Raw genomic sequence first — 234,524 nt, 5'->3', positions numbered from 1 at the left:
ACCTAGGAAATAGACAGCCACTGATTTCATTTTTTTTTTTTTTTTGTGACACAATTACTGTGGTTTTGAAGGACACCGTGACAGATGTGGACAAGATAGACTGAAAGAGGCAGAGAGAGGTGATAGGAAGATTGGTTAAGAAGATTATTGCAATTGGCCAGGTGAGCTTGTTCTGATCTGAACAAGGAGATGGCAGAAGAACTAGGGAAGTGGAAGCAAATGAAAGAAAAGCGAGAAATGATGAGACAGAGAAAAGGAGTTATAGCTATTGATCTATCTGTTATTTAGCTACTTATATATCTATATCTATGTAAGTTTCTTATGATAACCATCAGTAAGAACAATAATCCATTGGGTCAATTCAAAATTTTCAAAGCATCAGTTTTGCCCCCCAAAAGAGAGAGAGTGAAAGAGAAGGAGAGGAAGAAATAGGAAGGAAGGAAGGAAGGAAGGAAGGAAGGAAGGAAGGAAGGAAGGAAGGAAAGAAAGAAAGAAAGAAAGAAAGAAAGAAAGAAAGAAAGAAAGAAAGAAAGAAAGAAAGAAAAAGAAAAAGAAAAAGAAAGGAAGAAAGGAAGAAAGAGAAAGAAAGGGAGGTAGAGAAAGAGAGAGAGAGAAAGAGAGAAAGAAAGAAACATGTTCTGGTCATTCATTAATGAGAGACTTCTTTAATGGCCCTATTGGGCCATTTTTACCCCATAACTGGGAAAACCCCTCACATACCCTTAGTTTACTTAAGAAATAGTCCTTATATCTAAAGTGATATATGAAATTAACTTTCACTAAAATACAGGATTTCACTTTTTGCTCTAAAACCTGACAGATTTTGAGATGGTTTCATATTATCATTCACCCTTAATTATCCTAACTGTCAGCAGATGCCCACTTAAGTCGAGGCAGTTTTCTCACTATTTTCCCCAAAGCTGTCACTACACTCCTTCGGGGAGGGCAGGTGGAGGAGCGGGGGCAGTTTATGGTATCCTTCACACTGTATGTAGCAGCTTAACTCTTTGACTGAGGGAAGACTCAGGTCAGATTCTTAACTTTCTAAAACTTGCAATTATATGACTCCTCCAACCCCATCTCCTGCTACCTGCATGCGCACATAACCCCTTGCCTCATCCCATGTGCCCTATTCATGACTGTAGTTCTGCCAAAAATTCAATCAACATAATAGCAAATTTGTTTATAACAGTTAATGTTGAATGTATGTAGAATAAGTCAGCCTGGTCGAAAAGTGTGAAGAAACAAAAATTTAAGGCTCTGAGGCCTTCACAGTGCCCCACTTCTCCAGCACAGGGTCACCATCCGTTTGCTTGGGATTGAAGGGGTCTTCCAGGATGTGAGGCTTTCAGTGCTAAAACTGGGACAGTCACGGGAAAAGTGGGACTGTTGACCACCTTCGTCCAGTTCCCCTTTCCGTGCTCCCTAGAAGCCCTCTCTCTCCCTACCATCTACCTCTAAAGCAGAGGGAGCGTCTCAAAGACAGTTGTACATGATGAAAACCAGACAACTCAAAACTCACAGAAATTTTCAAAAACATTAAAACCTTCCCAAGAAAAAAAATTGTAAGTTGTCAGTAAGTCAGTAACTTGGTAGATGTAGTAAGTTAGTCATTTAGTGAAATCAACAAAAATCTTAAAATGCTAAAATGTTGGCAAAAAAAGTAAATGGCTTTAAAAAATTGTTTAATGACACTTTAACAAGAAAATGTCCCCTAAAGATCTCTGTGTTTGTACTTAAATTCATAAGAAAAATACAAGCATTGAATTTATTAGGAAGAAAGCCTTTATAAATGCATTCATTAAAAACAGTAGACTCATAAGAACACTAACCCTGATGTGATCAGCACATTGGACAGTCTTAAAATGGTGCTAAAAAGTATATTCTCATGACTATCTTCAGTAAAAACATATTTATATTCTTGAACATATTCTGAAATTTTCAAACAGTTTTCTACTGTCTTAGCCCTGTATACATCATCTGCTCTCTCACCGTTTCCTGCATCAAATCCCACTTGTTTTCCAGACACATCTCAAACACTGGTCCTATCCTCTTTTCCAGCCTCTACATTCCAGTTACAATTTAGTGTTTAGAATTCCATTCTAATTCTGACTTGAATTACAGCTAAAGTCAAAAATCTGTCTTTCCCCTAAACCATAAACTCCTTGAAGTAAGAGGCTGGGTTTTCATTCATCGCTGCCTTGCACAGAAAAGGCGCTGAACAAATATTTTATAAATTTAAGTTCAAAAGTACACAGTAACAAAATATGTTTTAAAGGAGAAAAAATGTTTCATGTGCATTTCTATCTGTGTGTGTGTGTGTGTGTGTGTGTGTGGTCGGATTGTATTTATCTTAAAGATAGGTACATCTTTAATAAGAAACTAACAGGCAATTTTTTTGTAGGTTCCAAGATTCCCCTTCCCCATCTTTAACCTGAGTCAACCAGTTAAAGGAGCGCAATGACACAAGACCAGTAAAAGGAGAGTGAGAGAGAGGAGTAAAAAACGTTCCCCTCTCTCCGCAGCTCCCAGCCAAGTTAGGTAATGATGGCAGGTGGAAAGTGGTAAGGAAATGATTTCACTCCTTTCACCTCAACCTCACAAGGCCACAGCCAAAATGCTATCCACAGAGGAGGACAGTGTGTAGCTGGAATCCAGGCATGAGCTCTGGAGTCAAACCCAGGCCATGTGGATTTTAATCCTGGTTCCACCACAAAGGAACTGTGTTCCCATGGCAAGATACTCAGCCCTCTAAGCTCCAATTTCCTCTTTTATAAACTAAGAATGGTACAGATGAACCTATTTTCAGGGCAGGAATAGAGACATAGACATAGGGAATGGGCGTGTGGACATGGGCGGCAGGGATGAATTGGGAGACTGGGACTGATGTATGTGTACTGCCATGTGTAAAACAGATAGCTAGTGGGAACCTACTGTATGGCACAGGGAGCTCAGCTTGGTAGTTTATGATGACTGAGATGGATGGGATGGGGGTGGGGGTGGAAGGGAGGTCCAAGAGGGAGGGGATACGTGTACACATAGATACATATAGCTGATTCACTTCATTGTACAGCAGAAACTAACACAATATTGTAAAACAACTATACCCCAATTTAAAAGAAAAAGAATAATAACTATATAATTCTCAGAATTGTTGAGAGAATTAAATAAGAATATTTTCTATAAAGGGCTTGGCATGATGCCTGAAACATTATAAACATCAAGAAAAGAAAATGTTGCCAATTGTTAAATCTAGAGAAGAGAGGAATAGAATTGGAATTAGCATGTGACTCTGCTGGAAGGTGAACTCCTAGAAGACAAAAACATCATCACAATAATGATATAAAATTATAATGACAGGTGGCTACAATTCCAGGGGTCTTTAACTCAGCCCCAGTGCAGAGGCAGGCACGCTGGACTTGGGCAGAAGCCTTGGTCTGGCCTTCACTATGGTTCATGGTAATAGTGATACCCAGTGCCACAGCCGGAGCAGCAGCACTGGTACCTACGGGAGTCCGTCCTGGGCTTCTTCTTCCCTCACCTTAACTGTCTTCCTGGGAGGGACTCATCTACCCCATGACTTTGACCATCATCCATGAATCACTCACAGACCTCTGGGCCCAATTGTCTCTAGTAGGTGCAATAACTTACATGCTCCATAAACTCAATTGTTAATAAAAATATTCTGCCCTCTTTCCTCCCACATGTATTTTATAAAAGCTTGACTGAGAAATAATTCATAAACCATCAAAATCATCCACTTCAAGAGCAAAACTCAGTGGCTTCTCGTATTGTATGCTCACAGAGTTGTGCAACCATAACCACCATTTAAGTTTAGAATATTTTTATCACCCCAAAAAGAAACCCTAACCCCCTTAGCAGTCACTCCCCATTTCTACCTCCCTCCCAGGCTCTGACAACCACAAGCCTACTTTCTGTCCCCATGGATCTCTGTGTTCTAGACTTTTCACACAAATAGAATCATACAGTATGTGGGTTTTCATGACTGGCTTCCTACACTTACTATAAAATTTTTAGGGTTCATCGCTGTCATAGCACCAGTACTTCATTCCTTTTTACGACTGAATAATATTCCGTTGTATGACTATTCCACCTTTTGTTTATCCATCCTTTAGCTGATGGACATTTGGGTTGTTGCCACTTTTGAACTATTATGAATAATTCCACTATGAATATTCATGTATATTGTTATCTATGTGGACACTTGTTTTCATTTTTTCTTGGGTGTACACCTAGGAGCAGGATTGCTGGATCATATGGTAACTCTATGTTTAATATTTTGAGGAACCGCCAAATTGATTTTCTATGTGACGGCATCATTTGACATTCCCAGCAATGAATGAGGGCTCCAGTTTCTCTGCATTCTCCCTCAACACTTGTAATTTTTGCCTTTTTTTCATTTAGCCATCCTAGTGAGTATGAAGTGGTACCTCATTGTGAGTTTGATTCACGTTTCTCTAATGACTAATGATGTTGAACATCTTTTTATATGCTTGTTATAGGATATCTTCTTTAAAGAAATTATCAAAATCATTTGCTTAGTTTTAATTGGGTTAATTGTCTTTCTATTGCTGCATTGAAAGAGTTCTGTATATATTCTGGATACAAGTCACTTGTCATCCTGTGGGCTTTCTTTTTATTCTTGATGGTAACCTTTGAAACACAAGTTTTTAATTTAGATGAAGTCCAATTTATTTTTGTTGCTTATATATCTAAGAAACCATTGCCTAACCCAACATCATGAAGATTTACTCCTATGATTTCTTCTACGTGTTTTATAGTTTTAATTCTTTCATTTAAGTCTGAGATCCTTTTGAGTTAATTTTTTATGCTTCTGCTTTTTCTAGTTACTTTACTTTCACTCTCCTTTTACTACCAGTTTAGGTCAGAACAAGAGGCAGCCAAAGAGAGGAGTGGTTGAATGAATGAATAGGCAACCAAAATAGGGCTATGCCATGCTCAACCAAGGTAGAAGAGAATTTCAAGGCAGAAGAGAGCAATGCCAATTACAGAAAGTGAAAGAGAGAAAAGAGGTGAGGAAGACTATGGCTTCTTGTTTAAAAGACTGAATAGAAGATTACCAGTATCCCCTTGTTCTCAAAGACTGGTGGCAGGTAGATGAAGTTCCCAAAGAGAAACCTAACAATTTTGCTGAATATAGATTCTGAAAAACAGGTCTTCTGTGTCCCACTTTCTCACTGAACCACGTTTGCCCTTCCATGAAACTTGAATTACTTCCTGCTTCTTCTCCCAGATGTGAGAGATGGACGGAAAAACAACCAACACACATATTTTGGAATCAGTTAAAATAACACCTTATACTCCAGATTTACTTTAAAGTTTATTTTATTGGCAGACATTTTTACTCCCCCATCTATAAATAAATAATTGTCTTCAAAAACGTATAAGTACTTCTCAAGTCACACAAACCATTTCCTTTCTACCACAAAATACAGGAATTCTGAAAAGATTTCTGATGAACAGACACTTGAGTATATCTCTCTGCCTTATCCTTTGAAGGCTTCACTCCTCAAAGAGACAAAACATCAGCCCATGGTAATCTGAGTGTTTAGTAAATTACTTACCTATAGGTTTCTGAGCAAGAAGCAGAAGACGTAATGTTGCCTTGAGCTGTTTCTCTCAGGATGAGGTACCTTTGAGATCAGATATTCTTAGCCTTCTCTACAACACAATTTATTATAACATCCTTTCCTTTCAAGCAAATGATCAACTGAAAATCCTCGGAGTTCCAACAATATGATTGGCGGTTGGTTGGTCAGGTAAAAATGAGCGGGAATAGATAAGAAGTAACAGATGATTGTTCCTGCAAATGATTAACAGCAGAAAAACAAAAGTGACAGTGTATATTTAATTTCCTCCTTCCCCTTAGCCAGAACTCACATTGTTAACATATCATGATAGTCCATTGCTCCCTTTGCTTGTCCTTACCCATGAGGGACAAATGCAAGGATGGTTCAAATGACCTACCCAAAAAATGACATAGCGTTCATTGGACAAAAATGTAGAGCTGGAGGCTGGGAAAGTTTGGTCTATGCTATCTTCCTGTCCTGGGGTCTGGATCTTATTTGCTGAAAAAATGAGAGGATTGAAACCTGCTATTCCTAACTCAGAATGTGCCAAACATGAAGAACTAGCTCTTATGATTGAGGTGGTTTTTTTTTTTTTTTTTTTTGTATTTTTTAAGCTCTTTATTGGAATATAATTGCTTTATACTCTTGTACCAGTTTTTGAGGTACACCAGAGTAAATCAGCTGTATTTACACATAAATCCCCATATCCCCTCTCTCCCGTGACTTCTTCCCACCCTCCCTGTCCTGGCCCTCTAAAGCATCACCCATCATCGAGTTGATCTCCCTTTGTTATACAGCAACTTCCCACTAGCTATCCGTTTAACATTTGGTAGTGTAAATATGTCTATGCTACTCTCTCACTTCATCCCAGATTCCCCTTCTCTCCCACCGCCCCAACCCTGTGTCCTCAAGTCCATTCTCTACATCAGCATTGTTATTCTTGCCCTGTCACTGGGTTCATCAGTACCATTTTTTTAGATTCTGTATATATGTGTTAGCATAAGGTATTCGTTTTTCTCTTTCTGGCTTACTTTACTCTTTATGACAGTCTCTAGGTCTATCCACTGCATTACATATAGCTGCATTTCATTCCTTTTTATGGCTGAGTAATATTCCATTGTACATATATGCCACAACTTCTTTATCCATTCATCTGTGGATGGGCATTTAGGTTGCTTCCATGTCCTGGCTATTGTAAATAGTGCTGCAATGAACATTATGATACATGTTTCTTTTTGGATTATGGTTTTCTATGGGTATATGCCCAGGAGTGGGATTACTGGATCATATGGTAGTTCCATTTTTAGTTTTTTAAGTAAGCTCCAAATTTTTTTCCATAGTGGCTATACCAGCTTACATTCCCACCAACAGTGCAGGAGAGTTCCCTTTTCTCCACACCCTCTCCAACATTTATTGTTTCTAGATTTTTTGATGATGGCCATTCTGACCAGTGTGAGGTGATACCTCATTGTGGCTTTGACTTGCATTTCTCTAATGATTAGTGATGTTGAGCATCTTTTCATCTGTTTGTTAGCCATCTGCATGTCTTCTCTGGAGAAATGTCTGTTTAGATCTTCTGCCCATTTGTGAATTGGGTTATTTGCTTTTTTGGTATGAAGCTGCATGAGCTGCTTGTATATTTTGGAGAATAATCCTTTGTCCATTGCTTCATTGGCAAGTATTTTCTCCCATTCTGAGGTTTGCCTTCTAGTCTTGTTTATGGTTTCTTTCGCTGTGCAAAAGCTTTTAAGCTTCATGAGGTCCCATTTGTTTATTCTTGATTTTATTTCCATTGCTCTAGGAGGTGAGTCAAAAAGGATCTTGCTTTGATGTATGTCACAGAGTGTTCTGCTTATGTTTTCCTCTAGGAGTTTTAGAGTGTCTAGCCTTACATTTAGGTCTTTAATCCATTTTGAATTTATTTTTGTGTATGGTGTTAGGAAGTGTTCTAATTTCATTCTTTTACATGTAGCTGTCCAATTTTCCCTGCACCACTTATTGAAGAGGATATTCTTGCCTGCGTTGTCAAACATAAGGTGCCTATGTGTGCTTGGGTTTACCCCTGGGTTCTCTATTCTGTTCCATTGATCTTCCTTTCTATTTTTGTGCCAGTACCATACTGTCTTGATCACTGTGGCCTTGTAGTATACTTTGAAGTCAGGAAGCCTGATTCCGCCAGTTCTGTCTGTCCTTCTCAAGATTGCTGTGGCAATTCGGGGTCTTTTGCATTTCCATACAAATCATAAGATTTCTTGTTCTAGTTCTGTGAAAAATGCCATTCATAATTTGATAGGGATTGCATTGAATCTGTAAATTTCTTTGTTTAGTACAGTCATTTTCACAATGTTGATTCTTCCAATCCAAGAACATGGTGTGTGCCTCCATCTGTTTGTGTCATCTTTGATTTCTTTCATCAGTGTCTTATACTTTTCTGCATACAGGTCTTTTGCCTCCTTAGGCAGGTTTATTTCTAGGTATTTTATTCTTTTTGTTGCAATGGTAAATGGGAGAGTTTCCTTAATTTCTCTTTCTGCTCTTTCCTTGTTAGTGTATAGGAATGCAAGAGATTTCTGTGCATTAATTTTGTATCCTGCTACTTTACTAAATTCATCAATTAGTGCTAGCAGTTTTCTGGTAGAGTCTTCAGGGTTTTCTATGTATAATATCATGTCATCTGCAAAGAGTGACAATTTTACTTCTTCTTTTCCAATTTGGATTCCTTTTATTTCATTTTCCTCTCTGATTGCTGTGGCTAAAACTTCCAAAACTATGTTGAATAATAAAGGTGAGAGTGGACACCCCTGTCTTGTTCCTGTTCTCAGAAGGAATGTTTTCAATTCTTCACTATTTAGAACAACGTTGGCTGTTGGTTTGTCATATATGGTTTTTATTATGTTGAGGTAATTTTCTTCTATGCCCATTTTCTGGAGAGTTTTTATCATAAATGGATGTTGAATTTTGTCAAAAGCTTTTTCTGCATCTATTGAGATGGTTATATGGTTTTTATCCCTCAATTTGTTACTATGATATATCACATTGATTGATTTGTATGTATTGAAGAATCCTTGCGTTCCAGGGATAAACCCCACTTGATCATGGTGTATGATCTTTCTAACATACTGTTGGAGTCTGCTGGCTAGTATTTTGTTGAGGAGTTTTGCATCTATATTCTTCAGTGATATTGGTCTGTAATTTTCTTTTTTTGTGACATCTTTGCCTGGTTTTGGTATCAGGGTGATGGTGGCCTCGTAGAATGAGTTTGGGAGTGTTCCTCCTTCTGCTATATTTTGGAAGAGTTTGAGAAGGATAGGTGTTAGCTCTTCTCTAAATGTTTGATAGAATTTGCCTGTGAAACCATCTGGCCCTGGGCTTTTGTTTGTCGGGAGATTTTTAATCATAGTCTCAATTTCCATACTGTGATTGGTCTGGTCGTATGTTATTTTTGTTCCTGGTTCAGTCGTGGAAGCTTGAACTTTTCTAAGAATTTATCCATTTCTTCTAGGTTATCCAATTTGTTGGCATATAGTTGCTTGTAGTAGTCTCTCATGATCTTTTGTATTTCTGTGGTGTCAGTTGTTACTTCTCCTTTTTCATTTCTAATTCTATTGATTTGCATCTTCTCCCTTTTTTTCCTGATGAGTCTGGCTAATGGTTTATCAATTTTGTTTATCTTCTTAAAGAACAAGCTTTTAGTTTTATTAATTTTTGCTATTGTTTCCTTCCTTTCTTTTTCATTTATTTCTCATCTGATCTTTATGATTTCTTTCCTTCTACTCACTTTGGGGTTTTTTTTTTGTTCTTCTTTCTCTAATTGTTTTAGGTGTAAGGTTAGGTTGTTCATTCAATATTTTTCTTGTTTCTTGAGGTAGGACTGTATTGCTATAAACTTCCCTCTTAGAACTGCTTTTGCTGCATCCCATAGGTTTTGGGTAGTTGTGTTTTCATTGTCATTTGTTTCTAAATATTTTTTGAGTTCCTCTTGATTTCTTCAGTGATTTCTTGGTTGTTTAATAGTGTATTGTTTAGTCTCCATGTGTTTGTATTTTTTACAGTTTTTTTCCTGTAATTGATATTTACCCTTATGGCCTTCTGGTCAGAGAAGATGCTTGATATGTTTTAAATTTTCTTGAATTTTCCGAGGCTTGATTTGTGACCCAAGATGTGCTCTATCCTGGAAAATGTTCCGTGCGCACTTGAGAAGAAAGTGTATTCTGTCGTTTTTGGATGGAATGTCCTATAAATATCAATTAAGTCAAGATGCTCTAATGTGTCATTTAAAGCTTGTGTTTCTTTATTTTCTGTTTGGATGATCTGTCCATTGGTGTAAGTGGGGTGTGAAAGTCTCCTACTATTATTGAGTTACTGTCAGTTTCCCCTTTTATGGCTGTTAGCATTCGCCTTATGTATTGAGGTGCTCCTATGTTGGGTGCATAGATATATACAATTGTTATATCTTCTTCTTGGATGGATCCCTTGATCATTATGTAGTGTCCTTCCTTGTCTCTTGTAATAGTCTTTACTTTCAAGTCTAATTCGTCTGATGTGAGTATTGCTACTCCAACTTTCTTTTGACTTCCATTTGCATGGAATATCTTTTTCCATCCCCTTACTGTCACTCTATATGTATCCCTTGGTCTGAAGTGCGTTTCTTGCAGGCATTATATGTAATGGTCTTGTTTTAGTATCCATTCAGCCAGTCTGTGTCTTTTGGTTGGAGCACTTAATCCATTTACATTCAAGGTGATTATTGACATGTATGCTCCTATTAGCATTTTCTTAATTGTTTTGTGTTTGTTTTTGTAGGTGTTTTCCTTCTCTTATGTTTCCTACTTAGAAAAGTTCCTTTCGCACTTGTTGTAAGGCTGGTTTGGTGGTGCTGAATTCTCTTAATTTTTTCTTGTCTGTAAAGCTTTTGATTTCTCCATTGAATCTAAATGAGATTCTTGCTGGATATTCTTGGCTGTCAGTTTTTCTCTTTCAGGACTTTCAGTATATCCTGCCACTCCCTTCTGGCCTGCAGAGTTTCTGCAGAAAGGTCAACTGTTATCCTTATGAGTTTTCCCTTATATGTTATCTGTTGCTTTTCTCTTGCTGCTTTTAATATTTTTTCTTTGTGCTTAATTTTCATTCGTTTGATTAATATGTGCCTTGGTGTATTTCTCCTTGGGTTTACTCTGTATGGGACTCTCTGCACTTCTTGGACTTGGTTAATTATTGCCTTTCCCATGTTGGGGAAGTTTTCCACTATAACCTCTTCAAATATTTTCTCAGACCCTTTCTTTTTTTCTTCTTCTTCTGGGATGCCTATGATTCAAATGTTGGTGAGCTTAATGTTATCACCAAGGTCTCTGAGACTCTCTTCCATTGTTTTTATTCTTTTTTCTCTTGCCTCCTCTGTGACAGTTACTTCCCCTATTCTATCTTCCAACTCACATATTCGTTTTTCTGCCTCAGTTATTCTGCTGTTTATACCATGTAGAGTATTTTTAATTTTGATTATTTTGTTGTCCATTACTGTTTGCTCTTTACTTCTTCTGTGTCCTTATTTACTGTTTCTTGTATTTTCTGTATTTTGTTATCAAAATTTTGGATCATCTTTACTATCATTACTCTGAATTCTTTTTCAGGCAATTTTCCTCTTTCCTCTTCATTTATTTGATCTTCTGTATTTTTACCCCGTTCCTTCATCTGTGACATATTTTTTTGTCTTCTGATTTTCCTCCCACTTTGGATGGGTGGTATTGTGTTCCTGTCCCACTGTGTGTTTGGCCTGAGATTTCAAGCACTGGAGTTTGTAGGCTGTTGTGTATAGCTGGGTCTTGGTGTTGAGGGGAGAATCTCTGGGAGACCTCACTCTGATGAATATTCCCTGGGAACTGGATTTCACTATTAGTCCAATATTTTGGACTCAGAGGTCCCACCTCTGGAGCTCAGGCCTGACCCTGGGCTTGTGAATCAAGATCCCACTAGCCGTGTGGAGTAGGAAAATGAAAAAACTAAAAAAAGAAAAAAGTAGGAGAACAACAGAACAATAGCAAGATAAAAAATACAATAAAAATAGGAAACTAACAAGATGTGCTAGAAAAAAAATTTTTAAAAACAATAGATGGAGCAACAACTGGAAGATAAAACAATTGCAATAGCTGAAGTGAGGAGGTCGGAAGAAAAAAGAAAAAGAAAAAAAAAAGCCAGAAAAGGCTTTGGCTGTGGGGGCAGGGCTTAGACAAGGGCTGGCAATGACGGGATGGGTGTGGGGAATGGGGCTTAGGCCAAATGAGGCAGAGGGGCCCAGGAATGCCTCTGGTCCTGGAGGCAAAGGACCAGGTCCAGGTACCCAGCAGGCTCCCTGGGCCTGATTTGGTGGGAGAAATGTTAGGCACCTCCCCTAGTCCTCTAATCTTGGAGGGTCCCTTGCCCTTGGGTTCTCTTCTTCCTCACCCCTTCCCTCCTATTCCCCCAGGACCCTTACAGCTGGAGGAGGCATTGGAAGGCCGGAGACCAGACTCTGACACCCAACAGGCTTCCTAGGGCCAACTGGGCTAGGGAGATGCCTGCAGCACTTCCCCAGATCTCCCAGTCTCATAGGGTCCCTGTCTACCTCACTTCCTCTCCCCTGCCCCCCACTCTCCTAAGTCCCAAGCATCTGGAGGGGTCCTGGAGTGTGAAAGACCAGGTCCGTGAGCCTAGCAGGCTTCCCAGGGCTAGTGGGCAGGGGAAATATCTTCCCCACCCTCCTTGATGCTCCAGTCCCAGCAGGCCCCTTCCCCTGCCCGCCTCTCCTCTTCTCCCTTGCTTTCCTTCTACACACCTAGGAACAGTGAGACCTAGATGGGCCCCTGGAAGACCGAAGACCAGTCCTGGGGGCACCACAGGCCTCACAGTGCCAAGTGGGTAGGGAGATTTCCTGTAGCATCTCCCCTGATTCTCCAGTCCTGCAAAGGCCCACCCACCACTGTCTGCCTCCCTTCCTCTTACCCTCTTCTCCCTTCCTCCCACTACTGTATGACCCACTCAGCCCCAGAGACCGAGGAACCAGACTCAGGAGCCAGCAGGCCCACTGGGCCCAAGTGGGTTGGGGAAAGGTCCTCCGCACCTCCCCTGGTCTTCCAATCATGGAACGTCCCACCACTGGTCTGCCTCTCTTCCCCTTACCCTGCCACACTCCCATACCCCCAAGGACCAATGTGCCCAGGACCAGCATGTCTGGGAGGGGACCCTGGAGAGTTGGAGACCTGGCCCAGGAGCCCAGTGGCTTCCCAGACCAGTGGGCAGCGTAAATGTCTTCCACTCGCCCCCCGAGTCCTCTGATCCCAGAGGGTCCCTCCCCACTTCAGCCTCTCTTCTTCTCCCCCCACTGCTCCCCTTCTGTACTTCTAGGACCAATGGCCCAGAGAGGCCTTGGAAGGTGGAGGACCCACATGGAAGAAATACCTGGCGGTGCCTCCCCTATTCTTCTGACCTGGAAAAATCCTTTCCCACCCCCACTGTCTGCCTCCCCCCCATCCCCCTCCCCACCATGCCCCCAGGACCCACGTGCCAGAGGGGAGCCTTGGAGAGTGCAGGACCAGGCCCCAGAGCCCAGTCAGTCTCCTTGGCCAAGAGGGCAGGCGAAACACTCTCTTGCCTCCCCATCCCCCAATCTCAAAGCTCCCACCCCCACAAGTCTGCCTCTCCACCTCCTCACCCTCCTCCTTCCCTCCCACACCTCAGGACCCAGGCAGCCTGGAGGGGGCCGTGGATGGTGGAAGACCCTGCTGGGGAGCCCAGCAGGCTCCCAGGCCCGGAGCTCAGCAGGCCTCCTGGCCTCCTGGGTGGGAGAAACCCAGTTGCAGTTTCCTGACCTCCCCAGTCCCCAAGGGTCTCTCCAGGCGGGAACCTCCCCTCTCAGCCAGCCACCCCCCGGGGGTACCAGTCCCATCCAGCTTCCCCTTTCTTGCCCCCCTGACTTCCCCCAGGTCCTACCCAGTTGCTCTGGGGTTCCTCTGCTCTTCTTGAGCCTCAGGTCCCCCAACGGCCTCCTGCAACTGATCTATTTTTGAGGAGATGCAATCTCCACCTCTTCCCACGCCACCATCTTGACTCTGCCCCTATAATTGAGTTTAAACAACACATAAACAATACCATATTAAATCCAATCTCACCAGCAGTGATTGAGATAGTACATTTTAGGTGGGCCACAATTTTAGAGAGTAATAAAAAAGAAGTTTCTTAAGTGCATGTCACTTGCTCACTCATACTTGGGTACCTCTGGACACAGGTTTTGTTTAGCAAGTAATACAATGGGATCCAAAAACTCAGTTGCAGTGAATGATGACAATTCCTAGGCCAATGCTCCGGTTTCAGACACAGAGATATGTTGAAAATCAATTTTTCTTTTTGATTGTGTGACGTGCAGGATCTTAGTTCCCCAACCAGGGATCGAGCCCATGCCCCTGAATTGGAAGCGCAGTCTTTTTTTTTTTAAGAACTTTCATTGGGATACAATTGACATACAATAAGCTGCATATATTTAAAGTGTACAATCTGATACTTTTCTTCTTATTAGTAATGTACATATGGCAATCCCAATCTCCCAATTCATTCCCCCCTAATCCCCCTGCTTTCCCCAGTTGGTGTCCGTATGTTTGTTCTCTACATCTAAGTCTGGGAGTGCAGTCTTAACCAACTGGACCACCAGGAAAGTCCCCTGAAAATCTATTTTATGATGTGCATGAAAAGATATCAAAAGAGGATAAGATATTTAGAGATGAGAAATACTAAATACAAATGATACATAGTTACTGTGGATTATTCTCTCCATGCATTCTTTTTATAACAATAATATTAATAATTATAATGATAGTTACTAAGCATGTGTTAACTTACATGTATCAATACAACACTGATCCATTAACTCTGAGAAGGGTACTATTATTCTCTCTGCTGTATCAAAAATAAAATTGAGGGGCAAAGAGTTTAAGTAACTACTAACAGTCATATAACTTTTAAGTGGCATAGCCAGGATATAAACCTAGATTTTGGAAATTTATCCATAAAAGTTGGATGTGTGCACTCCACAACCAGCACGTGCACCAAAAGACACGTACAGAAAGATTCTCAGTTGTGTAGTAGCCAAAGACCTGAAAAAGTAAATTCTATCCTTATTAAAACAAGTAAATTGCAATATGCTCACACAATGGAACAATATATAACAACGAGAATGAATGAGCTACAATGATAACACAACATGAATAAATCTCAGGAATATAAACAAAAGAAATCAGACACAAATATGAAACATTGCATGATCCATTTATAAAAAGAAATAACAAATCAATACTAAGCTACTGATTAAGAATGCACATTTATCTTGTAAAACTATAAACAACAGAAAGGAAGTGACCACTACACATCAAGAGAGTGGTGATATTTGAAAAAAAAAAAGTGATAGGGCAGGGGGGGGTAAGACATGAGGAAAATGGTTTTGTAAGAGAAAGTTGTGACAGACAGAACTGGAGTCTTTCTGAAGTAATTTAGAGATATATTTTGGAGGTGGGTAGAAACTGAATAGATAAGAACTACTATGATATTGAACCAGAGTCTCCTACATGCTGAGTCTTAAACATATCTATCCATACAGTTTTAGTTTCCAAACACTCTTGAAAGATTTGGATTCAGAAGTGAGACTTGGTTAAAACCAAGAAAATAGGTATATCAATTGTAGTCTAAGACCAACTTTGTTGCCGGCAATTAAAGCATGATACAAATGTTATCACTGAATATTTGTATCCTCAAATATTAACCATATCAAAGATGTTCTGACTATAAGTGCCCTCTTGCTGGAGTCAGATCCTCTCAGGGCTTTGTAATTTCAGTGTGAAGGTACTTATGCATTTGCTGACGAAATCGCCAATATTTTCTTCTTTATAACAAAACTTCAGAAGTAAGGGTTAGAATCCCATCTGGTCCATCTGATTCTCACTTTGTCCATTTGTCATTTTGTTTACCACCTACTTTTCTGACACTTCCTCTTCCATGGGTCTAACTGAAGGCAATCCTTGAAGATTGCTTTTATCTACTGACTTTCTATTTTTCAATAAGTCCCTTGGGGGCATTCTAAACGTCCACGAAGAGTCACATACTTTGCGGGTATAAAGCTTTTAAGCATAGTATCAAAGGTGAAAACAAAGGGAAAAAATGTTTAACTCAGATATAATTTTTATACCACTCATATATCAAACACTATTAAGTAAATAGAAAAGATAATAAAAAGATACTAAAATAATTAAAACGGATATAACAAATTAAGATTTAATGCCATAAATAGAAAAGACGTCTTTTCAAATCATTCCAAAAATGAACTAGCAAATAAAATCATGAGCGAAGAACAAGTAAATCAAAAAAAGAAGACATTTTGTTAGGTTAACCTATGAACAGTTCATATGTTCATTTCCCTGGAAAACAGACTCTGTGATGGAGGCTGCATGCAGGTGGGTCGTTGAGGGGTCCTTTCAGAAACAAGGCCCATAAAGGAGTGAGGGAGGCAGAATTGGGTGGAGGGAAAAGCTGTGGCATCAGAAGTTTCAGCAGATCCCCAGGCACTTGAAAGCTGGATGGCCCTTCAAAGATGTCCAAGATTGGGTCAAGGGAAGTGGGCCTTTGAACCACTATGTCAACCCGTGAAAATGATTATGGGCTGCACTAAAGGAGAGACTGCAAATTTGGCTCAGACAGTTCCCCCAAAATGCCTTGTGGTGGTTAAAAATGCAGACTCTCAGGCCCCATCCCCTAAACAAATACATCTGGTAAGGCTTCAAGGATTTGAATTATTACTGAAATGCCCCCAGTGAGTCTCATACATAACTAATTGGGGACCACTAGTCTAACAGGCATGCTATTTATTCATTTCTCTATATATTCCATGGTCCATCTTTGTTTCAAAACAGAGCTTTAGTAGCTATGTGTCTGGATAGATACATAGTAGCTTAACTCCTTACAAAAACTTCAATCTCAACTTAGGTTTTAATAGATCAACTCAGTTCTTATAAAAGACTATATATTTGGCGATTGGAAGAATAGCTTTGAAATTGGTGATGGTTTGTCCATGAGGTTATTCACAGTTTCTTATAAAATAACCCATGAGATAAATTTTAATTTTCTCTTTTAATATTACCTATTTTAGTAAGAGCAAATAAGGTCCTCTGTCAGAAATATGTTTAGTTTTATCAACCAACAGGAAATACATAGCATGGTATTTCCCATTTTTTTCCTTGATGGACGATAAATAAAATTTAGATTAGAAACCTAAATTTTAATAAATTTGCTGCTACTCTTCCAGCATTTCTTTCTTTATATATTTTACTCTAAGCAATCGTTGAGTGTTTTTGACTTCACATTTTTATTTTAGCAATGTTAAGTTATTCATGTTCTGCTAGTTATCAATATATTGCATTTTGGCTCCAAATTCACCATTTATTACAGAAAACTCTGTGATAATGAACAGAGTTCCTTTAAACATTTTCCCCTTTGCAGTGGGCATGATGCTAAGCTTTCTCGGTAGAGGGTGCTAGAGGAACCTTTTAGGAAGAAGATATGCTCCTGATGTTTCCTGCTGCTTCACAGTGGGCTGGCACTGTGAGTGTGAGGATACCTACCAGCACTCTGCCCCAGCCCTGTGCCCAGAATGCAGAATCCCATGGTAACTTTGCAGCCCTGAACTGACCTGACCACCACCTTCCTGTGGTTCTCCTGACAGGGATGCTATTCCAGACCTCTTGCCACACCAGCAGTCTCTCTGCATGCCTGCACACCTGGCCACCAGCTGCCACGTGCCTGCACCCTGTCTCTGTCTTGTAGGCTTGCCACTGGGTTCCCTATCACTCTGCACACCTCTGCTCCTGGCTACCATCAGCAGTCACTTCACAAACACAGAATGCTCTAGTGCCCCTGGGCCTGCTGCAGGCCTGCATGCATAGTCACCAGCTGCAGTTCACTTATGCTCTGCCTGCATTCCAATGGCTGGTTTCTGCAGACCAGCTCTGGTCCAGGCAATTTACCGAACTTCCTTGGCATCTAATAGGTTGCAATTATACCTTTTCCAATGATATCTAAACCCAAGCATCGGAAAAGGCCCCCCCCCAACCCCGCTTTGAAGTTTGTCCTTTCTTGAGTATCTCCCCATAGTCCTAGGGAACCATATAGAGTTTTCTTATAGCCTATAGCTTCTCTTTTATCACAATTTAATAATTCTTTGTATTTAATGACCCCTGTTTAAATCATTGTGTGATTTATTTCTCCTTATTAGACCCAGTTCAATACATGTACATTTTTATATACATTAAAAATGGATATAATTTTAAACTTGTAATACTCAAGCTTCCATCAGGTATTGAGCTAGATGGCATCTAAAGGTTCGAAGAAAAACTATTTTTTGGAAATAAAATTTTTTTAATTACATAAATTCATGTAGAGTATTGAAATATATTTTGAATATAGGAGAACTCATCGTATCTTTAAATCTGCAAATAGGCTCATTACCAGTATCAGAAAATTGGTTATTTGCCTAAAATTGGTGAAAAAAGGACTAGGAAGAATAACTCCTGAATTCAGAGCAATTTTAGAAAATAACTTATATACATTACTAATAAGAAACAAATGTCAGAATGTACACTTTAAATATATGCAGTTTATTGCATGTCAATTATATCTCAATAAAAGTTCTAAAAAAAATAAAATAGCATGCCCCTTTTTTTTGGCTCCCATAAATACAAAAGGGCAGTACAATCAATATAGTCCCCCTTTAGTTAAAATTTTTCATGGCAGAGCATCTGGTTTACCAATTTCCTTCTCCCCAAGGTTATTAAACCTAGAATAGAAATAATCCACTTAGTTGTAATTCATTTTCTTGTGGTCAGAGAATATTTGGCAGCAGAGGTTTTGTAGTTAACTTTCTGAGGCTGAACTAAATTTTAGCATCAAATTAACATTTCATATAACTGTATACACTTTTTACTCACAATATAATTATACAACACCACTGTGAGCAAATCTCTGAGGGAAATGCGAAGATGAATTAATTGTAGTGGAAGGGAAAACATTTCATTAAAACAAAGAGACAAATGCAAATCCTCTGCATTCTAGGAAAGGGAGCAATTATTTCAGGAAAGAATGAAAGTTCTCTCAATGTTGATTGTGCAAAAGTAATGTGATAGAAGTAGGCTGAGGGGTGGAGGGAGAAAAAATTTAAAGAGAATAAAGAAGCAATAATCTTCTAGTCTTGCATGGTAAAAGTTCAAGTTCTAAATAAGCAAGCAGAAGGTCAGAAGCTCTTTCTCTGGAGTAACTAGACAGCAACAGAGGGGACACTAATAAACACTAATATTTGGGGATTCCCCACCCTGTATTTGTCAGCAAACAGGACATCCAAAAGCTCAGTGGCTCAAACCAGACAGAAATTTATTTTATGAAATAAATATAAAATATCATGAAAGAGGAGGCATAATGGCATTTAGGATGGTCAGCAGTTCTACCCACATGATCAACCAAAAGGACCAGGTCCCTTCCCCCTTGTTGCTTCAGCATCCCACAAGATACTGCCCTCTTCGGCATGGCAGAAGTTGGCTCACCAGCACTCAGCATTTCAGCCGTTACCATGGGGAGAAAGGAAGCAGAGAGCAAACAGCTTCTTACCCCCACCTCCTTCCCAGTTTTATTGAGATATAACTGACATGCAGCACTGTATAAGTTTAAGATGCACAGCATCATGATTTAATTCTATGTATCATGAAATGATTATCACAATAAGTTTAGCAAACATCCATCATATCATACAGATACAAAATTAAAGAAATAGAAAAAAAATTTCTTGTGATAAAAACCCTTAGGATTTACTCTCTTAACAACTTTCATATATAACATACAGCAGTATTAATTATATTTATCATGTCATACATTACATCCCTAGTACTTACTTATTACTGGAAGTGTGTAGCTCTTGACTGCTTTCCTCCAATTCCCCCTTCCACCCCAGTCCGACTTCTTTTTCTATCAGTTTGTTTGTTTTGAAGGCTAATTGTTTTACAACACTATGGTAGTTGCACAACATAGTGATTCAATATTTCCATACATTTGAAAATGATCACCAGGCTAAGTCTAGTTACCAGCTGTAACCATACAAAAATATTACACAGTGTGACTATGTTCCCCACCCTATATGTTTCATATAGGTGGGTCATTTATTCTGCAACTAAAAGTTTGTACTTCTTAATCTCCCTCACCAATTTATTTCCTTCCTCTACCCCTCTCCCCTCTGGTAACCACCTATTTGTTCTCTGTATCTATAACTCTGTCAAACAGCTTCTTTCTTAAATAAGTGACCAGAGTTGCACCCATTGGAAAGTTGCTCCAAGATAGGCTCTAGTGAGGAGTGGTGATGTGTCCTGCTGATATTTAAAATGGTGGAAGTGGCTCTGTTTCTTAAAATCAAAAGGGGGTTAATATAGAAGAACAATTAGCAGTCTCTGTTATGACAACAATTTAACTAAAAATGCCTCACTTGTCCCATCAGACTGCAAGTAAGCCTACAGCCAGCAAAATTCGTTCATATACGCAGAACTTTAAGTGAGATTATTCAGGCCTCACTCTTCAAAAAGAACTGACCAGTGATCATTAATAAAGGTTTGCAGGGAGAAAAATAACACTTCTTTATTACAAATAGCTCCATGAAGACAAGAATGAATCTAGGTAGAAAGAACAGGATACTATCTGTTTTTTAAAAAAAGAAAGAAAGAAAGAAAAGAATACAAATCTTTTAGGAAACGTTATTAAATGTTCTTAAAAGAAATTGAAAAATTCAACAAAATGATTGAAATATAAAGCCAAGAAAATCTCCCAAGAACTGTGAGAAGGTTTGGGGCTAAGAATGAAGACAGAAAACAACAAAAGTAGACAATCAACCAATCAGCAAGGAGATCCACTATCAGACTGACTGTACTTCAATAAGAGAAAACAGTGAAGAAATATTATTGAAGAAATTACATAAGAAAATTTCTCAGACCAGAAGAACATGCGTTCTTATAGCAAAATACAGCAAAGTACATCAACATGGTATTTTAGAACATTGTGGGTGATGAGTATATCCTAAAAACTTCCAGAGCAGGGGGTAGAAAATCAGGTCAGAAGTCAGGATGTCTCTGACTTCTCAACAGTTGTCCTGGAAATAATAAGACAATGGAGAAATTCCTTTAAAATGAGAGGGAAAATTATGTTTAACGCAGCCTTCTACACACAGCCAAACTATCAATCAAGTGTGAAAATGAAGACAGTTTCAAATATGACAAGACTCAAATTTTTACTTTCTATGCATCATTTCTCAGGCAGTTCCCAAAGGATGGGCTTTAGTAAAATGAAAATTCAAGAAAGAGGGAAACATGGATCCAAGCATCAGAGAAACTAACAAAAGTGAGTCTGCAGGTATGAGAGCTGAAGCATCCTGTCTGTATCACTAGGGTCCTTCCACTTCAGCACAGTCTGGATAACTTAGAGCTACCAGTTCTGCTTCCTTTTCCCCCAGGATTTTCCAGAACTATTTAAAGCTACTCTGATTTTTACTTAGCAGGAAAAATGGAGATAAGTACACCTGCCAGAAGCAGCTCTCAATTAATAACTGATGGAAGTTAGTATCACTATCCCAGCTCCCTCACCTTTGGGTGATTGCCCTGAGGTGTGAGTTCAACATCTTTACCAGTTTCCCCTGCTGTTAGGCTCTTGTCATCCTAATTAGCTTGATAACATATCCCTTATTGGCTATCTTTCCTTCCCTGTCTCACTGCCCTACTCATCTCCTGGTGTTTCCTGCACCTCCCAAACAAACTACTTACACTTAAATTCTTGTTTCAGGGTCTGCTTCTGGTGGAACCCAAACTAAGATCAAGTGGGAGAGTGGAGGGCTCTGAGAGGAAGGTCCATGGGGACTAGAAGGGAGTTGATATGACTCTGATGTCTCTGAACATTGGAACAATCTTGGTAGACTGAAAAATCTCTTGGAGCATTTAGCAGGAACTGGAAATAGAAATATAGAAAACTAAGCAAGCAAGCAAGCAACATCATGGAAAAGGGCATTATCAACACCAGAATAAAACAAATGAAAGTTGTAAAGACAAGAACATGCTCACAGAACACTACTTGATCTACTTCAGTCATAACGTGTAAAAGTTATTATTGATTTAACTGAAATTGTGCAACAAATACACTGGAAGAAGGAGGAAACACAGATGATTAAATTAGAACATGACTGACTCTTGTCTGTATTCAATAGACAAATGGACAATTCATTAAAAAGTAGAAAAAACAAGTTACCTAAAAACATGGTGATAAATACCAGGCAAAAAAATGCTACAAGAGGTGTCTGTATTTCTCTGAGACTAGGGAAAAGCAATTGTGTGGGTCCAGTTAGTGCACTAATCTGTTAAATGTACTTATATTTTAAATTAACTTTATAGATAAATAAGATTGTTGTCAAGAAATAGTTTCACTTGTAATGTAGTTTATAATTTTTATATAATTTATAATTTTTATATAATTTACAATTTAAATTAATTTAAACATAATTATCATTTTATGTAAAAATTAATTTTTTTAATTTAAAATGAGAAGAGGGGATAGGAAAGATGGTGGTGAAGTAGAAGGACATGGAGTGCATCCCTCTCCACAGCTGCATTAGGAATACACCTAAAGATGAAAGAATTCCCAAAGAAAACCAGCTGAACACCAGCAAATGACCTCTGACACCAGAGAGGACTGCAAAGATCCCAACATAACCAGGTAGGACAGGGCTCCCCCTGGAGAAAAAAAAAGGAAAGAAAAAAAAAAGGAGAAAGAGGAGGAGAAGAAAGGAAAGGGACGGGTCCCACACCCTAGGGTGGGGGTATCTGAGATGGGGAGATTGCTGAATTTGGGGAAAGTCCCTCATCTGATAGGGAAACCTCTTCTCTGACGGAATTTCCTTGGGTCAGTGGCAAGGCATTTACGATGGTTCAAGGAGGGTGAAGTGACTGAGCTGTGGCAGATGGGAGGGAGTGAGAAACACATGGAAGGTCCGCACCACGGCTCAGCATGCCTGGACTGAGACATCGATTCACAGCTGAGCAGGAGGTCTGGGGGGAGTGGGAGCATGGGAACTGGAGAACTGGTTCAGGGTGAGAAACATTGTTGGCAGTGTGGAGACAGACCAAGAGGACAGGAAGGAAGAAATCCACAGCGAAGGGTGCCTATTGCAGAGAGCCGTGAAGCCATAGTGGCAGCTGCATACTGCTGACTCACAAGCAACGGGGAGGAGCCGCGGGCATAGCCTCTCTCTCGGCACCTGCAATGGACAGAGGAAGGACCCCTGTGGGCCAAGCTAATGTGCTCAGGGATAACAAAGGCCCTCAGGAGGGGCTGGCTTAGAGTGCCTTTAGCCAAGAGCCAAAAGCCCACAGAGTGGCCCAACTCTGAGACATTCTGTTCACACCTGAGTTGCAGGCATCCCTCTGCAATAGGCACCGCCACACCCAACTGAACCACCATGACCCAGACAGGGCACCACTGCTCACTCATTCCCAGGGCAAGGAGCCACTATTGTACCCTCTCTCTCCCCACACACCAGCGCTTACAGACAAACAATAAAGGAAGCTCTGCTGGTCACAAAATAATACAAAAATCCCCAGGCGGGTAGAAGGACACTTACAGCTGAGACCCCAAGGAAAAAGAAATATCAGTATTAATTCCATTAAACTGGTCCATTCTGGGGTCAGTTCTACTTTTTGTTTTTGTTTTTTGTTTTTTTGTTAATTACTATCTTAGTCCTAAAGGACCTACAAGTTTTATAACACATTTCTTTTTCTATTCTTATTCTATTTTTATTTTTAGCCTTTTTATAGATTTCTATTTCTAGCTGTTTTTTGCAGTGCTGACTGTATCTCTCCTACCATCTTTACATCTCTATCTTTTATACATTTCTATTCCTTTCTTTTTCTTTTCATATTTCCAGTCACTCTACACTCTTCTGCTGCCCTGTCTTCTATCCTTTTTTAGTTTATTTTATCTTAATATACTTATAAGTAATATAATTGGTCTGCTCTGCTCCTTGCTTTATTCTCCAGATGACATACTACTTTGGTACTTATTATCAGGTTTTTGTCTTTATCTTAATTCTTAGTATAATTGTCTGATTTCATTCCGAGAATCTTCAATCTGTCTGGTGGTACTCTAGCTCTTTATTATTTTTGATCCTAGTTTTCAATACCTCCCAGGATTTGTGTTTGTGTGTGTGTGGTGTTATTTGTTTGTTTGTTTGTTTTTGATTTTATTTCTGTTTTGTTCTGTTTTGTTTTTGAATTCCTGTTGGTTTTCTCTTTGAATGTCTGATAGCATACTGGGGTTCTTCTGTCAGGTCCTTCTAGTGTCTTGTGTTCTATTGGATTCAGTATTTGTGTGTCTTATACATGTATGTATTTCCTTGACTTAGTATTTGTTTGACTCAGCACTCAACATTCTACCATTAGCTTGGGGCTTTGACAGTCTTCTTTAAACCTCTTTATTGCCAGTACAAGCAACCTCTGAAGTTTGGATGACCATGAGAAAAGAGAGACACCATGCAGGCAAAGGAGCAGGGGAAAAACCCACAATACCAAATAAATGAAGAGAAAATTGAAAAAAAGCCTGAAAAAGAATTCAGAGTAATGATAGTAAAGATGATCCAAAATCTCGATAGCAAAATACAGAAAATACAAGAAACAGTTAATAAGGACACAGAAGAACTAAAGAACAAACAAACAGTAATGAACAACAAAATAACTGAAATTAAAAATACTCTAGATGGTATAAACAGCAGAATAACTGAAGCAGAAAAACGAATAAGTGGGTTGAAAGATAGAATAACTGCCACAGAGCAGGAAAGAGAAAAAATAATAAAAAGGATGGAAGACAATCTCAGAGACCTTGGTGATAACATTAAGCTCACCAACATTCGAATCATAGGCATCCCAGAAGAAGAAGAAAAAAAGAAAGGATCTGAGAAAATATTTGAAGAGGTTATAGTGGAAAACTTCCCCAACATGGGAAAGGCAATAATTAACCAAGTCCAAAAGTGCAGAGAGTCCCATACAGAGTAAACCCAAGGAGAAATACACCAAGGCACACACTAATCAAATGAATGAAAATTAAGCACAAAGAAAAAATATTAAAAGCAGCAAGAGAAAAGCAACAAATAACATATAAGGGAAAACTCATAAGGATAACAGTTGACCTTTCTGCAGAAACTCTGCAGGCCAGAAGGGAGTGGCAGGATATACTGAAAGTCCTGAAAGAGAAAAACCGACAGCCAAGAATACCCAGCAAGAATCTCATTCAGATTCAATGGAGAAATCAAAAGCTTTACAGACAAGAAAAAATTAAGAGAATTCAGCACCACCAAACCAGCCTTACAACAAGTGTGAAAGGAACTTTTCTAAGTAGGAAACATAAGAGAAGGAAAACACCTACAAAAACAAACACAAAACAATTAAGAAAATGCTAATAGGAGCATACATGTCAATAATCACCTTGAATGTAAATAGATTAAGTGCTCCAACCAAAAGACACAGCCTGGCTGAATGCATAAAAAAACAAGACCCTTCTATATGCTGCATACAAGAAACCCACTTCAGACTAAGGGATACATATAGACTGAAAGTAAAGGGATCAAAAAAGATATTCCATGCAAATGGAAGTCAAAAGAAAGTTGGAGTAGCAATACTCACATCAGACAAATTAGACTTGAAAGTAAAGACTATTACAAAAGACAAGGAAGGATACTACATGATGATCGAGGGATCCATCCAAGAACAAGATATAACAATTGTATATATCTATGCACCCAACATAGGAGCACCTCAATACATAAGGCGAATGCTAACAGCCATAAAAGGGGAAACTGACAGTAACTCAATAATAGTAGGAGACTTTCACACCCCACTTACACCAATGGACAGATCATCCAAACAGAAAATATATAAAGAAACACAAGCTTTAAATGACACATTAGACCGTCTCAACTTAATTGATATTTATAGGACATTCCATCCAAAAACGACAGAATACACTTTCTTCTCAAGTGCACACACAACATTTTCCAGGATAGATCACATCTTGGGTCACAAATCAAGCCTCGGAAAATTCAAGAAAATTTAAAACATATCAAGCATCTTCTCTGACCAGAAGGCCATGAGACTAGATATCAATTACAGGAAAAAACTGCAAAATACAAACACATGGAGGCTAAACAACACACTATTAAACAACAAAGAAATCATTAAAGACGTCAAAGAGGAAATCAAAAAATATCTAGAAACAAATGACAATGAAAACACAACTACCAAAAACCTATGGGACACAGCAAAAGCAGTTCTAAGAGGGAAGTTTATAGCAATACAGTCCTACCTTAAGAAACAAGGTAAATATCAAATAAACAACCTAACCTTACACCTAAGACAATTAGAGAAAGAAGAACAAAAAAAACCCCAAAGTGAGTAGAAGGAAAGAAATCATAAAGATCAGATGAGAAATAAATGAAAAAGAAAGGAAGGAAACAATAGCAAAAATTAATAAAACTAAAAGCTGGTTCTTTGAGAAGATAAACAAAATTGATAAACCATTAGCCAGACTCATCAGGAAAAAAGGGAGAAAACACAAATCAACAGAATTAGAAATGAAAAAAGAGAAGTAACAACTGACACCACAGAAATACAAAAGATCATGAGAGACTACTACAAGCAACTATATGAAAATAAATTGGATAAACTGGAAGAAATGGATAAATTCTTAGAAAAGTTCAATCTTCCAAGACTGAACCAGGAAGAAATAGAAACTATGAACAGACCAATCACAAGTACAGAAACTGAGACTATGATTAAAAATCTCCCAACAAACAAAAGCCAAGGGCCAGATGGACTCACAGGCGAATTCTATCAAAATTTAGAGGAGAGCTAACACCTGTCCTTCTCAAACTCTTCCAAAATATTGCAGAAGGAGGAACACTCTCAAACTCATTCTAGGAGGCCACCATCACCCTGATACGAAAACCAGGCAAAGATGTCACACCAAAAAAAATACAGACCAATATCACTGATGAATATAGATGCAAACTCCTCAACAAAATACTAGTTAACAGAATCCAACAGTATGTTAGAAAGATCATACACCATGATCAAGTGGGGTTTATCCCTGGGATGCAAGGATTCTTCAATATACACAAATCAATCAATGTGATATATCATATCAACAAATTCGAGGATAAAAACCATATGGTAATCTCAATAGATGCAGAAGAATTTTTGACAAAATTCCACATCCATTTATGATAAAAACTCTCCAGAAAATGGGCATAGAAGAAAATTACCTCAACAAAATAAAAACCTTATATGACAAACCAACAGCCAACATCGTTCTAAATAGTGAAAAACTGCAAGCATTCCCTCTAAGAACAGGAACAAGACAAGGGTGTCCACTCTCACCACTATTATTCAACATAGTTTTGGAAGTTTTAGCCACAGCAATCAGAGAAGAAAATGAAATAAAAGGAATCCAAATTGGAAAAGAAGAAGTAAAATTGTCACTCTTTGCAGATGACATGATATTATACATAGAAAACCCTAAAGACTCTACCAGAAAACTGCTAGCACTAATTGATGAATTTAGTAAAGTAGCAGGATACAAAATTAATGCACAGAAATCTCTTGCATTCCTATACACTAACAAGGAAAGAGCAGAAAGAGAAATTAAGGAAACTCTCCCATTCACCATTGCAACAAAAAGAATAAAATATCTAGGAATAAACCTGCCTAAGGAGGCAAAAGACCTGTATGCAGAAAACTGTAAGACACTGATGAAAGAAATCAAAGATGACACAAACAGATGGAGGCACATACCATGTTGTTGGATTGGAAGAATCAACATTGTGAAAATGACTGTACTAAACAAAGCAATTTACAGATTCAATGCAATCCCTATCAAATTATGAATGGCATTTTTCACAGAACTAGAACAAGAAATCTTACGATTTGTATGGAAACGCAAAAAACCCCGAATTGCCAAAGCAATCTTGAGAAGGAAAGATGGAGTTGGTGGAATTAGGCTTCCTGACTTCAAACTATACTACAAGGCCACAGTGATCAAGACAGTATGGTACTGGCACAAAAATAGAAAGGAAGATCAATGGAACAGAATAGAGAACTCAGAGGTAAGCCCAAGCACGTATGGGCACCTTATCTTTGACAAAGGAGGCATGAATATACAATGGAAAAAAGACAACCTCTTCAATAAGTGGTGCTGGGAAATTGGACAGCTACATGTAAAAGAATGAAATTAGAACACTTCCTAACACCATGCACAAAAATAAACTCAAAATGGATTAAAGACCTACATGTAAGGCCAGACACTATCAAACTCCTATAGGAAAACATAGGCAGAACACTCTATGACATCCTTCAAAGCAAGATCCTTTTTGACCCATCTCCTAGAATCATGGAAATAAAATCAAGAATAAACAAATGGGACCTCATGAAACTTAAAAGCTTTCGCACAGTGAAAAAAACCATAAACAAGACAAGAAGACAACCCTCAGAATGGGAGAAAATACTTGCCAATGAAGCAATGGACAAAGGATTATTCTCCAAAATATACAAGCAACTCATGCAGCTTCATACCAAAAAAGCAAATAACCCAATCCACAAATGGTTGGAAGACCTAAATAGACATTTCTCCAAAGACATACAGATGGCCAACAAACACATGAAAAGATGCTCAACATCACTAATCATTAGAGAAATGCAAGCCAAAGCCACCATGAGGTATCACCTCACACCAATCGGAATGGCCATCATCACAAAATCTGGAAACAACAAATGTTGGAGAGGGTGTGAAGAAAAGGGAACTCTCCTGCACTGTTGGTGGGAATGTAAGCTGGTACAGCCACTATGGTAAAAAATTTGGAGCCTACTTAAAAAACTAAAAATGGAAATACCATATGATCCAGTAATCCCACTACTGGGCATATACCCATAGAAAACCATAATCCAAAAAGAAACATGTATCATAATGTTCATCGCAGCACTATTTACAATAGCCAGGACATGGAAGCAACCTAAATGCCCATCAACAAATGAATGGATAAAGAAGATGTGGCATATATGTACAATGGAATATTACTCAGCTATAAAAAGGAATGAGATGCAGCTATATGTCATGAGATGGATAGACCTTGAGTCTGTCATACAGAGTGAAGTAAGCCAGAAAGAGAAAGACAAATATTGTATGCTAACTCATATGCACGGAATCTAAAAATAGTGCTGATGAACTCAGTGACAAGACAAGAATAAGGACCCAGATTCAGAGAACTCGAGGTTTGGGGGGTCAGGGGTTGAAGGGGAAGCTGAGACGAAATAAGAGAGTAGCATAGACATATATACACTACCAATCATAAAATAGATAGCCAGTGGGAAGTTGCTGTATAACAAAGGGAGATCAACTCAATGATGGATGATGCCTTAGAGGACTGGGACAGGGAGGGTGGCGGGGAGTTGAGGGAGGGAGGGAATATGGGGATACATGTATAAATACAGATGATTGACCTTGGTGTACTGCAAAAACTGGTACAAGAGTGTAAAGCAATTATATTCCAATAAAGAGCTTAAAAAAATAAAAATAAAAACCATACATAAGTCATCTTGAAATAAATAAATAAATAAATAAATGTAATCGTGAAAATGTTCTCTTAAAAGAAAAGATTATGAAACAACACATTGGGATCTACTCTACAAAGCAACTAATAAAAGAATTTCCTAATGCAAAAAAATAAATAAAATAAAATGAGAAGAGAAAGGAAAAATATAATGGAGTTGAGCTATTTACACCCATATTTATTGTTTCAATATTTGTTTATACGTACATGCATTTTTTTAGGTATTTTGAGAGGCATTTAAATAAAAGAATAAAGAATGGAGAAATAATTCATATCAATGTGATTTATAGTCTCTACACTGCTCCTTTATACTCATAGAGAATGGTAAGGAAGGAACATGAAGGATTGACATTTTAAAGGCTCAATTATTTCTGCTAAAGAATGAAGCTTGAGGGACTTTCCTGGTGGCACAGTGGTTAAGAATCCACCTGCCAATGCAGGGCACACGGGTTCAAGTCCTGGTCCGGGAAGATCCCACATGCCACGGAGCACCTAAGCCCCTACACCACAACTACTGAGCCTGCACTCTAGAGCCCACAAACCACAACTATGGAGCCCAGGTGCCACAACTACTGAAGCCCACATGCCTAGAGCCTAGCTCCGCAACAAGAGAAGCCACGCCACAATGAAGAGTAGCCCCTGCTCGCCACAACTAGAGAAAGCCCACGTGCAGCAATGAAGATCCAGTGCAGCCAATAAATAAATATATTAATTAATTAAATAAAAAGAATGAAGCTTGAGGTAGATAATTCCTTATCGGAGCACATAAATAATACCAAAAAAAAAAAAAAAGCATGCTTAGCTATTCAATTCTAATCCACTAATAAAATTATGTGGAAGTAGGAATCAGATAGTAGAAATCTTAATTTCATTTATGAAAATGAGAAAAATTATTCTTTCCCAACCCATCCCAATATCCAAACCAATTTCTCTGCATCACTAAACATTCTCAAACACAGCTACAAAAATCTACCAAGGATTTCTATGTATATATTACATTTAAAAACACCAACTATCTATTTATCTAATAATCTGTGAACTCATTAGTAAGTACAATTACAAGCAGTATTCACTGATATTATATAGTATGAAATAGAAATTATGTTTTTATTCTATTATAGAGAAAACATGTACTATAGTAAAAACAAACAATAAAATAATGATGTAAATAATAAATGATGTAAATTATAATAAAATAGGAAATTAATTCAACCAGCACATAACAAAATAAAATAAATAAGGAAAGGCATGGTTTTCAAATTCTTACAGTACTTAATGAATGAAGGCTTTTCTGAGTGAGATTTGTTGGCAAAGGAGGGAGATGGGAGCATATAATCACTTGTGCTTGTGGGAGAAGATGAGTGAGAAGTAGTGAAAGTCAGTGAGTGAAAAAACAGTTGCCAGATATTCATCCACATCTAACCCCAAGGAAATGGGTAGTGTCCTCTCCTCCAGTCTTTGCTGATGCTGGAAGGAGAGAAAACCATCTCAGGAAGACACAGACATAAACAGAATGGAGGTCCGTTTGGGTTTCCTTTGCTTACAATTATACAGCTCCTGCTAACATGAGACTATGCTGGCAATTCAGTTTTTCTTTGAAATGATGCATCTGCCCTACCTCCTCCTCATAAGGAAATGGCAATTATTTTTCTATGTGTTCTAAACTTTAATTTAAATTTTTGGTATAAAATATCCAGGCCCCTTTTCTTCCTCTCACTCAAACCCTCAATGAGCACCAAATTGAACAAGTTTCTTTCTTAAAAATTCTTCTAATAAAGCTTTCGTAGGCCTTCTCAGCTCAAGCACATTCCTAACAGGATATTCCACTTTCTTAGGTCATTTTTTTTTTCATTTTATTTATTTATTTATTTATTATTTGGGGGGGGGGGGGGGTACACCAAGTTCAATCATCTGTTTTTATACACATATCCCAATATTCCCTCCCTCTCTCGATTCCCCCCCACCCTCCCTGTCCCAGTCCTCTAAGGCATCATCCATCCTCTAGTTGAACTCCCTTTGTTATACAGCAACTTCCCACTGGCTATTTTACAGTTGGTAGTGTATATATGTCTATGCTACTCTCTCACTTTGTCTCAGCTTCCCCTTCACCCCCCGCCCCCCCAAACCTCGAGTTCTCCAGTCCATCCTCTGCATCTGTGTCCTTGTTCTTGTCTTGTCACTGAGTTCATCAGTACCATTTTTAGATTCCATTAGGTCATATTTTTGATGGTGAATGTGAAGATAGTCATAATACACAAGGCATTTGAACAATGAGAGCAGATGATGATGCAATCCTATTCACAGAGGGTCTGAAGAATCCCTGAGGCTCATACTACATCCTCATATCCCAAATCAAAAAAGAAGGAATCAATAATTGTTACAGCAGATTGGTGAATTTTAATTGTTTTGTAGGCAGTGTGGGCAAATATTTGATTTGTGAGAATTCACATCACAAGAAATACCAGGATTGGAAAAGAGCCCAACAGAGTATGAAGAACTAAATGGCTCACTCTGAAAAAAATGAAGGAAATTGTGTTAAGGACAACAAAATCAACCACTGCAGTTGTCTAATAAAGGCAAATGAGAGATTTGAGTAGGGAAAAAAGGACAGACTGGAACAACATATCAACAGAGAAAAAGCAACTGGAGAAGACGTCATCTGTTCTCTGCCCACATCCGTGCTCTGGAGGTGACCACAAGCAGCCCCACAGTTCCACTGGCTACCCGTGTCTCTCTGCCTTGATGTCTCATTGCCTGCCACACTGGCCCGCAGTATGGATTGGATGTGATTGGGTGTCAGTGCTGTTAGAGCAAGTCTTTACCAATAAGAGAAGAGAACTGGTGAATAAATACCCTGGGTCGTCCTCCTTGGAAAGACAACTCAGAATTGTGTTCCACATGCTCCCAGAAGGCAGTCAGCATGATCGAGCTTCTGCCTGCCACAGCAATGACCTCCTGAGGCTGTCCTCCCTTCCCTATCTTACTACCTCACTCAGTCAAAGTGTTTTCTAGGGCACCTCCCAAGGAAAGTATTTCCCCACTTGTCTCAGGAGAAACCCAAAATAAATATCAACCAAAAGAAATTCTGAGTAAAAGGACCAGACAAATGGCTTTTAAGACCATGGATAGATACTCTCTGTATTAAGTAGGCTACTATAGCAATTCAAACCTATCTAAGGTTTAATGAAAAACCTTCTACACACCATTGTCTCATTGGAGGATGTTTGGGGGAAGTAAATTAAAGAGGCCACTGTTCCTCCAGAGACTTCTGTGTACAAAAGAGATGGAACAACCAAGGGAGCCAATATATGAATGAGAGAGAGATTTCAGAGGATGCACGAGTTGGAGGAAGTGGTGAATGCAAAGAGTAAAACCCCCGGAACACTCCAGGACACAAATGTGATTAATATGGGGTTTCTCTTCATGTAGGGGATAGTTGCTTGAGCCATTTTACTTTCTGTTAAGGAAAATGAGAACCAAATCAGATCAAGGACTTGGGAGTACAAAGGTGGCTGCCTGGTGGGCTTCCATTCATCAGGCTTTCAGAGTTTGTTCCGGAGGATGGAATCAGATCAGACACAGACATGAATCCCTTTCTTGCAAGGCAAAAACCAAGGGGGAGCATTAGTGAGGCAGAGGCCAAGGGCATGGTGGCTTAGAAAAGGGCACAACGGCTTCAAACTGGGGACAATGGACAAGGCTTTGGGGTTGTGTTGATGGTTAATCTAAATACTGAACACCTGAGTAACTTCTATATGTGGAACTGTGGGGTAAAGGCAATCCAGGGAAAGGTAGTGGTGTGAACCCAAGTCCATGTGTCCAGGTCTCTACAGTAACATAAATGTGTCACCTTTATGTATGGGTTTGTTCATAGACCTCATTTCACACTATCTTAATGACCACGAAGACAAAATACTGTTGGATATGTAAAATTTTTAATTGATAAGATTTGTACTCTGTGTCCAGAAAAGTAAAATATGTCAGAAAATGATCAATAATTATACAATCTCCAAGTACTAATTATGAACAAATTAATCTTTCTAGATAATTATTACCACAAATGACGCTGTAAATGAGATGATAAAGGTGATTAACTGAGGTGATCCGTATTGGATGAAGGGCAGCAAGACACATTTTCCTCCCTCTCATGGGGAGAATACTCAGTGGCATTCTTTGCCTTATCTATCTGAAGCTCCAGTTGTTGAATCTCCAGGTACAGTTTGTACACCTCCAGGGCCAATTTCACCTCCTCTGGGCTTTGGAGACACTGCATGAGTTTCTTGCCTTTGACCACTTGCTCACAGCCTTCAGGATACACCTAAAGGGGAAATACGGGGTGAGTAGTGTGCTTGAAAAACTTCTCTCCCAGTTGTTAGGGGGCATAGTTCATGCTGACAAAGGCAGGACTACAGATTCAGGACAAGACCTACCCAGGACTGGTGGATGAGTAGGACAACTAGAAAACACCTTGGGTCCCACCATCATCCTCCTTAGAGGAATATAACTCTGCTCTGAGACAGCCTCCCAGAAAGTCTCTGTGGGAACAGAGACTATTTCTGTTGACTATCCAGAAATGGGACAACAGTATATCATATCCCCTAGAAAAGTAAACTTAGGAGTCGGTACTCCCAGGTCTATGAGACCCTCCACTCCAAAGGGGCTCAGTTTTCCCTGTTCTCAAGTGAGAGCAGGAAAACTTGCCACTCCTGCCTGATCAGAGGGCTTCAAGGTAAAAATGAGAGTTCTTTTGAGTGAATGAATCTTGAAAAGTCAGATGTCACCTTTACTGGCAGGACAGTGCTTTGGGGGAGACACCCTTTTTAGTGTTTGATAGATTGGAAACTTCCTTGAATTCTGCCACTTACCCACTCACACTTGGGCACCTCCGGGTACCAGGTTCTGTCCTCTGAGCAAGTGATACTTTGGGAACCAACCAAACCATAGCCAGAGTCACACTGGACGGTGACCTTTTCAAGTTCAACATATCTATCCTTATCCACAGATAATCTTCCATGTTCTATGTCTGGTTTCAGACACAAAGCTGCAGTGGGAACATAATTTTAAGCAATCTGTAGATCTAAGAAAAAGATATGAGACTACAGTACTAAGAATGAACTATATTTAAGTGCTTCTAATTGTTTTACCTTTTCTTTCATCTGGAGAATATAAATAATATTCATTAACATACGTATTGAGCTTTGGCTACATATTAGACTTTGGGCTAGGACTTCATGTGATTATCTTAATTTAAGTCTCACTATTTCATCTAAGAGAAAGTGAGATACAGAAAGGTTAAGTAACTCGCACAAGGACATAATTTTAAATAGCATGACAGAATATAAAAGGAGCATGTGACCCCAAATTCCCAGCTATCAAATCAATATCTCTCGTATCTTGATCCCCAGACACCAGATACAAAATTTTCCCTCTTGCCTATTATCCTCCTGTGTGCAATGGAGACAATGGTGGCAAAGAATCCCTGCAGTTGTTGATGACAAAGTGACATTAAACCTGTGTGCATGTAACAATCAGACCCGATCTTGACCCCTCTTGTCCCCACAACAGCTGGGAAACTAGGAATCCCCCACAACATGCCTACATCCTGAGCTGGTGGTACCCTGCACTGGCTCTGATGGAAGTACCTGTGATTTCATCACAATGCTTGGAATTATCCCATGGGAGTCTACATTCATGCTAGACCAACTTTCTATGAAAATTTCGCTATGGGCCACAACTATGGTCAGATAAAATGTACCTCCTGTAGACTATTTCTGGAAATACACAAGGAACTAAGAATAGGGACTGCCTCACAGGCTGAATTTTGCCCCTGGGAGAAAGAGGTAGGGGAGATTAATGTTGCAGTTGTGCCCTCTGTACTTTTGGCTTTGGGTACCGTAAGAATATAGTAATTATTTAAAAAAATTATTTCGAATCAAATGTATTTTTGCTGTCTCTGGCAGGGAAGAAACTGTACTCTCAAGCCTTTCGTAACAGTTCCCCACCCCGAAGATGAAGAGGGAGCTGGAGTTACCTTTACATTGAGGGGCTGCAGGTGACCAGCCTGCAGAAGTGCAGGAGAGTTTGTTCTTTCCAACCAGGGTGTACCCTTCATCACATCCATATGTAGCACTACTAGGTTTAAATGCAAAGATTGAAGAATCTAGTGTATGATGTCCATGGGCAACAGCAGGAGGAGAATCGCAATCTTGAGGTGAAACATAAAAGTGAAAGAGGGTCAGCGTGTCAAATGCATATAATAACACTTCCCAGAATCTGTGTCGTTCATAGGAGGCCTCCTTCTGTCCTTCTATCTTCTCTCCCCATCTGCTCACTTAGCCAAATCCGGACCTGTGCTGTCCTTCTGCAGCCTTGAGGCTGGGGAACCATAGAAAGGCTCCAACAGAATGACAAGCGCCTAAAATTTGCTTCACTTTATTGACAGTTCACTAAACTTGACACTATTTAGGAGCCATTTTGGCATGAAGGCTGGATTAGGCCCAAAGTCGCATTGTACTAGTGGTGCACTCCACTGATTTGAGGCTAAATGCAGAGATGTGCACCTGGGAGAAACTGTAGAGATGGAAAACAAATCCACAATCTCTGACTCATTGCTCCTAATCAAACCTGTCCATCCATCCCCCCAACAATACACTTACCGTCTTCTAAAACAGTTTCGGAAAGAGCTCATAGAAAGAATAAAAATGATGGCTTGCATGTTGGAATAATAGACATGATACGGTGCTGAGTACCTCTCTGAGAGTGAACACTGCCAGGACCCACAAACAGTGCATGAGAAATTTAAATAAAACAGGAGCTAAGGAATGTCAGGTAAAATATTAAACTGATGCACTATAGCATCTACAAGTACTATCCTAAGATGCCTCCTTGAGGCATAGAAAACAATGAGATCCAAGTGCTGGAGTTGCCATGGCACATGGTAGAAGGAGAGATTAAGTGACTCAGAAAAGTGAGCATGCTGGAGTGGATGTACAAACACATGCTGGAGACCACACCAAATGATTATGTTTCCTGGGAAAGCCTGGAGGATACATTTACCAAGGTCAGAAGGAATATCCTAACTAGAAAAGCACCATATCAAAGGCCAGAGCTGATGATGGGAAGACCATTAAAGAACAAGCTTCACTTTAGCAATCACATTCTGAGAGGTGCTCATATGCTTTAGAAGTTAAGTAAATGTTATCATCATGAGTAGCAGGTTAGAGAGACAACCAGAGGTGCCTGAGAGCTAGGAAGACGCTTAATAGACCATGGCATTCATAAGGGTAAAGATAGATGAGCAGCCAACCAGATACTGCTCACTTTGTACCATCTAAAGAAATTAAGGATGGATGATCAGGAGGCTGATGGCATTTGGTCCAATGAAAAGTTACAGTCCCTTGCTCAGCTTCTGGACTTGTGCCATTTGTCTGGTCTGGAGATCACTGACTGAAGAAAAAGACAGTTTCCAGGGGTGAAGATACTACAGCCCCTTGGGAAATATGCACAGTGAAGAGTGCCCCAGTCTCCCAAGAGGACCTATGTGTATTTACATAGGTAACTGTGCACAGGTGAGAGGTGCACAATAATCCAAGGATTATTGGACACAGAGCTTGAGCTGACATGGATACCTGACACCATCATGGCCCCCTTATTAAGCCACTTGGTGGCCATTTCCATTTCCTTTTAAAGTATAAAGAGGATAGGCCAAATTGGTCATTGGCACAAACCCCATTTTGGTCCTTGGCCTATGAAGTAAGAGCTGTCCTATCCAAGAAGGCCAAGTAGAAGCCATTGATACTACCTACAATCTCCCCCTTGGAGCCAAAGAAGGTAAGATTTTTTTAAATATCATGTACTGAGGGAAATGGAGAAATTTATGCCACTCTTAAAGAACTAAAGATGCAGGAGTTGTCATCATATCCCCATGTACTTCACCAGTGTGTCTACTACAAGAATTTAGGATTCTGGAGAATTACAGTTAACTACTGAAAACCCAATAACATTTTAACCCCTATTGCATCTACTCTACCAGATGCGGTATCTTTGCAACAGCAGATTAATATGTCTTCATGTCTTCCAGTAAGTAAGGCCACTGATTCAACAGAGGCTTTCTTTTCCACCCTTATCAGAAGAGAGGGTCACAAATAGTTTGCACACACGTGGGAGAGTCAAGATCAAATATCTGCATTTTCAGTCCTTGGCAATGTTAACTCCCCTGTACCTGTCACAATAGAGTCTGAAAATATCATGACTGTGTGGACAACCACAGAATGTATCACGTTGATACAGAACATTGATGGCATCACGTTAATTCTACTGAATAAGCAAGAAATAGATGGCATGATGATGTTCCAGAGTATGGAAAGTAGAGAAGGAAGAAAAGAAGTAAGCTCAGAAAGGTAGGTTCACTAGATTTGGGCATGGTTTATACTGCAGGTGAAGGCACATGGACCAGAAGGAAGGGAAGAATAAAGAATACATACCAAGAAACTAAGGGTAGTAATTGAAGCCTAGCTTAGCTATTAGATGTGGCCTATCTTCATTGATTCAGAAAAGAGAAGGAAGCCAGGAAGGTCTAAAGAATGGGAACAAACAATGGGGGAAAGAGAGAAAGTTGGACTGAGGGGCAGTAGTTTTTAACAAACGTATCCACTCTAAAAATCATTCAGGGTACACAAAATTTTTATCTCATGTGGTTTTTTTGTTTGTTTGTTTTGTTTCATTTTTCCAACTGAATGATGCTGCAGTAAAGGACTTTCACTGCAAGGTCATTTACTGCATTCACATTAGACAAACAATGTTAGGGGTAAAAAAGTACAACATAAAAAACGTCAGCATCAAACAAAACACCAGCTTTACACATTTCCTAAATTCTAAATATACATTATAAAAGCAAATTATGAAAAAGGCATGTAGGGAGTAAACAATGGCATATTTCCTTTTTCTCAATGGAAGTCACAGCAGTTACTAATATTTATTGCGCTGTGAAGTTCATTGTTCTAATTTCCATTATCCAAGGAGGAAGTCTGTCCTTGAGGATACCCAAAACCCTATTATGCTGTGGTATTAGCAGCATCCTTGACACCTGGACAAAAGCCAACCAGTTTGTTCTATGTTCAAGTTGTTAATCAATAAACAGCACAATAAGAGGGTCACTTCACTATTACCAGGTTTCCTGGAAGGGTGCCTGCGTGCTTCAACCAGTGGGTTCTGAGATCAATATACTCACAGCTGAGCAGGGTATGGGCACTTCTAGGTAAAAAGGAGGGATAAGAGAAATTTCCAGCATTGGAGCCTTTCTGCAGTTCACACACATTTCAGATGAACTGCGTAGATTCCCAAGAGAAGAAATCAAACTTAAATTTGATAATTTTGTCTGCTTCTAGATTTTTCTTCTTTAGTACTGCTTCAACTCTTAAACTCCAAAAAGCTAAGAAGGGGGAGAATGACACCCATCTCTAAGATCTGATTTTCTACCCTTTCATTCATTTAGCAGATAGAGACTGCAACCTACTGGGTGCTGGGCTTTGCACCCCTCCCTGTCTCTAAGAACTTAGGCCTTGGCTTTAACGAGAATGTCAGGAGCATAAAATTTGCACCAGCTTTATGTAACATTTTCCTTTTTTAAACTGTGGATTCAGATCTGATGATACGATTGCACAGTTATAAGTATTATTTTCTTCTGAATGAAAGTGAGCAGGACCCTGTGGGGCTCCTGGGCACAAAATCTTTCTGTCCCCCCGTTTCTTGTAGGGAACAGACCTCCAACCTCCGTGAGCTTCCCTGAGTTCCAAAGGGCAGATTCTAACAGGCGCTTATCCAGGAAGGGAAAGGAACAGAAGGGAAGGGAAGGGGAGGGGAGGGAAGCAATAAAGCTGTTCTTTTCTACTTCACCCAAAACTCTATCTCCAAGATTTGATTTGGCACCAGTACACACAGGCTGAGCTTTCGGCATCATGCAGAATTATAAATCCTTCATCTAGAGTGGTGTAGATATGAAATACAAATTCCAAAAAGGGAAATTATTCCATTCTCATTAGAAATTTAACCATAGTCCTATTTCTATCACAGAATGATTTTCATCAACCATAAAACTGTCTATAAGAGGCATTTCTGGTCTTTTTACTTTACCAATTGATAAAATTTCCACAAAATTTTAATCAGTAGCAAACCATATAAAAAGTTTTTTAACATGAAACTGAGACTTTAATTATTATTTGAGAACTCTACTTTGTGAAAGTCCATACAAAAGAACAAGAAGAGAAAAAGTATGAGAAAACAGACCCTTTTTCTGCTTAAATTCACAAATGGCAGATTCAGTTTGCTGAAATAGAAACAGCAGGGCTTTACAGAAACTCAAGAGTTTTAGATTGAGATCACCAAGTTCTTCCACAATCCATTCATCAGTGCCTAAAAATCTGAGCTGAAGGAACTGCTGGACTGACCCAGTGTGGCATTTTTAATGATTATTAAGCTATCAGTAAAGGCTAAGAACACTCATACTTCACAAAATTCTTGTATGAGATCTCTCATTCTCAGTGGTTCTCTCTACTCCAGGTAGCATCATGTCATCTCTGAAGTTATTCCTGAAGATAAAAAGATGACAGATGGCCAGGGATAGAACATGACCCACAAGGGGATGCTAAGAGAATGTATATTGTTATACAGACTAAGGCAGAGGCTCTCTCCCTCTGGAGGGCATTAGAAACACCTGTGCACCTTTCTAAGCCTTCGGGGACTTGGAACCCTCTCTCTGCATCCAAAGGTGATGCTCCAGTGTGTCTCCAGCATGTCTTGGCAGAGCTTAATTGGTCCTGAGGTATATGCTGGAGAGAACAAATTATTGGCATAAAGTTTCTGCCAGGCATATTCACATCCTGTATTTTGCATAGCTGGAGAAGAGGTGACTAATCAGTGGTGCATTTTACCAGATCACTACTTTAAGAATTACTTCTTTAGCCACCCTGGATGAAGACTGCCCAGAAATAGGCATGCATAAAAAGTTAGTTCCCTTCATGACTATAGATAGGATTTCAAATGAACTCTTGCTTTTCACACTTTGCTTCTTTTATGTAGTAAAGCCAAGATGTCCTTTTTGTCTTACTTTTGTAGCTTGTTTGATTGATTTTAATTTACCACTGTTTCTTACCAACCTTTTAAGCTTTTGTTTATGAAAGAAGGATCACAATTCCTTTCCCTAGTTACTAATGTGATTGTTTCAAATTCCTAAAAGGGAGGTCCAAGATATCACACTGTAGAATTTCTTATGAGTTACCTTCTTCAGTGTTTTTATGCAAATGAACCAGGATAACCCCAACATTCCTCCCTTCACTCCCAGAGCTACATAATTATGCTTTTCAGTATGTTCTTGGACAAGATCTGGCACCAAATAGCAAATGCTCTAGTACCAAGTAGTGAAGGGCTGGCCGGATCTTGCTGTTCTCATGCTTCCACAGCACGTGGGTTTCATAGGTGAATTCCTGAGCATCTTCTCCAGCCCAAGTAATATATATCAGCCTGGAGTCTCCCACAGTTTGAGGGATATCCTCACTCTTCCACAGATTGGGAACACCAAAGGACTCCAACAAATCTGCCCCACATAGCAACTTTACCTTTGGCAAAGTGTTTGGCTTTGGTTCTAAAGATTTTTTTCTTTTAATTTACTAAACTCTTGTCTTTGTTTAGTCCACTTCCTCTTCCATCCAGGCCTTTCCAGCACAGGTAAGTCCTATCATTGATCACAGCTACTAGCCTCCAGGGTCCCTTGATAGTGTCTTGGCACCTTAGCAGTCTATGCAATCCTTCGGAAGACTATTCCGTGTATCAACTTCCACCCATTTTGAATTCTTAGTGGCAAGTTCTGCCATAACTCAGTGATGGGCAAAGATGAGTCTTTTCTTCTTATATGTATCACCAATAGGAGAAATTATGCCTTTGGTAATTCTAATTTTCCTGTTCCATTCATGCAGTCCTTGGCCAGCTCAAACAACTCGAGGTACATGTTGATGACAGGATTAAAAAACCACAAGCAAGGAGAACCACTTCTGTCTTCTCTGAATTTTCCATGCTAAGAATTTGAAGATGTTAATCTAAAAGGAAAACTTGGACACCTCCCTTGTTTCTACAAAGGAAATTCTATAAACCTGAAATGTTTTGTAAGGTAGGCTATTGGAACCATTCCAACTTGTGCGTCAACAGTTTTCTCTAAGTTGGGCTAGAACGGTGGTTTCACATCCAAATTGTAACTCTGTTCCCAAGGCTAGAGGGAAATTTACTGAGGTTTTTTCATTCCACAGAGAGACTGAAAGAATGAAAACTCTTTGCTCCACACTTGAATATGACCTAGCCTCAGGGACTGCTGTATTTGACCCTCACAGACTCTACCATCTTGGAATGCCTTATGCTTGACACAAAAAAAGGGTTCTGGGATGATTCCCCTAGAGACCAGTTTCTCAGGGGCTCCAGGTGAGGGCTTACCATGTCCTCACTGCCAACCAGCCCAAGTCTCTTTTATCTAATCTGAAACCTTCCCTTAATAATCTTCATCATTTTGAATGTTCATAGCAGCATTATTTACAATAGCCAACAAATGGAAGCAACCTAAGTGTCAATCAAGAGAGGAATGGAAAAAGAAGATGGATATCTATATCTATCTATCTATCCATCTATCTATATATATATATTACTCAGGCTTAAAAAAGAATGAAGTTTTGCCATTTGCAGCAGCCTGGATGGACCTGGAGAGTAGTATGCTTACTGAAATAAGTCAAACAGAGAAAAACAAATACTCTATCTTTTCACTTATATGTGAAATCTAAAAAATAAAACAAATGAATATAACAAAACAGAAACAGATTCACAGATATAGAGAACAAACTAGTGGTTACCAGTGGGGAGAAGGAAGCAGGAAGAGGCAAGATAGGGGTAGGGGATTAAGAAGTACAAATACTAGGTATAAAATAAATAAGCTACAAGGATATATAGTACAACACAGGGAACATAGCCAATATTTAGGAGTGAAATGTAACCTTTAAACATTGCAAATCACTATGTTATAAGCCTGAAACTTAGATTGTAAATCAACTAATAGTTTAATTAAAAAATAATAATCTCCATCATTTTGATATGAAAAAACTTCTAAAATAACATGTTTCCATAGGGTCTTACCTGGGCTACATTCTGGTGTTCGGGGACTCCACCAGCCATCTGTTGTGCATGTAGCCTGAGATGTATATTTCTCATGACATATATATGAAACCACATCTTCAAAGAAATAAGTACAGTTACTGCTCATGATTCTTCTGTGTTGAGTGATTCTGCCATGTTTCAGCTCTGGTATTGGACAACAAACCTCTAAAAAACATAAAAGAAGGATAATGGCTAGTAAAATCACCATGAGGAAGCTCCTATGACTAAAAGTCTGATTTCTACCTTCAGAAGATCTCACCACTGAAGGGAGATTAAGAAAGCAGACACACCTTGAGTCTGCTCTCCCTGGCCCTGATTTGCTAAAGTATGCCAACTCATTTGTTTTCCAATTCAGTTGTTTCCAATACTTTGTTATTAAGTGATGGCAATAATTTTTACTAAATATATTTTAATTTGGTGATATTGTCAAATTCTTTCATTCTATTTCCCCAAAATGAGTCTGAACGACTGCAGTTAAACTTTAAGTCCTAATGTGAAATGAATAATCTTTCAGTAAGTGGATTACCATTTTTCATTATTTGTGCATTTCACATATTTTTCAAATTCCAATCTACAGAATAAACTTCCCTGTATTCTGGGCCTCAGTGTCTTCATCTCCAAAATGGCAAGATTCTGATAGATGTGTAGAAAACGCATGTGGTCAATTCCACTGAGGCCCACAAAATTGCATCCATATGTCTCTCAGCCCCTCACTTACTTCCAAGTGAGACTAGAGAAAGTCTCCTTTCTATCCTATTGAGGCAAAAACACTGGGTCAGAATCTGTCTTCTAGAGGCAGGTCTTTCAGCCCACAGTTTCATGGCTCAAGAGACATGAGACACAAGTCACCTTGCAGCTGGTTGAGTCCATGACTGTTTCACAGACTTTCCTTCCGCCAAACACCCCAAAGTCTACATTGGGGAGGAAAGCACTGTGATGGAGGTCAGACTTGGGCGATGGCTGAGCTGTATTCTCCATTCTACTTTTACCGGTAATGAAGCTCATGCTTAATCTGCATGAAGTTTGACTTCTGTGTTTGTGTCTCATTTGATTCTGAACCAAGAGAAGATTATAATTTCTCAGCTCCTCAAACTCCACAAGCTTTATGGTCCCTTCTGGCAATAATGGTTCACTATTGTGTTCAATGAATACAATCCTAAATTTATCTTGAGTAAAAATATATTCATTTAAGATGAAAAATCCTAGCACATGCTGGATGTTTAATATACACAAAGATTTTTTAAAAAGAAACTCACCTTCACATTGTGTATATGGGGTCCACTCCAAATTTCTCTGACAAGACACAGTCGTGGGCCCATGTGCCTTGGGTTTATAGCCTGAAAGGCAGCGGTACCTCAATACAGTCCCAATATCATACACTTCTCCTGTTGGCTTCCAATAACCATATTTTTCCCAGTTGGCATGGGGGATGTTTGGTAAGCCAGGACAACCATCTGCTCATAAAGGAAGAACAAGGGAAAAGGACACTGTTACTAGGGATGCAGTGGTGATCAATGAGCCTGTCCTATCAAATGGGGTCATGTGTTCATTCAACCAGGAACCAGCCTGCCATGGCTGATGAATCAGCCACACCAGAAAACACACATGAACATGCACTCAATGTGCAAGGCACCAGAGAGGTTCTTACTAAAGGCACTAACAAGTGGTTTCTGTGTGTTGTGCCAACTATTCAAAATATGAATTCTTCTTCTTCATTTTACTTCAGAAAGTTTAGTATCTGAATTGAAGCATTGGGCTTGCTGGTTAGATATGACTGGAGAAATGTTGCAGATGAATAAATCTAACTCTCTTGTTTCCTGGCTGATAGGAGAAAATAAACAGGAGTCATTCACCTTATTCAAATGGCACCAGAAACTATCATTTAAGGGTTTAGCAAGAACAAACCAAGCACCAAGTGACTTTTGAGCCTAAACCTTGTATCTTGTCCTCTTCACTCTTTGCTGATGCTGCTGGTTCACAGTATGGTAATATAATAGAAACATCTGTGAAGTTGGATGTTTATTGTGTTTTTATTCTCAAGTTTAAGGGTCCTTTTTAACAATTTTATTGAGATACAAGTCACATAACATAAAATTCACCCACTTAAAATACACTATCCAGTGGTTTTTAGTATATCCACAGAGTTGTGCAACCATCACCACTATCCAATTTTAGGATATTTTTATCAACCCAGAAAGAAACTCTGTACTCCTCCCAGGCCCTGGAAACCACTAAAATATTTTCTTTCTCAATGGATTTGCTTATTCTGGACATTTCAAATAACCTCTGAATGGATTTCTCATCCTTATAATGAGGATAATAATAGTGCCCACAATTCTGCACAGCATTCATTGAATAAATTCTTGTTATGTATTTAGACTAGCACCAAGTTGTCATTGCTACTGTTAAGATAACTTTTCACAGGGAACTCTACTTAATGCACTGTGGTGACCTGAATGGGAAGGAAGTCCAAAAGGGGGAGATATATGTATATGGCTGATTCATTTTGCTGTACAGTAGAAACTAACACAACATTGTAAAGCAACTGTACTCCAATAAGAATTAATTTTAAAAATGATAATTTTTAATGATCCACATGAGTTTATAATTTCAGAGTGTCAGAATCATCGTTAGTCCATACAATACTTTTGTGCAAGTTAGAAAAAGGCATTTTCCCCTCAGGACACTTTACCATATATCTTTTAAAGCAATCATCATAATATAATGATTTTTGTTAGAACAGAGCAATTTTCTATCAACTGCAAGAAAATTGTTGAAATAAATATACTAATCCACAATGTCTACAAAGCTAACATCTCTTTTTAGCATTGGAGTGTGCAGAACCTTCACAACTGCGTGTGGCAGCCTTTTGTGATGTTACATGACCTTGCACAGTGTACTATAATCATTCTTTTTTCCAACAAGAAAAAAATAGAGGGGTTGTTCTAAATTTATTTTTTTATTGTGATTCAAATGGGCTTAGGTATATAAGTATGCCGCCATCAATATTTCTGGATGTCTTTATATGCCAAACATTGAAACTCCTTCATGGTCCATACTTACTGAGTTCACAAGTGGGAGGAGGAGGATGCCAGCTGTTATCAGCTTCACAACGGATTAAAGTGCTGCCTTTGAGAAGATAACCTTTACTGCAGCCAAATATGATAGAATGTTTATAACTATAGATGGATCCAAATCCAGAGATTATATTCCCATTTTTAACCACTGGCTGAGGACAAGTGATTTCTAAAAACTCAAAACAAAAGGTAAATAGGTTATTTATATCTATATATATAGCTATATATATATATGTACTTTTTTTTTAATTTCAACTTTTTAAAACCTCAGTAAAATGAGATTTCATCATATAGGGTCTATTGTGAGATGATTTTGGATAACTCTAACTTCTTCACTTTCCCAGGAAAAACTAGCCATATATAATCCAGGAAAAAAAAATCTTGAAGTCCTCAAAACTTCTCCCTATATTGACCTGCTCTCCTGGATGATTTTGATGGTGGGTCAGTGGCCAGTGGTAACAATGTGATGCTCATGATACAGAGGTAGTCAGGGCATCAGAGATCTGTACCATCACAAGCAAAGAGCAAACTGCCCCGCCTCCTACCCCACAGCAGTCAGTGATCAAGTCCAGTCAGTCCTGCCACTTTAATTTCTCTAGGATTCCTCAGTTTCTCTCCAGGCCCAATGCCATGGCAACAGTTGAAGCAGCTTCATTACCTGGCAAGATAGCTCCAACCAGCACCTATGGGTTATGTTTTGTCCTACTTCGAGTTATTGTCCATTCTGCAGCCAGAGTTATTGTTCTAAAATGCAGCACACTTACTCCCTTGGTTAAAGCCTTTCAATGTCTGCCTTTTACCTTCATTCTGAAATTCCTGAGAGTTCTTCAGGCATTTTAAACTGTTTGCAGTATCATGGTCACTTATTCCCTGATTTGTGTCCTGTGCAAAGTCAGAATAGTAAGTGATACTGTGTGGGTGCTTAGTAGCAAAGGAAGATGCCTTAGATTAGCAAACTAGCTATACCACAATATTTCTTCTTGCTCAATTACTGTTTGCTTTGCCCTGTTGAACTTCTGGTGTTTAGTAGGTTTTGCTTGCTCTGTAGGCATATGTGGTTGACATGACAAGTGCTAACCATTATTTCCAGTTCTGCTTCCTGCACAGACAAAAGATGACATTCCTCAGTACCCTTAGGGTGAATAGGATCTACACATTACTAGTTTGGGACAAAAGGCTGCAATACAAAGTGATATGTGGTCACTTTCAGGAAAAAACTCTTAAAACCAGGGGACAATTTGATTTTCTCTCTTCCTCTACTAAAGAGGTTGTGAAAGCACATTTTGATATCATAAGATCAAAGCAACCTGGATTACTAAGATGGTTGCTAAACTAGCACCTAAACTATAGCTGCCTTAGAGAGTTTCCTGGACATGCAGCAAACTCAATATAAATGAGAATCAACTTTTACTTTGCCCTTGGGACACCTCACCCCAAGCCCATACCCATTCCAGCTCCAGCCATCCCACCAGGGTGGTTCTTGTGCAGAGCACCCTGAGACCCCCTCCCGCATGCACCCACTCCAGCTCCAACAATACCACAAAGGCAGCCCCAATGCAGTGTGGACCAGCATCCCTCAGCCCATGCTCATTCTGTTTTGCCTAATTCATAGACACAAACATGGAAAATCAAGCAAAATGAAGAGACAGAGGAATATGTTCCCAATGAAAGAATAAGATAAAACCCTATTTTTAAAAACCCTACTGAAATGGAGATAAGTAATTTACCTGACAAAGCGTAAAAAATAATGGTCATAAAGATGCTCACAGAACTCAGGAGAAGAATGAAGGAACACAGAGACAACTTTAACACAGAGTTAGAAAATACAAAAAAGAACCAATTAGAGCTGAGTAATACAATAAATAAAATAAAATGCACTAGAAAGAATCAGTAGCAGATTAGGTGGTACAGAAGAATGGCTAAGTGATATGAAAGAAGAGTAAAAATCAACCAGTGAGAGCAACCAAAAGAGAAAAAAAAAAAAAAACTAATGAGGCTAGTTTAAGATGCATCTAGAGCAACATCAAGCAAACTAACATTTTCATTAATGGAGAATAAAGAAGAGAAAGGGACAGAAAACTTGTTTGAAGAAATAATGGCTAAAAATTGCTGTAACCTGGGGAAAGAAATAAATATCTAGGTCCAGGAAGTAGAGAGAACACCAAGCAAGATAAATCAAAAGAGATCCACACCAAGACATTATCATAATTAAAATGACAAAAGTTACAAATAAAGAGAGAATTTTAAAGACAGCAAGAGAAAAACAACTAGTCACATACAAGAGAACCCCTCATAAGTCTACCAGATAATTTTTCAGCAGAAATTCTGTAGGCCAGAAGGGAGTGGCAAGATACATTTAAAGTGCTGAAAGGAAAAAAGCTTACAACCAAGAATACTCTACCCAGAAATGGAATAGTTCAGAATTGAAGGAGAGATAAAGAGTTTTACAGATAAGTAAAAACTAAAGGAATTCATCACCACTAAACTAGCCTTACAAAAAAAATGGTAAAGGGTATTCTGTAAGCAGAAAAGAAAAGGCCATAACTAGAAATAAGAAAATGTATGAAAGAAAAAAATCTCACTGGTAAAGGCAAATATATAGTAAAGGCAGTGGATCTCCCACTTAAAAAACTAGTATAAAAGATAAAAGACAAAAGTAGCAGAATCAACTATAAAGATAATAAGTAGTTTAAGGGATAAACAAAATAAAAAGTTGTAAACTTTAATATGAAAAATGTAGAATGGGGAGGCAGTAACAATGTAGTGCTTTTAGAATTGATTTGGACCTAAGTGACTATCAGTTTAAAATAAACTGACATATATAAGTTTATTATACATATATGAAAATCATGGTAACTATAAAGCAAAAACCCACAATAGATATGCAAAAATTAAAAAGAAAAGAACCCAAGCACATAACACTAGAGAAAATCATCAAAACACAAGGGAAAAGACTAAGAGAAGAAGAAAGGAACAAAAAAGAACTACAAAAAAATAAAAAAGAAAGAAAAGAAAACAATTAACAAAATAGAAAGAAGTACATTTGTGTCAATAATCACTTAAATTGTAAACTGACTAAATGCTCCAACTAAAAGACATAGGTGGCTGAATGGATTAAAAAAAGAACAAGACTCTTTTATACACTGCCTACAAGAGACTGACTTTAGAGCTAGACATACACAGACTGAAGGTGAAGCGATGGAAAAAGATTGTCCATACTAATGAAAACAAAAGGAAAGCTGAGATAGCAATACTCATATCAGACCAAATAGACTTTAAAACAAATACTATAACAAAAGACAAAGAAGGGCATTACTTAATAATAAAGGGGTCAATCAAAGAAGACAGTATAACATTTATACGTGGGTGAGTCAAAAATTATCCTCACTCTGGTTATACTAAATCTTCTGCAAATTCTACAGCCAGAGTGCGGATAATTTTTGACTCACCCTCGTAAATATCAATGCACCCAGCATAGAAGCACCTCAATACAATATATTAAACAAATGTTCACAAACACAAAGGGAGAAATTGACAGTAACACAATAATAGGAGGGGACTTTAATATCCCATGTGCATCAATAGATAGACCATCAAGATAGACCATTAATAAGGAAATGTTGACCTTAAATGACACATTAGATCAGATAGTTTTAATAGATACATACAAAACATTCTATCTAGAAACTGCAGAATACACATTCTCAAGTGCACATGGAACATTCTCTGGATGGATCACATATTAGGCCACAATACAAGCATCTATATATTTAAGAAGATTGAATTGTCTTTTCCAATCACAATGATATGAAATTAGAAATCAATTATAAGAGGAAAAATGGAAAAATATAAACATGTGGAGACTAAACAACATGATACTAAACAACTAATCAATGAAGAAATCAAAAAGAAAATCAAAAAATAGCTTGAGAGAAGTGAAAATGGAAACACAACTTTCCAAAATCTATGGGTTGCAGCAAAAGCAGCTCTAAGAAGGAAGTTCATAGCACTACAGGCCTACATCAAAAAACAAAAAAAAATCTGAAATAAGCAATCAAACTTTACACCTAAAGGAACCAAAAGAACTAGAAGAAGAAGAAAAAAAGCCCTGAAGTTAGTAAGAGGAAGGAAATAATAAAAATCACTGTGAGCCGCCTGGAGTGTCGGCACGGCTGGATGTTTCCCAGTGTGGCTGCCGTCGGTGTCTGTGTTCCCCCCTCCCCCACCACCAGATGCACTGGGAATGCACCGAAGGACACAAAAATTCCCACAGAGAATCAGCTGAGCACCAGCAGATGACCTCGGACACCAGAAAGGACTGCAAGGATCCTAACATAACAGGTAAGGAGGCACCTACGACGGCTCAAAGAGGGTGAAGCAGCAGAGCCATGGCAGATGGGAGGGAGTGAGAAACACGGAGGGTCCGCACTGCAGCTCAGCATTCCCAGACTGAGAAGTCGATTCACAGCTGAACAGAGGGTCCAGGAGCGGGAGCGTGGGAACCGGAGAGCTGGATCAGGGTGAGAGAAATTGTTTCCAGTAAGGCGACGGACCAAGAGGACAGGAGGGAAGAGGTCCATGGCGAGGAGTGCCCGCCCCTGAGAGCTGCCTAGCCATGATGGTGGCTGGATGCTGCAGGCTCATGGGCAGGGGGGAGGAGCTGCGGGCATAGCCTCTCTCTCCCTTCCAGCACCTCTGCAACAGGCAGTGGAGAGATGCCCTGTGGGCCACCTAAGGCTCTCAGGGATAACAAGTACCCTCAGGCACTCAGGCGGGGCTAGATTAAAACTCCTTGGAATGCCAGCAGCAGGGAGGCTGCTGAGAAAAAAAAAAAAATCCGAGAGATGCCCAACTCTGAGACTTTCTGTTTACACTGGAGCCACCAGCGTCCCTCTGCAACAGGCACCTCCAAGCCTGACTGAAACAACAGTGTGCCACTACTCACTCACTCCCAGGGGAAGGAGCCACTATTGTACCCTCTCCCTCGCCACACACCGACACTTACAAACAAACAATAAAGGAAGCTCTGCTGGTCACAGCATAATATGAAAAAGCCCAAGGCGAGTAGAAAGACACTTACAGCTAAGACTCTAAGGAAACAGAAATATTAGTATCAATTCTATTGAACGGGTCCATTCTGGGATCAGTTCTGATTTTTTTTTCCTTTAATAATTATGATCTTAGTCCTAAGGGATCTACAAGTTTATACTATAATTTTTAATGCTATTTTTATTCTATTTTTATTTTTTTGCCTTTTATATACTTCTATTTCTAGCTAAGTTTTTGGTAGTATGGACAATATATCTCTCATACTTTCCTTTCATCCCTATCTTTTATACATTTCTATTTCTTTCTTTTTATTTGCATATTTCCAATCACACTACACTCTTCTGTTCCCCTTTCTTCCACCCATTTTTAGTTTATTTTATCTTAACATACTTATAAGCAACTATCGATCTGCTCAGACTCCTTGCTCTATTCTCCAGATGATGCACCGCCTTGGTATTTAATATTAGGTTTTTGTCTTTATCTTAGTTCTTAGTACAATTGTCTAATTTCATTCTGAGAATCTCCATTCTGTCTGGTGGTACTCTAGCTCTTTTCTATATTTGATTCTAGCTTACAAAATCTCCCTGGATTACTGTTTGTAAGTATAAGGTGTTGTTTGTTTGTTTGTTTGCTTTTGCTTTTGTCTCTGATTTGCTCTGTTTCAGTTGTCAATTTATGTTGCGTTTCTCTTTGAATATCTGATAGCATACTGGGGTTCTGTCACGTCTTTCCAGAGCCTTATGTCCTAATGGATTCAGTAATAGTGTGTCTTATACATGTATGTGTTTCCTAGACTTAATATTTGTTTAACCCAACACTTGGACATTAGTCTGAGGCTTGGACAGTCTTCTATAAACACCTCTATCACCAGGACAAGCAATCCCAAAAGTTTGGACAACCATGAGGAAACAAAGAAACACCATGCAGGCAAAGGAGCAGGAAAAAAAACCCACAAGACCAAATAAATGAGGAGGAAATAGGAAAAATGCCTGAAAAAGAATTCAGAGTAATGATAGTAAAAATAATACAAAATCTCAATAACAAAATAAAGTACAAGAAACTGTTCATAAGAACTCAGGAAAACAAACAGCAATGGATAACAAAATAACTGAAATTAAAAATACTCTAGATGCTATAATCAGCAGAATGACTGAGGCAGAAAAACAAATAAGTGAGTTGGAAGATAGAATGGGGGAAATAAATGCCACAGAGCAGGAAAAAGAAAAAAGAATAAAAAGAATAGAAGACAGTCTCAGAGACCTCAGTGATAACATTAAACGTACCAACATTCGAATTATAGGCATCCCAGAAGAAGAAGAAAAAAAAAAAGGATCTGAGAAAATATTTGAAGAGGTTATAGTGGAAAACTTCCCCAACATGGGAAAGGAAATAATTAACCAAGTCCAAGAAGCACAGAGAGTCCCATACAGAATAAACCCAAGGAGAAATACACCAAGGCACATATTAATCAAAATAATGACAATTAAACACAAAGAAAAAATATTAAAAGCAGCAAGAGAAAAGCAACAAATAACATATAAGGGAAAACTCATAAGGATAACAGCTGACCTTTCTACAGAAACTCTGCAGGCCAGAAGGGAATGGCAGGATATACTGAAAGTTCTGAAAGAGAGAAATCTACAGCCAAAAGTACTCTACCCAGCAAGAATCTCATTGAGATTTGATGGAGAAATCAAAAGCTTTCCAGACAAGCAAAAGTTAAGAGAATTCAGCACCACCAAACCAGCCTTACAACAAGTGCTAACGGAACTTTTCTAAGTAGGAAACACAAGAGAAGGAAAACACCTACAAAAACAAACCCAAAACAAATAAGAAAATGCTAATAGGAGCATACATGTCTATAATGACCTAAAATGTTAATCCATGTAAATGGATTAAATGCTCCAGCCAAAAGACACAGACTGGCTGAATGGATACAAAAACAAGACCCTTCTATATGCTGCCTACAAGAAACCCACTTCAGACCAAGGGATACATATAGACTGAAAGTAAAGGGATGGAAAAAGATATTCCATGCAAACGGAAGCCAAAAGAAAGCTGGAGTAGCAATACTCATATCAGACACATTAGACTTGAAAGTAAAGACTATTACAAGAGACAAGGAAGGACACTACATAATGATAAAGGGATCCATTCAAGAAGAACATATCACAATGGTAAATATCTATGCCCCCAACATAGGAGCACCTCAATACATAAGGCAAAGGCTAACAGCTATAAAAGGGGACATCGACAGTAACACAATAATAGTGGGAGACTTGAACACCCCACTTACATCAATGGACAGATCATCCAAACAGAAAATAAATAAAGAAACACAAGCTTTAAATGACACATTAGACCATCTCGACTTAATTGATATTTATAGGACATTCCATCCAAAAACGACAGACTACACTTTCTTCTCAAGTGCACACGGAACATTTTCCAGGATAGATCACATCTTGGGTCACAAATCAAACCTCAGAAAATTCAAGAAAATTGAAATCATATCAAGCATCTTCTCAGACCACAACGCCATGAGACTAGATATCAATTACAGGAAAAAAACTGCAAAAAATACAAACACATGGAGGCTAAACAATTCACTCTTAAACAACCAAGGAATCACTAAAGAAATCAAAGAGGAAATCAAAAAATATCTAGAAACAAATGACAATGAAAACACAACTACCCAAAACCTATGGGACACAGCAAAAGCAGTTCTAAGAGGGAAGTTTATAGCAATACAGTCCTACCTTAAGAAACAAGGTAAATATCGAATAAACAACCTAACCTTACACCTAAAACAATTAGAGAGAGAAAAACAAAGAAACCCCAAAGTGAGCAGAAGGAAAGAAATCATAAAGATCAGAGCAGAAATAAATGAAAAAGAAAGGAAAGAAACCATAAGAAAAATAAATAAAACTAAAAGCTGGTTCTTTGAGAAGATGAACAAAATTGATAAACCATTAGCCAGACTCATCAAGAAAAAAAGGGAGAAGATGCAAATCAACAGAATTAGAAATGAAAAAGGAGAAGTAACAACAGACACCTCAGAAATACAAAAGATCATGAGAGACTACTACAAGCAACTATATGCCAATCAATTGGATAACCTGGAAGAAATGGATACATTCTTAGAAAAATACAATCTTCCAAGACTGAACCAGGAAGAAATAGAAACCATGAACAGACCAATCACAAGTACGGAAATTGAGGCAGTGATTAAAAATCTCCCAACACACAAAAGCCCAGGACCAGATGGGTTCACGGGCGAATTCTATCAAACATTTTGAGAAGAGTTAACACCTATCCTTCTCAAACTCTTCCAAAATATTGCAGAAGGCGGAGCACTCCCAAACTCACTCTACGAGGCCACCATCACCCTGATACCAAAACCAGGCAAAGATGTCACAAAAAAAGAAAATTACAGACCAATATCACTGATGAATATAGATGCTAAACTCCTCAACAAAATACTAGCTAACAGAATCCAACAGCACATTAAAAAAATCATACACCATGATCAAGTGGGGTTTATCCCTGGGATGCAAGGATTCTTCAATATACACAAATCAATCAATGTGATACATCATATCAACAAATTGAAGGATAAAAGCCATATGATAATCTCAATAGATGCTTTTGACAAAGTTCAACATCCATTTATGATAAAAGCTCTCCAGAAGGAAGCAACCGAAATGCCCATCAACAAATGAATGGATAAAGAAGATGTGGCATATATATATATAATGGAATATTACTCAGCTATAAAAAAGGATGAGATGGAGCCATATGTAATGAGGTGGATAGACCTAGAGTCTGTCATACAGAGTGAAGTAAGTCAGAAAGAGAAAGACAAATATTGTATGCTAACTCACATATACGGAATCTAAAAATGGTACTGATGAACTCAGTGACAAGAACAAGGACGCAGATGCAGAGAATGGACTGGAGAACTCGAGGTTTGGGGGGGCAGGGGGTGAAGGGGAAGCTGAGACGAAGCAAGAGAGTAGCACAGACATATATATGGTACCAATTGTTTCAATAGATAGCCAGTGGGAAGTTGTGGTATAACAACGGGAGTCCAAGTCGAGGATGGAAGATGCCTTAGAGGACTGGGGAGGGTGGGGGGGACTCGAGGGAGGGTGGGGGGGATGTTGAGGCACAGTAGGGGGGAAGTTGAGGGAGGGAGGGAATATGGGGATATGTGTATAAAAACAGATGATTGAACTTGGTATACCCCCCAAAAAATAATAAATAAATAAATAAAGTAAAAAAAAAAAAGCTCTCCAGAAAATGGGCATAGAAGGAAATTACCTCAACATAATAAAAGCCATATATGAGGAACCAAAAGCCAACATCGTTCTAAATGGGGAAAAACTGAAAGCATTCCCTCTAAGAACAGGAACAAGGAAAGGGTGTCCACTCTCACCATTATTATTCAACATAGTTTTGGAAGTTTTAGCCACAGCAATCAGAGAAGAAAATGAAATAAAAGGAATCCAAATTGGAAAAGAAGAAGTAAAACTGTCACTCTTTGCAGATGACATGATATTATATATAGAAAACCCTAAAGACTCTACCAGAAAACTGCTAACACTAATTGATGAGTTTAGTAATGTAGCAGGATACAAAATTAATGCACAGAAATCTCTTGCATTCCTATACACTAACAATAAACGAGCAGAAAGAGAAATTAAGGAAATTCTCCCATTTACCATTGCAACAAAAAGAATAAAATACCTAGGAATAAACCTGCCTAAGGAGGCAAAAGACCTGTATGCAGAAAACTTTAAGACATTGATGAAAGAAATCAAAGATGACACAAACAGATGGAGGGACATACCATGTTCCTGGATTGGAAGAATCAACATCGTGAAAATGACTGTACTACCCAAAGCAATTTACAGATTCAATGCAAACCCTATCAAATTACCTATGGCATTTTTCACAGAACTAGAACAAGAAATCTTACGATTTGTATGGAAACGCAAAAGACCCTGAATAGCCAAAGCAATCTTGAGAAGAAAAAATGGAGTTGGTGGAATCAGGCTTCCTGACTTCAAACTATACTACAAGGCCACAGTGATCAAGACAGTATGGTACTGGCACAAAAATAGAAAGGAAGATCAATGGAATAGAATAGAGAACTCAGAAGTAAGCCCAAACACATATGGGCACCTTATCTTTGACAAAGGAGGCATGAATATACAATGGAAAAAAGACAGCCACTTCAATAAGTGGTGCTGGGAAAATTGGACAGCAACATGTAAAAGAATGAAATTAGAACACTTCCTAACACCATACACAAAAATTAACTCAAAATGGATTAAAGACCTACATGTAAGGCTAGACACTATAAAACTCCTATAGGAAAACATAGGCAGAACACTCTATGACATACATCAAAGCAAGATCCTTTTTGACCCACCTCCTAGAATCATGGAAATAAAATCAAGAATAAATGAATGGGACCTCATGAAACTTAAAAGCTTTTGCACAGCAAAAGAAACCATAAACAAGACTAAAAGGCAACCCTCAGAGTGGGAAAAAATAATTGCCTATGAAACAACGGACAAAGGATTAACCTCCAAAATATACAAGCAGCTCATGAAGCTTAATACCAAAAAAGCAAATAACCCAATCCACAAATGGGCAGAAGACCTAAATAGACATTTCTCCAAAGAAGACATACAGATGGCCAACAAACACATGAAAAGATGCTCCACATCACTAATCATCAGAGAAATGCAAGTCAAAGCCACAATGAGGTATCACCTCACACCAGTCAGAATGGCCATCATCACAAAGTCTGGAAACAACAAATGTTGGAGAGGGTGTGGAGAAAAAGGAACTCTCCTGCACTGTTGGTGGGACTGTAAATTGGTACAGCCACTATGGAAAACAATTTGGAGGTTCCTTAAAAAACTACAAATAGAACTACCATATGATCCAGTCATCCCACTCCTGGGCATATACCCAAAGAAAACCATAATCCCAAAAGAAACTTGTACCATAATGTTTATTGCAGCACTATTTACAATAGCCAGAACATGGAAGCAACCTAAATGCCCATCAACAAATGAATGGATACAGAAGATGTGGCATATATATACAATGGAATATTACTCAGCTATAAAAAGGGATGAGATGGAGCTATATGTAATGAGGTGGATAGAACTACAGTCTGTCATACAGAGTGAAGTAAGTCAGAAAGAGAAGGACAAATATTGTATGCTAACTCACATATACGGAATCTAAAAATGGTACTGTTGGACTCAGTGACCAGAACAAGGATGCAGATACAGAGAATGGACTGGAGAACTCGAGGTATGGGAGGGGGCCGGGGGTGAAGGGGAAACTGAGACGAAGCGAGAGAGTAACACAGACATATATAAACTACCAACTGTAAAATAGTCAGTGGGAAGTTGTTGTATAACAAAGGGAGTCCAAATCGAGGATGGAAGATGCCTTTGAGGACTGGGGCGGGGAGGGTGGGGGGGGCTTGGGGGGGGGCGTCAAGGAAGGGAGGGAAGATGGGGATATGTGTATAAAAACGGATGATTGAACCTGGTGTACCCCCCAAAAAAATAAATAAATAAATTAAAAAAAAAAAAAATCAATGAGACTAAGTGTTGTTTCTTTGAAACAATAAGTAAAATTTATGAATCTTTAGCCAGCTTTTTCAGGAAAAGAAGAGAGACTGCTCAAATAAATAAACTCAGAAATGAAAGCGAAGTTACAACTGATATAACAGGACATATATGACAAATCCACAATTAATATCAAAATCAATCATGAAAAGATGAAAGCTTTTTTTCTCCTAAGATCAAGAATAAGACAATGATGTCCCCTCTCACTACTTTTATTAACCATAACATTGGAATTCCTAGCCACAGCAATCAGACAAGAAAAGGAAGTAAAACTGTCACTATTTGCTGGTGGCATGGTACCATATATAGAAAACCCTAAACACGCCACAAAAAACTATTAGAATTAACAGATGCATTCATTTAATTTGTAGGAGACAAAATTAATACAGAAATGTGTTTAATATCTATACACTAACAGAAGGCTACCAGAAAGAGAAATTAAGAATACAATCCCATTTACAACTGCATCAAAAGGAATAAAATATCTAGGAATAAACCAAGGAAGTGAAAGACCTGTACCCTGAAAACTACAAGACATTAATAAAATATGTTGAAGGTGAAACCAAAAAATGGAAACATGTAATGTGCTTATAGATTGGAAGAATTAATATTGTTAAAATGTCCATACTACCCAAAGCAATTTACAGATTTAATGCAATCCTTATCTAAATACCCATGGCATTTATCACAGAACTAGAACAAATAATCCTAAAATCTGTATGGAACTACAAAAGATCTCAAATAGCCAAAGCAATCTTGAGAAAGAAGAACAAAGCAAGAGTTATCACGCTCACTGATTTGAAACTATACTGCAAAACGCTAGTAATCAAAACAATATGGTACTGGAACAAAAACAGACACACAGATCAATTGAACAAAACAGAGATCCCAAAAATAAACCCTTATGTAGTCAATTATTCTAGGATAAAGGAGGCAAGAGCATACAATGGGGAAAATACAGACTCTTCAATAAATGGTGCTGGGAAAACTGGACAGATACATGCAAAAGAATAAAACTGGACCACTTTCTTATGCCATATACAAAAATAAATTCAAAATGGATTAAATGTAAAAATCCTAGAATAAAACATAGTAACTTCTTTAACATCAGTCTATAAAACTGAAACTATAAAACTTCTAGAAGAAAACATACTAACCTCTTTAACATCAGTCTTATCAGTATTTTTTTAGTTGGATCTGTCTCCTCAGGCATGCACAACAAAAGGAAAATAAAATAAATAAAATAAAGTGAAATGGGACTGCATCAACCAAAAAGCCTGGGCTCCCTAGATGACGCAGTGATTAAGAATCTGCCTGCCAATGCAGGGGACACAGGTTCAATCCCTGCTCCAGGAAGATCTCACATGCCATGGAGCAACTAAGCCCATGTGCCACAACTATTGAGCCCATGTGCCACAACTACTGAAGCCCACATGCCTAGAGGCTGTGCTCCACAATAAGAGAAGCCACGACAATGAGGAGCCCCTCACACCACAGTGAAAAGCAGCCCCCACTCGCCGCAATGAGAGAAAGCCCAGGTGGAGCAACAAAGACCCAACGCAGCCAATAAATAAATAAATAAATAAATAAATAAATAAATAAATAAATAAACTTTATTTAAAAAAGAGAGAGAGAAGACCCTTCAACATTTCTTAAAAAAACAAAAAACAAAAAACAAAAAGCTTTGCACAGCAAAGGAAACAAACAACAAAAGAAAAAAGCAACCTCCTGAATAGGAGAAGATATTTGAAAATGATATATCTAACAAGGAGCTAATATCCAGAATTCATAAAGAATTCATACAAATCAATATAAAAAATCTGATTAAAAATGGATGGAGGAACTGAATTTTTTTTTCAAAGAAGACATACAAATAGCCAACAGGCACATTAAAAGATGTTCAACATCACTAATCACCAGGGAAATGCAAATCAAAACCACAATATCACCTCACATGTGTCAGAATGGTTGTTACCGAAAAGACAAGGAATTGCATCTTTGCAATAGTTTGTCTTTGAATCATTTCACTTCCCCCAATACATTTACCTTCCTTTTTCTTTTAAACAAAAAACTCAAGCCAAAATTCATCATTATGACTCACTTTTACAAGAAGGAGGGCTTGGACTCCAGACACCTGTTGTCTTATTTTTTACTCCACAAGAAATGGAGGCTGTGCCTAACATTGAGAAGTCAGGGTCACAGCTGTAGGTGACAGTAGAGCCATATGTGTAGAAGTCTTCATCTCTACCACTGTGCTTCCCATTGCTGATGGCTGGAGGAGGCTCACACTTGGTAACTGAGATGAATGAATGAAGAGGAAGAAATAATTAGGGAAAGCATCCTTACAAATCTAACGTTCATGATGTAAATTCTAATGGAGGGTACAATAAGCAACAAAGAGGCACAGGAATTTTATCACCTAACATGGTTTAGGTTTATAGTCAAGTCAAAAAGTCTTTACTTACTTTCACAAGTAGGGAGAGGATCACTCCAGCCAACTGTTTTATCTTGGATCTCACAAAAACTAGTGGCTGAGCCAATTAAGATATACCTGAGTGAGATAGGATCAAAGATTTTAATGGAATCCTTCCTACTATAAATTAAGTTGAATAAAGGAGTCTGAATAAATGGATTTATTACTCAATATGCAAAATGAAGAAATAATGTTTTCTCAGATAACACTTCCTATTGAGAACTCCATTTTGTAAAATTTTATCATTGCAATGAGATGTGTGTGTTTGTTCATTTGTTCCTTTACTCTGTGATCTATTATTGGAAGCCAACTAGATGTCAGGCATGGAGTTCATCCAGTGCTCAAGCAGGGCAACGTGAAGTAAAAGACTCATTTGAGTGTGTTCTGCAGTTTTCTTTGGATGAGCGTACCAGCTAGATTACTGGCCCCAAACTCTCTTGCCCTCTGCTTTGCCACCTCCTGATGTCCAGATGCTTGCCCTCTCATACACCATTAACTCCCCCTTCATGACCCCCCCATTTCTATGGCTCTTGAAAAGTCCTAAGCTTTCTTCAGTTAGTCTTACTACCCCATATGAATTATGGTGACAGAGAAAAAAAACAAAGCATCGTTAGTACGATTTCAAATTGTACTATTATCAGGGAATAAACTTACAATGTGACTGAACACTAATATAAATGTTATCTTCAGCAAACTAAGAGGTCTTGAAATTTATTTAATAATAACTTTTTAATAATAATGTAATAACAAATTTTAACAACATAAAATACAGTAAGAATTCAGCATTACATTTTCTTGAAACTGCTTAAAACTGTAATTTCTCTAACCTACCCAGGAAACCAAGGGAAAAGTGTTATTTCTGGTTATTCCAATAGGAACACTTTGGTGTTCCAACAGCATGTTCGTTCTGAATCTTCTCACTTTCCCTCTTGGGAGCCATACACAGTAAGGGAAACAGGATAAACATGAGAAAATCAACAAAATGAAACAATAATATCAGAAAAATAGAGAAAAATAATGTTGCATATAGATGACAAGCATAGGAGAATCAACATATACTTAGACAACCTGAAGTAGAAACACAAAACAGAACAAAATAGCTATCTTTAGATACATTTCCGGTAAATGTTACAGAAATAAAATAATACTTTAATTTACATTTTAAAATTCTACATCATATAGCAATGAAAAATTGAGCCAAATGGTCCATATCAAAACAACTAAGAGTAGGATTACTAGATTTCAAAGATAAAGAATATCTTTGGACAGCCAAACAAAGACTAAGTCACAAATAAGAGTAAGAAACCCAAGATGGCACTAGAGTTTTCTAAAGCAACATCCTCCAGAAACACAGATACAACATCTATAAGATATTCAAGAAAAGAAAGTATGAGCCAAGGACTTTATATCCAGCCACCTTATCTTTTAAGTATCAAAGCCTCAGACAGTATTTAAACCTGCAAGAATTCAACAATAATTTTCACTTGGAGACTTTTCTTAGGAAATCAGCAGAGGACAAACTATAGCCAACCAAGAGATTATAGGGGAAACTAGCAAAAACAAAAACAAGAAACAGCTGATGGTGAGCACTGAGCATGCAGATCTAAGACAAAAAGCTGTGGTTAAGAGAGGCTAAATGAAATATAAATGCTATATGCTCTGACAGAGCTGAGATGATATAATTAACAAAAATAGGAGACGAGGGAGAGAGTGGAAAACAAACTCATTCATAACCTCATCTGTAAGTGCTGGAAGTAAAATCAAGCTAGAGACATATATAAGTATTTAACATTAATGTTGAATACAAAGTAAACACTAAGATAATACAAATGACATAAATTTACTGAAAAGACAGAGGGGTGGTGAGGGAAGGAGAGAGTACAAGATAAGTTTACTGTTACTCATAACAAAGAAGAAATTTAAAAATAAAGATAGAAATAAAGAAGAATAATGATATTATATAAAGGTAACCAGTAGAACCAAATTTTGAGCCCTCCTAAATATGTATATATGTTATATAGATATATAAATGCACATATATACATATAATAGAAAATATGAAATAATATGAGAAAATTAAACCTATAGATATCACATATCAGTAAGTATAATTGGACTTAAATCTCCTTTTGAAAGAAAAAGAGCTTTTAATTACAACAAAATTCAACTCTATGTTGTACACAGGAGACAAACCTAAAAGTACTTCAGATAGGTTGAAAACAAAAGGAGGGGCAAAGTTATATAAAGCAAGTGCAAACAAAAAGAAAATACAGGATCCCTTATTATCCCTTATATAAGGGATCCTGGTTTTAATATCTTATAAACTGGACATCAGAACCAAGATCATTAAATTACACAAAATGGGCATATTATGGTGTTAAAGGTTTTGATTTGCAGTGAAGAACTACAAATATTTATGTACCAAAAAATGTAGCAGCAATTTTATTTACTTATTTGTTTGTTTATTTATTTGTTATTGGCTGCATTGGGTCTTCAATACTGCGCGGGCTTTCTCTAGTTGTGGCGATCCAGGGCTACTTTTCCTTGCACTGCGCAGGCTTCTTACTGTGGTGGCTTCTTTTGTTGCAGAGCCTGGGCTCTAGGTGCACGGGCTTCAGTAATTGTGGCACGTGGGCTCAGCAGTTGTGGCTAGAGCACAGGCTCAGTGGTTATGGCACACAGACTTAGTTGCTCTGCAGCATGTGGGATCAAACCTTTGTCCCCTGCATTGGCAGGTGGATTCTTAACCACTGTGCCACCAGGGTTAAGCAGCAATTTTAACAACAACAACAAAAAAAATACATGGGACATATGAAAAGTATGCTATTAATTATTTATCAAGAATTTTTGTGATATTAAATAATTATGAAATTGTTACTTTAATTCTTATCTTTAAGCTTGAGATATATAAAGGAAAGCATAATTCAAAAGAGCTAATAAAGGATATCTGATATGTATATATCAAAGTTTGTATACTAATAGTAAAGAATATAACTTCATTTCAAGTGCCTATGGAATATCAATTAAAATTGATTATATATTATGATGTACATAATAGTCTAAAATGTAGAAATGTTAATAAATTCTAAAAGGTAGAAATAATGCAAGTAATATAATACAAGTAATATTCTCTGTTAGTCTAGAAGTCTTAGTTACCAATGAAGGAATGCTTCTACCATTTGACACAGCAAAAGTCCCATTAAACTAAGCTTGCTCAATTTAGCAAATAAATAACCAGGATGCCTAGTTAAACATGAATTTCATGTAAACAATAAACATTTTTTAGTATAAGTGTGCCCCAAGTATTGCATGGGACACACCTGCACTAGAATTAAACCAAGAATCCTGTATTTTACCTGGCAAATTACCTAGGCAAATTACCTGGCAAATTAAACTTGAAGTTGGGGCTCATCAAGTCTGGGTCCTCAAGTAAATGAATAAACAGACAAAGAAGGTTGTTATTTTCCTGACTGAGGTGCTTAGTTCTGATTAGCCATGGGAAATTGGATTGCTTAAAGGCAACAATGGTGATGATGTGTATGTCTGAAATTCAGGGAGATTCCCCAGGCACCCCCTTGTACTACTCTCATGCCCTCTAATTAAAGTCAATAACAATTATAACAATCCAATACAGGCAGGACTGCTAATGGCCCAGACCCTTCAAGAATAAAAGTTCAGTTGATTCCATTAGGCAAGGAACCAGGATCAGATGAAGTAGTTGCTGAGGGTAAAGTGGATGTGGAATGAGTAATAGAAGCAGGTAGTTATAAATACTAACTACAACTACCTGACCAGTTGCAGAAATAAGGACCATAATAGTTATAAATACTTCTTTCTTATTTTCATATGAATAGATTTGGTCTACATTAAATTTCTTCTTCTTACATTTTTCATCCCTCTACTATCTAAACAAGATGTGTTAATAGTAGTTTACCTCATATCTCAGGATTTATATTACAGGATATCAAAGGGGAGGTACGACTTTGCTTAAAGAGGATCGTCTTTGGGGGAGAAAGTTAGCATGTTTTCAGTTGTATGAGGGATAGTTGCAGTATGCAAGTTGGAAGCATAATTTTGCTATTGCTTTGATCTGCAGCTTAAGCTAAGTATGGTTAAAACAAGTGTGTATAAATACCAAATTTGACAAGAGATGGACCCTGGTAGATTTGAATTGTCAACTTAATTAAGCAGAAATTGACTTTTTCCAAATTTTCTTCCATGCATAACACCAAGTTAGTGTGGTCCATAAGAGACAGTGGAAGTGAATTAATAGCCAACTTCTGTATATGCATAAAAGGTGAGAGCAGAGCACAAGATGTGACTGCAGTTCACATATATTGTTGTTTCTCTGCGCTATCACCCTGTTGGCATAGGGCACAGCCAGGACTACAGTAAACTCAGCTCCTGGAGGATGTCCTCCTTCATGTACTCAAACTTCTGATCCAAGTACATTAACACTGCAGAGTAGGGCAACAACTTCTCCTACAAGACATTCCCACTTTTGAAGTTGAAGGCTAAGAGGCAGTGAAAGAACAATGTGAATCCCATCTATACTCATGGGTATACTCTAGTCCATACTTTGACTTCCAGTCTATACTGCACTCAACCACGCAGGTCCCATTTTGATTTTGCATCTCCCACTTCACATCCACTATCCCTTTTTGACTACCTGCCCTGATGACCTCAGGCCATGGTAGCAAACATAGATGAAATAGTCTCCTGTACACTGTTTCACCAGCTGCCAGTACTGTATCAAGTCAGATTTCTATAGTAAATCCCTTATTTTATATATATAAGTAAAATAGATATATTATTTATATGTATATCTATATTTATATTTCTGTGAATCCTGACTAATATAACTAACTGATATAAATAGACGAGAAAATAAATTAAAATAAAAGAAATATAAAAAATGAATGGAAAGTAAGAGGTAAAATAATCACTATCTGCAGAGGATATGATTGCCAACTGGGTAATCCCAAGAGAATTCAACTGAAAGACTATTATAAATAATAAAAGAACTCAGAAAGTTAGCTTAGATATCAAGTTAAAGTGCAGAAATCAATTTTATATATATATAGTTAGAATATGTAATGGAATAAAAGACCCATTTAATATAGCAAAAATAAAATACCTAGGTTTAAACACTTCAAGAAATGCAAAATCTATGTTAAGAAAATGTTGAAACATTCCTGAAGAAACAAGAAAAAAACACTAAAATGAATAGGGCAGAATATGCCCCATTCATGCCCCCAAATAGGCCACTTTGGCATCAGAATTATTTTCAGCTAAAGGCACCTGAAAATCAGCAGATGCAAGTAGGGCCTTCTGACCTCCCCTTTTCTTCCTGAAAGCAAATTAAACTCCCATGTAAAAGATGCCTTTTCTATACCAGGAGGAAAGAACATTATCATCACCAGAGATGGAGCACTGAGGCCAAGAAAAATCTGTACCACAGGCCTTGTTAAAAATAATGCTCATCTCCCTTTAGCCTCCCTATATATTGTTGTTACTTTTCCACAATTACTATTCTTTCATCAATCTAACACATAAGTACTTAGGCCTAACCACTTTTGGGGTCTCCATTTTCCTGGGAAGGCTCCCATGTACATGTAAAAGTAAGATTGGTATACTTTTCTCCTATTAATCTGTCTATGTCAACTTAGTTCTCAAGCCCAGCCAGAGACCTTAAGATAGCAAAGGGAAAGTTCTTCCTTCTCTACAGTAACATACTCTTGTCTAGGGAGATTCAACATTAAAACAAAAACAAAAACAAAAACAAAAACAAACAAACAAAAAACATATTCTCCTAAAATTAAGTTAAAAGCTAATCCAACACTGATTTTTAAATATGCCTAACTTTAAAGCTCACACAGAGGGACCTCTCCAGTGATCCAGTGGTAAAGAATCCATCCTGCAATGCAGGGGACGCAGGTTTGATCCCTGGTGGGGGAACTAAGATCCCACATGCCGCAGGGCAGCTAAACCTGTGTGCCTCAAATAAAGAGCCCTCATGACGCAAACTACAGAGTCCACATGCCCTGGAGCCCATGTGCCACAACTAGAGAAGAGAAAACCCACATGCCACAACTACAGAGAAGCCCATGTGGCACAGCAAAGAGCCTGCACACCACAATGAAATCATGCATGCGGCAATGAAGACCTGACACAGCCAAAAAAAATTAAAATAAATAAATTAAATAAATATTTTTAAAAGTTCACATAATAAAATAAACAAATAAGTATTGTTAGGAAAACCCTAGAAAAGAAAAGTAATAAGATAGGACTACCTATATTATTATTAAAGTATATTATAAAGCATCAATAACTAGATGACAGTGAAATGTGTATATAAATATATAGGCAAAACAAAGGCACTGAATAGAAAGTCCAGAAATAGACCCAGATATATATAAGAATTTTATATATTAACAAAGAGCACTCTCATATCAGTAAATTGAGAATGGACTTTTAATAAATGTGTAGGGACAACAGGAAAGCCATGTGTAAAAATACAGAGGGATGTGTACCTCATACTGTATACTATATATTGACTCCAAATGGATCAAAGCTTTAAACATTAAAAAATATGAAATCATAAAGTAGTAGAAGAAATTTAGGCAAATAGTTCAAAATCTTGTATTTGGGAAGGGCTTTTAAATGAAGACCTAAAATTCAGAAGCCATTTTAAGAGGAAGACTGATAAATTGGACAACATAAAAAAATTTCTCCTCAAGAAGAAAAACATACCAAAGCCAAGTCAAAAGAAAAATAATATACTTGGGGGAAAAGTTGCAACTCATATCAGAAACAAGGTCTAAACCCTAATATGCATAGATTCATGTGAATATGTGTATTTACATATCTTAGAAATGAAGAATAAAACATTCAACAAGTTAATAGAAAATATAGGCAAAGGACATGCCAAATAATTCACAAATATTAAATAATATTTATTATCAAATAAATATAAACATCTGCTGAACATATTAAATTATGCTCAATTTTACTCAGAATAAAAGAAATATACATTTAAACTCTAGTAAGATTTCATTGTTACCTCTTAAATTGCAAAATTTTCAAAATTTTTACAAGTTTTGAAAGTTTGACAGCACATTGAGTTGGAAAGTTTATGGAGAGACAGACATTTGTATATTCTGCAAAACCAGAGAGCAATTTGGAAACATCTTTCAAATTTTCAAATATATGTATTCTTTCACCCAGGAATCCCATCTTGGGAATTTACCCTGCAGATATAACTTATATGTACAAGGTAATGCATTAGAGCATAGTTCAGAACAGCAAAAGATTGGAAATATTCATGGATCTATCAAAGAGATTATTAATCCATGATATATCACACAATAAAATTCTATGCAGTTGTAAAAGGGAATTAATGGGAGACCTCCCTATGCACAAACCTAGATATCTCCTGTTCATGTGGATAAGTAAAAATAAAGCAAGATTCAGAACTACCTTTGGTATTGGAAAGGTGCAAAATAAAAATATATACTAAAGATATATACTATAGAAAGATATAGATATATAGATAGAAAGATACATAAGAAGCCAATAAAGGTGGACCGCTGTTTAAGGATGGAAAGGAATGGGGTGAGGGCAATGGAAGAGAAGTGAGAACTCTCAATGTTTCCCTTTTTATATCATGTTTATTTTTGAAATATATGAAAACTTTAGCTATTTTTTAAAATTAATTTAAAAGAAAAGTATTTTCTCTAGCTTGCCTCACGCTCACCCGTCTGAACAGCTGAATTCTATATGTGATCCAAACTGGTAATCTGGCTTAGGTATCACTTGCCCATTAAGCAATTCTCCTGGGTTTTCACATCGTTTCCCTGAGACAAAAATTAAAATGATGATTAGTGATTCCATGTACTCGTGGATATAGCATTAGAAAAGAGAGCTGTGGTAATGAAGTCTATAGCCTAGGATTTAACACAGTAACCAGGGAGCTAAGCTCCATTCAACATCTCCAGCATGTACTTTGAACTTAAGCCACTCAAAACACATGTCCTTGGTCACAAAAGAAACAAAAAAGTATAGATTGTGTGTATACACACCTACTACTGGAAAACATCACAGAATTTATTCTCAACTAAGAGTGAACCACAGCATCTTCTTCCAAACACAGCACATATTTGGGGTGAGGTTTCTTTGAAAACTGCATTGCCATTTTCTAGCAACATAACTTTCAATAATTTTATAGAGTGAAGCTAGTTTTCAGCATATTAAAATTGAATTTGTAGTTCATTTCTGAAAAAAGACACTTACTGAATACATTGTAAAGGATGGATATTTTCCAATGCAAGTAGGTGGCTCCTAATTTTTTTTGTTTTATTCATTTGTTTGTTTATGCTTTTCAAAAAGTGGCACACGTGCACACTGAAATCCGTAACTTACAAACTGGATTGTTTCTTAGTGACCAAAGATACTCATTTGTATTTATAAAGCTTACTTCCTGAGATAACTTTGCAAAGAAGGAAAAAGCACAAATAAGAAAAATAAATGTTCATACTTACTGACACAGAACTCCTTGTATTTCCAATTGCCTTTTGAGTCACAGGTAAGATCGGAAACTTTTGAAATTGTCCTTCTGTAGCCAGGGCGGCAGTCATAATTCAGAATAGTTCCAGTTTCAAAATCTGTCTTATTCGACTCACTTGTTGGAGAAGCAAAGGGTAAATAGGGTGGAGGACCACATGTGCCTGGACACCAAAATGACAAACCACCAAAAGTTATAGGTTGGGACACAGCATCTTACAGTTTCAGTACCATTACTTTAGGGAAGGAACCATTCTCTTCTCCTCTAATGAAGAAAAATAGTAACTCCTATTATCCCCATTGTTCAGTGAATCCAGTGAGTAATTAGTAATACTTGTTTGTTGATTAATGGCAATGATAATGATAAAAGGCATAAATCTTTTGTCCCTTCTCTCCTGTAAATGAGATGATTTATCTTAAAAGAAGGCAGACATGATTTCCTCAGCCTATCAGATTCCCCATATCTGCTGACTCAGATGTACCCATGCAAATCCAGAAGTCCTACAATTTTCTTCAACAGAAACATTATTTCATTAATAATAAAATTATGTAACATCAGTTGACTCAGGGAACAGAAACTGGGTGACTGGGAGAAGGATGAGAATAACATTTCTAATTTCTACTTTTTTGCATCCCTTGGATTTTGAATAATCTGAAGGAAGAAACATGGAGCCCTTGAAGCATACAAATCTTCATCCTGCTTTGCCTGCAAGAATGAAATACAAGGCTGATTTACCTTTCAGGGCAGTAGAAGTATGTATTTCCTGTGTCCATTCTGGATAAACCCACAGACAGTGAAGATTGTTTAGTCAGGCCAGTAGACAATACAGATTTGTTTCAAGTCATGGCTGGGGACAGATTGTATTGGAAATTCCTGGAGAAGAAATTCTACAGGGGGAATGTCTACAAAACTGACTCTTTTATGGGTAAAGCAAATTCTCCCTACATTCTAAACAACTCCAAATCCCCATAAGTTCAAAATTCCAAATAAACTCCAAACTTCTTGTCAAATAAACCCTTTGTTGCTGAAGCTAGATTTCTGCTAAAAGCTCTTTGCTAGTCTTGAAAATGAATGAGTGGATGATCTTGAATATTTGCTGACAATGTGAACTTGTCTTCCTATTACTCACCAAGAACAGTAGCCAACAGAGCAGCAAGCAAGGTCGCTTGGAATAGAATTGGATCAGAGACTCTCCACAGCCTAGAGAAGGACCAGGATGCCATTATCCACTTTCTATGAAGGATCATAATTGGAGCTCTGTGATGCTTCACCAACACTTTTCTGCTGAAAGAACTCAATTTAATAAACAAGCATTGAATTCCTACTTGTCATAAAAAACTAGGTCAATGCTATGGGATCCATGTCTTAAAGAAATTATATCCTAGAGTGGAAGAAAAGACAGGCACACAAAGCTTGCAACACAAAACAGTGGGTGTTAGCCTCTGCAGAAGTACTCTGCTTGTTAGAGAGATTAATTCCAAGTGGAGAGATGGGAGGTGGCTGAGTCTGAGTTAGGTATGCTGTAAAAGTTAGAAAATGGATGCAGGGCAAATTGGAGGAGCAGTAGATAACACTACAATTTGGCTGGAAAGTAAGGTGGCAGGAAGTAGGAAGGCAGCTCATAGATGTGTCCAAATGGGATTAAGGGCCAAGGTTAGGAATTTATGCACACTACACTAATCCCAAATGGGATTAAGGGCCAAGGTTAGGAATTTATGCACATAAAGAGGCATTTTTTTGTTTTGTTTTGGATTTTGTTTTTGGTTTGTTTGTTTTTAATACATCCTTAGAGTGACACATTATTGTGCTTTAAGATCACTAGAGTGGATGCATACATGAAAGATTGAAGTGAACAGAAAGGAGAAACAGGGAGGTTGATTAAGAAGACCATTTCAGGGAGACGGTCCAAGATGGCAGAGTAGGAGGACGTGTGCTCACTCGCTCCTGCAAGAGCACCAGAATTACAACTAACTGCTGAACAATCATCAACAGAAAGATACTGGAACTCACCAAAAAAAGACACCTCACATCCAGAGACAAAGGAGAAGCCAGAGTGAGACGGTAGGAGGGACACAATCATGTTAAAATCAAATCCCGTAAGTGCTGGGTGGGTGACTCACAAACTGGAGAACACTTATACCACAGAAGTTCACCCACTTAAGTGTGTGTTCTGAGCCCTACGTCAGGCTTCCCAACCTGGTGGTCTGGCAATGGGAGGAGGAATCACCAGAGAATCAGACTTTGAAAGCCAGCGGGATTTGATTGCAGGACCCCCACAGGACTGGGGGAAACAGAGACTCCACTCTTGGAGGGCACACAAAAAATAGTGTGCTCACCAGGAACCAGGGAGAAGGAGAAGTGACCCCATAGGAGACTGAACCAGACCTACCTGCTGGTGTTGGAGGTTGCCTGCAGAGGTGGGGGGCAGCTGTGGCTCACTGAGGGGACAGGGACACTGGAGACAGGGGTTCTGGGAAGTGCTCATTGGCATGAGCCCTCCCAGAGTCCGCCATTAGCCCCACCAAAGAGCCTGCAAGCTCCAGTGCTGGGTAGCCTCAGGCCAAACAACCAACAAGGTGGGAACACAACCCCACGCATTGGCAGACAAGTAGATTAAAGTTTTACTGAGCTCTGTCCACCCAGCCCAACCCACCATCAGTCCCTCCCATCAGGAAGGACACATGAGCCTCCTAGATAGTTTCCTCCACAAGAGGGCAGACAGCAGTATCGAGCAGTATCAGCAGTATTTCATTCTGTGGAACTAAAAACCACAGCCACAGAAAGACAGAGAAAATGAAAAGGCAGAGGACTTTGTACCAGATGAAGGGACAAGACAAAACACCAGAAAAACAACTAAATGAAATGGTACCCTTCCAGAAAAAGAATTCAGAATAATGATAATGAAGATGATCCAGGACTTTGAAAAAAGACTGGATGCAAAGATCAAAAAGTTGCAAGAAAAGTTTAACAAAGACCTAGAAGAATTAAAGAACAAACAGATATGCAACACAATAATTGAAATGAAAAATACACTGGAAGGAACCAATAGCAGATTAACTGAGGCAGAAGGACGAATAAGTGACCTGGAAGAGAGAAAGGTGAAAATCACTGATGTGGAAAAGAATAAAGAAAAAAGAATGAAAAGAACTGAAGACAATCTAAGAGACCTCTGGGACACTGTTAAATGCACCAACATTCGCATTATACGGGTCCCAGAAGGAGAAGAGAGAGAGAAAGGACCCGAGAAAATATTGGAAGAGATTACAGTTGAAAACTTCCCTAACATGGGAAAGGAAATAGTTACCCAAGTCCAGGAAGCACATGGAGTCCCAGGCAGAATAAACCCAAGGAGAAACATGCCTAGACATATAGGAGTCAAACTAACGAAAATTAAAGACAGAGAAAAGTTATTAAAAGCAACAAGGGAAAAATGACAAATAACATACAAGGGAACTCCCATAAGGGTAACAGCTGATTTCTCAGCAGAAACTGAAAGCCAGAAGGGAGTTGCATGATATATTTAAAGTGATGAAAAGGAAGAACCTACAACCAAGAATACTCTACCCAGCAAGGATCTCATTCAGATTCGACAGAGAAATCAGAAGCTTTACAGACAAGCAACAGCTAAGAGAATTCAGCACCACCAAACCAGCCCTACAACAAATGCTAAAGGAACTTCTCTAAGCAGGAAACATAAGAGAAGAAAAGGACCTACAGAAACAAAAACAAAAACAAAACAATTAAGAAAATGGTAATAGGAACATACATATCAATAATCACCTTGAATGTAAATGGACTAAATGCACTAACCAAAAGACACAGACTGGCTGAATGGATACAAAAACAAGATCCATATATATGCTGTCTGCAAGAGACCCACTTCAGACCTAGGGACACATACAGACTGAAAGTGAGGGGATGGAAAAGATATTCCATGCAAATTGAAGTCAAAAGGAAGCTGGAGTAGCGATACTCATATCAGATAAATTAGACTTTGAAATAAAAAATGTTACAAGAGACAAGAAAGGACACTACATAGGATCAAGGTATCAATCCAAGATGAAGAAATAACAATTACAAATATATATGCACCCAGTATAGGAGCACCTCAATACATAAGGCAAATGCTAACAACTATGAAAGAGGAAATTGACAGGAACACAATCATAGTGGGGGACTTTAACACCCCACTTACACCAATGGACAGATCATCCAGACAGAAAATTAATAAGGAAACACAAGCTTTAAAGGACACAATAAATCAGCTGGATTTAATAGATATCTATAGGACATTACATCCAAAAACAGCAGATTACACGATCTTTTCAAGTGCACATGGAATATTCTCCAGGATAGATCATATTTTGGGTCACAAATCAAGCCTTGGTAAATTTAAGAAAATTGAAATCATATCAAGCATCTTTTCTGACCACAATATTATGAGATTAGAAATCAATTACAGGAAAAAAAAACTGTAAAAAACACAAACACATGGAGGCTAAACAATATGCTACTAAATAACCAACAGATCACTGAAGAAATCAAAGAGGAAGTCAAAAAATACCTAGAGACAAATGACATTGAAAACACAAGGATCCAAAATGTATAGGATGCAGCAAAAGCAGTTCTAAGAGGAAAGTTTATAGCAATACAATCCTACCTCAAGAAACAAGAAAAATCCCAAATAAACAACCTAACCTTACACCTAAAGAAACTAGAGAAAGAAGAGCAAACAAAACCCAAAGTGAGTAGACGGAGAGAAATCATAAAGATCAGAGCAGAAATAAATGAAATAAAAATGAAGAAAACAATAGCAAAGATCAATAAAACTACAAGCTGGTTCTTTGAGAAGATAAATAAATTGATAAACCTCTAGTAAGACTCATCAAGAAAAAGAGGGAGAGGACTCAAATCAATAGAATTAGAAATGAAACAGGAGAAATTACAATGGACACTGCAGAAATAAAAAGCAGCATAAGCTACTACTACAAGCAACTATATGCCAATAAAATGGACAACCTGGATGAAATGGACAGAGTCTTAGAAAGGTATAAGCTTCCAAGACTGAATCAGGAAGAAACAGAAAAAAAATAACAGGCCAATCACAAGTAATGAAATTGAAACTGTGATTAAAAATCTTCCAACAAACAAAAGTCCAGGATGAGATGGCTTCACAGGTGAATTTTATAAAACATTTAGAGAAGAGCTAAAACCAATCCTTCTCAAACTCTTGCAAACAATTGCAGAGGAAGGAACACTACCAAACTCAGGGTGATCCTCAACAAAATACAAGCAAACAGAATCCAACAACACATTAAAAGGATCATACACCATGATCAAGTGGGATTTATCCCTGGTATGCAAGGATTCTTCAATATACACAAATCAATCAATGTAATACATCATATTAACAAACTGAAGGATAAAAACCACATGATCATCTCAATACATGCAGGAAAAGCTTTTGACAAAATTCAACACCAATTTATGATAAAAACTCTCCAGAAGGTGGGCATAGAGGGAACCTACCTCAACATAATAAAGGCCATATACGACAAACCCACAGCAAACATCATTCTCAATGGTGAAAAACTGAAAAGCATTCCCTCTAAGATCAGGAACAAGACAAGGATGTCCACTCTCACCACTACTATTCAACATAGTTTTGGAAGTTCTTGCCACAGCAATCAGAGAAGGAAAGGAAATAAAAGGAATCCAAATTGGAAAAGAAGTCAAACTGTCACTCTTTGCAGATGACATGATATTCTACACAGAAAATCCTAAAGATGCCACCAGAAAACTACTTGAGCTAATCAACGAATTTGGTAAAGCTGCAGGATACAAAATTAACACACAGAAATCTCTTGCATTCCTATACACTAACAGTGAAAGATCAGAAAGAGAAATTAAGGAAACAATCCCATTCACCACTGCAACGAAAAGAATAAAATACCTAGGAATAAACCTAACTAAGGAGGTAAAAGACGTGTACTCAGAAAACTATAAGACACTAATGAAAGAAATCAAAGATGACACAAACAGATGGAGGGATAAACCACATTCTTGGATTGGAAGAATCAACACTGTGAAAATGACTATACTACCCAAAGCAATCTACAGATTCAATGTAATCCTGATCAAATTACGAATGGCATTTTTCACAGAACTAGAACAAGAAATTTCACGATTTGTATGGAAACGCAAAAGACCCCAAATAGCCAAAGCAATCTTGAGAAGGAAAGACAGAGTTGGTGGAATCAGGCTTCCTGACTTCAGGCTATACACAGGCTACAGTGATCAAGAGAGTATGGTACTGGCACAAAAACAGAAATATAGATCAATGGAATAGGATAGAGAGCCCATAGATAAACTATGGTCAACTAATCTATGACAAAGGAGGCAAGGATATACAATGGAGAAAAGGCAGCCTCTTCAATAAGTGGTGCTGGGAAAATTGGACAGCTACATGTAAAAGAATGAAATTGGAACACTCCTTAATACCATACACAAAAATAAACTCAAAGTGGATTAAAGACCTAAATGTAAGGCCAGACACTATAAAACTCCTAGAGGAAAACATAGGAGGAACACTCTTCGACATAAATCACAGCAAGATCTTTTTGATCCACCCCCTGGAGTAATGGAAATAAAAACAAAAATAAATAAGTGGGACCTAATGAAACTGCAAAGCTTCTGCACAGCAAAGGAACCTATAAGCAAGATGAAAAGACAACCCTCAGAATGGGAGAAAATATTTGCAAATGAATCAACAGACTAAGGATTAATCTCCAAAGTATATAAACAGTTCATCCAGCTCAATATCAAAAAACAAACAACCCAATCCAAAAATGGGCAGAAGACCTAAATAGGCATTTCTCCAAAGAAGACATACGGATGGCCAAGAGGCACATGAAAAGCTGCTCAACATCACTAATTATTAGAGAAATGCAAATCAAAACCACAATGAGGTATCATCTCACACCAGTCAGAATGGGTATCATCAGAAAATCTACAAACAGTAAATGCTGGAGAGGGTGTGGAGAAAAGGGAACACTCTTGCACTGTTGGCAGGAATGTAAACTGATACAGCCACTATGGAGAACAGTATGGAGGTTCCTTGCAAAACTAAAAATAGAACTACCATATGACCCAGCAATCCCACTACTGGGCATACACCCAGAGAACACCATACTTCAAAAAGACACATGCACTCCAATGTTCATCACAGCACTATTTACAATAGCCAGGAAATGGAAGCAACTTAAATGTCCATCAACAGATGAATGGATAAAAAAGTTGTGGTACATATATACAATGGAATATTACTCATCTGTAAAAAGCAATGAAACTGGGACATTTTTAGAGACATGGATGTACCCAGAGACTGTCATACAGAGTGAAGTGAGTCAGGAAGAGAAAAGCAAATATCGTATATTAACACATATATGCGGGATATAGAAAAATGGTAAAATCAAGTGGTTTGCAAGGCAGAAATAGAGACACAGATGCAGAGAACAAACATATGGACACCAAGCACGGAAAGCGGGGAAGGTTGCAGGGGAAAGAATTGGGAGATTGGGTTTGCCATATATAAATTTCTAGTAAGAAAAAGAATACCAAATTGTATACTCTAAATATACGCAGTTTATTGTATGTTAACTGAATCTCAATAAAAGTTCTTTAAAAAAATTTAAAAATTAAAAATACAAAAGACTATTGCAATTGGGCAGAAGAACCATGGAGATGATCTGAGTAAGGAAACGGCAAAGGAGTTAGAGAAAAGGAAACAAATGTAAAACAAAACAAAACAAAAAAGCAGGAGAATGATAAGATAGAGAAAAAGAGTTGGATCATTATGTACAACATTGGGAGTTCCTCATGACAACTGTCAACTGAGGCAATAAACCAAGCAATTTGCAGTTTTGGGAAAAAAAGTTTTTATCTACAGATATAGATATATGTGATATATATATAGAGAGAGATACATAAATAAAACATATGTGACAAATGTACTTTCATTACTTAACCAGACTATTTAAAGACTTATTTAAAGCAAAATCATGAAGGACATTTTTCTCTTCACCACACTCCTGTTCCCCTTGGAAAATAACAGTATATCTTAAATATGCATTAGAAATAGTCTTTGTCCTCAAAGGAATATATGAAGTTAAGTCCCAGTGAGAGACTGAATTTCATCTTTTATTCTGATATTTCTGTTAGATCCACACGATTCTTCGCTCCCATGTATCCATAATTCATACTAATTGTATATCCATTTAGATAAAGGGAATCCCCTCAGTATTTCCCTCAGAGATGTTTTTGTCTCTCAAAGATGTTTTGAGAGGAAGAAAGTTCATAGTGGCCCTGCACACTATGTGAAGGGCCCCAACTTCTTCACTGAGCAAGGACTCATCTAAACTTATCTTTCCAAAACTCAGTTCTAACGTTCAGTTCTCCACCTGCTGTCAGCTGTGGGCAACTCCACTCCATGCACATCCTATCCCATGAGCTCTGGTCATAGCCACTAGGACAATTCTGCCAAAAAATAAGTTTAACCTGTTGAACAATTTATCAGATATCTTGGTTACTAAAAATAAATTTGTACGGAATGAACTGAGAAGAGCCAGGACCAGTGTTCTGAGCCCCTTTCTTTCTTTTATTTTTTTAAAATTTTTTAAATTAATTTATTTATTCATTGGCTTTGTTGGGTTTTCGTTGCTGCACATGGGCTTTCTCTAGCTGCGGCAAGCAGGGGCTACTCTTCATTGTGGTACGCGGGCTCCTCATTGCGGTGGCTTCTCTTGTTGCAGAGCATGGGCTCGAGGCACGTGGGCTTCAACAGTTGAGGCACACGGACTCAATAGTTGTGGCTCAAGGGCTTAGTTGCTCCAAGGCATGTGGGATCTCCCTGGAGCAGGGATCGAACCCATGTCCCCCGCATTGGCAGGCAGATTCTTAACCAGTGCGCCACCTAGGAAGTCTCTGCCCCTTTCTCTCTTGTTTCTCCCTCTTTTTTTTCTTAATACTTCCCACTTGATCTCTAGTCTCTACTCAGCAACCTGATGAGACTGGAGATAGTTGCAGGGAAGGCGAGTTCTGCATAATGAAAACCAGTTCACTAAATCATCTGTGAAATTTACAAAATATGACAAATTTCTCCCACCCAATAAAAGCTGTTATAAACTATAAAAACCATAGAAATCAGTTTCTTTCATTTTTGATGTCAGTAGATGTGTCATGTTTATTGAATTTCAGTGAAATTAAAGAGATTTAAAAATACCTATATGTTGGCAAAATAGAATTTGCCTGTAATCAAGAGGATAACAGTATAAAGTGAAATTTTCCCATTTCCCAATTGCTACAGTTGTTATGATAGTCACAAGAAAAATATATACATGGAATATAATCAGAAAAATATTTGTGAGTATATTTATAAAAACACAGCCACAGGTTAAATCCTTAGCTTCAGGATATTGAACAAAAATACTGAAAATGCTGCTTCAAAGAACATATTCATTAGCTATGTTCAAAAAGAATATTTATAATCATTGAATATATTAAAAATGTATATTTCCTAGAACAACATTAAGTAAATTGATAATGCTATAAATTCTGCAGATTGATTTCAGTGAAATGATTCTTCAGGAATGGTCATTCATCAAATTGGTTTCCAATGGCTCACTTTTTAGTTAATCCAGCTGGTCTTGACAACCCGGATCCCTGACATTTCCAAACACTTTCTGACCTCCCACCCCTGCCAGTAGCATCTTCCTTCTTACCCTTTCCTCTTTAATTCCTACTTATTCTCCAATGTCCCCTCCTAGCCTCCAGACCAGTCTCCAACCTCCAATTACAATTGAGTGTTTGTAACTCTAACTCTGACTCGGCTTAACAGACATCTGAAGTCTGTCTTCCCCATGGATTTAAGTTCCTTGAAGTCAGAAGGTGGGTTCTTAGTCATCTCTGCCCTACATGGTGCATAGCACTATGCCTCACTCAGTGAGAGTGCTCAATAAATGTTTGTTGAATTTACATTCAAAAGCACCTAGTGCTAAAATGTTTTAAAGAAAAACAATACTGTTCCATATCTACTCTTACAGTGTTTGCTGTGTCAAGGTCAGATTTTAGCTAATTTTAAAGCAAGGCACATCCTCTATCTTAATGAGAACAGACCCTAGCAATTTTACTCTAGGCTGTTCCCCATCCTTAACCCGAAGTTATCATATCCTCAACCATAAAACATAGGATAGTAAAGAGGGAAGGAATAAACAAACACCACAGGTTATGTCAGGAGCTAAACGGCAGCCACACATACAGACTCTACATTGCAGTGAGGGATTTACATCAGGCAGTCTTGTACCAAGGGCACAGACACAGTGCTGGGGACACAGCAGGACAGTATGTGGCCAGACCCTGGGACATGAACTCTGGAATTAGACCCAAGTCATGTGGGTTCAAGCCTGGTTCCACCACATGGGAACTGTGTGCCCGTGGGCAAGATACTCAGCCATCTAAGCTTCAATTTCCTTTTTCATAAAATAACAATAACTATACATGTCTCCCAGAATTGCTGAGGGGGCTTGGTTTGGTGCATGGACAACACATAGAAAATATTCATGAGAAATGTTAGGGAAGAGGGTGGCAGAACTGATGTTGGAATGTGATTCTGACAGAACCAGAACTCCTAGAGTCAACACATCATCACAATAATGATATAAAATTATAATGGCTGCAATTCCACGGGACTTTAGCTAAGCCCTGGTGAAGAGGAAAACACGCTGAACTTGGGCCAGAAGTCTCGGTCAGGTCTTCATTGAGGCCCGTGACAACAGTGAGACCCATTGCCACCCCGAGAGTAGCAGCGCTGGCACCCACAGGGGTCCATCCTGAGCTTCTTCTTCCCTCACCTTTGCTGTCTTCCTGGGAGGAACTCATCCACCCCATGACATTGACCATCATCCATGAATCACTCACAGACCTCTGGGCCCAACTGTCTCCTATAAGTGCAAAAACTTATGTGCTCCATAAACTCAATTGTTAATAAAAATCTTACTCTGCCCTATTGCTTCCCACATGTCAATTTTGAGCCATTCAGGCCTGTCTCCTTTACTCTTGTTGCCATCTAGAAAATTCCTGTCCTGAGCCTTATGACTGTGGATCTTTCTAAAAGTAGTTGAAAGAAATCTCAGCAAAATAAAGAGTTATTTTCTCTTCCCCTGCAGCTACAGAAAAGCAGATATCTACATCATAAAATTGACCTGCAAATGTTATATCTAACAAAGGAGATGGTTTCTTTGCCACTTGAACATAACCTTTAACCCTGGAAAAGTTTGTAATTCTGACTGGCTATCTTAGCAAATTTTTTTTTGTCTTGGATAATATTTAAATTAACTATTCTGTTTTTGAAAGTTATAAATTCTTGTGAGTTTTCTTTGCAAATCCAAAAATAAATTGTTACACTTTCTTCTTCCCCTGTAATCCTAAATGTAAACTAAAACTTTTGACTGTTGGATTTCTTTTTTCTTTTTAATTTCAGCTTTATTGAGGCATAGGTGACCAAATTGTAAGATACTTAAAGCGCACATCATGGTGATTTGACAAGCATACACATTATGAAAGGATTTCCCCCTGCCCCCCAACTCATTAATTAACACATCCGTCACATCACATATTTATCTTTTTCCCCCAGTTTTATCAAAAAATAATTGGCATACATCATTGCATAAGTTTAAGGTGTACAGCATGATGGTTTGATTTGCACATATTGTGAAATGATTACCATAATAGGTTCAGCTAACATCCATCTTCTCATATAGACAGAATAAAAAGAAAACAAAGAAAAAAAGGGAAAAATTTTTTTCCCTATGATGAGAACTCTTATGATTAATTCTCAACAACTTTCTTACATATCATGCAGCCGTGTTAGCTGTAGTCACCATGTTGACATTGCATCCCTAGCACTTATTTATCTCATAACTGGAAGTTTGTACCTTTTGACAACATTCTTCCAATTCCTGCCCCCACCTCACCCCCACCCTCCACTTCTGGTAACCACGAGGCTAATCTTTTTCTATAAATTTGCTTTGGGTTTTTTTGTTGTTATTGCTGTTGTTGCTTTTTGATTTTTTTTAGATTCCACATAGAAGTGTATCTTTTTCTTTTTCTTTTTTTTTTCTGGAAATAATATTTAAGTTCTACTCTCTTAGCAAATTTCAGTTATACAATGCAGTAATACCACGTTTTGCATTAAATCCTCAAAACTTCTTCATCTTATAGCTGAAAGCTTATACCCCTTTATCAACCTCTCCGTTTCTCTCATTCCCCAGCTCCTTCTTAGATCTCTTATTTAAGTAAAAAAACAAAACAAAATAAAAACAAAACAAAAACTCTTTCTTAAAATTTGTTATACTACATCTCAAGTTTCAGTTCAGTATTTCCAACTGCTTCATTTGTATCTCCCAGGCACCTTGAATCCAACATTTCCCAAACTAAATGCACTATCTTCTTTCCAACACTGCTTGGCCTTTGCTTTCTGTCTCAGCTAAGGTAACAATCACCACTCAATCTCCAAGACTAGAAGCCTGAGTTATCCTATCCTCTTCTCTCTTGCCACCTTTCCATATTCAGAGTCACCAAGTCTTGTCACTTTAGCTATAGCAATACTAGAATGTGTCATTCTCTCTTATACCCACTTCCATAGTCCTGGCTTATGTTCTCCTAGTTCCCTTCACCCCACCCTACATGAAGACAAAAGCTTCCAACAACTGTAAGCCAGCTTCCACATTGATGCTGTTATATTCCTGAAAAGGAATTTTACTTAAAAACACCCATGGTCCCCAATTCTCTCGGTCCCCATAACTCTCCCAACTCTTCCTCTACGGCCGTTCACTTAAAACACTGTGTTTCAACCACATGCAAGTGCTTACCTTTCCCAAAACGTATCCTGGAACTTTCCAAACACCTGCAAGCATTTTCATATGATGTCTCTTGTACACGATGCTCTTACCTCCAGCCTCCCCTTGATGCGCTATCCAGAGCAAATGTCACCTCCTTGGTGAAGAATTGCCCAATCCTCCCCCCAGGAAATATCAGTCTCTGCTATGCTTCCCTAATACTTTGCTGATACCTTAATTGTAACATTGTATTGTAGCTATTCACTTTTGCCTCTTGCAATAGATTATAGGTCCCTTGAAGACAAAGAAGGTGTTGATTCAACCTTCCAGTTTCTAACCTAATATTAACTGGCATAATAACAGTTATCCAATAAATGTAAAATGAATAAAACTCAATTTAGTTTTATCTTCAGAGTGAGAATGACTAAATGCCTACTGAGGACCAAATGATATAATACGTGGGAAATCCTCTGTAAATTCTGAAGAGAAGATTCAGTGATTGGACTTTGCTTACTAGTTGTCAGGATGTGCAGTGGCTCAGTGGGCCAGGTGTAACATTTTCCGTTCATCATCATGATTCACGGTGGTCCCTCGGCAGAGCCTGCACAGGACTCAGCAAACCACAGAGTATGGAGATGGAGGCTAGAACTTATGAGCTGAGGGGACCTGAATTTGAGTTCCAGCAATACCAGTCAATTTCTGTGATCTTGAAGAAGCTACATCGGCTCCTCAGAGCTGTTTCTCATCCTTAAAATGATGACATTAAACATATTATCTTTCTATTCCCTACAAACCCTAGAATTCTGAAAAGCTAAGACTTCCTAGTAAATCCCCTCGTATTTCAATGATATCATCACCTTTTAAATTCCTATAGAAATGAAACCAGCTCAAGAACCATGGAGAGTCTCTTGTGAAAAATACCATCAGCATTTGCCAAGGCAGTACAATTTGAGAGGCTCTGGGAAAATCCTCAGCCTCCAAATTTCTCCTCCCATTAGAGATTACTTTTTAAGTCAATGTATTTATTTTATCTAAACTCCCTTTTAAAAAATTTAGATACCTCTAGAAAGAATAAATTTTTCTCCAGTCTCAGGTGGAGTGTCTCCTGGCTTTCACCTGCACTCTCAATCACATCACTTTCAGACTCCAGAAAGAACTTGCTTCCACAATTTCTTCTTCTTTCCTAGAATTTCTTTTTTTTATGTTTTATTTATTTATTTTTATTGGCTGTGTTGGGTCTTCACTGCTGCACACCAGCTTTCTCTAGTTGGGGCGAGTGGGGGCTACTCTTCTTTGTTGTGTTCAGGTTTCTCATTGTGGTGGTTTCTCTTGTTGTGGAGCACAGGCTCTAGGCACTAAGGCTTCAGTAATTGTGGCACATGGGCTCATTAGCTGTGGCTCGTGGGCTCTAGAGTGCAGGCTCAGTAGTTGTGGTGCATGGGCTTAGTGTTGGCGCATGGGCTTAGCGTTCCGCAGCATATGGGAACTTCCCGGACCAGGGCTCAAACCCATGCCCCTGCATTGGCAGGCGGATTCTTAACCACCGTGCCACGAGGGAAGCCCTTTCCTAGAATTTTTTTATCTCTCTATCAGCTCCTTCCTTCTGTGCCCATACTATTTTCAAATATATCTCTACACTTAATACAAATCTTCTTTGATGTGTCTTCCTCTTCTGGGTGCTCTACTTTGTATTCTACTTTACTACTACATTTAGGGGCAGAACAGGAGTCAACAAAGAGAAGGATAGTTGAAGAATTAAAGCTCAAACCAGCAGAGCACTATGTCCTGCCCAACCAAGGGAGAAAGGAATTTGAAGAAGAAAGGTTAATCAACATTGCCAGATTCAAAAAGTGAGGAGCAGAAAGGAGCTGAGGACAGTAAAGGTTCTAGCTTCAGAAACTAACTGGAGGCTGACCAATAACCTCCTGATGGTTAAATCTAAAGGTCTTTGCTATCAGTGGTGGAGGAGATGTGAAGGGGTTAATACAAGGGTAAGTCAAAAAATATCTGCACTTCAGTTATATTAAAACTTCTGGGGGCTTCCTAGGTGGCGCAGTGGTTAAGAATCTGCCTGCCAAAGCAGGGGACATGGGTACGATCCCTGCTGCAAAAAGATCCCACATGCCGCGGAGCAACTAAGCCTGTGTGCCACAACTGTTGAGCCTGCGCTTTAGAGCCCATGAGCCACAACTACTGAGCCCATGTGCTGTAACTACTGAAGCCCACGCACCTAGAGCCCGTGCTCCACAACAGGAGAAGCCACAGCAATGAGGAGCCTGCGCACCACAACAAAGAGTAGCCCCCACTCACCGCAACTAAAGAAAGCGCACACACAGCAAAAAAAGACCCAACACAGACAATAAAATAAATAAATAAATAAAGTTAAAAAAAGAAAAAAACTTCTGTAAATCCTACAGCCAGAGCGCATGTAATTTTTGACCCTCATAAACTCTCTAAAGGAAATTGCACCAGTTTTCAGAATGTAGACTATGAAAACCAGGTCTCCTTGTGACTCCCTTTGAGACATCTGGCTTACCACCTGCCTCAACTCCCCTATGTGGATTGATGGTAAAGGATTAACAAACAAACACACTTGACTTTTAGATGCAATAATAAGGGTAACTTCTTACTTCTTTTCTGCTTCAGGTTATTTTATTAGCACGTATTATTATTATTCCCGCATGTATAATAGAAAGTTGAGGCTCAGTAGGGGTTAAAAGGACTTTTCAAGTCACATTGTCCCCTAATGCAGTACCCCTGAAAAAATTTCTGCTGAAAACACCCCCAAGTTTTGTCTCTGTATTATCCTTCTAATCCCGTACTCTTTAAAGGGCCAAACTACCAGCCTTTCCCCCAAGGTACCCCAAATAATCCACTGACCTGCAGGTAGCTGAGGAAGAAGAAGACTCTGTCGTGCCTTACGTAGTTTCTAAAGGAGGAAAACTGCTTTGATCTGTAATAGCCTTAGCTCCTCCCCAGATAAGAGTTTACCAGAACACCCTGAAGTTGGCTAGTAATTGCTCCACCAGAAAGTCCCTGAATTCCAGCCATGTGGTTGGCTGTTCAGGGACGGCCAAATGGAAATGCATGGGCAGAAACTCTCTACTGGCCCAGTGAATGATTAATAGCATAAATAAAGCAGCAGTGTTTATCCAATCTCCTTCCTCTTCACTAGCCCTCTTTCTTGATAACATGTCGCAATCGTTTGTTTTCCCCTCTGCCAACCATTTCCCTGAAATGGAAAGGCAATATAAATTTGGTCCCAGAATTCTTTTTTTTTTTTTCTTTTTATAAACAAAAGAGGTTTGTACAAGATGCAAACCAGTTAGCCTGGAAACCTTAGATACTGCAGAGTTCAGACTAGGTCCACAAAAATGATCCACTTTCCATGACTAGGTCCAGCAGGCTTTCCTGGGGCTCAAGGACTAATGACCTTCCCCTGTACTGATCTCCATCCCACGCCAAGAAAGTACAGAAGGTGAGGGGTTTAACACATTTACTGAGTTCCAGCTTGGAACTGAGTTGCTTGGAACATAATCAGTGCTCCATAAATGCATGACCTCCAGAAGTTGGTTTATCATTGAGTGCTGCTTAGAAGGATGCAACGAAGGGCCAGCCATGTTTGTTATCACATGCGGTCCTAAGAAGGACCACAAAGCTTGACATTATCCAATTGAGCTCTTAGTCCTCAGGATGAAGGTTTGTGTGCTCAGGGGACTGCTACTAAGTGCAATTCTTCCTGACCACTTCACTTTGTCTGTAATAAACACCAAAAGTCCTATAATGTTTTCAGAAAAGGAGTTGAATCACAGCAGAAGTTTTGACAAAAGACAGGAGATTTGAGCAGGGCTTTGAATGGAAAGTAGAAATTAATAGATGCAAACAAGAAAGATATTTGAGTAAAGAAAACATAGACCAGGAATTCCCTGGCATAGGTTAGGACTTGGTGCTTTCACTACAGGACCTGGATTTGAGCCCTGGTCGGAGAACTAAGAGCCTGCAAGCCTTGCAGTGGGGAAAAGAGAGAGAGAGAGAGAAAGAGAACATGGACCAAGTTACAAGGGTGAGACAGATTTGCTGATTTGACAAGAATGAACATAAAAGAAGATCCAAAATTAGGCCATTTTGAGAACAAAGTTGGAGGAAATAAAAGCTTTAAAGCTGGGTCTTCAAATATCATTTCTCAATCTGTTGGAGTCCTTTACTCTACTTTCGAAAGTGACTGTTCCGAATTTTTCTCTCCAGGTCACCAAACTGTCTTACTCTCAGCAGATGACCTTGCCACCTACTTTACTAAGAAATCATTCCACATTAGCTCCTATCCACCTCAAATTGTCTTCCTTATTCACCCCTGTTTGAGAAGAGATTTCTTTTCTTTCCTTCCTTGTTTTCAATGTATCTTCCATCCTGAAATGTTCCCTCAATCTTACTAAAACCTCAAATTCAAGTTTTCTTCTGTTGTGAAATGTTGAACTCGAAGGAATCCCCTATGTTTCCTGACTACTTTTACTCTATAATCACTCCCTACCCCTCTGGTTGTGGTCTTCAATCTGGCTTTCTCCCACATTTACTGACACACCTCTGTGAGGTGTGCCCTTGTCTCCAAATCCAAAGTTTCTTTCACTCATCACTTAACAGCTTCTCGGCAGCCTCTAACAGTGAGGATGACTTCCTTTCTGAAACTCTCTTCTCCTTTGGCTCCCATCACCCTAAACTTTCCTGATTTCCAATCTTACTAACTGCTCTTTCTTGGTTGTTATTACTTCCTCTTCCTACTTTTCAACCTTAAATATAGACAAATCCCAAGTTCTTCTTTCTAAAAATGTTTCTCTTTACGTCTTTTTATCTTATCTGTTCTCATGGCTTTAACTATTCCCTGTAAGAGGACTACCCCATAACTACATGACTCTCCTAAACTAAGGCTTACATGTTTCATTGCACCTTTATACTCAACAAAGGAGAACTTCTCATTTCCTGCCCAGAAACTTTATCTTCTGACCCCAAGATTACTACAGGCTTCCCAGAATGAAATTTCAGACTCACCTTTAAACCCTTCCTCTCCCTCATCCTCCAATGTTCAATCAGGTTACAAGTTGTTTTGGTCTTGCAATAGCTCTCAAATCTGCTGTCTCTTTTCTATTTCTAATGCCATCAAACCCATTCAGGTCGTCATTGTATCTCGGGGGGACTATTGCTGTAGACCTCTCATTAGTTTCTCTATCTCAGTTCTTCTCCTACAGCACCTGTACTACATACTGTTCTGAGAGAAATCTATGTTCTGTCCTTATCACTTCCTTGCTTGAAAGTTTTCCATCTCTACTCACTGCCTATGAAATAAAGTTTAAATTCTTTAACTTGCCTTTTAAAATCCTCCATAAATTGACTTTAATGTATCTTTCCAGCCTGCTCTCTCATCACTTCCCAGGCTTTATCCAGATAAGCCAGGCTATGTGGATTGCCCTAAATGTGCTCCACCCTTCCTGCCTCTTTGCAGCACCTTTTAAAAAAATTAATATTAAAAACTCAATTTAAAACATTAAAGAATTTGAAGAGAATTTTACCACTCTAAGACGACTGTTTTCATCTGTGCCTATTATTACCTGGCCCTTTTCTATAAGAATAAGGGTTTTACATAAATGCAACTGCAGGTACTTGTTCTTCTGCACTCTATTTTTACTTAAGATTATGTTTTTAAAAGTTTCTGTCCATAATTATCACTGTAAAAGACTGCATTACATTTGATGTATCATAATTTATTTAAAATTTTCCTCAGATTGGATATTTCCAATGCTCACAAGGTCTTGCTAGTATAGACAGTATAGGCAAAATGAACAGCTTAAAATTTAAAATCATTTTGCTCAAGTTAGATTCATCCTAGGAGTAGATTTACTTGGTTAAAAAGCTCATGACTTTCATTTGCAATAATGTGGATGGACCTAGAGGGTATTATGCTTAGTGAAATAAGTCAGGCAGAGAAAGAAAAATACTCTATGTTATCACTTGTATGAGGAATCTAAAAAATAAAACAAATAAATGAATATAACAAAACAGAAACAGACTCACAGATACAGAGAACAAACTAGTGCTACCAATGGGAAGAGGGAAGCAGGAAGAGGCAAGAGAGGGGTAGTGGATTAAGAAGTATAAATACTATGTATAAAATAGATAAGCAACCATGATATACTGTACAGCACAGAGAAATATAGCCATTATTTTGTTGTAACTTTAAGTGGAATATAATCTATTAAAAATTGAATCACTATGTTGTACACCTGAAACTAATATTGTAAATCAACCCTACCTCAATTAGAAGAAGAAGAAAAAAGAGCGTATGACTCTTTACTACACTCCTCAAACCTTCTTTCCACTTGGACTGTCGTTCTCCCTAATCTTTGTCTCTAAATCGTACTTATTTTCAAGGCCCCAAAGAACTGTGCTGTCTACCTTGGCCATGTTCCTGCCTCCTCCTCTTCGGCTAAGACAGAAGTCAGCTTCCTCCCGTGTGAGTGCCCACAGAACACTTTCTGTGAAAGGAGTGTACTTCATTCTAAACACACTGAATTGATGAGATGTGTATATGTGTCTATTAATAGACTGTAGGCTACTGGAGAGCCCATTTCTTGTTCTCCCTTGTAACTTCCCCTAGAGATTTTCCATTATTGCAAGCTCTTTTTTTGTATTTTGTTTGTATTTTACCCACTGTTTCTATGTGTTTTGAGTAGAGGCCAGAGTGAGAGCTGCGAGAGTCTTGTCATGTCAGCTTAGTATAAAATCTTGACAAGAAAATCTTAGGATTTTTATTTCTTCCGCCCTCTGAAAAAAGAAGAAAATAAATTCATATGTGTTTCAGCATCTCAAACTGACCATGTAGGGCTAAGTTTCATCCAAAGGCAGTGGGCAATATTAGTGCAGAAGATTTGGAAACCTGATTTTGTAAACAGGATTTGAGGAGACCCAGGCGAGAGTTTGGCTTCTAATTCTACTTTTGTCTCCAGAAGTCATTTTAAGGGTATAACTGTTCTGAGCCTATTTTCCCAAAATGAGACATTAATTTTTGCCTCATAAGTTTTGGTTAGTTTGGAGTTAATTTTTGCCTCATAATTTGCATCTCATATTTAAAAATGAGGTGGAAATTCCCTGCAATCCAGTGATTAGGACTCCACACTTTCCCTGCCGAGGGCCCAGGTTCATTGGTTGGGGAACTAAGATTCCCCCAGCCTGTGAGGCATGGCCAAATAAATAAATAAATAAGGCATATACCTTAGCTGTGATCTAAGCTTCCCATTCTCTTTCAGACAGGAAATTAAACCTTTCCCTCCCCATTAATGCGTTGCTAATTCTGGTCTTAGACAATCACAACACTTGGTCATTCCACATCCAACACACATACACACACACACCCCCACTCATTATACAACTACAACCGGTTACTAGGAAGTTGCATTTCAGCCCGAAGAGAGAAAAATCTGAAACCAGTTTCAGAACCAAGAGGACATTTTATTCATAGGAGTATTTCTATATCCAGTCTGCTCAGCTACAATGTCCGAGCAACATTCTTGCCTTCAAATCGGCTTTCTTTTTTTCCAGAGAATATTTTACTTTCTCCATCGTTAAGCCACTTTTCTTTAACCTTTGGGTAAATTTCGCTATGGCGTTGCAAATTTCCTCCCTCTTCTGAAAGGCAAGCTGAAGAAAGAACATTTTTTGAAGTTAATTTAAGAACTGAGACTCACCTCTACCCTTGGAAGCTAATAAGTAGTGTTTAGGTCCCCAAATGGGGGCTCAGAACCCAGCTAGCTTCAGTAGGGATCTGGGTCTTCAACATGATGAATCATTTAAATTTGCAGAATGGCTGGGGGCTGCCTGGGGCCTTTTTCAGGATGCTGCCAAGTGTCCTTCTCCTCCCCCTGGGGCACAGAGATATAGACAAAATCTTGCAATTTGGTGTGTCTTGGGGGAATTCACCACTGCCTGCCCCTGGGGTCCTTTTTCATTTTCTGAAAATAAAATTTAGTGGCTTAGATTTACTTCTCATCCCAGTAATAGATATAGACTAAGAGAGGAGTCTCAATAAAAATGAATCTGCTCAGCATTTTTGTGATTTTTTTTTTTTTTTTTTTTTGAAGTCTAGAAAAATTTTAGAGACTTTTCACAGCAATACTTCCAAGTCTAAGACATGAGTTTATGTACCTGGCTCTTTAAAGCACATGAAAAAAAAAAAAAAAAATAAAGCACATGAGACAACAACCCCTACCAACAGGGCCTCATGAGATATTAATGATAATGGTGGAGAATGGGAATTCATATACAAAAACGTGAGTTACTAGTTTATAGGCCCCACTCTATAATCAGGCCAAGACCAACCCATTCAACGACATCTCAAATTAAACAGCTATTTACCAAGCATGTGCCAGGAGCAACACCAGGCCTTGGAGGCATAGCTGTGAATAACAAAGAAAAGAGCCCACTACTTACAAGTGCCTTCTCCAACTCCAACTCAGCTGGTTTGGGAGCTTTTCGGAACAACTCGCAGACTGGAAGGGCACTGCTCCACTCCCCATCAATGCACTGTTGGTGCTGTGTGCCCACTAGGCGGTACCTGGACACCAGTTAGAATGGCAACAGCATTTACCCTTCCACATCTTGAACTGGGCAACGAAAGCTGGTTTTATGTAATAGTATTTCAGTATTTCATACTGCAATAGAATCTACTTTTCCACCCCAGAGCCCTAATGCAAGCTTAAGTTATCTTAATATTATAAAGCATTCATAAAGTAAAACCACTCTCCTAGGGGTGGAGAGGACCCAAGTGAGGAGTCAGCCTGTAAGACATGGAGGAATGAAAAATTCTAAATATGTGTTTTTACTCACACAGTTTTTGGGTGGGGAGGGTAAGTGAGGAATATCTTCATTGTTCAGTAACTTTAAAAAAGCATCTGTCATCTATGCTCTAAAAAGGAGTAGAAAGCTAGAGACAGCCTTCAAATAAATCTTGGTGAACTGCTTAAAAGGAGCCTCAGCTTTTAATCAGAAAAACGTGGGAATGGATGGCAAAATCCATTGGAGGTGTATAATGAAATTGAAATGCCAGTGAGGCCACTAGACTCTGAGTTAATAAGATTGAGGCCAGGGAAAGAAAAGGCTAGGAGATCTGTACGGGTGTGACTGGGCAGTCTAAATTAAGGTTAGACTTTAATTACCATGTCCTAAAGATCTTTATTCTAAATAATTCTATTTCTGTACTTCCATATATTCTGCGGGGTGGGGGGGGGGGTGTTGTTTGTTTGGTTTTTGGTTTTTGTTTTGAGTTTTTTGTTCTGAGATTCTTTAGAAAAACATACATTTAAAATATTTTATCTTGTCTTAGCTAAGGGAAAGAAAGTGATATTTCAATTAGGATAAATAGGAGGATTAGTCTGTCTTCTAGGGCTTGGGGAGAGCTGGCAGTGGGCTAAAGCAGCTCTCAAAAGCAGAATGTGCTAGGTAATCAGGGGACTAGGTTGAGGCAGACTGGGTCATTTCCAAAACAAGGCTGTTAGTCAAGAGACAAGGTCTCATATTTAAATGCTGCAATATTACTTACCTCGCTTCACAGTAATAAGTAATGTTAGATCCCGAGTTGAAACCTGTTCCTTTAAAATAGCCATGAGTTGGATTCTCAGGAGGGCCACAGTCTCCTGAGAGACAGGAGGATAAGAATGAAGTTGTGAAGTCCAGTAATGCTCACTTAACAATGCCAGCCCCCTAAGTGCAACTCTGTAGGCCAGCACCCACCATCTTCACAGCAGCCCATTTGGGATCTGGGACATGTTCTCCATTCGTTTCCTTCTGGTCAAAATCGTATTTGTCCATGGGAAAGACTCCCTCCCCTGGCTCATTCTCTGAGTCACTGGTGATCTGAGAGTACCTTCTGATTGGCAGGAGCTTGAGGAAAGGAAGGTTAAGTTGTAGAGGTGCCAATCGTCCGCATACAAGAAGAGAAAAATTAGACTATAGGTAGAGATGGAAGAAGTAACTCCTGAAACAGTAGATTAATAGTGTTTACTTCAAATGGAGATAGTTTCTCTCAAATGGAGATTGACTGTCACTGTGGGATGGTTTTACCATATGAGAGCTTCAGAAAAAAAAAAAAAAGAGAACAGAGCTGGGATGAAAGAGGATGAGTCTGTAAAATTGTGGAAAGAGAGTTGGACAAGACACTACATGATGTGAGTTTTGGTTTTGGCTCTTCCACTAACCACATGGCATGAAAGAAGCCATTTCACCTTTCTGAGCTTACTTCTTAATCTATAAAACAAGCAGGCTAAATAATATTATTTCTAAGGTCCTTTTCAGCTAATGAGTCTAAACATACTGATCAAGATTAACAGCTAAATTAAGAATAATTACGTAGGTATGTATTTATTGAAACACAAGGTCTTCAAAACAAATAGATAACTAAAGCAGCAAAGCATAAAAGAGCATGTGTAATATAATACTATTTTTGTAAAACACAGTCATATGGCAACATATGAACAGAAAAAAAAAAAAAAACTCTGAAAATTATATACCAAGGTACTCTGTTATCCCTGGGTGGTAGGTTTGTAGGTAATTAAATGCTTTCTTCTTTTATTTTCTCTATTTTTCCACAACAGAGATGTATTACTTGAGCAGTTAATAAATAATTTTTAAAAGGTCAAAACCTGAGGTCAGAAAGTTGTGTGGAAGAAAGGAAAAAAAATTTCAATGAGTTGATTAAGGAACTCCAGTGTCCCAAACGGACACCTCACCAAACATATATAGATGGCATATGAAAAGACACTCTGTCATCAGGGAAATGCGAGTAAAAACAACAGTGAGATACTATTACACATCTATTAGAATGTCAGACTCCAATACTGACAACACCAAACGCAGGGAAGGATTTGGAGCAACAGTATCTTTCATATGTTGCTGGTGGGAATGCAAAATAACAGAGCCCCTTTGGAAGACAGTTTGGTGGTTTCTCACAAAACTGAACATACTCTTACCATAAAATACAACTCTGAAAGAAGGTGAAAATTTAACATGCACACCAAAAAACCATCACATGGATATTTTTAGCAGCTTTATTCATAATTGCCAAAAGTTGGAAGCAACCAAGGTGTCCTTCAGAAAGTGAATGGATAAGTAAACTGTGGTACATTGAGAAATTAAATATTATTCAGCACTAAAAAAGAAAATAAGCTATCAAGCCATGAAAAGACATAGAGGAACCATAAATTCATGTTACTAAGTGAAAGAAGACAATCTGAAAAGGCCATATAATGTATGATTCTAACTATATGACATTCTGGAAAAAAGCAAAACTGTGGAAACAATGAAAAGATCAGTGGTTGAGAGAAGTGGGGGAAGTAAAGTGATGAATAAGCAGAGCACAGAGGATTTTTAGGGTGGTGAGAATACTCTGTATGCAATTATAACGATGTACATATGTCATTATACATTGGTCCAAATCCATTGAATGTACAACATCAAGCGTGAACTCTTAGGTGAACTATGGACTTTTAGTGTTAATGATGTGTCCATTGTTACAAATGTACCACTCTGGAGAGTGACGCTGATAACGGGGGTGGGGTTGAGGAAGGATAGGGGGAATCTCTGTATCTTCCTCGCAATTTTATTAGAAACTGAAAACTGCTCTAAAAAAATAAGGTATCGAAATAAGTAAATAAATTTGCAATGTTAGATATGTACCATTCCAAATGAGATTTTAAAATTAAATTTTTGCATCATATTTTATAATTTAAAATTCTGCTTAGGAGTGCATTGTAGTACCAAGTCTGCCTATCCAGGATCTTTTCTTTTATTCATGTCTTACTTTTTGTCCTTCAGTAAATTTTCCTATAGGCCTCATGAATGGAATTATTTTTACATTTCAAAGTTCATCTGAGAACTATTTGTAAAAACTGATAACTGTTGACTTTTCAATATTTATTTTGTATCCAAGAATGAAGTTTTTAGTAGAATTTCTTGGATTTTTTTAGGTATATTTTGCAAATAATTATATCCTGTGACTCATCAATCATTCTAGAAATCTATCTTGTAGAAATATAGCATAGATATACTGATGTATGGTTGTAATAGCAAAAATACAGAAATAAATGTTCATTAATATGAGAGATGTGGAATAAACCATGGCATATCCACATGTAGTTAAAAAGCAGGAGATAGAGCTACACATACTGATCTGAAAAAGATTCTCATGTATACTGTTATATGAAAAAAAGCTGTCTGAAAAATATATATAGCAAAGTCCCATCTTTGTAGGTATATATGCGTGTTGGCATGTATGTGTGCATTTATTTAAAATATCTGTGTAAACATAAAAAAGTCATTAAACACATCCAACTAATTACCTCTGAGAGCTATGAATTATAGTGATAAAAGGAGGTATTTTCAACTCATTTTATATATTTTGCAATGATGAGTTATGGTCTTTTTCCCCCCTCTTTTTGTGTATCTTTCAAAAAAAATGTTATCACTTGATCTTGAAATTAAAAAAAAAAAATATTCAGATGTCTCAAACTACCCTGTGTTAGACCTAGTAGTACAGGAATCCTACTTGAGGGGGAAAGAAAAGGTTTGTCTATTTTTTGGGCGCTGATCGTTTCATTAGAATTCATCACTTGAGTTGAGGCTTGGCTCTTTCTTGGCTGCCTGCTAGATCCATCTCAGATAAAAAAAGAGGACAGTGTTACAGGCATGTGGCGAAAGCCAAGATTTTCACTTGGAATTTGCACTTTTTTCTCTTATACTTACTGCTTTTGCAGATAGGAAAGGGAGGCACCCAGGTGTGGTTCTCCAGGCACTGGCTCCAACTGCTGCCTTTGAGGATGTAATGCTCATTGCACTTAAATGTGATAGTGTCATTCACATTCACAGGCTCCAAGGAACTGAATTCACCATTCACCAGCAAAGGGTCAGCACAGTGGCCCACTGAAGAAGGAAACAGGAAGAGATCTGAAAGGGCTAAGCTGGAACCCACCACAGCAAAGAGTAGACCTCCTCAGGCTTCATCAAGAAAATTGAAAATTAGAAGTAAAACTCCACCTTTTAATATGGACTGGTACATGGTACCAAACCATATCAATGCAGGAAAAGAAAAGACTGAGTTGCCCTAAGTGTAGTAGAAAATGTCTTTATCATTACACAAGAGTGAGGACTGACATTTGAACTTACTAAAATTAAGCATGTAATTGGGAATTACCAATAGCATGTTTGTCGTTCTCTTATGTTAAGTATTGCTCAAAATTCTTGAGCCCATGTTTGAGGCAAATGTTTCCTTCCCTTTCATCCTATCAAATACACATATTAGTCATCATTTTTTACTTTGCTTTCTTTTGTTCTCCTCAGGTGGAAAAACAGGAGGATACAGAGGGATGTGAATTTGGTCATATGAATAAAGGATAACTATAGAGGTGTACTTTACTCTATGTATAAAGGAGAACTTTACACTCTAGGTTTAAAGAACTAATCCAGCTATTCCTAAAAACAGTATTAAAGAGAATGTGGATTAATTATTCTCCATCTCTACAGCCACCACAAATGAGTTTCATGAATCTGAACAAATCACTTAGATTTCAGTTATCACATTTGTAAATTGAGAACATAAATTTTCCCAGTTTAAAAATTATATAATGGGGGACTTCCCTGGTGGTCCAGTGGTTAAGAACCTGCCTGCCAATGCAGGGGACATGGGTTCAATCCATGGTCCAGAAAGATACCACATGCTGCAGAGCAACTAAGCCCATGCTCCGCAACTGCTGAGCCTGTGCTCTAGAGCCCTTGAGCCACAACTACTGAGCTCGCATGCCACAGTTACTGAAGCCTGCACCTAGAGCCTGTGCTCCACAAAAGAGAAGCCACTGTAATGAGAAACCCACACATCAGAAAGAAGAGTAGCCCCTGCTCAGTGCAACTAGAGAAAGCCTGTGCACAGCAATGAAGACCCAATGCAGCCAATAAAAAAATTAATTAAAAAAAATTATATCAGGGATGAAATAAAATATGATGTATTTACTTCAAAATAAAAATAATGCAAAGCAGAATTGTAGATGAAAAAATCATGTGTTGATCTTATATATAAGTTCATTTTACACTTCTGTCTTTTGTATATGTTTAAAATTTTTCACAACATAAAAATTTTAAAGCAATATGATATTCAACAAATTACAGCCCACCCCCAAAAAAATAGTTTTAATATGTAGAAGAATCCTTTCCTTCTTGTAGGGATGATTGAGTCTACTAATTCAACTAATTTTTTTTTTCCTTATGTTGTTTTTTTTTTTTAGCTCTTTATTGGAATATAATTGCTTTACACTCTTGTACCAGTTTTTGAGGTACACCAAAGTCAATCAGCCGTATTTATACACATATCCCCATATTCCCTCTCTCCCGTGACTCCCCCCCACCCCCCGCCGTTCCGGCCCTCTAAGGCATCACCCATCATCAGGTTGATCTCCCTTTGTTATACAGAAACTTCCCACTGGCTATCTATTTTACAGTTGGTAGTATATATATGTTTATGCTACTCTCTCACTTCGTCCCAGCTTCCCCTTCACCCCCCACCCCTCCAACCTCATGTCCTCCATCCATTCTCTGCATCTGTATCCTTATTCTTGTCTTGTCACTGGGTTCATCAGTACCATTTTTTTGTTTTGTTTTGTTTTGTTTTTTAGTTTCCGTATATATGAGTTAGCATACAATATTTGTCTTTCTTTTTCTGGCTTACTTCACTCTGTATGACAGACTCTAGGTCCATCCACCTCATTACATATAGCTCCATTACATTCCTTTTCCATTGTATATACATGCCACATCTTCTTTATCCATTCATTTGTTGATGGGCATTTAGGTTGCTTCCATGTCCTGGCTATTGTAAATAGTGCTGCGATGAACATTACGGTACACGTTTCTTTTTGGATTATGGTTTTCTCTGGGTATATGCCCAGGAGTGGGATTACTGGATCATATGGTAGTTCTATTTGTAGTTTTTTAAGGAACCTCCAAATTGTTTTCCATAGTGGCTGTATCAACTTACATTCCCACCAACAGTGCAGGAGAGTTCCCTTTTCTTCACACCCTCTCCAACATTTGTTGTTTCTAGATTTTTTTGATGATGGCCATTCTGATCGGTGTGAGGTGATACCTCATTGTGGCTTTGACTTGCATTTCTCTAATGATTAGTGATGTTGAGCATCCTTTCATGTTTGTTGGCCATCTGTATGTCTTCTTTGGAGAAATGTCTATTTAGGTCTTCCGCCCATTTGTGGATTGGGTTATTTGCTTTTTTGGTATTAAGCTGCATGAGCTGCTTGTATATTTTGGAGATTAATCCCTTGTCCATTGCTCCATTGGCAAGTATTTTCTCCCATTCTGAGGGTTGCCTTTTTGTCTTGTTTAGGGTTTCTTTCGCTGTGCAAAAGCTTTTAAGTTTCATTAGGTTCCATTTGTTTATTCTTGCTTTTATTTCCATTATTCTAAGAGGTGGGTCAAAAAGGATCTTTCTTTGATGTATGTCATAGAGTGTTCTTCCTATGTTTTCCTCTAGGAGTTTTATAGTGTCTAGCCTTACATGTAGGTCTTTAATCCATTTTGAGTTAATTTTTGTGTATGGTGTTAGGAAGTGTTCTAATTTCATTCTTTTACATGTAGCTGTCCAATTTCCCAACACCACTTATTGAAGAGGCTGTCTTTTTTCCATTGTATATTCGTGCCTCCTTTGTCAAAGATAAGGTGCCCATAAGTGCTTGGGCTTGCCTCTGAGTTCTCTATTCTGTTCCATTGATCTTCCTTTCCATTTTTGTGCCAGTACCATACTGTCTTGATCACTGTGGCCTTGTAGTATACTTTGAAGTCAGGAAGCCTAATTCCACCAACTCCATCTTTCCTTCTCAAGATTGCTTTGGCTATTCGGGGTCTTTTGCATTTCCATACAAATCATAAGATTTCTTGTTCTAGTTCTGTGAAAAATGCCATAGGTAATTTGATAGGGATTGTGTTGAATCTGTAAATTGCTTTGGGTAGTACAGTCATTTTCATGATGTTGATTCTTCCAATTCAAGAATATGGTATATCCCTCCATCTGTTTGTGTCATCTTTGATTTCTTTCATCAGTGTCTTATACTTTTCTGCATACAGGTCTTTTGCCTCCTTAGGCAGGTTTATTCCTAGATATTTTATTCTTTTTGTTGCAATGGTAAATGGGAGTTTCCTTAATTTCTCTTTCTGATCTTTCACTGTTAGTGTATAGGAATGCAAGAGATTTCTGCGCATTAATTTTGCATCCTGCTACTTTACTAAACTCATCGATTAGTGCTAGCAGTTTTCTGGTAGAGTCTTTAGGGTTTTTTATGTATAATGTCATCTGCAAAGAGTGACAATTTTACTTCTTCTTTTCCAATTTGGATTCCTTTTATTTCATTTTCCTCTCTGATTGCTGTGGCTAAAACTTCCAAAACTATGTTGAATAATAATGGTGAGAGTGGACACCCTTGCCTTGTTCCTGTTCTTAGAGGGAATACTTTCAGTTTTCCACCATTTAGAACGATGTTGGCAAAAAAAAAAAAAAAAAAAAAAAAGAACGATGTTGGCTGTTGGTTTCTCATATATGGTTTTTATTATGTTGAGGTAATTTCCTTCTATGCCCATTTTCTGAAGAGTTTTTATCACAAATGGATGTTGAATTTTGTCAAAAGCTTTTTCTGCATCTGTTGAGATGATCATATGGTTTTTATCCTTCAATTTGTTGATATGATGTATCATGTTGATTGACTGTGTATATTAAAGAATCCTTGCATCCCAGGGATAAACCCCACTTGATCATGGTGTATGATTTTTTAATGTGCTGTTGGATTCTGTTAGCTAGTATTTTGCTGAGGAGTTTTGCATCTATATTCATCAGTGATATTGGTCTGTAATTTTCTTTTTTTGTGACATCTTTGCCTGGTTTTGGTATCAGGGTGATGGTGCCTCGTAGAATGAGTTTGGGAGTGTTCCTCCTTCTGCTATATTTTGGAAGAGTTTGAGAAGGATAGATGTTAGCTCTTCTCTAAATGTTTGATAGAATTCACCCGTGAATCCATCTGGCCCTGCGCTTTTGTTTGTTTGGAGATTTTTAATCACAGCCTCAATTTCTGTACTTGTGATTGGTCTGTTCATATTTTCTATTTCTTCCTGGTTCAGTCTTGGAAGATTGTATTTTTCTAAGAATGTATCCATTTCTTCCAGGTTATCCAATTGATTGGCATATAGTTGCTTGTAGTAGTCTCTCATGATCTTTTGTATTTCTGTGGTGTCAGTTGTTACTTCTCTTTTTTCATTTCTAATTCTGTTGATTTGTGTTTTCTCCCTTTTTTTTGTGATAAGTCTGGCTAATGGTTTATCAATTTTGTTTATCTTCTCAAAGAACCAGCTTTTAGTTTTATTAATTTTTGCTATTGCTTCCTTCCTTTTTTTTCATTTATTTCTCATCTGATCTTTATGATTTCTTTCCTTCTGCTCACTTTGGGGTTTCTTTGTTCTTCTTTCCCTAATTGTTTTAGGTGTAAGGTTAGGTTGTTTACTCGACATTTTTCTTGTTTCTTGAGGTAGGACTGTATTGCTATAAACTTCCCTCTTAGAACTGCTTTTGCTGCATCCCATAAGTTTTGGGTTGTTGTGTTTTCCTTATCATTTGTTTCTAGATATTTTTTGATTTCCTCTTTGATTTCTTTAATGATTTATTGGTTGTTTAATAGTGTATTGGTTAGCCTCCATGTGTTTGTATTTTTTGCAGTTTTTTTCCTGTAATTGATATCTACTCTCATGGTGTTGTGATCAGAGAAGATGCTTGATATGATTTCAATTTTCTTGAATTTACCAAGGGTTGATTTGTGCCCCAAGATGTGATCTATCCTGGAAAATGTGCCATGTGCACTTGAGAAAAAAGTGTATTCTGTCATTTTTGGATGGAATGTCCTATAAATATCAATTAAGTCGACATGGTCTAATGTGTCATTTAAAGCTTGTGTGTCTTTTTTTATTTTCTGTTTGGATGATCTGTCCATTGACATAAGTGGGGTATTAAAGTCTCCTACTATTATTGTATTACTGTCAATTTTCCCTTTTATGGCTGTTAGCATTTGCCTTACGTATTGAGGTGCTCCTCTGTTGGGGGCATAGATATTTACAATTGTTATGTGTTCTTCTTGGATGGATCCCTTGATCATTAGGTAGTGTCCTTCCTTGTCTCTTGTAATAGTCTTTACTTTAAAGTCTAATTTGTGTAATATGAGTATTGCTACTCCAACTTCCTTTTGACTTCTATTTGCATGGAATATCTTTTTCCATCCCTTTACTTTCAGTCTATATGTATCCCTTGGTCTGAAGTGGGTTTCTTGTAGGCAGCATATAGAAGGGTCTTGTTTTTGTATCCATTCAGCCAGTCTGTGTCTTTTGGCTGGAGCATTTAATCCATTTACATGGATTAACATTTTAGGTCATTATAGACATGTATGCTCCTATTAGCATTTTCTTAATTGTTTTGGGTTTGTTTTTGTAGGTATTTTCCTTCTCTTGTGTTTCCTACTTAGAAAAGTTCCGTTAGCACTTGTTGTAAGGCTGGTTTGGTGGTGCTGAATTCTCTTAACTTTTGCTTGTCTGGAAAGCTTTTGATTTCTCCTTTGAATCTGAATGAGATTCTTGCTGGGTAGAGTATTCTTGGCTGTCGGTTTTTCTCTTTCAGGACTTTCAGTATATCCTGCCACTCCCTTCTGGACTGCAGAGTTTCTGTCAGCTGTTATCCTTATGTGTTTTCCCTTATATGTTATGTGTTGCTTTTCTCTTGCTGCTCTTAATATTTTTTCTTTGTGTTTAATTGTTGTTAGTTTGATTAATATGTGCCTTGGTGTATTTCTCCTTGGGTTTATTCTGTATGGGACTCTCTGTGCTTCTTGGACTTGGTTAATTATTTCCTTTCCCATGTTGGGGAAGTTTTCCACTATAACCTCTTCAAATATTTTCTCAGATCCTTTATTTTTTTCTTCTTCTTCTGGGATGCCTATGATTCGAATGTTGGTGCACTTAATATTATCACCAAGGTCTCTGATACTGTCTTCCATTCTTTTTATTCCTTTTTCTTCTTCGTGCTCTGTGGGATTTATTTCCCCCATTCTATCTTCCAGCTCACTTATTTGTTCTTCTGCTTCAGTTATTCTGCTGTTCATATCATCTAGAGTATTTTTAATTTCAGTTATTTTGTTGTCCATTACTGTTTGTTTGTTCTTTAGTTCTTCTGAGTCCTTATTAACTGTTTCTTGTATTTTCTCTATTTTGTTATCAAAATTTCATATCATTTTTACTATCACTTGCTCTGAATTCTTTTTCAGGCTTTTTTCCTATTTCCTCTTCATTTATTTGGTCTTGTGGGTTTTTTTCCTGCTCCTCTGCCTGCATGGTGTTTCTTTCTTTTCTCATGGTCGTCCAAACTTCAGAGGTTGCTTGTCCCGGCAATAAAGGAGTTTAAGGAAGACTGTCCAAGCCCCAGACTAATGGCAGAGTGTTGAGCCAAACAAATACTGAGTCAAGGAAATACATACATGTATGAGACACACAAATACTGAATCCAGTAGAACACAAGACACTAGAAGGACCTGACAGAAGAACCCCAGCATGCTATCAGACATTCAAAGAGAAAACCAACAGGAATTCAAAAACAAAACAGAACAAAACAGAAACAAAAGCAAAAACAAACAAGCAAACAAATATATAATACCACACACACACAAACACAAATCCAGGGAGATTTTGAAAGCTAGGATCAAATATAATAAAGAGCTAGAGTACCACCAGACAGACTGAAGATTCTCAGAATGAAATCAGACAATTATACTAAGAACTAAGATAAAGACAGAAAGCTAATAATAACTACCAAAGCAGTGTGTCTTCTGTAGAATAAAGCAAGGAGACAGAGCAGACCAATAATGTTGCTTATAAGTATATTAAGATAAAATAAACTAAAAAAGGATAGAAGACAGGGCAACAGAAGAGCATAGTGTGACTGGAAATATGAAAATAAAAAGAAAGGAATAGAAATGTATAAAAGATAAAGTTGAAAAGAAGGTAGGGGAGATACAGTCAGCACTACAAAAAACTTAGCTAGAAATAGAAATCTATAAAAAGGCTAGAAATAAAAATAGAATAAAAAATAAAATAAAAAATATGTTATAAAACTTGTAGATACCTTAGGACTAAGATCATAATTAATAAAGAAAAAAAAAACTAGAACTAACCTCAAAATGGACCAGTTCAATAGAATTAATACTAATATTTCTGTTTCCTTGGTGTCTCAGCTGTAAGTGTCCTTCTACCCACCTTGGGTTTTTTGTATTATTCTGCGACCAGCAGAGCTTCCTTTATTGTTCATCTGTAAGCACTGGTGTGTGGGGAGAGGGTACAGTAGTGGCTCCTTCCTCTGGAAGTGATTGAGCAGTGGCACCCTGTCTGGGTCACGGCAGTTCAGTCGGGCATGGCGGTGCCTGTTGCAGAGGGACGCCGGTGGCACAGGTGTAAATGGAATGTCTCAGAGTTGGGCCTCACTGCGGACTTTTGGCTCTCAGCTGCAGGCACTCTAAGCCAGCCCCACACAGGGGCCTTTGTTATCCCTGAGTGCGTTAGCTTGGCCCACGGGGGTCCTTCCTCTGTCCATCACAGGCGCCGAGAGAGAGGCTACGCCCGCGGCTCCTCCCCCCTGCTTGTGAGTCAGCAGTATCCAGCCACCACTATCATCTCGCAGCTTTCTGCATTAGGCACTCTTCACTGTGGATTTCTTCCCTCCTGTCCTCTTGGTCCGTCACTGCCAACAATGTTTCTCACCCTGAACCAGTTCTCCAGTTGCCATGCTCTCACTCCCAGAGCCCCTGTTCAGCTCTGAATCAATGTCTCGGTCCAGGCACGCTGAGCTGTGGTGCAGACCCTCTGTATGTTTCTCACTCTTTCCCGTCTGCCACAGCTCAGCCACTTCACCCTCTTTGAACAGTGATAAATGGCTCCCTACTGACCCAAGGAAATTCCCCTTTGGAGCAGGGGTTTCCCCATCAGATAAGGGACATTTCCCCAAATTTGGCAATCTCCCCTGTTTCAGATCCCCCCACCTTAGGGTGTGAGACCCGTCCCTTTCCTTTCTTCTCCTCCTCTTTCTCCTTTTTTTTTTTCCCTCTGTCCTACCCGGTTATGTCGGAATCTTTGCAGTCTTTTCTGGTGTCCGAGGTCATTTGCTGGTGTTCAGCTGGTTCTCTGTGGGAATTAATACGTCTTTTGTTGTATCCCTGATGCATCTGTGGAGAGGGATGCATTCCATGTCCTTCTGCTTTGCTGCCATCTCACCACTCTAATTCAACTAAATTAACACTGACTAAGGGCTGACTATATACCTTCTAAGAGAAGTTCCACCACTAGAGTGCTTTAAAAATGGATTCCTAGAAGCTGAGAATTTTTTTTCTTATAAAGTCTTACCATGGCCTACTGGAGGTATGATGTGAAAGAATACAGAGGGGTGACAAGATGAACAAAGAAGCAGAAAGATCAAACTTACAGCGGCACTCGGGAACGGAGGCATTCCATCCCTTAGATGAATTACAGAAAAGGGTTTTCTCTCCTACCATATGGTAGCCGTTGGTACATAAGTAAGTCCCCAGAATTTGTCCTTCCCACTCCTTTGCAATGAATATGCTATTGTCCACTGGGGGGAGTTTTGGACAGTTCCCTGTTGGAAGAAAAAAAAAACAGATTCACTTGACATATCACATGCCATGTGGAAGCACTTACTAGATTCCCCATCCAAGTGTCTTTTTGCTTGATTATTAATTCTGATTCCTTGTACTCCTCCAAGTCCATGTACATCCACATCCCTTCCTTCCCAAGGATTCCCAAAGTTTTGTTTTCAAAAGGATAACAGGTGTTTTACTCAAATTCAGCCATAAGTTATCCACTTCTAAAAAAAACAATCACCTTTTCAAATAGGAGTCCTGAAGTTTATCATAAATAAAACCTCTCAAGATTTTGAAATTGGTACATATTTTTTCCCAGAACAGAAAGGGAAAGTAGCAGATAATGACCCACTTCATAGAACAAAATCATTAAGTATTTACTACACCCCTATTGAGTACAGAGCATTAGGCCAAGTAATTTGAGATTTTTCAATAAAGGAAATATATTTTATAAATTTCAATTTCATTAAAACCCTAGATAGAATGCCTCATAATCCACAAGCTGATATCAAATGCCTTACAAACTGAGCTTAAGAAAAGCATACATGGACTTCCTAGGTGGCGCAGTGGTTGAGAGTCTGCCTGCCAATGCAGGGGACATGGGTTTGATCCCTACCCTAGGAGGATCCCACATGCCATGGAGCTGAGCCTGTGCACCACAACTATTGAGCCTGTGCTCAAGAGCGCATGAGCCACAACTACTGAGCCCGTGTGCTGCAACTGCTAAAGTCCATGTGCCTGGAGCCCATGCTCCACAGCAGGAGAGGCCACCACAATGAGGAGCCCACACACCACAAAATGAAGAGTAGCCCTGCTCGCGGCAACTGCAGAAAGCCCATGTGCCACAATGAAGACCCAACACAGCCAATAACTAACTAACTAACTACCTAAATAAATAAATAATTTTTTTAAAAATAATGAAAAAAAAGAAAAGAAAAGCATACATACCATCTGAGGCAGAAATCAGCCACATATCCACAAGATAGCACATAAACCAAAAAAACATCTTTGGATCAATTGTTTGACCCAGGTTAGAAATAACCCAGCCTAGGACCCTGGTTTGGATCAAAATAGGTCTTCTCACACTGCTTAAAATCAGACCAACCACCTCCTTCCTAGAGAAGGGGTTGTATTGATTTCTCTTCCCTGGAAGGAAAAAAAAAATTGACAACAGGAAATAAAAATAGCTGTAAGGAAATTGGTACAAGGAGAGATTTTGCAAAAACCCAAAGGGGTGATAAAAAAAGAGTTGCCAGTTTTAAAACTCAGTTTCAGAAATGGCCCAAGTGTTGTTTATGCAAATCCAATTGACCAGTCCCTTTGAACTCCAGGCTGATCCTTCCTCAACAGATCTGTGCCAAATGGTCTTGCCATGACCTTCACTTCTGTCAATATCTGCCAGAGTTTACAGTCCACCTTCTGCAACCATCTCCAGCACTGTGGGTGGAGGCAGTGAGGTGGCGGGGGTGGAGGTGCACCCTAGTGCTGTCGACTTAAAAAAAATGCACAACGTGAAAGTTGCGAGTTGAGTTTATTTGGGGCAAAATGAGGACTGCAGCCTGGGAGACAGCATTCCAGATAGCTCTGAGAAACTGTTCCAAAGAGACAGGGGGGAAGATTAGTACATATGTATTCTTGGTAAAGGAGGAGTACATGCAATCAAACACATTTTTTGTAGGGGGTTTCTGCTCATCACGAGGAGCAGACGTCACCATGTAGGGATTTAGTGCTTTTCTAGATATGAGGAGATGCAAGGGTTGGGCTCATTAAATCAGCTCCTGAAAACACCTAACTATCTGAAGACTTGTTCCATCCGGCCCAGTTTTCCAAAGCACGGAGTGCCTCATTCCTGGTCTCCACCCTGAATTCCCTTCAGGGGATGTTGAAGGTCAGTAGCTGTGTGGTTTAATCACTGTAGTAGAGGTAGATGGCAAGTGCCAATTTATAGTTGACAGTGCTTTCCCAAGTAAAACCCAACTCTGGGTGCTACCTCCTCCGCTTTTCTCAAATACCAGGTATCCTAAAACTGTAAGCAGCACTGAAGACTGAAAGCTCAAGGAAGTCAACTAACCTTACCTGTCTCTGACTTCCAGACCATGTCTTCCCAGAAAGGAGCTGGTCCTGGTGGATTCCAAACTTGAGAAGGACACCAAAGCACAATGTCCTCATTTGCCAGGTCTGCGCCAGGCTTCCCATTCTGTGATCTCCTGGGCAGGACTTGACCTGAGTCCAGAGTCAACCAAATGAACCAAGAGAGAGATGAGGGGAACACTTTGGTTTCAGAAATGAAGCATGTAAAATTGTTTTTGGGTTCCCATAGCTTCTTGTTCATGATGATTACAGCCATTAGCTGGTTGTCTGTGCTCCAATTATAAACTTGGGGTAAAATTCCTACAAAATTTTAGGTCTAAACAAAATAACAAATATAAAGCATCATAACAAATATAAAGCATAAAGATACAGTAAGTTCTCAAATGTTATTCTCATCCTCTCCCATTATTATTACTTTTTAATGACTTGTTCATGTCTTTCTCCCACACTAGACTGTGTTTAAAAAAACAAAATTCAACTGAGTAAATTTCAAGATCTAATTGGCTTTATTTAGCAATTCATGAATCAGGCAGCATCCCGTTTAGTAAATAGAAGGGCACTCTGAGGAGTTGTACAAAATGGTTTTTATAGAAGAGTGGGGCAAGGAAGTTGTTAGCAAAAGAAAAGGAAGAGTTGTTTCAGGATAGGTCACCTTCTTCGGGGGAAAGGATGAGCGTCTAATCATGCAGATTATCTCATTCGTGCTGACCAGAAAATTCCAGACTGGCCCGATTAAGATTATATTCCTGGGGAAGGTCAAAAGTGCAATTAGGTCAAGTATTAACATTAAATCTAGGTTTGGTGTCAGGCCTTTAGCACAGATGACATCACTTGGGACCTGTGGTTCTCTCTTTAACAAATGTCAACAACTCTAGAACAGGGATCGTGCCTCATCTGCGTTTGCATTCCCTTCCTCCGCATTGCATAATGAAAAGTATTGATAGAATCATCTGCTAAATGAAAGCAACGCAGGGTAAATGAAAGAACAGTCACCCAGAAACCCTACTGCAGCCCCCTCAAATCCATACTGATAACTTATTTCTTAGATACTGAGTTTATGGTTTTTCTGTGTCTTTGGTCAACTAATATGTGAGCTTTTATAGGGCAAGCATCTTTTAAAGTATAATTTTCAAAAAATTGATAACATGACATTCATGTAAATATAAAATGAGCATGTGTCAAAGATTTCACTCAACGCATTAATTAATGAGGGAACCATTAAGATGCTACAACAAATTTAAAGAAGAATTTGAGGAAGAGAGATATATAATATATACTCAGTCAGCCAAAGGCATTCTAAAGTGACTTTTCTACTAGACGCAAAACTGGTTAATATACAGGGAAACGAAGTGTAATATTTTAAATCAGCTTTTCTAACTGATGGAAATCAGTTGAATCTCCACTGGACAAAATTCATTTGCTTTGCTATGATCAGGAATCACTTGCATTGCTCTCAGAAAAGAATCATTTACATTCCTATCCATTTTCTGCAGCTTAACTTCTATTCTTATGAAATTTGTAAAAAAGCCTAGTTAATAGAAAGTCAATCAAAATTATACACCCTTACGGAATTAATAATCCCTAGAGAGTGTCTGCTAGAGAATATTCACTAATCCATCAAAAAAATGTCTCTAGTGATCTTTTTGCCTAGTTCCAAGTTTTGAGTAATTTTTAACATACCACATATCCTATTTCTTGAGGAATACATGTTCCTCAGTATCTAATGCACGTTTGTACAATAAATAATAAAAAATGAAAGAAAATGTTTATTGCTACATAAACATGGGTATAAAACAGGGTGTTATTATAGGAAATGATTGCAAATGATTGCAAATGAGATGAAGATCTCAATGGCTTATTTCAGATTCAGAATGATTAGGACTTTAGAACTTTAGAAAGGAACTATATTGCTTATGTTACTGTCTTCCTAATAATTCTCCATGAAATGCAAAAATATTTACACCAAGTGGGATATATAGAGGATATAAATATCCTCACAAAGTTCAAGTCAGGTTTTATGGTCAAATAAATTAAAAGAAAACTGTGTTTCCAAAGTGTATTGAATTTTGTAATTCCATATAAAGGATTACATGTTTTATTATGAGTCCAATTTTGAGTAAACTAATAAATGAGCATTAACAGACCCATCTAGGCCTTTGAACAATTTGATCTAATCCAGATTGTTTCCTGGAGAACTAGGGTAATAAATCAGCGTAGAAGTTGTACTCATACTGGTTTGATTACTTTACAAAGGGATGGCGGCCAGTAATCAGTGGAAGAGATCAGGAGGTGAGGGTGGAGGAGGATAAACAAGTCTGCAGTGTCTAGGCTGGGGGAACAGTTGTGGGAAGTTAAACGAGGGTAGCACACCCTGTGGTGTGTGTGTGCGTGTGAAATTTTAAGAGAATTGGGAAAAGACTTTTAAAAATTCTACAGTATGTTATGAATGGATTCCCTTTGGTCTTTGTCAAGACAATCCAGAAAAGATCTAAATTGCTTCTCCAATTATTTTTTATTTATCAAGTTGATGTTTCTTGACTGCCTCACCAAGAAAAACCTGGGCCAGAAAAGTAGCCTTTATGCAGATTACATGAGAATATAATATATAAATTTTTTAAAAAGTCAAACTGTTCGTGAAACACTGTAAAATAAGCTTTGCTTGTGAGTCGAGACAGACACGCACTACAGCAAGATCAGACTTGATGAATGGCAGTTTGTCTTTAAGCAATGGCAGTATAACTCTCCAAAAACTACTGCTCACCTTGTTATGTCCCTTCAGACTTACTACAAAGCAGATTACCTGCTGAAGCAGATTGCTAGTCATTCCCCAAATCCATTCCATCCTTCTTCTTTAGTAATTAAACCCCAATTATAGCCAGCACAAGGTCACTTGGAAATTTTGCTTTTTTTAGGTACATTTCAGCCTGCCTTGCAATTACATATAGCCATGAGCTATGAGAATAAGTAGTGTGAGAAACATTTGGAAAACACCGTAAAAGGAAGCTGGTGTACCTTTTTTGCTCCCTTTTTGCTGACTGGAATGTAAACATGGCTCTGGTAGCTCAAGCACCTACGCGTATATTGTACTATGAGGTAGAATCCAGCACACTGTAGGTAAGAGTAACTTTCTGCATATGTAAGGTGCTGTTATTTTGGATTTGGTAACACTTTCAGCCAAAGCCAGCTCTAATCTGAAACGCTGATGAATACAAGAAAATAAGGGTCCACTGGTATTTGCATGAAAGGACCCAGGAATCTGAATTTGGGAAAAAAATGTTTAATAGACTTTATTAAATTGTGCCCAGAGACTGTTTTCCATCCCACGCACAAATTCTAAAAAGGCAACAGACGAAAAAGGAAACCTAGGAAGTGAAAATTGAATGTAAACAAAAAGAGAGGTGGATCACTAATGAAGAAAACCCAACGGATAAACAAGCTATTCCCTGAAAGTAGGCAGGATACTTGGCGAAGGGCATTACATTTTTTGATGAGAGGCCCCATTAGATATGGAATGCTCTTCCAAGGGTTCCTAAGCTTCTGAAATTATTTCACTTAATTGCAAGGAGAAACTCACCTATAGAATGTGACCTAGTTTTCAAAAGTGAGGTATCACATATACAACCAAAAACGGCCCTAAAATGTCTTTGGGAATTCAGAAGGGAGTTCTGAAGGGAGTTATGCTGTCCATAATGCAGCTGGCTTAATGAGCATAAAAGAAGACAGACTTTGTTCCCTTAAGTTTTTAAGAAAACATTACTCTCTATGATCAGCAATGTTATTACACTCTATTCAAATCCTTAACTATTCCACAATGTTCAATTTTAAAAAACTGAACATTTCAGAATCTCATATATTCCCCTTCTCTGCTTAAAACAGTGAATATCAAACAGATGTCTCTTCATTTTTTATGTCAAAGGAAAGAAAGGAAGATGGGATGTATGAGTATGTGTGTAAATTATCATCTACCTCTTGGTTTCTTACCTTGAGGTCCAGGAATAGGTTCTGGGAGGTCATGACCCTCCGTAATTGTACATACAACTTATGTGTGTGTACCTTTTCCTGGGGAGAGACTCCTTAGCTTTTATCAAATTCTCAAATGAGTTCAAGACAATGAATGTAGGTTGGATGGTGCAGAATACTCTGAGACCATAAAGTATGGTAACAGGCTATTGCCAGACTGCCAGAGGAAGCACCAGTGGGGTTGTCACCAACAAGGACCACCAAAGGCTAACCCTCCCCATGGTGAGTCCCCAGTGAAGACCTCGGAGAGATTTAAGACATGATGTAACAATTATGGCTACAGAAATAAAGCAAATAATGACAATTATCCAACACTGGAGCACTCTCCAAACAGTCATTTTCTAATCCTAATCATCATTTAAGTTTCCAGCTATATTTAAAAGTAGTATGTTACGTGTTTATTGGGTCCTCACCATCACACGTCTTATAATTTGACAAAAACTCCATCAGTATTGAGGCCAGTCGGTAAGGGTGTTCATTCACCTACTTATAAAACAGGGAGAATGATCACAGACACTCCCAGCCTTCCATAAACAGTGGCTTGATTGCTGAATAAGAGAATACTTCCAAAAGGGATTAGAGAGTTTTCCAAGAAAATTACACCCTTGACACCCCCGTTTTTGTTACTCTTTCAGATATAGTGCTAAAGCTCAACACATTTAGCACTTTCAGTTTCAAACTGGGAGAATTCATAAATCATTTTCTTGCTATCAGACCCCTTGGGCTTATAGAATTTATAATCATTTTACTGTTATTATGAACATTTCATTTTATCTCCATTGCTAACGGCCCAACGGTGTTCTGAGTTCCTTTATAAATATTTGCATAACTGTTATCTAAAAACGGTTTTGGTCAAGGTCATTCATAAGGGGAAAGCATTCCCAGCAGGGAGGGATGGGTTACAGACCTGCTGTTAACTGTTTCCTTTCCAATAATAAACTCTAGAAAGAGAACAGAGATTTTGTTTTAGTCATTGCATAGCAACCAACAGGTGATCATTAAATATTCATTAAATAAATGAATAAAGCTCTAGAATGTTGATCATGCAGGGCAGTAATGATCCCACCGATATCATTCTGAAATGCTAAGAGAACCTGATAAAGGCAGGAGTCGCCAGTTAAAACCACCAGTTGGAAATATATACACAATCTAATAATTTGAGAATCATTTTAAAGAAGCTAGCTTCAAACACATTTTGTGTGATGTTACTATTTTGTGTATGTATAATGCACCAAATATTATCTTCTTCTGTGTGTGATTTTAAAAATTAGCTACCTGTTTAATTAAAGATAACTTTTATTGTATTTCTTATTACAAAAGCAATACATATTACTCACAAATTTTAGCATGATTTTATTTATCCAGGAAATAACCTTTTCTCCAGAGAAATATGTCTCTTGGTTTATACTTATAATAAAAATCAATGAGAAAAACATATTCAAAAGAAATCCACTCTGCCTTAACATAGTTATTATCCTTTTACAGAAGACAGACACATTCTGAAATTTTAATTTAAGGTAATACTATGGACATTAAACTTAAATACTAAAAAAAAAAAAACAAAACAAAACTTAAATACTCAAAATACTTAAATTTCTACCAAAAAAAAAAAAACTGACAACATAAATTACCTTACATTCTGATTAAATACATGCAGACATTAATATGGGGACTTAAAAATACCTTACATGGATGAATAAATAACTAAATAAAAACATTATCAGATCATCAAAAGACTGTATTTAGATGCAGAAAGAAACCTGCACCACAAGAACAAAATCATTACAGTACGACATGCTATGAGCAGCCAGATGAAAATTAACCTGCTACAGAGCAGAGTCAGGAGACTTTCTGAAGGCAGCTTTGTGCAATTAAAATAAGCTCCTAGTTGCTGGTTGCTGAACTGCCAGCAGCCCAGCGCACTGCATCTTAGGGAACAGAGTCCTGTATCATCCACAGTATAAAAGAACCATTTAGGAAAAGCTGCATTGCATTACTTTTCTTGCTACTCACCCTCTTGACCAGCAAGTGAGCATCTGAATGAAAAGGGGAAAATTTTTGTAAAAGCTAAAAACACATTATTCTTAAAAAAAAGAAAGAAAAAAAAAGCATTTTGCTTGTAAGATGTAGTATCTTTGGGAGCTTCCATGCCCTCCTTCAGAACCACTGACATATTAAAACCACATATTTGTGCATCTGGAAATCACTGATCTAGGGAATAATCACCTGGCTTATCTTTAAGGGAAACCACATGATTGAAGGCTTGGTTCCCACCCCCCACCCCACCTTTCACCCCCCCGCCGACCCCATTCCCCCAAGGTTCTACATGAGAGACCAGGAGACCACAATAGTGACAACTAGCTAAGAGGAAGGGATTAGAAGACCAGATGCTCTTGAAATCACAGCCACAGCTTTCTTAGAGACCGTATCATGGTAGCAGACCCCACAGAAGGGCGTCTCCCTATACCTGCTTTGAAATCAAAAGAGCTCCCTGGCAGGGTTGATTCCTAAGGAAATTTTTTACTTCTTCATGTGATCCAAATGGCACCCTACTTTCCTCTCCAGCCCTCATTCCCAAGCACCTCTTCAGCTCTGAGGTGTAAGAAAATACAGTAGCTACAAAAGAGAACTCAGAAGAAGGGTACCCATTTTGGGGAGTCTTGCAGTCAAACCCTGCCCTCAAGGGGCCTGGAACAAGAAAAACTTCTCTAAATGAAAAGGTTGCTGACGCTGCTCTTCTGTCACCACATTAGAGATGTTTTAGGGACTGAATTTCTCAGATACCCTCCACTGACATGGTGAATTTGTCTCGTTTCCAATGTGACAAAAAAGGGATTGCTAACCTATGTATATTGTACTCTAGCCTGTGCACTTGAGTAGATGCAGACACCAGCTCTTACAGCACAGGAAAGGTTTGTTGTTGAGCCCTCTCACTTGGAAACAATTAAATGTGAAGAGGTACATCTGTACATTAGGCAAAGAATAGCCAGCTAGGTATACAGTCACAGGTCGGATGTTAAATGCCGAAACGGAATAGGATTGACCAACTTGGGCCAAACCCGGCAGAGAGATGATCAAAACGAATCGGTCCAGGCTGTGAAATGTTTTCAGGCAGAGGGAAGTCAGGTTTTTCAGTGTCACTGATATTCCCATTAGGCATGAGGGGAAGAAATGTGGTGCAGCTTTTCCAGGCCTCGTGTGGGTGGCCCCAAATGTCCAATCCCCACTGAACTTTCTGTTCCAGCCCCTGCGGAGCTGACATGCCAAGGTTTTCAGTAGGCCCAGTCTCCCGGAGAGGTCTGGCCTCAGCCTCCACATCATCAGGAGAGCAATGTGGAGGATGCCGGAGAGGAGAGCCTATGCACAGCCAGCGAGGTCTCTGCCTAGGAGCCAGAGAGGAAGAGAAACAAAGCCATTACACCACCGCCAAACAACTAATGAAGGAGGTTGAGCAGAACCCCTCCCCCACCCTTCCAGTGCTCCCCAAGGCTCACATCCCCACATCCAGCAGTGGACACACTGGTGGGCTAGCACACGCCCCTCTACTCTTGGGAGTCAGACAAACTCTAATGGCCTAGTCCTGGACTTCTTTCCCTGAGGAACCGACCTTCGGACCGGGCACTCCTTTCAGACCTGGAGCTAAGATACACACCTGAGATAGGAAGTGGAAGTGGTAGGGAGCCCTTGGGTAAAAGGAGGGTATTTAGACTACATGAGCCAAAAGACCAGGCCAAAAAAGTGATACTGAGGGCAGGGGCTACTTGGCTTCTGAGGAGGGTCCCTACCACTGTAGTTATCCCAGTCCATCCTGAAATCGGCCATCAGAGCAGAGATCAACTTCCTCCCATAAACTGGGATCCAACATTTGACCTTGTGAGAAATTCTTCCCCCCAGAACAGTGTTTCTCAAATGTTAAGTGTGCATCTGAATTGCCTGGTCATCCAGTTGAAATGAAGATTCTGATTCAGCAAGCCTAGGATGGGACCCAAGAGCCTGCATGTCTAATGAGCTCCGGGTCCTTGTTAAGGTAACAAGAAATAATGCATGAGAAGCGACATAGTCCCACCTGTTTTTCCTGTCCCAGAAGCAGTTAAGTGCCATTTAATCCCACTGGCTATAATCTCTTTAGAAATAGGCAGGTCATATTTTAGAAGATACAGCCCACTAAATTCTAAGAGATCTCCAAAGCTGGTTTCTGTCTTTTTTTATTCCACAATAAATAATGAGTCCCATGTTGCCAGTGTGAGTCACAGCACAGTGTAGTCAAAGGTAATTTTTTCTTAATTCTTGTAGAGGCGCCAAAACATACACACAACTAAGGTCAGGTGCCTTCCATAATGTCCTTCCCAACTTCCCCAGAAGGTGGTGCAAGAGACCCATGCCTCCACGGAGGACTCTAGTCACTCTGTGGACTGGCTTTTGCTTGTCTGAGGCTCAATCGCCAAGCAGCCTGAGAAAAAGTTTTGGGGGTGGGGGAGTGGTGGAGAACACAGCCCAAAATACAAAACAAAAAACCCAGAAGCCTTCTGATAGATTCAAGTTACTCAGCAATTTTATTTACCCGTTCTACACACACACACAAAAACACATTTCAAATACAGTTTTACACCTTATGTGGATCTGAGTGCCGTATTTTGATATCAGTGTCACTAGACTAATAGGATGCTAAGCATTAACATTCCCCCTTTCAACACAGCTGTGCCTAGGAAACATCCAGGATAGCTCTGTTGCTTCAGTTCCCAATTCAGTCCATTCCATTTAACCCAGTGGTGCTCAGCCCACTTCCAGCCCCTCCAAAGGGCACAGCTGGCGGCCAGTCCTTTGCTTTTGCCACAGGAAAACTATCACCATATCAGAATGAGTTGATCTTGTAACTTCAACACAAGAAAAAAAAATGTACACAAGCAATTCAAATACAAAAAACATTGAGTAGGTAATATAGGTCATGGATCCCCAGTGACAGCCTTACTGAAAAGAATACTTTTGCCAAAATTTCCTTTGCATTTTTATTGATTACATTATGATTAAGAGGCAAATAGATGCCGGACTAAAAACAGCAGCATTATCCAATGGAATGCTACAGCCCATGCCAGAGAAGCTGAGGACACAGAAAGTTCAGAAAGTGAAGTCCTGCCCAGAAATGGGGGAATGGATAGGAAGACTTCAAGTAGAGGTAACAATGTCAGGCTCTGAGCAGGCATTTCCTTAGCTGAGTTTACAAAATACCTTACGAGTGATGTTCAACCTTCATTTTCTACAAAATGATTAGCATTTGGCTGCTACTCTCAAAGAAATGTCTATTGAAAATCATAGTGTACAGAACGGCCGCCTAAAGAAAAGTGGTTACTTTCTTTCTTTTTAGGACATGTGCAATAGACAAAGAATCAAAATAACAAGCATACAGTGTCAACTGGTACAATCAGAAAACAGACTGTTGGCTTACAGACCTTAGTAGAGCCTGTTGGTTAGTCAGCATAGGAGCCCTATCAGAATCTGTCAGGCAGCATGTGGACCCGGCTACAGTCTTTCAGGCAGCCAGCATATAGATACTTCTAGACACAGTGTTCTGGACACGATGAGTCTAAATTAAATTCCTGGACACGCTTACGTCTGTGTCACCTGGATTGGAAGTCAGAGGTCAATCGTGCCAATGTTGCAACCTGATTCAATTGTGAATCAAATTCAAATTAAAATATTTAATTCCAATAAAATTAAAATATTTAATTCAAATTAAAATATTTAAAACACAAGTCAAACTGTATACTGGAAAACCTGCGTAAAGTTATCAAATTTCTGGAAAACAGACACAACACAGCCTCTGGGCTTAACAAAGACAGTGGAATGTGCATAACACTATACAACCCAGATAGAGTTCCCCCGATTATTAGACACTATCCCCCTTGTCCTTTGGCTACCCCTAGCATCAGTAAGTTTCTCTGGTACTCAGATCTCCTTCTCACAGAGACACCACAAAACGGATTTATTTCCAAAGTGCTATATCATGTTTCTTCAAAATGCCAGTGCCTCTGAAGATCAAACGTGGGTTGCAAAGAGGAACACTCAGAACCTCACAGGAAACACTCAACCATTCAGTCTAGGATACAGGTATCTCGTACTCCTAATCTTAACTTCTTGGGAGTTGGGGGGAGGGTGCCCAAAACAACACACAAAAAAACAAAAACCAGAGACAAGGAGATGGGGCAGACCCCTAGCACAATGCATGTTTTTGAAAGATTTTCTTATTCTACTTTCCAATTGAATGCAAAGCAATCTCCTTAACAACACAAAAGCAAAAAACAATACGATATAATAAATAAGAGCTAAATTCCAATTTAAGGAGTAAGAGACAGGAAAAGCAGCTAGTTCTCTAAATCCACTTTAGATTCCTCTTCAAATCTGTCACGGAATTCCTTATTCAGTTTTAAAGCAGGAAAAACACAATCGAATATATAGTGATTTTTTCCTTTCTCCATTTTCTATTAATAGATCAAATGCTAAAGCCTTCACCTATTTATCCCATAACACAACTGAAAGCCTCAGCAAAAGGTACTCTGGAGTTCATCGCTTCTTAGTAGGATTTGTGATAGAGACATAATCATAGTAACATGTATATACTACTGATACACTCAAGGAAGAAGGGGAGAGGAGGACAGGAAAGAAAAGATAGGGAACAGGACTTGTCTAAAATGTGGAATAAGAGCTCTATTCAACTCTATGCTCTCCTGGCCTCTTCCTGCTGAACGTTCTCTGGAGGGATCTTGCTCTAAAAACCAAATGATGCTAAAATCCTTGCTATTGTCAAGCTCTAATTTCTCAAGTTAAATCTGAGAATAAGAAGACCACCTCAGACTCCTCTTCTTGGGGAAGCAAACTAACACATGGGGAGAATGGTGAAATATCAGCAGGCTGAGAGCCCAAACAAACATCCCAGTGCCCTGTGTCTAATGCAGGGGTTTATAAAAGGGTAACACAATGCTAGTTTGTTAGAGAATTCTCTTCTCGCTAAGAGTGCATACAGCCCAAAGCCAAAGTCTTGGATCAAAATGCTCCTTCTCATGCATCAGCTCTGAATCGCTCTCACCTCACAGCAAAGGACAAGACTGAATGCTCATTTGAGCTAAAGATGCCACCAGCCAAGCAAAGCTAGACAAGGCAAGCTTGTAAAAGTGCCACACACACCCCCATCATTCTGGGGGACATTCCCACCTCCCAACCCTTTTAGTCTCATAGACATAGGACAAGAGAAAAGTCAGAAGGAATCTCTACTCCATTTCAACGTCCACATTTACAGACTCAGTGTGTTCCTCTTTTGCAAATGTTCATTTATTATAAATTATATGCCCTTTCTCTAAAATAACCTTTTTCAGGGCAAGGACCTTTTCTCCTACTTCTGTGTCTCCTTTCCCCACCACCACTCTACCCAACCCACAGCCCCATAAACATGGACACTAAATACACATTATATAATGGCTAAACGGGAATAGGAAGTTACCTTACCTCTGGAAGGCAATTTCGAGCAGAATCTATGCAAGCGGCCTTTGAAAACTGGCTGTGGTGTCCCACTCAGGATGTATGAATAAAGGACTCAAGGTCACAAACCAGATGTCTGTGATGATAACCTTTATCATCCCACAAGTTTTATCTCAGTACCTCTCTCTAGAGTGCTTAAAATTCTCAGCTATTATCATAGGACATTTATGATATAGTAATTTGTTCCACATCACCCTGCAATGAAAGGGTTAAAGCTGGAACAGGTTGCTGCCTGAAATAACAATGAGAGGGTAACTTCATTCAATACTGTGATCTGCTCACACATCTAACTCCAGAGAACTGTCCTTTCAGGATCATGAGGAATTCAGAATTCCTAGGTTGATGCTTTGTCCAAGGAACTACTATTTCTCCACCCAACATCATAAAGTGGAGTTCTGGTATGGAGTAAGATTCAGAACCATCAGAGAAGCTATTTAAACACATGCATGTCCAGACTCTAATCCCTGAGACTGAGTCAGAATTAAGCCTAGAGTGGACCCAGGCATGTGTATATTTCAAAATTTCTATAGGGGGTCTAAGCAAGACTCCCAGATGAGAACAACAGCAAAAGGTCTCCTATTACCAAAAAAAAAAAAAAAATCCTTGGCAAATAGTTAACTTGCTCTCACTGATCACCTCTAAGAGACAGATTGATAACTTTAAGGTGGGGAGTCCTCTTTCTCTTTTAAAAATCTCATGAGAACACTAGACTTGCCTCTCAGAAAAATGCACATATGTATAGTCATACATTTTCTATACCCAATTGGGGGAGGTATGCCATCGTGGGCCACCAAGGGGCTAAGAAACTGTACTCTAAACATTTCCTGTTTAACCCTGCAAAAAAAATTAAATGATACAAGTAAATAGGTAAACACTCAAGAGCTAGACCCCACAGGATTCCAAGACTACTCTGGACATCAAGATGAGATAAAATAATACCCTAGTGAGGAAGATTTAATTTATCACCAGGCTTTCCCAACATTTGGGGGGAAAAAATTGCTCATGCAAAAGAATTTTTAACTTAAAAAAAAGAAGCAGCTCTAATGAACACTTCTCTGCCTTTCCCTTGAACAACTGAAGCTTCAGTGGTGACTCCTGAATTTAATTCTGTCCTTCTGAACAGTCCCAGAGGTCACTGGCTTTGGCAGGAAAGTTTCTATAGTTGGCAAAGAAGCTGGGAGCCACTGGAGAAAAGGTAGGACTGCCCTCTAAGGGCCCTGCAAGAGCTAGAGACCAGCCTACTCTCTCTCCTAAACCTTATCCCTCTGCAGCCCAGAACCTTATGTCTGAAAAATACAAACCAAGATATTTCACACAGACCGAGAGCCAGCTTTCCACATGGCACTGAAGACTTTAGGATTGTTTCTCATGAAAGGAGGCAAGAACTCTCATCCTATGTCTACCTGCAGGCTCCAGAGCATCTGTGGATTTTCTATAGCCTGGGCTCACCCTCACAGCACCTGGCTTGAGAGGAAGGGAGAAGGGAAAAGAAAGGCTCCCCCAGTCCAGATGCATCTAGGCCCACTGCAGAGAACATCAACGGAGGCCAGACTTCTCTCCGGCCCACCGCCCCTTCCCTCCTAGACACACAAACAACAATGCCATGCGTCACACTGGGCAATCCAAAGGGGACATGAGAGGGGGAAGAAAGCAGGCAGGTAAGGACTGTGAGTAAAGCACACCTTGAAGAGACAAAGGTGGTGGGGAAACGGGCTTCTGTGTCCCCCCCACCCTGCCCCCACTTTACCAACACAAGGACATTGGTGAGTTTCGACACCATGGACGGACAAGAACCACAGCATGCTCAGCCCCAGCCCCAGCTCTGCCAGTCACCCCAGGAGAGTGGGTCCCTTTTCCTCCTCCTCCAGACCATCCCAACTGAGGACCTGTCCGAAAACATCCAACTAGCCAACCTGCCCCTGCACGGGGAGAAGTCTCACACCATAGACTAGCTAAGGTTGGTCAGGAAACACATGACCTCACGTTCTCTGCTAAGCTTCATGGTGTGGGGCCAGGGGGGTGGGAGTTGGAAGTTAAATGACTCCTTGGTGATTAGTGACAAGGGCAGGAGGCCAGGACGGGAGGGAAACACACGGTTACACCACCGGAATGCTGACTTGGGTCTTCGGCTGGTCGGCCCCTTCTTGCATGTCCAGGGCACGAAGAGGGCTGAGGGGCTTGAGGGGCCGGCTCCCAACACTGTAATTTCTTGGACGCCTTATTGTATTCGAACTGGACAGAGGCGTAAAGCTGTTCCTTCTCATCCTTACAGGGGTTTGGTTCTTGGGGAAGTTGTTCTGATTGGAAATGAGGGACACCACACAAATGAAAGCCAAGCCAAAAGCTCACTCATAAAGGTTAAATAACGCTTGTAACCACAACAGCCTCCTCCACTCCTGCTCCTCTGCAGATAGGGTTTCATAAGACATGGGCCATGGCCTGGTCCCCCAGCCCTGGGAAGTTAAAGGGTTGTAGGGGAAGAAGCTCCTTGAGCATCATACTTCGAAGCAGGAAAGAGGCTCAAAGAAAGGAAGGGGCTTAAGATCACACAAATTACCAGGACAGACCTAGGAACAAACCTACACCTCCTGATCCCACCTCACAGGCACCTCTGGATCCCGGTTTCTAAAGGGAGCACTTTCTGGGGGACAAATCTGCATTTCAGTTCTGCCAAACACTTTCCATATTTCACTAGATTTCCAAGAGCTAGTTTTCAAGGTTAAGACTCATGAAAGAGATACTAATTTTAAAAAATAATAATTCCAACATCTCTTCCTTTTGGAAGCAAGCAGACTACATAGGACATGAATTCTGGATCTGTTTTCCTTTTGTTCATAAAAAAAACCCCAGTCTCTCGATGTCAAAGTTTCAAAAACTCGAGGTGGCTGGGAACCTGCATGTCAGCCATGGGAAAATACTTACAGTTGGCTTGTCACGGTGAGTGTTTACAGCCTCCACGTTGAGTTTAATTGTTTCCACTTTGCACCCTGAGAAAACAGAGGAAAGTGGAGAGGCCTTCAGGAAAAAAGCTCAAAGAAAAAGTCCTTAGTTTCAGCATGGTAATAAAAGAATATATATATTCCCAAATACATATATACATCCCTTTAAAAATGGAAGGCACTGATGGAACTTCCCTGGTATACAGGGGTGATGAGGCTGAACTTCTAGGCAAACTTCAGATAAAATTCAAAAATCCTGACCTTCCTTAATCCCCACCTCCTGCCCAGTGTCCAGGCTCATAGTTACCATAGGCCACAGGAGTAAGTTTGAAGATGGTATGGAGAGGGCACCTCAGGTACGGTAGCTCATCTGAAAGCAGAAAGACCATGTGAAGGAAGTCTCAGTATTATGAAGCAAGGTCAAGTTAGTGGAAGAGAGCAGCTAAGGCGCTCATGAGCTTTCTTTACCCTGACCTGGAGTTACACAACTCCTCCTCTAAACCCCAGACAGTTATCAACATAGCCTCCAAGGAAGCCACCCAAGCTACTGAGTGGCTAAGCAAGGAAATAAGCCCACTTCAGATCCTTCCTTGCAGGTAAAACAGGAGTAAGTGCCAAGGCCAGGGCCCGACAGAAGGGAAGACTGGGGCACCCATGGGTATACCAAAGGTCAACTTGCAGGCTTCCCAGCAGCTCAGGTAAATCAGGAAGGGAAGGAAGGGGAGTATCAGAGAAGACAGCAGCACTTCCTTACTGCTCTCCCCAGAAACTGTCTACCCTGAATCCAAAGGATGAAGATGCTTCTAAGATACCACTCTCTTTGCAGCCCAAGGAACAAGCCAGGAATGTTCAACCACTTTTCTAATGCTGCCAGGAGTGTTAGCTCAACGCTGCCCCTTTAGCCAGGCAGGACCAAGAGCTCTGGCGGCAGCCACTCTCCACTGGGGGCTTTTGTACCAGCAGAGTAAATTCAGCAAGTAGTTGGCCCAGTGGCTGCTGGGAGTCCCACACTGCGGCCTGAAGAATGTACTCTGATTTGAGTGGAAGAGGGGGGGTGCTCTGGTTGCCAGGGATCCTGGTGCCACCCCAGGTCCAGCCCCCTCCCTGTGGATGTGTCCCCAGCCCTTCCCTCCAATGGCACCTGCACCCTTGTCCAAGAAGTAGGCCAGGAGGCAGCGCATGACAGCCTGGTGGGAGATGACGAGGACGTTGCCCTGGCGCTCCAGCTCCATGATGACAGGCTCCAGCCGCTGCACCAGATCCTGGTACGACTGTGGGGGAAGTGGGGCAGGCTGGGAGGAGGCCAGGTGCAAGCTGGCAGCCAAGTCGGTGGCTGCGTCCAGAGTTAAGAGGCTTTCTCCTTTCTCCGCAGCTGGCTTTCCTCCTGGAGGCTCAGCGACTTTGTGTCGCCTGCTAACCCACCCCCCACTGCCAGCCCTGGTATCTCTTGAGAATGTTCAGACCCTTCAAGAGCTATATTCAGACTGAGAAAACTGCAGGTCAAGAAGAGAAAATCTGAATGTAGCCTGTGGTTTTTTTTTCCTCCCCACAGAACAGGCAGAGGGTAATGCAACAAAGGCTCCTAGGGATTTCCTAGACCCCTGTTGTTTTGTTTTATTTACCTCTGCCTCACACATCCCTAGACTATGAAGCCACTGAGACCAGCAAACAGCGTTAAACACCGCAGATGAGAGGAAAACCATTCATATCCCATATATTTACTTGGTGCCTATACCTGCCTGGGTAGGGGTGGAATAAAAAAAAGAATTTAAAAAAGACTGTGTTGATTCTAAAATATACTGAACAACAGAGGCTATCTTGTTACCCTTTTCTATGGAGATCTTAACAAATCAATGAGGCATTCAACTGCCTGAGCTGAAATAAACACAGCAGGACCCAAAGGTAGGACAGGAAACTAAATGATGCCTTAAGTACTTTCTAGGTCCCCAAACTCACATTCAATCCTTCCCCAAAATTAAAGCCAGACCCCCAGCAAAGGGTGGGCAGTCACCCCACACGAGGAAAATCTCACCTCCCCTCCAGGATATCGATACAGATATTTCTCTTCATCTCGAAGCGCAAACTCGTCTGGGTACTGCTCTTCAATCTCCGCGTAAGTCATCTCCTCACACACGCCCTGCAGGAGCCACACGGCTGGAAGAGGTGAACTGGACCCACACAGCCCCCCAGATAAAAAGGCAACCCTGAAGAATATTAGTTATCAGTGCCAGGCACTGGGCCGGCTCCCTTCATGCACTGTAACTGACCAACTGGCAGGGTTAGGGCCACTGCGGGAGAAGATGGTCTCTCTAGCTTAAGCTGCTGCTTTCTCCTACTGCTGTGGGGAACATAGAGTTCAAGAAAAGTCAGCAGGATAAAAGGAACAAGAAAGCAGGGAAGGAGGGGAAACTGAAGGCACTAGGGAATTCTTGCAGAAGGCATAAAAGGGTACAGAGGAAGGAAAGAAAAAAAAATGCCTACTTTTGCCCTCAAGGACCAAGAAAACCAAGAGCAAATTTGGAAAGGACATTTCCAGAATAGCTGACCATGTGACCTAAGCAGAAATTAAGTGAGTTGTCAGCTATTTCTTTTTCCTAGGAGGAAAATATATGAAGGAACCAAATGAAGCTTCACTGCCCCCAGGTGCCAGGGGATAGCTCAAAAATTGGTTCGGATTGCATCATTGGCAGGTGTGTCAAGCAGGCAGGAAGCCCTGATTGGGGGTGCAATTGTTCCCACGTCTTCCCCAAACCAGCCACAGATTCAGCTCCCCCAAGTCTCTACTTGGTGGTTCTAGTTTTCTAGATACAGCGGCCCACATGGTGACTTCTGAGAGTTCCTGCCTGAATAGAAGACCCTTACTAGCTTTTTAGCCATCAGAGCTTCCTACTCACAGCATCAATCTCATTCAGAATCTTCCACTGCTCGTAGGTCACCCCCAGAGATTCAGCGGTCTGGATAGTCCTCTTCAACTGGCTAGTCCACACTTTGAGGTCTGCTATCTCCTGTTCCTCCAGAAACTTCCTTAGAGCCTGGGCAAACTGGGGTGTGAAATAAAAATTTTAAAAGAAAACATACACAAGCAATCCCCTGGCGGTCAGTGGTTAGGACTCCACGCCTCCACTGCAAGGGGCACGGGTTCGATCCCTAGTTTGGGAACTAAGATCCTGCAAGCCATGCCTGACGTGGCCAAAAAAAAAAAAAAAAAAGAAAGAAAGAAAGAAAACACACACACAGGGACTGTTAACTCAGCCTAGAAAGGACAAGTGCATGACCCCAGTCAAACTCTGAAAGGCGCTACATAGTTATAATAAATCCAGGAGGACATGAACTCTAACCGGAGCACCCTGTAGCGTGCTGAGCATACAAGCTAAGCCCAATAAATATCTGATGGCTGAATCATCACAGCAGAAATGGTTCCAAGTTACGCACCCTTCAATGCAGAGCTAGAATCGGTGAACAAGAAAACGTCTCTTCACTTGCTTGACTATCTGAAACCACAGCCTAAGCCCCAATAGGATTCCGTAAGAAGTAAGGGAATCAAAGAGATGACCTCCACCATGCCCTTCTAACTCTAAGCCTGGGAGATCCAGCCTGCTGGGTAGCCACTCACCTGTTTTCCCCTCACCGAGAGGCCTGAGTCACCCCCAATCTTCCCCAAGAGATTGAACTCGCTCTCTCCATGCCGGCAAAGGTAAATCGTGCGAGGATGGACATGGATATTCATGAGGTAGTAGACGATCTTGCTCTGGATGTAGTCCTGGACTTTGTTCACTAGAAACCGCTGGCCCACATTTATCACTTTGATGAAAGAAAGATCCCTGGGACAAAGGAGGGGGAAAAAAATCCCCTGGGTATGAAAATCCGAGGATAACAGGAGGAGGGGAAAGGATCTGCATAGTTACTTGCAGGCTCCCAGCAGCTCTTCCGCCTCTCCTCCCATACCCCACCCATGTGGAAGGAACCACATGGAAAGAGCTGGATCACTCCTCAGACCCAAGATGAACCTCTCATCAGGCAGTACCATTTCCTCAGTAACTACACTGTGCCAGCACAGTAGCTAAGTGTGGTGAACAGAATTCAGGCTTCCGCTCAGGGGCTAGACTAGATGACCTGAAGATTTTGCTAACCCTGAAGTTTGTCGAGAAGCACAGAGCCCACCTGAGGCGGTCAAGACAGAGTCAGAGGATGGTATCCACCAGTGGGGAGGGGCGGAGAGAGGAGTAGGCAGAACCACAGACAGATCTTTGTGTGTTCCCACCTCTACCTAAATCAAGTTTCTCTCAAAGGCACTCACATAGACTGCTTTGTGGCCATCATGGAATTTTTCTCACTATAAAAATAATGTGTTTATTCCAAAAAAAATGTTTTTAAAAAAGAATGATGGAGGACTTCCCTGGTGGCGCAGTGGTTGGGAATCCGCCTGCCAATGCAGGGGACATGGGTTTGAGCCCTGGTCCGGGAAGATCCCACATGCCGTGGAGCAACTAAGCCCGTGTGCCACAACTACTGAGCCTGTGCTCTAGAGCCCACGAACCTCACCCATAACCCTACCACCAGAGGTAACATCTATAAACACACACAGACACACACATTCTAGAATATTTTTCTATGTAGGACTTTGGGCTAACTAAGAATATACTATTGTGCCACATCTAGGGCTGCGGTTTTCAACTTCTGTATTGAGAAACACCTCCAAACACTAACAAACATTGAGGGCAACACACTTGAAGGAACTGAAAGACTCAAAACGAAGCAGACCACCGAAGCAATTTCACATTGTCTTGCCATTTGCTTGGCTGCAGGGCTGTATTCTTATCTGAATGGAGTTGTTCTGACGGCATGCTTTTTGAAAGGCCACCTTCTTACGGGTCTCCCTGTGCACATATCATTCTTCAACATGCACTTGGCACTTTGCTACAGCTCTTATCGCTCACACACATCAAATTAAGCTGTGTTCTATGCCACACTGCTGATAGGCACTGCCATAGTCACATATAAAAAAACCAGATAAATATATATATATATATGCACACACATGTACAACATATTATATTTTATGCAAAGTAAATTTACATACTATGTTATTTTACATATGTAATGTGCATACATACATATGTATTACTATATATATTTTTATATATGTACATATGTACACACATATACACAAAATAAACCTTAAAAATTGATCAAAAACAGATGACACACCTTTCAGGGGTGTCCTACAACACCCTAATTCAAAATTACTGATCTAGAGCAGTGGTTCTCAACAGGAGGTGACTTTGCTCCCCAGGGGACATTTGGCAAAGTCTGGAAACCTTTTTGATTGTCACAGCTTGGGAGTGCTACTGGTATCTAGCGGGCAGAGCTCAGGGACATTGCTAAAGACAGCTACAGTGCACAAGACAGCCGCCCATAGCACAGAATCAACCGGTTCAAAATGTCAATCGTGCTGATGCTAAGAAATCGTGCTCTAGAGGACAGAGCAGAAGAACTCATGATAAAAAACACGCCAGTGTTCAAGTATAAGATTCAATCCCCTTAGAGGCCACAAATCCACACCTTGTTTCCCTGGAATGATGCAAACATAGGTCTGGATGGTCAGAGGGAAGTCTAGGGACAGGGGGAGAAAGGCTCTTTTCTCAAATGAGACCCCTGCCTCAGGCCCTTCGAACCCTGGCCTGAAACCTTACTTGTCATAGTTGTCTGGGTCAAGGGGTTGATAGGTGACTTTGTAGCACTCAATTCTCTTTAGGAAGTCCTCCATCACATTCTCCCTGTTCCTTTCAGGGTAGTCAGGGCTCGACACCTTTACCTCCTGGAATCATAGGAAGAGCAGGGCCTAGTCAGAGGTCTGCCCTTAACAGCCCTCCTACCAACAGCCACTGCTAAATACAGAGAAGGAAGGCCATAGCAGTGGCCTTTCACTGGAGCGCTGGCAACCCCCACTCACTGAGCACCCCCTCCCTGTCCTGTGACCCTGGCAACCAAGAAGGGAAAGACAACTGGGGAGTCATGTGCCTGCCCCTGGCTGAAGGACAGAGGCAGTCACACAGCTGAAGCAGTTCTTGGGCCCCAATCCCTTTATGTACCTTCCTGGGAAAACAGAATGGGATTCAATTTCTCCCTGTGGGCACTTAGAATAGGGTGCATGATCTGATGCACAGCTGACTAGGACCAGACAACTCTTAAGCAAGTTCTCACACTGCTGGGAGAGCACCCCCATGACACAATGCATGGATGTCCACTCAGCACAGCACAGCACAACCATCATATGGGCACTGGCAAAAGCTGTGACCACACACAGCACAAGGTACTCAGTGCATAGAATGCCGACCTGAATATTAGACAACTGGTAGGCAGATGACCTTCCTGTAAGGTAGCCCTGACAGATTATGAAGTGTCTTGATCTATTCTAAGAACATACCTAGGTCTCAGCATCTAGCTAATACCCAGAACACAGGGCCAGGGCTCCTACAGTTTAAGTTTGGCCTCTGTTCAACAGCTAATTGTTACTTTCTTACACAAAGCCTCTTTCTTCTCCCAAGGGAAGAGTGCGGAAGTACAAAATGGTGTTCTGGCAGATGAAAAAGATCACCCTGTATGGTTAAACATCTATTTCTCCCTGTCATTACTGAACTGACTCACTACCCCACCCTACCAACACACACACACAAGGCATAAAGAGGTGGTGGTATGTGGGGTTGTAACCTACCAGGATGTTGGCAGCAATGACATCAGGATCATCGCAGACGGATTCCACAAAGAATACCTGGCCAGGAAAGGAAGGCAGTGATCAATGAGTCAACAGCGGCCAGGCTGTTAATTAAGAGCACATGCTCATACTTGTCCCACCCCAGCCACCACATCCCCTGGAATTTTTTTTCATGAAAGTGGCCTTCAAGCCCTCTTCATTTAAAAATAGCTCTTACCACATCCCCAGGGCCTCATACATACAGGCTAAGGATCTGAAAGGACCTGAAAGAAAACACTCAAGGACTAGGGGTAACGCACCAAGAGGAGAGAATCAGATGTCCAGTCCTGTCCTCACCCACCAGAGTCAATCAGATCCGCGCACCCATCCTAACTTCCCACCTCCACTCACCCCTCCTCCTTCATCTTGGAGGCCGATCCTACCTTAAAGGAATTCTCCTCGGCAAAGTTCAGAATCAAGTCCCTCCTCTCTCGAGTGGTATTGGTAGCATCAAACACCTGGGAAGAAAGCCCACGGGACAGATGAATGGGGACCATGAAATGAAATCCGACCAATGCAGACTCGAGGTGGGGCGGCACAGCCAGGCTGCTGAAAGGGTGGAGACAGGGGAAGAGGCCGGTAAGGCTTACCGCAATCTGCCCACTGTCCTCCGTGAGATATGCCTTCACGTCTTCTAGTGCCACCAGAGCACACTGTCTGCCAAGAGAGCAGAGGAAATCAGCCAGAGGAATGGGCCAAGGCCAAGCTTAGGCACAGCCAGAGACATGAACAGATGGGATGCCATAGGGGTCACGTCCCTTCCTGTTCAGTTTCCCCTGATCAAAAATTTTCCCTAACTAGACCTCTCAGCTTCCCCGTTGGGATTTTTCTACCATCCCATGCTCTTCCCCTGCCCTATGCATGTATCTTACCCCTCTGGAGGCTAAGCCTAGAAGCACACACACAACTTTCCGAGCCCTGTTCTACCCACCCAAGCCCACAGTGACCTGCCCAGCAGATAATTCCCACCTAAAATCCCCACAAGATATTTACTGAAAGGGAAACCAAGCCCCATCACATCCAGTCTCATCATGGCCAAGAAAGAGCCAGCCTGGAGGCCAGGCCTAGAAGACTCACTTGCGTATCTTCATGGCCTCTTCATTGTCATGCCGGAAGAAGTCGTAGGACTTATAGGACTTGACCGCTTGACGCCGATACACCCCAAGATTAAACACTGCAAAAGACACACATACCCTTCAGCAATGAAACAATAAGATGTTCCAAAGGGGACTTCTTGGTCTAATGTCAGAGTGGCCAAGGGGATGAAAAAAAGCACCATGGTATGTTGGGAACGATATCAGATTAAGAACCAGGTTAAGTTCAAGTTCTGACTTACTAGAATTTGGACAAGTCTTAAATTGTCTGACTTTCAATTTCCTCAGCCACTTTGGCTATTCCACCTGGATACTGCTGGATATTGTAGATGTAAGGGCTTTGGAAATGTAAAGCTCTATACTCATTTAATTCTTAATAATCCTATCAAAGGCACTGTCCCCAAACTAGACCAATTCAGCCAGGCTAGGAGGAACAAGTGTATGGACAGGGAATAAATCCAGTAAACCAGGAAGCAACCAGTATCATCGCCAGGAGCACCCTGTAACCTTGATGCCAGGGAGAATAAGTCTCCCAGAGGCCCATGAGGCCCAGGAACTGATGACTTCCTTTCCCAAGGAATGCATGGTTGCACCTACCTTTGGTGGGCACCCCAATCCAGTTGAGGTAGCGTGTGAGTTTCTTGGACACGTAGGTTTTGCCCCGGGCTGGTAAGCCAATCATAACGATGAGGGTCGGGGAATTGGTCATGTAGGATGCCCACGCTAGAGGGAAATGGAACAGAATAGTACTAAATAACGAGGGGTCAAGTAAGGTTTGTGCACAGGGTTGGGACTTCACGGTAAGAATTTGGTTTGATCCTCATACACCTCAGTGAGGCCGGTATCCAGGAGAACTGGAAAGGCAATCCGAGGGGTATCGGGTAAACCCTCCTAAAAGACAGTCAAAGAGTCATGTAGACTTCCAGAAAGCACCCAAACTAAGATATGTCTTTCCTACTTGTCTAAGGTCTTCACAGAGGCACACAAGGTGGAAAGAGAAAAAACAAAAAGTGGCCAGGATGAGAAAGACAGTAACCATAGCCCCTCTCTTAGCGTGAGAATAGCTAGTAGCACGGGAGTGATGTGGTCATGAAGGAAGGTCCTGGGCCTGGAGAGTCTACCCGTGCAGCACTGAGCCGGCTCCTATAACAGATTCAGCAGGGTTTCTATCCTGAGAACCCCATCTATCCCTTCAGAGCCACAGGCAAGAGTTACTTTGCACACCGAATAAAGAGCCTGGCCTCAACCTGTTTTGGCTTTTGCACTCAGGCCACGAGTTTAAGCCAGAACGTCTAAACCATTTAGACTGTGTCAAAGCCTGCCTCACACAGGTTCTGACTAGACTTCAGGAAGCTTCGTGGTAAAGCTGGCCCACAAGGGCATCACAGCCAGCTTGCCTCAAAGGCCCAAGTAAAAGCAAGACAGTTTAAAAGCAGGAATAGCCATTGGTTCCCCCCCTTCCTCAGACAACAACTGATTTCAGGAATGCTCATTTACAGAGACAGGTCTCACTGGGCAGGTGGGGGCAAACTAGATGCTCAGAAGCCAGATGACTTGCCTTAGGACACAGTGAGTCATGGGAAGGGCTGGTCCTAGAATCCTGATCCTGTGCTTTCTTGGCAGCTTTTCTCCATAAAAAGCTTACTCACAGGGGCTGGCTCCTCCCTGCCCATCTTGCCATGGAGGAGTGGTAGGAGACTGCCCTGCAAGCTGCCATCCATGTTCCTGGGGCCAAGACCCAAACTGAGGTCATCTGGGTACAGATGGGAAAGAACCACTTTTGCATTTGTCCTCCTAGCACTGCTTCCCAGAAGGTGTCCCACAAGTAGTTGCTGCTTCTCTCCCCTGGGACGAGGTGACCCTGTAAGGCTAAGAAACAATTCAGCAAAACGGGGGTATTGGATGGGAATGTCATCTTTCACTTTTTGAGAAGGGAATGTAAAAAGATCTCAATGGAGAAGTGGGCAGAGGGGTGTGGGTAGAGAAGAGACCTCGGAAGGAAGAAAGTTTCCTAAGGGTGTTTAGCAAGAAGTACCCAGAAGCCAAACAGGGCCCTGGTGATGAGGGAGGGGTGGATGCCCTGGCGGTCAGAAGGGTTAGTTTTTAGTCCTTTACCCACTGTGCACATGGAAAATTCCCGGGCCTGAGCAGGATCCCCTCCAAGGTAGGTAATGAGCAACAGAAGTAATTTTCATCTCTGTCCAAACAGGGAGCACAAAGGCAAGCAAATGCCATGCTGCAGCCTCAGCTGATGTTAATCCCTGATCTCTGACCCCTAACAGGCAGATCAGCTGCCTCAGGTTTCAGGAGTGAAATCCTCCTGAGTATTCACTTTCTCTGGTTCAGCACCGCACCCTTCTCAATCCTCAGGGCTTGGCTCATTAGCTGCACTTCTAGTACTGCTTGGTCCACACCTTCCAGCCCATTAGGCACTTCCCCCAAAGGTCCTGTTACCCTCCCTGAAGCTGAAAATGAACTGATACTTGGGAGATGCTCTAAAGCCAACCAGGGAACCAGCTGCTCCATGTTTACCAAACTGGACAGAGTGCTAAGAACAAAGGAAAACACAGGGCACCAAGGACTCCCCACGGTGGCCCCCAGCACCCTACCTCCCATTTTTGTCCACAACACACCCGCACACACCTGCTGCAACCAAGGCTGCTCATTTTCTGGAGGACAAAACTAAACCACACTTCCTATCTCAAATTGCCACATCGGCAAAACTAGGAACATTCTGTCCTGCCAGTTAAAAAACAAAACCATTACCACCTTAATTTGAATAGTAGACACTTTACGCTGATTAATTTCCAAGACAATGTAACATACCCCTTGACAAAGAAGGGAAAGCTGTTTCAATCCTGAAGTTCTCTTCTACCTTCTTTACACAAGGTTGCACTCACTTTCTCAATCTTAAACTGATTTTTCCCTTCATGAACACACTTACTGGAAATGAAGGTGTGATAACTTCCCTCCTGTAGACAGAAAACCTTAAGCCCAGAAAAGAGAAGAGCTTGGCCCACAGTCCCACAATAGAAAGTCAAGGTCAGGGCTCTGACCAGACTCCTGGTTTCATGACTGCCCGATCAGTCTCGGTCACCAATTCTTGTCAGCACCTGACAAAGAGAGCCATGTGGCCAGCACAACTCTGCTCTCTAATTTAAACCTGAAGGGTGGTCTAGAAGGCCAATTGTTCCCAGCTTTCTCATGACCAAGGTCATCTTCCACTTTTTGTTCTAAACAGCCCCAATATTTTGAAATATGCTGCCCTTTAAAGTGTGATTCATTAATAATATCTTCTTTTTACTCATCAGAAGTCATAAAACTGACAATTATCTCCTGCTTTTTGACTGATAAGCATAACATATCCAAGTTCTGCAGTCAAACGCTAAGAGAGTTGATGTTTTAGTCAACTGGTGCAGCTATAGTTTAATGCCCAGTTTCTACTACGCACTTTGAAATATTAAAAACTAACAATATAGAACTTTTAAGGAATGCCGATCAATGTTTCAAAGGTGTCTATCTTTCCTCCTATTACTTCTGTCGGAAAAGCTGCTAGCACAGTCATGGAAAGGTGTATATGCAAGGATGCTCACTACAGCATTGTTTGTGACGGTGGAAAATTGGAAACAACGTAAATGTCCATCAGGAAGAGGCTGGCATATCCACATAAGGCAATACTATGTCGAATGAAGTAAATTTGAACTTATCAACATGAAAAAAATGTCCAGTTTAAAAAAGGGGGTGAGGGAGGGGGAATGGCAACAGAACAAAATATGTACAGTGTGAACCTATTTTCATTAATAGGACACAGCAGAATAAGATTTTGGAAAGAATCAAACTTAACAGGGACAGGAGAAATTGTGAGATTTTCTTGCTTTTTACTTTCTGTATTGTTTGGATTTTTCATGAACATGTATTGCTTTTATAATTGGGGGAAAGTTCATACGGGAACTTGTCTATTCCAGACCTATTCAAAATATCAAAGAATAAAAGAAACAAAGAAAGAAAAGCATGTAGACCTCCCCTGCTGCCCCTAATTCCTGTTTTCATTGAGCCCTGAAACCAGTTGTCTGAGTACCTTAAGGGCACCTCAGCCAGCACCACTCCCCTTCTCCCTCATCCCTGAAGCAGCTGAAATTCCAGTACTGCTCTTTTGGAGGTTTTGGCTCCCTAAAAACATTCTTCAGTCCTCCAGTTCAGGCACTTCCCAAAGTCAGCCAACAACAGGTGTAATCAGCAGCAATGGGATAACGGGTGAGTTATTAATAAAGCAACTGCTGGGTATGAACACTAAGCTGCCCAGGAAGCCTGTTCCAAGATACAAATAACAGAGAAAAGGGAAATACACTAACACATACTCTCATAGACTGCCAGAGTCTCATGGTCCAACCACGAGAGGAGAAGAGAGTAGGGTAAATGAATGACAGTGGCTTCAGGATAAACCAGACGCCTCCAGTGGGGAAGAAGAGGGTAGAATTTGGAAAGGAGCGATCAGGAATTAAGAGTCTAGAGGAAGGAAAGTGACCTGGGATTACAGCTTCCTTGACTAATCAAAAGCCCTCAAGGCAAAAAAAAACACTGCAAAAAAGTTAGGAAGACAGGTGAAAAGAAAAGCAAAACCAGAAGGACTGACACTGGGCATTGGGTAGTGTCAGAGATTCCGACAGTTATCAACTCCCCCCGCCCCCAACCACCACCACCTGTTCCCTGTCTCGTTGGGCTCAAGTGTCCTGCTAACACAAGGGCACCTCTCTTTAAGATGTACATTCCATACCCCCAAATCTGGGTTACCATATTGTCAAACAAGAGGAGAAAACATTTTTTACTAAAAATACAGTTCTTCACGGGGCTCTTTTAAATAGTGAGCTCCCAGCACAGCATTTAGAGTATAATTCAATCTATATAAGGGATAGTCAAAAATTATCCACACTCTGCCTGTAGAATTTATTTTAATTAACTTTTAAGAAAGACAAAAACATCATTTTTCGACATAATCTCCTTGCTTTTCAATACACTTTGTCCATCCGTCAACAAGTTTTCATATTTCCTCATTAAAAAAATGTTCTAGGCTGAGCTGTGAGCCACGAATGCACTGCTGTCTTCACTTCTTCATCAGAAGTGAATCTCTGTCCTTGTAGGGTTGCTTTCAGGGGACCACACAGGTGAAAGTCCAATGGAGCAAGATCAGGACTATAGAGAGGATGCTTTAACACCTCAAAATGAATTTTCTGCAGTGTCGATAGTGTGGTCAGAAGTATGCAGGCGTGTATTGCCATGCAAGATCACAACACCCTTGGATAACAGTCCTCTGTGTTTAACCTGAAGTTTAGGCTTCAGCTCTTCAATCAGCATCTCACTGTAATGAGAACTACTGATTGTTGAACCTTTTTCCTGATAATGTGCCAACACTGGCCCTTGAGAATCCCAGAAAACTGTAAGCATCAATTTTCCAGCTGATGGTTGACTTTTGAACTTTTTCTTGGTCAGCGACTGAGGATGTTTCCATTCCATACTCTGCTCATAGTGATGAAAGCATGTCTCGTCACCAATAATGATTCTCTTTAAGAAACTTTCACCTTCCTTAGAGTATCAGTCCAAATTTTGTTTGCAGATACCCAAACGCTTCTGTTTATGCTCTTCCGTGAGTTGTTTCAGTACCCATCTTGCACAAACTTTTCAAAACATAAGTCTGTCATGGATTACTTCATTTTGAGGTGTTAAAGCATCCTCCCTATAGCCCTGATCTTGCTCCATCAGACTTCCACCTGTTTGGTCTCCTGAAAGCAGCCCTATGAGGACAGAGATTCACTTCTGATGAAGAAATGAAGACAGCGGTGCATTTGTGGCTCACAGCTCAGCCTAAAACATTTTTTACTGAGGGAAACAAAAGCTTGTTGACAGATGGACAAAGTGTATTAAAAAGCAAAGATGTCAAAAAATGATGTATTTGTCTTTTCTAAAAGATAATTAAACTTTCCTAAAGGTTAATTAAAATAAATTCTACAGCCAGAGTGCGGATAATTTTTGACTCACCCTTGTATACTGTTTTAGGAACAAACACAGCATGCAACAGAGTTACCAGTGAAAAATAGCACAGTTTAGCCACACGCCCAACACTCTTCTAACTGCTGTCCTATATTTATACATTCAACTCTCATATCATTCTGGGGAGAGATACTACTAGTATCCCCATTTTATCAAAAAGTAACTGAGGGACTTCCCTGGTGGCACAGTGGTTAAGAATTTGCCTGCTGGACTTCCTAGGTGGTGCAGTGGTAAAGAATCTGCCTGCCAATGCAGGGGACACGGGTTTGAGCTCTGCCCTGGGAAGATTCCACATGCCACGGAGCAACTAAGCCCGTGTGCCACAACAATTGAGCCTGTGCTCTAGAGCCTGTGAGCCACAACTGTTGAGCCTGTGTGCCACAACTACTGAAGCCCACACCTAGAGCCTGTGCTCCACAAGAGAAGCCACCACAATGAGGAGCCCGCACACCACAGTGAAGAGTAGCCCCCGCTCACAGCAACTAGAGAAAGCCCGTGTGCAGCAATGAAGACCCAATGCAGCCAATAAATAAATTAAATAAATAAATTTATAAAAAAAAAAGAATTTGCCTGCCAATGCAGGGGACACGGGTTCAAGTTCAAGCTCTTGTCCGGGAAGATCCCACATGCCTTGGAGCAGCTAAGCCCATGCACCACAGCTACTGAGCCTGCGTGGCACAACTACTGAAGCCTGCGTGCCTAAAGCCTGTGCTCCGCAACAAGAGAAGCCACCACAATGAGAAGCCCGCACACAGCAATGACGAGTAGCCCCCACTTGCCGCAACTAGAGAAAGCCAGCATGCAGCAATGAAGACCCTATGCAGCCATAAATAAATAACTTTATTTTTAAAAAAAAAAAGTAAACTGAGGCATAGGGCGAACAAGCAACTTGGTTAAAAGCTCATAGCCAGGAAGTAGTAGAACCAAGATTTGAACTCAGGCAGTCTGACTCCAGAGGTTGCACTCAAACATCATGCTATACTAGTTATCTTCCACAAGGTGTTTGCCCTTAGTACCTGGCTTCCTTCCCTGGCTGAGAAAGAAGACCCTAATCTCAGAGGTGCACCAACCCTAGTGTCACACCCAAACAAGCTGCCTCTGCTACAGCCCAAACCCCAACAAGCTCATCAGTGCTAGGTGAAAAGAGATGATCATCATTAATCATGAGACTGACAAGGGCATGACATCAAGGTTGAGACTCTGGGGAAAGCTTGGAACATGAGATGATTCCAGGTCTCATGCTGGTTGGCTATTTCCACCTGCTGATATATATAACCACTGAAGTGAGAAGAACTGACTGACAGGGTTTCAAAGGAACCTGGAAGCAGGGACAAGAGTTAGCTTTCCTTGAGGTTCCCCAAAACATCTGGGGACCAACTGCCCAGGACCTTTTGGTCTTACAGTCTACAAGGATGCTTAGGCATGCAGATGCATGCAGACAGGAAATGACACTTCATCTATCTGCAAACCCACTTGCTGTCTGTCTAAAAATTGGGCATGGAAATGCTCCTGTGAAACCCATCCCCAGAGGAATGAACCTGCACGGAAAATAGTTTGCAAAGTGTAAAGACTAAACCTGTGAGAAGGTAAGGTGCCCAAGACATGGCAAGAAGTGAAATGTCAGGGCCGATTTCCCTTAGGCCTGTGGAAATAAGCTACTGTTTCCTACCTGCAACTTCTGCTGTGAGCAGCACCCTCGCAAAACTTTAGCCCAAGAGATAAAGGAAAACTGTTAACACGTTCAGCCCCAAGGAATTCCTGGACCCTGCCACTCTGCGTTACTCACTACATGTACAATAACACTTGCTCTAACTTTCCGCTTCAATCGACTGTGTAGATACCCCCAGGGTGAGGAAGATACAGATTCAGTTAAAGAAAGCAGGAAGAAAATGCTGGGCTACAACAGTGGTCTAGGACAGACATTTCACTGAGTCTACTTGTTTCAGGCAAGAAATTCCCCTGGTAGACTTTGTTTTAAATTCACATGTCAAAGAATTATTTCTTACTGCCACCAAACAGCAAAGTCTAGAATTACAACAATATTTCCAAGATAAAATCCTGGAAGAGAGCAGCCCCTCCTCTTTCCCAACACTCACAACATTTCTTCTCTGACATTCGTAGATTTGTTTTCGTTTCATAGTTGTTGTTCTGTTCTGAGGAAGAGACAGAATTCCCAGACATGGCAGCTCTTCAGGGGACGTCTGGAAGGGACAAAAGGGGATGTAAGGAGGGAAAGGAAGGAAATATCCCTCAAAACACTAAAAAGAGGATCAGTGAGGTATAAGTGAAAGAACCTTGGGCCAAGGGTCAAGTCCAGCCCTCCTTCTCCCAGTTAATAGCTACATGCCCTAAGATAAGTCATGAATGTCCCTAGCCCTTTGTTTCCTTATCTATGAAGGGCTGCACCAGAACCCTACATTTATAATGCTGACTTAGGACTTCACGTTCACATGAATTATCTCCTTCAATCCTACCAACAATCCTGTAATAAAACAGATTTTGCTACCATTATTACTTCTCCCCATTTTACAGACTGAAAAACTGACGTTTATCAAACTAAATGGCTTATCCAATTTCCTTCCTGACCTCCGAATCCAATTTACGAATCTGGGGAGAGTAGTGGCAGCAGTTGGGGATGGGGTGAGTTGGGAATAGATCAAGTTCATTATCATAAAGTAATTGCAGTCCAATGGTAGGATTCACTTCAGAAAAAAAAAAGTGAAGTGGGAAAATCTCAAACATGTTCCCCGAAGGAAAAACTGTAGCTGGACCCAGGAAAAGCCCTAGCATGTCACCATTTCTCCTCTGGTGTTCTTACTCTCAAGCCCTTGTGTGCACCCTCTCCCCATCTATCTCCTGGGAAGCAGTCTATGGCAGAAACACTGGGGAGAAGAGAGGTGGTAAATAACTTACCCAAGGTCACCTGCTGAATAAGGGGTAAGTCCCGACTCGAACTGGGGTGGGAGAGCCCTGAGTTCACTGCGCAAACCCAGACAAGGGACTCTTCAGGAAGGAAGGTCCTACTGCTTCAAGGACCTTGCACTGTTCTTCCACTGACCACACAAATCCTCTAATTCACACGTCAGCTGCGGCTCTGGATCCCTAAACGTCTGCACTCCGGGCACTGCCTGGGGGCCCGCACTTCCCCGAAACAGCTAGGCTTCATCCTCCCGCACCTCATCAGGGCGCACGCAGCACCCCCTTCTCTCGCTCGCCCAGCCCCTTCAAGGTGCTGTACAGCTGTCGCTCACTCTAAGATCCCTCCTAAGATCCCTCCCGGCTGTGGCCCCAGCACCTACCTGGTAACGCGACAGACAGAAGCCGACACTGTGGCCGGGGTCCGGCACACCAGCCGCCGGCGAATCACGTGCCCCTGCCTGGCTCCGCCCACTCCCGCGTTGGCCCTCACCTGGAGAGAATCGTCCACCAATCGAGCGCCCGCAGGCTCCAGGGGGCGGGGCTCAAGTTGGAACCGCTGCCGCTAGCTCGCGAAGGATGGAACTGTGAAGAGGAAAGATCTCCTGCTCGTAAGTTTCCCAGCACTGTGGCGGTTGGTTACAACGTTGCTTGGCAACTATTAGGGCTGGGGGCGGGGTTAATAAAAAAAGCATGACTTTTTCCATAGTCTCGCGAGAGTGAACTAGTAGACGTCTTGAGAGGGTGTGACTTTTTGGTGACCGGAAAAAACTTTGCGGAGATTAACGCTCTCCTCCCTGAATCCCAGCGGGAGCTCGTTAGATCCATGAATTGGAACGCAAGCTTTAGAAGAGGCTTTGCTAGAGTAAACTACCAAAGTACTTAAGCTGATTACATCCTACGGTGTTTGCATATCACCTTAGGTCAGGCACTGTAAATTAAGAGAATCCACTACTCTCATCGCTGAACAAGGGGCTTCCCTGGACCAATGCACACACTCCAGTGGATTTACCACCTTACTTATTCTCCCGGTTACCACCCACGCTGTACCGTCAGTTATGGCCACCTTGAAGAACCAACGAGGAAAATTGCTCCAGGACAAAATTGGGTCATGACCGTTTTGAAAAGATGCAAAGTTTCCATATAACTTATTCAGAGGTAGAGACTTTTACAGTGGAGGTGAGTGTGCACATTTCAAGTGAACTTTTCACAGTTGCCCCCAGGCCCATTCGATGCTTGATTGTGATGATAAACCTCCTCTACTCGGGGTAGGCTTTGCTGCTCTGGATCCGGGACTAAAAAAGAAGTACATATTTCTTGGAAGAGAGGTAAATTCAGAGATGTTTTTATTCCTCTTTCACCGGGGGATTAAATTCATCCTTCAAGACAGCTCAAATAATACCTCCTTTTTGAAGCTTTTTACAATTCCCCGTATGTTATAGTTGCCCTCTCTGTGCTTATACAATTACGTTTTATCCATTCAGCTCAGTATTTACTGAGCACTTATTTGCGAGGCACAGTCCTTTGTTCTAGGGATATAAGGTTGAAAAAGGTCACATAATCTAGCATTATCACGTTGCTATAAAATTCAGTGTCCTTTACACCCCACCCTCTCTCCTGATTACGTGAGTACTTTGCCATTTTGAAGGCAGGAATGGAGTCGTCTTAGTATTTGTATACCTAGAGCCTGAACTGGAATCTACATGACGCACGTTGGTCTTCTTCATTCCTCCTCCTTATACTGCCACCACTTCCAGAATGTAAGCAATTGCCCTCAGCGCTGATGCTGACCTCATACTGCGCTTTCTGATGTGGCAAATGGACGTTTTCAAGTTACAGTCTCATGGAGATGGAAAGGCCAGTCGTCCGGCCCCCTTAATCTCAATGAGTCAATGTTTGCTGCAGCCATGAGTCTAGTCACGAGAATTTGTCTGTCTTTGACTGGTCATTTGACTCACAGACCATTCTTGGCATTCGTTGGCATTCCGAACTATGATTCTGTTTCTCCCGGCGTAGTTTGGAAGCCCCAATTTAATAACTTCCGACCTAAGTGCAAGGTTACATTCCAATGTATTCGATTCAGGAACTCCTTCCCCCGCCCTCATCCCTTGAGCATATATGCTTCCGACGCGGAGGGTACCTCACTCGCTCTACAGGTAGCAAGACCAGTAGTACTTTAGGAATACGGATAAATCTTCATCCCTTGCCTCCTGAAGCGGGAGGTAGTAGGAATTTGTTGTGACTTTAAGAGCGTGCTAAAGCACAAGCCACAGAGTATCGCGGGAACTGTAACAACCAACGACTTCTCGCGATGTTTGGACCGGCAAAGGGTGGCCATTTTGGAGTCCACCCGGCGGCTGGTTGCCCCGGCGGCGTCTACCAACCTGCTGCCGGGACCAAAGCTGGCCCCACGGGTGTCTGGCCTGTGGGCGGCCGGACCGACGCAATGTGGCGGCTCCGCTGCAAGGCCAAGGATGGCACCCATGTTTTGCAGGGGTTGTCCAGCCGGACCCGGGTGCGGGAACTCCAGGGCCAAATTACCGCCATCACCGGGATCGCCCCGGGCTGTCAGCGAATCCTCGTCGGATACCCGCCCGAGTGCCTGGACCTCAGCAACGGGGATACCATTCTGGGGGATTTGCCCATCCAGTCAGGTAAGGGAATCGAGGCTGGGCCAGGCTAGTCCTGGGAGGACGGAGAGGGGCATAAGGGAGAACAGAAACAGGGCGAGGTGGCTGGGGTTGAGCTGGGGGCTTGGAGGACGAGGATTGGAAAGATTAAAGAACAGAGAACTCAGACGGAGGCCTGGGCAAATGTCTGGCAACTCTTTGACTTTACAAATGGTTGAGAGAGACGGGGAGGGCCCAAGACACCTCTGAGAAGCCCAAAGCCTTGGAGTCCCCTTTCCTTAGTCTGCTTTCTGGTCTGTCTTGAAAACGTCTCGTTCGTTTTGTTTCCTTCTGCGTCCACAAAAGTATTTTAAAAATGGGACCTATTTTCTCTGTCCTGATGGCTCTTTTCCCCTGTATCACTGAAAAAAGACAGCAGGTCTGAAAGATGTAGGATACTTTTTGCTTTTCTGGTTCATTTTTGCAATCACTTTCATATATACTTTTGACAGTTGTACTCATTTTAGAGTTTGCTGTGACAAACCCACTAAAGGCCCTTTCAAGTTCTAGACAGCAACAGTTATTTCTGTCCCCTATTAAAACTTGAACAACAATATTGGTAATTAAAAGCTTTCCGCCGTTGTATCAAGCATTCTGTAAACCCTAAACAGGGTAGATATGTTTAACTTTAAGAAGGAGAGAACCCCCTAGTGGTGGAGTCTATGATAAACACCTTTTGGAAGTGCTTTTAAACTGCAGAGAGCAAGCATAAGAAAATTTTGTTTTTTCAAATGTATTTTTTTTTAAGTAAGTATAAAAGTATATAACTCAGGCCCCTTTACTAAATGAGGTGCAACCTACAGTGTTTTGCTCTTTGTTGCGTTTTCATCTTTATGAAGATTCAGTGAACAACAAGTGTTACTGATCACATGTTTACAAAACTGTATTCTCCCTAGTAATCCCAGCTTATGCTTTAACTCCTCCTGTTTGTAATTTACAGACTTGGTTAGTGAACATCCAATTTCATCTGTCCTTTCTCTGCAGTTCTGGGTTTGTTTTATTTTTGACAGGCGACATGCTGATTGTTGAAGAAGACCAAACCAGGCCCAAAACGTCACCTGCATTTACAAAACATGGTGCTCCTAGTTACGTCAGGGAAACTTTGCCTGTGCTTACCAGAACGTCGGTCCCAGCAGACAACTCCTGCCTCTTTACTAGTGTGTACTATGTTGTTGAAGGAGGAGTCTTGAATCCAGCTTGTGCCCCTGAGATGAGACGCCTCATAGCACAAATTGTAGCAAGTGATCCAGACTTCTATAGCGAGGCAATACTGGGAAAAACAAATCAAGAGTACTGTGACTGGATCAAAAGGGATGATACTTGGGGTGGAGCTATTGAGATATCCATTTTGTCTAAATTTTATCAATGCGAAATATGTGTGGTGGATACACAGACAGTACGAATTGATCGTTTTGGGGAAGATGCAGGATATACCAAAAGAGTCCTGCTTATTTATGATGGTATCCACTATGATCCACTTCAGCGTGTCTTCCCCGACCCAGACAGCCCTCCTCTGACCATTTTCTCCTCTAATGATGATATTGTTCTTGTGCAAGCACTGGAATTAGCAGATGAAGCTAGAAGCAAGAGACAGTTTACTGATGTAAACCGCTTCACCCTGAGATGTATGGTATGTCACATGGGATTAACTGGACAAGCAGAAGCAAGGGACCATGCCAAGGAGACAGGCCATACCAGCTTCGGAGAAGTGTGATCCCTGCATGATGAGGATTGAAGCCTACTACCTCACAGATCCAGAAGGCTCTGGGTTTTCCAATAAGCTATTCATAACCCTAAAGAACACAAGGACACAATGCTTGAACCATCCTTTTGACCTAAAGCCACTAAGACACTGAATTCCTTGTTAAGATTAAAATTAGTGTGCAAGTTTACAGATGTGTGTCTACAGTGGTGATACATGCCCTCTTTCTGCTAGGATGACAGAATAGGTGGTCCTTGCCACCTACTGACACTAGCCTGAAGACTGAGTTTTAGTATTATAAACTAGCACCCAGCAGCATTAACTTGTAGAAGAAAACAACGTCATATTTTGGGTAATGCGGAAGGCTGCAGGTGAGGCCACTGGACATAAACCACAGCATCTCCGGTAATTGAGTCGTTTTAAAAACTCCGAGTGAGTTAATAGTTTCTAAATTATGAATTGATTCCTCAAATGAAGATACTCAGAATTGTCAAAATGATTTTATATTGCAATTTGGTAGACTTTATAAACATGTACTTCACCACTTATATGTACATAACAAACAATTTTTACAGGGATGAGTCTACTCCTTGAGAATGTTACCCGGAAACAAGAACTAATAGTGCCCAGTTAAGGATTCCTAGTATATAAGAGTAGAATGTATGAGGGAGAGGTGCCTGAGCTGCTTACTGAATGAAGCTTTAAAAGACCGTTGGCCTCATGTTTTAATGCAACTCATGTATTCAACTTGGTCACATTGGATAAAACTTTAGAATCAAGCAGGATATTTAATTGAAGTTTCTTGAAGTTTGCTCAATTTTTGCCCTCTTACCTACAGATTTGTGTGGAGGGATTTAATTTCCTCAGCTTTTTGTTAAGAATACTTCCTCCAACTCCTAAAAAAATTTTTCATCTAAAATTATAACTCTGTGCTTTGGTTTGGTTTTTGTGAGATCTTCTGCTACCTAAACATTATTTGTTTTCATGCTAAGCTTTATTCCACCACTAATGCTCATTTGAATGATTTCATATTTCTGAAAATTAGCACTTTGTTTATCCACCATCTTTTACCTTGACTTTTGCAGAGTTTTAAAGTGATTGGGATAATAATATTGAATGAATTTGTTTCACTTCCAAACTATACAGTTTTTAAATCTTTGCCTTATTCAGCCTTCTCAGAACTCTGCTTCTTACTAATATTAGATGTGTAGCCATTTGCTTGGTGGGCTGATCCACAAGGCACACCCTCTAAAACTTAGTTTCACTATGAGATCTTCCAGATAAAAGTTTTCTACCTCGTTTCTTAATTCTTCTGAAGATCAGGGATGCTAAATTATAATTTGTTATGCATTATCTTACATAATGTGAAGAGGCTTAATGTTGTGAAGTTTTGTTATCTTGGTCTTATTTTTGATTAAGCATCTCACTTAGAAAACCAATGGTATGGGAATTCCGAGAGTCCAGTGATTAGGATGCCATACTTTCATTGCTAAGGGCAGGGGTTCACTCCCTGGTTGGGGAACTAAGATCCCACAAGCCACGTTTTGGGGGGAGGACCCAATGGTATACTTTAAAGCACTTATATCTGTTTTCATATCTTCTTGACAAATATTTCAAAATTGAGATTTACTTTTAGCACTTTTCACTTGGTAGAGGTAGCCATATAAAATTAAGGAATATGTAAACAATTTAGGAGAAAAGTAGCTTTAAGGAACAATTCACAAAATATGCTTGAAATCATTAGATGACATTGCTTGAGTACATTTTGTGTGAATAGGTCTTTTAGGCATTATAAGTTATTGTGGTCAGTATAGCTCAAAAGTGTTTAATTTTCTATTTTACTGAGCCTTAAAAATAGCACTTGTGAGTTTGTAAAACTTAATGTTTGGCAATCATAACACGTACAAATGAATATGATTGAAAATCTCTTTGCACCTGTCTGTCATCTGGTCTAAAAGGATTTTGTATCTCTTATTTCCCCCAGAAAATATTAAATTTAAAGCTGTAAGTTAAGTGTATACCACTGGGTAACACCCATAAAATTGAGCTTTAAGCATCATCATTCATAAACCTTGCCTTCCTTTCTTAAGTATTTCAGGGGCCAAACTTGATATTTGCTTACTGGAATTTTAGAGAAGTCTATTCATGCAACAAATATTTATTGAGTAATTTATAATGTACTAAGCATATTTGATGTTTCCCAACATAAATTTCTGTTGCTTTAAAATTGTCTCCTTTATCAGTACATTTAAATTTAATTTAAAAGAAATAGAACCTGATATTTTATAACATTAAACCTGTTATTTTAAGTGTTTTTGTTTGCATATTTAAGCTTATGCTTTTATAACAAGTGTCAAATATTTGTTCAGGGGATCTTATTTTATTCTTTTACCTGTTAATTAGGTTGTGCATTCCTCAGTTGGACACTGATAGATCACTCTCAGTAATGACTTTAAATTAATCAGCTGCTGAAATTCAGCACTAGGACTTTTAAGTAATGTGTTCTGATCATGGGAAATTCAAGATAAAGTACTATTTGCAGACCATTTGATTTAATTATTGAGAATTAAAAACCTAAACTTGTACTAACTCTGAACTCAAGCTTGTAAGCCTCGCAGAACTTAAAGATTTTTTTTAATTGGACTTCTTATACTCTTGAAAGTAGTTTATTAATGTTTGTAAATTCTTATCTTGAGAATTTTGAAACCTTGCAACAAGATTAAAAGAAACTTTTTCTTAAATTTGCGCTTGAGCAGAGTGAAATCCTTCTTCCTATTCATTCAGTTTTTGACTGCCATACAAGAATTTTTTTAATTCAAATGAGGATAGTTTACATTAGTAGCTGAATGAATGAAGACTGTGCTTCCCCATCCCCTATTTCTCCTTTCCCTTACTCTTCTTTTCCTTCTTTTTCTTTGGATTTAAAGATTAGATGTATGCCTATGAATGCACTTCTAGGTAGAGTGATTTCAGAAGTTAAAATTAATATCTCGTGAATTTTGTGATGTGTTAGCCATGTGAAGACGTCAGTATGATACATCTGTTAATGGTTCATGGTTGATGTTTCCCATGAATGGATAATAGGCCCACTAAAGTGATACCCTTGAAAGTTTGGGGGCTGGTCAGCTTGATCCTGTTGCCAAAGCTAATATAGTCACACCACTTGATTATTCCATGAAGTTCAAGTCCAGCAAAATCATAATCAGGAAGGAATTAATGTATTATTTATCTGTACATGCCTGTAAATGCCCATGCCTGACTTGCATGTCTGGCTTATTCTTTCTATCTTACATAGGCATTAAAACATGAATGTTGCAAGTTACCCTAACTGCATATGGTTTTCTATGTCTTTTTTGAAAAAATTGAGTGGGGGGTATACAAGATTAGCAGCAGAGTGATTTTTTTTTTCTTTATGTGTCAGGTGGCCTTCCTAAACTTTCATATATTAAGATTTTTATGTTCTTTCATGTATTGAGAACATACATTTGTTATTATTTGCAGCACTTTAAAAATATGAAATAAAAGTTTACATTAGCCCTCTCCAGGGATCTTATCAAAGGCATTAAAATATAATTCTTGAGCTGCCAACAATCGGCTCTTCTTAATCAACAGTTACCATCAGTGAATATCCAGTGGTACAACATTCTGGTGTTTTGGTAACAGAACTGCATTTTAGTAACTATTAGGAGCATGCTCTGTGCCCTAGCATTCAAAATGTTACTTATTTCTATAATGTAATTGTTCTTTATTCATTGTACAATGCAGTATTCAAATTTATCCTTGTAGCACAAAGCAACTTTGAAAAGATTAGATTCTTAAAACCTTTCATTTGTTTCTAAGCAAACTTATGATTTTGAGCTGATTTTTGAGTCAGAGGCCTTAAAAATATCATGTATAAGCAACATGATTAAGTCTAAAGTGAAACACTTGATTTGAATAAGCTAGTTTATTAACTAAAGATGTTTTCTTACTAAGAGTTGTATTTCAGCACATTTCATCCAACGTAAAAAGATTATAAAACCTCCCTGATTGTAGAAAAGGATTTTTTTTTCCTTCCTCCAAAATTAGCTAACATTTTGTTTACAGTGCTTTGAGTATTTGAAGAAATTTGAAGAAATTATTACATTGATATTGAATTGTGGGGTGCTGATTTAGGTCTTGGTTGATAGAATTTAGAGGAGTTTGATAACCCTCCCATGCTGTTTCAGAGTAAAAGGAGAAAGGGACGAGAAGATGAAGTGCCACATAAACAGAAGAAATCTTCAAATGAATGCATTCCTAGTCTTGAATTATGCTTTTCAGAAATTTTTTCAAGCAATGCCTTTGTGTCACCTTAACCCTCCTCCCCCATTTCTTGGCATAGAATATAGCAAGGCCATAATGGAAAGCCTTGTCAGTAAAATATAAAACCATGACTATAAGCATTTTGCTATGATGCCTTTTTATATTTGTTTTTAAAAATACAAATCTACATCTAAGAGTTGAGGGATAGTGAAGATATGATTTAGTTACATTGTAGGCAAGCAGGTTAACCTAAGAAAGGTTTACAATTTCTACTAAGATTACATGAGCCTGACTCTATAACTGGTATAGGATATGTTTAGTTGTAGCCAATAAGTTACTTAAAAGGACCAGGGCACCTAATTCTTGTCAGTTTTCCAATTCACCTTGGTGCCATTCATCACAAAAAGCTGTTTACAGGAAATTTGTTACCCTTAGCAAAGGGTAACTTTTTTCCTTTAAAAAAAGTGTTAAGTTTAAAGTACAGAATAAATATATATAGTTTGTCAAAAGGAATAGAGAATGACAATAGTCCTATATTTCCTGCAGTAGAGGTTGAAATTCCTAAAGCAAGAAGAAACCCATAAAACTCAAATTTAGAGCTTTAAAATAGGACTTGAAAAGTATAGGGAAGGACAACCAGAACAAAGTTTTGTTTCTTTTGGCATAAGGAAATATTTTTTCTTAAGATGGACAGTGCTTTGTTGTTTTAAAAATATTTTGTCTATTTGCCAGCATTTTTTCAAAGTTAATGCACTGCTGCTACCTGGGAGATGTCTAATTTCATTTTGTACAACTCATGTGATTTTGCCATTGTCATTAAGGTGCATTGATTTTATTTATGAAGTGTATCATTTTAAATACCTAAATGCTGTATGAAGTGATTTGTTTTGAAGGAATAAATGAAGTGAAAACGTTGTCTGAGCATATTTTGGGGAGGGCAGAGGGGCAGTGAACAGCTGCTACACTCAAGTTACACGTTTATCTTCACTGCTTTGACTTATGTATCAATATCTGCCAAATCTCACTCTGTAGGTGGAGGCTTAAGTACTTCAATAAGAGAAAACTAAGATGTTTCTTCTTTTAACACCAGAGGGCATTTGAAATTTCCCTTGACTCCAAACTTTCTGGTATGCAATCAGCTCCTGAAAGTTGTAATTCAATTTCTGTTGCTGACAAATTGTCAAGGTGGAAAGGCCGAATGTTTCCTTTCATGTACAGCAGACTGAGGTCTATGTGAACTTAGATCTGTTTGGAAACTGCAGCATTTCTTTGGGAGAATTTCTTTAATCTTTGATAATGTCAGCATTTAAATATTTACTTGAAATAGCACTGGAGTTATTAGAATTGGCCAGAGTTTTGGCTAACTAAATTGAACTACTTATCCTTTCCTTTTCATTGAAAGCATAAAAATTATGGAAGTGGAACCATAATGCAATCTGATCTATTTGTGCACTGGGACAAAATGTATCTTTGGGGGTCAACATAAATCCAGCCTTAGAATAAGTCAAGCCAAACATCAAATTAAAAGGTTTGTAAGGAGTCTCCTGGGCTATGCAGTGGTAGCTTGTTGAACAATTACTGTACCATAAGGCAGTGCTTCTCAAAGTGTTTTCATTGCATTGCCTGGGAACTTTTTAGAAATGCAAATTCTCAGAAGTCACAAATAAATGAGACCAACAATCTGTTTTAGTCCTCCAAGTGATTTTGTTGATGATAAAAATTTTAGAACCACAACTATGACCACAGTTATTTAAATGAATCAATGTCAACTTCCAGAGACCTCTGATGGCTTATGTCAGTCCTACATCCTTAGCCTAATGCAGTCCATCTTCATCTACTACTTAGAAAGTTATTAAAGTTACAGATCATGTAAATCCAGAGAGGACTGACAGTACAGTAGATGACAATTCAAAAATCTCAACAGGCTGAGAAATCCTGAGATTGAACACTCATAAATGTGAAGTCCTGCTCTTAAGTTCTAACACAACCCATTACATGAGTCCAGCGTGAGTAAAACCTGGCTTTAGAGTTGAATTGACAAAGAAATAGCAATAGTGCTTTATTATTCTGATCCCAACAGGGTGATATGACAGGTTGCAGAAATAGTTCCATTTTGATAGTTAAAAGGTCTAGAAAAAAGGAAACAATGGTGTTAATGTATCCTGCTTTAGTCACATTACATTGGTTCGGGTGAGGGTTTTACCCGTAAAACATGTAAAACATGATGAAAATCTAAGGTTTGACAACTGTCATGTGATAGCTGAAGGAACTGTAGACAATTGTAGAAAAGAAAAGGGGTTTCTGATGTGATGGCTAACTTCAAATCTGGGAAAACGTGTGAATGATGAAGTACATACATCCTCTGAGGCTCTGAAGGAAAGAACTCAGACCATTAAGAGGTGAATATTACAAAGTAAAATGTGCCTTAAATACCTAACACAAATAGAAAGAGATGCTTTAGTGTTAAGGTCAAGTATTGTGATGTAACCTCCTGCAGAGTGAAAAACAGAGCTACAAGTCATTAGGCCCCTGAAAATTTTGTTTTGTATGCTAGTTATGAAATCAATAATTACGAAAAGAACTTCTACCCTAGGGAAAAAACAGCATTTGGTTTTCTTTCTTTCTTCCTTCCTTTTTTTCTTATTTTTCTCCTCTTACCATCCTGTTAGTGTTTGGAAAGGAGTGGCTTGCGCTCTTATTTAGTCATAAGGTGGAGGCTACAAAGTAGGGCTTCCATAATTGGGAGTAGTATATACTATGATCATTATATCTCTAAATCTAAAATGAGAGGTTCAAGAATAGAAAAGCATCTCAAATACCTTTTCTATTTTAAAAATTTGTTCTGACTTGCATTGTCTTTGTCTCTATTGTGTTTACAGATTTTGAGGGTATTTATCAGGTGAAATCAAGTGCCAGGGTATCATGAACATATTTTCCTAAACTCACTAAAACTTTTATGATTTCCATATATGTGAGTTTAAAAAAAAATCAAGAATTCATGAAGAAGCAGCTTTGAGAATAGGCTTTTATCTTTGCTTTAGTAGTTACCTCCCTCATAACTGCTTCTCTGCCATTCTATCCATCTAAAATTCCTTCTGTACACCAAGAAGAGTTTTCTGATCTTACTATGATGGTATATTTCTGTATTCAGTTGAAGGACTTCATTGGTTAATCTTGTTAATCATTAGAGTAGGTGTCACAGTGACTTGGCCATGTCTAAAACTCTAATGATGACCCTCTTGAATAACTGCAGTAGGCTGAGAGCTGTTAATTTGGAGTTGAAGCTTACTCAGGAGTCAAGTTCAAAATCAATGCTGAGGTTAAATACAAAATATAGGCAAAATTATTCCTGATAACCTCTTAACTGGCTCATAAAGTAGAGTGTACAGACATAACCATAACTTAGTAAGTCCACTGCAGCTAGTCCCCATCCCAGTGCCAGGGTGTCATGGTTGGGAGAGTTCATGCTCATTCCTGGGGTATGAGCAGAAAACCAAATGCTGTTCTTTCCCTAGGGAAGAAGTTCTTTCTGTAATTATTCATTTCATAACTAGCATTTGAAACAAAATTTTCAGGGGCCTAATGACTTGTAGCTCTGTTTTTCACTCTGCGGTTGTGCTCTTTGAGGTCCCAACCTGCAGCGAGTGTGGTTCACTAGGTCCCAACCACTAGTGGATCCTGGACTCCAATCTCTGATCCCTTGCTTCTGCGGAGCTATTGGAGGCATCCCTCAGCATCTCAACCACCCATTCTGGAACAGAGGAATGTTTCCGGAAGAAAAGTGGTCCCAAATGTTGTTTGCCTCACACCTGACATCTATCCTCATCCTGATACAGGCCTGGCAATTCTTCAAATTCTTCACCATGTTTTTGGCTCTCCACTGCTTCAGCAAGAAGGGTTTTTCTGAATTACCTAGTCCAACATTACTAGAAATGAAAGTCCTCAGCAACACCTTTTTATGATTAAAAAAAAAAAAAAACTACCATAAAATGTATTTTATAAAAAAGATATAATGTTGGAAATGGAAATATCAGGTATGAAACAAATGATTTAATAACAATTTTACCATCAACAATGAAGGAGGGGGGATAGTAAGAATTTGTCAGTATTTATTTTAAAGGAAGAAGTACTTTTTCAAGTAACCATGAATATGTTTAGCACAGTTCACTTCAATCCTGTTGGATATTTATATTGAATTAAATAGAAGAAGAAAAATGTGTCCTTTATCATAGAGTAAGAGTCACTTTTTTAGAGTTTATTACGTGGGATGTTTCATAAAATTATCCATCCTAATTGTGGACAGAATTTTACAACTATAGAATTCCAAACTTCCTTCTACCATGACTTACCTACTTTGTATTGGGATTGATAAAGCTTTCTCTTACGAATTTTATTAGATTGAATTACTTCTTCTGGACCTTGAATATTATGGAATAAACTAATCAAATCAAGTGTTTTAAACCTACAAAACTGACAGACTTTGAATTATGTTCATCTTCTGCCAAAGTGGTTCTTCCCATTAGACTCTTCCTTTAACATCCGGCCTTACTTTTTTTACTCTTACACTATTAACAATGAAGTCAAGAAAATGATCTTGAATTTGGCTAGAAACAGCTAAAGTCAATTTATCTCAGATAAATTATTAAGCAGTTTTTTAAAATTTTACTTCTTGTATGATATGGTATAAACAATTACCTCAAGATTACAAGGATAGTCATTCATTCAATAAGCATTTTTAATGTTAATGTTGTTCTAAGAACTGCCCTAGGTGCTGGGTATACATGGGGTAGGGGGAGGGGAAACAATGCTATAAAGAAATAGAAATACATGTGCTATGAAGAGAATAATGGGGTGGGAGAATCTAAAGTGATTCATCTGGGAAAGCCTTTTTGAGAAAGTGACATTTAAGCTAAAACCTGAAGCATGAATAGGAGTTAGCTGATGGGTAAGAAGAGCATTCCAGGTAGGGGGTATAACATTTGTAAACACTATGTTGCAGGAGGAAATGAAATATTTCCAGGAAAACGAAATATTTTCCACTGACCATAGTGTGGTAAACAGGGAAAGAGGAACATGAGATGAAGTTTTAGAAGCAAGTATTCAGATTTGCAGCATTTATAATCTATGTTAAGCACTTACCCTAATTCACATTTACCACATTTTATTTGCTTATTTTATATGTGTCCCCAAATAATTTGTCCACGAGGGCAGGAACCAGTTCTTTCTTATTACCATTCTATTCTCAGCACCTAGTAAGGTACTGGACATATAGTAGACATTCAATATTTATTTAAATGAACGAACATATAAACGAATGATGTTAATGTGTGATTTAGGTATATCCAGGAAGGAGAGAGAGAGAGAAAAAAGAAAGAGAAAGAAAGAAAAAAAAAGAAAGAAAGAAAGGGAAAAAGAGAGAGAGAGAAAGGGGAAAAAAGAAGAAAGAAAAAGGAAGAAAGAAAGGAAGAAAGAAAAAAAAAATCTCCATATGCAAGGAAAGTAGAATGTGTGTTTTAGGTAAAAAGATTTATGAAAAAGAATCTTTGGAAAAGAATTTTATGTATGGTCAGGAATGGATAAGATTGGAATGAATTTAATTAAGTGAGTTTTAATATCAAACGTAAGCTGGTGCAAAATTAAAATTTTTTTCTCTGTGTTAAAAGGAAAAAGTTCGTTAAATTATTGGTCCAGTCTTTTTTTTAATTAATTTAATTTATTTATTGACTGTGTTGGATCTTCGTTGCTGCACACGGGCTTTCTCTAGTTGCGATGAGCAGGGGGCTGCTTTTCATTGTGATGGACAGGCTTCTCATTGCAGTGGCTTCTCTGGTTGCGGAGCACAGGCTCTAGGCGCATGGGCTTCAGTAGGCACGCGGGCTCAACAGTTCTTGCGCACAGGCTTAATAGCTCTGTGGCATGTGGGATCTTCCTGGAGCAGAGCTCTAACCCGTGTCCGCTGCTTTGGCAGGCAGATTTTTAACCACTGTGCCACCAGGAAAATCCCTGGTCTAGTCTTAATGAGTTGTAAGTAAAGGTTTTATTTATCTTTAATGTAATCTGTATAGAAAAACCAAGATTCTATAATTTATAGGTAAGGCTTTTTACAACTATTTAACTTTCTGTTTTTGCCTGTGAAGTCTTTGTCACTTTGATTAAATGGATAAATAATGTTTCACAGTGAAAAAAAAAAGGAATATCCCGAGAGCATTGGGAGCACAAAGCACTTTAAGGAAGGCATCAGATTTATGTTTCTCCAAGTTATTTTTACTGGTCTGTAAGGAATGGATTAAGGGCGCAAGAGTGGAATTGGAGGACCAGGTAGAAGGAAGCTACTGCACTAACACATATATGTGATGATGACGGTGACAATAATTATGATAGCATTTGTTGAGTGCTTACAGTATAAATGTATTATTTCATTTAATCTTCACAGTAACTCTATGAGATAGATATCATTCTATATTTTGTAGATAAGGTTACTGAGGATTAAAAAGGTTTGATAACTTCTTCAAGGATCAGAAGTTTAAAAATGGATAACAGCTTAGACTAGGTAAATGTCGATAGAAGAGGATCATTTTAAGATCTATTTTGTGGATAGGATCTTCCGGACTTGGTGACATGAGGAGTAATAGGGAAGCATCTAGAATGTCTCTCGGGGTTTTCACTCAAGCATCTGGTGGATGAAAGTGACACTTAATGACCCATGAAAGATGGAGGGGAAGAATATTTGGAGGAAATAGAGAAAATAAGACTTTAGACATGTTAGGATTAAGATGTTTGTGAATTTTCAATTTCTTGACCTTTAAAAAGTTACAAGATACAAGAATGGAAGAGATCAACTAGAAAGAGTGTGTAAAGAGAGGAAGGCTCATGACTAAACCACAGAGAAACTCCCAACATTTAGAAGTCTGTTAAAGAAGAAGAGCCACCAAGGATAACTGAGAGTTCAGAAGAGATCAGAGGTGTTTGAGAATTCCATGTCATGAAGTCCAAGAGAAAATGGTTATTTTGGAAACAGAACTATGTTGGGTGTTTGTTGGATGTTATACAAAGATCAAATTAGAGGAAGCTTAGAAGAGTCTGTAGAATTTGGCAACCTAGAGCTCACTGATGAACTTAAGAGCTATTTCAGGGAAAGAGTAGAGAAAGAAGCTAGATGATGTGGGTTGCAGTAAATAGGATGTCTGGTTAAAGATAGGTTGAACATATTCATTGATTGTCTACTCTCTCAAAACTGCATTAAATGATAATTATGGGATTTTAAAAGGCATAAACTCTCAAGGACAAAGAGATGGTAAAGTAAATAATAGCAACAAAATTTTGGAAGCTAGCCAGGAGTTGGGTGAGTAATAACTGACCTAGCAGGCTTGAAAAAGCTGAATCCTAAGACAGCAACCCTATTTTTCCCATGGAGCTCCCCTCAAATTCAAGAATTGGTGTTAATACCTCTGGAAACAGGGGTGGGAAAAAAGTCATGAAAATGGAGAATCTGGTTAAGAAATAGACCTTTCAGATCTCCTCTCTCACTCTGAGCAACTAAGAGCTTGCTACATCCCCTCTAGGTGAGGGCAAAACAGAGGGTATTAAAATAAAGAGGATGAAGCAGTGTTTTTATATGCTGGATGTTGAGACCAACAACATTCTTCTGCTACTACACTCCAAGAATGCTAACTGCCAGAATGATGCCCTTCAGGCAGAATTTTGGAAACCTCTTACCTGAGGAACCATACCAACAAAAAAGACTAATGATATTGACATCGAAGATTTTCCAACTAGAAAGCCTTACATGATCAGACTACAGTAAATTCCACAGTAAACCAGCCCCATCCACACGACAAAACTTAGTCAATTTGTGCCAGATTCTTAAATTGGAGTGGATAGTCAAGAATCATCAGACATCTGAAGATACTCTTTAATAAGAAACACAAAAGTGAAAACAAACTCGGGGAAAAAAGTAACTTGGAATAAACAGGCTATGGAGACAGAGAAAAATACTAACACTGTATTTACATATATATTCTTAAAGTAGCAAGAGAAGATTTTGCATCCATCAAACTACAGAAAAATATGATAAAAATTCAAAAATAAACAGTAATTCCTAGAAATTAAAGATACAATAGCAGAAAGAAAATGCAACAGAAAGCTGTAGGTAAATTTTAAGAAAGCTCCCAGTAGCAAAGAGAGAGATAGAGGTCCAGGAGGTCCAACACCCAAATAATAGAAGTTCCAAGAAGAAAGAACAGAGAAAGTGGAGGGAAGAAATTCAACAAATAATAATTCAAAAAAATATCCCAGAACTGCAGGTCATAAGATTCTAGATTGGAAGGATTTTCTGAGTACCCAGCACAGTACATGGAGCCACTCTAAGACACATCATCATGAAAAATTGGGAATACTGGAAACAAAGAGAAAGCCCTAAACTTAGAATCATAAATGCTTTGGGCTTTTCAACAGCAATGCTGAAAGCTAGCAGACATTAACCTAAAATACTATACTCAGCCAAATTAGCAATCAAATGTGTAGATAGAATAGAGATATTTTCGGACATATAAGATCCTATGCACTCCTTCTCAGGAAGCTACTGGAGAATATGTTTTGCTAAAATGAGAGAGCTAACTCAAGAAAGAGGAAGATATGAGATCTAGGTAATACAACAAAAGAAAGAGGTGAAAGGATTTTTCCCAGTAGGATGATAGAGGCAGATATCAAAATGATAGGCATGCAACAGGCTGGAGAAAAACCTATCCAAATGAATTAGATCAGAATGCCCTGGAAAATATTTCTTCAGGATGGAATTGATAGAATACTATTATATCTGGATGTATTGAGAGGAGATTTACATAATGGGTGGGGGCGGATAGACAAAAAAGATATATAGTAAAGGAAGAGAAAACATAGTATATCTCAAAGCATTAACTCTCAATGGCATTTATTTAATGCAAAAGCAGGGAAGCAAATCAGGCAGTTTGGCTCCAGATATACTATAGTATAGTATTGCATATTTGAATGCTGGCAGGAATTATTTAGTAGAAAGGTCAAAATGATGATGTATATAAGAGAGAATCACAGGGATGGAGTTCATAAGATGAGATTTAGAGGACGTGTACATGATCTGGTTTTGTAGGAAAAACATTTCCTTTGTTGTACCAAAAGAGAAGAAAATGGGTGCAAAGGAAGGTAGGTTTGTAAGTTTGGTGATGGAAATATGGAGTTCCTGCCTATTGGCTGCTGTTTTCTTACCAAATTTTTCTAATTTTGTGGCAAAGTCATTATCTGAAAATGAAGCAAAAGAGTGGAAAATTTGAGGAAAATGTGAGAAGAAAGAATGGTCTTGGAAAAGGGGGAATCCAGCTTCCTAGAGAAATGTGGTAATTGCCTGGGAGTATAGAGTACCTGTTTAAGGTTGTTATGCTTGAGTTTATAGTAGTGCCAACCTTCTTTTCTTTGAATATTTTTATTGAAGTATAATTTACAATATTATATTAGTTTCAGGTGTACAGCATAGAATTCAGTATTTTTATAGATTATACTCCATTAAAAGTTATTACAAAATAATGGCTATAATTTCCTGTGCTGTACAATATATCCTTGTTGCTTGTTTTATATATAGTAGTTTGTATCTCTTAAACCCATACCTCTATCTTACCTCTCCCTCTTCCTTCTCCCCACTAGTAATCACAAGTTTGTTTTTTATATCTGTGAGTCTGCTTTTGTTTTGCTATCTACATTCATTTTATTTTTTAAATTCCACTTATGATATCATACAGCATTTGTTTTTCTCTGATTTTTTTTACTAAGCATAATATTTTCTAGGTCCATCCACGTTGCTGCAAAAGTAGAATTTCATTCCTTTTCATGGCTGAGTAGTATATATAAGTATATAAGTAATATATAGATATATATATACTTACATATATGAATGAAAAAATGAAATTCCATATATATATATGGTGTATATATATATATATATATATATATATATATATATACCACTTTTTCTTTATCCATTTGTCTGTTGATGGACACTAGGGTTGCTTCCATATTTTGGCTATTGTAAATGACTATGAACATATGAACATTGCGGTACATGTATCTTTTCAAATTAGTGTTTTTATTTTTTCCAGATATATACCCAGGAGAGAAAAGGCTGGATCATATGGTAGTACTATTTCTGGTTTTTCGAGGAAACTCCATACCTTTTCGCATAGTGGCTACACCAATTTACATTCTTATCAACAATGTACCAGGTTTCCCTTTTCTCCACATCCTCACCAACATTTGTTATTTGTGGCCTTTTGGATGATAGCCATTCTGACAGGTGTGAGGTGGTATCTCACTGTTGTTTTGACTTGCATTCCTCTAGTAATTAGTGATGTTGAGCATCTTTTCATGTGCCTGTTAGTCACTGGGTCTTCTTTGGAAAAATGTCTTTTCAGGTCTTCTGCACATTTTTTGATTGAGTTGTTTGTATGTTTGATATTAAGTTGTATGAGCTATTTATATATTTTGGATATTAACCCCTTGTCAGTCATATCATTTGCAAATATTTTCTCCCATTTCATAGGTTGTCTTTTCGTTTGGGCGATGGTTTCCTTTGCAGTGCAAAAGCATTTAAGTTTAAAAGAAACAGATTCACAGATATCGAAAACAGTGGGGAGAGAGAAGGAGAGAGGGGTAAAAGGGGTAGGGGATTAAGAGGTACAAACTTTTATGTATAAAATAAAATAAATAAGCTATGAGGATATATTGTACAACACAGGGAATATAGACAATATCTTTAAATAACTATAAGTGGAGTATAAGCTTTAAAAACTGAATCACTATGTTGTACACCTGTAACATATAATACTGTACATCACTATACTTCAATTTTTAAAAAAGCTTTTAAGTTTAATTAGGTCCCATTTGTTTCTTTATGCTTTTATTTCTTTTGCCTTAGGAGACAATTTTTTTTTAATTGCTGAGATTTATAGCAAGAGTGTTCTACATATTTTCTCTTCTAGGAATTTTATGGTTTCAGATTTTACATTTAGGTCTTTAACCCATTTTGAGTTTATTTTTGTTTATAGTGTAAGGAAATGTTCTAATTTCATTCTTTTGCATGTAGCTGTCCAGTTTTCCCAGCACCACTTATTGAAGAATCTGTCTTTTCCCCATTGTATACTCTTGCCTCCTTTATTCTAGAATAATTGACCATATAAGGGTTTGTTTCTGGGCTCTCTATTCTGTTCCATTGATCTATGTGTCTATTTTTGTGCCAGTACTTTACTGTTTTGATTACTAAAGCTTTGTAATATAGTTTGAAATTAGGGAGTGTGATAACTCTTGGCTTTGTTATTTCTCAAGATTACTTTGACTATTTGAGGTCTTTTGTGGTTCCACACAAATTTTAGGATTATTTGTTCTAGTTCTGTGAAAAATGCTATGGGTATCTTGATAGAGATGGCACTGAATCTGTAGGTTGCTTTGGGCAGTATGGACATTTAAACAATATTAATTCTTCCAGTCCATGAGCACATTATATGTTTCCATTTCTTTGTGGTATCTTCAATTTCTTTCATCAATGTCTTTCAGAGTATAGGTCTTTCACCTCTTTGGTTAAATTTATTCCTGGGTATTTTATTCTTTTTGATGCAGTTGTAAATGGGATTGTTTTCTTAATTTCTCTTTCTGATAGTCTGCTATTAGGATATAAAAATGCAACAAATTTCTGTATATTAATTTTGTATCCTGCAATTTTACTGAATTCATTTGTTAATTCTAATAGTTTTTTGTTTGTTTGTTTGTTTGTTTTTTGTGGAATGTTTAGGGTTTTCTATGTATACTATCCTGCTGCTGGCAAATAGTGACAGTTTTACTTCTTCCCTTCTGATTTGGATTCCTTTCATTTCTTTTTCTTGTCTTGTCTCTTCCTTTTATTTCTTCTTCCTTGCTGTGACTAGGACTTCCAATAAAAGTGGTGAGAGTGGGCATCTTTGTCTTGTTCCTGAATTTTGAGGAAAGGCTATCAGCTTTTCACTGTTGAGTATGATGTTAGCTGTGGATTTGTTATAAAAGGCCTTTATAATGTTGAGATATGTTCCTGTATACCAACTTTGATGAGAGTTTTTATCATTAATTGATGTTGAATTTTGTCAGATGCTTTTTCTGCATCTATTGAGATGATCATGTAATTTTTATTCTTTCTTTTGTTAATATGGTGAGTCACATTGATTGATTTGTGAATATTGTCCATTCTTGTCACCCTGGAATAAATCCCACTTGATCGTGGTGTATGATCCTTTTATATATTGTTGGATTTGGTTTGCAAATATTTTGTTGAGGATTTCAGCATCTATATTCATCAGAGACATTGGCTTGTGATTTTCATTTTTGTAGTGTCTTGGCCTAGTTTTGGTATCAGGGTAATGGTGGCCTCGTAGAATTAATTTGGGAGTGTTGCATTCTCTTCAACTTTTTGGAATAGTTGAGAAGGATAGGTATTAGCTCTTCTTTATATGTGTGGTAGAATTCCCTCTGTGAAGCCATCTAGTCCTAGATTTTTGTTTGCTGGGAGGTTTTGGGGGGTTTTTGTTGTTGTTGTTGTTACAAATTCAATTTTACTACTGTTGATCACTGTTCAAATTGTCTGTTTCTTCTTGATTCAGTCTTGGCAGGTTATATGTTTCTAGAATTTGTCAATTTTTTCTAGGTTGTTCAATTTGTCAGTATATAACAATTCATAGTATTCTCTTATGACTTTTTTTGTATCTCTGTGGTATCAGTTGTTATTTCTCCTCTTTCACTTCTTATTTTATTTGGGTCTTCTCTGTTTTCTTCTTGGTGAGCCTGGCTAGAGGTTTATCAATTTTATCTTTTCAAAAAAACCCAGCTCTTAATTTCACTGATCTTTTCTATTGTTTTGGGGGTCTCTATTTTATTTATTTCTTCTCTGATCTTTATTATTTCCTTCCTTCTGTTTACTTTAGGCTTTATTTTTACTTCTTTTTCTAATTCCTTTAGATGGTAGGCTAGGTTGTTTGAGATTTTCCTTGTTTCTTGAGGAAGGCCTGTATTACTATAAACCTCCCTTTTAAAACTACTTTTGCTGCATCCCATAGATTTTGGAAAGCTATGTTTCTACTTTCATTTCTTGAAGAATTTTCTGATTCTCCTCAATATATTCATTGACCCACTGTTTTTTTTTTGGGGGGGGGGTTGTGTGTTTTCTTTTTATTTATTTTATTGGCTGTGTTGGGTCTTTTTTGCTGTGCGCGGGCTTTCTTTAGTTGCGGTGAGTAGGGGCTACTCTTCCTTGTGGTGTGTGGGCTCCTCATTGCATGGATTCTCTTGTTGTGAAGCACGGGCTCTAGGCGCGTGGGCCTCAGTAGTTGCAGCACATGGGCTCAATAGTTGTGGCGCACAGGCTTAGTTGCTACACAGCATGTGGGATCTTCCTGGAGCAGGGATCAAACCCGTGTCCCCTGCATTGGCAGGTGGATTCTTAACCACTGCACCACCTAGGAATCCTGACCCACTGGTTTTTTAAGCAGCGTGTTGTTTAGTCTTCACGTGTTTGTGCTTTTCCTATTTTTCTTTCTGTAATTGATTTCCAGTTTTATACATTGTGATTGGAAAAATAATGCTTTATATAATTTCTATTCTCTTAAATGTATTGAGACTTGTTTTATGGCCTAGAATGTGATGTATCCTGGAGAACGTTCCCTGTACATTTGAAAAGAATGTGTATTCTGCTGTTTGTGGATGGAATGCCGTATAGATATCTACTAAGACCAACTGGTCTACTGTGTCATTTAAGACCACTTTTGCCTTACTGATTTTCTGTCTGGATGATCTGTCCATTGATTTAAGTGGGATGTTAAAGTCCCCTACTATTATTGTATTATTGTGAAGTACACTTTTTCCCCACAGCTGATCACTGCCCCCACCCTGTTGTGAAGCCATACTGCAGGGCCATTGGTGCCCACATAGATTCTCAGCATGTGTCATGGTGTAAGCTGTGGTGGACTGGCCAGCATCAGAGTTCTGGGTCTCTTCTGAGGTGCTGCTTGAGCACAAGCCAACAATGGCCACCACCATCCCACCCAGATGCCATCCTGGGACCCTGTTGCCTCTGTGTCCCGTGGCTGAACTTTTTCTCTGGTCATGGCAGCCCTAGATCCAGTGCCGAGCTACAACGTGGAGTAAACAGGAGTGGATCATTCACTTTGCTTAGGCTAGGGCACACACTGAGGTTGTCAGGGGAAACCCAGCAGCTACTAGAGCAGTCTTCAATCCAACCTCTCCACTCTGCTTTGGGGACAAGTCAACATGCATGCACTCCTCAGGAGCAAAGTCCAGGCTTCCCTCAGCCCTCCTGTTAATCTCAGTGGTCCTCTGACCAGCCAAGGGGGCTCATCTCCCTTGTGCAAGACCCCAGGACTGGGGAGCCCAATCTGTGGCTCAAACCACTTACTCCCCAAGGTGGGTCTCTATCTGTGTAGTCTCCCTTTTCCTCTAAGTCCCCTTCCAGGGCCACAGGTCCCAACTTGATCACTTTTCTTTCCTTCCTATCTGATTATGCATGGTTCTTTCTTACAGCCTTGTTTGTACAGAAGTCTTTCTTCCAGTTTCCAGTTAGTTTTCAGAGAGAATTGCTCCACGTGTATATGTTTTCTTGATGTGTTCATGAGGGGAGGTAAGATCCACATCCTTCTACTCTGCCATCCTGATTGATCCGTGGTGCCAATCATCTTGTTGTGTGATCAACAAGAGATGTTAGTGATTTGAAGGAATCAAATGATTAAAAAAAAAAAAGAAAAGCAAAAGCAGGAAATTCTAACGTGAAATAGAAGGTTAAAGTTTACATTTCTGGGCACCTAGATGCTAGCAGATAGGAGGGAAGTGGTTACACTCTAACCATCTGCCTGGCTTATGACTGTTAATATAAGTATGTATTCCATGGTCCTGTGTACTGCTAACAATGAATGAAATAAGTATTGATATATTAATATAATATACTCATACTATACTTAATGCAAATTCTATGAAGTGTTCCAAGAAATAAGTTTGAGAAGCAAAATAAATTCTTACATTGGCAATTTCAACAAATGATTTTGTGTAGAGCTATTATAGGAGCTTGCTGGGAGAATCAAATATTATCCATTAATGTTCCCTAGTATTTTCCAGTGTTGAATGTTTGCTATAAGCTACAGTTCTTTGTAAATACTATTAAACCTCATATTTCTTATTTATGAAACAATATTTCAATATCTATATATCCATAATAATAAAGAACACAAAGAATGTTAGAAGCATTTTAAGAAAGATAATGGAAATCAGTCAGCCCATTGCCAGATATGTTTTAAATTACTGCAATGCAAAGTATCATCAATTGGGGGCTTTAATAGTATCTCAGACTCATAGGTATATTCATAACATCAGAAAGTCAAAAACTGAAAAAAGTCCTAATGAGCCAATGCCTACTACTTCTAAGAGCTGTGCACAGTTTAATAGTATGCCAAGGGACCATATTTAAGAAAAAAAAACAATAAGCAAAACTAGCAGTAGATGGATTATCTACCAACACATTCTCCAAAAAATGAATTTTTTAGGGCAAGTTTGTTAAATAAAGGACTTCAGTTTCCCAAAGGTTTATCATTAATTTTGACATTAATATATAATTACTATAATAGAAGAATTATACATTAAAAAATGTGGTGCCCTGCATGAATTCAAATTTTTCAGGGAGAGAAAGAGGGCAATTACATCCTAGTGGGTTAAATCTAGAGATATGTTCATTGGGTTGAGAGATTACAATGAAACAGCACCTAATATCCTATTCAAAAAGGTGGTGCTTGGGCTGAACCTTGAAGGAAGGCTAAGACCAAGCCAGGAGAACAAAGTGGGAATGGGTCCAAGCAAAGGGTGCAGCCCCGTAGCATGAAAGCATGACAGTTTCAGAAAAATTAGATGTGACTGTAGTAAAGAGTATGGATAATTTTGTGGTGGGAAAGGTACATAGACCTAGTTTATGAAGGTCTTTTTATGTCATATAGGGACTTTGAATTTCATCCTGAACGCTATGAAAATACCTCAAAGTATTTTAAGGAGAGGAATGACAATTCAAATGTGCCTCTGTAAAATGAAAGATGTGAAACAAGGATTTTCTGTAGTTTCTTCCATCTTTAGTGGTCTGTGATCCTACAAACAGTGAAGTCCTGATCAGAGTAGAGAGGATGAAGAGCCAGAGACAGTTATGCGAGTGATCTCATAGGAGCTATGGGAGGATTGCTGTGAAGTAAGGAGTCTGGGTGATGCCGTTAGCTGGCATGGGGATAGAGGAGAGAGGCCAAGGGTAAGATAGGTTCCATTTTGAACATGTTAAGATTTGGCATTCCTTTCAAAACTCACTAATGTTACTAGATGTTCTCAGCCCTCCTCTCAAATTTTCATTAGCACTGGGAAGAAAAGGACTACTGAGTCCTCTAAGTTTTCATAGTAGTTGGGCCTACACTGCTTTCAAAAAAGAAAGGGGGAAAGAAAAAGCCACTCCCAGCAACTACTTAATGATTAAGTCATTTCAGAACTTCATCCAAATCCACTTAATTACACCCTTTAGTTCCCATCTAATTATTTTAGTCTTAACACTAATATCACTTTGGGGAGAACTTGCTGATCTATTTGATTTCTTAATGTGGCCTATCAATTCCACAGTTTATAGCCAAATTATAATCATCCTCATCTGTATCCTTTCCCAACTGTTCTCTCTTTAAAGCAAGTTCTTGCTACTACTTGAAGAATAAAACCTTCCCTCTCCCCGATAGAAGTACATTCAGAGACCCCCCCCGCCCCCCCCCCCCCCCACACACAGAGTATCATGCCCTATACCATGGACATACTGGGTACCCAGTGTTTCTTAGGGCCGGTGATAATACATGTTCAAAGTAATTTCATTTTTCCTTTGGAGAGGAAAAGGAGAAGAAAGGCACTGCTAGGATGTGACTGTGGTTTGAATGAATAAGTATCATGAATGGTTAGAATGGAGGTCCACTGTATTTTGCAGAAAGTCCAACTTTATAAGGGGCCCAAAGAGGCAAGATTGACCAATGATTATTTGTGGTATATTTTGGTTTTAAGGGTGTGTCTGTGTGTCTGTGTAGAGGAAGTGAGTTGCCTCAGTGGAGAGGCTGTACTGAGAAAGGAAATAAACTAGTTTCTGATAGTTGAAAAGATGACTGCACTGCAATAGCATGCAAAGTTGGAGAAGGAGTGAGGACACAGATGAGTCAGGTGAGCTGGACTGTAATTAGATTCCACAATCAGGTCATCAAATAGGAATTTATATACAAAGAGCAACAACACACACTCCTCCTCAAATGATGATCTACATCAACCAGGGAACCTTTAGTCTCTCAGGTGTTTCTGACTTTGGAAATCCTCTCTTCCCCCTCCTTCTCAGTTCTCTTGGAAAATTAGAGACTTGGTATTTCTCCAAGCCCAAAAATAAAGCAAAGCAAAACCAAGTAAGATTCCAAGGAAAACATTTACAGAGATGGAGAATGAAGAGAAAATCATAATCCAAAAAGAAACATGTACCATAATGTTCATTGCAGCACTATTTACAATAGCCAGGACATGGAAGCAACCTAAATGCCCATCAACAGACGAATGGATAAAGAAGATTTGGCACATATATACAATGGAATATTACTCAGCCATAAAAAGGAATGAAATTGAGCTATATGCAATGAGATGGATAGACCTTGAGACTGTCATACAGAGCGAAGTAAGCCAGAAAGAGAAAAACAAATACCATACGCTAACTCATATATACGGAATCTAAAAAAATGGTACTGATGAACCTGGTGATAGGGCAAGAGTAAGGACGCAGAGGCAGAGAATGGACTGGAGCACACGGGGTTGGGGTGGGGGAAGGGGAAGCTGGGACTAAGTGAGAGAGTAGCATAGACATATATACACTACCAACTGTAAAATAGATAGCTAGTGGGAAGTTGCTGTATAACAAAGGGAGATCAACTTGATGATGGGTGATGCCTTAGAGGGCCAGGACACGGAGGGTGGGAGGGAGTCACGGGAGGGAGGGGATATTGGGATATATGTATAAATACAGCTGATTCACTTTGGTGTACCTCAAATCTGGTACAAGAGTGTAAAGCAATTATATTCCAATAAAGAGCTTAAAAAAATAAAGATATGGAGAATGAAAAACACCAAATTCAGAAGTGATTTATTTCAACTGGGGTGTATTTCTGTCTTAAGGAGGCAGGACAGAGTGGGGAGCAAAGTTCGTAAGCAACTTCAACTGTAATGTTAATGTATTATTTCTTGAACTGGGTATTAGGTACAGTGGTGTTTGTTATGCCAGGGTATCTGAAATATTTCATAATTTTCAAAAGGAGATGTTAAAAAAAGGAAAGAGAGCAACAGAAAGATCATTTTGTCTGTGTCCCTATTTCTACCTGGGAAAAGATAGGAGCCCTTCCTAATTATTCTAATTTTATTATAAACTGAAAAACTGTTCACAAGCAAGACTGTGTCTCCCCTCATCTTTGAGATTAATGCTCAGAAGTCAATTCATTTTTTTAGCAAATGCTCAAATCACACACCTATGAAGCTGGATCAACTTCAGTGGCTCCATCCATGGGTGTAACTCTAGTTGCATTGAACTTCTGATTTGGAACTTCCTGTTTTGTTAGTATTATGACATCAAACATGTTTGAATGACACATCAGGAAGAGAGGCCATCATCCTTAAATGCTCAGTCAGCTCTGTTATCCACATGCCACTGATAGGGTGCTGAGTTATTCCAAGCTTCCTCAAACCTCCTTTCTCCTCATTTAGTCCTGCCCTGCCTCTTCTGTACCGTAGCCTCATGGTCACTGCACTTCTGCAATGATCACATTGCAGAGATCACATAGAGAAAAGATGAAAGCCATGTGTCATCTTGTTATAAAAGATATGAATAGCTACAAGACAAAAAAAAATGAGACAAGAAAGGAGGAATCTAGTTATTAGAATTATTATACATTATCTGTGTATTTCATATTTCCTACTTGGGATTTTCTCCAAAATAGAGGCTGATTGGCATCATACTGATACATGGCAAGCTTTGTGTCATACTGCCTGAGTTGAAATCCCTGTTCTACTACATCCTAACTACATGCTCCTGAGCAAGTTATTTAACCTCTTTGTAAAATTTATATATTAACGGTGCCTACCTTTTGAACTTCAAATAAAGAGTAAATGAGGGCTTCCCTGATGGCTCAGTGGTTGAGAATCTGCCTGCCACTGCAGGGGACACAGGTTCGAACCCTGGTCCAGGAAGATCCCACATGCCTCAGGGCAACTAAGCCTGTGCACCACAACTACTGGGCCTATGCTCTAGAGCCTGCAAGCCACAACTGTTGAGCCCATGTGCCACAACTACTGAAGCCCGTGTGCCTAGAGCCCATGCTCCCCAACAAGAGAAGCCACAGCAATGAGAAGCCCGTACACCACAACAAAGAGTAGCCCCCACTCCTTGCAACTTGAGAAAGCCCGCACACAGCAATGAAGACCCAACTCAGCCAATAAATTTATTTTTTAAAAAAAAGTAAATGATGCATGAAAGTACTTAGCAGAGCACAATTCCCAGTGCATATTAAGAGCTTAATAAATATTGGCAATTAACATGTGCATTGATTTTAATTTTTCTTCCTGCCCTTTGGTATTGAGGATAACATATCCAGGAAAAACCAGCTTCCAAGCAAAAGGCATATCTGGTGAAAGTGGCTTCCATTCCTGGAGGAAGATTCCTTCCTGAAAGCACTGGGTTCTTTCACCTACTCTTTTCCGGTTATTTTGACTACAGGTGCCAGAAATCTGCCATTGGAAGGAGATAGGAGTTGTTAAACTGGTTGGTAGCTTCTTTTGTTTTTATTTCTTAATAGTCATTGCAACCTTCTACGCACAGCTAAAAGAGACCAGAGCCCAAATGACAAAGGGCATGTTCCCTTCCTCGAGGCTGTCCAGTCACTTTTTCATCAGAACAGGGACCTCTTGGGGGAGAAAATGGTTTTATTTCCCCCAGAAATAAATGAAGCCAAGAAAGTGGTTGACAAACTGTGGAGCAGCGGTGTCTCAGAGCCGGCATCCCTCGCCTTAGACGCCTTCTTCCGTGGTCCTGAGTGGAGCTGCTAGAATTATGAGCTGCTAGGAAAAAGCTTGAGGATGATAGTGACTCTAAAAGGCTAGAAAAGCGAGTAGCAAAACTGGACACAAAGGATTTTAACTTGGAGAATTCAGGGGACTACTTCGAGAGGAAGACGGCAGTTATAGATAGAAAATCAAGTTTCAAACAGTCACACGGAAAAGCATACTGCCCAGTAGACTGTGTTTATATCAAGATCTTAAAAAAAACAAACACGATGACTCTGCCTTCGTCCAGTCTCAGCCCAAACCAGTGCCCCCTCCTCCCAGCCCTCCTCTATTATTAAAGGCTCTTTATTGGCTCTCAACGAAGAGGCGCGGGCAAGAGACGATTGGCTAAGTGAGAGCAGCACCGCCCCGCTCCGTCCCCTCCCACGCCCTCCCTAGAGAAACAGCTGGAATGAGAAGTAGGGAGGGAGGGAGGGCTGGGATTGGCTTAGAGTCAGTGGCAGGGGTGGGGTGAGGCAGCGCAGATGAAGCATTTACCTGTCTAGGTAAGTCTGGAAAAGGTCAAAAGAAGAAAACAGTAGGAGGCAGGGGACGCAGTCACTGTCTCCGTCTCTGCCCTTTGAAACAGAAGGGTATTCCTTTCCTCTCTTCAGCTCCCCGCCCAGTGAAGGTGAGTGAATTACTAACCAACTGTTGCTTCTTCTGCAGCAAGAGGGGCTGCTTCATGGGAAGGCAGAGCTACAGAATTGAGGGTAGCCCTTTATACCCCAGCTGGGGGCTTTCCTCTGTGTTCCTCCACTCTCTGGGTCCAGTAGGGGATCAGAGTAGGTTGGTAGCTTCTTGACGTTGGGGTGTTTTAGTGGAGACCGGGGCTGAGACGCATTTTTTTTTTTCATCTGCCTATTTAGGTTGAATAGCATATTGTGCAGACACAAGAAAAGAAAATGGGTTTGTTTTAGAAATTTCCATCTCAGAACAACTGAAATTGAGTTGTGATTTTGGAAAAGAGTTGGAGTAGAGGGAGTCAAAATGGAAAATCTCCCAGAGGAAGAAAAGTGCTTTGGTTTTCCACTGCATTTCTAACAGGAAAATTTCTCATGGCCTTATCAACTCAGTGTCCATGTTTATTTAAATAAAGGGTGCAGTGTGTGTGTGTTCAGTAATGGTAGTGTGATTGATAATGGAGCTCTTTGTGGACAAGTGTGTAAGGTGTAAGCTGTGCTAGGTTGTTTGTAAGGGTGCGTGCGATTTGGTTACATTGGGAAAACTCCAACTTAGGCTACCAGCTCATCCTTGGGAAACCCACAGATAATCTAATTTCAAAGTCAATCCTGTTTGAGTTCAGCTTCATTAAATTTCCAACTTTGCCTGTTAATAGACACAGGGGCTGGCAAACAGGAAGCCTTTCAACTGTGCCCAGGCCTCACCCACATTAACATTTTATGGTAGCATGTCGAGTCTAGTAGGAATTCCAAGTGGCGCTCAGGCCAAAGCAGTGTGGCAGAGTCCAAGGAGGAGAACCAGACCAGTGTCATGGATTTGCTTTGCGTTCCTTCAGGTGTCCCAGTTGGCAGTATGTGTGGCCGGATTCCCTGCACAAGGACGCTGGGTGTAGAAATCAAATCAGGGTAGCAAGTCAGTTCTCTGTCATCCAGCTTGTGGGGGTTAACACTCTGGTCCCTAATTTCACCCCTTTTCCTCCTGCTTCTGGAAAAAGGGAAGTGGGAAGACCCAGTGCCAGGATCCCAGGGCCTGGCACACAAGCCCCGAGTGAATATATCAGGTTTCGTCCTGGCAACTGAAGCTGCAGGCTTTAGCTCAGCCCACACCACAGAACCAGCCTGCCAAGCTCACTGACTGAAGGCTGCCATAGATGATGACCTTGCCGGCAATAAAGGAAGCTGCCGTGTCAAGCAAAGTTCTTCTGCTCAGGGGGTATTTCCACCCACCCTCTCCCTCAAACCCACTGGTGAAAGAGGCGATTTTATCATTGCCTAAACACACAGAGAAACTTGCCCTTGTGCTTGTGGAGAGGGATGCACACACAGGGCAACTTTTAGTCTTCTTGGTCTTTTTCTTAGGATGTTCTGCAGCCCAAAGCATATTTTGGATGGTCAGCAAAAAGCAGAGACACCTGGTCTAAGAGAAACAGGAAACCTCTTCGACCACTGGGGAGAAAGCTGAGCTCTTGGAGAATATAGCAGTGGGCTTACAGGGGAAGGGTGACAGGTGGCTTTGGGTCTGTTCAGATGGTACAGAGAAGCCAAACAGGAGTGGGGCTGGAGCCCTCTCCCTGCTGCACCGCCTCCAGATGCCAGAATACTACATGCCACTATTTACTCTCCTCCAAGGCTTGGCTGGTTTCAGGGAGTAGTTAATATTTAATGTGCCTTTGCATGGGTGGCCCCTAGTTAGGCTGTGCACATTTCTTAACCCATTCCCTCCTACCCTCAAGCTGTGCAAAGAGGTCAAGGGTTAAAAGATACCAAGCTCTCACCTTGAGTGTTTTGCTTGTTGTTCAGACTTCTTATCAAGTAGAAATACCTCAGGTTTCGATGGCTGCCCTGAAGTAGCCCCCAAGTTTCAAGGTTATAAAGTTGGTGGAAGGATATGCAGCATCCAGGTCAGGTCAGACTGGTGAGGGAAGGAGAGGGTGGTGGGAAGAAGAGAAGACATATTTATGGTTCAAGCTTTTGGGGTCAGAACACTAGGTGTGGAGATGACGTGCGAGCACTTTAGGGCTCATTCAGCTTTGGTTTCAGGTTCAGGTTAATCTCTGCAGTGATCATGTTGTGCCTATGACTTGAGCTCCAGTGGCATTTGATGTCATTTCTTTACTCTGGAAATATCTATTGTGGGCACAAAAAGCTGGCCTGAATGCGTAAAGCTGAATCAGAGAAGGATGATCTTAGGGCTTTCAGTGTTTAGTCAGGGGTGGCCAATGGCCCTTCTTTAGATACACAGCCCTCTTGCATCTGGACAGCCTCTATGATGCCCTCTAGAAGGGCTGGGAGCCACAGGGTCCCCTGCAGATGCAGTTACAGATCATTTCCCATTTCCCATAGGAATGGGAGGTAGAAAGAGCCCCAGCTTTCTCATCTGTCAAATGGAGAAAATGCCACATCCTGCCTAAGGTATCAGGTTATTTTTAAAACCTAATTAGCATATCTGAAAGCACTTTGTAAGTTATACCCTGCTATGTTTTTTGAAGCAGGGCTGTTCATATTGTTTCTATCTTTTCCAGCTGTTTCAGGCCATCCTTGGTTCCAAAGTGAGAATGTGTTAGGCTGCCCTGGGAGGAACGAGAGGCTAGCACACCACTGTAAAGTCCAATGCGTGCTTTGAAGAACAAGGGTAGTCATTTTTCTCTGAAAGGAAAAGGCAGCATCTGCTCATCCATTCACAGAGAACACTCTATTAATTACAGTGAGTCACTTTTAGTAGTTACTGCCCCAATGTTACACACAGGAAAACTAGAGCCAAAAAAACAGACCCTTGGATCTACACTGACTTCTTGGAAACAATATTTTTAATAAAGTTTTGCATGCCCCATGCCTGTTAAGAGCTCATAAATGTTAGTATAACTGAAAGCATTGCCCAAATTCCATTAAGCCATATATTTTCTGGCAAATAAAATATTAAAAAAAGAGCTTACAGTAATAGGGTAGAAGCCAAAAATGAGACCTTTCAACAGTTCAACTAGTTCTAGTGTCTACTGAGTCCTAGTGTCAACTCAGTAGACACTAGAGCAAATGACGTTTATTCATTTTGAGTGCCTTCTGGGTGCCGAGGCTGATGAGAGATGGGTCCTCTTTGTTGTAATGGTCTCAACCCGTCAGAATGTTAGGAATGAGTTGGTGCTTTTGGAACCTAGACAGTCATTAATGGAGAGGCTAGCTGAGGTGACTGAACTTCCTCCACATGACTTGCCATGTTTCTGTTTCTTTGGGGTTCTGGATAATGGGGAACTAACCTCACAAAGGAGTCCCAGGAGTTGTCTTACCCCATGTTGATTTATCCCTGGGCTTCTGTGGTATCTCTGGTTCCCTCTCTCTCTCCTGAGAGGCTCTGGACCCTCATGAACTACATATGTCTTGCTTATAAGGGATCTTCCCTCTTCCTTCCTCGTTGTCCTGCCCCTTCCCCACTTGAGGGCTTGCTCCCAAGCAGGAGCAGAGCTCCATGAGGCCACGTGCTTGTCAGCTCTAGGTGGTTGGCAGGCTGACTCACTCAGCACAGCCCAAACCTGACTTTGGCACTGGAAGCAGTTATTGGCAGATGCCAAAAAGGCAACCTGCCCTGGAATCTAAACCCCAAGTCTCAAGATCTCAAATAAAACCCAATTTTCCAGGACATTTTACCTAGTATTCAGAGGGTAGGAAAGATGGTAGAAAATAAAGCATGGTGTTGTGGGGAAGATACAGATTCAGAATCAGACAAACTATATTCTAATTCTAGCTCTTCCCCCAGGTCCCTACTTGACTTTGAAACTCTTTTAATCTTAATTCTTCTAGAATTTCATTGTAACATAGGAGTGTCACCTTTGGCTTTTCCAATTCTAGTGGAGGTTTTCCCCGCAAACAGGAATATGGAAATCCTTTCGATTTCCTGCAGGAAGATGGCACTACCTGCTATTTCTGTTGGCACAATGAACTTGAAGCTGTTCTTTCCCTGTGCGTTGGGGCTGGGAAAAGCTACAGGACAGTGCTCTTGTTCGTTTGACACAGGTTAGGGAGCCCCATCAGGAATAAGTGCAACATCAGGGGGGCGATACACAAGAGGGAGACTGGGTTTGTGCCAGTCCCTGGGGTGCCGTGCACGTACCTCCCAGACTAGGGAGATGCTGGGGGCTGTGGTGGGAGTCGTCCTGGTGATGTTGGTGATGTGGCTATGGTAGGAGCTGACAGTTACAGGGCCAAGCCCTGCGCAAAGTGTTTTACATGGAGTATTTCGTTATAAATTCACCACAACCCTTTGAGGTAGGTACTGTTACGGGCCCTGTTCTTTTTTTTAAAAAACTTTTATTTCCCTTGCTTCAGTCTACTTTGATCCAAGATGGATCTTGTCTTTTTCTTATTACAAAAGCAGTAGTAGTTACTCATTTATTCCTTAAGTGTTTGCTTATTTACTACCGACTAAACTGTGTTAACTGTTCTCATTTACTCTTATTATTAACCCTATTTAGTGAAGAAAAACAGACTCAAAGAGTAATTTGCCTCAAATCACATCACTGTAAAATGGTGGAACTGGAATTTGAACCCAGATCCAGCTACCTCCAGAACCCAAGTTGTAGCGCCTGTAATATGTAGCACTCTATAGTGATGAAAATGTAGGCTAAGCTCCCTGGTTCAGATTAAAAAAGCGACCAAGAGAAATGATGGAATCTCCTTTCTGACTAGACTGCTTCTCCACCACTTAAGTCGGTCCTTCTGCATGTATGTGAGCCAGCTTATGTGTCTTTATGTGTCCAGCTTACGTGTCCCCGTGCAGGCCAGGGTTTGGGTTTGGGTCGTGGCTGAGCGTGGCCACTTCCAGCTCTCTGCTTGCTTGGTGTCCCTGCCGCCACGCTGCTCCAGGGCCTGGGCAGAGCCTCGCCGGATCCTGGCTCGGCTCACACGTGGCTTTGATTCTTCTCTTTTCAGGCCCGGCCTGGGACATTCTTCGCTTCCCTTCGCTTCCCCTCTGGGAGCCCCTTTCACCACCCCTGCACCTTGCTTCAAGCGATGCCGGAGAGAGACCTGTGGCCAGCAGGGCCTGGCTCAGAACCTGTGACCCGCGGCGGCAGCTGCGACAGCACGATGAGCATCCCCTCCACCCGCTCTGGATCTGTACGTACTCTCTGTCTGCAGCCGGGCCTGCTCGCCACATCCATGCCCTGCCCACCACCATCCTTGCTCAGTGCTCTTGTCTTTCATCTTCCTTGTCAGGGAGTGAATCACATCCGTTGGTATTCTGCCTCTGAGTCACCCCTTGTTCTCTAGAGAATAGGGTGGGACAACCCCAGAGAGTAATAGGACAAATGAGACTTTGTCCCAGTATTCATTAGGTTGGGAGGTTTAATTGAGATGAGAGAGTGAATCAGTGATCTGAGGTTCATGGTGGAAACTAGAACGTACATCCTTGTAGCACGTGGAATCCTGAAGTGCTCTACAAGGAGCAGTGTTACTTCCGTCTTTTACAAAGATCAAAGAGCACAGAGCAAGCAAGAGCCTGGGTTCTGGAGCCAAACAGATCTGGGTTCTCTACCTATAAGCGCTACAACTTTGGGCAAATTACTTAATTTCTCTAAGCTTCAGTCTCAGTTTTAAGATGGGCTTAATATTAATACCGAATTCATAGGGTTCTTGAGGGGAGTAGATAAAATGCATGTAAAGCACATTCCTCTTTGTAGAAAAGAAATAGCCTATCTGTAAGTAGAGACTGAGAATCTTCCAAAGTCATTGTATTTAACTATTTGTAAGTGACATGTAATAAACTGTAATTTTTCTGGGTATGCATTTAAATCTCAATTCTTATAAGGTTGGTATAAAAGGGTAAATCTGCCCTCTATCCAAATGTAAGCATTCGTTTATTATGGGACTCATCACATAATCATGACCCTTGAGAATTTATACTTTGTTTTTCTGTATCCTATACATAGAGGTATTTGGAAATTTCAGGATCGCAATGATCTCTACTGAATGTTGAAGATGTTTAATATACTCAGTGAGTTTTGATATGTAAAAATGGACTAGAAAAAGCAGCACACAACACACAAAAACCTAAAGTGCAGACGGTCCGTATATAATTTCGTTTTAACCCTAGGTGATGGGGCCACAGAGACAGCTTTCTATTTCTGTTAGGCAGAGGCCAGCATGAATAGTTACATACCATTGGACATAGAATGTGATAAGAATTAGAGGTTTTCAAAGTGAATCACCCACAAAGGAGAAATTCAGAGCTGGAGTTTCGGAAGTCTATTTTAGGAGGAAGAAGGCAGAAAAGAAGATTTTGTTCAAGGAACCTCTGGGCTCTGCATCAAGGCTTCCAAGGACTATATTTGGAACTTCCCCTTACAATGTACGCCTCCCTCAATCAACTGACAGATGGCTCTTTAAGGAGCCTGGGGAACTGGAAAAGTTGTTCCAATGACCACCTCCCCTCCCCCTAAGATACTTTTAGGACTTTCTCAAAATCTTCCCTGGCCATCTGAGTGGCTCTGGAGAATAGATAACTCTGAAGTGTCTCAGATATGAGGAAGAGGGGTAGATATGGCAGGAAGAGACTCGGGCCACATTTCCTGCGTCCCTACCTGCCCTTTGTTCTCCCTTCGGCCTTCGAGTTCGGAGAGCGATTATTCCACAGCTCCTCCTGGCCCTGTTGAACGTGGGCAATAACCATCCGCAGTGGCCTCATCTGTTTTCCTGAAGATGCCTATGTGCTTTCTCATAATGAAAATTATTTAATTTCTACTTAATATTTAATACTAAGTTGCTTTCCCCTCACCCCATACCAGTTTCTCCACCTTCCTCCCTTAAGTTAATATTTGCTTAAGAAATGCACCCTTTTTTGAATGTGAGCCAGATCCAAATGCCATCAAAAAAGTAAATACACAAGGGGGAAAAAATCCTGTATGGAATGCATTTCAAAGTCAAGTATAAATTATTTAGTAAATTTATCTGTGTCTAGTCATGCCATTGTTCCCATTGGCCTGGCAGCAAGTAGTTGGCTGTCTTTCCTGTTTGTCCTCATACTGTCCTTGACATGTCAGATCAAGAATGCAGAAGTACTTTGAAAAGTTAAAAGCAATACCATCCAAGTTTAAGGTCAAATCATTATGTTGCCCGTATAATTTAGAACAACATAGGAGACACGTGAAATGAGATACTTGATATAGGTCACACAGAGGAAGTGGGATTAGAACCTGGGACTGCTTCTGATCTGTACGCCTAAGCATTCCACCCAAGATTGAGCAAAAGAAAGGTCATCTGCCATCTGCCTGCCCAGCTGTCAGAGCTGGGTGCTAGTGGGACAACAGCCCAACAGTCTCTGCCCTCCCCAGTGCCTGCAGTTTCAGGAAGCAGCTCCAGCACAGGTCTGCAGAGTGGCATGGTGGAGAGTTTTCCAGCTCTTCAGCATTCCTTCCCAATGCAGGGTGGTTCTCGGGCCCCACCAGTTTCTGTGGAGCTGCCTCTCATAACCCTCTCACCCTCTCCTCACTGCAGAGTGACAGCAGCTACGACTTCCTGTCCGCTGAAGAGAAGGAGTGTCTGCTCTTCTTGGAGGAAACCATTGGCTCATTGGACACTGAGGCTGACAGCGGACTGTCCACTGACGAGTCTGAGCAAGCCACAACTCCCCGAGGTCCCCGAGCACTGCCCACAACCCAGCCTGTCCCCCAGGGTAAGAGAAGCTGTCTAAAAAAAACAAAAACAGGGGAATTCCCTGGAGGCGCAGTGGTTAAGACTCTGTGCTTCCACTGCAGGGGGCACAGGTTCGATCCCAGGTCGGAGAACTAAGATCCCACATGCCACATGGCCAAAAAAAAAAAACAATAAAAAAAACGAAAAAGCAGTACATCCTCTGGCCACTCTCCATCTTGTCTGCCCTCTGCTCTAAAGGTTACAAGCAGAAGAAGGAATAAATGCTCTCCTCTCCACTCTCGTGGCTAGAATAAAGCCTTGTCCCTGGAGGGAAGCTGCCAGCAAGCCAGCTTCCTACATCTTTCTATAAAGTATCGGAGGCCTGGGAGGGAAAGGGGTTTGACCAGCACCCATCCTCTTATGGAGAAATTCTAAAGCCATATGACCACAGAGGTGGCGGAGAGAATCGAGGAGGGATAGGTGGTTGGCTCTGGAAAGACTGAGTCCGTCTGGGGAGCTAATCTGGGTGACCCAGAGGGCGAGCCTGCAGAGATAAGAAAAGGGAAGGGCTCCCTAAACGTCAGTGGGTGGCATCTCAAGGGCCTTGTGAGAGAGTGTGGAGTGGCGTTGAGACTCAGTAGACAGGGAACAAGATGGCACAGAAGTGTGGCCATGAGTTCAGGACCATATGTCCCAGGGTAAGGGGGGCACTTTCCTCCTGAAGACAGTCCCATTGGTGTCAGGACTGTGATCACTTATTCATTCATTTAGCAAATATTTATTGACAGTGTGTTAGACCCTCCCTGGAGACAGAGCAGGAAGTGGGGACGTGGGGTTTCCCCCACCGCCTGGTGCTGATTTCCCGGTCCAATGGTCCTGATGCTTGTGCATACTCACTGGAAAGAAAGAGCCCATGTCACTTTGTGGTGCAGGGACAGCTGTGGCCATTACGGAATCATCCAGGTGCTTATTGAAAGTGAAGGCGGAAGAAGGCAGAAGCCTAGTCAGGCAAGAGAAAATCACCTATTGACCATGTTCGTGCTCCATCCTCCCACTGGACTCAGTTACCTGGGAGCCCCAGCATAGCCAGAGGGACTGTCCTGAACCCCAGCCAACCCTGGTCTATAGAGGGTTAGGAAGACCCTGAGTCAGGAACATGGAGCTGTCTAGGGCTGCCCTTTCCCCAGCCATCAGGAAACATTAATCCTTGGTTGAAGGGAAACTGCTCATATTGATCTGTTAGTCTAAATGACACCCAAACAAGAGTGCTGCCCTTTAAGAGCAAAAACACAACAAAAAACAAAAACCGTCCACTGCTAATCAGAGATCAGAGTTTGGGAAGCGCTTTCTTTCCCCCTGGCAGCAGGATTCTCACTCGCACTCTTCTTTGCCTGTTCTGCTGACCCTCACAGGACATCCAAAGGAGACCATTCAGCAAGGACCAGAGCCAAAAAGAGTGACTCCATTCAGCTCAGCTTATCTGCCTGAGCCCCAAAGCCTGGGCCTCAGGTCTGGCTCCTACAGCCTCCCCAGAAATATCCACATCGGCAGAAACCAGAACCTCAGAAAAAGCACCACCCAGACGAACAGCCACACCCCAGGGGGATCCGAGGGGCTCGTTTCAGGGCCTGAGAAGGAGCAGGTAAGCCAGAGCAGGGAGCCCAGCCAGGCGCCAGTGGGCCCCCAGGACACTGCCCTTGACCTGGACGGGGCGTTCATCCCCCCACCAGAGGCTTTCCGGGACACCCAGCCAGAGAAGCGTGGGCAAGGCAGCCTGCCCAGAGGGCCAGGGGAGCTGAGCCACAGGCCCCAGCTCCACATGTCACTCAGCCCCCAGCAAAAAAGGGAGACTACTTCAGAGGCCATGTCCCAAAAAGCCAATGAGAAAGGCTCAACCGGGAGACCTGGACAACCTCAGCCTCCTCCTGCTGTGTCCTCTCAGAATGCAAGAGTTGAAGATGCTCCTGTCCCATCAGGGGGGGATCCAAATACCCGGCTGGCTCCCCTCACAGCCCCTAAGCCCCGGAAGCTGCCACCAAATATTGTTCTGAAGAGCAGCCGAGGCGGTTTCCACAGTGATCCCCAGAACCGGCTGTCCCGCCACTTGGAGGCTGGCCCTGGAGACACGGGCCCTGACTCATCGTCACTGCAGGAGCAGAGGAGAGCACGCAGGGAAGCTCTGGAGAAGCTGGGGCTTCCCCAGGACCAAGATAAGCCCAGCCCCCACTTAAGTAGGCCCTCCATCAAGCTCAAAGAGACTCATGCTGAGGCCCAATCCCTGGCTCCAGTCCTGGATCTGGCTCCAGCTCCGGCTCCAGCTCCGGCTCAGCCGGTGGTTCCAGCTCAGGTCTCAGCAGCAACAGGAAAGGCTCTGGCTCCTGTGCCAATGCGGGGACCTTCTCCAGTGAAAGCTCCGGCTCCAGCTCAGCAGTCTTCTCCAGGCAAGGTTTTGGTTCCTGCCCAGGAACCTACTCCAGGGAAAGTTCCAGCTGCCAAATCCATGCCAATTCCTATCCCTAAGATCCCACGGGCAAAGAGTCCCCCGACTCAGCCAAAGCCAGACTCTGGGCTGATTCTCCAGGAGAGCAGCATCCCTGGCCTGAGACAGATGAGCTTTAAGTCCAACACGCTGGAGCGCTCAGGTGTGGGACTGAGCAGCTACCTCTCAGCAGAGAAAGATCCCAGCCCGAAAACCAGCACCTCTCTGGGAAAAGGCTCCTTCTTGGACAAGATCTCACCCAACATCTTGCGTAATTCCCGGCCTCGCCCGGCCTCCTTGGGCACCAGGAAGGACTTCGAGGGTATCCAGGTGGGCAAATTGGCTGACCTGGAGCAGGAGCGGAGCTCCAAGCGCCTGTCTTACCAAGGACAGAGCCGTGACAAGCTGCCTCGACCACCCTGTGTCAGTGTCAAGATCTCCCCAAAAGGCGTGTCTGATGAACACAGAAGGGAAGCTCTGAAGAAGCTGGGCCTGTTGAAGGAGTAGGCACTGGCCACCAGCACCACCCACACAACCCCCTTTCTGTACCCCATCATTCAGGAAGGGACTCGGGGCTCCACTTAGCCTCCCACATCACAACTCAGGGGCTGGGCAGGAGTTGGCGTCTCTCCGATGTTCTTTTCCCTCTGAGGGAGAGATTGGAGCACACATTTATATTCAGGGTGGCTGTGCCGATGAGTGTCTGCATGAAGCATCCTGAAGATGATTTCCCCAGGAGGGGGTGTGTGTGTGCGCACGTGTGTGTGTGTATTATAGGCTGTATATATCACTGAAGCTATTTATATGACATAGAGTCATTGCTCAGAATTCCTCTCTTGTTGGAAATTTTCTTATATCGGGTAGAGTTCAGCCGAGCCAGAGCTGAGTGGAGAGGGATGGCTAAGCCTGAGAAGAAAAGTCAAGTGAGACAATGGATGTACCAGTGACATTAGGCAAATGCAGGGTCACATGAAATGTGGGTCTCCTGACATCCCTGCCGTGGATGGAGATTGGCTCAGACCTTACTGGATTCCCCTCTCACTTCTGGCCCTGTGGACAGGGGCCTGCAGTGAAGAGGGGTTGGTTTGTTATCTAGTCATCTGCTGCCTTCTCACTGTCCTGGTCCCAAGGATCAGACACATCCCTGTCTTGGTTGACTGATACCAGGAGAGCTCTTGTTGGTCTGAGAAGGCAGGATGACTGCCCATGCAGCTCACCTCCACTGGGAAGGGCCTTGTCCGTGGGCTTGTTAAATTCAGTAATAAACTACAGTGGTCCCTGACTCTGATGTTCCTGTTCTTCCTGCTCCGGATCTCGGTCTACACATGACTGACCCCAGGACCGGGCCAACAGTGAGATGGGAGCCCAAGCCCAGAGGCTTTATAAATACCTAGGAACTCTTGCAGGCCTTTGTCACACGATTGCAAGTTGTTTTTTGATTTCCTCAATTCCTATGGAAAATCAGCACAATACATCCTCTGCTAATTATTAGAGCATCAGAACTGGAAGGGGCCTTAGAGATACCCTAATCCAACTCTGGGGGGGAAGGAAGTGACTCAGTGTGGTCACTCTGCCGTTTAGTAATAGAACTGAGATCCCAGCTGGGGCTCCCGATTCCCACGCCCATGCTGCATGCCCCTCCCCTCCAGAAGTGCCTTTGTCCATCCACACAGCACCCTGAGGACCAGCAGTCACCAGCAAAGGTCTATCCCTAAAGCTCTTCAAGATCTAAAGTGTCTTCTGGAACATCAGAGATTAAATATTGTTCAGGATCATATTTAGTGTTGTGACTTTTTGTTTAACTTGGGAAAGTAGCAATGTAATAACTCATTATTAATTCCAAATTCTCTGACCAAGTTGTGCACCTTGAGAACATGCTGGAAGAGGGTACTGTGGGTAGGTGGTATGGGCTTGTGAATACAGGCTTAGAGATCAGACATGGCCGGACATGACTCCTGCTTCCCCTTAGGAAATACGTGTTATTCAGAGATGTGACCTGTTTGGAGTCCAAAATCCCCAGATGTGAGGGGCAGATAAAGGGAATCTGGTTGAAAAAGCGCCCTTTAGGTCTGCTGAGCGTTTCTGGGCTGTGTCCTTAGGGACCCAGCACATCAAGGCTCAGTATTTCTGAAAATGATGGGAAGGTTAAGGGAAGGACAGCAAATGGCTGCACCCTGCTATGGCATGTGGGGTGTGGGTGTGACAGTTTCTGTGTACGCTCTCACACACACACCCAAAAGCCCGGTGCCTTACTCCTGGCCCTGCGTGAGGACCTGGACTGTCACAGCTGACAGGGTCACTCACGACTGGCTGAGCCATGTCTCATCACAGACACCCCCCACCCCGAGAAAGAAGGCCCCTCCCACGAAGCTGATCTGACCTGCTGTATTTGGTTGAACTGCTTCTCAAGACACAACATGAAGAATGCTCACTTTATTTCTTATTAATTTCCCTGATAAACAGGGAAACTTGGGGCTGGCTATACAGTAAGACTCGGTAGGAATCTGGGGCCCTGGCATTAACACAAGGCTGACTAACACAGGTTGGTCAGGGGTGCCTCCTGTTAAATCCCACTCCTCGGTGAAGGCAATTTCTCTCCCAGACAAAGCAGACTTACACACAGCCTGCCCTCCTGCTCTGTATTCTCATCCTACCCAGTTCCCCAAATCTCCCATTTGAGATACTCCCTCCCCTTGTTATTTAAAGATACTGTGCTTCCCCATGTCCTTGGCCTTCAAAGAGCATGTTTTGCTCGAAGAATGGTCTTTGAGATTGAAGAATAGGATAATAAATCCAAACCCGGTTGTCCTCATTTTGAAGATCAATGGGATGCAGTGAGGATGTCCCCCATCCCGAATTTTATCCATCTTCTTGTACCAAATAGGATTGCTCTTCATTCAGCTTGAACTGATTGGGGGAGAGGTGAGAGTGCAGTCAGGGTTGCTCTTATCCCTTTTTGAAGGATTTTGGGCAGAAGTTTGTAAAGGCTGTTTATTTGATTTTAAAAACCACAGTGACAACTCTACTTTCACATGGCCTTATTTATCCACTATCCCCTGCCTGCTGCAGTCTTGCTGCTGCTGCTGGGAAGAAACCACCTACCAACTACAGGCTAGCCCAGTGGGGTCTGTGCCCTCAGATGCGTTGGCAGCTACTCCTCTGAATCACCACTCTTATGCCACCCTGGGCGTTCTCCAGGCCCATGTGCCATCCTACACAGAGGTCAAGGGATGGACCCAGTCATCTCCTAGGTGGCCCCCTCCTTAGTGGGAAGTATGGTCTGGCAGATGCCACCCTGGGGGTATGTACGTGTGCAAAAGTTAGTGTTTATTCCATGGAAGAAGAGCAAGTGAAAGACTGGAGAGCAGGTCCTACTTGATGTTATGAGTTAGAGCTAGAGGTGAAGAATTTAAACATGGGTAAGCAGGTGAGATGAACTACTTCATCCTCAATCCATGACCATGTTGTAGGAAGAAAAGGATCATACTGTCAGAATATGAAGCTGTAGGTTCATAAACTAGAGAAGGAGGAGACCAGGGGGCTGGGCAGGAGAAAGCACATCTACCTCAATCAGAATCTAAGGAGGAAGGCAAATGCAGGGCTCCCAGGCTCCTTTCTCCATGTGAGTGACTATGGAGCGTATAGATCTGGGCTCATTTCACTTTCATCACTTACCAATCTGGGAACCATGGGACTGACACTTAAATTTTGAACCTCAGAGTTCTCATCTGTAAAATGGGAATAATAATACCAGCTTTTCAAGGTTGCTGAAATGAACAAGTGATGTAAAAAATCTAAAGGTTAGTGCTTGACGTAGCATAGATATTCGATAAAGGATAGAATTATCCCTTCCGGGTCTTATTCTTTTCTTCTCAAAGGGAGCAAATGTAGACAGGGTTGCAAGCCAAGAGCTTACCCAGTTCAGCCATGAGGAAATCGGAGAGATCTTGCTGCAAATAAAAGTCCAAAGTAGGCTTTGGCATGCTCTCCAAGTGACTCAACTTTACCCATGCCATGATTCCCTGAATTTGAAAACAAAGGGATCAGAGTGAATATGGTGTTTCTGTCTTGGTGAAGGCTCAGCCAGCTATTTCCAGCTTCTCTATCCCCAAACCCAGATTCCCATTTATCATCAATCTTTTGTTGTCCATGACCATACAATATATTCTGTTTGCTTCCTTCAACTTCTTTTTGCTGTGTTTCAGGGAATCATATGCTGCTCTAGAGTTACTCATTTCTTAAATGGAGGAAAAGAATAAACATATAACAGGAGGGAACTCTGGCTCAAAATCAGGAAGAGACAGAGGTTTCAAGATTCCTGGGGCATTTTCCAAAATAAGGTAGGCATCTTTCAGGAATGGACCAGGCATTAGTTAGCAGGAGGCAAGAAGATATATTGGATGAACTCTCCCAGTCCTTCTGATATGAGGGCCCTATGAATTGCAGGAGTCATCACCACCACCACCATCCCCACCACCACCATCATCACCATCAGTGACTTAGCATACAAGTGAGGAGAAAACAGACGATGTGCCAAATCCCAACCGTCATTCCCTCTTGCTCATTGCCTATCTGGAGCATTGTCTTTATTCAGCACTTGCCATGTATCCAGCGTTCAAAATAATCTGAAACAATTCTTTTTAAAAAGCTCAGGGCCTCTAGTGAGCCACTTCATCTCATTCATAAAATGTGGGGCGTGGACTGGACTGATCCATGCCAGCCTTGAAGTATATGTTTCTATCAGTCCAAGCACCTTAATTAGGAAGAATAACACCCTGCCAAAAATAATCACAGTATAGTCTGAGCTGAAATATACCTCGTAGAACCTAAGCGCTGGAAGGAAATTTTTAGGTTACCTAATCGAACCTCCCACCTAAAGAGAAATTATGTCTATAAGTGGATATAAATAGTCAGAAAGATAGATGGGTGGATGGATGGTTGGATGGATGAAAGAGAGGAAAGGGAAGAAAGGATTGAGAACATGTAGTGGCCAAGAGCACAGGCTTCGGAGTCAGGTTCTCTGCACCTCAGCTTCTTTTTCACTTTTTTTTTTTTTTTTTGATTCCTTTAACTTCCTTTGTCAGGGAACTATGTGCCGTCCTGCAGTCACTTAGTTTAAAAATGGAGTAAAAAAGAAAAAAGAGCTTGTAACAGGAATGAACCCCACAGAAGCAGTAGCAATACTCATTGGTTGCAATTGTTATCAGCATAGAATCAAGTGAGAGAATACATGTAAAAAACACTTAGCACGTTGCTCAGTAAATGGACCCTATTAATGTTATCATCATATACGTATGTAATTCAGATGCCAGATGCGTCCCCCTCGAGGACTGGATTAATCCTACCCTGCACCTAAATTCCTGAAATAGTCAAAAGCCCTTATCCGGTTTCTGGAACCTCCTGCAGCCAACCTCCTCACAATCAATCCTCCTGTGTTCCTTCTACATCTGTGGTGCTGTTTCTGGGCCTCCCCACACCTGCCCGCCCTTCCACTCCACACCCTGCCCACCCCACACCACCCTCGCTGTCCCCAAAGCCCAGGCCTTTAACTGATTCCCAAGGGAAATTAAGTTGAAGCATTTTGTTATTTTCTGTGCTTCTAACTGAAGATTGAGTGGGAGATGCCAGGGGACTTAACATGAGGCACTGAGCCTGCCACCACCTCTGTGTCATCCTTTTTTCCCTCTCTGTCCCATCTGGTGTGTTACAGCACACCCAGGAAACTCTCACCTCCATCCACACTCAAGGCCCCTTATGATCTGAGCATATGCCACAAGAGACTTTTCAACAAATTTCTTATCCATGAATAGGGGTGTCTTGTTGAAATGAACTCTGGAGACTGCAGTGTTCTCTACCTCCTTATCATCACCCCTGAAAGTTGGGGGGAGGCTACAACACAAGATGGCTTGTGGCATCTACGCTTCCCACTCACACCAACCCTGCTACATTCTTCCCAAGGGATTCAGTAGGGCCTCCCTTAGATAGCTCCCTGCTTTGTGGATAAGGGGAGAAGTTAGGTCCTCTCTTCCAGTGACACCCCACCCTAGTTTTTCAGGTGGGGGCTCTTCTGCGTTAGCCAAGTCCCCAGGTAGGTTTTGTAGGCTGTGGGAATATTGTTTAGTTGAGTTCAAATGTGCTATCATTAGCATTTTAGGGTGATTTTGTTGACTTAAAAAATTGAGAAGTATGTTTTATTTGGTGGACAAAACTGAGGACTTGAGGCAGGACGCAACCTCTCAAACAGCTCTGAGGAACTCTTCCGAAGAGGTAAAGGAGGAGCTAGGATATATAGGAGTTTTTGCAACAAAGACCAGGTACTTGGAACATCAAAAGATTACTGTTAATTAAGGGAGTCCAACGCGAGGATGGAAGATGCCTTAGAGGACTGGGGCGGGGAGGGTGGGGGGGGACTCGAGGTGGGAGGAGTCAAGGAAGGGAGGGAATACGGGGATATGTGTATAAAAACAGCTGATTGAACTTGGTGTACCCCCAAAAAAATAAGAAAAAAAAAGGATTACTGTTAATTAAAGAAAATCACATCTCAAGTTAAGGAATTTAGCGCTTTTCTATGTATGGGAAGATGCAAGAGTCTGGGCTCATTGATATCATTCCTTTGATAGGCACCTCTGCTCTTTGGGGCCAGTATCCTGTGCTTTCTAATCCCGGGTCTTCTCAGGGTGCATCACTGTGCGGTGACCTCAGTGACTGACTGCTTGGTGGTGGGCATCCTGTTTCCATCTTGAGTTTCCTCAGGGCTCACCACGTAATGGGATGGCTGTAATGTGATGGTTTGATGGCTGCAACATCCTTTGTTTACTGATATGGCAGGCAAATTTTTCATTGAGACTTGAAATCAGGCACAATTTCAAACCCCAATCTTCCACCATCCCACCTCCACCTTGAGAGGCAGGGATTGCCCTGTGCCTCTGACCTCACCCACTAGTAAGGTATAGCCTCTGTGGGCACTGTGCCCTGAGCAACCACCCTCCTACAAGAAGAGGGTAGGGAGACCACCAAGGTTTTGTTTATGTTTTTGTCCTTCTGCACGGGACTGGAATATCTCCCTGTGATATATAATTGAAAATGTCTATTTGGTCTTCTTCCGGGAGGCTGAGTTAAATTGCCAATGGCCCCTGATTTAATCAGTCATGCCTATGCAATGAAGCCTCCATAGAAATTCAAAAGGATGGGGCTCAGAGAACTTCTGGGTTGGTAAACCAGAATGCTTTCATGTGCCACCATGCCAGGCCCCAGACTCCACAAGAACAGAAGCTCCTTTGTTTGGAACTTCGCCCTATGCATCTCTTCATCTGGCTGTTGATTCGCATCCCTTAGTTCCTTTGTAATAAACTGGTAATCTAGTGAGTGAACTGGTTTCCTGAGTTCAGTGAGCCACTCTAGCAAATGACTTGAACCTAAAGAGGAGGTCATGGGAACCTCTGATTTATAGCCAGGCAGTCAGAATCACAGGTGACAACCTGAGCTTGCGATTGGCATCAGAAGTAAAGGGCAGTCTTGTGGGACTGAGCCCTCAACCTGTGGAATCTGATGCTCTCTCAGGGTGGATAGTGTCAGGACTAGGTTGAACTGTAAGACACCCCGCTGGTGGCACACTGGAATTGGGTGCCGGGTCCTGCTCCCCACGCTGCTGCACTCATTTCCTGACCCAAAGGGCAGGGCAGAAGTCACCGCTTGAGAAACTGCACTTTAGATGCCCCCTCTGTGCTTTATGCCTCAGCTGCCCACCCCATCGCCACTTCAAATTCAACATGTCCAAATACAGACCTATGCGGGGGACCCCTCACCAAAGCTGACCCTTTCACAGCGTTCTCTGTCTCAATGAGCAGAGAATCCAATCAGTTGAGCCAGAAACCAAAACGTCATCCATGACATCACCCTCAGCAATAGGTTACAATATCACCCCCAAACATCATTCAAACCTGTCCTCTTCTTTTCTGCCACTGGATCTGCACCAGGGCCCCTGACTCTCTCCTGGTCCACAGCAGCAGCTTCCCAAGTGTTCTCTTCACACACACTCAAGCCTCCCTCCAGTCCCTCTCTACCCAGCAACCAGAATGGGCTTTCCATTTATAGTACATTTTCTTTCATGGAAGAGAAAAGAAACCCTAAGAAATGCACATATATCTGCACATTTGTGCAAAAAGAAATACAGGAAGGGTAAACTAGAAACTAGTGTGACTGATACCTACAGAAGGTTGGTGGGAATGCTGTGGAAAGAACAGGGGAATGCAAACAGGGTCGGGAGTGGAGGATGGGGAGAGAACTTGGCTGAGTATACTTTTCTGTATAGCTCAGATCTTCAAACCATGGGAATGTGTCACATATCCAGAGAATGAATATTTAAATAATAAATAAATAACAACCGGAATGTGTGTGTGTTTGAAGGAGGAGGGTGGAAGGATCCAAAATGGAATACAAACAGTAAAAAGTAGACCTAACTGTATTAAAAATGAGTAACATAAACACACTGAGGGGATGGGGAAGGAAAGAGCTAATCTAAGTAAGTTTGAAAAAAATGTATTTTTACCATACGCTGTCAAAGGCTAATGACAGATTCCACTTGATGAATGTGTTTTTCACGTTTATGGGTGAGCATCCTGAATTTACTTTATGTACATTACTGGACTGAACAACAAGTATATTATCTCTTCTATATTATTTATAGAAGAACCAGATTTCTCATTGTGAGCAAAGGGAAATAAGGAGGGAAACCAAATACTCTGAGACTATGCAAATATCTTATTTCTCATCATACCTCCACTAATTTTATCATCCATTAATGATACTTGCCTTCAACAATTACTACTGTGCTATTTGCCAAATTGTCATTTTTCTCTTTATACCATTCCTTCTACATTTACTGCTTGGAATTTTATCCTTTACTTTGACTCTTTTGTCCTTTTGACGTGCCCTGACCATTTTTTGAGTGCTTCCTTACTTTTTTGCCATCACAAAATGTTTTAGGCCCATCTGTTTTTTCCCTGTCTTTACCTTGGAATTCCTCACCAAGGATCAATGAACCCTTATTTTGGGAAATGATGTTTGGAACCTAAGATCTGGGTGCTAGATGTGCCCATTGCCTCTAGACCCTCTCAACAGAAAGAGCTAGAAAATATATGTGTGAATATATACACATATCTACACACATCTATATCTTATCTACGTTCATCTATCTGTAATATGTTAAAAATCATGCATTCATACTAATCCAGAGGCAGGAGACAGATGGGCCCCAGGATGAGCAGCTGGAGTTTGTCCTCTGTGGACAGAGACTCCAAGATGAAGACAATATTGAGGGGAGGAGAAGCTGAGCCCTGCCAAGATAAGAGATAAAAGACCACATATTTTTCAATCTCGAGGTCAAGGAGTCCTTCCTGACTACACATGCACAGAAGGGCTGCTCAGGGGTCAAAAATGTAGGGGGCACCACCACACAATAGGTAATGTCAACCTACCCATAGGCCTCTTCCCTGAATCCATCTTGGCTAGGAGATGCACCCGCACACAGGGGAGGACCCTGAGGTAAACCAAACACGGACTCAGAACCAGGCAGAGGAATATGATTGGCCAAAGGAAACCCAGAAGAATTGCCCCATATAAGTGATTCAAACTACTGAAATGGTGCTACTCTTTCTCTGAGTCTGCCCTGTGTCAATCCACATTTACTCTTTTTCCTCCTAATAAACACTTTACTTGTTTCACTACTTTCCATTTCTTTGTGGAAGTTTATTTCCACAGAGCTGATGGGCCAGGGCCTTGTCACTGGCCACTGGTCCCTGGTGGTCTACTGGCTAGGATTCAGCACTCTCAGTTCTGCAGCCCGACCTCTGTCTCTGGCCAGGGAACCAAAATCCTGCTTCAAGCCGCTGCAGTCCGAGGCCACCCAAGATCAATACCTCTCATAACAATCCAAAATCACAGGGTTCATTCTAGTCTTCCTCACTTATTTATTTTTAATAAATGTCCAAAGGATAAAAGAACCAATGTAAAGTCTCTCAATAGCCAAGTATGGAGTAAGTTTAGCAACAAAATAAATGATAGTCATGGACTATAATCCAGAGAATAAAATAAGTATACATGATTCCATACTGATATAAACAAATAATTGAATAAGTAAGTGGAGGTTAAAAAACAGTTCTTTGTTACAATAGAATTCCAAGCAATAAATGTAGAAAGAATGATGGCAATAGAAAAATGACAACTTGGTAAACACCACAGTAATAATTATTGCAGGCAAGAATCATCAATGGATGCTAAAATTAGTGGAAGAAAGTATGACAAAAAATAGGATATTTGCATAGTCTCGAAGTATCCTCCTGGAAAATACTTATTCATTGAAAAGGGAAAAATAGTAACTGAGTGATCAAAATTATCACCAATTATGACACGTATTGACATCAGCTACCTCCTATTACACTGTATTGAGAAGGACGCAACACCACAGCTGTGGTGTTCTTGCCAGAAATGCACAACCTGAACTTAAATGAGGAAATATCAGACAAACACAAATTGAGAGACATTTTACAAAATAATTGGCCAGCACTCTTCAAAAGCACGGTAGTCTTGAGAGATAAAGACTGAAGAACACGTTGGAGGAGACAAAAGAGATACGGCAGATAAATGCAGTGTGGGAGCCTAGGTTGGATCTTGCAAAACATCTCAATTTGTTTTTTTATGGTTTTTTTTTGTTTTGTTTTTTCAATTTGGTTTTAATAAGTACTATGTAAGATGGTAACATTTGGGGAAGAGAGATGAAGAATATGTGGGAACCCTTTATGCAACTTTTTTAAAATCCAAAATTCTTTTAAAATAAAAATTTTCAAGAAAGAATTTTTTTTTTCAAAATAGAAAACTGAAGCAGACATAACCTGGCTTCCCCACTGCTCTTAGGATACAGATCAAGATCTTAAACATGGACTATAAGATCTCCAAGTTCCAACATAGGCAGCCCCAGTCCATCCCTCTAGCCTCCCCTGCACTCTCTCTGAGCTGCAGTCACTCCCTCAGTTCATGGAATCAGTCACTCTCTTTCCTAAAGGGCATTTGCTTATAACTATTTAATTAATATCTGCTCCTCCATTAGCCACTTCTCTTTTTGGTCATCATTGTATGCACTGCACATTGCATGGTTCCAAGCATTCAGTGAACACTCAATGAGTATTTGCTGAATAAATGAAGGAATGGATGATGGAATAGGGTGCAGGGTGCCACAAAGGCCTATTATTTCTCCAGTTCATATAAATTTATTTATTTATTTATTTTATTTATTTATTTATTTATTTATTTTATTGGCTGGGTTAGGTCTTTTTTGCTGTGCACAGGCTTTCTTTAGTTGTGGCAAGTGGGGGCTACTCTTTGTTGTGGTGTGCAGGCTTCTCATTGCCATGGCTTCTCTTGTTGTGGAGCACAGGCTCTAAGCGTGTGGGCTTCAGTAGTTGCAGCACACAGGCTTAGTTGCTCCTCAGCATGTGGGATCTTGCTGGAGCAGAGATCAAACCTGTGTCTCCTGCATTGGCAGGCGGATTCTTAACCACTGCGCCACCTAGGAAGCCCTGGACACCTTTTTAATTTTTCCAAATATGCCCCATTCATACTGAGATCTGCCAGGTATTAGATAACCAGGTGGTCCTAGTAGTCCTCTTGGTAGTCAGGCTTGATAAGCAAGTGTGTGGACATTGCCTCTACCCAGGGCTTGGATTGTACTGGGAACTTTCTAAACAGAGAAGAACCTCATCTCAACTCCCCAGGACCATGCTCATGTGCCTTGAGAGGTAGCAGAGAACAGGTTAAGATGGCAAACTCTGGAAATCAGATCCTGGGGCTCATCTTGAGAACTGTAATGATAGGTAACATATACTGCAGTTAATCTATACAAGACACAGAGGTAGGCACTTTACCCACATTATTCTTTTTAATCCTCCCAACAATCCTAGTATTATTGTCATTTTGTAGAAGAAAAAACTAAGGCATAAAAAGGGTAAAAGTTTTGCCCCAAGTCACCTGCTGTTTGCCCGTTAGCAGATCATTTAACATCTCTGCTACCTTCCTGATTCACAGATTTGTTGAGACTTACACGAGATGCATATTTATAAAAGCACCAGGAGAACTTTTCAGTGATGTGCAGATGTTAATAGCTCTTTTTAGTTTGCCAGCCTGGGGACAGAGACCCAGAGAAGCTCTGCATGGAGTTGCAGGCCTGGCAGATGCTGTCTGCACAGGTAAAGGAAGCAGACAGGGTTCTGTGGCTTTGGCTGCCCAGCAGCGTGTGGACCACAGCTGTGTTCTAGGAATGATAATGAATCCAGCCTCTGTACCCTGACACTGAGTTAAATCTCAGAGACACAGTTTTGGTGGAAGTAGAAAAGAATAGCTTTATTGCTTTGCCCTCAAAACTGTATGTCCACACCTGGGTGGGGGTGGTTGTGAGGAGCTCATAGTCTAGGGGCAGGGTTGCTGATAAGGATCAGGGTGTGTGCAGGGCATGCATTCCTTCAATTCAGAGATCATCTGGCGTCAGGTGGTGATGGGTGATCTGTGACCTACTCTGGAATGAAGAGTGCTTCATCAAGTAGTTAACATCTTCCATTTGGTGGGGGTTTTAGTTCTGCAGAAGACCTCAAAGATATTATGTATATTGCTTGACAGGGAACCAGGACCCTACCTCAAGGCTGCACTATTGTCTCTTGACTGCTCTTCCCTTGTCTCTGCAACCCCTCCCTTCCCTGATTAACAACTGTTTGAATCTGTTCTTTGGAACTCATGGGAGATGACACAGAAAGCCTTTTTTCGCCCAGGAACCCCACAGAGTCCTGCTTGATTTTCGGAACTGGGCATCTCAGGCAGAATCCCACTGAGGCTGAAGACCTCTTCTCCTCACCTCTACTTCAACTAATATTTACTAAGCCCCCATTATGAGCCAGAAATTCTCATATCCAGTATCTTACTTAATCTGCATAACAATGCCACAGGTTTATACACAACCTCCTACCAATTAGGAAGCTGAGGCTCAGAGAGTTCACCTAACTTGCTCAAGTTCATAAGTAGAAAGATGGTTTTTAATCTGTGTCTGCCTGTCACCAAGGTCAGTGCTGCTTCTGACATTCAAAGCTGCCACAAACAGCTTTTCAAATTTCATTTGGACTCCAAATAGACAAAGGTAGAATTATTACCCTTGTTTTACATACAAAGAAAATGAGTTTCAGAGAACTTAAGGGATTGTGAAAAAATAGAACTAAGGAGAGAATCAAGGCCCCTGGTTCAGTGCACTCATTCATTCATTCATTTATTCATTTTACACACAATTACCTGAGTCCCAGCCCCATGCCCAAAATTGGGAAGACAAAGATGAATAAGACAAATCCTTAGAAGTGTTCATAGTCTATTGAGAAGAGAAGACAACAAAATGTGATTGTAATAAAGATAGTAAGGATATGGAACCATGGAATATAGAGCTCTAAGAGAGGGAGGTGAAAAGCTTGAAGAGAAGAGGGTATTTCAGGCAGAAGAAAGAGCATGTGCCTGGAAAACATAAAAGAACAGGGTTTGCTTGGAGAACTGTCTGTGATGTATAGTGCCAAGGTATGAGGCTGGAAGAATAGGCAGTGGGAGGTTGTGAAGGGTCTGTGTGCCATGCAAAGGAGTCTGAACTTTATTCTGTACAGTGGAGAGCCAGCGGAAGATTTATTAGGGAAGTAGCATGACCAAATTTGCATTTTTATAAAGGTTACTCTGGCCAAGGTTGTGAAGAATGGAAAACTGCTGTGAGACTCAAACAAGGAAACCAGATAGGAAACTGTCAGTTAAGGATGCTTTTGGCTACAAGTAACAGAATCCACTCTGGCTTGAATAAAGATTTATTTTTTTCCATACTGAGAAATCTTGGGGTAGATGGCTATTGGCACTGGTCAGTGCTGGAGGTACTAAGATTCTCTTTGCCTTTCCTTCAGTGATTGCAAGGTGGTAGCAGTCATGGTGTCAGCAGTCAAAGGATGAAGAAGTTAAAGAAAAAGTGGCAGCAGCTGTACCTGTCCTTTTTAATCAAGAAAGTAAAATCTATCCCAGAGACTCTTCAATAGGCTTCACTTTAGGTCCATGAGACAAGCTTCCTATAACTGAATGGGTCCCTTCCCCCAACCTCTCTATTAGAGGCTAACCTAGGAGAAGGGAGTGGGTATGAGTATTCTGTTGGCCAATCCACAATGTCCCCAACAGTCCAAGTGAGAATTTAAATGTCAGTGAAGATGGAGCAGAGAGAATCAATTCTACACATGTTCCCTAATCTAACTAGCCATTTAGTGACTGACCAGATGTAAAGAATGAAAAAGAAAGAAACGTTCAAAATGATTCCCACATTGCTGGCCTGGGCAAGTGGGTGGGTTTCAAGAGGGTGCTATAGGAGTAGGACCAGGAGGAAGTGGAGGTTTTGGACTTACTGAATTTGAAATTGCTGTGGGACTTCTAAGTTGACACGGTCTCTAGGTAGGTGGACTGTGGATGTGCTGCTCAGGAGGGAGATATAATGGGGACAATTGATCAGTGATCATGAGCATGGATGAGGTTGTCAAGGAGGATGGTTAAATAGGAAGAACAGGGATCATGGATGGATCTTTAGGGCACACTTGCAGCTGAAGGGAGATAAAGAAAGAGAATTCAGGAAGAAAGATGCACCTCCAAATTCTATGTGATCACTGTTGCATCTAGTATCCATCACATTAAAAAATTAACTGCAAGCCAACCAACCACTAACAACAAAATCAAAAAAACCTTCCTTAACCCCACATCTTCTTTTTTTAATTGTTTGAATTTATTGGTTTTGATAATAATAAAATACCAAGCTTGTAATCTCCAAAAATTATCTTGGTTAAAAAAATGAGAACATGAAATATGAAAAATACAAAAATATGAATCTTCATTGCTAGGTAGTATGTTGGATAGTTTGGAAAGCCAACCACTGCAGAAGGTACAGCATAATAAAAAGGTGAAGCGTACAATTCATATTTTCAAAACATCAGAGAACAGTGCAACATGTAAGAATTAGATGATCTGAAACAGCAAAATATAAAGATTCCTTTCTAATTGAGCCAATATTTACTGAACGATTTACTCATATATATTTTTTCCAAAATTGCATGTGGACAGAAATTCTGAGTTAGCCAAAGCAGAGAACCCCATATCTTCTAATGCAAGGTTGTTCAATAGAAATTCCTGCAATGATTAAAGAAATATATATATATCTTCTCTGGTCAATAGAGTAATCACTAGCTGCATGTGGCTATCAAGCACTTCAAATGTGGTTACTGTGACTGAGGAACTAAATTTTCTATTTTATTTGATTTTAACTAAAATGTTTAAATAGCCACATGTGATTAGTGGCTACCATATTGTACAGTGCATCTCTAGACCTCTGGCCATCTCTCTGCTCTTCTTCTGGAAATGCTCCTCAAAACAGTCACAGCCTCTCTTTTCTCACCTCACACCCACTCCTCTACCCTTTTCAAACAAGCATCTGTCTCCTCCATGTCCCTGAAATGGCACTTGTTAAGGTCACAATATACCCATTTGGCAGATCCAATAGTCCTCTTTGCTCTCATTTTATCTCTTGGCAATATTTGACACAGTTGACCACTTCCTTCTTTTTAAAATGCTTTCATTTTTGGTCTTCTGGATTCTGTCTGCTCCTTCTCAGTTGCCTTTGCCAGCTCATCCTCTTGGGCCCCAGGGCAGTATCTTGCTCAGGTATATCTATATGTTCAAAGGAGAAATCATTTAAACACATCAATTTTGTCCCAGCTCCGGGATTCTGTATTGGCTGTTTCTTCTGCTAGAATTCTCTTTCCCTTATCTTTACATAGCTGGTTCATTCCTTCAAGATCTTCAGAGAGGCCTTTGCTGAAAGCTCAGTCTAAAGATGATGCTCAATCTTTTCTTTAATAGCACCACACTTTAATTCTACTCATAGTACTCAATGCTAACATTTTCTTGTTTATTTGTTTGCTTATTTTATTTGCTTAGTCTTTCCCTCAGCGAAAGTATAAACTCTGTGAAAGCAAGGACTTTGCCTATCTTGCTGAAGAATTCTTAGCACATAGTAAGCATTTGACAAATATTAGTTTAATGACTATATGAAAGAATTTCTCTGAAACAGAGTAGAGAAACAGAGAAAGAGAGAGGCTGAATGGGGAGAGAAAGAGATTTTGAAGCTAAAAGAAAAAAGAGCTTCTAGAAGGAGACATGGTCAACAGTTTCAAATACCCCAGATGCATCAAATATGACAGTGACAAAAACACCTCCACTGGATTTGGAAACCAAGAGTCACCAACAGTCTCAGCAATTTGAGTGGAGAGTTGCATGTGGAAGCCTAACTTTAGAAGGTTGTCAGGTGAATGGAAGACAGTGTAGATTTAAGTTTAGCTGTAAAAGAAAAATGAAAGCTAGGGCAATTGACAAAGGGTCATCAAAGGTCAAGGAGCGTTGTGTTTTTTTTTTAATTGTTTGCTTTAAGATGAAATAGATTTGAGCATGATCATATACTAGGAGGAAAGAGTCAGCAGAGGAAAAAAATAAATACACAAGGAAAGGTCATCATTATAGAGCAAGATTCTTAAAGGAAGAGGGGACAGAATCTAGTGAATAAGAATGAATTCTTGGGAAAGAGGGTCAGCACTTTCTCCAGATCAAGAAAGAAGAAGGAAAGGATGGATAGATGTAAAAAAACAAAAATCTTTGTGGGTAGAGGGTGGAAAATAGAGGGATTTCCCTCAAAAAATTGTATTTTCCCTTTTAATTTGGAAGTAATGTCAACTGCTGCAAGCAAAGGAAGCAGGAGCAGGGTAAGGAGATTGATAGGAGAGGAGAAGGTATAAAATAGCTATAGGGATGAGAAATGAAGTTCATTGATAACAATGACAGAAAAGAATGTGTGGTGATACCACAGGTTCAAACCAGGTCAGAAACCACTCAGTAAAGTATAAATATGTAGAGAAAGGAAGGTGGCATTGGGTCAGCTCAGGCTGGAGAAGGTACAGGCTTATCTACATTCCTGGTCCTTCAACTGAGGCCCCTCACTCACTATTATACAGCTACCATATTAAAAACATCCCCAGCAGAAAACAATAATTATGAAAAAACAATTACCTCAATTTTCCACACAATTAAGCTAAATCCACAGCTCGTGCATCCACCCTTGCTCATCCCCAGAACCTGTGAAAATCACTCCAGCATCCTGATGGTACCTGAAGAAGCTTGCCCCAGACCATTTCCAGAACATGCATTTTCTGCCCTCCTCAATATAATACCAGTCCTCAGTGCTTCTGTTACCATGTAAAGCTAAATCAGACTCCATGTTGGATCTGTTTCTTTGACTTTAACCTTTGCTTTTCATTGCTTTAATCATACACAGTGGCCTGCCTCAGGGAACCCTACCCATCTGTGAAATTAACACATCCCTTCCCCGAGGCTAGTCATTCCAGGAGATGTTTTGCAAGACTGATAACCCTTTTTACTTTACTTCCCAGCCCCTCCCTCTCTGATTCTATAAAACAAACTGGCATCCAATGCCCAATAAGATGGTTTTTTAGGAGACATTAGTCTGTCATTTTCATGGTTTGCCGGCTTTCCAAATAAAGTCATATTCCTTGCCTCAACACCTCATCTTCGATTCATTGGCCTGTTGTGTGGTAAGCAGAGTGAGCTTGGACTCAGTAACACTTCCAGAGTAAGTCTTAAAGTCTCTTTTAAGCAGCCTTCATGTACTGATAGCTTCTGCGGTATCACCACACATTGTTTTCTGTCATTGTTCTAAATGAACTTCATTTCTCATCCCTACCACTATGGCTATTTTATACCTTCTCCTAGGGCAAGAAGGCTGATGCTGCCACCCAGCGTCATCACAGCCCCTTGACATAAGGGGGCCAGGAGAGGGGGCTGGGGAGACATGCTTCAATTAGAGCAGGCGGTAGAAGGATTGGCCTGTGAAATACTGAGGATGTGTCAGAGTTTTGTGTCCAGTAGAGAATGTGGGGCTTATGCTGATTAGAATGCTGATTAGAATGCTGGTGTAGGGGCCTCCATTTAGGCTGCACTGAAATCCTTCCTTGGTGGCATCATGGTTAAGATTGTCTGGGGTCTCGTACAGCAGAACACAGGCTGAGAGTAAATTCCTCCCTCTGAAGTTTTCATTTCTCAGTTACGGGAGTTGAGAATGTCAGCTGAGTAACCAAATAACCCTTACCCCTTGCTGAAACAGGGCTTCAAGCCTTGGAGGAATCTAACTAAACTCATTTTTTACCATTTACTATAGTCAAGGTGAAACGGGAGGGAAGGGGGCAGGGCACAACATTTAAAAGAATAACAGAGCCTGAGGACATGACATAAGCTGATTAGAACCAAATAGGTCCAAGATAGCAGATGAGTCAACTCCCATTAAACCTTGATTCTCAGTATAGACTCATTGTAACATATCAGCAAGCTAAATGACACACTCGTGGGCACCAAGACAGTTCCAAGGAAGACCATAAAGGTCAAAAAGTGGATGGTGGCCCAATTCCTGGGAATTCGCACTCCTTTCCCAGAATAGCTGGACTACTCCTCCCACACATTAGCCTATGAAATTACCCACCCCTATAAAAACTGACAACCCCATACCCTGGTGCCACTCTTGTCTTTTGAGATAGCCTACACACTCTCTGTGGAGTGTGTTTCTCTCTAAATAAATCCACTTCTTACCTATCACTTTGTCCCTCACTGAATTCTTTCTGCAATGAAACATCAAGCACCTGAGCTTCACTGTCCTGAGATCAGGTGTGTAATCTCAATTAAAAGACCATGGGTTCAAGTCCCAATCTGAGTTTTGGCTGGGTTCAAGTTCCAATCAGAATTACACAGCTTCAGCGGCAGTAACTTGTTGAAGGGTGGATTGTTGATTACATGGAATAACATACAGCTTAAATCCAATCTTGAGAGAGAGAGAAAGAGAGACAGAGAGAGAGAGAGAGACAGAGAGAGAGAGAAAGACAGAAAGAGAGTCTGTTTCCACACAGACCTTTCTAACACTGTCCTTGAGAGAGTTGTGGCTAGAATTGGTATTTAACAAACATTTAAAGAACATGATGTGTTGTATTCAGGCTTCAAGTTGGAAAGAAGGGAGCCATGGGTTCTGCCCTTAGAAAGCCTTCCAATGTGGGAGACGTAAGCAGATAGGTTAGGGGGTTTCCCAGAGAAAGAGAACCAGGAATGACTCACATAACATAGGAAAACCCATTTTGGCGTAAGCCATTTTGTGACCTAAGCCTGGCCGCAATGCTTGCCCTTGAACGGGTCTCAGTAATTAATGATCACAAGAGAGGGAATGCAGAAACAAGAGAGGAGCAGTCAAGAAACAGTAGTGTAGCCTTGGGTCAGGGTCCTGGTTCCTCAATGGATATTCATAATAATATATCTGAGTTCTGCAGGAACTAAGGCCCTCACCCAGGTGGAGGATGGAAAGATGATGTTGACCCTCCTGACTTTAATCAACTAAAGCTTGGACTCTGTCAACCTTGGCCCCCAATTCTCCCCTGCTCAAGCCCCCTCATGAATATGCATATACCCTTAGCTTAAAACTTCCCCAATTTTGCTCTTTGGGGAGACACTGCTTTGGGAAAGATCCTCGGTGTTCTCCTCACTTGCTGCAAGTAATAAATCCTTCCTTCACCCCATCTTTGGCTTGGGTGTGTCTATTGGCTCAACACCCACCAGAGGTGAATCCAGTTGTCAGGTAACAGGGACAGAGCACACAGATGAACACTGCCACAGAAAGAGGGCAGAGGAGCACAGTACAGATGGGGCACGTCATCACTGAGGAATATGGCAGAGCTGATCAGAGGAAGCTGACTGAAAGCAAGGGACGTTGAGCTTCATTTTTGAAGGATGAAGAGCTTAACCTGAAAAGCAAGGGGAAAAAGAGTCTTTAACAGTCTTGTGTTTAGAAGGGAGAAAGTAAAAGTTATAAGAACTCCTTGTCCTGAAGAAAGGTAACTGTGTGTCCAGTCACCCAGCTGAACCCTAGTTATGCCCAGACAGGGAGACCTGAGCAAGTACATCACATCAGCCTGACCCAGGGTTTTCTCTTCCCAGAGGTGGGCCACTCTCTTCCTCCTGCTCCACTGCATTCAGAGCCACGAACTGAAACCAGAGGATCTGGGTGGGCTCCCACTTCTAGAAGGGTCCAGGCAGGAAAGTAACAATGAGCCAATGTTTAGCTCAGGAGACAAAAGCCCCTTTGATAAGACCCTGGCCTTGGCAGACTCTTCATTGCTATGAATGAGCTTGGATTCTATTCAGGGAAAGCAGGAGCAGGAAGCAGCAGTTAGTGAGGGACCTCTTGTTCTTGCAGATGTATGTGGCTGTAGCACAGAGTGCAGTTTGGACCCTGGCCTGGCTATCAAGTTTCCACTGATGCCCTTGATAACGTCCTACTCACACCCAGGAATTTTGTGCCTGCTCTGACAAAGATGGGGCTGGGGCCAGGAAACAGTGTGGAGAGAGAACAGGACATGAGTCCACACTGGGGGTCCTAAAGCACAATGCCTGGTTTAGGAGCAGCCCTCAGGTTAGACACCCTGAGCTTGCAGTTCTAGAGACTCATCTCCCTCTGTGAAGCGCTACTTCCTTTGTCAACCTCAGTTATAGCAGCTAATCACCTTTCCAAGGCAAAACATAGAAGAGAAAACTAAGCAGTTGTGTGAATCTACATGGAAATGGAGTACTGAGCCAGGGAAGTTGCCTTGAGAGGTGGGGCCCAATGTGCTGGGGTAAGATGAGATGCCAACAACCCAAGGGGCTGGTGGGGGAGGGGATATGGTGATTAGGGAAGCTGAGAGATGACTGCTGGGCCAGCCCCTGGGGGTGGTGCCACCCCACTATTTTAGAATCACCTCCCTGACACACACTTTCTAATCCTTCCACAGGCTTCACAATTATCTTCTCTTCCTCTATCCTCAAGTTCCCCATCCCCCCAGGCAGTTTTTCTTGGGGTAAATAGAAGACCCTTTTCCTGGACTGTGTCAATTTATCACAAGGAGTTCATTGTGGAAGAAGACAATTTATGCACTTCTAACTTGGGAAAGGAAATAGAATGTTTTATAGGGCTTCAGCAAGAGGGATCAGCCAAAGTTGAGCTAGTTTCATGAATAGTTGGTCAAGAATGATTCTCAGGAAAAATCAAGATGGCAGAGTAGGAGGATGTGCGCTCACTCCCTCTTGCAAGAGCACCAGAATTACAACTAACTGGTGAAGAATCATCTACAGAAAGACACTGGAACTCACCAAAAAAAAACACCCCACATCCAGAGACAAAGGAGAAGCCACAATGAGACAGTAGGAGGGGTGCAATCATGTTAAAATCAAATCCCATAAATGCTGGGTGAGTGACTCACAAGCTGGAGAACAGTTATACCACAGAAGTCCTGAGGGTTCTGAGCCCCACGTCAGGCTTCCTAACCTGGGGATCCAGCAATGGGAGGAGGAATCCCCAAAGAATCAGACTTTGAAAGCCACCAGGATTTGATTGCAGGACCCCCACAGGACTAGGGGAAACAGAGATGCCACTCTTGGAGGGCACACAAAAAGTGTGCTCACCAGGACCCAGGGGAAAGGAGCAGTGACACCATATGAGACTGAACCAGACCTACGTGCTGGTGTTGGAGGGTTGCCTGCAGAGGTGGGGGGCAACTGTGGTTCACTGAGGAGACAGGGGCACTGGCAGCAGGGCATCTGAGAAGTGCTAATTGGCATGAGCCCTCCCAGAGTCCACCATTAGCTCCACCCAAGAGTCTGTAAGCTCCAGTGGTGGGTCACCTCAGGCCAAATGACCACCAGGGTGGGAACACAGCCCCACCCATTGGCAGACAAGCAGATTAAAGTGTCACTGAGCTCCACCCACCAAAACAGATTAAAGTTTTACTGAGCTCCACCCACCCAGCCAAACCCACCATAAGTCCCTCCCATCAGGAAGCACCCATAAGCCTCCTAGACTGCTTCCTCCACAAGAGGACAGAGAGCAGAATAAAGCAGTATCAGCAGTATTTCATCTTGTGGAAATGAAAATCACAGCCACAGAAAGACAGAGAAAATGAAAAGGCAAAAGACTTTGTACCAGATGAAGGGACAAGATAAAACACCAGAAAAACAACTAAATGAAGAGGAGATAGGCACTCTTCCGGAAAAAGAATTCAGGATAATGATGGTGAAGATGATCCAGGACTTTGAAAAAAGATTGGATGCAAAGATAGAAAAGTTGCAAGAAAAGTTTACCAAAGACCTAGAAGAATTAAAGAACAAACAAACAGAGGTATGCAACACAATAACTGAAATGAAAAATACACTAGAAGGAACCAATAGCAGATTAACTGAGGCAGAAGGACGAATAAGTGACCTGGAATACAGAACAGTGATAATCACTGATACAGAAAAGAATAAAGAAAAAAGAATGAAAAGAACTGAAGACAGCCTAAGAGACCTCTGGGACATGTTAAACGCACCAACATTTGCATTATAGGGGTCCCAGAAGGAGAAGAGGGAGAGAAAGGACCTGAGAAAATACTGGAAGAGATTATAGTTGAAAACTTCCCTAACATGGGAAAGGAAATAGCTACCCAAGTCCAGGAAGCACAGAGAGTCCCAGGCAGGATAAACCCAAGGAGAAACACCGCAAGGCAGATAGTAGTCAAATTGACAAAAATTAAAGACAGAGAAAAGTTATTAAAAACAACAAGGGAAAAACGACAAATAACATACAAGGGAACTCCTATCAGGTTAATAGCTGATTTCTCAGCAGAAACTGAAAGCCAGAAGGGAGTGGCATGATATATTTAAAGTGATGAAAGGGAAGAACCTACAACCAAGAATACTCTACCCAGCAAGGATCTCACTCAGACTCAATGGAGAAATCAAAAGCTTTACAGACAAGCAACAGCTAAGAGAATTCAGCACCACCAAACCAGCCTTACAACAAATGCTAAAGGAACTTCTCTAAGCGGGAAACATAAGAGAAGAAAAGGACCTACAGAAACAAAAACAAAACAATTAAGGAAATGGTAATAGGAACATACATATCAATAATTACCTTGAATGTAAATGGACTAAATGCACCAACCAAAAGACACAGACTGGCTGAATGGATACAAAAACAAGATCCATATATATGCTGTCTACAAGAGACCCACTTCAGACCTAGGGACACATACAGACTGAAAGTGAGGGGATGGAAAAGATATTCCATGCAAATTGAAGTCAAAAGGAAGCTGGAGTAGCGATACTCATATCAGATAAATTAGACTTCGAAATAAAAAATGTTACAAGAGACAAGAAAGGACACTACATAAAGATCGAGGGATCAATCCAAGAAGAAGAGATAACAATTATAAATACATATGCACCCAATATAGGTGTACCTCAATACATAAGGCAAATGCTAACAACTATGAAAGAGGAAATTGACAGGAACACAATCATAGTGGGGGACTTTAACACCCCACTTACACCAATGGACAGATCATCCAGACAGAAAATTAATAAGGAAACACAAGCTTTAAAGGACACAATAAATCAGCTGGATTTAATAGATATCTATAGGACATTACATCCAAAAACAGCAGATTACACGATCTTTTCAAGTGCACATGGAATATTCTCCAGGATAGATCATATTTTGGGTCACAAATCAAGCCTTGGTAAATTTAAGAAAATTGAAATCATATCAAGCATCTTTTCTGACCACAATGCTATGAGAATAGAAATCAATTACAGGAAAAAAAACTGTAAAAAACAAAAACACATGGAGGCTAAACAATATGCTACTAAATAACCAACAGATCACTGAAGAAATCAAAGAGGAAATCAAAAAATACCTAGAGACAAATGACAATGAAAACACAATAATCCAAAACCTATGGGATGCAGCAAAAGCAGTTCTAAGAGGGAAGTTTATAGCAATACAATCCTACCTCAAGAAATAAGAAAAATCCCAAGTAAACAATCTAACCTTACACCTAAAGAAATTAGAGAAAGAAGAGCAAACAAAACCCAAAGTTAGTAGATGCAGAGAAATCATAAAGATCAGAGCAGAAATAAATGAAATAGAGACAAAGAAAACAAAAGCAAAAATCAATAAAACTACAAGCTGGTTCTTTGAGAAGATAAATAAAATCAATAAACCTCTAGTAAGATTCATCAAGAAAAGGAGGGAGAGGACTCAAATCAATAAAATTAGAAATGAAACCAGAGAAGTTACAATGGACACCACAGAAATAAAAATCACCATAAAAGACTACTACAAGCAACTATGTGCCAATAAAATGGACAACCTGGATGAAATGGACAGAGTCTTAGAAAGGTATAACCTTCCAAGACTGAATCAGGAAGACATAGAAAATATGAACAGGCCAATCACAAGGAATGAAATTGAAATTGTGATTAAAAATCTCCCAACAAACAGAAGTCCAGGACCAGGTGGATTCACAGGTGAATTTTATCACATATTTAGAGAAGAGCTAACACTCATCCTTCTCAAACTCTTTCAAAAGATTGCAGAGGAAGGAACACACCCACATTCATTTTATGAAAACACCACCACCCTGCTACCAAAACCAGACAAAGATACTACAAAAAAAGAAAACTACAGACCAATATCACTGATGCATTTAGATGCAAAAATCCTCAACAAAATACTAGCCAACAGAATCTAACAACACATTAAAAGAATCATACACCATGATCAAGTATAGTTTATCCCTGGAATGCAAGGATTCTTCAATTATACACAAATCAATCAATGTGATACACCACATTAACAAACTGAAGGATAAAAACCACATGATCATCTCAATACATGCAGAAAAAGTTTTTGACAAAATTCAACACCCATTTATGATAAAAACTCTCCTGAAGGTGGGCATAGAGGGAACCTACCTCAACATAGTAAAGGCCATATACGACAAACCCATAGCAAACATCATTCTCAATGGTGAAAAACTGAAAATCATTCCCTCTAAGATCAGGACCAAGACAAGGATGTCCACTCTCACCACTACTATTCAACATAGTTTTGGAAGTTCTTGCCACAGCAATCAGAGAAGGAAAGGAAATAAAAGGAATCCAAACTGGAAAAGAAGTAAAACTGTCACTGTTTGCAGATGACATGATACTCTACATAGAAAATCCTAAAGATGCCACCAGAAAACTACTTGAGCTAATCAATGAATTTGATAAAGTTGCAGGATACAAAATTAACACACAGAAGTCTCTTGCATTTCTATACACTAACAATGAAATATCAGAAAGAGAAATTAAGGAAACAATCCCATTCACCATTGCAACAAAAAGAATAAAATACCTAGAAATAAACCTAACCAAGGAGGTAAAAGTCCTGTACTCAGAAAACTATAAGACACTAATGAAAGAAATATAGATCAATGGAACAGGATAGAAAGCCCAGAGATAAACTACAGTCAACTAATCTATGACAAAGGAGGCAAGGATATAGGAGGCAATGGAGAAAAGGCAGCCTCTTCAATAAATGGTGCTGGGAAAACTGGACAGCTACATGTAAAAGAATGAAATTAGAACACTTCCTAACACCATACACAAAAATAAACTCAAAATGGATAAAAGACCTAAATGTAAGGCCAGACACTATAAAACTCCTGGAGGAAGACATAGGAAGAACACTCTTCGACATAAATAACAGCAAGATCTTTTTTGACCCACCCCCTAGAATAATGGAAATAAAAACAAAAATAAATAAGTGGGACCTAATGAAACTTCAAAGCTTCTGCACAGCAAAGCAAATTATAAGCAAGATGAAAAGACAACCCTCAGAATGGGAAAAAATATTTGCAAACGAATCAACAGACAAAGGATTAATCTCCAAAATATATAAACAGTTTATCCAGCTCAATATCAAAAAAACAAACAACCCAATCAAAAAATGGGCAGAAGACCTAAATAGGCATTTCTCCAAGGAAGACATACGGTTGGCCAAGAGGCACATGAAAAGATGCTCAACATCACTAATTATTAGAGAAATGTAAATCAAAGCCACAATGAGGTATCACCTCACACTGGTTAGAATGGGCATCATCAGAAAATCAGCAAACAGTAAATGCTGGAGAGGGTATGGAGAAAAGGGAATGCTCTTGCATTGCTGGTGGGAATGTAAATTGATACAGCCACTATGGAAAACAGTATGGAGGTTCCTTGCAAAACTAAAAATAGAACTACCATATGACCTAGCAATTCTACTACTGGGCATATACCCAGAGAATGCCATAATTCAAAAAGACACATGCACTCCAATGTTCATTGCAGCACTATTTACAATAGCCAGGACATGGAAGCAACCTAAATGTCCATCAACAGATGAATGCATAAAGAAGATGTGGTACATACATACAATGGAATATTACTCATCTGTAAAAAGCAATGAAACTGGGACATTTGTAGACATGGATGGACCTAGAGACTGTCATACAGAGTGAAGTGAGTCAGAAAGAGAAAAACAAATATTGTATATTAACACATATATGTGGACTATAGAAAAATGGTACGAATCAACCGGTTTGCAAGGCAGAAATAGAGACGCAGATGTAGAGAACAAACATATGGACACCAAGTGGGGAAAGCAGGGAGGGTTGGGGGGGGAATGAATTGGGAGATTGGGATACCAAACTGTACACTCTAAACATATGCAGTTTTTTGTAAAAAATAAAAAAATAAAAAGTTAAAAAAAAATACAAATAAAAAATAAAATAAAATAAACCCCAGACAACTACCAAAAAGAAAAAAGAATGGTTCTCAGAAGAAGGAGGAACTATGCTTGCAGATTATCACCCACTGTTTGGGCCGTTTGGATTTTATCAAGAGAATTGGAGAGAAACAATTAGGGGCTTGCAACATTATGATTCATGAAAAGAAATATATGTTTGGTCTCTGACTCCAACCTCTGTTCTTGGCTCAGAGCTCCTTCCTAAAACCCTTGGATTTTCTGAGGAGAATGGTGAAGGTGTCTTTTGTTATGTTAATTATGTGACTTTTGGAATGCTCCTAAGTCACCTAAAGACTCAAGCTGTTTGACTGGGGACCCAATCTTGTGATTAGACTGTTGGGACTTTCATCCACCCCACAACCTCTGGAGAGGGAAGAGGGGCTGGAGGTTGAGTTTAAACACCAATGGCCAATGAGCTCATCAATCTGGACCATGCAATGAAGTCTCCATAAAAACCCTAAAGAAAATGGGGTTTGGAGAGCTACCACATTAGTGAACTCATGGAAATTAGTGGAGAATGGTGGCCCAGAAAGGGCATGGATGCCCCATGACCTTTCCTCACACCCTGCCCTATGCATCTCTTCCATCTGGATGTTCCTGAGTTGTATCCTTTTATAATAAACTGGTAATCTAGTAAGTAAAATGTTTCTCTGAATTCTGTGAGCCACTCTAGTAAATTAATCAGAACCCAAGAAAGGGGTTGCTGGAACCTCAAGGAAGGGGTCGTTGGAAACTCCAGTTTTATAGCTGGTGGGTCAGAAAGATCTGGACTTGTGACTGGCATCTGAAGTGGCAGCTGGGGATGGGGTCAGTCTTGTAGGACTGAATCTTTAACCTGTGGAATCTGATGCTATCTCCAGGTAGATAGTTTCAGAATTGAGTTGATTATAGGAAACCCAGCTGGTGTCTGCGAATTGCTCGTGCTGTATGGACTCCTGCCCCCATGTTACTGAACTCAGGTTTAACTGCTCACTTCTTAAAAGCCAGTACTTTTGAGAGACAAGTGCTGGTAGGAATGGAAAGGTTGCTTTATTCAAGAAACTGGCAACTTTTTCCAAAACCAACTCCAAAGATTCTTCTAAACCATGAAAGTTTTTAAAGGGAGAATCATTTGGAGAGGGGGTCAGAGTATTCATTATCTTCCACTGTGTGCAGACTTTGTTCTGATTGGTTAGTGGTGAGGTAACAGGGTGGCATCCCAGGAATCTTGTGCTCAGCCTGAAGTTACCATCTTCCACCTGGGTGGGAGCCTTAGTTCCTACAGAAGAACTCAAAGGTATTGTTATGTATATTCCTTGAGAAGGAATCAGGACCTTGTCCCATAGCTGCACTACTGCTTCTTGATTGCTCCTCATTTTCTGCTGCATTTCCCTTCCTTCCCTGATAAGCAACTATTTGAATCTGCCCCTTGGAACTCAGCGGAGGTCAAGGAAGCTGAATGAAGCTTATTTCTTACAATAAATCAGGGGACACAGAAAGGATTTGTACCTGGGAGGGCCCCACAGGGTCCTGTTCTGTTTCACTCATACCCCCAAAAAACATACACATTGGAACTGGGTGCAGAAAAACAGGGTTGAAATCATGTGTGTTTGGACAAAATCATGTTTTTACCATTTCAGTAAATAAAGAGTATTGCCCACCAGCAAGCCAACAGCCACTGTAGCCACTCTGAGGTGTGCCCAGAGGGGAATTCAGGATGGAGATAAAACAAGATACTGACCCTGGATAGTTAAGATGCACATCAAAGGAATAAATTCAATGAGCCCAGACTTTTGCATCTTAGAAAAGCACTAAAATCATTAACTTGAGATGTCTGTTTTTTGTGATTAGCAGTAATCTTTTGATGTTCAACTAGATGTTTTTTGTTTGTTTTTATTGTTTTCTTTTTTTAGCAAAAACTCCTGTGTGCCCTGGCTCCTCCCTTACCTCTTTGGAACAGTTCCTTAAGAGCTATCCAAAAGACTGATTCCCAGGCTATAATCCTCAGTAAGTTCCCTGAATAAAATGTGACTCTCAGCTTTTAGTTTGTGTGTTTGTTGTTGTTGCTGTTGCTGTTTTCAGTTGACATGTGTGCAAGAGGGGTTGGGAGGAATAACTGCTGGGGACAAGGCATGAGAGCACCACTGTGAAAAACTCTCAGCCCTCTGAGAGTATAGTAGTATATGAACAAATACATGTGACATCCCCCCAACCCCTATCCCTTTAGTATCAGCACCAGCCCTCTTCCTTTTGCTCCAGCCATGCCTGTGCCCCACCTCCCCAGAAACAGAAGAATCAGGACTTTGCTGGGCCTGACACTTGGGGCTGAGCTTTGGAAAAGAGGTGATAAGACCTGGGCTCTAGGGAGTGGGGAAGAAAGTAGAAGAACCGGTAGAACTAGGAGGAAGCATTCTTGTCATTCTCTTCCCAGACTGAAAAGGAAAGGGAGAAGAGAGCAAGTGAGGTGAACTGTAGAGGGGATAAGGAGGGGCTGCAAAAGTTTGGGTACTCTCCCTTCCTGGGCCAGAAGTGGGTGCTGCTTTGTCTCCTTGCTCCCAGCAGGATCTGACTGGCCCCATCTTGTAGGGCTGTATATGAGGAAGGGCAAGGTAAGTTGCCCAGAGGAGGATGGAATTGGATGTGCAGTAGAAAGATTGAGCTGGGGACTGTGCATAGTCATGCCATCCCCCATGCAAGATAGGAGAGCCTGGTGATGCCTGTGAAATGCATTTCCTGTGAAAAGTAAACTTGTGAGGCATTGTGCTGGCCAAGGCCTAGGTTCCCTCATCCACACATATAAAAGGCATCATGTTTTAAAGTTAACCAGCAATGAAAACTGATAAGTATTATTTTCCTTCTTCTTCTTTCTACAATGGAATCAGATAGGCTATGCCTGTCATTTATAACATGAATATGTCACAGATGGTGAATTCATTGGAGAAGGAAGATGAACTGGAGGAAAATGTGAAAGGACCCTCTTAATCTGTCTCAAGATTTGGGTATGAGTAATTCACTATTTACCAATAGCAAAATGAATTTATCTGACTCTTGCTTTTGATACACAGTGAAGAGGAAAAATAAAAGAAGAGTTGTAAGATGATTAGAACAAGACTTGTCCAGACAGTGGTTTAAACAAAGTGGTGCTTAATGAATAGTCAATGACTTGATTGGAAGTGATGGTCAAGGAGGAATGGTTGATGACAAAGACCCAGTGCAGGGCAAAGCTAGACGAGAGTGTCCACTGGGTCCTGGGTGAGGAAATACCCCCTTCAGGCCCTTGAGTTAACCTGCTGTCAACTATAAACTGGAACTTGCCATCTGCCTGTACAAGAATTAAATCACTTTGTGCTGCTGTAGCAACTAACCTTCCACATCCCCTGAGGGGAATTCAGGGTGGAGACCAGGAATGAGGCGCTCTGTGCTTTGGAGGATGGGAGGAACAGGTCTTCAGATAGTTAAGTGTTTTCAGGAGCTGATTTTATGAGCCCAACCCTTGCATCTCCTCATATCTAGAAAAGCACTAAATCCCTACATGGTGACGTCTGCTCCTCCTGACTAGCAGAAACCCCCTACCAAAAAATGTGTTTGATTATATGTACTCCTCCTTTACCAAGAATATCTATATACCAATCTTCCCCCCTGCCTCTTTGGAACAGTTTCTCAGAGCTGTCTGGGATGCTGTCTGCCGGGTTGCAGTCCTAATTTTGCCCCAAATAAACTCAACTCGCAACTCTCACGTAGTGCATTTTTTTTAAGTTGACACTGCCCATCACCTAATGACCTCTGATAACAGCAACTATCTCTCCAACCAGCCCAGCATTTCTCAATAATCCAAACATGCCCATAGTGACAATTTCATTTGGATCTCATAACATGGAAAATGGGGAAGTTTAGATTTTTAATTTTATTTTACAAATGAGGAAGCTGAGGCTCAAAAAAATTACGTGACTGATCCAAAGTCCCAAAGGGATGCTTCTAGGACCAGAACGCAGTTTTCCCAACTCTCAGGCCAGGCTGACTCCCTGGCTCTAACTACATCTCCTGAGACTTTGCTTTGGATTCAGCTGCTTATGTGGCTCCATATGGGACACTTCTCCCAGGGCTTACCTGTGTTGCTCCTGACCTCTGATAGAATTGCTAGAGCATGCCTGCCATGGTGCTTTTAGAGCTGGGTCGCAGAGATAAGCACACTTATTTTGCTCAGAACTGTCCCCATAGCCACCACCCTATTGAAACCAATAAGGACACTGTGGGGCTCCTGGGCACAGAAGACTTTCTGTGTCTCCCATTTCTTGTTTATACGGAATAGGCTCCAGCCTCCATGACCTTTCCTGAATTCCAAAGGGCAGATTCAAACAATTGCTAATCAGGGAAGGGAGGAGGTGCAAAGACAAGGGAGGAGCAGTCAAGAAATAACAGAGTAGGCCTTCCTAGGTGGTGCAGTGAGTAAGAATCTTCCTGCCAGTGCAGAGGACACGGGTTCAATCCCTGCCCCAGGAAGATACCACATGCTGCGGAGCAACTAAGCTCATGTACCACAACTATTGAGCCTGCGCACTAGAGCCCATGAGCCACAACTATTGAGCCCATGTGCTGCAACTACTAAAGCCCACGCACCTAGAGCCCATGTTTTGCAACAAGAGAGACCACCACAATGAGAAGGCCACGTACCACAAGAAAGAGTAGCCCCCACAAGGAAGAGTAGCCCCCACTCGTTGCAACTAGAGAAAGCCCGTGTGCAGCAACTGTTGCAGAAAAAAAAAAACTGATCCCACGAGAAACCAAGCACAACACTCAGAGAGTTGGAGAACTCAGGTTTATTAAGCCAGCGGACCCAGACGAGCTAACGCTCCAAAATTCTGGGGCCCTGTTTCAGGGGAGTCTTCTCCTTATATAGGTTAAAACATACAGCTATAATTGGTACAAACTGATTGGCTACAAATTACTATAGGTCACAGGCAGTTACAGAGCGCGGGAGTTGCCAGGGGTTACACACATAGTAGGGGGTCCTAACAGGAACTTGTAGGAGCCGGACATTCCATTCCTATCAGGACTAAGGTCGGGATTTGCATTCTCACATTGGTTGCAGGTTGAAGTTAATGGTCACTTAACAAGTCTATGTGCAAAGGGTCTCAAACAAAGGCTTGGGGTGGGTGCCTGAGAGGCAAGAGACAGTTTTCCCTTATCTGATCACTCTTAGTAATTCATTTTACTGTTTAACTGAGAGCGGCGAGCAGGCCTTTGCTAGATAGAGGAGAGGGAGTTTCAATTTCCTCATCACAAAGAAGACCCAACACAGACAGATAAACAAACAAACAAACAAAGTAAATTAAAAAAAAAAAAAGAAATAACAGAGCAGCCTTGGGGCAGTGTCCTGGTTCTGCCCCAAAGAATACACATAACAATATCTTTGAGTTCTTCTGCCAAACTAAAACCCCCAACAAATGGAAGATGTTAACTACTTGATGAAGCATTCTTCATTCCAGAGAGAAGGTCATAGTTTTATAATCTCAAGAACCACAAAAGCTCATCAGGAGACCACCTGGGGCCAGATTAAAGGAATGCACACCCCTTATCAGCAACCCTGCCTTGAACTATTACTGTAAAACTCCACTAAATCCCCCCTAGTTGGGACACACAATTTTTGAGGGCATGAGCCCACTGTGTCCCCCTTTCCCTGGAAAAATGATAAAGCTATTCTTTTCTACTTCACCCAAAACACTCTCTCCAAGATTTGATTCAGCACTGGTGAACAGAGGACAAGTTTTCAGAATCACTATGACCTCCTAACTGGGCTCTCTGTCAGATGCACTTTATGATGCAGTGGAAAGGTTGCTGGACTTGGAGACAAAATACCCAAGCACTAAGTCTGGTTCCTACCTGGCTAAATAATCCTGGACAAGTTATTTCACCTCTCTCAACTCCAGTTTTTTTATCTGTAAAACATGGATGATAATACACTCTATTAAGTGTTGTTGACAAGATTAAATGACATACCTCTTTCAAAGGGCCTACTAGGTGCTCAGCAAGGGCTACCTCTCCCTCCTTCCTCCATCTATCCATCCTTCCTACTCCCCCCCACCCCTGCCTTTTCTTCTTTCTTCTTTGCTACAATTCATCTTGCATGTCACTCCCAGACTGATCTTCCTGAAACTCCACTCACATCAGGCTGCTCCTTGGATCACGAATCTCAACTGACTTCTCATTGCCAGGTCCAGTCGCCTCTCTGTCTGCCATGCAGAACCCTCAGCCACTGGCATCCCCTCACATCTTCTCCCCATGCTTCATCTCCTGCTGTTTGGGAACAGGCTCAGTCTGGTTGCACGACTCCCACTCATGCTAACTTGTTCCACTTTGCCTTTGCTTCTGCTGGCTCACCCCACCGCACCCCCCCCCCCACCCCACCATGCCCTTCCCTGCCTCTCCAACCCTGGAGGTATCCCTCACCACTGTGTGGATCTCCCCCTCCTCTGATTTCCAGCTTCACTTCCTGTCTGTATCCATTGCTTTGGCACCAAATCAGAGAGGCACCTAGGTCTTCAGATTGTTTGCTGTGCCTATATCTTTTTCTTATCAATTTTACTGTCCCTCCAGGGCAGACCAAGGTCTTTACCACTTTGAGTTCCCACTGGGCCAGTAGAGGTAAGTGGGAAGACAGGGTGAGCTCTGGACTCACATCTCCAGGCCTGGGTCCAAATCCCAGGTCCAGGAATCCCTAGCTGTCTGATTTAGGAAATCTGTCTTTCTCAGCTATAAAATGAATAATTTAATCTCTTCAGCAGTGGGTTGCTTTTCTCCAGTGTGTTTTTCCATCGAATAAATATTCACTGAGCACTTGCTATGTGTCAGGCCTATACTTTTCAACATACTGAACTCATCTAATACTCATAATCTCAATGCAGTAACCTCAGCTCCTTGAACCTCAAATCCTAGCATAAAGTTTATGGATGTGAAATAATTAAGATTGTATCTGAAGTTACATCATGCCTAACAAGTAGTAGATGCTCAGTGTGTCTTTGCTGAACCTGAGTATTAGGTCTTCGATGAACTGGATGCAGTTGACTCCCTCTTGCAGTACTGAGTAGAACAGGCAGGTTCCCTGTCCTCATGGAGCATTCCATCCAGCAAAGGATAAGATAGACATTAAATAAATAAGGACAAATATCATATGGAGTATTATGAGAGCACGTAAGGGGACCTAATGTAGGGTACAGTATTGGGTTAGACTTCTCTGAAGAAGATACTGAGTTCACAGCTGAAGAATCTGAACAGTATAAGTGGGAAGAGAGAAGGGAAAGGATTTAGAGGTGGGGACAATGGAGATTCCAGGCAGAGGAATGGCAAGTGAAAAGGTCCTGAGGCAGGCAAGCATAGAACCCTTTCCAGGAACTTGAGCTTAGCTTGGTGAGAGCAGTGGGGCAAGGTGAGGCTGAAGCTGGGCTGCTATACAGCATGGAGAGCTTGGCAGCCATGCTGAGGAATATGGATGTGATGCACGATGGGGACCATTGGGAGTCCTGGGCCACGGCAGGGACATGATCAGGGCTGTGTTTTTGTAAGATTACTCTGGCTGTATGTGAAGAATAAATGAAAGGGTGAGGGTGGATTTGGGAGAGCAGAATTGAGTTAAAGAAGAAGAACTGGTGCCTGGAACACTCCGTATAAAGACCCCAAGGCATCTGTGGGCCTGGAAGCTGACAGCAGGGGCCAGTGCTCAGAAGAGCAGCAGCAGCCTCCAGGCCTGAGTTGCCCTCTCCTTCCTGATGCACATTTGTCCCAACCCACCACCTCTTGTCTTAAGCATGCTCTTCCTTCTCCATGAGACAGCCTGGTTTAGGGTGGGGATGGAAAAAAGAACTGTAACCACCACCCCGTTCTGAAGTGCGGGTTAAGCCACAGACTGGTTTGAACCTGTCGGTTCAGAGCTGGCTGCAAGGCAGAGACCCACCTGGCCTGGTTCAGAGTGGCCTCGCCACATTCTTGTGCCCACACTCATCAATAGGAGGCCCCTTCCTATGCAGACAGCTGGCAGCAGCCCAGCCTCCACTTATGTCACCTGAGGCATTGCTCCATTCTCTTGTTTGGGGCCGGGTAGCTTCTAGAGGTGGGACTAATAGGTAGGTTCTAGGTTGGGGATGTGGAAATAAGAGCCAGTTCCTAGTCCTGGTAGTTCTGCCCACTAAGACCCAACGATCTAAACTTTGGGTGTATCCACAGCTCAGACAGCCCAGGCTCAGGTGGAGCCTCCAACACTCACTGTTCAGTGTTCTTCTCCTCTGTTGTGAGAAACAGGAGTGACCATTGACTTGGGTCAGGGGACTTCAGTTTTAGGCCTCTGCTCAGTCAGTAACATAGGCAGGTAACACAACTTCTCTTGGCTTTGGTTTCTTCAACTGTAAAATAAGGGAATGATCGCTCATGTTGTGTATACCTGACAGTGGAGAAAGAAGACCTCCATGAAGCTACTTAGAAAAGTTAAAAATACAATACCCATGTAAAAGATGTTAATAACAATATCAGTGAACAACGAACATAATAATAACCATGTGTCCATGGCGACTTTGTGTGGCTGTCCAGGTACTGAGAATCCTTGAACTTGAGCTCTGAAAGTAGTGCTCCAGCAATACAGGCTGAGGCTTCCCACCCCCAATTTGTCCTCCTGGCCCTCCCTACAACAGAGTCAAGGCTGGTACAGGGGCTCAGCCCCTCCTAGGTTAGAGAAGCTTCAACACAGCACTGCTCACAGCATCTAGACAACCTGCTCTCTCACATGCCACACTTATCATGAAGCTATATCTGACTGATGTAGATACTTACTAGGGAAGGGGGTATAGCTAATTATCAGCTCAGACATGGCAGTTGCAACTGCCCCAGGCAAGATTGAAACTGACTTCTAAAATTGAGATTATTCCTGGAAGGATTTAGTGCCCAGAGACTAGACAAGAGGAGAGTACTAAGGCCAACCAGAAGACAAAATATAAAGTAGCTACATACGCCTTCCAAGTCCCAACCTCTCTTCCCCCCCAAGGATGCCCTCCTTTCCTGAGGTTTTCATGAGGTTTCCATATCTGACCCTTCCTGGGCCTCTGGCATTGTGATTAAGCTCAGAAGTTTAAGCCAAAGGAATGACTCTAAGAACACACCTACCTACAGAGAAGCCTAATCAGCCAAGACCACCAGGCACAAACCTGACAAAATCACATTTATTGACTCAATGGCAGTGAGGGAGGGCATTCCAGAGAAACTGTAGAATGAACCTCAACCACAGGGAAGACAGGAAGCATTGTTTGTAAGGATTGGGTTCCTGCTAAAGAATTTTGAAGAGAATCTCAGGAAATTGGGATTCATTTCTAACTTTGTTGTTTCTGTTGCAGAGTTAGGCTACATGGAATTTAGCTAGGGATTGGATGTTGTCATGAGTCGAGGGCCGTTTAGCAACTGGGTATCCCAGTACAGTAATAGATGCATAGAGCAACGTGAGTTGGGAGCATCATCGGGAAGAGAGAGATGGCCAGTCAAAGAGGAGGGTCTTTATTCTTCATGACATTTTACATCTGTTGCATGACTTTGGGAGAAACAATGCTTTCTCTCAATTTTGCAGCTAGTTTTTATCTGTGTCTGTCTGCCCAACCTGATAAATGGCAGGGCTGCTTTTTTATTTTTCATTCTGAAATGATTTGGGTTATAGGACCTTTGGGTTGAATGCCTATCAACTATCTATCATCTATCTATCTGTCTATCTATCTATCTATCTATCTATCTATCTATCTATCTACCTACCTATCTATATCTATCTATCTATCTATCATCTATCTAATCTATCTGTCATCTATCTGTACATATATGTCACATTCTGGTTAGGGACACATCTTCTTGAGTCAGACTGCCTGTATCCATATCCTGGCTCTACTACTTGCTTATCTCTAAGATCTCTGGCAAGTTATTTACCATCTCTCTCAGTTTCCTCATCTGTAAAGTAGGAACAAAATAAGAGCACTTGCCTCATAGACTTGTTGTAAAAATTAATGAAATAATACATGTGAAGTTCTTAGACAAGTGTCTGGCCCTGTTACTGTTCAACAAATGTTAGTTCTTTTTCTTCCCATTATTATTTTATTTTAAAAGTAATGTAACTTCTGATTAAAGATTACAGATCTACTACGTTTTCTTTTCTCCCTTTAAAGACCCCTCTGTATAGCAATTAAACTGTATAAAATCTGAGCAATGAAAAGACTAATTGAGAGGTTATCAGCAGATGAAAGAATCAACAAATACTCAAAAGACATGAAGTAGATGGAGGAGTGGCAGTAGATGAAGCTGAGAACAGGAACCCAGAGCCCAGAGGAAAGAGTGCCTAGGAGAGACAGTAGAAGAGGGGCTGCCATGCTCGGTAGAACCCAGTAAATTTGGGCCTAGGAAATGCCAGGTGGAATGAAGCCAAGAGTGAGATACAGGCTTGAAAGGAGGCATCTGCTGAAATCTTATGCACAGAGCTGTTGAATGCTACCCAAAGCCCTTGCTCAAAAGGCACAGGGAGCCATATACCAACCTTCCCAGGACAACAAAACAGCAATCAAAAACCAGAAACAACCCCCCCAAATGAAAAACAAAGAAGGACTTTTCCGATAAGAAACTGAATGGTCCCAGAGAAAAGCATTTAGGTGTGCCCCAGTGTAACTCCTGGCTCCCCCCTTTACCAACCTAAAGCAAAGCATGTACATATACATGGGTCTCCCAATCTGATGTTTTAAAGGATGAACAAACAACAAGATCAACCAGGTATCTTAGAAGAGCCTCCCAGTGAGAGAGAGAAAGAGATGGGTGGAGGGGAGTATAATTGTGAAATATACACATAAATGAGTATGTCTATATCTAGATAGATACACACACACACACACACACACACACATAAGAAAGAGAGTTGAAGGATAATTTTACTGTTAAACTGATACCATGAACACTAATATACCTACCCCCAAGCTTCAGAAAGAGTGTGTCCCAGTTCCTTTGACATCTCTGAGGCCATCCCTGGTCATATCTCTGCTCCCTCCAAGGTAATCACTAGCCCAAACTTTGTGGTGACCATGCCCTTGCTTTTCTTTATCCTTATTCATATATGTATCTATCCCTAAGCAATGTGTTGTTTAGTTTTCCTTATTTTACCTTTATATAAATGAAATCCCATTTTCTACCCTCTTCATGACACATTTTCCACTCAACATTATATTTGCTTCTAGATAACAGTTTTATTAATATATAATTTACATGATAAAATTCACCCTTTTAAAGTGTACAACTCAGTAGTTTTTAGTTAGGTCACAAAGTTGTGCAACCATCACAATCAGTTAACTTCAGAATATTTTCATCACCCCCAAAATAAACCATATATTTCATAGAAGTCACTCTCCATTCCCCCTCCCCCAGCCCCTGGAAAGCATTAATCTACTTTCTATATCTACAGACTTGCCAATTCTGGATATTTCATATAAATGGGATCATACAGTATGTAACATTTTGTGATTGGCTTCTTTCACTTAGCATACTGTCCTCAAGGTTCATCCTTATTGTAGCATGTATGAGTACTTCATTCCTTTTATGGCTGAGCAATGCTCCATTGTGTAGCTATTCTATGATTTTGTTTATCCATTCTTCATCTGATGGACAATTTTGGTTGTTTCCATTTTTGAACTACTATGAATAATGCTGCTATGAACATTCATCTACAGTTTTTTGTTTTATGCTTTATTGTATTGGGTGTATGTTTTGATTCTCTTGGAGAATACCTAGGAGTGGAATTGTTGGGTCATATGATAACTCTATGTTTAATTTTTTAGGGATTGCTACACTTTTATCCCAAAGTCACTTCATCATTTTACATTCCCACCAGCAACGTACAATGATTAAGATGATGTTTTGAGATCCAGTCATGTTGATTCCTGTGACTATAGTTCACCCATTTTATGTACATTGCACAATTTATGCCTTCTGCAGTTGAGTCCTTTGGGTTATTTCCAGTTTTTTTTGTTGTTATACCCAACGCTCCTGCGAACATTTTCCCACAGGTCATCTGGTGGACATGTGCAAGAACTTCTTCAGAGTATATGCCCAGAAGTGGAATTGCTGGGTCAAAAGGTAGGCACATTTGCAACTTTATTACATAATCCCAAATTGTTTTCCAAGGTCTCATTCCCATAAGTGCTTCCATCCACAGTGTTAAGAGTTCCTGTTTTTCTACATCATCTCTTGGCATTATCAGATTTTTCAACTCTTGGGTAATCTGATGAGTATGCAATGTCCTCTCATTGTGGGTTTTTAATTGGCATTTTCCTGTTGGCTAATTGTACTGAGCATCTCTTCATAGGTGCATTTTAGGTTTCTTCTCCAGTGAAAAGTGAGATGTCTTTTGTCAGTCTTCCTCTTGGTTTATGTTTATTTTTTGTATAATTTGTGGGTGTTTCTCCTATACTCTGGATAGAAATTCTTTTGTCATTTATGTGTGTTGCAAATATATTCCCTCAATTTGTAGCTTTTCTTCTCTTTCATTATGGTACAACTTTGATAAACAGTATCAAAGTATTCAATCTACTCAAATATATACAATATATTAATGTATTCACGTGTATCCACCTTTTCCTTTGGTTTATGTTGTTACAAAAAAAAAAAATCAAACAAAAAACCCCAAAAACCTTCTTTTCCTTGAAGTCATGAAATTCTTCTATAATCTTCTAAATTTAAGTTTTTTTGTTTTTTGTTTTTAAGTTCTTGATCTATCTGAAATTTATTTTCGTGTATTATGTAATTAGGGGCTTGATTTTTTTTCATCACAGGTAAATAATCAGCAATACCACCCTTCTCATATATCAAGCTTTCATCTCTGTGTTCGACTGTTTCTGGATTTTCTTATTTATTCTGTTGCCTTGATTCATATCTCTGTCCTCTCCTAATATGACACTGTTTTAATTATTCTAGTTAAAAAAAATTGTGATGTCAAAGAACATGCTGTCCCACCCACAAGACCAATCTTGTGCTTCCCCAGGAGGGCTTTGGATATTCTTGGCCCTTTGTTCTTCCAAATAGACTTTAGAGTAAATTCATCATATTCCAGGGAAAACCATGTTAAGCCTTTAATTGGAATTTCTTTAATTCTGTAGATCAAGATGGAGAAAATGTAAATATTTACAAAATTGATTTTCCTTCCCCACAAATATATTGTCTTTCTATTTATTTAGGTCTTTGATGATATCTTTCAAAAACCATATTATTTTCTATAGGAAGGATTTACACATTTTTAGTGTCATTTTTAGACTTTTTTTCTTTTTTTCTTGCTCCTTTTATCATTGGAAATTTGAAAATATATTTTCTGTTTATTGCTGGTATAAAATGAAGTTAGTTTTTGTATATTGGTTTTATACTTAACAACTTTACTAAACAGCCAATAATTTTTTTTAATCTTTATTGGAGTATAATTGCTTTACAGTATTGTGTCAGTTTCTGTTGTGCAACAAAGTGAGTCACATGTATACATATATCCCCATATCCCCTTCCTCTTGAGCCTCCCTCCCAACCTCCCTAACCCACCCCTTTAGGTCTTCACAAAGCATCAAGCTGATCTCCCTGTGCTCTGCAGTAGCTTCCCGCTAGCCATCTATTTTACATTTGGTAGTATATGTCGATGCTACTCTCTCACTATGTCCCAGCTTCCCCTCCCCTCAGTGTCCTCAAGTCCATTCTCTACATCTGCATCTCTATTCCTACCCTGTCACTAGGTTCATCAGTACCATTTTTCTAGATTCCGTGTATACGTGTTAGCATACAGTATTTGTTTTTCTCTTTCTGGCTTACTTCACTCTGTATGACAGTCTCTAGGTCCATCCACCTTACTACGAATAGCTCAATTTCATTCCTTTTTATGGCTGAGTAATATTCCATTGTATATATGTGCCACATCTTCTTTATCCATTCATTTGTCAATGGACATTTAGGTTGCTTTCATGTCCTGGCTATTGTAAATAATGCTGCAATGAACATTGTGGTACATGTATATTTTTGAGTTATGGTTTTCTCTAGGTATATGTCCAGTAGTGGGATTGCTGGCTCATATGGTAGTTCTATTTTTAGTTTTTTAAGGAAATTTCATACTGTTTTCCATAGTGGCTGTATCAATTTACATTCCCACCAACAGTGCAGGAGGGTTCTCTTTTCTCCACACCCTCTCCAGCATTTATTGCTTCTAGATTTTTTGATGATGGCCATTCTGACAAGTGTGAGGTGATACCTCATTGTGGTTTTGATTTGCATCTCTAATAATTAGTGATGTTGAGCATCTTTTCGTGTGTCTGTTGGCCTTCTGCTTGTCTTCCTTGGAGAAATGTTTATTTAGATCTTCTGCCCATTTTTTGACTTGGTTTTTTTTTTTTTTTTTTTTTTTTGATATTGAGCTGCATGAGCTGCTTGTGTATTTTGGAAATTAATCCTTTATCAGTTGCTTCATTTACAAATATTTTCTCCCATTCTGAGGGTTGTCTTTTTGTCTTGTTTATGGTTTCCTTTGCTGTGCAAAAGCTTTTAAGTGTCATTAGGTCCCATTTGTTTATTTTTGTTTTTATTTCCATTATTCTGGGAGGTGGGTCGAGAAGGATCTTGCTATGATTTATGTCATAGAGTGTTCTGCCTATATTTTCCTCTAAGAGTTTTATAGTGTCTAGCCTTACATTTAGGTCTTGAATCCATTTTGAGTTTATTTTTATGTATGGTGTTAAATAGTGTTCTAGTTTCATTCTTTTACATGTAGCTGTCCAGTTTTCCCAAAACTACTTATTACAGAGGCTGTCTTTTCTCCATTGTATGTTCTTGCCTCCTTCATCATATATTAGGTGACCATATGTGTGTGGGTTTATCTCTGGGCTTTCTATCCTATATCATTGATCTATATTTCTGTTTTTGTGCCAATACCATACTGTCTTGATTACTGTAGTTTTGTAGTATAGTCTGAAATTGGGGGGCCTGATTCCTCTGGCTCCGTTTTTCTTTCTCAAGATTGCTTTGGCTATTTGGGGTCTTTTGTGTTTCCACACAAATTGTAAAAATTTTTTGTTCTAATTCTGTGAAGAATGCCACTGGTAATTTGATAGAGGATTGCATTGAATCTGTAGATTACTTTGGGTAGTATAGTCATTTTCACAATATTGATTCTTCCAATCCAAGAACATAGTATATTTTTCCATCTCTTCATGTCATCTTTGATTTCTTTCATCAGTGTTTTATAGTTTTCGGAATACAAATGTTTTGTATCCTTAGGTAGGTTTGTGCCTAGGTAGTTTATTCTTTTTGTTGCAACAGTAAAGGGGATTGTTTCCTTAATTTCTATTTCTGATCTTTCATTTTTTGTGTATAGGAATGCTGGAGATTTCTGTGCATTAATTTTGTATCTTGCAACTTTTCCAAAATCATTGGTTAGTTCTGGTAGATTTCTGGTGGCATCTTTAGGATTTTATATGTATAGTATCATATCACCTGCAAACAGTGACAGTTTTACTTCTTTTCCAATTCGTATTCCTTTTATTTCTTTTTCTTCTCTGATTGCCATGGCTAGGACTTCCAAAACTATGTTGAGTAAGAGTGGCTAGAGTGGACATCCTTGTCTTGTTCCTGCCTTAGTGGAAATGCTTTCAGATTTTCACCATTGAGAATAATGTTTGCTGTGGGTTTATAACATATAGCCTTTATTATGTGGAGGTAGGTTCCCTCTATGCCCATTTGCTGGAGAGTTTTTATCATAAATGGGTGTTGAATTTTGTCAAAAACTTTTTCTGCATCTATTGAGATGATCGTGTAGTTTTTATCCTCCAATTTGTTAATATTGTGTATGACATTGACTGATTTGCATATATTGAAGAATCCTTGCATTCCAGGGATAAACCCCACTTGATCATGGCATATGATCCTTTTAATGTGTTGTTGGATTCTCTGTTTGCTAGTATTTTGTTCAGGGTTTTTGCATCTATGTTCATCAGTGATATTGGTCTATAATTTTCTTTTTTTGTGATATTTTTGCCTTGTTTTGGTATCAGGGTGATGGTGGCCTCGTAGAACAAATTTGGGAGTGTTCCTCCCTCTGCAATTTTTTGGAAGATTTTGAGAAGAGTATGTGTTAGCTCTTCTTTAAATGTTTGATAGAATTCATCTGTGAAGCCATCTGGTCCTGGGCTTTTGTTTGTTGGAAGATTTTTTTATTACAGTTTCAATTTCATTACTTGTGATATGTCTGTTTATATTTTCTAATTCTTCCTGATTCAGTCTTGGAAAATTGTACCTTTCCAAGAATTTATCCATTTCTTCCAGATTGTCCATTTTATTGGCATATAGTTGTTTGTAGTAGTCTCTTATAATCTTTTGTATTTCTGCGGTATCTGTTGTGATTTCTCCTTTTCTATTTCTAATTTTATTGATTTGTGTCCTCTCCCTTTTTTTCTTGATGAGTCTGTCTAAAGTTTTATCAGTTTTGTTTATCTTCTCAAAGAACCAACTTTTATTTTTATTGATCTTTGCTATTGTTTTCTTCATTTCTATTTCATTTATTTCTGCTCTGATCTTCATGATTTCTTTCCTTCTACTGATTTTGGGTTTTCTTTGTTCTTCTTTCCCTAGTTGTTTCAGGTGTATGGCTAGATTGCATACTTGAGATTTTTCGTGTTTCTTGAGGTGAGATTGAATTGCTATAAACTTCCCTCTTAGAACTGCTTTTGCTGTGTCCCATAGGTTTTGGGTTGTCGTGTTTTCATTGTCATTTATTTCTACGTATTTTTTAATTTCTTCTTTGATTTCTTCAGTGATCACTTGGTTATTTAGTAGTGCATTGTTTAGCCTCCATGTATTTGTGCTTTTTACAGTTTTTTTCCTGTAGTTGACTTCTAATCTTACAGCACCATGGTCAGAAAAGATGCTTGATATGATTTCAATTTTTTTGAATTTTCTGAGACTTGATTTGTGACCCAGGATGTGATCTATCCTGCAGAATGTTCCATGTGCACTTGAGAAGAAAGTGTGTTCTGCCACTTTTTGGTGGAATGTCCTATAAATATCAATTAAATCTATCTGGTCTATTGTGTCATTTAAAGCTTGTGTTTCCTTGTTTATTTTCTGTTTGGATGATCTGTCCATTGGTGTATGTGGGGTGTTAAAGTCCCCTACTATTATTGTGTTACTGTCAATTTCTGCTTTTATGGCTGTTAGCATTTGCCTTATATATTGAGGTGCTCTTATGTTGGGTGCATAAATATTTACAATTGTTATATCTTCTTCTTGGGTTGACCCTTTGATCACTATGTAGTGTCCTTACTTATCTCTTGTAACAGTCTTTATTTTTAAGTCTATTTTATCTGGTATGAGTATTGCTACTCCAGCTTTCTTTTGATTTACATTTGCATGTAATATCTTTTTCCATCCCTTCACTTTCAGTCTGTATGTGTCCCTAGGTCTGAAATGGGGCTCTTGTAGACAACATATGTGTGGGTCTTGTTTTTGTATCCATTCATCCAATCTGTGTCTTTTGGTTGGAGCATTTAATCCATTTACAGTCAGTGTTATTATCAATATGTATATTCCTTTTACCATTTTCTTAATTTTGTTGGGTTTGTTTTTGTGGGTCTTTTTCCTCTCTTGTGTTTTCCTCCTAGAGAGTATCCTTTAGCATTTGTTGTAAAGCTGGTTTGGTGGTGCTGAATTCTCTTAGCTGTTTCTTGTCTGTAAAGCTTTTAATTTCTCCATCAAACAAACCTGAATGATATCCTTGCTGGGTAGAGTAATCTTGGTTGTAGGTTTTTCTCTTTCATCACTTTAAGTATATCCTTCCCCTGCCTTCTGGCCTGTAGAATTTCTGCATAAAAATCAGCTGATAATCTTATAGGGTTTCCTTTGTATGTTATTTTTTGCTTTTCCTTTTCTGCTTTTAATAATTTTTCATTGAATGTAATTTTTGTTAATTTGACTAATATGTGTCTTGGTGTGTTTCTTCTAGGGTTAATCCTGTATGGGACTCTCTGTGCATCCCAGACTTGGGAGACTATTTCTTTTCCCATGTTAGGGAAGTTTTCCACTATAATCTCTTTGAATGTTTTCTCAGACCCTTTCTTTTCCTCTTCTTCTTCTGGGACCCCTATAATTCAAATGTTAGTGCATTCACTGTTGTCCCAGAGTTCTCTAAGACTGTCCTCAATTCTTTTCATTCTTTTTTCTTTATTCTCTTCCTTGGCATTTATTTCCACCATTCTATCCCCCATCTCACTTATTCATTCTTCTGCCTCAGTTATTCTGTTATTGATACTTTCCAGTGTATTTTTCATTTCAGTTATTGTGTTGTTTATCACTGATTGTTTGTTCTTTAGTTCTTCTAGATCTTTGTTAAACATTTCTTGTATTTTCTCAATTCTATTTCCGAGATTCTGGATCATCTTTACTATCATTACTCTGAATTCTTTTTCATCACAGTTGCCTATTTCCTCTTCATTTATTTGGTCTTGTGTGTTTTTACCTTGTTCATTCATCTGTGACATATTTTTTGTTGTCTCATTCTTCTTGCTCCTTTGGATGGGTAGGATTGCGTTCCTCTCACTGGGTGTTTGGCCTGAGGTTGCAAGCACTGGAATTTGTAGGCTGTTGAGTATAGTTGGATCTTTGGTGCTCAGGTGAGAACCTCTGGGAGACATCACTCTGATGAATGTTTCCTGGGGCCTGTGGTTCCCTGTTAGTCCAATGTTTTGGACTCAGAGCTCGCACCTCAGGATCTCAGGCCTGACCCCAGACTTGTGAATCAAGATCCCACATGCTGTGTGGAGCAGGAAAAGGAAGACAAAAAAGTAGCAGAACAGCAGAACAATAGCAGGATAAAAAATACAACAAGAATAGGAAATTAACAGATGTGTTAGAAAAAAAATTTTTTAAAAATAGATGGAGCAACAGTTGGAAGGTAAAACAACTGCAATAGCCAAAGTGAGGCAGTGGGAAAAAGAAAAAAATAACAATAAAAAAAAAAAAGCCAGAAAAGGCCTTGGCTGTGGGGGCAGGGCTTAGGAAGGGTGGGGTTTAGGTGGTGGGCGGGGCCTATGCTTAGAAAAGGCCCTGAGGGCAGTAGGGAATGGGGTTTAGGCCCAATGAGGCAGTGGGACCTAGGAATGCCTCTGGTCCCGGGGGCAAAGGACCAGGTCCAGGTACTCAGCAGGATCCCTGGGCCCGAGTTGGTGGGAGAAATGCTAGGCACTTCCTCCAGGCCTCTGATCTCAGAGGGTCCCTCCCCCTTGGCCTCTTTTCTTCTCCGCCCCCTCCCTCCTATTCCCCTAGGACCCCCATGGCTGGAGGGGGCACTGGAAGGCAGGAGACCAGACTCTGATGCCCAACAGGCTTCCCAGGGCCAACTGAACTAGGGAGATGCCTGCAGCACTTCCCCAGATCTCCTAGTCTCAGAGGGTCCCTGTCTGCCTCTCTTTCTCTCCCACCCCCCCCCCGACTCCCTCCCACTTGCCTAGGTCTCAAGTGGTTGCAGGGGGCCCTGGAATGTGATGGACCAGGTCTGTGAGCCCAGCAGGATTCCCAGGGCTAGTGGGCAGGGGAAATACCTTCCCCACCTCCCTTGATCCTCCAATCCCAGAAGGCCCCCTCCCCTACCCACCTCTCCTCTTCTCCCCTGCTTTCCTTCTACACCCCTAGGACCAGTGAGATCTAGAGGGGCCCCTGGAGGACCGAAGACCAGGCCTGGGGGCACCACAGGCCTCCCAATGCCAAGTGGGTAGGGAGATTTCCTGAAGCATCTCCCCTGATTCTCTAGTCTTGCAAGGTCCCCACCACCACAGTCTGCCTCTCTTCCTCTTCCCCTCTCCTCCCTCCCTCCCATACCTGTAGGATCCACACAGCCAGAGAGGGCCCCAGAGAATGAGGGACCAGACTCAGGAGCCCAGCAGGCCCCCCAGGCCCAAGTGGGCAGGGGAAAGGCCTTCTGCACCTCTCCTGGTCCTCTGATCCAGGAATGTCCCACCACCAGTCTGCCTCTCTTCCTCTTCCCCTGCCACCCTCCTATGCCCCCAGGACCAATGCATCTCAGAGGGGGCCCTGGAGAGATGGAGACCAGGCCTGGGAACCCAGCAGGCTTCCCAGGCCAGTGGGCAGTGGAAATGCCTTCCATTCCTCCCCCAACCTTCTGATCCCAGAGGGTCTCTCCCCACTTCTGCCTCTCTTCTTCTCCCCCCACCACTTCCCTCCTACACCCCTAGGACCAACAGCCCAGAGGGGCCCTTGGAAGGTGGAGGACCCGCCTGGAAGGAATACCTGGTGGAGCCTCCCCTATTCTTCCAGTCCTGAGAAGTCCCTTCCCACGCCCACTGTTCGCCTCTCTTCCTCTTCCCCCTTCCCCCTCCCTCCCATGCCCCTAGGACCCATGTGCCAGAGGGGGCCCTGGAGAATGAAGGACCAGGCCCAGGAACCCAGCCAGCTTCCCTGTCCTAGTGCGCAACAGAAACACCCTCTAACCTCCCTGGTCCTGCGATCTCAAAGGCCCCCCCACCAGTCCACCTCTCCACCTCTTCACCCCTCCTCCCTCCCTCCTACACCCCTAAGACCCAGGCAGCCCAGAGAGGGCCTCAGAGGGTGGAGGACCCCACTGGGGAGCCCAGCAGGCCTCCTGGCCAGCTTGGCAGGAGAAACCCAGATGTGGTCCCTGATCCCCCTAGACCCCGAGGGTCTCTCCAGGCGGGAACCTCCCCCCTCACCCAGCCACCCCCCAGGGGCACCGCTTCTCCAACCCCCTGACTTCCCCCATGTCTTACCTGGTCACTCAGGGGTTCCTCTGGTCTCCTTGGGCCTCAGGTCCCCCACCAGCCTCTGGCAACTGATCCACTTGTGGGGAGATGCGAACTCAACATCTTCCCATGCTGCCATCTTGACTCTGCCCCCTAAACAGTCAATAATTTTAATAGTAAAGATTATTGTTAGATTATTTTAGATTATTTGGAGTTTCCTATGTGGATATTCATATTATTGGCCAAAATGAGACTTTTATTTCATCCTTTTTCATTCTTATATCTTTTCTCTTCTTTTTCTCGTCTTGAGCTGGCTAAAATCTTCACTTCAATCTTTATTTTATTTCTGAATTTAAGAGCAATACTTTTAACTTTTCACCAGTGACTTATGATGTTAATGTTGTAGTCTTTAAAAGCAGTTTTTCTTGACCAGGTAAAGGAAATTACCTTCTATTTCTACTTTATTAAGAGGTTGGTTTTATTTTTTTTTAACAATGAATAAATGTTGAATGTCATCTAATATGCTTTCTAGACCTGATGAGATGAATATCTCTTTAAATCCTTAATGGGATAAATTATATGAATATATTTTCCTATACAACTTTGTGAAATAGACTCATATTATTTTTTTAATGACTGGATTATGTTTGGAATATTTAACTTTTTTTTTTTCTATCTAAATAAATGAATGAATGTGGTCTGTTACTTTTCTTTTTCAGACTGTCTTTGTGCAGTTTGGTGATCAGGTTCCATTTGGTCTCATAAAATGAAGTTGGGAGTGTTGCCTCTCCTTCTGTAAGCGTTTGAGTAAGTTTGGGTTATTTACCTTTATCTCTTGAATACATGATAGAACTCACCTTTATAATTGTTTGGGCTCCATGTTTTCTTTATGATTCAATTTTGTTAACAGTTGTAAAACAATTCCAGTTTTCTCTTTCATATGAGGCAATTGTTACCAGCTATATTTTTCTAGGAGTTTGTCCATTTCACCTAAGAATACAAGTTTATTGGCAGAGTAATTTATAATACTCCCTTTAATCTTCCAGAAACCTCCTTTTTCATTCCTGATAGTTTGTGAGTGCCTTTGCTTTCTTTACTTAATCTTTCCAGAGCTTTGTTAGTTACTTTGCTTCTGTTGGCTCTCTATTTTATGTTTCTATTTCATGTGTTGCTCTTGTCTTACATTTCACTCCCCACTTTCACTTGGTTTTCTTCTGTGGTTCTTTTCCTAACACCTTTAGTTGGAAACTTAATACAGTATTGTTGTAGGATTTTACAGAGTGACGCAAGACACCAAGGCTATATTCAGGAAGCAGCATTTATTTATGCCAGCATAGGCCCAGTGGATTCGTATCCAGAGGTGAGCCCTGAACAAAGCGGGGCCATTTCTTTTATACTTTTTGTTAACTTTCTATACATTAGGCTTTCTTTGTGCCCCAAATAAGGTAACACAGAAGGTAGCATGTGGCTTGATTGGATACTCTTCTCTCATGGCCTCTGGGGCAGCTTCAGAGTTACAAGGGCTACATAGTAACAGAGATATGCAGAAAACATGCAAGAGGAGGTTCAGAGTAAGCAGGCACATATAGATAACAACTGGATCCAGCTTTGTTTCTCTCTGGTTGAATTATGGCCTCTGGGTCCTAAAGTTCCTAGAGTTCCCACTACAGTGTAATTACTTAATCTTCAGCCTCTCTCCTCTTCTAAAACAAGCAATTTAAGGTTAAAATTTCCCTCAAATTTCTACTTTAGTTTTGAAAGTTAGTATTTTCTATTTTTTAGATTTAAATATTTTTCTAATTTATATTATCATTTCTATTTTAACCCATCAGATATTTAAAGATCTATTCAAATTTTTCCAAATATATGGCTTTTAAAAGTCTGTATTTGTCATTGAATTTCAGCACTAATGTTTTGTGATCAGATGATAAGATCTGTTCGATACTAATTCTGAAATTTGTTGAAAGTTGATTTATGATTTACAATGGCAGTCAATTCATAAAATTTTCTGTATATATATATTTTTTAATTAATTTATTTATTTATTGGCTGTGTTGGGTCTTTGTTGCTGCGTGTGGCCTTTTCTAGTTGTGGCAAGCTACTTTGCGTTGCCGTGCACAGGCTTCTCATTGTGGTGGCTTCTCTTGTTGCGGAGAACAGGCTCTAGGCATGCAGGCTTCAGTAGTTTTGGCACATGATCTCAGTAGTTGTGGTTTGCAGTCTCTAGAGCACAGGCTCAGTAGTCATGACCCACGGGCTTAGTTGCTCTGTGTCACATGGGATCTTCCTGGCCCAGGGATCGAACCCATGCCCCCTGCATTGGCAGGCAGATTCTTAACCACTGCTCCACCAGGGAAGTCCTGTATATATTTTTTAGAGTCTGTTTTCTTTAGTTATTAAGTATCATATTTAATGTATGTCCATCAGACCAAACTTTTAATTGTTTTATTCATAATAATATTTTTAGACATGCTGAAGAAATTTACCTATCAAACCGCCTTTGTTAGTAAATGATTAACAACATGCTTCAGCAAGTATGGGAGTCAGCTAAGACAGAGGAAAACATGGGACCCCAGAAACAGTGGTTCTCACTCAGGAAAGCTTTGACACCCCAGGACAGCTGTGCCACAGGTCTTGTGAGCAAACAATACCCACTGTGGAGCAGGATATCCAAGGGCTCCAGGAGGAAGGTGTTCAGCATGATTGGAAAGGCGTAACAATTGGGAGATTGGGATTGCCATATATACATTACTAATAAGAAAAAAAATCATATTGTACACTTTAAATCTATGCAGTTTATTGTATGTCAATTATATCTCAATAAAAGTCCTTTAAAAAAAAAAGATGTGTAACACCATCCTCGAGATGGGAACGTCCACTGATATGCCAAAACCAGAGTCCATTAGAGCTGGGGACTGGGAGTTGATCGGGATATCCAGAGCACAATGTCAAGGCTGCTTGGGTTTGCTCCCATGGACTGGAGCAGGTAGAGAATGTGTGGACTGTGGGAAAGCTGACTAACAGTCATTGCTCTGTAACTGGAGCAGAGATCACACAAATAAATACTGGCCTCTCTAACCTCAACAAAGGTGGTCTTAAATCTCTAAAGTGAACCCACCTGGGGTACATAGGAAGCTCCATTGGAGTGATAGGAGAAACTATTCAAACTTCTCTTTAGCGCTCTTTTTATTCCTTCAGTGTGTGTATTTATTCTAATGTACATAATAAATTAGCAAAGTAGGAAATGTATATGTACGCATGTGTATACACATACATACAAATACACATGAAGTGCACGCATACTCAGATATGTTAGCTGATGAGGCAGATAATTATAATTACTGGGAGACCCCTGATAAACAACAACAATGTAGGGGAGAGGCACTTAGATACCCTCCCAAAATCAGATAAAATAACAATGATAGCAACTATTACTGCACAGAATTGAAACTATTGTGTGCCGGGTGCTATGCAGGATGCTTCTGATTGATTCTTTTAGTTAATCCTCAAAGCAAGCTTTCAAGATGAATACTATTTTTCTTATTGTACAGGTGAGAAAACAAGCTCAAAGAAGTCAAGCAGCTTGCTTCAAGGCACATAATAATTCATGAGCCCAGATTTCCAACCCAAGCGTTAGTCTCCAGAGCACATGCTCTTTTCCATTGGCTTCAGCATTCCATAGCCCACTTACATTCCTTAGCCCAATGTTCCTTTTACAGCTTTCATTGTTGTTGCTTATTATGGGTTGAATTGTGTCCACACACACCCCTCCTTCATATGTTGGAGTCCTAACCCCCAATACCTCAGAATGTAACCTTATTTGGAAATAGGGTCACTCCAGATGAGGTTGAAGCCTTGCCTCATAGGATTAACAGAAATTGGTGACTAATAGAAATTCTTGAGTTTATCTTACAGCTTGCTAAAAACCTCTCCTCCTGTAGCTTGCCTCCACTCAGCAAGCTTGCCTTAATTATTTTATTGCAAATTGTACACCCTCCAAGCTTCACGTAAGCTAAGCAATAAGATGTTTGCCCCACTTGTTTTCCAGGAACTTGGAGTCAGTAGTGTCTAGTTCCAGGTTGAGCCTGCTAAGACTGACTGGGACCACCAACCCTAAAATTTTGACATCAAGAGGCCAAAAACTCCACCCTTAGATTGTGCTAAGCATCTTTATTTTTTAATGCACATCCCATGAAGAAGCATGTAACTCAGATTTGTCTACACTCCTTCCAATCACCTTTCCCCATACCTAATATCACCCTGCTTCTTTATCGCATAAATATCTCAAGCCCCTCGGCTTTGAGGAGGCAGATTTGAGATCTGTTCTCTGGTCTCCTTGCTTGGCTGCCTTGCGAATAAACCCTCTCTTTGCTGCAAACCTCAGTGTCTCCGCATTTTGGCTTATTGTGCATCCAGCAAAATGAAGCTGGTTTGGTAACAAGGTCCAGTTACGAAGAGATCATACCGGAACAGGGTGGATTCCTTATCTAACATGACTGGTGTCCTTATATAAACAAAAACAAAAAAACCCAAAACTTCACCTGAAGAGATAGATATGCCCAGAGGGTAAATACCACGTCAAGATTGGAGTTATGCTACCACAAACCAAGAAACTACCAGAAGCTAAGAGGAAGGCCTGCAACAGATCCTTCCCTGGTCTTTAAAGGAAACAAGACCAATGCAACACCTTGATTTTGGAGTTCCAGCCTGCAGAACCATAAAACATGAAATGTGCATTGTTTAAGCAACCCAGTTTGTGGTACTTTGTTATAGCAGCCCTAGCAAACCAATATACCATTTATTCACTTATTTGCAGATGGGATAAACTGAACGTTTGGAGGAGGAAATGTGATTTGTAATAAATATGTATTTGGTCTATGTCCCCATTCCTGGCACAGAGCTCTTAAATCCTTGTAAATTCCTAAGTGATAAGAGAACTAGCACCATCTTTCGTTCTAATGAGGTGACTCTAGGTGGGCTCCTGAATGGCTCCTGGATAGGGCTGGTCACCAGAAAGAGCAAGCCATGATTAGAAGCTTGAAATTTTCAGCCCCACCCCACCCCTAATCTCCAGAGAGGGCAGAGGGGCTAGAAATGGAGTTAATAATTGATCATGCCTACTTAAGGAAACCACCATAAAAATCCCAGAAGTACAGGGTTTGGAGGGCTTCTGGATTGGTGAGCACTTAGAGGTGCTGGGAGAGTAACATACCCAGAGAGGCCCTGGAAGTTCCATGCCCCTTCCCACATAGCTGGCCTGTCATCTTTTCCATCTGGATGTTCATCTGTATCCTTTATCATATTCTTTTATAATAAACTGGTAACCAGTAAGTAACCTGTTTTCCTGAGTCCCATGAGCCTTTCTATCAAATTAATCAGATACAAGGAAAAGGCTGTAGGAACCTCTGATTTACAGCTGATTGGCCAGAAGCACGGGTAACAACCTAGGCTTGCAATTGGCATCTGGGGGTGGGGGGTGGGAAGTGGCACAGACCTGAGACTGAGCCCTTACCTATGGAATCTGATGTTATCTCCAGGTAAATAGTATCTGAATTGAGTTAAATTGTAGGGTACCCAGCTGGTGTCACAAAATTGCTTGGTGCGGGGAAATCCCACACACATTTGGTGACCAGAATTGTCAGAAGTAAAATGTTCTGTGTAAAAGTAAAGGGGACACATAGGAAGCCTACAGGTTTTTCTAATACAAAATGGAATTTAACTTCTCATCTGAGTGTTTTTATTTTTTTAGTTAATTAATTAATTTATTTTATTGTCTGTGTTGGGTCCTCATTGCTGCACACAGGCTTTCTTGAGTATATTCAAATTAAAACAAGATGCCGTCTTCACTGATGAGATGAGGAAGGCCCTAAAGTTTAATAACACCCTGCAAGGGACTGCACAAGCCTTTTATACACTGCTGGGGAATGAGAATATTTTGGATGGCAATTTTTCAATATGCATCAAAGTCTTTAAAATGTATGTTTGATGAAATCGCGGCAGGTGTACAAAGATGAATGAATAAGGATATTCATTGAATCAACATTTATATTAACAAAAGTGATTGATTACTAACCAATAAAGGATTGGTTAAATAACTTATGATCTCTGTATAGAATGTAATGCTTTGTAACCCTCTAAAATGATGTTATGGAAGATTAAATGACATCAGCAAAGAAGTCTGGATATGTTGACAAATGAAAAAACATGACTTGAAAAACAGTATTTGCAGCATAATTTTGTGAGAAAATACATATGAGAGAGAAACATTCAGATGTTAAAATTGGATATTTTTATGGGGTGGGGTTATGGGTAAATTTTAATTTTCTTCTTTGGCTTTTCTGTATTTTTAATATAAAACTATGAAATTGTATTACAACCTTTATAATAAAATCCACCTTTAAAATAGTAAATAGGTTTTTCCCATCTCCTCAGCACAGTTGTCTTTGGGAATTGATTTTGATTAAGTGGAGCCTGTTGGAAATGGTCCTGGGAGGCGGTCTCATTGTAAAAGGAGAGCAGGAATGTGGAAAATACCCAGCAGGGACAGGGCGAGACAAATTCCACATCATGACTAGTTGGGGTGGGAAAAGCAGCTTGATCAGACAGGTTTTCTGTAGCCAGTGCTCTACTAATAGATGGTATGCTTGCTCCTCAGGAGGCCTCAATCAGCAAACATTGGTTCTGTACCCATGAAGGAGAAGAAAGAGAATATTCTGTTTGAGCTTCAAAGGGCTGGTTAAGGAGAGAAAAAAAATGTATGAAACGATTACAAAGGTATGCAGTAATATGTCTAAAATAATATAGAACTATTTTGATATATTAGCTGGTATATATACAATGATACAGACAATGGTAGGGGTGGTGCAGAGTAAATAATTAGAGTTTGGAGAATTTGTTGAGAAAGAATAGGTGAAATACATGGATGAATAGATTGGTTCCAGTGCAAAAATTCCTTAAGGAGTATCTCATGCCTGGTGTGCAATTAGGTTCTCATTAAGTGTTTTGGAAGGAGGAAAGAAGGAAAGAAAGAAAAAGAAAGAAAGAAAGAAAGAAAGAAAGAAAGAAAGAAAGAAAGAAAGAGAGAGAGAGAGAGAGAAAGAAAGAAAGAAAGAAAGAAAGAAAGAAAGAAAGAAAGAAGGAAGGAAGGAAAGGAAGAAAGAAGGAAAGGAAGAAAGAAAGAAAGAAAGAAAGAAAGAAAGAAAGAAAGAAAGAAAGAAAGAAAGACAGACAGAAAGAAAAAGAAAGAAGGAAAGAAAGAAAGAAAAAGAAAGAAAGAAAGAAAGAAAGAAAGCAAGAAAGAAAGAAAGAAAGAAAGAAAGAAAGAAAGAAAGAAAGAAAGAAGGAAAGGAAGAAAGAAGGAAAGGAAGAAAGAAAGAAAGAAAGAAAGAAAGGGAAAGAAAGAAGAAAGAAAGAGAAAGAAAGAAAGAAAGAAAGAAAAAGAAAAAAGCAAAAGAAAGAAAGAAAGAGAGAGAGAGGAAGGAAGCAAGGAAAGAAAAAAGAAAGAAAAAAGAGAAAGAGAGAAAAGAGAGAAAGAAGGGAAGGAGAGAAGGAGAGAGGGAGAAAAAAGAAGAGACATTTTAAGTGGGAGGTATGGCTAAGCAAGTGGTTCTCAAATTGTGGTCCCTAGACCAGCAACATCAACATCACCTGGAACTTGTAAGAAATGCAAATACTCAGGCCTCATTCAGATGTGCTGAATCAGCAACTATGGGGTGTGGAGCCCAGCAATCTGTGTTTTAACAAGCCTTCCAGGGGATTCTGACATAGCTAAACTTTGAGAACCACTGGCCTAAGTAAAGATGTAGAAGCTGGCATGAGCAGATTGTGGGTACAGAGACTGACTTTACTGAAGTGAAGAAGCCGTATCAAAGATTGATTGCAGACCAAATGGGAAATGTAGAAACTGGGAAGGCTTTGTATTATTGGAGGTAAAATTAGTTAATTTTTTTCATAAACATGACTGGTATTTACAAGTAACAAATATGAAGCAATGTGTTAAAGAAAAAATCAACTGTACTCTCCTCATCAATTAGCTTAATATTTTCCCTGTTCCATTACAGTGTTTGTATTACATATATACATAGATAATGTTCACACAATTATAATGAAGTCATACATGCAATTTTGGGGTTTTGTTTACTTGTTTTAGTATTTTGTGGTGGGCTAGCATTTTCATACATTAATCAATGAGTTTAAAATTTATTGTGGTTTTCTTATTCAACATAGTTTTGGAAGTCCTAACCAGAGCAATTAAGCAAGAAAAAGAAATAAAAGGCACCTAAATTGGAAAGGAAGAAGTAAACAGCTCACTATTTGTGGATGACATGATTTTATATATAGAAAACCCTAAAGACTCCCAGAAATTATTATAAATAATAATAAATACAATAAAGTGGCAAGGTACAAGATCAAAATACAAAATTAGTTGCATTTCTATATGCTAACAATGAGCTAACAGAAAGAGAAATAAGAAAGCAATCCTATCTACAATTACAACAAAAAGAATAAAATACCTAGGGATAAATTTAACCAAGGAGGTGAAAGACCTGTACACTGAAAACTATAAAACATTGTTGAAAGAAATTGAAGAAAACACAAATAAATGAAAAGATATCTTCTGCTCAGGGATTGAAAGAATTAACATTGTCAAAAATATCTATGTAACCTAAATCAATCTACAGATTCAATGTAATTCCTATAAAAATCACAAGGACATTTTTTACAGAAATAGAAAAAAATTCTGAAATTTATGTGGAACCACAAAAGACTTCAAATAGCCAAAGCAATCTTGAGAGAAAATGGAAAGAAAAGAAAAGAAAAAAGTTGGAGATAACAAACGCCATGATTTCAAACTATATTGCAAAATCATAGTAATCAAAACAGCATGCTATTGGCAGAAAAACAGATATGTGACTCAATGGAAGAGAATTGAGAGCCCAGAAAAAAACCCACACATATATGGACAATTAATTTACAACAAAAGAGCAAAGAACATACAATAGAGAAAATATAGTCTTTTCATTAAATGGTGTTTGGAAAACTGAGCAGCCACATGCAAAAAACTGAAACTAAACCACTATCTCACATTACGCACACACAAAAATCAACTCAAAATAGATTAAAGACTTGAATGTCAGCCCTGAAACCATAAAACTGCTAGAAGAAAACATAAGCAGTATGCTCTTTAACATGGATCTTGGCAATATCTTTCTATATATGTATCCTCAGGCAAGGGAAACAAAAGCAAAAATAAACAAATGGTGTTACATGAAACTAAAAAGCTTCTGTAGCACAAGGGAAACTATCAACAAAACAAAAAGACAACCTACCAAATGGGAGAAGATGTTCACAAATCATATATCCAATAAGAGGCCAATATCCAAATTATTAAAGAACTCAAACAACTCAGCAGCAATAACCAAAACAAACAAACAAAACAAAACAAAACAAATTAACAAATGGGTAGAGGGCCTTCATTTTTTCAAAGAATACATACAGATGGTCAACAGGCACAGGAAAAGATTTCAACATCACTAATCATCAGGGAAATGCAAATCAAAACTTCAATGAGGGACTTCCTAGGTGGTGCAGTGGTTAAGAATCCACCTGCCAATGCAGGGGATACAGGTTTGATCCCTGCTCCAGGAAGATTCCACATGCCACTGAGCAACTAAGCCAGTGCGCCACAACTATTGAGCCTGCACTCTAGAGACCATGAGCCACAACTATTGAGCCTGTGTTCTACAACTGCTGAAGCCCACATGCCTAGAGTCCATGTTCCACAACAAGAGAAGCCACCACAATGAGGAGCCTGCACACCACAATAAAGAGTAACCCCCACTCGCCACAACTAGAGAAAGCCCATGTGCAGCACTGAAGACCCAACACAGCCAATAAATAAATAAATTTTTTAAAAAATTCAAGAAAAAACTACAGTGAGATATCACCTAACACCTGTTAGAATAGCTATTGTCAAAAAGGCAAGAAATAACAAGTATTGGCAAGGATATAAAGAAAAGGGAACCCTTATACACTGTCAATTGGAATGCAAATTGGTGCAGTCACTATGGAAAACTGTATGGAGATTCCTCAAAAAAATTTAAGAATGGAACAAGAATACAATCCAGCTTTCCCACTTCTGGTGATTTATCCAAAGAATACAAAAACACTAATTTGAAAAGATATATGTTCATTGAAGCATTTTTTACAATAGCCAAGATATGGAAACAAACCAAATGCCCATCAGCAGATGAGTAAAGATGTGGTATATAATACAACGGAATACTACTCAACCATAAAAAGATGAAACTTTGCCATTTGTGCCAACATGGATGGACCTTGAGGGTTTTAAATCAAGGGAATTAAGTCAGGTAGAGAAGACAAATACCATATATTTTATTCATAAGTGGAATTTAAAAAATAAACAAACAAAATAAATGAACAAACCAAACCAAACAAAAACAAGAATGTAGATACAGAGAACAGAGTAGTGGTTACCAGAGGGGAAGGGGGAAGGGGGTTGAAATGGGCAAAGGGGATCAACTGTATAGTGACAAATGGAAACTAAATTTTTGGTGGTGAGCATGCTATAGGGTATGCAGAAAGAGAAATATAAGGTTGTATGTATGAAACATATAGTGTTATAAACCAATGTTACCACAATAAAATATGTTTGAAAAATTTATTCTGCAACGTTTATTTGCCACCTACAATATGCCAGACTGTGGACCAAGCATCAGGAATTTGAGGGTGAAAAGAACACAGTCTCTCATTGGCTGGTGGGAGAGTCCAATGTGTAAAAGGTCATCACAGTGTAGTATGAATGGGATTATAAAAAGTGTTTATAACTTGAGTCTTCATTAAAACTATTTCCGTAGGATAAATTCCAACTAGTGAGATCACATTGACAAATTGCTTTC

At 40.3% G+C, this 234,524-nt stretch overlaps 4 protein-coding genes and 1 pseudogene across 10 annotated transcripts; 1 reads left to right on the top strand and 4 right to left on the bottom strand.

Moving 5' to 3' along the window:
• Positions 1–33,268: 33,268 nt before the first annotated feature.
• Positions 33,269–84,192, bottom strand: C4BPA (complement component 4 binding protein alpha). Its single transcript, XM_057729737.1, has 12 exons — positions 84,129–84,192; positions 69,485–69,636; positions 68,333–68,518; positions 67,549–67,648; positions 59,785–59,870; positions 59,421–59,615; positions 45,598–45,780; positions 43,791–43,988; positions 42,514–42,699; positions 35,378–35,551; positions 34,212–34,387; positions 33,269–33,664 (listed from the first exon to the last, which is right to left on the bottom strand). Exons 2-12 carry the CDS (start codon positions 69,600–69,602, stop codon positions 33,437–33,439), a joined length of 1,830 nt encoding a protein of 609 aa, XP_057585720.1. The 5' UTR covers positions 69,603–69,636; positions 84,129–84,192; the 3' UTR covers positions 33,269–33,436.
• On the bottom strand, positions 40,611–41,412 carry LOC130850298 (nicotinamide/nicotinic acid mononucleotide adenylyltransferase 1-like; annotated as a pseudogene).
• A 4,536-nt stretch (positions 84,193–88,728) lies between the features above and the next one.
• C4BPB (complement component 4 binding protein beta) lies at positions 88,729–105,151 on the bottom strand. 2 transcript variants are annotated; one of them, XM_057727910.1, is made up of 6 exons: positions 105,092–105,151; positions 102,841–103,011; positions 94,029–94,205; positions 90,832–90,925; positions 89,724–89,847; positions 88,729–88,934 (listed from the first exon to the last, which is right to left on the bottom strand). In XM_057727910.1, exons 1-6 carry the CDS (start codon positions 105,111–105,113, stop codon positions 88,779–88,781), a joined length of 744 nt encoding a protein of 247 aa, XP_057583893.1. In that variant the 5' UTR covers positions 105,114–105,151; the 3' UTR covers positions 88,729–88,778. The 2 variants fall into 2 exon arrangements, with proteins under 2 accessions (XP_057583893.1, XP_057583892.1); XM_057727909.1 differs by lacking the exon at positions 105,092–105,151 and adding an exon at positions 103,964–104,554.
• Positions 105,152–111,446: 6,295 nt separating this feature from the next.
• On the bottom strand, positions 111,447–136,981 carry PFKFB2 (6-phosphofructo-2-kinase/fructose-2,6-biphosphatase 2). Of its 4 annotated transcripts, none has more exons than XM_057726486.1 (15): positions 136,788–136,913; positions 135,585–135,689; positions 128,041–128,166; positions 127,427–127,523; positions 126,940–127,006; positions 126,733–126,807; positions 126,311–126,367; positions 125,289–125,413; positions 123,209–123,416; positions 122,490–122,636; positions 121,628–121,732; positions 120,737–120,866; positions 119,903–119,965; positions 119,579–119,643; positions 111,447–112,509 (listed from the first exon to the last, which is right to left on the bottom strand). In XM_057726486.1, exons 2-15 carry the CDS (start codon positions 135,667–135,669, stop codon positions 112,447–112,449), a joined length of 1,413 nt encoding a protein of 470 aa, XP_057582469.1. In that variant the 5' UTR covers positions 135,670–135,689; positions 136,788–136,913; the 3' UTR covers positions 111,447–112,446. The 4 variants fall into 4 exon arrangements, with proteins under 4 accessions (XP_057582469.1, XP_057582470.1, XP_057582468.1 ...); XM_057726485.1 differs by lacking the exon at positions 111,447–112,509 and adding an exon at positions 113,657–118,953 and having other exon boundaries at positions 136,898–136,981; XM_057726484.1 differs by lacking the exon at positions 111,447–112,509 and adding an exon at positions 113,657–118,953.
• Positions 136,982–138,732: 1,751 nt separating this feature from the next.
• C3H1orf116 (chromosome 3 C1orf116 homolog) lies at positions 138,733–177,796 on the top strand. Of its 3 annotated transcripts, none has more exons than XM_057726481.1 (4): positions 138,733–139,058; positions 170,841–171,026; positions 173,403–173,580; positions 174,953–177,796. In XM_057726481.1, exons 1-4 carry the CDS (start codon positions 138,879–138,881, stop codon positions 176,524–176,526), a joined length of 2,118 nt encoding a protein of 705 aa, XP_057582464.1. In that variant the 5' UTR covers positions 138,733–138,878; the 3' UTR covers positions 176,527–177,796. The 3 variants fall into 3 exon arrangements, with proteins under 3 accessions (XP_057582464.1, XP_057582465.1, XP_057582466.1); XM_057726482.1 differs by lacking the exon at positions 138,733–139,058 and adding an exon at positions 165,681–165,868; XM_057726483.1 differs by lacking the exons at positions 138,733–139,058; positions 170,841–171,026 and adding an exon at positions 165,714–165,868.
• Positions 177,797–234,524: the final 56,728 nt, after the last annotated feature.

The sequence above is a fragment of the Hippopotamus amphibius genome, chromosome 3 (assembly GCF_030028045.1).
Source record: "Hippopotamus amphibius kiboko isolate mHipAmp2 chromosome 3, mHipAmp2.hap2, whole genome shotgun sequence".
In the NCBI taxonomy this organism is placed as follows: domain Eukaryota; kingdom Metazoa; phylum Chordata; class Mammalia; order Artiodactyla; family Hippopotamidae; genus Hippopotamus; species Hippopotamus amphibius.
The sequence above is the reverse complement of the archived record's forward strand: the minus strand, read 5'-3'. Positions and strand labels throughout refer to the sequence as shown.

What these genes read in the sequence shown, in the direction of transcription:
- C4BPA (XM_057729737.1), bottom strand. Translation starts at nt 69,602, where the DNA reads ATGATCCTTCATAGAAAGTGGATAATGGCATCCTGGTCCTTCTCTAGG. An exon ending in GAATTCAGCTGTTCAGACGG is followed by an intron (nt 59,871 to 67,548) that starts GTGAGCGTGAGG and finishes TATCTCACTCAG; the next exon opens with GTATATCTTAATTGGCTCAG. An exon ending in AACACCAGAATGTAGCCCAG is followed by an intron (nt 35,552 to 42,513) that starts GTAAGACCCTAT and finishes TTTCACCTCAAG; the next exon opens with ATTGCGATTCTCCTCCTGCT.
- C4BPB (XM_057727909.1), bottom strand. Translation starts at nt 104,021, where the DNA reads ATGTTTTTTTGGTTTATGTGCTATCTTGTGGATATGTGGCTGATTTCT. An exon ending in GCTGATTTCTGCCTCAGATG is followed by an intron (nt 103,012 to 103,963) that starts GTATGTATGCTT and finishes TTCTTCCAACAG; the next exon opens with GGAACTGTCCAAAACTCCCC. An exon ending in CTTTCCTATCTGCAAAAGCA is followed by an intron (nt 90,926 to 94,028) that starts GTAAGTATAAGA and finishes CCTGTCTCTCAG; the next exon opens with GAGACTGTGGCCCTCCTGAG.
- PFKFB2 (XM_057726485.1), bottom strand. Translation starts at nt 135,669, where the DNA reads ATGTCTGGGAATTCTGTCTCTTCCTCAGAACAGAACAACAACTATGAA. An exon ending in GATTGGGGTGCCCACCAAAG is followed by an intron (nt 127,524 to 128,040) that starts GTAGGTGCAACC and finishes TGTCTTTTGCAG; the next exon opens with TGTTTAATCTTGGGGTGTAT. An exon ending in TTCTGAATGAGATTGATGCT is followed by an intron (nt 121,733 to 122,489) that starts GTGAGTAGGAAG and finishes TGGCTCCTGCAG; the next exon opens with GGCGTGTGTGAGGAGATGAC.
- C3H1orf116 (XM_057726481.1), top strand. Translation starts at nt 138,879, where the DNA reads ATGGCACCCATGTTTTGCAGGGGTTGTCCAGCCGGACCCGGGTGCGGG. An exon ending in GGATTTGCCCATCCAGTCAG is followed by an intron (nt 139,059 to 170,840) that starts GTAAGGGAATCG and finishes TTCTCTTTTCAG; the next exon opens with GCCCGGCCTGGGACATTCTT. An exon ending in AACCCAGCCTGTCCCCCAGG is followed by an intron (nt 173,581 to 174,952) that starts GTAAGAGAAGCT and finishes TGACCCTCACAG; the next exon opens with GACATCCAAAGGAGACCATT.